General features: G+C 37.0%; 1 non-coding gene and 2 pseudogenes across 1 annotated transcript; 1 reads left to right on the plus strand and 2 right to left on the minus strand.

Moving 5' to 3' along the window:
- The first annotated feature begins 64,490 nt into the window (after positions 1-64,490).
- LOC120094013 (small nucleolar RNA SNORA26) lies at positions 64,491-64,606 on the plus strand (annotated as a pseudogene).
- An 8,415-nt stretch (positions 64,607-73,021) lies between these two features.
- On the minus strand, positions 73,022-230,630 carry LOC148004789 (SNW domain-containing protein 1 pseudogene; annotated as a pseudogene).
- Positions 113,628-113,690, minus strand: LOC120093943 (U7 small nuclear RNA). The gene has a single exon (XR_015626215.1). It is a non-coding gene; the product is annotated as a U7 small nuclear RNA (small nuclear RNA).
- Positions 230,631-279,292: the final 48,662 nt, after the last annotated feature.

Below are 279,292 nucleotides of genomic sequence, written 5' to 3' on the forward strand. Positions count from 1 at the left end.
CAGAAGTTTGGGGGGGGATTTTCATCGGAATTATTGTTTACAAAATAAAATTTGATTAAAAAACCAAAAGGGGTGCTCCTAAGACACCGATTTCTGTTGCTCGTTATCTGGATAGATCACAACACACCGACTACTCTGTAGTTTCTAGTTCCTACAGCTTACCGTAAATCACAAGCCATTTTTCACTCGCAGCCTCCAGCTTCTGGGACAGGATAGAAAAAGATCATATTTTGCAGTCAGTAAAAGTTAAGATTTGATGCAATGAAGAGGCTTATCCAAGGTGATCATCAGGAGTCCTGACTTGCCGTCTGGTATACTTAGGCCTGGACCACACTTACCTTTTATGAGCAGGAGCCCTCTGTTCAAAGGAGAGTTTCTGAAGGTATTCTAGACACACAATCATCAGAAAGGGCTCTGGATGAGAAGTCGAGTCACGGAGAAGGAAAAATGAATAGGGAGCTGTTTTTGGGAGCAGAAACTTCCCAATGCTGCACACCTACACTAAAGTGGCTGAGGTGGGTGTTGGTTTGCCTAAGGCTGTTAGGGAAACTAGAAAACCGTTCCACATATAATAGCCAACATTACGTGCTTACTGTAGAGATGTGGACACTGTGTTCACAGGCATAACTTAATCATCACTACACACTTTCAGACATGGGTGGCCATTGTCCTCCTTCTAGATGAATACCTGGTTCTTGAAGAGTTAACTATCCTGTCTAAAGCAAAGTAATACATATGCAGATATATTAGTCTAATTTATCTGAAGTCTTAGCCAAGGAACTTTTCTACTCGATTTTATGCAACATTTTCTCCAAGAGATACTAGTTTTCAAAGCTTAGTCATTGCAACCATAAGGATTTTTATATTTTCCCCACATAATTACAGTAAAATGATACATGATAATATATTAGAAAATCAAGTTTTGAAGCACATGCACATATGTTAAGAAAATTTAATTTATAAGTTTTAGTCCCTAGAATTTCTTCTCTCCATTTTCCTCTGTAGCCACTGGCCATCTAGCATACAGGTCATGGAAAACAGTGAGTTGGCAAGGATCACAAGACAATCACGATGATTAAGTTCCCTTAAGAGCTTTTAAAAAGAGTGCAGGTCAGAACCTAGAAGTGCCAGATCACAATTTCTTCTCAGCTCATGCCCAACTTATGGGATACAATGAACTTAGACTTTAAGACAGAAATGATGTGTTACTAACTGAGTAGCCATAAATTTCTTTCCAAAAATTGTCCATAGAAGGAAAGCAACGAAACAGTGAATAATTAATTGAATCAGGATATGTGCACCAAGAAATAGCTTGAAAGGACTTTCCTTGTCTTTGGATAGAAATACATGCGGTTTTAACTGAGTAATCAACGTAAAAATAATCTTCATTTGTTACTGCTATGTGCAGCTTTATACAAAGCATTTATCTGAAATCTTAGTGTCTATTGAGTGTAGGTACCTAACTTGGTAGTTAAATGTGCTAATTAATTAATTAATTAATGAAAGCACAGGTCTACATGAAGGAGAAACTGAATAGAATAAGGTACAATTGGCCATGCTTTAAAGATAAGTAAGCAATGTGGTCCTTGCTCTTTCTAATATTATTTTAGACGGACTCAATGTTAAAAAAGTGAAGCTAAATTAGGAACTTATATTTGTATTTTCCATTCTCTGTTGAGTTATGTATACAGTTTTTCAAACTCTAGGAAATAAAATGCTTGAATTTAAATGCTGACTCCAGAAAGATGAGGAATTGTAATTCAAATTTCTTTCTTTTTTTCATTAGCATTAATCCACATTTGTTTGAGAAGATGGTATGGTGCCTAATATTCACTCTGCATGACTCTGGAATAATCAGCCCCATTTAAGAAGATAAGTTGTCAATCAGGGGTAAAGATACTTGGCCTCTTGTTCCTAAAAAGGATCTCTGGGGGGGGCAAAAGGGAGTGTCTTGGAGTGTTAACAAGTGTGCTGCTCTGTGTATCCATCTTCTTAAGTCCTGACTTCTATAAGCAGTTTCCTTAATACTGACAATTTTCCCTGTTTTAAAGCTTTTAGCCACATTAATAAAGCACACAAATTTGAGAGCAGAAGGAAAATAATATGTTATTTTAAAGAACCAGAGGCCAAAGAAACTTAAAATGGAAGGCAAGCAGCATCTATTGCTGTTTGCATGCAAACCCTTTTTAGACAGAAAAAAGAAAGTTCTAACTGACCTGAACCATAATTCTAATAACTTTCTGTTCGTATTCAGATTTGCCTTCAACATCCGCCTTCCAAGGTAAAGCTGGTTTATTACATATTACATACATTACTTAATTAAGTGCTATGTTAGTCCAGCTGTGTTTCTGTAAAGAGTCATGGTCAGTGGATGAAGCATGTGGGACAGCAGCTCTGAAAGCATAGGGGAGGATCTGTGAAGGTGCATTTATGGAGTAGTGTTTCAATTTCTTGTTCTTCTGGGGCTGCTTTCCCTTCACTTTACTCTGAGTACGGAGAAACCAGAATAAAAACCAATAAGCAAAGAGCAGCTCTGGAAAGTAGTAAGGATAGTGTACAACTCTATGTTCCATAAGTGATAAAGTTGTCACCCGATGTTCTCTGAATAAACCATGCTTCCCACTGTAATGGATCTCTCATCCTCCTTATTAAGAATGGCTGTATGCCACCAGCTTTGGATGCATATATACAGAACACAAGTCAGGAGTGCAGAAGCACCAACTTTAACAGAATAAAAATTTTTGTCATTTGTTTTTATCTGCCAAGAAATTAATAAAAACAACACTGTATCATTTTGTTTATTTTTCAATGTTCCAAATTGGCAATCATTTTACTTAAAGGACTATTTTCAAATACTTAGGATACAGTAATAGCATTAATACATTTGACTAGGTAATGGTTTGGTCTTTTATGTGTTTGGTAGCAATATAACGCCTCTCTGTGTTTTGTTCCATACACCTTTTCTTTAATTAGCCAATTAATTAATTAATTAATTTTACATTCTGACTTCACTTTCCCTTCCCTTCTCTCCTCCCAATTCTTCTCCCTCCACTTTCCCTCTCCCTCACCCTCTCTGTTCCTCCTCCCTTTCTCTTCAGAAAAAAAGAGCCCTCCCATGGGCCTTGGCATATCAAGATGCAGTAACAGTAGGTGCATATTCTATTGAGGCTAGAAGCCACAACCCAGTGCAAAGAAAGGGTCTGAAATACAGACGGTCTCTGCTCCTCTCTTAGAAGTTCCACATGAAGACCAAGGTGAACAACTGTTCCGTATGTGCAGAGGACCTAGGTCCATCCTATGCACGTTTTCTGGTTGTCAATTCAGTCTCAATGAGACCCTATGGGCCTGGGTTGGTTGATCCTGTAGATTTTCTTGTGGTATCTTAACCCTTCTTGTTCCTACAATCCCTCCTCCTGCTCTTGCACAGGATTCCACAAGCTTTGACTAATGTTTGGCGGTGGGTCTCGGTTTCCAACAGTTGCTGGGTAAAGCCTCTTCGGTGAAGGTTAAATTAGACTTTTGCCTGCAAGTATATCAGAATGTCATTAACAGTGTCAAGGATGAGGTCCCTTTCGTGTCATAGGTCTCAAGCTGGACCAGCCATTGCTTGACCCTTCCCTTAATTAATGTTCTAACTGTACTCCTGCACATCTTTTAGGCGGGACAGATTGCAGGTTGACGGTTTTGTGGCTCGGTTAGTGTCTCAGTCTTTTTATTGGAATCTTATCTAGTTACAGGAGATGTCTGGTTTAGGCTCCGTAACCCTGTTGCTAGGAGTCTTAGCTAGGGTTCCTCTCACAAATTCCTGGGAGTTTCCATTACCCTAGGTTTCTTTTCTTTTCTTTTTTATTAACTTGAGTATTTCTTATATACATTTCGAATGTTATTCCCTTTCCCGGTTTCCGGGCAAACATCCCCCTCCCCCTCCCCTTCCTTATGGGTGTTCCCCTCCCAACCCTCCCCCCATTGCCGCCCTCCCCCCATAGACTAGTTCACTGGGGGTTCAGTCTTAGCAGGACCCAGGGCTTCCCCTTCCACTGGTGCTCTTACTAGGATATTCATTGCTATATATGGGGTCAGAGTCCAGGGTCAGTCCATGTATAGTCTTTAGGTAGTGGCTTAGTCCCTGGAAGCTCTGGTTGCTTGGCATTGTTGTACTTTTGGGGTCTCGAGCCCCTTCAAGCTCTTCCAGTTCTTTCTCTGATTCCTTCAACAGGGGACCTATTCTCAGTTCAGAGGTTTGCTGCTGGCATTCGCCTCTGTATTTGCTGTATTCTGGCTGTGTCTCTCAGGAGCGATCTACATCCGGCTCCTGTCGGTCTGCACTTCTTTGCTTCATCCATCTTGTCTAATTGGGTGGCTGTATATGTATGGGCCACATGTGGGGCAGGCTCTGAATGGGTGTTCCTTCAGTCTTTGTTTTAATCTTTGCCTCGCCCTTCCCTGCCAAGGGTATTCTTTTTCCTCATTTAAAGAAGGAGTGAAGCATTCACATTTTGATCATCCGTCTTGAGTTTCATTTGTTCTAGGGATCTAGGGTAATTCAAACATTTGGGCTAATAGCCACTTATCAATAAGTGCATATCATGTATGTCTTTCTGTGATTGGGTTAGCTCACTCAGGATGATATTTTCCAGTTCCAACCATTTGCCTACGAATTTCATAAACTCGTTGTTTTTGATAGCTGAGTAATATTCCATTGTGTAGATGTACCACATTTTCTGTATCCATTCCTCTGTTGAAGGGCATCTGGGTTCTTTCCATTTTCTGGCTATTATAAATAAGGCTGCGATGAACATAGTGGAGCACGTCTCTCTTTTATATGTTGAGGCATCTTTTGGGTATATGCCCAAGAGAGGTATAGCTGGATCCTCAGGCAGTTCAATGTCCAATTTTCTGAGGAACCTCCAGACTGATTTCCAGAATGGTTTTACCAGTCTGCAATCCCACCAACAATGGAGGAGTGTTCCTCTTTCTCCACATCCTCGCCAGCATCTGCTGTCACCTGAGTTTTTGATCTTAGCCATTCTCACTGGTGTGAGGTGAAATCTCAGGGTTGTTTTGATTTGCATTTCCCTTATGACTAAAGATGTTGAACATTTCTTTAGGTGTTTCTCAGCCATTCGGCATTCCTCAGCTGTGAATTCTTTGTTTAGCTCTGAACCCCATTTTTTAATAGGTTTATTTGTTTCCCTGCGGTCTAACTTCTTGAGTTCTTTGTATATTTTGGATATAAGGCCTCTATCTGTTGTAGGATTGGTAAAGATCTTTTCCCAATCTGTTGGTTGCCGTTTTGTCCTAACCACAGTGTCCTTTGCCTTACAGAAGCTTTGCAGTTTTATGAGATCCCATTTGTCAATTCTTGATCTTAGAGCATAAGCCATTGGTGTTTTGTTCAGGAAATTTTTTCCAGTGCCCATGTGTTCCAGATGCTTCCCTAGTTTTTCTTCTATTAGTTTGAGTGTGTCTGGTTTGATGTGGAGGTCCTTGATGCACTTGGACTTAAGCTTTGTACAGGGTGATAAGCATGGATCGATCTGCATTCTTCTACATGTTGCCCTCCAGTTGAACCAGCACCATTTGCTGAAAATGCTATCTTTTTTCCATTGGATGGTTTTGGCTCCTTTGTCAAAAATCAAGTGACCATAGTTGTGTGGGTTCATTTCTGGGTCTTCAATTCTGTTCCATTGGTCTATCTGTCTGTATCTGTACCAATACCATGCAGTTTTTATCACTATTGGTCTGTAATACTGCTTGAGTTCAGGGATAGTGATTCCCCCTGAAGTCCTTTTATTGTTGAGGATAGCTTTAGCTATCCTGGGTTTTTTGTTATTCCAGATGAATTTGCAAATTGTTCTGTCTAACTCTTTGAAGAATTGGATTGGTATTTTGATGGGGATTGCATTGAATCTGTAGATTGCTTTTGGTACAATGGCCATTTTTACTATATTAATCCTTCCAATCCATGAGCATGGGAGATCTTTCCATCTTCTGAGGTCTTCTTCAATTTCTTTCCTCAGTGTCTTGAAGTTCTTATTGTACAGATCTTTTACTTGCTTGGTTAAAGTCACACCGAGGTACTTTATATTATTTGGGTCTATTATGAAGGGTGTCGTTTCCCTAATTTCTTTCTCGGCTTGTTTCTCTTTTGTATAGAGGAAGGCAACTGATTTATTTGAGTTAATTTTATACCAAGCCACTTTGCTGAAGTTGTTTATCAGCTTTAGTAGTTCTCTGGTGGAACTTTTGGGATCACTTAAATATACTATCATGTCATCTGCAAATAGTGATATTTTGACCTCTTCTTTTCCGATCTGTATCCACTTGATCTCCTTTTGTTGTCTGATTGCTCTGGCTAGAACTTCAAGAACTATATTGAATAAGTAGGGAGAGAGTGGGCAGCCTTGTCTAGTCCCTGATTTTAGTGGGATTGCTTCAAGTTTCTCTCCATTTAGTTTAATGTTAGCAACTGGTTGGCTGTATATGGCTTTTACTATGTTTAGGTATGGGCCTTGAATTCCTATTCTTTCCAGGACTTTTATCATGAAGGGGTGTTGAATTTTGTCAAATGCTTTCTCAGCATCTAATGAAATGATCATGTGGTTCTGTTCTTTCAGTTTGTTTATATAATGGATCACGTTGATGGTTTTCCGTATATTAAACCATCCCTGCATGCCTGGGATGAAGCCTACTTGATCATGGTGGATGATTGTTTTGATGTGCTCTTGAATTCGGTTTGCCAGAATTTTATTGAGTATTTTTGCGTCGATATTCATAAGGGAAATTGGTCTGAAGTTCTCTTTTTTTGTTGGGTCTTTGTGTGGTTTAGGTATAAGAGTAATTGTGGCTTCGTAGAAGGAATTCGGTAGGGCTCCATCTGTTTCAATTTTGTGGAATAGTTTGGATAATATTGATATGAGGTCTTCTATGAAGGTTTGATAGAATTCTGCACTAAACCCGTCTGGACCTGGGCTCTTTTTGGTTGGGAGACCTTTAATGACTGCTTCTATTTCCTTAGGAGTTATGGGGTTGTTTAACTGGTTTATCTGCTCCTGATTTAACTTCGATACCTGGTATCTGTCTAGGAAATTGTCCATTTCCTGAAGATTTTCAAATTTTGTTGAATATAGGTTTTTATAGTAAGATCTGATGATTTTTTGAATTTCCTCTGAATCTGTAGTTATGTCTCCCTTTTCATTTCTGATTTTGTTAATTTGGACGCACTCTCTGTGTCCTCTCGTTAGTCTGGCTAAGGGTTTATCTATCTTGTTGATTTTCTCAAAGAACCAACTTTTGGTTCTGTTGATTCTTTCTATGGTCCTTTTTGTTTCTACTTGGTTGATTTCAGCTCTGAGTTTGATTATTTCCTGCCTTCTACTCCTCCTGGGTGTATTTGCTTCTTTTTGTTCTAGAGCTTTTAGGTGTGCTGTCAAGCTGCTGACATACGCTCTTTCCTGTTTCTTTCTGCAGGCACTCAGCACTATGAGTTTTCCTCTTAGCATAGCTTTCATTGTGTCCCATAAGTTTGGGTATGTTGTATCTTCATTTTCATTAAATTCTAAAAAGTTTTTAATTTCTTTCTTTATTTCTTTCTTGACCAGGTTATCATTGAGTAGAGCATTGTTCAATTTCCACGTATATGTGGGCATTCTTCCCTTACTGTTATTGAAGACCAGTTTTAGGCCGTGGTGGTCCGATAGCACGCATGGGATTATTTCTATCTTTCTGTACCTGTTGAGGCCTGTTTTTTGACCAATTATATGGCCAATTTTGGAGAAAGTACCATGAGGAGCTGAGAAGAAGGTATATCCTTTTGCTTTAGGATAGAATGTTCTATAAATATCCATTAAGTCCATTTGGCTCATGACTTCTCTTAGTCTGTCGACATCACTGTTTAATTTCTGTTTCCATGATCTGTCCATTGATGAGAGTGGGGTGTTGAAATCTCCCACTATTATTGTGTGAGGTGCAATGTGTGTTTTGAGCTTTAGTAAGGTTTCTTTTACGTATGTAGGTGCCCTTGTATTTGGGGCATAGATATTTAGGATTGAGAGTTCATCTTGGTGGATTTTTCCTTTGATGAATATGAAGTGTCCTTCCTTATCTTTTTTGATGACTTTTAGTTGGAAATTGATTTTATTTGATATTAGAATGGCTACTCCAGCTTGCTTCTTCTGACCATTTGCTTGGAAAGTTGTTTTCCAGCCTTTCACTCTGAGGTAGTGTCTGTCTTTGTCTCTGAGGTGTGTTTCCTGTAGGCAGCAGAATGCAGGGTCTTCATTGCGTATCCAGTTTGTTAATCTATGTCTTTTTATTGGGGTGTTGAGGCCATTGATATTGAGAGATATTAAGGAATAGTGATTATTGTTTCCCTTTATATTCATATTTGGATGTGAGGTTATGTTTGTGTGCTTTCATTCTCTTTGTTTTGTTGCCAAGACGATTAGTTTCTTGCTTCTTCTAGGGTATAGCTTGCCTCCTTATGTTGGGCTTTACCATTTATTATCCTTTGTAGTGCTGGATTTGTAGAAACATATTGTGTAAATTTGGTTTTCTCATGGAATATCTTGGTTTCTCCATCAATGTTAATTGAGAGTTTTTGCTGGATACAGTAACCTGGGCTGGCATTTGTGTTGTCTTAGGGTCTGTATGACATCAGTCCAGGATCTTCTGGCCTTCATAGTTTCTGGCGAGAAGTCTGGTGTGATTCTGATAGGTCTCACTTTATATGTTACTTGACCCTTTTCCCTTACTGCTTTTAATATTCTTTCTTTATTTTGTGCGTTTGGTGTTTTGACAATTATGTGACGGGAGGTGTTTCTTTTCTGGTCCAATCTATTTGGAGTTCTGTAGGCTTCTTGTATGTCTATGGGTATCTCTTTTTTTAGGTTAGGGAAGTTTTCTTCTATGATTTTGTTGAAGATATTTACTGGTCCTTTGAGCTGGGAGTCTTCACTCTCTTCTATGCCTATTATCCTTAGGTTTGATCTTCTCATTGAGTCCTGGATTTCCTGTATGTTTTGGACCAGTAGCTTTTTCCGCTTTACATTATCTTTGACAGTTGAGTCAATGATTTCTATGGAATCTTCTGCTCCTGAGATTCTCTCTTCCATCTCTTGTATTCTGTTGGTGAAGCTTGTATCTACAGCTCCTTGTCTCTTCTTTTGGTTTTCTATATCCAGGGTTGTTGCCATGTGTTCTTTCTTGATTGCCTCCATTTCCATTTTTAATTCCTTCAACTGTTTGATTGTGTTTTCCTGGAATTCTTTCAGGGATTTTTTTGTCTCCTCTCTATGGGCTTCTACTTGTTTATTTATGTTTTCCTGGAATTCTTTCAGGGATTTTTGCGATTCTTTCAGGCATTTTTGGGATTCCTCTCTGTAGGCTTCTACTTGTTCTCTAAGGGAGTTCTTCATGTCTTTCTTGAAGTCCTCCAGCATCATGATCAAAAATGATCTTGGAACTAGATCTTGCTTTTCTGGTGTGTTTGGATATTCCATGTTTGTTTTGATGGGAGAATTGGGCTCCGATGGTGCCATGTAGTCTTGGTTTCTGTTGCTTGGGTTCCTGCGCTTGCCTCTCGCCATCAGATTATCTCTAGTGTTACTTTGTTCTGCTATTTCTGACAGTGGCTAGACTGTCCTATAAGCCTGTGTGTCAGGAGTGCTGTAGACCTGTTTTCCTCTCTTTCAGTCAGTTATAGGGACAGAGTGTTCTGCTTTCGGGCGTGTAGTTTTTCCTCTCTACAGGTCTTCAGCTGTTCCTGTGGGCCTGTGTCTTGAGTTCACCAGGCAGCTTTCTTGCAGCAGAAAATTTGGTCTTTCTGTGGTCCTGAGGCTCAAGTTCGCTCGTGGGGTGCTGCCCACGGGCTCTCTGCAGCGGCAGCAACCAGGAAGACCTGTGCAGCCCCTTCCGGGAGCTTCAGTGCACCAGGGTTCCAGATGGTCTTTGGCTTTTTCCTCTGGCGTCTGAGATGTGTGTGCAGGGAGCAGTCTCTTCTGGCTTCCCAGGCTTGTCTGCCTCTCTGAAGGTTTAGCTCTCCCTCCCACGGGATTTGGGTGCAGAGAACTGTTTATCTGGTCTGTTTCTATCAGGTTCCGGAGGTGTCTCAGGCAGGGGTCCTGCCGCTCCTGGGCCCTCCCCCACGGGATCCCAGAGGCCTTATACAGTTTCCTCTTGGGCCAGGGATGTGGGCAGGGGTGAGCAGTGTTGGTGGTCTCTTCCGCTCTGCAGCCTCAGGAGTGCCCACCTGACCAGGCGGTTGGGTCTCTCTCTCACCGGGTCTGGGAGCAGAGAGGTGCTGCGGGCCAGGATCCGCGGGTGCCCTACGTTTCTAACTCATCCCACATGATTCCAGTTGTCTCTCCCAGTACTCTCTCCCTCCATCATGATCCCTCCTGTTCCACTTCCCTACTGTAGTGCCCTCCTCTTATCCACCCATGATGACTATTCTATCCCCCTTCTAGTGAGATTATTGCACCATTACCATCCCTTGAGCAATTCTTTCTAGTTAGCTTCTTTAGGTCTGAGAACTGTAGTTTGGTTATCCTGTGGACTGTAGCATGTTTATCCTATACTTTATGGCTAATATCTACTTACAAGTGATTACGTATCATGTTTGTCTTTCTGGGTCTTGGTTCCCTCACTCAGGAATATCTTTTCTACTCACTTGTCTTCAAATTTCATGATGCCATCATTTTTAATAGCTGAATAATACTCCATTTTGTAAATGAACTACATTTTCTCTATCCATTCTTTGGTTGTGCAACATCTGGATTGTTTCCCATTTCTGTCTATTATGAATAAGGTTGTTGTGATAGATATAGGTCTATTTGCACTTTTCTACATGCAAACATCCAGTTAAACTAGCTAAACTTGTTGAAGACGCTTACTTTTTTCCATTAGTTGGTTTTGGCTTCTTTGTCAAATATCAAGTGTACACAGGTATGGGGATTTATTTCTGGGTCTGTAATTCTATTCTGTTGATCAACATGTCTGTTTATATGTCGAGACCATGCAGTTTTTATTACGATTGTTCTGCAGTATAGCTTGAAGTCAGAGATGGTGATGCCTCCAGAAGATTTTACTGTCCAGGGCTGTTTTAGCTATACTGGGTATTAGGTTTTTCCATATGAGGTTGAGAATTGCTGTTTTAAGGTCTGTGATAAAGAGGGAATGAACATGGTTGAGTCCTAAGGATCACTTCTTCTTTTTTTTTTTTTTTTTTTGAGAAATCTGAACATCATCACTAAGCAATCTTAGAACTTAAAATTGGATATCAGAAAGTGATTTTGTTTTTCTTTTATGTTTAGCTACAATCTCAGAAGCTCAGTTTGAGCAAAGCACTTCCCACAAGCAGAAACTGAGTACATCAGGTCTGTGCTTTGAGTTTCCTTCTAAACCATAAAAAGCATCACTGCTCAAAATTAACAGAATCCATCACTCATTTGTAACTCTCATCTGTAAAGCTAATATTACTAAATACCTATAAACTCTTAGATGAAAGAAACTACTCAAATTAATTTTTAGAGAGTCATGTTTCAAGAGGATGACTCACCTATGCGAATGAGAGTTAATGTTTGGACCGCATTAAATTATGAATATCTTCAGTGTATAATTAGATCTAACTTTCAAATTTTCTATATAGTTATTAATTTCATTTTCCTTGCTTTCCAAAGTCACTTGAAAAATGATAAACATTGAATTATCTTCCGGAATGAGATCTGAAGAATTTCACTGCCTATGTCTTCTTTTATTTTCTGTCAGATAGAAAGATACGAGTGACCTTGAGTTTGAACGATCGTTTTGGCTACAAAAAGAATGAAAATCAATATGGCTGATTTGGGTTTGGCTACATGTAATCCAATTTGGATTGTAAGTACAAATATCTTTCTCATCTGGACAGGGATCAATTTCATCTGCACTCATTTTAGAGTGGTATCGTTTTCACCTGTACGCTAGTTCATTTGTTCTGAGACTCCATCTCAAGGAAACACATACAGGAATGACATATTGCTTTATCCTCAAGGAGCTTATAGTACATAAGCGGGGATATAATATGTTTTCAAGTGACAATGGCTACATTTAGAGTAGGGCAACTAGACAAGGAGAGATTCCTATAAACTGTCACACTGCTGGGAGAGTCACAGCTACACAACTGGAACATACCACTGAGCTCGATAAACATTAGCTCATCTAGGGATAGTGTCAAGAACAGTACTGGCAGTAAACTTTGAATGCCTAATTAAAATTGAGTCAGTTGGGATATTATACAATTGGAAAAGGCATAGGTGAGGCTGTAAAAATTGAAGGTAACCAGGAGAGAGTGGAAATAATGGTAGTTCTTGCAGTATATTTTAATATCTAGTGGTCCTCAATGACTGACAACTGTGTAGCCCTCCTGTGCTTTGTGTTTAAATACCTAAATCAAAGGAGTAGTTCATTTAATATGCAAATTCATTTGTTGTTTCCACATTTACAGACACTGGTAGTACAAACAATGGGAGTAAAGTGAATCAATTTATGAATCAAACTGATTGGAAATATTAAATGCTTACATTTAATTGCAAACACACTTTATCAGCTTCAACAATTATTTTAAAAAGTCATATACTAAATCTATGTAGGATTTTGTTTTGCTTTTAGTTTTTTGGCTGTTTGTTTTTTGTTTTGTTTTGTTTTGATTATTTTTTTCTTTTTCAGAACAACATAATAAAGTTTTCTTGTATATGTGCACTCAGAAAAAAATTACCCTCATGGTCCATAGATGTCAATCTGAATTTTGGGTGATTTGACATCTAAAGTAGACAGAGTGCATAGACAATCTAGACCCTAATAAAACAGTTTTATTTTGATACAAAGACTAACAGTGTCTTTGGTGAGATTAAGCCAGCCAACTATTACAATATGCTCATTACCACTTTGATTTTTAAGAGATTACTTTTGCTGGAATAAAAAGAATTTTTAACATATTTTAGCAAATTGACTCTGAATCGATAAATGAAAAACAAGAAATGACAATCAAAAGAAAAATAATGTCAAACAACTAAAACTTCTTGTATTTGCTTAGGACGCATTTCCACTAAGTGGGTCTAAAGGAATGAGGAGAAAATGCATGATCAGATAATCTCAAAGTGGCTCATTCCCAAGAAATACAAAATAATAAAATAAATATTTTCTGGGTCTGAATAAACATGTAGTGATGGTTTTGAAAGTTAAAAAAGGAATTGAATTTGCTTTCATAATTTTCACGTACTTATGATCATAGACGTATCATGCCGGCTTTATCTACATTTTTATTTTTCATTTATAAAATGACAACATATGCTTACTCCAGAAACTTAAAAAAAAACAACTTCCCATTTGCTATCGGACAATCAGTTGGTGTGCTCTTACCTGGGGATGACTATTTCTCCTGATCTCTGCATTCTTTTGATGCCTGCAAATCTGTGTGTAGAGTTAAGGCCTCAAGAGCTCTTCCCAGTTCACTTTGGCATGTCTATTGTCCTTGTTCAGGTCATGCTTTCACCGTTCCATAGCTATGCAGTGAGACTTCATAGGTATAGCTTCCTACATTTCTAGGAGACACAATCTCTCAACAAACCCCGTGTTCCTCTGGCTCTTAACATCTTTCTGACCCCCATTCCTGAGTAATGAGCCTGAACCTTAGTTGCAGAAGTTGTCTTGTAAATGTATCCACTGCAACTGGTCTCCGCGAGTTTGTACTTTGTTTGATTGTTGTTTTCTGTAGTGGTTTCTGTTGCAAAGATGTTTTGTGATGGGGAGGGGATGAACATGTGGATAAAAGGACAGAAAGTTATAATGCAGTTAGGCATTTTACTGGTATCATGGAGTGACAATAGTAGGTCCTACTTCAAGATCCATGATTTCACTAGCCATGGGTGCTTGACTTTATTTCCAACACCAGGAAGGATTGACTCCTTTTTAACAGGTCTTATGGCCAATTAGACAGATGTTGCGTATCACCAAGGAGTACAAGTGTCACTTGTACACCTTTAGTGTTATTGTGCCATACTGCTAATTGAAATGTAACCAAGAAGACGTATTCATATATCACTCATACATACATCACTCAGAATTTAAGGTGAACACTGAGTCCAAGGCCAGGTGTCATGGAGACACAAATAAGAAAGCAAGGGGGAGGGGTCTACAAGTCACGAAAAACAAACAGTTTGGCAATAACTGGAAAGTAGGAGAAACATGGATTCAATTGAATATCAATCACTCAAGAACTTTTTTAAAGACAAATTTTAATGTCATATTGTTCCATTCTCTGAGATAATAAATTTCTGTCAATTTCAGATATGAAAATTCTGGTAGTTGTTATGATAGTCCTAGAAAATTAATGTAGCACCAGGCACCTCCTGAGATACTGGTCTTGTAAACATGGCTAGGATGTTGGAATGCAACACACCATAACATTGTTAACTCATCAAAGTGTTTACTGCTAACTGCTGTATGAGTGAGTGCGTTCTTCATGAGATGCCTCCAATGCTTTCGTTAGTCGATCGTATTCACTGTAAATGATTTGTGTATCATTGTCGTTGTCATTCTTCTAGTATGAGTTTTCTGTGAATCCATATGTGACCTAGTGCAGTCAACTCCAGTCTGAGACAGAATCCTTTCTTTGCAGGTTCTCAAAGCCAATCTCCCCTTTGTGTATGACTGTTGTCTTTCATTTTCACTCTGCTATGGCCAGTTCCATCTGTGTTTTTGCTATCACATGAATCCAGACAGTAACTATTCCTTTCATGGGCTACTTTCCGAGACCTGACTGATACCTTCCCTCTCTTTAGAAATGTCTCTCCTCTAGTCTATAGTTGTATATAATCAATCCTTTGAGCATTTCTCCCCTCTGATAGCTCCCATAGTCTCTCATTCCTGCAATACTCTAAGTTAATTTGTTGTTTTGAATTTCTCTATTAGGAATGATCAAGATGGTCCCTTTCCCTAGTGAGCCCACGTCATAAGTGCATACCCTGAATGTATTGACACTTTCTCATAGGAGTACTTGTTATTATTTCTTCTTTGGCCCTTAATACCTGCTTGTCTTTTATCAACCCATAAATGTCTAGATTTCTACCCTGAGTTCAGGTTCAGTCTCTAGCAAATTGATTGTGTTTATTCAAATTGGTGTTAGGAATTGTAGTTTAACATATTTGTTGATTCCCTAGAGACATTGGTGTTACATTGCGTTAGCATTTACAATTAACATCTCTGTAAACATACTGAAATACCTTAGAGCCTTTAAACTTTTGCTTTTCAAAATCCACAATAAACTCTTATCCTATATGCATAATGTATGGTGTCTGGAATACTAGCATGTTGCATTTTAACAATGCTTTCTTTGACTTTATTTTTTTAATTGCTATAGGCCTTTGGTTGTGTATAGGTGCATAGTGTAATAAAGCACAGTTGAGGTAATGTGAAAAGGCAAGGTAAAAGAAGAGGGGAACGAGAAGAGAGAGGGAGAAAGTGAAAGAAGGATGAGAGTGAAGGGAAAGGAAAGGTGGCCACAAGAAGCCAGTGGAAGTTATGCTCATGTTCACTCACAATAATTACAATAAAAGCTTTAATAGCTAATGCCAGAAAGACAACTCTCGTTTCTTCCTTGGCTTCCAGACACTCCAATTTCACATGCAAAAGCAGTTCTATCTAACTGTTTGGCAGATTGTTTGAGCTGGAATTAAATGTGCACAGCTGGTACCATCTGCTGCAAATTCTTTAATTCTTGTTATCTCTTAAACAGCTTTTAGTTTTTGTCTTATTCATAATTCATTTATTGAGGAAGAGGAAGACCTACTGGTGTATCAGCATTGATTAGTGGATGCAGTGGTGCTCTCCATGTTAAGAAATTTTGGTCACATTCAGGGTTTATTAGTATTTGGTCAGTTCTACATAGTTTCAGTGAGGATCCAATTGGTTCATGATCTAAGATCGCCAGAATCACAGTAATAATGTGGTCACAATTTTCCCCCTGCAAGTTATCATGTTATTTTATTGTTTTATAATCAAAGTCTAACACTTTGGAAATTTCTTTTACATTTATGTATGTATGCGTCTATTTGTGTGTGTGTGTGTGTGTGTGTGTGTGTGTGTGTGTACGTAAATATATGGGCACATGCATGCTACATGCTTCTTTGGAAGACAGAGAACACATTATCCTAGTTTCTTCTCTCCTGATCCACTACAGACTTAGAGATTGAACTCATGAGGCTCAGTGACAAGAGCCTTTTCAGACATTATTTCCCTAGCCAGTAGAGATGCTAGGAGCATAGGTATTGTTTCTAAATCTTGCTTTCATTCAGTTCCTTTCTGTTTCTGATTTTTAAATTTTCTAACTCTGTAACAGGATCTCAACAGTACAACTTTGAGTTAATCCAGTGCATTCTCAGGGTATGCACAATCTCCAACTATCATTCAAATTATTTTCCTCCTTATCTTACATTCTCTAGAGTGTAGCTAAATCCTTTAATACGTATTGAAAAGAAACACATGTGTTGCTCCCAGATCAGAAGGCTCGCTTTTCTGATATCTCTTGCCTCATTTCTGCTCTCATGAAAACAGACCTTTTATTACCAGATATAATTGACAGATGTAAATATACCTTTTATTCACTGGGAGTAATTGTCATGTAGGAGGCTTACTGCTGAATAAACTAACCCTTTTTAGTTCGTTCAGAACTCTGGCTGGTGGTTCAACTCAGCTCTTATGGCTCAAACGCCTCTCCAAGACAACTGACTATGTCTGGCTTCTCTCAGCTTCTCACTGAATTGCTCTTCTTGGCCTCAAACTAACTTTGGTAATATATTAGATTAGAATCTTCTGGCTCCTTCTTATTTTCAGGCTCTTTCTGTCTTCATCTGTGTCTAGCCTGTCTCTGAAAAACTACCCTGGTGAAAACGACTGCCAATCTGGTCAACCAGACTCAGCTGCTAAACTCAACTGAACTCCACTGCATGCCTGAACTCAACTGACTGAGCAGAGCTGGTTCACCTCACTCACCCGAATGCCTTCCAATTAGATGCCATTTTCAAATATTGCTCTTCCTTCTATAAACTAACTTTTAACTACTTTGATTGGGATCAAGTGTGTAAAGATGTGTCTGTATTTCAGCCAGAGAAGCAATGCTACTGGACTAAAATTTCTCCACAGTCCCAGTTTGCTTGAAAAATTGTACTGTAGGCTTCGAATTGAACTTCAAAGTACTTCTTCTTCTTCTTTTTTTTTTTTGTAGAATCTACCTCTTACTTTCACCTGAATAAAATCTGAATAAAATGCCTTACTTCTAGGTTCCTGCAAGATTATATAAGCTTGTGTGTAATCTTGTTTGAAAATTTTGTGTAGTACATTATATCTTTACCTGTCTATTTATTTTTAAAAATCTTATTGAAAGTAGATTCTTTCTTATTTATTTACTTATTTACTTACTTATTTTTTTATTTATACACTCCACATTTTATTCCCCTCTAGGTCCACCCTCTGACTACCCCACATCCCATACCTCCTCCCCACCCACCCCACCTACCCCACCCACCCTACCAGACCTCTTAATGCTTTGGTGCCTCCAATCTCTTGCATATTGGTGACTGAACCCAAATGCGGTAGTTCTCTGCTGTATATGTGTTGGGGGCTGGTGTATGATGCCTGGTTGGTAATCCAGTGTCTGAGAGATCTTGGGGATCTTCCTCCTACAAAGTTATCCTCCTCTTCAGCTTCCTCCAGTTTTATCCTAATTCAACCACAGGGATCAGCAGTTTTTGTTCATTGGTTGAGTGCAAATATCTGCATCTGACTCTTTCAGCTGCTTGTTGGGTCTGTCTCAGGGCAACCATGATAAGTCCTTTTTTGTGAGTTCTCCATAGCCTCAGTAGTGGTGACAGACCTTGGGGCCTCCCCTTGAGCTGGATCCCCCTTTGGGCCTGTGACTGGACCTTCTTTCCCTCAGGCTCTTCTCCACTCCATCCCTGCAGTTCTTTCAGACAGGAAGAATTATGGCTCAGAGTTTGACTGTGGGATAGCAACCCCATTCCTCACTTGATAGCCTGTCTTTCTGCTGGAGATAGACTCTACATGTTCCCTCTCCCCACTGTAGGGCATTTTATCTTGTATTCCTTCTTTGAATTCCAGGTCTCTGGTACATTCTGGAGGGTCTTTCCAACTTTCTACCTTCTGAGGTCTCCTGTTTCCATTCTTTCTGCTGGTCCTCAGAGCTTCAGACATTTTCCAACACCCAATACTAGATCAGGTTCCACCTCCAACCCCCTTTCCTTCTAAGGTCACTTCCTCTCTCCCCTATTTGTGGTTGCTTTCTTTTCCCTCTTAAATGAGACCGAGGTGTCCTCACTTGGGGCCTTCAACTCGTTGATATTTTTGAGTTCTGTGGACTTTATATTGGATATTCTGTACTTTTTTTTTCTTTTTGGCTAATATCCACTTATTAATGAGTACATACCATGCATGTCCTTTTGGGTCTGAGTTACCTCACTCAAGATGATATTTTCTAGTTTCTGCTGCTGATCTGAAGTCAATCAAACTCAGCTATTAAACTCAACTGAACTCCACTGCATGCCTGAACTCAACTGACTGAGCAGAGCTGGTTCACTGCACTCACCTGAATGCCTTTCAATTAGATGCCATTTTCAAATATTGCTCTTCCTTCTATGAACTAACTGTACCCACATTGTTTGGGATCAAGTGTGTAAGATGTGTCTGTATTTCAGTCAGAGAAGCAATGCTACTGGACTAAAATTCCTCAACAGTCCAGTTTGCTTGAAAAATTGTCTGCAAAACTCATGATGTCCTTCCTCCTTCTTAATAGCTAAGTAGAATTCTATTGTGTAAATGAACCACATTTTCTGAATCCGTTCTTCTATCATGGGACATCTGGGTTGTTTCCAGCTTCTGGCTATCACAAATAAGGCCACTGTGAACACAGTGGAAAATGTGCCCTTGTGGCATGGTGCAGCAGCTTTTGTATATATTCACAAGAGTGGTATTGCTGGGTCTTTAGGTAGACCCAGTTTTCTGAGAAAACTCCAAATTGATTTTCAGAGTGGTTGTACCAGTTTGCAATACCACAAGCAATGGAGGAGTGTTCCTATTTCTCCGTATCCTGGCCAACATGTGTTGTCACCTGAGGTTTTGATCATAGCCATTCTGTTTGGTGTAAGGTGGCTTTTCATTTCTCTGATCACTAAGAACTTTGAACATTTCTTTAGGTGCTTCTCAGGCATTTGAGATTCCTATGTTGTGAATTTTTGGTTTACTTCTATACCCCAATTTTTGATTTTTTTTTTGGTGGTTAGTTTCTTGAGTTCTTTATATATTTGGATATAAGCCCTCTATCGGATGTGGGGTTAGTAAAGATTTTTTTCCCCAATCTGTAGGTTGGCAATTTGTCTTATTGACTACGTCCTTTGCCTTATAGAAGTTTTCCAGTTTCATGATGTCCCATTTATCAATTCTTGATCTTAGAGCCTGTTTAGAAAATTTCCCTCTGTGCCAATAAGTTCAAGGCTCTTTCCCACTTTCTCTTCTACTAGATTGAGTGATTCTGGTTTTATATTGAAGTCCTTGATCCACTTGGACTTGAATTTTGTGCAAAGTGACAAATATGGGTCTATTTTCATTTTTCTACATACAGTCAGTTAGACCAGCACCATTTGTTGAAGATGCTTTCTTTTTTCCATTGTATAATTTTGGCTTCTTTTTAAAAGATCGAGTGTGTTTAAGTGTGCAGTTTTATTTCTGGGCAATCAATCCTATTCCATTGAACAACCTGTCTGTCTCTGTACCAGTACCATGCAGTTTTTATTGTTACTGTTCAGTAGTAGAGCTTGAGGTCAGGAATGGTGATTTCCCCAGCCATTCTTTAATTGTTAAGAATTGTTTTTGCTATTCTGTTTTTTTTTCTGCCTTTCCAGATGAATTTGAGAATTGCTTTTTCCATGTCTGTGAATAATTGTGTTGGGATTTTGATGGGAATTGTATTGAATCTGTAGATTGCCTTTGGTAGGATGGCCATTTTTACTATGTTAATTCTGCCAATCCATGAGCATGGGAGATCTCTCTATTTTCTGATATCTTCAATTTCTTTCTCCAGAGACTTGAAGTTATTGTAGTACAGATCTTTCTCTTTTTTGGTTAGAGTTACCCAAAGGTATTTTATATTATTTGTGGCTATTGTGAGTAGAGTGGTTTCCCTAATTTCTTTCTCAGCCTGTTTATCATTTGTGTAAAGGAAGGCTACTGATTTATTTGACATTATTTTATATCCAGCCAGGTTGCCGAAGTTGATTATCAGCTGGAGAAGTTCTCTGAAAGAATTTTTGGGGATCACTTATGTCACATATCATCTGCAAATAGTGATGTAGTTATTTCTTTTTGGTTGATTTGCATCCCCTTGATCTCATTTTGTTGTCTTATTGTTCTAGCTAGTGCTTTGAGTACTATGTTGAAAGGTTACAGAGAGAGTGGACATCCTTGTCCTGATTCTAGTGAGATTGCTTCATGTATCTCTTCATTTAATATAATATTAGCTGTTGGTTTGCAGTAAATCGCTTTTATTATGTGTAGGTATGGGCCTTGAATTCCTGGTCATTCCAATACTTTTAACATGAAGGGACTTCAGAGGGGTGGGTTTTTTTACCAAATGCTCTAAGAGCAGCAGATCCTTTGATGTGCCTCATGATATAGCCTCTTCCAAGGAGCAGTCTGTCCCAACAGAAAGGACAGGGTAGAAGGAGTGGTATTCCAAAATAAGATTCTTTCCTTGTGTAATATACCATGTTCACAGTTTCCCTTTCTCTTCTCTTCTCCTAAATCATCCCATTATCTTGCCCTATTCCCAGGGTCTACCACCCACCAGAAAAGAGCAGGTTTCCAAGAGAAAACAGCCAAACAGCACAAAATAAGAAAAGAAGACAAGGATAAGCCCTCATATCAAGTCTGGGTAAAAGAAACCAACAGAAGAAAAATAGTACCTAGAGTAAGTGGAAAAAAATAGAGATACAGTCCCTTCCACTATTAGGAATCCCGCAAAAACACCGAGCTAGCAGTCACAGCATATGTGCAGAGGACCTGGTGCAGACCCATGCAGTCACTGTGCTAGCCATTTCAGTCTCTGTATGCTCATGTGACTTCTGCTTAGTTTATACAATGGGCCATGTTTTCCTGGTGTTCTCTGGCCTCTCTGATGCTAACAATCTCTTCTCTTACTTTTCTGCATGGTAGTTCAGGGGAGGGACTTCTGTCTATTCTTCATTTTAATTTCTGATATCAAAACAGGAAGAGTTTCATTTTTTTTATTTCAGACATTACAGACTAATCCAATGCTCTGCAATGTTAAGCATCCTATAACACACTGAATGAATAAAAAAAAAACCCTGAATTATAAATGAACATTTCAAGAAAGATTTCAGTGGATAGGCAGAGATTTTCATATAATTATGGTAAGAAAATTGGTTTTGTATCAGTTAAAGTATACAACATTAGTCATCAAGAGTAACAATGTTTTTGTTTTATGTTTAAATTACTCTTAAATAGTATGGCTCTAATCAATGATACATTTTAAACTTTTCAATCAATGAAGTTAGAGCGCTAAGATTGCTACATAAAGTGCTTCTATCTCAGTGAAGTTTAGTATTGTGAGACCATTTCCTGTAGAATTCCCCTTTCTCAGTACATTATACATAGGCCAGTGGCTGACTCTTCCTGTAGTTTGACATTTGCCTGATCTGCAGCGCACGGGATTCTTTAAATGCATGATGTTTCACTTAAGTACAGAACAAAACATAGGGAGTCTTGCTGGGAGAGAAAATGTACAATTTCAGAGTATTTGTGAAGAAAGAAAATGTCTGGAAAAGCTACACAGGAAAATAACTTTTCTATAATTAGAGTATACATGCTGGGTGACTTCCTGTTTTCGTCATGTCGAGATGTCTGCTGGACATTCTGCAAAATATTATAGACTTTATAACGGTACTCCAATTTTTTGTCAGACTAAGGCTTTATTTTATTCAGTACTGATAGTTATGAAAAGATTTTCTCTCCTGAAATAATTAGATAATCAGTGCCACAATAGGGGTCCTAAGAGTTTAGGGCCGTCCAAATAGGCTGGTGAGTCTATTCCCTTATACCAAGGCAACACCCAAGATTCCTGAATTCAAAAGGAGAAGCAGGGACTTCTTATTTTAATATTTCCTTAAACTAACAGCTAAATGAGGTAACAACATCTCAATGGTGTAGCTCTCCAAGAAATGTATGAGGTACTCTCAAGCACCCAGTTTTTCTCAGAGAAGCTTTAGAGATGTTTAGAGAATATTTAGAGATGTTGGGTAAGTTAGAGCACAAGGAGCATGGGAAAAGCATATGTCTTGAAATTGTTGGTGAGGAAGTTAAGTCCAGTAAGTACTTTCAGTCAATGGTTTGACTCTCCTCAGAGGAGTAGCGTGTAGAAGAATTTTGATGTTGGCTGTCAGTCTTCACATGTACCCAGCACAGTTAAATGTTTAGATAGCTGTAAGCATTTTATTCCCTTTTTCTTTTTCTGAAGAAAACCACTTTTATTGCAAATGTGGCATATAATTGGAATATTTTGAAATTTATATCTATTGGAATTATTTCAATTCATCAATTCATTAGAAAACTGGAGAATGTAGAACAGTTAAAAGTTCACTGAATTTTAATCACTGAATTTAAATGTTGCTTACTTGGGTGATACTGTCAATCCTGATGTATTTTTTACAGACCATGAATGCAGTCTTCACAGAACAGCTTCTCAGCATTGAATACACATCATGCCAGAAATGGAATGATTTTATAGGTCATACCTTTGAAGAAAATTGTTTCCGAATCAAAGAATTTTCCAAGTATCTGAGGAAACCCTTATTCAAGTATCACTCAAAACATTAAATATCACTATAAATTATTATAAAAACAAATTTCTTCTAATCTGGCATGTGCTTTCTCTATTAAAAGTCTCCAGAGAACAACACTGAAGTTAAAATGAGAATATATTTAAATATATTTTTAGGGCAATAGTTATATTTTATGCATATATCCTATTAATGTGCTAATTGCAGCTCCATGTGTCCTAGTTAAAATCTTTGCTCTGATGGATGGAGGACATCCACAATATTAATGAAAAACACATGAGTTTTATTTATTCACTAGTAATTGTCTTGGTGTTATATTTATTTAATGATATAGAATTTTTGTTATATAGAAATAATTTCTACTTATACATCAAGGAAAAGGAAAATTAAACATATTATTTCATATTAAAACAGATTAACAAAACAAAAGGTCTCAGCTATCTGTAATAAGTTAAATATAAGAAGAATAAAAATGTAAGCCACTCTGGTAATTAACTGGCAGCTACATCCCCACTGTCAAGATTTCATAGCACTTGAGGGTACTATAAAAGCTATCATAAAAGAATCTTATCCAGCTGCGACCCTTGTGGGCTACAGTAATGGTTGACCTGGCAAGACATGCCCTTTGGTTTAATAGTGGCATGAACATCATGGATGTAACCAGCTGTGTTTCAGTTGAATTTAAGTTCTGCTCTACGAGATGAAAACTATACCTAGCACCATTTTTTTTGGCCAAGAATTTATATCTAAGAAGTCATAAGTCCTAGGGGAGGAATTAATACTAGTATACTGCTAAATGTCATCGTACTAAACCAACCTCTAATGACTTATCAGAGATTAAGCATCTCTGAAACCTCATCAGATAAGCTTCTATTTATAGTAGATGGTAATGAACAGAGAGAATCATAATTAGTCAACGTGTAAAGAACTGCAGAATGCTCAGCCTCAAATGCAAAATCTCTATCACACCCCCTCTTCCAAATGCTCAGAGATTTGTATAGAAGATAGGATAGGAAATGTATAAGAGCTAGAAGTGATGAATGGATACAATGAAGCCAAATGAACAGGAAAAGAAGACATGAAGTTGGATAGGTAAGAAAGAGATAGTGGACCTAGAATGTGTAGTGGAGGGGATAAATATGATCAAGCACACTGTACAAAATTATCAGTGAACTAAAACTATAATCAATAAAGAATTTAAGAGAAGATTTTAGTTCTGAAATATGTAATATTATATAGTGTATATATAATATATATACACATACATACACACATACATTTAAAAATCATTTATTTTATTTCTTGTTTTGTGTGTGTGTGTGTGTGTGTGTGTGTGTGTGTGTGTGTGTGTGTGTGTGTGCTCATGTAAGTACATAGTTCCCCAGCTGCTAGCATGGCATTGATTTCCCTGGACTAAAGTTACAGGTAGTTGTGAGCAACCCCAGGTGGGTGCTGGGAATTAGACCCAAGACTTCTTCCAAAGTAGCTGCTCTTCAGCACTGAACCCAGCACTGTAGCCCAGGCTGGTCTAAAACTTAGGATCTTCCTGCCTCCACATCTTCAACATATCTTTGCAGCATATTCCACTATAGCCTGTTACTTTCATAGATATAGAAATTTAAATGAATTTTTCTATCTATTGCAAACAGACTTGCAGAAATTTACTTATAATATATATTAGTTATGATATGAAGAGAAATCTGCACTTTTGTATACCATTAAACAGTGAAATTGACTATTAGCTATTTTGCTAAAAATTTGGAGTGTTTAGCATAAAGTATGTGTACTGATAACATTTTCCTGAAATTCTGTTTTCCCTGTATGTTCTTGAAAGATCAATGTCAAATATGTACTTTACTTAAAAATATTCTCTACTTCAACAGTTCGAAATCATGCATCTTGGAGTCAGAAAATTCTTTATTAGTGATCATAGATGGGATTTAAGAAACTTCTCTCAAAAAGTTTTACAGATTTGAGTGAGGAAACGGGATCCGAGCAATGACAGTAGCACTAGGAGTGCAAAGAGGATGGAGAAAGCCCAGTGGGACTCATCCTTCAGTTGTCTGCTGTTTCTCCTAGCATCGCGGATGAACTAGATAGAGGAAAATAGTCAGATGCCTCTCTTCAATTCTTAATCTAAATCTTTATTAGAAAAAGAATTACAAAAATGCTTTATATTTTTAAAAGGAAAGCCACTCTAGTATAGGAAAACTCATCACTACATCAAAATTTGTTTTTAAATGTAAGTGATAAAATGTTAGGAGACACTTTATTTATTTATTTATTTATTCATTTTTTGCAGATCACACACTTCGTTTTCACTATGGTAAGTGATATGTTTCTATGATTTGGAACTCAGACCATCAACTTTTACTGGAATGAATATGAAAAATGCTAAAATGTCACATATGTAGTTTTCTTCATGTTTAAAGATTTTTAATTATTTTACATTTATCCTTTACATGTAAATGAAGATTATGCCATCCACCAATGTTGGTAGTGTTTATTTTTACTTAAATAGATGTCCTTCCCAGATTATGCTACAAATGATAACCCAAAAATATGATATACAGTGGTTTACTAACCTAATTAGAATTATTTCATTTTTACATAGAATTAACATCAGAACAAAGTTTAACTTCGTTGTTGACAAGACATTTCATAAATACCATTATTTGAGTATGAACTCATGTATTTCTCCATAAAAATCTAAACCCCACCCTCAGCTAGGGGTTGTGAGCATGGCTGACAAATATTAGTGTTATATAAATATTCACATAATTATTTCTTTTGGAAGTAAGTTTTGTAAAATAGACTTTTAGGTAACCATCTCTATAATTCTGTAACTATGTGTTTCTATGAAAATCCTAGGATACAACACAGGAAACAATACAAATACATAATTATGTAAGATAGGTAAATAAATGTAAATTAAGACATTGCTATTATCATAGTTTTTGCCTTTCCTTAGAATGTGGTCTGTATATGGATATATCCCTAAACAAATAATTATATGTTGATTTTTAAAAATTTTTCTCTATTTGCCTAACCTCCAGTATTGTATAATGGTACCCAAATCAGGATAAAGAAGGTCAAAAACAACCGTGCTTGTGTCAGAGAGCATAGTATGACACATCCCCAGATTATTTTAATATTAATTTTATCATATAGGGAGTTCTACATTTTACTAAGTAATCCATAATTTCATTTGTTTTTCTCCTCTATACGCAGTCTTCAAAATTTACTAGACAGTTGCAAATTTAGTCCTCTGATGGCACGCATCACTTCCTGATTTCTGTCTGCTCATTTAAGTTCTTTACTATATTCAGTATGAATAGAATCACAGATCCAGCATGGCTGAATTGATTCACCAACTTACACCTTCAGACACATTTGTGTTTTGCGTTCTTTGTGTTCATTGATTCATCATTCATCTAGCAATTCTTACAGACAACTACTGCTTTATAACTATCTCCATTCTTATCCACTAAAATCAATTAATTCACAACGAATACCTTTCATATTCCAAGTACTGAAAAATTATATGACTTATAAATTGTATACTTTCAACAAACATTTTCATTTTTATGTGAGGAACTAGATAACCAGAGTAGTTTTTCAATGCAATAACAACAACAACAACAACAACAACAACAACAATAATAATAATACATATCCAAGAGTACTATGATGTTAGGTATAAATGTATCTTTTATTTGCCAGATGAAGGGATGAGATGAAAGTCATATCCAAGGTTTTTGAATACACAATGTATCTGATTCCAGAGCATTTCTAACTATTCCTAAACCTAGGCCTGGAAGCTTCTAGACTCCTTAAAACCTAACCTTCCAGCCTCCATTAACTAGCTTTGGCCATGAATGTTTCAGCCTCCTATGTTTACTGCTAGGTAAGCCTATCCTTTCTAGATCTTTCTGAACTTTGGCTGGCTTATTTAACTCAGCTGTTTTGGCTCAAACTCCTTTTCAAGCTGCCTGACTCAATCTGACTTCTTTCAGTTTCTCACTGAATTGCTGTGCTTGGCTTTAAACTAATTCTGGCAATTCATTCTGAAATTCTGTCTCATTCCTATTCTCTGACTTCAACTGCCTCTGCTGACCTGCAATGAACTACAAGAACTCGCAAAGAAACTTAACTCTACTGCAATGTACTCACTGACTGACTCCCACCTCACTCAGCACTGCTCTTAAATAGCTTCTTTTTCCTGTGTTGTTTCATGAGAGTTGGGCATATCCTTAATTTATACTGTCAAATCTTCCTCTCACTCATCACTTTGTCTGCTCCTCAATGAGATGTCACTTTTAAACATGGTTGCTTCCTTCTAAAAATTAATTTTCCTTTAAAGATATGTACTAAAGACCTGTCTGTAATATAGTCCAAGATTAAAGATATATGGCATGTCTACATTACAGCCAGACCACGAAGACCTAAGTCTTTGGATGTGATCCCTTGCCCAAGCAGCCATGTTGCTGGACTAAAATTTGTCTACACCAGGAGCTCCTAATTGATAGTGGAGGTTCATGAGAGGCAAAGATGATTGATGAGAAAACAAAGATAGCTTTCTGGGGAAGTTGGTGTCAGAAGAAGATCAAGTCAAACCCCAGTGTCATCATTAGATCTGTAGCAGATCACTTCTTTACTCTCTGCCACCATTTTCAGGGGGATTAAGCACATTCTGATGAAACTCCCCGTTTTCCTCCTTCTTTCAAAGCCCCTCTATTGTTCTTACCCCTAAGTGTCATTCCTAAGTGTTAGCTCCAATACCAAGAAACACATTTTAACTGGAATCTTCAATTGCCACACCTATCAGGATCCCTGAATTTCTATCAACCAACACACAGACACAACCTTTTGCTAAGAATCATAGAGGATAACAGAAATCAAGCAACAAAAACAGACATGAAACAAAGAAAAAAAACATTTATCAGCACATAGAATTGTAATCTTCCCAACCCCATTGCCTCCATAATAACGGGAAACACAATCAGTATTAGCCAGCATAATATGCTGATACCAGATCTCAACAACCAAATCATACATGTATGATGACTTCATTAATATGATTAAATATAGTTTTCCCTCTCATATAATACATCTAGATGCAGTTTCCACTCCCAGCTGCTCCTACCTCTTTGTCACCCTGAGGTCCACCTCCCCTCTTACCTCCTTTCTGAAAAGAGCAGTCCTTCAAGAAAAAAAAATAAAGCCTGCAGGTGTTGCATATTGGGATGCAGTGAAAAGAATGGGATAGAGGGCATGAGATGGGTTGCAAGATCCGTAGGAGACATGGGCATGGTGGAGTGAGTCTGCAGTTGGTGTTCTGTTGTAGGACTAGGGAGAAACATGAGGGATTGGGTCTGGAAGAACAGAGAAAACAGAGAAGGCCTGATGGCAGTCTCTCTGGTCTTCTGGCAGGAGTGGCCTTCTGGTGTTGAGCTGTTGTCTTACCAAGTTGGGGACTGGGACACAGTGACATGTGTAGTAATTGAGAACTAGAGGGGATGGTCCATTGGATCCACAGGAAACAAGGAGTGGACAGGGCAGGCTGCAGCTGGTGTTCTGTTGTAATACTAGGGAGGAACACAAGAGATTGGGTTGGGGAAAGAGACAATAGAGAAAGTCTGCGGGTAACCCACTTGTACTTCTGGCAAGAGTGACTTATGTTTGAATAAGGTTGCCCACCAGAGTTGGCAGTTAGGACACCGTGATGAGTTGGTGAAGGAGGCCGGGAGACGAATGGTCTATGGAATTCACAGGAGACAGGGGAGAAGTAAGGCTGTAACAAGTGGCAAAACTATTTTTAGTATAAGGAAAAAATTATTAAACAAAGGGAAAAAAACACAAGTCAATCATACTGAAAAATCTGTTTCTTGTGTGAAATACAGTGATAGTCATGCCCACTAAATACCCCTTTCCTCTCCTCTGTGCCATATCCCCTATTTACAATTTTAGGGTATGGGTGTCATTTGTAGGTTATTTAATTTTTTTTATTTCAATTCTTAGTACTCTTCCCTCTAATTATTGATGTAATTCCTATTGTTGATGAGTGTATTCCTCAATGCATAGTAATTAAGCCTTAACCTTAATTACCAAATTACACTTACTAAATTATAACTCATTCACCTTGGTAGTCACAAAATATATGTGTTATGGTATTTTGAATAAGAATATCTCTGCAATGTTCATGTATTTGATCACTGGGCCCCCAGTAGGCAGAACTGTGTGAATAACTTTAGGGGAAATGGACTTATTAAAGGAATTATGTTAATGCAAGTCATTTTTGAGAATTTCAAGATCACACTATTCCCAGTCCTCTCTGTGTGTTTTGTGTTTGCCAATGTGTTCGTGATCACTCACCTTGCCGCACAGCACACCATGCCTGCCTACTTTCATACCTCCCAGTCTTTATGGAGTCTTATCCCTCTTAAACTGTAATTCCAAGTAAGACTTCTTTCTAAAAATTGCTTCTGATTGTCTTGTTTCATTATAACAGTACTAAAGAAACTAATATAGTTGGTACTGAGAGTGGATATTGCTGTGACTATATTGTTGTTGGGAAATGTGGAAGACTTTGGGACTTTGGATTAGAAACTAGTCGTAGAGTTTAATAGACAGATAATAAGAACTTGAAAGATAGTAGTGCAAAGATAAGTGCCATAACTCAAGAGATTTCATAAAGGTACAATGTTAGCGACTTTGGCAAAGAATGTAATTGTATTCTGCCATTGTTCTATGAACTTGCTTAAAGTTAAGTTTAAAAGCAATAAACTAATTTCTTTGTGGCATAATTATTATTTCATTGTGCAGGTCCACAATGAAAAATAAAAAAGAAATCCAATGAGAAAATGTAAAAGGTGTAGTTTAAATAGCAAAAAAAATGATTAAACTTATGATTAAAATCATAGCTTGGGGTTGAGGATTTAGCTCAGGGGTAGAGCACTTACTTGCTTAGCCAGCACAATGCCCTGGGTTCGGTCCTCAGCTCCGAAAAAAAAAAAAAAAACTCATATCTCACAGTGAAAGAGGTAATATTGATGTCATTAAGGAGAAAGCTAATCAATCTGTAATAGAACAAGGGAAGAAGTAGCCTCGGGGGGGGGGAAACCCATACAATTAAATTTCCAAATTGTGATAGAAGAAGCTGGAAGATGGAGATTATTCTGTTCCTAAGAAGCAACAGTAAACATATGCACAGTGATTATTAATCCCATTACTTAGTCACATCAGCTACAGTTGAGTGTTTAGAGTCTATCGGTCACTAGTTGCTTGTAGATCTGAAAGCACTATACAGATAATCTTCTGAGGTCTCATTTGCAGTTCTATTCAAGCTCTTATAAAATAGATTTTCTTTCTTATAAAATCCATTGCTTCTTGGGAGACTTTCTCTGGCTGGGACTCTGTGGGAGTCTCTTGATTACATTAACTGAGGTGGTCAGGTTCACTTATTGTGGATGGTACAATTTCATGGTTGAGAAAGGGAGATAAATAATAATTTGTATTCATTGCTTTCTGTTTCTTGAGTATGTATGCAGCCAGTCAGACTCCTGTTCCGGCCACGTGTCTTCCCTTCCTTCTGACACGTCTTCTATTCCATGATTGACTGCTTTCCTTTGGAATAATAATCTAAATCAAATATTTTCCCCTAAGTTTATTTTGTCATGGTATTTGACTTCAACAACAGAAATGAAACAAATGCATTTTTCTCTACGATATTTCTTGCCTTCTAAAAAGACCATTTATCACTATGCAGTCCAAGTTGACCTCGAACTCCAGGTGATCCTTCTGTTGGAATATGATTTATAGACATATATTACTACATCTAGCTCTTGTCTATAATTATAATTCCTGTGTTTTTTTATTTATTTCAATTGTATGTTTACTTTACATCTTGATCACTGTCCCCCTCCTTCTTCTCTTCCCAGTCCCACCCTTATAAATCCCTGAAGTGGAAATCTCTCTTTTCTTTGGAGACTCAATGTGTCACGTGATATTTTTCTGGAGACTGTCTAACAAGAGGATGTTGCTGAAGCAGACACATGGGAGGATGCTTTGTTAAGAATAGACAATTGGGGGTTGGGGATTTAGCTCAGTGGTAGAGCTGGGCCCAAGGCCCTGGGTTCGGTCCCCAGCTCCGAAAAAAAGAAAAAAGAAAAAAAAAAGAATAGACAAATAGTGTTTTTCTGGAAGTAACCTTGAAAAAGGGCTTGTGATGTTTTGTTACCGTGTATGCTTGAGAGAACACATGCTATTTGGAAAGGGTATAAATACAATTCAACAGGGTGTGAACAATCCTTTCTGGTATTGGTTTGCCTTGCCACTCTTTGCTGGTCATTGTTTTTTGTAACTTCATGAATGGAAACATCACACACACACACACACACACAGACACGCACCCTTCTGGTGGTATTCTGGCAGCTTCTTGCTGCTTCTGTGGTCTGGGGCCAGTTGGCAGAGCCTCATGATTTCTTCTGAATTGAACTGCCAGTGCTGATATGTGAATGGTGCTTCCAAGTGGATTGAGCTATGGCTGGCTGCTGATTTGTGTGGAACTGTACTGGTGATATTCTGACAATACAGATTAGATTAGCTACAACGAACTATTCCTAAACAGTTCCACATTCTCCTTTGCCTTACTCACTTTCCTTTTCACGACCTCTGGTGGTTGGTGGGCTAGAAGGGAGGTTAAAGCATTTAAGTGTACTTATTAAAGTAAGGTTCTGAAAAATACAAGCTTACAAATACCTCTTCATTTTCCCAACCACTTCTCCTCAGAAAAAGGGAGCCTCCCCTCGGCCGGCTCATCACAGTAGATGTAAGTTCATCCTCTCCCACGGAGGCCCATCCAGGAAGTCCACGTATGGGGAAGGGGAAGCAATGGCCGGGGACACTGTGTCTTTCTGCATCTGGGTGACCTCACGCAGGATGATATTCTCAAGTTTCATCCAATTCTTTTAGTTTAAGATTTTTTTTAATGTGCTCTTCTTTTTCTATAAGGTTCATTTAATTTCTTATCTAAGAGCTTGTTTATATCCCTCTATCACCAAACTGATTATCTAATTATTAAACTTCCACAATATATAATCTATATTTTATATTTATTGTGTTTTATCTTAAATTATACATATATTTAATTTTTCATCTAGATTTTACGCCCCTTGGCATCTATACTCTGCTTATGTTTATATTACTGCTATGTGTATTAATTCATAGTATATTCAATGTATATTTGATGATTATGTTATTAAATGTTTTTGAAAGTTGTTTATATTTATGCACTTTAAACCTTCAGTGAATGATTTAGAAAGTGAATACTTGGGAGCTTTAGAAATTATTTCGATTTCTTACTTTTATGCATTTATAGCAAGAAACAAGGCTTAAGCATTATGTTTTAATATATAATTAATCCATTATCTCATAATTAAAGTGCATATGATTACTTCAGTTGAAGAAAAGAATTCCATTTGGCAGAGACTAACAGCATTTTTTAAATTAAAACAAGAAATAAGTTCCGTCAGTATTTTATTACTTTTTCTGTTTACTTTCAAAAGGTTGATAACCCAAGTTTCTTCCCATATTGTTTTCAAATAAAACTACTTGTTCATGGTATTATTTTTCAAAACATATACCTTCACATTTTCAGTGATTAAACTTAATTTTTAGTTCATTAATGTTCTCTACAGATAAATTACTCAGAGAAATATCATAATGATTTCAGTAACCTGAAGCCATAGACTCTCTAACAAATATGCCAGTGCCAGTCATGAAAGAAAAAAAAAACTTTTTAAGCCATTGTTTAATGAAGTTCAAGACTCCCAAAACAATATAACTTATTGCTATTGCCCTTGTCTGCCTCCAGAATGTGAAGGCAAGCTCCAATTGATGAATAAAACATACACTTCCAACTCCAGTCTTAACAAATTAAGGTAGAAACAAACCACAAGCCTCTGCCCTGTATCCCAGCTCTTATAGTATCTAAAGATGTGTGCAAGCTACCTGTGAAGAAATGCATAAATTGTATTCTTCACCTCTAAAACCAATGAGCTAGCACAGAAACCAACCTTACAAGATATCCCCAAATATTAATTAGTGACATTTATACCTTGGGTACAACCAACAGCTATTTGATTAGCTTTAAAGCCTCCTTAACGAGATGAAATTCCTGCCTGGTACCCTTAACCGACCTAATTATCTGTTAGTAGAAAGATCTTCAACCCTAGAGAGGAGCCTCCTAATACCACCAGTAACTATGTTCTAAATACTTATCCTTATCACACAAATAAGTAAAGCTCTCACCTCTGTAAAAAACAAACAAACAAACTAACTAACTAACAAACTAACTAACAAAAAACTGAAGCAAATGTAAACGATTAGTGAAATTTCCAACCAGCAAAAATGCAGAGCAAAACTGAATATGGAGTATGTAACCTCACTTGGCAGACCTACAACACAGCATAAGTTGGCTCAGGTAATTTGTAGAAGAAGAATGGAAATACTGTGCCAGTGGACCAGGATGTCTGCTTTTAAATAGTGTCTTCTGTAAATGTCAAAAACCTGTATCCATGATATATGAATAGTATGGTCACCCAAATTAGGTTTGAATGATGGCAATATGATCATATATGCCAACATAGATGAGGAAAGTCTCACAAGGTCCTACCACTAGGTGAAGAAATAACAGGCCATTGATAACTATTGAGAGAGGGAGAATTAGCCCTCTCTGGGAAGAAGCCCAGGAAGGTTATTCCCTCTTGTGATCATCCCTAAATGCATACACATATGAACAACACTAAATGTGTATGGATGTGTGTGTGTGTGTGTGTGTGTGTGTGTGTGTGTGTGTGTGTGTGTGTATTAAAATAGCTAAAAGGAGAGGAAGCCATGAGTTAGACAGGGAGGATATGAAAGAAGTTGAACAGGAGAGCAAACAGGAGAAATAACGCATAAAATGATCATAAAATGTAATTAATTAAAAGACATTCTAAAAGTCCCTGCAGTATAAAATGAAAAGATGCAGTCAAATTCATATGAAGAAATCAAAGATACTGGATGAAGGTAATTCTACAGAAAACTATAGAATATAATAAAATATACTTTGACAAAAAGAAGCAGAGAATTCAAAAGAACAAGCATAATGCTGAGCTTGCTTTCTCCAATTTTTATAATTAAGGATCCCCTGCACAGGGCATGGCCTTTCCCATAATTATAATTGGTCTTCTTGTAAAAAACAATATATTGGAGAGTATTCCCCCACTAGTAGAGCCAGCACTTTCTCTCCCAGGGGATTCCAGATATCATCCAGTTAACAATTAGCATTAACCGTCACAGGGACTTCAAAATAGAAAGATACATTCATTGAAAATGGTGACAATTTGACTTTCTTGTCAGTTTGAATTCCTTCTATCTCTGTCTCTTATTTATCTAGATAGAACATCAAGCATTCTACTGAATCAAAGTTTAAAAAGTGGACACCTCTTCCAGTTCTTAGTGAAAAACCGACCAGCTTTTCTCTGTTAAGAACTTTAGCTTTTAATTTGTTTCCTGTGACTTTCATTATTTTGATATATGCTCTTTTCATACCTAATTTCTTCATAGTTTTCACTACTTTAGATAAATTTGGGATTCTTTGGGTTTTAGGGATATATTGAGATATCCTTTTTCCCTTCAACGTGACTGTGTTGCAACCATCTATATTGCACGTGTTGCTTCGTCTTTGCTTTGGGGAAGACGTACTTGATTTCAGTGAAGAATTACATTCCTGTGCTTTTGAAATCGACTCTCTCATACTTTGTGGACAAGTTTTGTATCTATGTTTATCAAAAATGTTGGATTGTGGTGTTAATTTTTTCTTGTTGTATGATTTTGAAATCACAGTATTATGGGCTATTTGCATTGAATTAGAACAGTTACACACTCCTAAATACTCCTGTATTCATTACTCAATAATAAAAATTATTGTTATAATTTTTATTTGTGTTTGGTAAAATTCAAAAATATTGGCATTGCTTCAGGATGTTACTTTGGTGGGACATTTGTTTGTTCCTTCCTTCCTTCCTTTCAGTCTTCCTTCCTTCCTTCCTTCCTTCCTTCCTTCCTTCCTTCCTTTTTATCATTTTCTCATATATTACATCCTGACTACAGTTCCCTTTCCTACTAATCATATTTGGTGTTAATATATGGTTTCTAATAACCCTTTATATTGCTGTTGTGTTAGTTGTAATTACTATTTTTATGATATCTGACATTTTAAATTTAAACTCCAACTTAAACATTGTCTTAGTTTTTTCTATCTTCATGACAAAATATAAGTGGTTTACCTAACATATTTACAATATTAGAACATTATATATTTTCATGTAGATTTCATAAATTTTGAACATTTGAATCTTTCTTTTTATATCATATCTTTCTTAAAGTTTGAAGAAATATCTTTAGCATTTCTTAAAGAAGAGGTCTAATGGTAATAAATCATTTCAGCTTTTGTTTGGGAGTGACTTTATCTTTCCTTCATTTCTAAATGTTACCTCTGCTGGGTACAACATCCTTGGTTGACGGGTTATTTTTTCCCCTTAAGCAGTAAAAATTCCAGACACTCCCTCCTGACCTATAAGTTTTCTGCTGAGATGTCTTCTGTGAGGCAAATTGGAATGCCCTTGTTTGTTACATATTTCTTTTTTCTTGAAAAGTCTTCTTTGTCTGTAACCTTTCCAGGCATGTTTATGGTCTGTCTTGGGACAGTCTTTCTGAGGTAAATATGACAGATCACCATTTACTTCCCCATACCTGAGGATTTGGGGTGTTTTCTAAGATGATCTTTCATAATGGTTTTATTTAATTTGTATGCTGTTTCCCTACTAAAGTAATAAAACCTGTTTCTTCATTTCTGTAAGCTGATTTGTACATATCCCGGTCACTATATGGACATCTTAGTTTGGATATAACATTTTTTTTGAAATTTCCTGATTTTTGGAGGGGGGAGTATGAAATTGTACACTTTATGAAACTAAAAGTAGCTGTCATCTTGATCTGACCCTGTAGCCACTCCTAACATCTAAACATTGGACAGAACCATATATGTTGCAAGTGAGTAATTTAGATGTATCATCCACCTAACCACTTAAAAGAATTCCAAGTCTAGGTCTGCCTCCAATCTTCAGGTGGGATAGATGTAACAGACAGCTGAAAAGTACATAGTCCACACTCTCAAAACTCAATGTTATGATATAGGCCAATGTCAATGGGAAATAGTAACAACTAAATCCAATTGTGAAAAATTTATCTAGATGTGAACAATTTATGATGCACAACTCTCAGAAATAAAAGTTTGAACTATCAATTAATGAGTGTCCTGGCTGGTTTTGTTTGTCTATTTGACACAAGCTGGAGTTATCCCAGAGAAAGGACGCCTCCCTTGAGGAAATGCCTCCATGTGATCCAGCTATAAGGCATTTTCTCTATTAGTGATCAATGGTGGGAGGGTTCATTGTGGGTGGTGCCATCCCTGGGCTGGTGGTCTTGGGTTCTATAAGAAAGCAAGCTGAGCAAGCCAGGGGAAGCCAGCCAGTAAGTAATATCCCTTCATGGCCTTCACATAGACTCCATCTTCCTAATCTGATTTTGTTCCAGTCCTGACTTCCTATGGTGATGAACAGCAATGTGGACATGCGAGCTGAATAAACCCTTTCCTTCCCACATTCCTTCTTGGTCATGATGTTTTGGTAGGAATAGAAACCCTGACTAAGAAAATGAGAGTACTTGCTAAAGTTAAAGAATATATGGACTGAAGAATAGAAGCAGAAAAATATCAATCCCATCTATGCCAATGTCTCTTTAACAAGAAAATATTAATTTGTTAGGAGTATTTCCTCCTTTTGATAAAAATACATTGAAGCATCAAATACATTTTCATTTTGATGCTGTTCCATTATTTTAACATAATATATGTTGTGTACATAACAATACATGTGTATTATTGATTTTACATTATAAGATCTATTATAAATTGTTAATACAATGAATAAATATTACTCAGCATTTCTTTTTGTTGGGAAACTGGGCTTTCAGTGACATTATAAAGGTAGTTATAAAATTAGTTTCTTTTCATTTGGAGAATGGTTGAAGGATCTGTACTATTAGCAAAGTTGCAAGTGGACTTTTAATATTTCAATCTGATTGAGCTATGGTACTCCCATTCTTCTACGTGTATTTGTACTTGTGTTGTGTGACATTATTCCTGGAAATGTGTGAACAAGCATTAATTTTTTACAGATAGAAAACCAATAAAAGACCAAAGAAATGATAACATCAAAGGTCAAGGTGGTGAAACAGTAAGTTTATTGAAGTAACATATAAGTGTATCAGTCAGATTTACTTATAGGAGCACAGGTGACTCAGGGACAACTATATCTCTCAAAGCCCTCTTCAATGTTGATGACAGCTCATGGAAGGTGGCCGCCGAAGATGACTACACAGGCTGCTCCCAACCACTAGACCGAGACAGCTAGTTGAAACCAGAAACCTTAAAGCTCACCTTGGTGACACACTTTCTCCAATGAGCAATACCACCTAACATTTCCCAAGCAAGTTCACCAGCTGGAACTGAGCATTCGATCACGTGAGCCTGTGAAGAGCATCCTCATTCAGTACACTAGAGGGATTCTTAAGCTTTGACCTGGGGCTTATCAGGTCATCAACAATTAATTTTAATATTCATTCTTGGACATGAAAAAAACTGAAGATGTTTTTCCTAAGTTTTTCTGAGGATGTTTTGTTTTGAGGAACAAAAGCTGACTGGAGTGTCAGACGGTAAGAGATAACCCAGATAGACATTAGGAAGAAAGACATAATCTCATAAAAGAAGAGAAACGAATTTATTCTTTAACAGTGTCCTGAGCCCACAAGTTAGAAAGGCATTCCTGCAAGCTTAGAGATTCCTATATTCTTGTATCTCATGATAACTTAGGGATATCACATGTTCCAGGTTTTGTGTTTCCTTATATTTCAGCCAACAGAGAGAACACTCTTCCCGGTAAGCTAAATACTTGACTGTCAAAGTTTATCTGAAAACTCATTTGTTATATCATTGTGATTTTTAACTTAGGTTACATGTTGTGTTAAATGATAAAATATCTTTTCCTTTCCGTGTTTAGGAATCCAGTGTGTTCAAATGTTGTGTGAAGTGAAACAGGTCTGAAAGGAACAAATACACTGAATAAGGGATACTATTTCAGAATACCTTGGCCTTGCTTCTTCTTCCATTTCTACCTATGTAGGTGTCCCAGAGGTAAGATATTGGTAATTTCTTGTCCTTGTCCCCACATACAAACAGGAATTTACCCCTTTACCCCTTTACATATTCGCTGTGTAATGGTTTGAATAGGTTTGACACCCACAGACTCCTGTGTTTGAATGCTTGATCCATTGGGAGTGGCACTTTTAGGAGGTGTGACTTTTGTTGGAGTAGGTGTGGCCTGGTGTGAGGAAGTGTGTCCCAGTGAGGGTGACCTTTGAGGTCTTTAAGTTCAAGCTCCACAATGTGGAATTTCAGACCCTCCTCCTGGCTGCCTACAGAAGACAGTCTCCTCTAGCTGCCTTATGATCAAGGTGTAGAACTCTCAGCTGTTCAGTACCATGCCTGCTTGAATGCTGCCCTGCTTGCCACCATGATCATAATGGACAGAACATGTGAAACTATAAGCCAAGCCCAAATAAATATTTGCCCTTTTAAGAACTTCAAATCTCTGAAGAAAGAAATTGAAGAAGATCTCAGAAGATGGAAAGATCTTCCATGCTCATGGATTGGCGGAATTAATATAGTAAAGATGGCCATTTTGCTAAAAGCAATCTACAGATTCAATGCAATCCCCATCAAAATTCCTATTCAATTCTTTATACAGATAGAAAGAGCAATTTGAAAATTCATTTGGAATAACAAAAAAACCAAGGATAGCGAAAACTATACTCAACAATGAAAGAACTTCTGGGGTAATCGCCATCCCTGACTTCAAACAGTATTACAGAGCAATAGTCATAAAAACTGTATGGTATTGGTACAGAGACAGGCAGGTAGATCAGTGGAACAGAATTGAAGACCAAAAAATGAACCCACACATGTACAGCCACTTGATCTTTGACAAAACCATCCAATGGAAGAAAGATATCATTTTCAACAAATGGTGATGGTTCAAATGGAGGTCAGCATGTAGAAGAATGCAAATCGATCCATTCTTATCACCATGCACAAAGCTTAAGTTCAAGTGGATCAAGGACCTCCACATCAAATCAGATATACTCAAATAGAAGAAAAAGTGGGGAAGAGTCTCGAACACATGGGCACTGGGGAAAATTTCCTGAACAAAACACCAATGGCATATGCTCTAAGATCAAGAATTGACAAATGGGACCTCATAAAACTGCAAAGCTTTTGTAAAGCAAAAGACACCATCATTAGGACAAAACAGCCACCAACAGATTGGGAAAAGATCTTTACCAATCCTACATCTGATAGAAGGTTAATATCCAAAATATACAAAGAACTCAAGAAGTTAGACTCCAGAGAGCCAAATCACCCTATTAAAAATGAGGTACAGGCTAAACAAAACATTCTCAGCTGAGGATTATGGAATGGGCGAAAAACACCTAAAGAACTATTCAACATTCTTAGTCATCAGGGAAATGCAAATCAAAACAACCTGAGATTCTACCTCACAGCAGTCAGAATCGCTAAGATAAAAAACTCAGATGACAGCAGATGCTGGTGAAGATGTGGAGAAAGAGGAACACTCCTCCATTGTTGGTGGGATTGCAAACTGTACAACCACCCTGGAAATCAGTCTGGAGGTTCCTCAGAAAATTGGACATTACACTACCTGAAGACCCGGCTATATCTCCCTTGGGCATATACCCAAATGATGCTCCAACAAACAACAAAAACACTTGCTCCACTATGTTCATAGCACACTTATTTATGATAGCCAGAAGCTGGAAAGAATCCAGATGCCCTTCAACAGAGAAATGGATTAAAAAAATGTGGTACATCTACACAATGGAATATTACTCAGCTATGAAAAACAATGACTTTATGAAATTCATAGGCAAATGGATGGAACTGGAAAATATCATCCTGAGTAAGGTTACCTAATCACAGGAAAACACTTGGTATGCACTCATTGATAAGTGGATATTAGCCAAAAAGCTCAAATTACCCAACATGCAATCTACAGACCACAGGAAGCTCAAGAAGAAGGATGACCAAAATGCAAATGCTCCCACTCCTTCTTAAAAGGGTGAAAAATATTCATAGGAGGGGATATGGAAGCAAAGTTTAGAGCAGCGACTCAAGGAATGGCCATTCAGAACCTGACACACATGTGGTCCATATATATACAGCCACCAAAACACAATAAGATGGATGAAGCTAAAAAATGCATGCAGAAAGGGACCGGATATAGATCTCTCCTAGAGACACATCTAGAGCACGTCCAATACAGAGGTCAATGCTAGCAGCAAACCACCAAACAGAGAATAGGACCCCCCTTGGGGGGAATTAGAGGAAGTATTGAAAGAGTTGAAGAAGCTTGCAACCCCATAAAAACAACAATGCCAACCAACCAGAGCTTCCAGCGACTAAACCACTACCCAAAGACTATATATTGACTGACCCAGGGCTCCAACTGCATATGTAGCAGAGAATAGCCTTGTTGGGGCACCAGTGGAAGGGAAAGCTCTCGGTCTTGCCAAGGTTGGACCCCCAGTGCAGAGTAATATGGGGGGAGGGCAATAAGGGGAATGTATAGGGGGAATACCTGTATGGGGGAGGGGGAGGGGGATGGGAGAAAATGGGGGCCTATGGACAGGAAACTGGGAAGGGGAATGACCTCTGAAACGTAAGAAAGAAATATATAATAAAAAATTAAAAGAAAAAAAAGTTGCCATGGTCATGTTATCTTTTCACAGTAATTAAACTTTAACGAAGACCACTCTGTTTTCTAGTATCTTGTTTGCCGATAGCACATTTTCTGTATTCTTTAGCTTTATAACTATGAGAAATGTCAAAAACATTATTTTCCTGTTTTTCAAATTTCAGAATAGTTTTACACTATGGATGTATATATCATTACCATATATCTTGCATATATATCTCTCCATATATTAACTTATGAGAATCAGTTTTAGGTCTGTTTCTGGTTATTTCCAGTGGTTTAGAGAGACGTTATATCTAGACCATACTTTCCTTGTTCTCAGGTTTTACAACACTATCTCACCCATATTATATTTAACATTATTGATTTAGCAATATATTTTTATATGATCATGTTACCATGTGTTATACTATTGTTAGCCCACAATAACTTTATCCACTAACTAACATACTGTTCTTTTCTCTTCTGTGGTATAGCTACTAATAAAAAACAATATAGTTTTCAGTTTATTAAGAAAAATGTTCAATTATAACCATTATAATTAGCATAATCAACAAAATTGATTGTCTTTGCATACATACAAATTATCATCTGTCCTTTTCTCCTTAAGTCTAAGTAAAGGACATCCAGTGGTGTTTTAAGATGGTGTGGTAGCATCAATTTCCATGTTTGCGTTTTTGTGGGAGTATCTAAGTATCACCTTAATTTCTGAAGGATAATGTAAATGATCTTACTATTCTCGGGCGACAATATGTTTGTTGTATGCTTCTTCCTGATTCATGGTCACCATTTCCTTCTGAGGTTTATTCTTAATATTTCTGGTAATGACTTGTAGGTATGTTCTTCTCAGTTGCTGCTGAAGTCTGTTTCTTTTCCTGTGACTATGTGTACTATGATTTATCAATTAGTTTTTCTGTATTTATCTTATTTTATTTTCATTGAATTTCCTGAATTTGCGGGATACTGTTCTAAATCAAAGTTAAAAAGTTTTCAGTGAGAATATTTAGGCAGTTGCATTTTCTTCCTCTTCCCTGATCCCAGAACTGCATTATCTGTATGTTTGTATTCATTCTTTAATTTCCCTAAATCAGTCTTCTTATTCTATTCTGTTTTATAATTTATATTACAGATTCAATTGTTGGAATCAATAACCTTTGATACCTTTGAGTTGAAAATTTATTCTACTTCAATGTTTTTAATATTTCAGCTCAATTTAACTGGTTATTATAAAAAATTCAGTGTATGAATAGATGGCTATGATGTGGATATATTATTTGCTCTGACAACCTAGAAAGTACTGTGCACTACATGCTAAAAGAAAAAATATAGACATTTCTTTTCAGGCGAGTCTAAAGGGCAGACTACACCATCAGCAGCTTCTTTCCCCTTGAGATCATTTTTGATTATGAGTGACTACCCTCTCAATGTATCTTCCCTTAGACTTCCCTTAACTTATCTAAGTTAAAACACTTTCTGAAATTAAGTAGGTTTTAATTTAGTTTCTCCTGGTGGTTTGGTCATCATTTACTATTTTATCTTTAAATGTTTATAAGGACTTTCTGTTAATATTTGCCACTGCCTATTATTCTAATTGTTAGAAATATTACTAATGCTGATATTTTATGTTCTAACTTGAAAATGTTAGCATCATTTATTTACATTGCCTATAAGGTATATAGACATAAATATATAGTGATACTTTTTAAAGCCTAATACATTCTATTAACATAAAATCAAAATAGATATATTAAAAGGATACCTTTTTCAACAAATTTTAATATAATCTGTTATTTTAAAAATTTAGCTATAGACTTACTTTCAGTAATCATGTATTTTAAAACACCATTAAAATATTTTTGCTTAATTAGATTAAAACAAACTTTTAAATATCTTTAAGTGGAATATTAAATTATACCTTAAATTTAAATCAATATTTGAAGATATTTTCTTATTTCTTACTAATTATTCATTACAGAAAAATCACTTATTAATTTAACTGTACATTAACCACACATTTTCATGTCTACAATTAAATGTTACTTGATATGTACACATATAAATTTGTCATTGGTCTCTGAGAAATATATTGATTTTTTCCAACTATTTTAAATTCTGTTTATTAACACAATGCAGGATTTTATTCTGGAATTGCCTTGCATATTTGGTTTGTCCATAGAATAAAATAATATGCATTTTATGATAAACATAAATCTATGTAACTGATTATTTTTTGTGTTGTTTTTTGAGACTAGACATGTTTTGTTCTACCCTAGGTCTCTGGTATCTTGGTCTCTGGATCTTGGCCATCAGAACAGTGTCACCATGGGTTATCTTTAATGAAATGGATCCCAAGTTAAATCAGACATTGGTTGGCACTCTCACAAGTTCTGTGCCACATTTGTCCCAGAATATCTTGCAAAAGAACACTTTGGTCAAAGGTTTTATGACTGGATTGGTTTCCACGTTTCTCTTTCGGTAGCCTGTAGACTTTTTTCCTGAACCAAAAAGACTGGAACATAGAGGTTCTATCCCTATCTCTCTAAAACTTTTATTATAAACTGTATTGGATCTTCCTGAAGGTCTTTTCTGGATCTAATGAGACTATTATTTAGGTTTTGTTATTGTAATTGTTGTTGTTTGGTTGGTTGGGTTTTATTTTTTGTTTGTTTATTTCCTTTGTTTATTTTCTTTAAGTTTGGTTGTGTGACAGATTGCATTTCCAGACTACTTAGCATATTTAGCCATCCCTGCATCTCTCAGATGAAGCCTACTTGATCATGGTCGATGATCATTTAATGGGTTCTTGGATTTGCTTCACAAGTACATTGATTATTTTTCATCTGTTTCAGAAAAGCAATAGGTATGCAATTCTGCGTATCAAGGGGGTGTGTTGTCTGGGAATCTGGGTAACCGGCCTAAAATAACGATTTGGAAAATGATCCTTCCATTTCTATTTTATGGAATAATTTGAGGAATAATAGTGTTTTCCTTTAAAAGTCTGGTAGAATTTAGAGCTAAGGCATTCTGGATCCAGGAAATTTTTTGTTTGGGAGATTTTGAATGACTTATTCTCTTTCAGTAAGGGTTATATGTCTATTTAAGCTGTCTGATTTAGATTTAAATTTGGTAAATGGAACCTATTGAGAAAATTATCCATTTCTTTAGATTTTTCCAGATTGGTAGAGTACAGATTTTTAAAGAATATTCTTATTCTCTGCCTTTCCTTGGCATTTGCTCTTATGCCTGACCATTCTTTGACAGGAATTTTGTTGATTTTCACATTCTCTCTCCATCTTTTAGTTAGCGTGGAAAAATGTTTTGTTTATCTTGATGATTTCTTCAAAGAGCCAATTCTTCGGTTCATTGATTCTTTGTTTCACTTTCTCTGATTTTATTTTGTTAATTTCAGCCTTAGTTTGACTATTTTTTTCATCAGTTTCATTATATTTTTCTCTTAAGTATGCTTGCTTTTTGTTGTTGCTGCTGCTGTTGTTGTATTGTTGTTATAGAGTTTTCTGGTATGCTGTTAAGTTGCTAGTAAAATATATTTCTAATATTTTTTTTAAATTAGATATCTTTTATTTACATTTCAAATGTTATCCACTTTCCCAGTTTCCCATAAACCCCCAATCCCATCCGACACCCCTTCTTCCATGAGGGTATTTCCCCCCCAAACCACCCACCCTTTTCTGCGTTCCCGCCCAAACAATCCCCTACTCTGGGGGTGTCCAGCTTTGGCAGGATCAATGGTGTCTCCTCCCATGGTGCCCAACAAGGCCACCCTCTGCTACATATGCAGCTGGAGCCATGGGTCTATCCATGTGTTCTCTTTGAGTAGTAGTTTGGTCCCTGAGAGCTCTGGTTTTTGTTCTTATGGTGTTGCAAAACACATCAACTCCTTCAATCCTATCTCTAACTCATCTAATGGGCACCCGGTTTTCAGGACAATGGTTGGTTGCTAGCATTCACCTCTGTATTTGTCATGTTATGGCAGAGCCTCTCACAAGAGAGCTATATCAGGCTCCTGTCAGCATGTACTTCTTGGCATCAGCAATATTTTCTGGGTTTGGTAATTGTATGTATATGGGCTGGTTCCTCAGGTAGGACAGGCTCTGAATGGTCATTCCTTCAGTCTCTGCTCCAAACTTTCTTTCCATATTTCCTCTTATGGATATTTTTGTTCCCACTTTTAAGAAGGACTGAAGCTTCTGCACTTTGGTCTTCCAACTTCTTGGGCTTTCATGTAGTCTGTAAATTGTATCTAGGGTAATTCGAGCTTTTGGGCTAATATCCACTTATCAGTGAGTGTTTACCACGTGTGTATTTTTGTGATTTGGTTACTTCACTCAGTATGATATTTTCTAGTTCAATCCATTTGCCTAAGAATTTCATAAAGTCATTGTTTTTAATAGAGGAGTAGTACTCCATTGTGTAGATGTACCACATTTTCTGTATCCCTTCCTCTGTTGAAGGTATCTATAGATTCTTTCCAGTTTCTGGCTATTATAAATAAGGTTTCTATGAAAATAATGGAGCATGTTTCCTTGTTATATGTTGGAGCATCTTTTGGGTATATGCCTAGGAGTGGTACAGCTGGGTCGTCAAGTAGTTGAATTTTTCTTTCTTTCTTTTTTTTTTTTTCTTTATTAACTTGAGTATTTCTTATATACATTTCGAGTGTTATTCCCTTTCCCGGTTTCTGGGCAAACATCCCCCTCCCCCCTCCCCTTCCTTATGGGTGTTCCCCTCCCCACCCTCCCCCCATTGCTGCCTTCCCCCCAACAGTCTAGTTCACTGGGGGTTCAGTCTTAGCAGGACCCAGTAATGTGTGCAGAGTGCAGTCTCTTCTGGTTTCCCAGGCGTGTCTGCCTCTCTGAAGGTTTAGCTCTCCCTCCCACGGGATTTGGGTGCAGAGAACTGTTTATCCAGTCTGTTCCTTCAGGTTCTGGTGGTGTCTCAGGCGCAGGGGTCCTGCCGCTCCTGGGCCCTCCACCACGGGAACCCAGAGCCCTTATACAGTTTCCTCTTGGGCCAGGGATGTGGGCAGGGGTGGGCAGTGTTGGTGGTCTCTTCCGCTCTGCAGCCTCAGGAGTGCCCACCTGACCAGGCGGTGAGGTCTCTTTTCCACGGGGTCTGGGAGCAGAGAGCTGCTGCGGGCCGGGATCCGCGGGTGTGGGACTCCCGGTAAACACAGGGAGTGCCCGGTCCTAGAGGAATTCTGCTTCTGTGTGTCCCGAGTTCACCAGGCAGGTCACTAGCAGCAGAAAAGTTGGTCTTACCTGTTGTCCCAAGGCTCAAGTTTCCTCGCGAGCTCTCTGCGGCGGCAGCAACCAGGAACTATGTTGAATTTTTCTAAGGAACCTCCAGACTGATTTCCAGAGTGGTTGTACCAGTTTGCCATCCCACCAACAAGGAGGAGTTTCCTCTTTCTTTACATCCTTGCAGCATCTGCTGTCACCTGAGTTTTTGATCTTAGGCATTCTGACTGGTGTGAGGTGGAATCTCAGGGTTGTGTTGAGTTGCATTTCCCTGATGACTAAGGATGTTGAACATTTCTTTTAGTACTTCTCAGCCATTCAATACTCCTCAGCTGAGAATTCTTTGTTTAGCTCTATAACCCATTTTAATAAGGTTATTTCATTCTCTGATGTCTAATTTCTTCACTTCTTTGTATATATTGTACATATTGGATGTAGGATTGGTAAAGAAAATTTCCCAATCTGTTGGTTGCCATTTTGTCCTGATACCTTCCAGAACTTTTGTAGTTTTATGAGGTCACATTTGGAGATTCTTGATCATAGAGCATAAACCATTGGTGTTCTGCTCAGGAATGTGTTTGAGACTCTTCCCCACTTTTCCTTCAATTAGTTTGAATGTGTCTGGTTTTATGTCAAGTCCTTGATCCACTTGTACTTGAGCTTTGTACAGGGCAAAGAATGGCTCAGTTTGTACTGTTCTACATGCTGACCTCCAGTTGAACCAGCACCATTTGTTGAAAATGCTATCTTTCTTCCATTGGATGGTTTTAGCTCATTTGTCAATGACCAAATGACCATAGGTGTGTAGGTTCATTTCTGGGTCTTCAATTCTATTCCATTGATCTACCTGCCTATCTCCATACCAATACCATAGAGTTTTAATCATTATTGAGATGTAATACAGCTTGAGGCCAGGATTAGTGACTCCCTAAGAATTTCTTTTATTGTTGAGGATAATTTTCATTATACTGTTCTTTTTGTTATTCCAAATGAATTTGCAAATTGTTTTCTAATTCTATAAAGAATTGGGTTGGAACTTTGATGGGGATTGCATTGAATCTTTAGATTACGTTGGAAAAGATGGACATTTTTACAAGATTAATCCTGCCAATCCATGAACATGGGAGATCTTTCCATATTCTGAGATCATCTTCAATTTATTTCTTCAGAGACTTGAAATTCTTGTTATATACATCTTTCATTTGATTGATTAGAGTCACATCAAGGGATTTTATATTATTTGTGACTATTTTGAAGGATGTCATTTCCCTAATATCTTTCTCAGCCTGTTTATCCTTTGAATAGAGGAAGGCTACTGATTTGAGTTAAATTTATATCCAGCCAGTTTGCTGAAGTTGTTTTTCAATTGTAGGCGTTTTCTGGTGGAATTTTTGGGGTCACTTAAATTTGCTATCATATTATTTGCTAATAGTGATATTTTGACGTCTTCATTCCAAATATGTATCTCTTTGACCTTCTTTATTGTGTGATTGCTCTGGCTAGGACTTAGAGTACTATATTGAATGGCAGGGAGAGAGTGGGCAGCCTTGTCTAGTCCCCGATTTTAGTGGGATTGCTTCAAGTTTCTCTCCATTTAACTTGAAGTTAGCTCCTGGTTTGTTCTTTATTGTTTTTAGTATGCTTAGGTATTGGCCTTGGATTCCTGATCTTTCCAAGGCTTTTTATCATGAAGGGGTGATAAATTTTAACAAATGCTTTCTCAGCATCTATGAAGATGATCAAGTGGGTTTTTTTTTCTTTGAGGTTGTTTATATAATGGATTATGTTGATGGATTTCCATATGTTGAACCATCCTTGCATACCTGGGATGAAAACTATTTGATCATAATAGATGATCATTTTTATCTGTTCTTAGATTCAGTTTGTGAGAAATTTATTGAGTAATTTTGTATTGGTATTCATCAAGGAAATTGTTCTGAACTTCTCTTTCATTGTTGGGTCTTTGTGTGGTTTATATAATTGTGGCTTCATTGAAGGAATTGAGTAGTGTTCCTTCTGTTTCTGTTTTGTGGAATAATTTGGACAGTATTGGTATGAGGTCTTCTATGAGGGTCTAATAGAATTTTGCACTAAACCTGTCTAGTCCTGGACTTTTTGGGTTGGGAAATTTTAGTGACTGCTTCTATTTCTTTAGAAGTTATGGCACTTTTTAGATCGTTTATCTGATCTGATTTAATTTTGGTACCTGTTTAGAAAATTGTCCATCTCATCCAGACTTTCCAGTTTCGTTGAGTATAGGTTTCTGTAGTAAGATCTGATAGCTTTTTGAGTTTTCTCAGTTTCTGTTGTTATGTCTCTCATTTCATTTCTGATTTTGTTAATTTGGAAATACTCTCTGTGCACTCTGGATATTCTGGCTAAGGGTTAATTTATCTTGTTGATTTTCTCAAAGAACCAGATCCTGACTTTGTTGATTCTTTGTTTAGGTCTTTTTATTTCTACTTGGTTGATTTCAGCCGTGAGTTTGATTATTTCTTGCTGTCTACTCCTTTTGGGTGTATTTGCTTATTTTTGTTCTAAAGCTTTTAGGTGTGCTGTCAAACTGCTAGTATATGCCCTCTCCAATTTCTTTTTGGAGGAACTTGGAGCTATGAGCTTTTCTCTTAGCACTGCTTTCATTGTGTCCCATACATTTGGGTATATTGTGTCTTCATTTTCATTAAATTCTAAAAACTCTTTAATTTTTTTCTTCATTTTTCCATGACCAAATTATCATTGAGTAGAGGATTGTTCAACTCCTATGTGTGTGTGTGGACTTTCTTTCATTTTTGCTGTTATTGAAGACCAGTTTTAGTTCATGGCGATCTGATAGAATGCATGAGATTATTTCTATCTTCTTTTATCTGTTGAGGCCTATTTTGTGACTGAATTTTTTTTAATTGATGCCACACTGGTATTGCAACAACCTCCCAAGGACACAGAGATTCCCCTGTGATTCCTTCTAGGAGCTTTCCATTCTAGCATTTAATTTGGGTTTTATTGTTGTGAAGAGACACCATGACCAAGGCAACTCAGAAAACATTATTTGGACTAGCTTAGACTTTCAGTCCATTATCATCATGGTAGAAAACTGGGCAATATTCAGGCAAAACAGGTGCTGATGAAAGAGCTCTAACTTTGTGTCTGAAGGCAGCTGGAGTGAGACTGTCTTCCTCAGAAAGCAAAGAGAAGACTTAAATTCCACATTGGGCATAGCTTTAAGCATAGGGCACCTCAAAACCCACCCCCAGAATGATATTGATTGTCTCTGGTTCAGAGCTCCATATTATATCTTTTTTCTTGTTCTCTTAAAGTATTTTAAAGTATTTATTAGTAAGCCTAGAAAATATTAACAATACCTTTAAATTTTTCCCTTTTTATAAAGTTTGAATTTTTTTCACATAAAATATATACTGATTACAGATTCTCCTTCCAGTTCCTACCTAAGTCTCCTCTAATCCAGATACACTCATTTTCTCTCTCTCTCTCTCTCTCTCAAAAAAAAAAAACAAAAACAAAAACAAAAAAAACCCAAAAAACAACCAAAAAACAACCAACAACAACAACAACAACAACAAAAAACAAACTTCTAATGAGCAGGCTTCTAAATTTTAACAACAAAACATTAGCTGAAATAAAAACTATCTTATGGAAATCACCCAAGGCAAATAAACAAAATAAAAAGAGACCCAATTTAAAGCCACAAGTGTTCACATACTCAGTAGTTTTATAAAAGTACTAAACTGAAAGCTATACTACATGCATAAACCTGGTACAAACCTATGCTAGCACCTGGTTTGCTCTTCCAATGTCTGTGAGTTCATTTGAACTTTGCCCAGTTGATTTAAACGACCTTGCACTTCTGTTGTTTCCATTCTCACTGACATTTACCCTCTTTCTACATACTTCTCTGCAGGTTTCCCAGATCTCTGAAGAAAGGTATTTAATGGGAACATCTCACTTAAATATCTGCGTTCTAGGGTCTCATTCTCTGCACAATATATCTGCTGCAGGAGAAGATTCTCTGATGATGGCTGAACAAGTATAAGTATACTAGAATATTATTAGAAGTAATTTATCATAATCATCATCATCGTCATTATTTTACATACTGAATACAGTTTTCCTTCCCTCTCATCCCAGTCTACTCACTGCTCCCACATCCCCTCCTCCTTTTCTTTTCAAAAAAGGGCAGGCCTCCTATGGATATAAACCAGCCAGAGCATACCAAGCTGTAGTAAGACTAGGCATCTCCCCTCCTTTTAAGGCTGGACAATGCAACACATTATGAGGAAAAGTGTCATAAAAGACAGCAAATGAGTCAGACACAGCCTGTGCTCCAACTGTTAGGAGTACTACAAGAAGACCAAGCTACACAACTAAAACATACATGCAGAGAGCCCTGTTAAGTCTCGTGCATGTTCCCAAGTTGTCGGTTCAGTCTTGATTAGCTCCTATGAAATCAGGATAGTTAATTCTGTGGATTTTCTTGTAATGTCCTTGACTTCTCAAGCTTTAAGATTCATTTTAATGTTACATTTTTAAAAAGCCAGTAGTATTTATTTTTATTCCCTTGGTTTCTGTCCTGGTCTGACAGCTATAGTACTATCTTAACTATAGCTTTATAGTACTTTTTCTGTGTTTACAACTTCTTTATTCATTTAATATGTTTATGATTTCATAAGGTTTCATTTAGTATGAACTTTAGAAATATTTTGTTGATAATTGCAAAATATCATGCTGTTATTTAGAGCAGGCTTTGCTTGAATCAACACAGTATATTGAGAAGAACTAATATATGTTAAAATACAGGACCTTCATAATCTAATATATTTAAATGTATATTATTTGATACATATTGGGTATTATATATATCATATATAATATATTTATATTATACATATAGCTGGTAGAAAGTGAAACAATATCAATGTAATAAATACATCACATATTCAACTATGGAATATGAGAGATCATAAAAGAGCATCATAAAATCTAATCATCTAGAATAAAAAAAGTCTTTTAAGCAATAACACAGGCATATCAGTAATGTATGACTTTATGATTATAACTATTTCTTTGTCATGTTGAACATCATTCTCAGAGGCTCATGAATGCTGGATTAGTGCCCTATCACTGAGCTTCATCCTGAGACACTGAAAGTTTTAGATACATGAATATTTTATATCTACTCTTCTCTGATTTGCTTTAAAGTGACATTCTAGACAATACTAATTTTAAAACTAATATTAAATTTATAAGTGGAAACCACATATAAGAATAAGTTTCTTTTTTTCTTCTTTGAGTAATATTAAAGTATCCTAGAATTAAAGTATACTATTTCTAAATTCTGTAAATCACAAGTAATTCAGAATATGGGAGGAAATAAATATGATCATTTAAAAAGCAATACAAAGATGTACAGAACATAATTAAAGTCTTGTACAGTAAATCAAAGAACCCACAAATGTATCAGAAGCTAAAAGCTTTGAAATTGTACTTAATTTTTTTTGTATATTTCCCTGTTAAATTGTATCACCTAACATCTACCATGGGTGACTTAAGTGTTAACCTGAAATGCTTTGAATTTTTATAATATAAATGTAAAAACTATTTTTAATCACAGTTTTGAAAATTGAAGCATTGGAAAATAACTTTCCGGGATTACTAAATATTTGAAATAAAGTGCAAAATGAGTGCTAACTGACGTCCACTTTCTATGAACTCTTGTTTTACAAGTTCAATTCAGGAGTATTAATACATTTACTTCATTCTTATGCTTCATTTAGTGATATTTCAGTGTCATTTTAATTGTATCTTTATGTCACTTTTGAATCATTTCCTCGATTTAAGTATGCATATAAAAGCTTGAAATATTCAGCAAATTATTTTTATGCAAAGACCAACTGCAGATGTCTAACATTTTTCATGAGCTCCAACTTGTCACATCTGCATGAATAATTTTAGAGAAAAGGTACAGGAAGTCATTTTATTTGGAAAGATAGCAAAAGTAAAATTGATTTGCCAGATTAAAAAAAATTCAGATGTCCTTGTTTCTGTTCACTGTAGGCAAGAATGCTGCACAGAACTGCAGATGATAGTAAGAAAGTCGGCCATGCAGTTTTTATCACTATTGCTCTGTAATACTGCTTGAGTTCAGGGATAGTGATTCCCCCTGAAGTCCTTTTATTGTTGAGGATAGCTTTAGCTATCCTGGGTTTTTTGTTATTCCAGATGAATTTGCAAATTGTTCTGTCTAACTCTTTGAAGAATTGGATTGGTATTTTGATGGGGATTGCATTGAATCTGTAGATTGCTTTTGGTAAAATGGCCATTTTTACTATATTAATCCTGCCAATCCATGAGCATGGGAGATCTTTCCATCTTCTGAGGTCGTCTTCAATTTCTTTCCTCAAAACTGCATGGTATTGGTACAGAGACAGACAGATAGACCAATGGAATAGAATTGAAGACCCAGAAATGAACCCACACACCTATGGTCACTTGATTTTTGACAAAGGAGCCAAAACCATCCAATGGAAAAAAGATAGCATTTTCAGCAAATGGTGCTGGTTCAACTGGAGGGCAACATGTAGAAGAATGCAGATCGATCCATGCTTATCACCCTGTACAAAGCTTAAGTCCAAGTGCATCAAGGACCTCCACATCAAACCAGACACACTCAAACTAATAGAAGAAAAACTAGGGAAGCATCTGGAACACATGGGCACTGGAAAAAATTTCCTGAACAAAACACGAATGGCTTATGCTCTAAGATCAAGAATCGACAAATGGGATCTCATAAAACTGCAAAGCTTCTGTAAGGCAAAGGACACTGTGGTTAGGACAAAACGGCAACCAACAGATTGGGAAAAGATCTTTACCAATCCTACAACAGATAGAGGCCTTATATCCAAAATATACAAAGAACTCAAGAAGTTAGACCGCAGGGAAACAAATAACCCTATTAAAAATGGGGTTCAGAGCTAAACAAAGAATTCACAGCTGAGGAATGCCGAATGGCTGAGAAACACCTAAAGAAATGTTCAACATCTTTAGTCATAAGGGAAATGCAAATCAAAACAACCCTGAGATTTCACCTCACCCCAGTGCGATTGGCTAAGATCAAAAACTCAGGTGACAGCAGATGCTGGCGAGGATGTGGAGAAAGAGGAACACTCCTCCATTGTTGGTGGGATTGCAGACTGGTAAAACCATTCTGGAAATCAGTCTGGAGGTTCCTCAGAAAATTGGATATTGAACTGCCTGAGGATCCAGCTATACCTCTCTTGGGCATATACCCAAAAGATGCCTCAACATATAAAAGAGAGACGTGCTCCACTATGTTCATCGCAGCCTTATTTATAATAGCCAGAAAATGGAAAGAACCCAGATGCCCTTCAACAGAGGAATGGATACAGAAAATGTGGTACATCTACACAATGGAATATTACTCAGCTATCAAAAACAACGAGTTTATGAAATTCGTAGGCAAATGGTTGGAACTGGAAAATATCATCCTGAGTGAGCTAACCCAATCACAGAAAGACATACATGGTATGCACTCATTGATAAGTGGCTATTAGCCCAAATGCTTGAATTACCCTAGATCCCTAAAACAAACGAAACTCAAGACGGATGATCAAAATGTGAATGCTTCACTCCTTCTTTAAATGAGGAAAAAGAATACCCTTGGCAGGGAAGGGAGAGGCAAAGATTAAAACAGAGACTGAAGGAACACCCATTCAGAGCCTGCCCCACATGTGGCCCATACATATACAGCCACCCAATTAGACAAAATGGATGAAGCAAAGAAGTGCAGACCGACAGGAGCCGGATGTAGATCGCTCCTGAGAGACACAGCCAGAATACAGCAAATACAGAGGCGAATGCCAGCAGCAAACCACTGAACTGAGAATAGGTCCCCTATTGAAGGAATCAGAGAAAGAACTGGAAGAGCTTGAAGGGGCTCGAGACCCCAAAAGTACAACAATGCCAAGCAACCAGAGCTTCCAGGGACTAAGCCACTACCCAAAGACTATACATGGACTGACCCTGGACTCTGACCCCATATGTCGCAATGAATATCCTAGTAAGAGCACCAGTGGAAGGGGAAGCCCTGGGTCCTGCTAAGACTGAACCCCCAGTGAACTAGTCTATGGGGGGAGGGCGGTAATGGGGGGAGGGTTGGGAGGGAACACCCATAAGGAAGGGGAGGGGGGAGGGGGATGTTTGCCCGGAAACCGGGAAAGGGAATAACACTCGAAATGTATATAAGAAATACTCAAGTTAATAAAAAAAAAAAAAAGAGTAGGACACAAAAAAAAAAAAAGAAGAAGAAAGTCTGCTATGGTAGCTTTGACAGACTTACTCCTTTTCTGGTGTTTCAAAACATACAAGCTTTTATTTTATTTTTTTAAAAATTAGTCATCCCACCCATTTGAAAGACTTTCTCTTATAAATGGTTTTATATCCTCACTGTTGCATCTGGGGGAATCACTTGTGTTGAGTGTCTGATCTTCTCCAACAGCAGGGTAAATTTTCGACCACTGCCTTCAGGAGCTTAGAGTTAGCAGTAAAGGCTATATGACTGCTCTTACTTGGAAAGCTTATCTTTCCACCTGGTTGGAGGGCTATCAGTATATATACCAGACTGTTGCACAGTTTATAAACTACAAAAATGTGTGTCAGAGTTGGGTGGGTTGATCATTTCAATGTAGGTTCCTTGGCAGATTATCTAAAGAGGGTGTGCCCATGTCAGAAATGACTGACACTTTCTTGGCATTCTCATGCACTCATCCTACTGAAGTTTTCTCCTCTTTTCTTCCTTAATACTAAGTCCTCCAGGGTCCACTTTCTGGTAACATTAAGAAGTTGGATTTTTCCTTGACATATGAAACATGTGGGTGTCAGTTATGTCCATTAGAAGATCAATAAAAGTTACTGATTCTCTTCATTTGGCTTATCTCTCCTTTAAAGATTTTCATTTAGTTTGGAAAATTAACATATATTGAAATGGTGTATATTTTTACCTACCCTGAAAGCTCTTACTTCAGAAATAGTAGCTCAATTCTGTATCTTAAACACACACACACACACACACACACACACACACACACACGCACAAAACAAAACAAAGAAAAACAACTTTTGAAACAAGAATAATAACATCTCTTTTAGACTTTGTCACCTTGGTAAAGCACAGAGCTCCCTGTTCCTCCATCCACATATTAGGATCAGATAATAATTCATTGATGTAAAAAGAAATTTACATCACAGGCAGAAACACACATCAATATGGCTATAGAACTATATTAACCTGTTATACAAAGAATTATAAATAATCAAAATTCATCAGTTCACATTTAGTCAAATATACATTTGGCTTTTATATCACCTAGCATTTTTTATAGTTATAAACAAATGTTTCTCCTCAATGACTGTGAATTGAACCTCTTTTGATAAAGAAGAGGAAGAGTGTTCAGCTGGCCTGCACTGTGTCGGGTGGTTTTAGTGAAACTGAAACAAAATTCATAAAGTACACAACACAGCATCAATGGCACCTCTAAAGAGTGCTACATTTTCCGGTCCTATGTCATAGACACATCCATCACATTCTATTTAGAAATTTCAAAGAGAAATTGCTTCTTGTCTACTCTGACCAATTAACATTTTGTGTCTTAATTAAGTCCTTTACGTTTGCACTTGAAGGCCACCTGCTTTAATTACAAACATCTTTCAGGCACCTTGTCTACTGAACACCTTCCTTTATAACCCAATTAGCTTGCCCAAATCACAGCACTCCAAGGTCAGTGTTCTCATTTCAACCTGTCTTCAAAAGCAGCGTGAAACAGCTCATACATCTTAAAACAGAGTTACAATCCGTTCTGACTTTAACTTGTGTCTTTTCTGTGATCTGACTTATCTCCCCTAAACTTTCATTCTCAGAGATAGAACTCATCCTTATTGGGGTAAGAAAGTGCTTCTTAGCTTTTTTTCATGGAACTTTTTTTTAACCTCTCCATTAACGCAGCAGTTTGCTAATATATGGCTAGAAAGCTGCTGTCTGCCAGGCTGGGCTTAAGAGGTCTGCAGGACTTCTGCCATCCTCAGCACCACCATCAGAGCTGTCTCCTTTCAAACCACTGCCGAGACCACACTTTTAGTGTCTGCTTTCCTTGCCATCCAGACACCTGATTTGGTGGTTTCCTGTTTCTTTCTCTTTTGCAAAACCTCAGGGACATCTTTTATTGAGTCAATAGAAGATTGAAGCCACAGGGAAAATGTACATTTTGCTGATTTTAGATTCTGTTCTTCTTTTGTTTAAAAGCAGCAAGGGGGAGAGGCAAAAAAAATCTGGTATTGGAAGGGAAGAGAACATACTTTTTAGCAAGTCTTTCTCTTTTCTAGTTACAGTTTGTGTTGTCTGATACAACTGTAGTTTAAGCAAGTATCCTGCCTTTCTCTGCTATCATATCCTTCCAGTTTCTCTGTGTCTTCAAGTTATATATGAAGAGTGCAATGCTTTGTAGTGAGTTAACTGTGGGCATAAATCTTCATGGTTTCCATTACAAAACTGTTGCCAGAAATATGGTTGTAGACCTAGTCATCGACCATAGACCTAAATATTTTCTATTTATATTTAATAATTTACATATATGATAGATAGATAGATAGATAGATAGATAGATAGATAGATAGATAGATAGATAGATAGATAGATAATAAACACTCAATGTTAGGAAAATTCTCACCATCTCGGTTTCTCTTTTTCTCTCCGTTGCAGGGGTTTATGGGCCATACCTTTATTGTGACTTTTGATCTTCTGGCTGTAAAGTGCAGAATCAAAATGCCCAAGGTTATAACTCAATCTGAATCCAAAGGCCAAATAACCAAGACCTTCAATTGGTTCTTTCTGGGTGAGAGAAGATGATGTCACAGCTCTTTAGTGGTGATCATTTTGTTCACAGTAAATATTTTCTTTGTATTATTCAAATATTGATTTCTGTGCCAGCAAAGAGCCGAGTGTACACAGCCATTGATATTGTTATTCATTTGGTTACATCATATTTTGTATACATTCCCTCTCTTACCTTCTAATTGGTTTAATAAAAAGCTGATGACCTATAGAAAAGGAGGAGCAAATAGATAGGAACTCTGGGAAAGAGTCAGGCACCAGAAGATTCATGAGATATGGAGAAGATTTTGCTAGCCAACCACAGAGGAAGTTGGACTTACCTGGACTTAGCATTATCTACAGTGGGCCACATGGTAGAATGTAGATTAATATAAATGGGTGAAGAGCTAGTTGGGAACAAGTAAGCTAAGACTTAAAGCTTTCATAATTAAATAAAAGACTATGCCACTATTGAGAAGCTGGGAGTTTATAGAAAGGCCAAATGACGACACAGCTCAGAAACAAAACAAATCCACTTGTCCTTCCCTTTATTCTCCTCAGGCTGTCAATGGATTGGATGATGCCTGTCCTCATTGGAGACAGTGGCTCTGAAGTTGTAAGGATGCAGTGTCCTACTAGTTTCTATAAAGTTGGTCCAAAAACTCATAATTGCCTTCAGAAAAGGTACCAAAATAGCAATGTTCATCACCAAGAGATACATCTTCCAAATGCTGTCATTTGCTACGTATAGCTCATTATTAGAGTCATGTGGAAAGTTATGACTTCTGAAACTGGATATTTCACAAAATCTCATAATCAAGGAGGACAATTGGTAATGTGCCTTCAGAAACAAATTCAAAATAAGTGGCTGTCTGCATACAGTGCCCCATTCTTCATGTGCTGGGAGTCTAGGATTTTAAGATACCACAATTAAAACACCATTTTGGACCCAAATAGGTCCATAAGGAACATTCTAGAGAGCTCTGCTGGTACTTCTGAAGGCATGTTTTTCTTGAATGTTGGACGGTTCTTTCTAGATAAGCAGTGACATAGTTACATTTGAACTTCCTGTTAGAATGACAGCCTGAAACTTTTTGGTCAGACAACCTTATTCTTCTCTTTCTGTAGTCAGTGGCATAGAATAACCAAAGCCAAAGTCATTGCCCACAGTGATCTTTTCCTTAGCTCCTTTGTTTAGATTATAAGGTGTCTCCCTTGATTTTTGATGCCTAATTGGATTACATGGCTGCTCATTTTGGACACATTACTTGGTTTCCCTAAAGCACACCCTAAACCACACCCTCATTATGAGAAATTAAAGTCAGGATTCAACTTTTCTTGCCGAAAATAAACACACTACACACACACACACACACACACACACACACACTATATTATACATACACACAAACTAAATATTCTTATATCTTGCCCAGTTAATCATCTACCTTTATTTTTTGATTACATCTAATTTATAACCACACCATGCTTCTGTAGACCTACCTCAATTTATATAACTCAAACCCCAATGCTATTACTAATGAGACTTTGTATATGCCTCTTAACTAGAATATCCTGTTGCTCCCTATAAAGTGTGCTTTTTCTTGCTGCAATGAGCCACAATGCTAATTTATTTAACGTCATGTGTGTCCCAGTAGTCATTTACTTTGTTCGATAAGAACTAAAGTTCAAAATAGAAATGCATAGTTTGAATCTTAGCAATGTTACAAGCTAGTGATGTTGCAGAAAGGAGACCACCTTCTCAAACAGCATATACACATGGACTGGAGAGAAATACAATGAGTTGTTTCAATTGAACACCATCCTAGAATTAGAAAAAAAGTGCCTAAGAAAAGAATAAAAAGATAAATCATGTTGTCCATCTATGACGTGTTACAAGGAAAGTACTATGGACAATTAAAATAATATGGTATCTAGTAGAGATTTTAAATATAGTTCCTGATTTCTCTCCTGTCAGTGTAACATTCATTTAGTGTGGATATGCCAAGTCATCCTGTGGGTGTAATAGAATGGCACTACCTCATACACCCATCATAAAGGCAACAGCTGGCTCCAGTATTTTAGGTGAGGATTTTATCATCTTGTGCTAAAATTATTCTTGTCAAGTATTGCTTATTTTATTTCCCATTAGTATGAGGCAAAACAGTACAGTTTGTCTGTTCTGGAACATTGTGTCAACCGTGTATCATGACTCTCTTTTATTTAGTCAAATCTTTGAAAAATATGATTAGATTTAAACTCTCAAATTGTTTTTTCATTATAGTCTTATTCTTGGCAGTTTTGTTTTGTAATTTTTCTTTTTAAAATAGATGTAATTTTGCCTAGAATGATAATGTATCTGTGTTATTAGAATCTGTTTTTACTGTTTCTGTGCCAGTGTTTTACATCTTTGAAGAATTTCAGCGGTGTGTTTGTGTGTGTATGGGGTGGGTGTATGTGTGTGTGTGTGTGTGTGTGTGTGTGTGTGCGTGTGTGTGACAGAGAGAGACAGAGACAGAGATACGTAGAAAGAAACAGGAAACACTATGTAAATTTTATTTCTTTGAAACATATATCTAGAGTACATACTTACATTTAGATAGCATTTCTGAAGAGAAGAATATGCTGAGCAGAAAGATCAGCATAATTTTAAATGTTTTACTTACACATATTGGAGTTTGAGAAATCTTATTATAGATAACTATTCATTGGTGTTCAAGTTTATAATAACATTGGTGTTTTCCTTATTAATTTCTATTAAATCCTTTCTACTACTAATGATAAAGTACTTGTCTGAGGGGTGATTATATGGACAGGTGGGGATTTATATAAGCATGTTCTGGATACACAGAAAAGGAATTATTTTCCTCTGAATACTTTTCTTATTTTGAGATAAACTTAGAATTTGATAGAGGATAAGATAGAAATAAACATACCTATAGAAAATATTTTATGAATTCGATAACAGATTTGATTATTTATTAATTAATTATTTTATTGATCTTGCTGTTTGTAAAAACTGACATTACATAAGTGGACTATACAAATAGTTTCAAATTTAGATCATGGTGGATAGCATTTCATTTACCATCTACTCTGCAAAATATAAAAACTGTAAGCTAGTGCACAGCCATGCTAACATTGTAACACTGTGCAAGATACTTAGGAAAAAGGAGTAGTGGGAAGAAGATTAATACATCAAACAGCTGAACAGCAAGAGAGTACAAAGAGGAGGAGCTGAAGGGAACATTTGGGAAATTTTAATCAGTTTTGCACAAATATAGCATGAGAAGGAGTATGTATTTTTGGTAAAAGCATGGGTATTTTCATTTAAAAAGTTTTTTTCATATAAAATCATAGTCATTATAGTTAAGAAGATGACATAATTAGATATGTATTTTAAATTTTTCTCTTTATGAGTAGAATAAAAATTTAAGACAAGTGATATGGATCCAGCTGAATAGATATTATTATAATCTAAAAAAGAAAACTCGAGAGATATTCATGAAACTTTGAAATGGAGATAGGATTGTTTTTAAACTTTAAAATGATAGTAATTTAGGAGCAATTTTTAAGAGAAGTATTTAATACAGTCACACCCTCCTGCAAGTGTAGGTGAGACATGATCTTAATGTTCCTCACCTTCTTGCACTTACACATCCCACCATTCTTCTTCATGTTGGATAGCTACTTTTCTTGAAGTAGTGAGATGATTGAAAGATACCAGGAAAGACTTAGTAAAGGAATTACTGTGTAGGATCAACACCTACGAAAGACTTAAATAAACCCTATGAAAAATGTACCCACCAAAACAAGAAAGAAGGAAAGAAAGAAAGAAAGAAAGAAAGAAAGAAAAAAAGAAAGAAAGAAGCCATTTAAGTCAGAAACAAAACAAGATGAGCTTAACTGAAAATATATTTTTTGAGTAAAGTGTATGGTACTTGGCAGTCACTTCCATATATTGGTTAAATTAGATGAAGGCTCATGGTCCTTTTACTTAAATAATGGGAATAGAATATAAAAGTTTTGACATGATAAATGTAAGTAATATCGAGCTGCCTATACAGGGCTGGGAATTAAAAAAAATAAAACTTACCTGGATTTTAATAAACATGTTCTATAAGATTTGTCACTGAGTCACAGACAAGCAGTGAAGATGAAGCCCAATATCTCCCTGTATCATGTTCTTACTTCTTCCATAGATAAAATAAATTGAATTTGAGACTTTTTTGGCTCAAAAAATTAGTTAATTATTTTATTTAAACTTCTATACATGTGTTCTAAACTATTATATTTTGTTTTAAATTACAGAAATAACTTGGCCAATAAGTTTTCAAGTGATAGTACCCAAGAAATACAGCCGACTCCTCTCCTGTAACTCCTTCCTTCTTTAACTCTTGATTTTCTTCTTTCGTTGTAATCTCATTCTGTGCCTTTCTTAACATTATCATTCTATATTACTTATCCTTTTCTTCAGTCCATACATTCCTTTGCCTGTCTCTCTTTCTCACTTTCTTCATTTTTATTTTGGATATAAATGATGATATTGTCATGTAAGTGTCAGTATCATGAAATTTTATTTAGACTTGTAGACTTTATCCTTGTGAAATATGTAGAAATCAAATCAGCGATTTAATTCTTAGATTGTTTACCTTTTATCTTTCCTCCTTCCACCCTTTCTTAGGCACCATGTCTTTTTTTTTTTTTTTTTTGGTTCTTTTTTCGGAGCTGGGGACCGAACCCAGGGCCTTGCGCTTCCTAGGCAAGCGCTCTACCACTGAGCCAAATCCCCAGCCCCTATGGACCATGTCTTGCTCCCTCTTAAATTCATTACGTCTATTTCTTTAACGTTTGTAACATAAAAGTATGTAATTATAACCCCAGGGCAAAAACAAAACAAAACAAAACAAAAAATAGGGCAACCTGTGACTGATGAAGGGAGGAAAGGTAGTGTTTAAAAGGGAAGAACCACACTGGTTATTCAATCAATGCCAAAAGGTCAGCTCTAATATCATATGAAAACAAATTATAAGGATTGAGAAGAACACAGTTGTACATTTAGGAGAATTTACTACTTGGTTTATACTTTCCATCATAGACTAGCTTGCAATATTATTATAAGGCTTTTGATGAAATAATTAAATAAAATTTCCATTAAGTCTTTGAAATATATCTTGCTTTTCAGTTGTTTTATGCACATGGGTATTTTGCTTGCAGGTATATCAGTGTACCACCTGCCTGCGATAGGCTTTGAAGCCAGAAGAGTGTATTGGAGCTTCTTGGACTGGAGTTACTGAATGTGATGAGGAGCATTGTGGGCTCTGGGATTCAAGCCAGGTCCTCTGGAAGAGCAACCAGTTCTCCCAACCATCTACCGAGATCCCAAATTTGCTTCACATGTACTTTTTTTTATGTCTCCCAAAAGCATTTTTCATCATTGCTAAGGGAATAATATAAATATGTCCCTGTTGTTGTACCCTGATTTATCTTCTTCATTGTAATCATCACCAATCCTTCTGTGTGTGTATGTGTGTGTGTGTATGTGTGTGTGTGCATGTGTGCGTGTGTGTGTGTGTGTGTGTGTGTGTGTGTGTGTGTGTGTGTACGCTCTTGAAGTCAAACCTAGGACAATACATATTCTATTTCACTGACCCAGTCCAAGTCCATAACTGAAACACTTTTGGTTATTAACATTCTTATTTAAATTCTTCCAGGTTGATTGTGTAAACTTAAGAAGACCAGGGAGATTATATATATATAATATATATGATATATTATATACATATATAATAGATAGTCTTTAAGACTGCTGGCTTTCAACCAGAGCTTCCAGGGACTAAGCCACTACGTAAAGACTATACATCGACTGACCCTGGACTCTGACCTCATAGGTAGCAATGAATATCCTAGTAAGAGCACCAGCGGAAGGGGAAGCCCTGGGTCCTGCTAAGACTGAACCCCAGTGAACTAGACTGTTGGGGGGAGGGCGACAATGGGGGGAGGGTTGGGAGGGGAACACCCATAAGGAAGGGGAGGGGGCAGGGGGATGTTTGCCCGGAAACCGGGAAAGGGAATAACACTCGAAATGTATATAAGAAATACTCAAGTTAATAAAAAAAAAAGACTGCTGGCTTTCAGAATTCATAATAAATCATAATTGTATGAATAAATAAATGATTACATAATTTACATAATTTAAATTTCCCTATGAATTTAAATCATAAACGATTAGTGGTTTCTAAATGAGCAAAAATATCAAACCCTTATTTTGCTGTTCTGTTTTACTACCAGAAACCTTTGTGTGAGGTTTAAAATCTTATATCCTTGAAGAAAGTAGGCTTTTGCAACGGTGACAGCTTTCTGTTGTAGTGTAAGGTGACAGATGCAAGGATAAACTTTCAATCCCTTTATGGACACTTTTATTTATATATAAATATTTTATTTTATCAAGGTTTCACTTTGATATTTGACTGAATAGTATGAATACATTTTTTAAAACCTAGCATTAATATTTAATGTTGCACCAGCAATATTTCTTTGCAATAAACATATATTCATGATACAACTTTTGGGTTTTTTTTTTTGTCTTAAACTTACACTCTAGGTTTTTCAATGTTTTTATCCAACAAGCTTTCTTTTGTTAGCCAAAAAGTTTATGAACAGATTCTAGCACAGCTCTCTTTGGTTTTATTTGGGTGCCAAATCCTGAGGTAGGGTCCATTTCAGTAGCTTTAATTTGTTCAAAATCAAGTCCCATTGCTTTGGCCATATATACTTTTAGAATCTCTAGATATTTTCAGCTTTTGTGAATTTTCAGACATTTTTTCAGCTTTTAAGAGTGTGACTAACTAGTGTCTATGTTGGCATATGATCACCTAGTAAAGAATATTGATTATGCTTTCCTGCCATTTAGGAATGTCAGGAAATCTTAGCAATTCTTAATTACATGGTGACTGTGTTTGTTCTGTATGTGTCAGCTCAGAGAGCTGGGGCTTTTGCATGAGTTGCAAACACTAGCCACAGATCTGGAAAAATTAACAATGTTTATTTTCTCAGTATAGATTTAATCATTAGTGAATATTAAATATTTGTTTCATAATTTATCTCAAATACTCTCAAATACTTTTTTTCCAATTTCTCAATAGAAATTTCTAGAGTACTTCATGTTGTTCATTTTGTATCTTCATCTATTGTAACTGGTGCTTTATAGGTCTTTTTGTTTTTTTCAGAAAAGTCACTCCTAATCCTTCAAATGGTAGACACACTCATTGCATCCAATTTTACACCATACCTCCATGGAACTGAGAGAACATGTGATTACAATTTCATTCTTTTTGTGTTGCTTTATAGCAGATCATATTGTGCTATAAAATATCTCCTTGGTTTTGGAACAGTAGCATTTTACCTAAGCTACATGATGATTTCAACTGTTGGCTGTGTTAAAATAGCAATTTAGGTGATGCACACATCTAGAGTTAAATGGAAATGTTTGGGTTATAGAATAGTTTAGTAAAAGTGGAGAATCTGGAGGCTAACACAGAAGGGTAAAGGAAGTCTCCATAAAACCCAGAGAGGAAAAATGCACCTCCTCTTTGGATCCTGTCTGGAGTCACAGATGAAAAAAAAAAGTGGAGAATCTGCACACCTTCTGGTCCATTGTTGTTGTTTTACATATCAAGACAACGTGAATTCAATCTCTTTGACAAAATAGTGTTGTCCTGGGGTTACTATTACTGTAATAAAACCATAACCAAAAGCAAGACAGGGATGATGAGGCTTATTAGGCTCCCACTTCCACATTGGAATCCTTCACAGGAAGAGCTCAGGACCAGAATTCAGAGTTAAAACCTAGAGGCAGGGGCTGATGCAGAGGACATGAAGGGGTGCTGCTTACTGGCCTGCTCAGCCTGCTTTCTCATAGAAACAAGGGACACAATCCCGGGAATGGTATCACTCCCAATGGTCTAGGCCCTCCCCATTAATCATTAAGCAAATACTCTTGCAGACTGACTATAGCATAAGCTGAAGAAAACATTTTTTAACTAAGATTCCCTCCTTTTTATGACTTTACCTTGTGTGAAGTTGATATAAAACTATTCTGCACAGTGTACCTCTTGTTAACTTGTCCAAACATATCACGATTAAGCCCCAACTTTTCCCTTTTCACTCATTCCCAAGTTTTCCAATTAAAAACATAACTATTGGGGTTGGGGATTTAGCTCAGTGGTAGAGCGCTTGCCTAGCAAGTGCAAGGCCCTGGGTTCAGTCCCCAGCTCTGAAAAAAAAGAAAAGAAAAAAAAACAACAAAAAAACCCATAAATATCTTTAGGAGTCTGATAGATGTTACAAATTCAAACCCATTAAAAGGTCAGACCATTAAATATAGCTCGTCTCTTTAAGAATTTGAAATCTTTTTAAAAGTTCAAAATCTCACCTGTGAGATCCTTTAAAAATTAAAGATTAAATTCATTACTTTCTAACTTCATTTTTAATATATTTAAATATATTTATATGAATGGCAAAAATTTATCAGGGGTTCATAAATGACATTTAGAAGTGATTTATTTCTCTTTAAATTCTTACAGATTGAACATTTCTCCAGTCTTTCCTTAGTTTTCATGACTTTGTCACTTGAAAAGATTTACTTCTGAAACAACTGTTCTCTGAATTACCCTTGAAGTGGGTGTAAGATGTGCTCCTGAAAGACGAGGTATGAGTTCTGCGTCTTTGATAGAGATTTCCTAGAATGATGCCGTGCTCTGTCCTCAGTTCCCATCAGGTAGCACGTGTTTCCATGTCCCCATTACTCGAATCAGTAATTATTTCTTCTACGACTAACTAAGTATGTATTTGAGAGGTAGAAGTTTGAGAAGGTGAATATACTCTCTTTTCTCCATAATTTCAATGACTAATTCTGTGTATGTTGTTTCTTTCTATTTAAATTTACATTTGAAATGTTATCCCCTTTCCCGGTTTTCCCTCCAGAAACTCACTATCCCATCTCTTCTCCCCTTGTTTCTATGAGGGTTTTCCCTCACCAACCCACCCACCCACCCACTCCATCCCACCTCCCCATCATGACATTCCCCTACACTGAGGCAATGAGCCTTGACAGGACCAAGAGCTTCTCCTCCTATTTATGCCCAACAAGGCCATCCTCTGCTACATATGCAGATGGAGTCATAGGTCCATTCCTGTGTAGTCTTGGGATGGTGGTTTAGTCCCTGGGAGCTCTGGGGGGGGGGGGTCTGGTTGGTTGATATTATTGTTCTTCCTATGGGTTTGAAACCCCTTCGCGTACTTCAGTCCTTTCTCTAACTGCTCCTTTGGGGACCCCATTCTTAGTTCAATGATTGGCTGTAAGCATCTGCCTCTGTTTATATCAGGAAAGAACCAGGCCACAAGTCACAATCAGAGCAAAATCGCAACAGTATATATAAATAACTCAATGCCCAATGTCTGAGATCCACTCACAATCTTTTGGGCTTGGGTCCCTCTTGTTGCTCTGCCCTCTTCAGCACACAGAGATTGTCTTCTGGGCCTCAGGTCGCTCTACTTTATTACTGCTCCAGGCCCTTGGTGTTCAATCCATTTTCTGCACCTATGCTGAGGTTTCACCAATAAACTTTCCTGGACAATTTCATGATGCCAAAGCCTCAACTTCTTTTCATGATCCCATCAGTCCTGGGCTTTCAACTGCTACTGAGGCTGCACAGGCACCACGTCTGTGGTGATACTCTGGTCTCTCACAGTGCCAAGTCTCATCTGTTCTCCATACCTTTTCATGCCGTCAAAATCGGTATCATCTAGAAGACTCAGATTTACCAAATTCAGCTGTCAGCTCAAGATACAATGTAGGCAGTCTCTATAACATATCTTCTCTCTCAAGAGAAGCTCACTCTTAGGAACAACTCCCCAGAAGACTCCAACTCAATAATATTGGTCTCTTCTTAATCACAGCTGACTCTTCAGCCCCAGCTCACCCATAATCATTGTCCCAGCAAAGTAAACATTTTAGGTTAGTGGTTCTGGTCTGGTGTTAATCACTGAAGCAGATGACATGGAAACAAGAGTGCTGCTTACTGCTTTTCTCCCTCTGGCTTGCTCAGCCTGCTTCTTATAGAACCCAGTACCACCATCCAGTGATGGCCCTACACACAATGGTTTGGGACTTTCCCCATCAATCATTAATTAAGAAAATACCCAAAATGCTTGTCTACAACCCAGTCATATCAAGGCATTTCTCAGTTGAGTTTCCCACCTCTCAGATGACTTTAACTTCTGTCAAGTTGATGTAAAACTATTCAACGCAACTATCTCTCACACTGATACATGCTGTCATTTATGTGAATAAATTTTACTGTTTATCATGTTTCCTGTGTGAGCTGCTAAGTCTGAAAAAGGAAGTGGGGCCCTTAATATTTTATCTTATTTCTCCACCATTTCATATTATACTTGATCAAAGTTAGCAATAGTCTTTATGCTAGAATTTGTGGTATAAAAGATATTCATTGAAACATCTAGAGAGGATTCACTTTAGTATCTTAATCACGCAGGCCTCACTTGTTGCATAATGTTTCATGGTGCTAAGAATGATGCTTTTTACACAGCAATGTGATTGTTGCCAACTTCTCAGTTTGGTTAGGCATTCCTGGCAGTCTGGAAAGTTTAGCATATTTCCATATCATCATCTCATTAGCTGATTTGAATATTCCATTAACTACAAGTTTCATTTTAAATAGTGGTCCTCTGAACCATAGTAAGTTGTTTAACAGAAGTGTATCTTCATTTGTTACATTAGGAGTATATGTATACCTGCGTGCATGTGTGTACACATGTGTATACCTTCCTCTAGATTATTTACTATAATGCTTCATAAAAAAGCTTAGCATTTATTTCTTTGGTTCTTTTTTTTTTGGAGCTGGGGACTGAACCCAGGGCCTTGCGCTTCCTAGGCAAGCACTCTACCACTGAGCTAAATCCCCAACCCCTTAGCATTTATGAATCATTAGTATTTCTTGGAGTGTAGCATTAAAGAAGACTGAATTTTGGTTTAATTTCTTAAAAATAAGAATTAGTTTTGAATTTCAGGACACTATACAATGCTACATGTCACCTAAAAAAGAGTAAAACACAATACTTAAATTACCTAGGAAGCATTATCAGGTATAGATAGTCTAAAGCTATTTTAAAGTAACATTGCTGATGATTTTAAGTAATGTTAATTAATATTTTAGTATAATAAAATAATTTTCTATAACTATGTGATACATATCTTTAGCTCTGCAGAACTTTTATATTACATAAACAAATTTATCATTAAATTATTTTGTCTTACATATTTAAGTATAAAACATGATTAACTCCATCAAACAAAAAAACAGCTTGACAAGAACAGTCCTATTATTTGAATCTTTAAAAAAGAAACCAGTAAAACAGAAAACCTAAATTGGGGTTTTCAAAGTAATAATTTATTGACAATTATGCAGTCTTCTTAATAAATTATTAACCTTATGATAACAATAATGTCTCTTTTATATCAGGAAATCTGATTTACAGTTTGGTTCAAAAATTTATGCTCAGAATATTGTGTTAGTGTTGTACCCTTGTATAGAGCTTGACTATTTGTATTCTCTGGAATTCATAGCTCAAGTCCTTACCTTAAGTTTCAAGGTGTTAGAGACAGGAATTCTGCCCCCATAAGAGAAGTTTTCATGATAGGATAAGTGAGTTTATACAAGAGAACAAGAGAAAGCTTTTGCAACCTTTTTCAGTCTTGTGATGATTCAAGGCAAAGGTGATTTACAACCTGAATGAAGATACTAGAACATATTTATACTGTACTGTGATCTTGTACTTGCAATCTCCAGACAGATAAATATAATTATTTTTCTCATCTACCTTCCTTTTTCTCTTCCTTGTAACAAAGCTGTGTCAGTTTGTTGTCTTGAACAAAATATATTTGTTTGTAGTATTGCCCAATTCTCCCTATATCTCTTTGACCATAGTGGTCATAAGACTTCATTGCCAGGACTGGGTGGATGTGCTACATGTCTTTAATCCCAGGACTCTGGAGATAGAGGCTGGTGGGTCTCTTTGTGTCCCAGGTCAGCCTGTTTTATACAGTGAGTTCTATGACAGCAAAGGGTACACAGAGAAACCATCTTGGGGAAAAATAAAAATAATGATTTCATTGTCACTTCCATCCTATATCATACATACTTGCACGCGCGCACGCGCGCGCACACACACACACACACACACACACACACACACACACACACAAACACAGACTTAAATGATACTTCTTTAAAAAGAATTGACCAAGAATGCCTGAACAAAATCTTAACATCTATAAGCAGATAATACAAGATGTTTACTGCTGGAAACTTGTTGTCTATATGGAGCCTTTATAGAACACGAGCTGCTGTAAACTTCTAGCTCTGAAACTAGGTGGTTTCTTTGGTGACAAAACGGTATTTTTAAAAGTAGGAGTAGACCAGGATGTTGTGGATAGTAAATAAATTTCTATTTACTATTCAATGCAGTATTATATAAAGCAATATTTAACATTTGTGTGATATAGCTGAACTTCGTGTTTTAATATGAACATGCCACCTTAGTGATAACATGTAAGGTAGCATGATTGTAACACCTATAAATAAGGAAGAATGTGGTTGATTCTATCAATTTATTAAAACACTCAGTTAAAAAGATCAGTCTTAATATTATTGAATGCTCTTTTGCTTGTACGGAGGTCTTTTTAAAAAAAACTTGCTCTAAATTTGCTTAAGGCTACATGTAGGAGAAAATATCAAATCATGTTGAGTAGAAAATGATGGTTTTTACCTGCAACATTCTTGTCAGTTCAACAACTGGCAATCAAAGACCACTCATCCAGAGCTTAATTCAAATAGACCCTTGCAAGATTGCATCTCAAAGGCAAAAACAATCCCTTTGTGAGCACAAGTGGTTTCCATAAAAAATAGCTCTGTGATGAAGATGGTTAAAAAAAGGAAAATGATATTGAAATATAAAAAATAAAACTAACGACCATAAAGAGATAGGTCCGGGTGCATATTTAATAAGATCATTAAAGGATTAAAAGCAAAGAAGCCCAGTTATCACCATGTGAACATAAGCTTTACCTGCATTTACTCTGCTAAAATGCAGCATCTGTACCTTTTTTTAGTGTCTGCAAAAAATATGTTTAAGACTTAGTTTTAATTTTATGTGTGTGAATTTCTTTTTGGCTGTCATGTATGTGCATGTACCTCATGTGAACCTGGTGACTGTGAGAAAAGCCATCAGATCTGGAGTTACTGACGGCTGTGAACTACCATGTAGATGCTGCAGTGTAATCCAGGTTCATTTCAATCACAGCAGTTGCTCTTAACCACTTGTCTATCTCTCCAATTCACAAACTTTTAGCCTTCTGATATTTTCTCTTGTTTTCAATTTTCTATAATGCTAGGTTCTTCTAACATAATTAGATTGTTTCTTTTTAAATTTGAAATTATAGAAAGCTCTTTTTCATGTGAACTGATTCAAATATCATTGTATGTTCAACACTGAAATCTCTCTATTATATGAATATAGTCTACTGCAGGAAGTCTGTTATGGTTGGCAAATGAAGCTGGATATTTGTTATTTTTTTGTTTTTGTTTTTTTGTTTTTGTATTTTTGTTTGTTTGTCTTTTCATTAAATCTGGAATTACTAGAAAACTACTTCTCCTGCTGTCAACATTTCTTAGTTAAGTGTAGTTATTGTCTAGGTGTGGGACCTTGTGAGATTTCTCCTCCACGCAGTAGAACATCCACTGGTGTTATCCTTGTTACAAAATTATATTACAGGAGTATCATGGAGAAAATTTCTCTGTGATTTCAACCAGACAGAATCTCAGCAAATTTTCTGGTCCCCTGGCTCTTAGAATCTTCTCATTCACTCTTCCATATTTCCTTGCCTTTATTTATTGTTTGTGTGTTTTTCTTTCTACTTTTAAAATTGCTTTTATTGTTTAATCCTTTTTTACAGTACAGTTTTTATCCCTCTCCCAGTATGCAGTTGAACTTCCTCATCCCATACCTCCTCCTCCTGTCTCCAAGAGGATGTCCCCACTCACCCCCAGACCTACCCCACTGCACCTTCCCACTTCTGGGGCCCAGAGTCCAGACTAGGCCATCCTCTGCTATGCATGGGTTAGGGGCCTCATATCAGCTGGGGTATGCTGCCTGGTATGCTACTCAGTTTCTTAGAGATCTCAAGTTAGTTGAGACTGCTGGTCTTCCTACAATGTCAACATCCTCCAAACTTCTTCCGGGTTTTCCCTAATTCAACCATAAGGGTCACCAGCTTCTGTCCACTGGTTGGGTGTAAATATCTGCATCTAAATTTTTCAGCTGCTTCTTGGGCCTTTCACAAGGCAGTCATGTTAGGCTTCTGTTTGTAAGCACACCACAGCATTAGTAACAGTGTCACACATTGGAGCCTCCCCATGAGCTGGATCTCAATTTGGGCCTGTCACTTGACTTCCTTTTTCTCAGGCTCTTCTCCATTTTCTCCTTGCAGTTCTTTCAGATAGGAACAATTTAGGTCAGAGTTTTTGACTATGGCATGTCAACCTCATCCCTTTAATTGATGTCCTATATTTATACTGGAGGTAGAATCTACAAGTTCCTTCTCACCTCTGATGGGCATCTCATCTAAGGTTTCTCCCTTTGAGTCCTGAGAGTCTCTCCCCTACCATGTCTCTGGTACATTCAAGCTGGTCACCCCATTTCCTACATCCTGAGGTGACCTGTTTCCACTCTTTCTGCTGGCTCTTAGGGCTTCAGTCCTGTTCCCACCCCTCCTACCTGATCAGGTTCTCCTCTACCATTCCCGGTCCTGTTTCCTACCCATGACCTTTTCTCCCTCTTCCACCCCCATGATTGTTTTCTGCTCCCTCCCAAGTGCAATTGAGGCATCCTCACTTGGGCCCTTTTGCTTGTTAACGTTCTTGAGTTCTGTGGATTGTATCCTGGGCATTCTGTACATCTTTGACTAATGACCACTTATTAGTGAGTACTGAGTTGCCTCTTTGGGATGATATTTTCTAGTTCCTTCCATTTGCCTGCAAAACTCATGATGTCCAGCTCAATAGTTGGGTAGTATTCTGTTGTGTAAATGAACCACATGTTCTGTATTCATTCTTCTGTTGTGGGTCATCTGGATTGTTTTCAGCTTCTGGCTATCACAAATAAGGCTGCTATGAACATATGTCCCTGTGTCATGGTAGAGTGCCTTTTGGGTGTACGCCCAAGAATGGTATAGCTGGTTCTTCAGGTAGTGCTCTTTCCAATTCTTTGATGATCCTTCGGATTGATTTCCAGAGTGGTTGTACCAGTTTGCAATTCTACCGGCAATGTAGGAGTGTACCTCTTTTTCCACATACTTGCCAATATGTGCTGTCACCTGAGGTTTTGATTTTGGTCATTGTGATTGGTATAAGGTAGAATTTCAGGCTCATTTTGATTTGAAATTCCCTGTTCACTAAGGACTTTGAACATTTCTCTAAGTGCTTTTCAGACATTTGAGATTCCTCTGTTGTGAATTCTCCATTTGGTTCTATATCCCAATTTTCCTGAACTAAGCTCAAGTCCAAGTGGATCAAAGACCCCAATCTAAAAGCAGACACACTGAATCTAAGAGAAGAGAAAGGAGGAAAGAGTCTCAAACTCACTGGAACTGGGGAAAATTTCCTAAACAGAACTCCAATGGCTCAATATATATATTGAAGAAGCTAAGCACCAAGAAACCAAACCAGCCGGTCAAAATTTTTTTTGTATCTTCAATCTGTTTTTTTTTTTTTTACAGTTCAGGCCTTATATCCCTCCCTTTCTGACCTCCAATAGTTCCTCATCCATTTCTCCTCCTTCTTGTCTCCAAGAAGATGTCCCCATTCCCCACTACCACAGCCCACCCCACCGGGCCACCCCACTCTCTGGGGTCTCGAGTGTTTCCAGGGTTAGGTGCATCTTCTCTCAGAGAAGCTAGACAGGCAATCTTCTGCTGTATGTCAGCTTCAGTTTCAAGAGGCCTATATACTCCTTCCTTTGCTTCTTGCATTCATGCTCATGTTCCCTGGGGTGGCTACTTTTGGAGAGTCTTTTAGACCCACCCTGCTGTTTTGCTTCTTCCAAAAACTTGTCCAAACAAAACGATCTTCCTCAGATTCCTTCCCAGCCCCCTGTCTATGGTCTGAACCAGAAAATGCCTTATCAAGGACAAACATGCTAGTTTTTATCCTGGTTTCCAGGTTATCACCATGTATGTTCTTGTCCAGATTTTTACTGATACTCTGAGCCATATCTTTCCCACCTCTCCTGGGATGGTCATAAACATTGTAACTTCCATCTTCTCCACCCGCAAACCCTGTGCATATCTTTTGAAAAGCCTTTTCATACTGAACTTCATTGGACGTTTGATGATTGGGCATAAAAAGAGCAATGACTTTGTTGACACTCGATTTTCATTTCTCTGTAGTTTTGACCTCTTATCAGATCAAAACTTATCAGAACCTGGAAAGGTTCTGGCAGTGCCGCCTCTCTTTTCACCTGTCATGACAGATTTCATCCCTTTCAGGGACCTCTCCATCTTCTTTTCTCATATGGGTATTCTTTTTCTTACTTTCTGGGCCATTTCTCTAAGTTTCTCTTCCTGATTCTCCTTTTCTTATGAGCTATTTTTTTCTCCATTTGGGGCTGCATTTCTACAGCTTCTGATCAGCAAGGTTTAGGGCCTCAGTCAGTTTCACAAAATTTCCATTTATATGTGTAGGCTGCAGTTCTCTTTCATCCCCAGCCACCTATTTATCCAATGGAATAGTATAACCCTTTCAATTCTTCCATTTGGAAACACAAGGTGGTATCTTTCCACTCTTGCTATTCTTTTCTAGTCATCTTCGGAATAGGAGAGTGCATTACAGGTGCAAAGGAGAAGGTGGTCCCCTGGGAATTTTCTTATTCATCTTGAATCTCAGAGTCTCCAATCAGTCTTTCTGCATTTTCACCATTCAAATAACCCTGTTTATCTAAATTCTGGATATATATATTCGAAAGCCCTGCTTTCAGAGTGGCACACCTCATCCAACAAAGCCACACATTCCTATCCATACACTGTCCCAAGCATAATCAAATCACCACACCAACAAAAGAAAGAGGAGGATATTTCTTGAGGTAGACTGGGATTCTATGGTAATGGCAAATAAAAGAGACTACTGAGGACAATGTTAAATCACTTATGTGAGAAATCAGAAATGTATAAATCAAAGCTTAGAAGAATGCAAATTGACCCATTCTTATACTTTTTGTTCAAACCTCAAGTCCAAGTGGATCAAAGCCCTCCACATAAAGCCAGGTACACTCAACCTAATAGAAGAGAAAGTGAGAAAGAGCCTTGAATACTAAGGCACAGGGGAAAATTTCCTGAACAGAACACCAATGGCTTATGCTCTAAGATCAAGAATCAATAAATGGGACCTCATAAAATTGCAAAGTTTCTGTAAGGCAAAGGACACTGTCAATAAGATAAAATGGCAGTCCACAGATTGGGAAAAGATCTTAACCAATCCTACATATGATAGAAGGCTAATATCTAATATATATAAAGAACTCCAGAAGTTAGACTCCAGAGAACCAAACAATCCTAGTGAAAAATGGGATGGGGTACAGAGCTAAACAAAAATTCTCAACTGAGGAATATTGAACGGCCAAGAAGTACCTAAATCAATGTTCAATATCCTTAGTTGTCAGAGAAATGCAAATCAAAACACATAGAGGTTCCACCTCACACCAGTCAAAATGGCTAAGATTAAAAACTCAGTTGACAGCAGGTGCTGGTGAGGATGTGGAGAAAGAGGAACACTCCTCCATTGGTGGGATTGCAAGATGGTACAACCACTCTGGAAATCAATCTGGAGGTTCCTCAGGAAATTGAACACAGTGCTGCTTGAGGACACAGCTATACCTCTCCTGGACATAAACCCAAAAGATGCTCCAACATACAACAAAGACACATGCTCAACTTAATTCATAGCAGCCTTACGTATAATAGCCAGAAGCTGGAAAGAACCCAGATGTCCTTCAAGAGAGGAATAGATATAGCAAATGTGGTACATTTTCACAATGGAGTACTACTCAGCTATTAAAATCAATACTTCATGAAATTTTTAGGCAGATAGATGGATCTAGAAAATATCATCTTGAGTGAGGTAACCCAGTCACAAAAGAACACTTATAGTATGCACTCACTGGTAAGTGGATATTAGCCCACTTTCTTTTTATTAGATTTAGCATGTCCTGTTTTATGATAAGGCCTTTGGTGTACTTGGATGTGTTTTTTTGTGAAGGTAGTATAGGTAGATTTGTTTTCATTCTTCTACATGGAGATATCCAATAAGACAGTACCTGTGGAGGATCCTTTCTTTTCTTTTTCCTTTTCTTTTCTCCTTTCTTAGTATGGTTTTTGTCTTCTTTGTCAAATATCATATGTCCAGACATATGTGTGTTCAGTTCTAAGTTCTATTCCATTCATCAGTCTATTTTTCTACCCAACCCCATATGTCTTCATTACTGGTGTTGTGTAGTACTTCCTGAAATTAGGGATGGTGATATCTCCAGAAGTCCTGTTATCGTACAGGATTGTTTTTAGCTACCCTAAAACATTGTTTTTCCACATGGAAATAATTTTTTCAAGGTCTGTAAAAGATTGTGTTGCAATTTTGATGGGAATTGTACTGAATCTATGGATTGCCTTTGCCAAGATGGCCATTTTCCTTATTTTAATTGTACTAATCAATGAGCATGCATGATATTCACACCTTCTGATATCTTTTTCAATTTCTTTGGTCAGAGACTTGAAGTTCTTATAATGCAGGTATTTCATTTGCTAGCTTAGAGTTACACTGAGTTATTTTATATTATTTATGGCTATTATGAAGGGTATTATTTCCCTGAATTCCAATAAATTTCTATTTATTGTTTGTATAAAAGAGGGCTACTGATTTTTTTGAGTTAATTTTGTATTCAGACACTTTGCTGGGGGTGTTTAGCAGCTCTATGAATTCCCCAGTAGACATCTTAAGGTCACTTATATATGCTATGATATTATCTGGGAATAGCAATACCTTGACTTACTCTTCCTATTTGTATCCCCTTTATCTCCTTTGGTTGGTTGTCTTCTTGTTTAAGCTAGAGCTTGAAGTACTCTGTTTAATAGATATATGTGCAGAGTGGACAGCCTTGCCTTGTCTATGCCTTTAGTGTATTTTCTTTCAGTTCCTGTCCATTTAGTTTGGTGTTTGCTATTGGCTTGCTGTGGACTTCTGTTGTTATGTTTAGGTATACACCTTGTATCCTTGATCTCTCCAAGACTTTTAATGTGAAGTGATTTTGGATTTTAGCAAAGTCTTTTTCAGCATCTAATGAAATGATCGTGTGATTTTTTTCTTTCAGTTTGTTTATACAGTATATTACACTGATGTATTTTCACGTACTGAATCATTCCTTCATCCCTGAAAGGCAGCCTAATTGATCATAGTGGGTGGTCTTTTGTTGTGTTCTTCAATTCAGTTTGCAAACATTTTGTTGAGTATTTTAGCATCAATGATCATAAGAAATATTAGTCTGAAATTCTCATTATTTGTTGAGTGTTTGTGTTGTTTTAGTATCATGATGACTATGGTCTCAGAGACTGAGTTTGTCAATTTTCTTTCCATTTCTATTTTATGGAATAATTTGAGGAGTAGTGGTGTTAGCATTTCTTTGAATGTTTTTTAGGACTCAATGCCAAAACCATGTTGCCCCCCTGCCCCTTTTTCTTTGATTTGGAGACTTTTAAGGACTCTTTCTATCTTGATGGGTTATAGACTATTTAAATAGTTTACTTGATCAGCATTTCACGTTAGTAGTGGTATTTATCTAGAAAAATCATCCATTTTTAGATCTGATGTTTTAATTTCTTCCATTTTTGTTGTTATGCCTTCCTTTTCATTTTTGATATTGTTAATTTGGATACTTTCTGCATTTTAGTTAGTTTGGCTAAGGGTTTGTTATCTTGAATTTCACAAACAACAAGCTCTTCATTTTGTTGATTCTTCATATTGTTCTCTTTATTTCTAATTCATTCATTTCAGTCCTGAGTTTGATTATTTCGGTCTCTCTACTCTTTTTGGGTGTCTTTGCTTCTTTTCTTTCTAGAGCATTCAGGTGGACATTTTAATTGCTTCAATGAGAACTCTCAAATTTCATTATGAAGGCACTTAGAGCTTTGAACTTTCTTCTTAGCAATTCTCTCATTGTATTCCATAAATTTGGTATGTTGTACCTTCATTTTCATTGAATTTCAGAGAGTCTTTAATTTTTCTCATTTTTTTCTTCCCTGATTCAGTGATCATTGAGTAGCGAGTTGTCCAGTTTCAAGTAGTGTGTAGACTTTCTTTCATTTCTGTTGTTGTTGAATCCATGGTGGTCTAATAAGATACCAGTATTTATTTCAATTGTCTCTACTGAAGCTTGCTTTGTGACTTACTATATAGTCTGTTTTTATATTCTGTGAGGTACTGAGAAGTATATCCTTTTGTGTTTGGCTGAAATGTTTTTTAGATATCTGCTGCATTCATATGGTTCACAATGTTGGTTAGTTTCATTATTTCTCTGTTTAGTTTCTATCTCAATGACTGGTCCATTGGTGAGAATAGGGTGTTGACATCTCCCACTATTAATGTATAGGTTGCAAAATGGGATTTAAGCTTTAGTATTATTTCTTTTTATGTCCTTGTACTGGGGGCACAGATGTTCAATATTGAAATATCATCTTGGTAGATTTTTATTTTGATGAATATGAAGTATCATTATCTTTTGATTAATTTTGGTTGAAAATCTGTTTTGTTAGATATTACAATGGCTAATTCAGCTTGCTTCTTGAGACCATTTGCCTAGAAAAAAAATTTCCATCCCTTTACTCTGAGGTAATGTTTGTCTTTGTTGCTGAGGTTGGTTTCTTGTATATAACAAAATGATGGATCCTGTTTTAGCATCTGTTCTGTTACCCTGTGTCTTTTTACTGGGGAATTGAGTCTCTTCCTCTTGAGAGATGTTAATGACAATGATTTTTATATCCTGTTATGTTGATGATGATAGTGTGCGTGTAAGTGTTTGTGTGTGTTTCCCTTATTTTAATTTGGCTGGTGTGGAATACTTATTTCTTGTGTATTCTTGGGTGTATTTAATTTCCTTGGGTTTGAGTTTTCCTTCTAGTATTTTCTGTAGGGCTAGATGTGTGGATAGATATTGCTTAAATTTGGTTTTATCCTAGAATTTTTTTTCACCATCTATGATGATTGAGAATATTGCAGGGTGTACTCATCTAGGTTGGTATCTGCGGTTTGTTAGAGGCTGAAAAACATCTCTTCAGGCCCTTCTTGCTTTTAGTGACTGTTGAGATGCAGGTTGTAATTTTGATAGGTCTGCCTTTGTGTGTTACTTGGCCTTTTTTCTTTTCAGCTTTTAATAATCTCTATTTGTTCTGTACATTACGAGTTTTGATTATTATGTGGTAGAATGATTTGCTTTTCTAGTCCAATCTGTAAGCTTCTTGTCCGTTTATAGCCATCTTTTTCTTTGGGATAGAGAACTTTTCTTCTATGATTTTGTTGAAAATATTTTCTGGTCCTTGGAGATGGGTGGGGCGCCTCATACTCTATTCTTATTATTCTTAGGTTAGATGTTTTTTAGAGTATCCCAGATTTCCTAATGATTTGTGACCAAAATTTAATTTATTTATTTATTTTTACACTCCAGATTTTATTCCCCTCCTGGCCCACTGCCACAAGAGTTCCACATCCCATACCTCCTCACCATCCCCACCCCTATGTCTCTACAAGGATATCCCAACCCCAAACACGCCACCAGATCTCTAAACTTCCTGGGGCCTCCAGTTTCTTGAAAGTTAGGTACATCTTCTCTGACTGAAACCAGATCCAGGAATTTTTTGCTCTATATGTGTTATAGGTCTCATCTCAACTGGTGTATGCTGTCTGGTTGGTGATCTAGTGTCTGAGAGATCTCAGGGATGCAGGTTAATTGAGACTGCTGATCCTTCTACAAGATCCTCCTCAGCTTCCTCCAACTTTTCCCTAATTCAACCAGAGGGGTCAATAGCTGTTCACTGGTTGGGTGTACATGTCTGCATCTAACTCTTTCAGCTGCTTGTTGGGTCATTTTTGGAGGGTAGCAATGATAGGTCCCTTCTTTGTGAACACCCAATAGCCTCAGGAATGGTGTCAGATCTTGAGGCCTCCCCTTGAGCTGGTGGATCCCACTTTGGGCCTGTTGCTGGACCTTCTTTTCCTCAGGCTCTCCTCCATTTCCATCCCTGCATTTCTTTAAGGCAGAAAGAATTATAGGTCAGAGTTTTGACTGTAGGATAGCAACCCTATCCCTCACTTGATGCCTTGTCTTTCTGCTTCTTGCATTCTATCAGATAACTATGAACTAAGGCTGGACTTCAACAACAGATACATCAGAAAGTCTATACACTAATAGAAACTGAACAACTCTTCACTCAAAGGTAACTTGGATAGGGAAGACATAAAGAACAAAATTAAAGCCTTTCTAGAATTCAATGAAATGAAATGAAGACACAAAATACACAAAATAGACACAAAAATTCAGTATTAAGAGGAAAGTTCATAGCATTAAGTGCCTTCATAAAAAAATTGGAAAGATATTGTACTAGAAATTTAAGAGCACATCTCAAAGCTCTAGAACAAATAGAGGTAAACACACCCAAGAGGAGTATATGGCAAGAAATAGTTTGAAACAGAGAAAAATACAAATAGTTAACAAAACAAAGAGCTTGGTTCTTTGAGAAAATCAAGATAGACAAACCTTTAACCGAAATAACTAAAATTTAGAGAGAGACAGTATGCAAATTAAGAAAATAAAAAATGAAAGGGGATATTTAAAAACAGAAACTGAGGAAATAAAACAAATCATCAGTTCTTACTTCAAAAGCCTATATACATGACAAAACTAGAAAATCTAAATGAAATGGATGATTTTCTAGATAGATACCACATAACAAATTAAATCAAGATCAGGTAAAATATATAAAAATTCTCCATTGCTACTAAGGAAATAGAAACACTCATTAAAAAAACTTCCCCGGGGCTGGGGATTTAGCTCAGTGGTAGAGCGCTTACCTAGGAAGCGCAAGGCCCTGGGTTCGGTCCCCAGCTCCAAAAAAAAAAATAACCAAAAAAAAAAAAAAAAAACTTCCCAACCAAAGAAAGCACTGGGCCAGATGGTTTCAGTACAGAATTCTACCAGACATAAACAGAAGACTTTCTACCAATATCCTCAAATATTCTACAAAATAAAAACAGAAGGAACACTACCAACATCATTCTATGAGGCCAAAGTTACCCTGATACCAAAACCGCAAAGGTGCAACAAAGAAAGAAAACTTCCAACTAATGTCATTTATGAACATTGACAAAAAAACACTCAATAAAATTCTCACATACCAAATTCAAGAATAAATCAAAAATGTCATTCACCATGATCAATTATGCTTTATCCCAAGGATGAAGAGATGGTGCAATATATGAAAATATCTACTATATAAGAAAACTCAAGGGAAAAAAATCACACAATCATTTCATTAGGTGCTGAGAAAGTTTTCCACATAGTGCAAAAATGCAATTTACCTTTATGTTAAAAGTTTTGGAGAGATTCAGCTTAGGTACATACCTAACCATAATAAAGCAATATACAACATGCCAATAGCCAACATAAAATTAAATGGAAAGCAATTTAAAGCAATCCTCCTAAATTCAGGAAGAAGACAAGGCTGTTCTCTTTCTTTTTCTTCCTATATTCAATATATTACTTGAAGTACTAGCTACAGCAATAAGAGAGCAAAAGGATATCAAGGGAATACAAATTCGAAAGAAAGAAGTCAAGTTATCACTATTCTTGGTAGTTTCCGCTATCCTAGGTTTCTAGCTAGTCCCAAGATTCACCCTGCCCAATCCTGTTGTCTCTCCTAGTACTCTCTCACTGTGTAATCTTCCACTTAATCCCTCTTGTTCCCACCTTTCTCCCTCCCCGACCCATTCGCCTCCTTTTCATGCACCCTCAATATACAATCTATTTCCTTTTCTTAGTGAGACCCAGAGTGCTCTCCTGGGTCCTCCTTGTTACTTAGCTTCTTTGTGTCTGTGGATTGTAGTATGGTTATACTGGACTGTACAACTAATAACTACTTACAAGTGAATAGACATCATGTTTGTCTTTCATGTTTTGTAATACCTCACCTAGGATGATCTTTTTGAGTCTAACCCTTTGCCTGCAAATTTCGTGATGACAATGTTTTGAATGGCCAATAATATCCCAATGTGTAAATGTACCACATTTTCTTTATCAATTCTTCAGGTGAAAGACATTTAGATTGTTTTCAGTTTCTGGCTATTACAAGTAAACCTGTTAAGAACATTGTCCTTGTGGAATGATGAAGCTCCTGGGTATATGCCCAGGAATGGTACAGCTAGCTCTTCAAGTACATCTCTTCCCTATTTTCTGAGAAATTGACAAATTGATTTCCAAAGTTGTTGTACAAGTTTTCACTCCCATAAACAATGGGGGATGGTTCTGTTTGCTCTACACCCCTGACATGAACTGTTTCTTGAGTTTTTGATCTTAACCATTCTGATAGGTATAAAATGGAATCTCAGAATTGGTTGGATTTGCATTTTCCTAATGACTAAGGATGTTGAACATTTCTTTAAGTACTTCTCAGTAATTCACTACTCCTTTGTCCAGAATTCTCTGCTTAGACCAGATACCATTTTTAATTGGATTATTTGATTTGTTGATGTATACTTTTGAAGAGAAATTTTAATCCAGCAGTGTGGCTACTCTAGGTAGGGCTCAGATTCAAGACCAAGTTCTGTTTGATAACAATGGGATACAGATTCACCCTTAGTACACACCTTTAATCCTTCATGCTGAAATATAGATAAACCTTTAATTCAAAATAATAAATCTAATTATGAGGCAAATAAAATTAATAATCAGAGAATGATTTGACAGAATAAGTCAAATATAGGATACACCTAACTCTCAGGAAAACAGCACAGGAAAAAAAGGCAACTGAAGAAAGCAGTGAGGGAGAGAAAGGGAGGATGGCCCATTTTAAATGTGCTTTGAAACTGCTAGTATGACAACTCTTCGTGAAAGCATTTAGTGCTATGAACTTTCCTCACAGCACTACTTTCATTGTGTCCATGTTTGGATATACTGTGCCTTCATTTTCATTGAATTCTTTAATTCTTTATTTATTTGAAAGTCTTTAATTTATTTCCTTCCTAAAAAACTGGTCAGTGACTAGAGATTTGTTTAGTTTCCATAAATTTGTGAGCTTTCTGCTGTTTCAGTTGTTGTTGAAGTCCATCTTTAATCTATGGTGGTCTGTGGTATATAGCTTTTGCTACCTTGCTCTAAGCTCTGGGAATGGGTGAATTACCAGCCCCCATCCAGAGTCCATGGATCTGCAGATGAAAAACATAAACAGAGACACCTTAGTCAGTTTCAACTTGCTTTTTTGGCTCAATTGCTGGGCACCTCCAACCCACTGAGGCTGACGTGTCCTTTCCAATACTCCCAGCTTAGCACCTCAACCTTCTACCTGGAGAATTGGCCTATGAGCCCTCTGCCCAAGATCTCACATGGCTGGTTGGATTTTCTCCCTCTGAAGCCTGGTGAAAATCTCCTTTCCTCTCTCATGCATCTGCTACCATGCCTGCTGGGAACTGGAAGTCCTACCTATTATGCCCAACTCTTGACCAATAGCATCTTTATTGGTGAATCAAGAACCAACTAACTGGGGGAACAGAACCTTATCATCAAAACCACACCTATAGTGTTCTGATATGATACAGAGGTTTAAAAGCACTGTCAATTTTTATTTCCATGATGACTGAGGGTATTGACCACTTTTGAAAGTATTTTTGTTTATTGGAGTTTCTTTTTTAAAAGCTTTCTATTCATTTCAGTAGTTAATTTAATAAAAAAATTTTGCATTATTTATTCATTCTTGATGTTAACTCCTATAGAGTTCTTTTCAGAAATTACTTGCCTATACCTATATCTGGAAGAACTTTTTTTCTGTTTTCTTCTAGTAGATTTCATGGCTTACATTAAGGTCCATTTTGAATTCTTTTAATACATGAAGATTTAGGTGTAATTTCATTTTTTACATGTGCATATCTAATTTAATCAGCACCATTAATTAAAGGGGTTACCCATTTCTCATTATATTTCTTCATACAGTTATTATATTAACACATCTTCTATCACCTTTGTCTATTTAATATTTAGAAAATTTACTCAGATTTGGAATAATTGGCTCATATTCATTGATTTGTTATCTGAGCATATTGTTTGGTTCTTTCTTAATTACGTGGTTTTGCCCATATACGGAATCAAGAATGCACAGAAACATAAACACACACACACACACACACACACACACACACTCTCTCTCTCTCTCTCTTTCTCTCTCTCTCTCTCTCTCTCTCTCTCTCTCTATATATATATATATATATATATATATATATATATAAAGAGAAGAGGTTTTATTTGGAAAGTATAAGAGGAAAGGTGAAAGGGAAAGGAGAGGGTAATGGGTTGTTATTCTTATTAAAGCACATAATACATGTAAAAAGTTCATTATGAAACTATGCAAATGCAATGAATAACAGAATTAAATTATTATTTTTCTTGTAAAATATATGTTTCTTTCTGTGAACTTCAAAATGTGATAATTAAAATCTTGCACTAATCAAGTTGGGTACTTGAAGAGGTTGGGAGGATCTGGGAGGAATTGGTGGAAGAGAAACTAATTAGAATATTAGTAAAAATCATTTTACAAAATAAAGTTAATAACTATACTAATAAATTAGTTGCTACTACTGGAGCTTCTAATCCCTGCATTGCATTCATGTGGAAATGAGTACATAAGCATATGTACAAGCTTATTACCTGTTCCATCCATGTCATAAGACTTTGTGGATTTTTTAAAATTAAGTATGATATGGTTCTAAACTTAAAAAAAACAAAAGATAGTACACTGTTACTGAATCTTTATTATTAAGTTTTGTATTGTTTAATTAATCTTCAGTGCAATTGAATTACTCATTAAATAGTACACTTTTGGAAATTTCTAATTATCTAAAAATTCTTGTAGGACAAAAACACAGCTAGCAATTGATGACTTAAGTAACATTAATTTTCATAGTTTCTATAGTACATAAACATAATTATATGACATTATGTCCTGTAGGGAGTAAAGGAGAACCATTTTTATTCTATAATTATTCACTTCTTGAATATCTTTGGGTTTCCAATATGAGGCAGTGCATGCACTGAGGAAATAGAATGGAAGAATTCACATTTTCATTTTCTCCACAAATTTATTAACTCTGTACTTTTAAATAACAAAAGCATCCTGGAGCTTAACTGGGGTTTAGAATTTACCTTACCCAAGAACACTTTTATTGTAAATAGTTAATTTATAGGAGGGTGACTATTATCTAAGTAAATATATTATACCAGGCATAATATCTCTACTACATTTACAGTAGTTTTTGTTACATTTATTTAACTTTCTATTAGAGCATAACAGTATCTATTAAATATGTTCTATAAATCATTCACATTGTGTACAGTTTGTAAAACCTGCAAGTGGACATTTCCCATAGCTTATGTATGAGTTACATCTTTCAATGATAGAGCACAAAATTCATACTAGTAATTCTGAGATGTAAATGGATGTTTTAAAAAAGCACTTGTCCAATTAAAAGTGTCAGAAATGTTTTCAGTTTAAATTCTATTATCCACCAAATGGTATTTTCTATCATGTTATACACAACCTAACCAGTAGTGGAGCTAATGAGGCCAATTCACTCTTGTTAAATGCAAAATATAACTTAAAAAATAAATCCTGCAGCTTTAGAGGGCAAATTCAAGACCATCTGTATTCAGCAAGAAAGTCTTAGACCATTCACCAAAAATAGCAAGTGCATTTTATTTTTAAAGACCTCAATCTAAGAGAGATTGCATAACTTCTCTCGAGAACACAGTTAGGTTTAAAATCCTTTGTCAGGAATTCTTCCTATCTAACCTACATCACTCAGGCTTCACTGAGGTCCATCACTTCCTGTCTGCATTTTTTTCTTCTTCTTATTTTATTCGCAGTATAAATAGAGAACTGCTGAGATACAGCTGATTTGGAGATTGAAGTAAGTTGAATCACATACCGGACATTACTATCTGTCAGAAGAGGGCATTCTGAAAACAGAGAAATTTGGGGAACAGTGGAATTAAATATAGAAAGAACTAAATATAGGGAATTACAACACTAAAAATTACTCACTACATTAGCTTGCAAAAATTTAATACATAATTTGTCGTAAATTTTCTATTTTTGATTTAATACTTCCAATTTCTTTTATAGCCATTTCTAAATGCTTCGTAAAAGGAATATATACTGAATAAACAAAATAAGCAGAGAAATTCACATTTCAGTGTATGAAATTCTCCATTCCGGGGGAAAAATAACCACGTTTTAAAAGAATGTACTAAAATTTTACTTCATTTATCTGAACAGTTTTAATCATAAGAAAGATTGCAATTCCTACTAAGTTTGTGCAAATTAGTCCTCAATGACAGTAACAATGTGGAGAAGACAGTACATCAGCAGATTTGAATATAATGCCTATCGTCTTGGGTTAACTAAATTTCCATGTTTTACGTCATTTGCTCTCTGTAATTTGGTCAGGAACTGCCTGTGGCATTCAGTCCTCTTAGTGAAGTAAGAGGAAGTTTGTCTTTAGAAGAAACACCACAGAAGTAATGGATGACTATTACGACAGTAAGTTTTTAAACTAAATAGAGATATTTAAGCTATAACTATAGATGACCTGAATCTATGCATGACCACAGCAAAAAATTAGTTGGACATACCAAAACTGAATCATTTTATTCTTTAAAAGGAATTCAGAACACAGCAGACACTTAGAGATTATAATACAGACAACCTAGGTTAATCAGGTGCTGACACTCCAAATCCTTTGCATTTGACATGACGTTAACAGGCTAAGTGCTGAGAAAGACTTTTTTTTTTTAGTTGCTGCCATTGTTCAACTAGGAGTCATAAGAATTAGAGATTTTCTGTGCATTCTTTTCACATTTTCTGCATTTTCCAACTAACATATCAATATATTCACTATATTTTATAGACTTAAGGTCACATATGAACAACTGTTTTGACAATTGTTTGGAAGTGTAAAAATTTTGCATCTGCAGTTATGCAAGAGACAAACAGAAAATAGTCAAACAAGGAAATAGAGATGCCAAGAAAGAAAGACAGAATTTGTAAAGTCTTATATTTATATATCAAAACTAGATAAGCAATTTGCCTCAGAAGAAATCTTTCACAAGATAAAATGTTTATATTGTACATATACCATCCTATTTAGAGTAAACCAACAAATCTATACAGTCTAGGGTCACCCAAATATCTGAGATCAGATTGGCCTGTGGAAGTGACTATGGTGTAGGAATTTTCCTGATTGTGTTGATGTAGCAGGACCTAGCACACTGAGGTATTCCATGGGCAGATTGTCCTAGATTGAATAGGGAAAGAATCAATGGCCTATTCAAAGCATAGCATTCTTTTCTAGAATGTATATCTGATCACAACTATAGCAATCTACTTCCTCAGTATACTGAAGGCAACAGTCAGGGGAATACTAAAGGACAATTATCAACAAGAACAAAAGTAAGTGACACTCATGGCTCTCTCACCAATTCTTTTCTTCTTACTATATACCTCGAATTTATTATAATTATCATCACTACTGCTAATGATATCTACTGTGATGTTTATTGGCACATTAGGATAGTATCCAAAATTATTTATTGTCTTCCCTTTAGATCTCCAGTGAACATTTTAAAAATATAATCTGATGTTATTGAAAACACTATGCTGGTAATTAACATTATGTGAAAATTGAGATTTTATCTGAATATCTGAATACACTGATTTCAAACCATTAACTTCTGGCCACTAGTTCAGTCCTTCAAGGGAGAAAAATCAATAAGGAGAGAACAAGTGAGATATGTTGGCAAAGACAGGTATTACATGATTAAACAAAGTCAAGTATTTTATGAATAAGAAGGTCAGAGTCCAAAGAACAGTTACTAATTAAATGCTAGCTTGTGTGTGCGTGCACACACACACACACACACACACAAATATATATATATACATATATATATACATATTTACAGATATATATTAAGAAAAATCGCTAGACCTATGTGTGGAAAACTTGGGAAAATAAAGTTCACAAATACTTAAATAAAATATTTTGATAAATCTCAAGAAGGTTAAAAATCCATGATGCATGCTGGCATTAAAGGCATGTGCTATGATGCCTGGCTTCTGGTGCATATTTTTAAGTTATGATGGAATGTAATGACAGAACTAGAAAAAGTATTACTACCTAAGAAACTAATTTAAATTTATAAATAATTTATATGCTATTATATGTCAAATATGTTGATGCCATGAGAAGAAACTGTGTTGCTGCTTCCAGTCTCCATCTGCATCCAGAGCTGGTGCTGCTCCACAGCCCTTTAATACAAAACCTGCCTGCAGAGAGCTGGTCTGCTAGAGGCACTCTCACTCCTAAGACCATAGGTGGGACCCAACTTTCTCTCTCCATTGATGTCCAAGGAGAGACCCACCAGGAGTACACAAGTGCTGTTGCCGCAGGGTGGCTTAGGTCAGAACCCTGATGATATCCATCTGCATCCAGAACTAACCTGCCCATAGAGAACTGGTCTGCCAGAAGTGCTGTCCCTTCTAATCCCACAGCCCACAGGTGGAACCCCACTTTATCTCTATTGACTGTCCAAGGAGAGACATGCTAAGAGCACATGGGGTGAGGGAGCCACAGGGCAGCCTAAGACAAGACCCTTCCAGTCACAATGTGCACCCAGAGTTGGGGCTTTCCCACAGCTCTCAGACCCAAAACCTGCCCTGAGAGAGTTGGTTTCCTAGGAACACTCTTTCCTCTAAAACCACAAACACACAGGATCACAGGAGGGACCAACTCCAGTCAGAGCCAGCAAGACCAACTAACATCAGAGATAACTAGATGGCAGGGGGCAATTGTGGGAAACTGAGCAACAGAAACCAAGATTACTGGCATCATCAGTACTCCCACCACATCAAATACTGTATACCCAAACACACCAGAAAAGCAAGATTTCAATTTTAAATTACATCACATGATGATGATAGAAGACTCTAAGAAGGATATAAATAATTTCCTTAAAGAAATACAGGACAACACAGGTAAACAAGTAGAAGATTTAAAGAGGAAACACACACACACACACACACACACACACACACACACACACACACACACAAAATCCCTTAAAGAATTGTAGGAAAACACAACCAAACAGGTTAAAGAATTGAATAAAACCATCCAGGATATAAAAATGGAAATAGAAAGATTAAAGAAATTACAAAGTGAGACAACCCAAAAGATACAAAACCTAGAAGAGAGATCAGGCGTCATAGATTCAAACATTGACAACAGAATACAAGAGATTGATGAGAGATACTCAAGGGCAGAAGATATCATAGAAACCATTGATACAATTGTCAAAGATAATGTAAAACAGAAAAAGCTTCTAACCCAAAACATCCAGAAAATCCAGGACAAACATGAGAAGACCAAACCTAAGAATAATAGTTATAGAAGAGAACGAAGATTCCCAACTTAAAGGTCAAGAAATATCTTCAACAAAATTATAGAAGAAAACTTCTGTAACCTAAAGAAAGAGATGCACATGAACATACAAGCAGCCTACAGAATTCCAAACAGATTGGATCAGAAAAGAAATTCCTCCTATCACATAATAATCAAAACAATAAATACATAAAACACAGAATATTAAAAGCAGTAAGGGAAAAAGGTCAAGTAACATATAAAGGCAGACCTATCAGAATTGTACCAGACTTATCAACAGTGACTATGAAAGCCAGAAGATCCCGGACAGATATCATACAGACCCTAAGAGGACACATATGCAAGCCCAAGCTATTATGTCCAGCAAAACTCTCAATTAACATAGATGCAAGATATTCTATGACAAAACTAAATATACACAAAACTTTCCACAAATCCTGCCCTACAAAGGATAATAGATGGAAAACTCTAACACAAGAGGGAAACTACACCCTAGAAAAAGCAAGAAAATAATCTTCTTGCCACAAACCCAAAAGAAGAAAGCCATACAAATGTAATTCTACCTTTAACAACAAAACAGGAAGCAATCACTATTACTTAACATCTCTTAATATCATTGAACTCAATACTCCAATAAAAAGATAGACTAACATACTGGATATATAAACAGCACCTGAGTGAAAAAGGCAGACCCAACCTCAGAGGAAAAGGCTGGGAAAATACTTTTCCAAGCAAATGGTCCCAAGAAACAAGCTATTCTAATATCAAATAAAATTAACTTTAACCAAAAGTTTTCAAAAAAGATAAGGAAGGACACTTCATACTCAATTCTGAACATTTATGCTCCAACTGCAGGGGAAACAACATTCATAAAAGAAACTTTACTAAAGTTCAAAGCATACATTGTGCCATACCCAATAATAGAAGAAGACTTCAACATACTACTCTCATCAATGGTCACGGAAACAGAAACTAAACACAGACACAGTGAAACTAGCAGAAGTTATGGACCAAATGGATCAAACAAACATCTATAGAGCATTTCATTCTAAAACAACAGATTATATCTTCTTCTCAGCACATCATGATACCTTCTCCAAAACTGACCATTTAATTGGTCACAAAACATGCAGCAATTGATACAAGGAGATTGAAATAATCCCAAGCATCCTATCAGATCACCATGGAATAAAGCTGGTCTTCGTTAACAAAAACAAGAGAAAGATCACACACACAGGGAAGCTAAACAACAATCCACTCAATGACAAAATTTTCAAGGAAGAAATAAAGAAATTAAAGACTTTCTAGAATTTAATGAAAATGATGGCACAACATATTCATTCTTATGGGATACAGTGAAAGCAGTACTAAGTGGAAAACTCATAGCTCTGACTGCCTGTAAAAAGAAACTGGAGATAGAACATACACTGACAGCTTGACAGCATGCCTGAAAGCTCTAGAAGCAAAAGCATATACACCCAAGAGAAGTAGATGGCAGGAAATAACCAAACTCAGATCTAAAAATCAACCAGGTAAAAACAAAAAGAACTATGCAAAGAATCAACAAAACCAGTTTGAGAATATCAACAAGATAGACAAACCCTTGGCCAGTCTAACCAGAGGACAGAAAGACAATATCCAAATTAATAAAATCAGAAATGAAAAGGAAGACATGAGAAACTGAGGAAATTAAAAAAAATTCAGATCCTATCACAAAAGCCTATATATTCAACAAAACTGGAAAATCTGGATGAAATGGGCAATTTTCTAGACAGATACCAGGTACCACAGTTAAATCAGGAGCAAGTAAACCATCTAAACAGTCCCATAACTCGTAATGAAATAGAAGCAGTCATTAAGTTTCTCAACCAAAACAAGGACATGGGTTTAGTGCAAAATTCTATCAGACCTTCAAAGAAGACATAATACTAATACACACCAAAGTATTCCATAAAATAGAAACAGAAGGAAAATTATCAATTCATTTTTTGAAGCCACAATTTCTCTAAAACCACACAGAGATCCTACAAAGAAAGAGAATTTCAGACCAATTTTCCGAATGAATATCAATGCAAAAATACTCAATAAAATTCTCACAAACTGAATCCAAAAACACATCAAAATGAGCCTCCATCACTATCAAGTAGGCTTCATTCCAGGGACGGAAGGATGGTTCATTATACGGGAATCCATTAACATAATCCACTATATAAAAAAACTCATGGAAAAAAACATATGATCATTTCATTAGATGCTAAGAAAGCATTTGACAAAATTTAACATCCCTTCATGATAAAAGTCAAAGAAAGATCAGGAATTCAAGGCACGTACCTAATGGTAGTAAAAGCAATATACAGCAAAACAGTAGCCAACATCAAACTAAATGGAGAGAAAGTTGAAGCAATCCCACTAAAATTAGGAACTAGACAAAGCTGCCCTCTCTCCCTACTTATTCAATATAGCACTCAAAATCCTAGCCAGAGCAATCAGACAACAAAAGGAGGTCAAAGGGATACAAATTGGAAAGAAGTAGTCAAAAAAATCACTCTTTGCAGATGATATGATAACATACTTAAGTGATCCCCAAAATTCCACCAGAGAACTCCTATAGTTAATAAACAACGTTAACAAAGTGGCTGGGTATAAAGTTAACTCAAACAACTCAGTAGCCTTCCTCTACTTAAAGGATAACAAGGCTGAGAAAGAAATTAGGGAAACAGCACCATTCACACGAGCAAAAAAATATAATATAAAATTTCTTGATGTGACTTTAACCAAGCAAGTGAAAGATCTGTATGGCAAAAACTTCAAGTCTCTGAACAAAGAAATTCAAGGGTGTCTCAGAAGATGGAAAGATCTCCCATGCTCATGGGTTGGCAGGATTAATATAGGAAAAATGGCCATTTTTCTGATTGCAATCTACAGATTCAATGCAATCTTCATCAAAATTTCAACTCAATTCTTCATAGAGTTAGAAAAAGCAATTTACAAATTCATTTGGAAAAGCAAAAAACGTAGGATAGCAAAAACCATTGTCAACAATAAACGAACTTCTAGGGGAATCACCATCCCTGACCTCAAGCAGTATTACAGAGCAATAGTGATTAAAAAAAAACAAAAAACAAAAAACTGTTATTGGTACAAAGACAGGCAGGGAGATCATTGGAATAGAATTTAAGACCCAGAAATGAACCCATACTCCTATTGTCAATTGATCTTTGACAAAGTAGCTAAAACAGTCCAATGGATAAAAAAGACAGCATGTTCAAAAAAATGGTGCTGGTCAGCATGTAGAAGAAAATCAAATTGACCCATTTTTATCTCCTGTACAAAGCTCAAGTCCGGTAGATCAAAGACCTCCACATAAAACCAGATGCAGTGAAACTAATAGAACAGAAAGCACCTAAAGAAATGGTCAACATTTTTAGTCATCAGGGAAACACAAATCTAAACAAACCTGAGATACCACCTCACACCAGTCAGAATGACTAAGATCAAAAACTCAGGTGACATTAGATGGTGGTAAGGATGTGGAGAATTAGGAACACTCCTCCACTGTTGGTGTGATTGCAAGGTGGTACAACCACTCTGGAAATCAGTCTGTAGGTTCCTCAGAAAATTAGACATAGTACTACTTGAAAACACAGCTACACCACTCCTAGGAATACATCCAAAAGATGCTCCAACATATTACAAGGACACATGCTCTACTCTGTTCATAGTAGCCTTATTTATAATAGCCAGAAGCTGGAAAGAACCCAGATGTCCTTCAACAGAGAAATGGATACAGAAAATGTGGTATATTTACAAAATGGAATAGTACTAAGCTATTAAAAACATTACTACATGAAATTCTCAGGCACATGTATAGAACTAGCAAATATCATCCTGAGTGTGGTAACTCAGTCACAAAAGAACAAACTTGGTATGTATCTTAGTCAGGGTTTCTATTCCTGCACAAACATCATGACCAAGAAGCAAGTTGGAGAGGAAAGGGTTTACTCAGCTTACTTTGATGCTGTTCATCACCAAAGGAAGTCGGGACTGGAACTCAAGCAGAGCAGGAAGCAGAAGCTGAGGCAGAGGCCATAGAGGGATGTTACTTACTGGCTTGATTCCCCTGGCTTGCTCAGTTTGCTTTCTTATAGAACCCAAGACCACCAGCGCAGGGACAGCACCACCCACAATGGGCTGGGTCCTCCTACCTTGACCACTATTTGAGAAAATGCCTTACAGCTGGGTCTCATGAAAGCATTTCTACAACTGAGGCTCCTTTTCTGTGATAACTCCAGCATTTGTCAAGTTGAAACACAAAACTAGCCAGTAGTATGCTCTCAATGATAAGTGTATATTAGCCTAAAAGTTTGGAATACCTAAGGAAAAAATTCACTGATCATATGAAGCTCAAGAAGAAGGAAGACCAAAATATGGATGCTTCAGTCCTTCTTAGATGGAGAAGAAAATACTCTTGGAAAGAAATATAGAGATAATGAGTGGAGCAGAGACTGAAGAAAAGGTCATCCAGAAACTGCCCCACCTGTGAATCCATCCCATATGCAGTCACCAAACAGTCACTATTGCTTATGCCAAGAAGTGCTTGCTGATAGGAGCCAGATGTGGGTATCTCCTGAGAGGCTCTGCCAGAGCCCTTCTAATACAGATGAGGATGCTTGCAGCTAACCATTGAACTAAACAAAGTGACCCCAGTGGTGGAGTTAGAGAAAAGACTGAAAATGCTGAACGTGCTAAATCACCAATGAGTACACATGGATGGACCGATGACTCCAGCCACATATGTTGCAGAGGATGGCATTGCTCAACATCAATAGGAGGAAAAGCTCTTGGTCCTGGGAAGACTCCTTTCCCCAATGTAGGGGAATGCTAGGGTGTTGAGGTAGGAGTGGATACATCCTCAAAGAAGCAAGAGAAGAAGGGAGAGGGTATGGGAGAGGGGAAAAATGGAATAACACTTGAAATGTAAGTACATAACATATCCAAGAAAAATAAAATTTAAAAAAAGTGTTGCTTTTGTTATGTGACAATAATAGCAAAGGTTATAATTATCTTTTAATGTTCTCTATGCTGTTGCCTAAATGATAAGTATTTTACAGTATGCTGTATATTTTAGTTAGGGTTCCTACTAATTTATAAACCACCAAGACCAAAGTAACTTTGGGAGAAAATGTTTGATGGTTGTTTCATAGGGTCTTATATGTGGCCTTAGACTAAGTTATCACTTGGTGAAACCATTTAGGAAATATTAAAATTGGGTCTATCATTGGACTTGGGCTTTGAGGTTTTTAAAGTCCACAGTCTGTGCTCTTATGAGTAAGTTCTGTCTGTCTGTCTGTCTGTCTGTCTGTCTGTCTGTCTGTCTGTCTCTCTGTGTCCATCTCACTGTCTCTGTATCTATCTGTCTCTGGCTCTGTGTGTTTTTATCTTTCTCTCTCTGTTTCTCTCTATCTCAATGTATAAACTTTGTGACTATTCTAAAAATATGCCTAGCTCCTTTATTCATCGCTGCCATCCTCACTACCACGCTGATCACTGACTCTCCCTCTGAAATTGAAAGGCTCTTCTAAAACCTCTCTGCATCGTGTAAGTATCTCTTTATCAAGTATTTCTTCACAGCAAGAAACAAGTATCTAAGATTGAAGTTTGTACCAGAGTGTGGTTACTGTTTTGACAGGCCAAAACATGCTGTTCTTGGAAGATATGTGGGAGGCTTTAGAACTTTGGACAAGGAAAGCAGTTGAGCTCTCAAACTATGGCTTAAAAAGTCATACTCCTGTGACCTAGGAAGACAGTATCAGTAAGAGAAATATTGACGCTGTAAGCCAAGCTCAAGTGGTTGCAGTAGGAAACACTACTACCAACTGGGCAACAGACCTTGCTTATAAAATTTTGGCAACAATGAACCTGCTTTTCATCTTCATCCTAAGAATTTGCCTAGTGCTAAGTTGAAAAGTTTTGAACTATTTCTCTTGTCAGAGATTACAAGATAACCTAATATTTATTTTGTCACATGGTTATTAGTCATTACTCTTATGTGGATCTTCAAAGAATAAGGGCAATCAGGGAAAGAATAAATCAAAGTATAAAATTTGAAGAAGAAGAAGAAGAAGAAGAAGAAGAAGAAGAAGAAGAAGAAGAAGAAGAAGAAGAAGAAGAAGAAGAGAGGAGGAGGAGGAGGAGGAGGAGGAGGAGGAGGAGGAGGAGGAGGAGGAGGAGGAGGAGGAGGAGGAGGAGGAGGAGGAGGAGGAAAGGGCAGCAAGACATTGAATGTTGGAGCTAAGTCTTGTGCTCAAGGAGAGGAGACATTTAAGGGATGCAAATGAATTAAATAGTGTGCCCTCAGGGCAAGACTCCATCCAGTTAAACCTCAAACATATGAAGAGGAAGGGCCTAAGTAATGTCCTCTCTTTAAATAAAGAAAGCCTTATTTAACAAAGAACACCAATGAATCAAAGCTCATATAAATATATTTCAGGGAGGTTCCAGGCTATAAACCAGTCCCTGCCATGATTGTCATAAGCCCTCCCTCTGATACTGTAACCCCCATAGACCTTTTTTTCTATAAGTTACCTTAGTCATGATGTCACTTCACAGCAATGAAAAAGGTAGTTAAAAAAGGATTTTTGGGCTTGGATTTAATAATCGCAATCCATCATTAATACAAGTCAGGGAAGGAACCTGTAGGCAGAAACAGAAGGGAAACCTGTTTTCTGGAAGAATGCTGCATACTCATTTTCTTCATGGCTCTCTCAGATTATTTTTCTCTTTTCTTTTCTCTCTTCCTTCCTTCCCTCTTTCCTTTCTTTTTCTTGTTTTGCTTTTATTGAAAATAGATTCTTTTCTCATAAAATATACTGTGGTTAAAGTCTTTATTCCCTGTATCCCTCCCAGTTTCTACTGAAGTCTCCTTCCCTCTGGATCCATTCCTATTTCTTTTAAGAGAAGTGATAACAACCAAACATGGCAAAATAAAATAAAATGCATCATTTATAATGACATTGAATACAGCAACCTGTCCATATGAGATAAAGCATAAGAGTAGAACAAGAGTCAAAAACCCACTCTTTCTCATGGTAATAAGTCTCATGAAAATATAATGTCTAGCTAACTATAGAATATATATATCATATATATATATCATAGAATATATATATATATATATATATATATATATATATATATATATATATATATATATATATATATATATCAGATCCAAGTAAACCCTGGGCTTGCTGTTTCACTCTCTGTGAACCCACAGATGCCTTTGTTAGTTGATTCAGAGCAACTTGTTCTCTTTGTATCTTTCATCCTCTCTGACTTTTTACAATCTTTATGGTTTCTTTTAAATGTGATTCCATGAGCTCTGTAAGGAAGCATTTAATGGAGACTTCTCATTTAGATACTCCCTTTACATAATGTGTAGCTGTGGTTTTCTGCATCTGTGGGTCTTCTACTATTGGAGAAGCCTTTCTGATGGTGCCTTGTTAAGACTATAGCAGAATATTGGAAATCAATTTATTGATACTTTATTTTTAAAGACCAGTATGGGTGTTTGGCTTTATACTAGGTGTCTGGACTATCTACATAGTGATTCTTGGTTACTCAAGAAGTTCAGGGTATCTTTGGGCATATACTCAAGGAGTGGTATAGCTGGGTGCTCAGATAAAAGTATTTCCAATTTTCTAAGGAACTGCCAGACTGATTTCTAGAGTAGTTTTACCAGCTTGTAATTGCACCAGCAATGGAGGAGTTTCCTCTTTCTCCACATTCTCGCCACCATCTGCTGTCACCTGAGATTTTGATCGTAGCCATTCTGACTAGTGTGAGGGGAATGTTAGGGTCTTTTTTACCTACATTTCCCTGATGACTAAGGATGTTGAACATTTAAGTGCTTCTCTGCCATTCGTGATTCCTCAGTTGAGAATTCTTTGTTTAGCTCTAATCTCTCTCTCTCTCTTTTTTAAATGTAGGGTTATTTGGTTCTTTGGAGTCAAACTTCTTGAGTTCTTTTGGAGAGGTGGGGAAAGGCGGCAGGATCAGGTATAGGAGAAGAAGGGAGAGAAATACAAAGACTCAGGAAGGAAATAGAACAGAGGTGTGTAGCCAGGCAGAATGGGGAACTGGGGGTAACCACTAGAAAGTTCCAGATGCTAGGGAAGCAAGAGGTTCCCAGGACCCAATGGGGATGACATTATCCAACAAAGGAGAGAGAGAACCTGTAGACACCAAATCCAGAGGTTAGGCAGGGCCCCCAGTTGAGGGATGGGGCCACTCACCCATTTCAAAACTATTAACACACAATTGTTCCTGTCTAAAGGAAATATAGGGACAGAGAGTGGAGCAGATACTGAAGGAAAGACCATCCAGAGACTTTCCCATAAAATTTATTCTATATTCTTCTCCCAAGGAAGTTCCTTGCATTATTCTTAGATCTCTTCTCTTACCTAAACTTTCTAAGTTCATGAAAATATCAATTTTTAAGTGAAGATATACAATAATTTTCTGGGTCTGGGTTACTAAACTCAGAAAAGTTTCTTCTAGCTCCATGAATTTGCCTGAGAATTTTATTATGTCATCAAAAAAAAAAAAGAAAAATCCAGTTAATACTCAATTTTGTAAAGTTTCAAGTCATTATGAATAAATCCACAATGAACATGATTGATCAAATGTCCTTGTGGTAGAACCAGTGAGCATCCTCTAGGTATATGCTGGAGTGGTTTTACCTGGATCTTGGGGTAGATTGATTCCCCATTTTCTGAGGAAATTCCATATTGATTTCCATAGTGGCTGTACAAGTTCACATTGTTCCACATCCTTGCCACCATAAACTCTCACTTGTGTTATTGATCTTAGTCATTCTGACAGGCGTAATATTAATTCTCAAAGTACCTTTGATTTCCATTTCCCTGATGAGTAAGGAAGTTGAACATATCTTTAAGTAGTTTTCAGCCACTTGAGATTCCTAATATTAAGAATTCTGTTCCCCAATTTTATATTGGACTATTTTGTTTTATGACATCTAGTTTCTTAAGTTCATTATGTATTTTGGATATTAGCCCTTTATTATGGAAGTGGAATATTAAGGTTTCCCATTATCAGTGTATAATGGTCAATATGTGATTTAATATGTAGCAGTATTTCTTTTTGAAACTTGATTGTCCTTGTGTTTGGAACATAGATGTTAAGAATTGAAATATCATCTAGATTTTCCCTTCAATGAGATATTTTTCCTTTGATGAATATATAGTGTCCTTTCCTATAACTTATGGTTTAGTTTTGTTTTAAAATCTATTTTGTTAAATAATAAAAATAGCAACACCAGCTTTCTTCTTAGGTTCATTTGCATGGAGTGTGTTTTTCCAATCCATTTCTTTGAGGTAATATCTATCCTTGATACTGAGGTATATTTTTGTATGTAAAAAAAGAATGGAACCTGTTTTCACATCCATTTTATTATTTTACGTCACTTTACTGGGGAAATGAAACCACTGATAGTAAGAAAAATAGAAGTGTGATATAACTGTTCATTCCCGTTGTTTTGATGAGGTGGTGGTAGTGGTGTTACTATGGTGGTGTTATTTCTCTCTCTCTCTCTCTCTCTCTCTCTCTCTCTCTCTCTCTCTCTCTGTGTGTGTGTGTGTGTGTGTGTGTGTGTGTGTGTGTGTGAGAGAGAGAGAGAGAGAGAGAGAGAGAGAGAGAGAGAGAGAGAGAATGCTTCTCTTTTTATGGTTTTGCTGGCCTGAGACTATTTCTTGTGTTTTCATGGGTGTAGTTTTTGAATGGCACCACTGGGGGATTGAATCTGGGTGAATGGAGAGAAAATACATGGCATCAATTTACTTCATTGTCTGTGAATGACCTGTGGGTTAGTCGTAGGTACCTGCTGGAGTTGGGGGATAAGATAAAACAGACAAGGTCAGGAAGGGAGATTATTATGTTTTTTTGTTGTTTTTTGTTTTGTTTTATTTTTGTTTTCTAGCTATCGACTCAATGTTTCTTCTATTTTTATGGATATTTTTATTTACGTTTCAAATACTATTCCCTTTCTCCTATCCAACCACCCCTTCCCACCTCTCTGCCTTGACATTCCCCTAGGACTGGGGGGTCCAGCCTTAGCATGACCAAGGGCTTCTCCTCCCATTGGTGCCCAACAAGGCCATTCTCTGCTATATATGCAGCTGGAGCCATGGGTCTGTCCCATGGCTACATACTCTTTGGGTAGTGGTATGGTCTCTGGGGGCTCTGGTTGGTTGTTATTGTTGTTCTTAAGAAGTAGCAAACCCCTTCAGCTCCTTCAATCCTTTCTCTAACTCCTCCAATGGGGACCCTGTTCTCAGTTCAATGGTTTGCTGCTAGCATTCACCTCTGTATTTGTCATGCTCTGGCAGAGCCTCTCAGGAGACAGTTATATCAGGCTCCTGTCATGATGCACTTCTTGGCATCAGAAATTTTGTCCGGGATTGGTGGCTGTTTGTATATGGGTGATTAGGAGAGGAGTAGACTGGGATCCACAGAAGATGTGGATGAAGTAGAAGGAAGATTGCAGCTGGTATTCTGTTGCAGTACTGGGAATAAAATGGAAAGATTAGATTTGTTCCTGGTGATTGCCTGCTCTTTCCCAGTTGTCTTAGTTGTTTTGTTCCCAATAAATACCTGCTGGGGAAGGAGGCGGGGATAATGGAATGAGTTGGGGAAAGGGATGTTCTGGGAGAAGGTCTCTGTGATCCATCAGGGGTGGTGTCAGAAAAGAAATGGAGACTACATCTGGTTTCCTGCTTCAGGGCTGGAGATGAGATAGTGGCAAGGGGTTCTGGATCTCAGGATCAGTAATAGAGGTGTGGAGCTGCCTTCAGTCTACTTGTTGCCCAGGGAAAAGCCCTTTGATTAAAATGAAGTGACTGCTGAGGTTGGGGTCTGGAACAAAGCAGTGAGTTGTGGGGGGAGTTTAAAAGGAGAAAATCTATGGGATATACAGGAAATGGGACCAGCGTGTTAAGGAAGGCTGCTACGGGTGTTCTGCTGCACAGCTGGAGATAAGACTGGTATTGGATTGGGGAAACAGAGAGTCAACCTGGTTTCTAATACACTTAGCATCAACTTCTCAGGGTTAACCCTTTCTCTAATATGATGTCGCACAATATCAATCATTAACCAAAATAATGTCTAGCAAACTTATCTACAGTCTAGTTTTATTGAGGAATTTTTCAATCAAAATTTCTCTTTCACAAAAAATCCAGCTTGTGTCAAGTTCACACACACACAAAAATCAACCAAGGAACTATGGAAATAACATTAAAAGATATATGGAGGATTTAGTAAGAATAAAAATCACAGAATATTTAGAATATGGTAAAGTTACAAAAAATAATGAAGTTAGACAAATTCAGATACTATGTAGATAAAGGGATAGAGTGAAGAGTACCAATTTGATAAGACAGACACCATCTTGTAACCAGGCCTCCATTTTATACACTAGACCTGTCCTCAGGTTAAACTCTAATTACTCAAACAAACAAACAAACACACAAACTGTTCCAGGAAGGGATTATCCAGACATGGGCCATGAGCATACAATACTTAACATTTCAGAGGCTAAATAGGTTGCTTAAGCCAAGTGAAATCATTAGCCAATCATTGAGCTGCTAGTTGATAAGCCTGCTGTAACCGCATTTAAAAGACTGAACTTTAGGTACGTGGGACCTTCTGCACTGCACCAGTGTACCAAAAGGGCATAAGGGTCTGTGCTTGAATGAAGATTCTGATTTTCCAAATGAGTTCAACTCTTGCTGGTCTTTGGAGACCCTTGGGTCTGGGCATAAGAGGTTATTTTAAATCATGCAAACATTGAGTCAAGTAAAAGGTATTAGATAAAGTTGCTGGAATACGTAGCTAAGATAGAATTTCCAAAGCTGAAATGGTAGCATAACTGTGTCATTGACAACATGCAAAGGTTTCACTTCCTTCTAGTATCCATTTAATTTTGAACCTGAACTCCTCATTCTTTCATCTGCAAAGACATTTCCAAACCAGGCATAATGCCAGCTAGCTTTCCTGCTCATCACTATGCATGTGAACTATAATGTAATCTCTTTGCTTTTATAATATTTTTTTCTCATAAATTCCTCAACTGAAGAGGTATGAAGCAAGATTATTTTTGATCTTGATATTATAAAACAATACTAAAACCAAAACACAGATTGTACACTTAACTCTCATTAATTATTAGACCTATAAAAAAAACTGTAAGCAAATTGTTTTCAGTTTTTTTTGTCCTATTCTACTTTCAGTTATTGTCTTAGTAAAGCACATGCCAACAGATTGATTTTGCTAATGTGTGAGCATAGGGGATGTAATGTCAGTTTATTGAATGAAGCAGATGCAATGATCATCAAGCTAAACAGAATTTCTGACCATAAAAATGGCAAGGACCCTTGTCACCTTACTTCATGTTGCATGAATGTTCTAGACTGATGTTTAAAGTGCATCTGAAGAGTCCATCTCTAAGGTGCTTCCAAACATACACATTTCTTAACCATAGTCCGTTTTACAGGCATGACCCAAATTTGAAATGGAAACATGAGGCATTTGATAGAAATTGCTCTCATAGTTTAGAGGTACTTTAACACAGATTATCATATAATATTTATATGATTTCCCATGCATGTTTGAAAATGCTGATATCACACACACACACACACACACACACACACACACACACACACACAATTCTTTCCTTTTATGCCATAGTCATCAATTTCAAAAAGTACTTTTGGAATTTATTACTGAGTCATGCTGCTTAAAAGAAATTGAAATAAGAGAGCATGTCACTTTTGATTACTTGGGCTTCTTCATTCATTTTAATATTTTCTACTTCTGTCCATTTAACTGAAATTTTCATGATTTCATTTTTCTCTACAATTGAATAGGTGTGGTATTGGAGGATAATGCACAGAGAAGAAAGGGAGGAAAAAACAACTAAGGATTTTTTAAACAGTCAAAGAGAAACGTACTATTTTATGTTTACTTCAAACTGCATATATAATATATACTGAAAAAGTGTATTCTAAATGACTGTAATTTTAAAAATGACACTTTGTGGAGTAAGTAGACTTTTAGACCTGACATTGTACAATATTTTGAATATTAATTCAAACTTCATTGCAAAGCAGTCCTTCGTGTAAATGCTTATCATATTTACTTACAAGCAATTAAAAACAAAGATAAGATTTGCAGAGAATTTTCTTGGATCACTCTGATTATCAACTTGAAGAGGGCTTCTCATTCTTAGTAATGGAGTTTTGTTTGATAGACTGTGAATTTTAGGAACCATTGTCGGCATGTCGGCATAAGTGACATAACTTCATTTAAAGTATATATGTACACACATACGCTTATATATAATTTTAGTTACATAAACAATATGATTCATCCTGGGTTTCTTGAAATATATTTGATGTTAATTTTTTCTTTTTCTTTCTTTTCCTGTATAGATCTCATTTCCATTCCCCAACCAAAGCCCTCCCTTCCTCAATGCTTACTCATTCCCTGTTCATATCTCTACATTGTGCCTTCTCTCCTCCCTCCTTCCATGCAATCTTTCTTAACTTGTATGGTTCTTGGGGTTACTACAGGTGTTACCTACTCACATGAAAAATGTTTGTATCTAGGAAGCATAAATTAAAGAGATATGTGCCATTTGTTTTTCAGGGTGTGTATTATCACACTCAATACAATATTTTCTATATCCATCCACTTATCTGCCAATTTCATGTTTTTTTTTACAATTGAGTATGTACTATGCTTTCATTATCTATTTATCAATAGAAAATTTTGAAATTTTTTCCATTTCTTAAACCTTATAAAACTGAGAAGTTTCTGCACAGCAAAGATATGGTCATTCAAACAGAGAAGCAGCCTACAGAATAGGAAAGGATTTTTCACCAAGTATACAGCCAACAGAGGGATAATATCCAAAACACACAAAGAACTCAAAAAATGAGATTTCAATAAAACCATTAAAATAATCAAAAATAAATTCTCAATAGAAATGTAAATGAGTGATAAATAAATATCTCACACCCTTAGCCATCAGGAGAATGCAAATCAAAATGACTTTTAGATTTATCTTTAGAATGGTTAAGATCAATAAAACTCACGACAACTCATGCTAGCAAGGATATGTAGAAAGGGAAACATTCATCCATTGCTGAGGAGAATGCAAGCTTTTACAGCTACTATGGAAATTTGTAGGGCAGTTCCTCAGGAAGATGGCAATTTATTTATCTCAAGGTCCAGTTTTTCTACCCACAGGATACTTTAGTCTACCAGAGGGACATTTGCTCAACTGTGTTATTTGCTCCTCTATTCACAATACCCAGAAATTGGAGACAACCAAGACATCCCTCAAGAGTAAAGTATAAAAAGAAAATGTGGTATGTGCACACATTGGCAAATGGATGGAACTAGAGAAATAGCATCCTGAGTAAGGGAGTGAGGGAACCTAGACTCATAAAGAAAAATAAAGCATTTACTTGCATATATGTGTACATTAGCTGTTGAGTTAATAATAATCAAGCTACAATCATAGATTGTACAATCAAAGATTAGGTATAGAGTAGGAGACTATAGGACACAGATCTTGTTAGGAAAGGGAAATCAAATGATAAAATAGATAGTTATGAATGTGTGAGGGAAGGGCTGGAAGGATCAAGTGAGGAGAATATGTAGAGTGGGGCATGGTAAGTGACTGCTGGGAGAGTAAGCTAGAATTAAGGGTCATCTGAGGGATATTATGAAAATACAATATAGTAGAGGCTATAATATACTAAAATATACTCATATGTGAAGGTGATCTGAATGATTACCAAATACTAGGGAGCAGTCTCACCTGACTAGCTCTTGTCATCAAATGAAGCTTCTAGAAGTACCATGACTGAATTACATAGAATTAAGTTGTTGGCTAAAGGAGTCCCATTGAAATCCTCAAACAGCCCAGACTATTGCCAAGACAATAGGTTCATCTCCACAACTGAAGACAACACTTAAGCACAACTCCTTAAACATAGAGAAGTTGAGTGGGGCCCAAATAGAGACTTCCTAGCTAGGGTCTTGGTAGAGCACAAATGTCTTTCTATTACCTTGTCTGAGCAAGTATCTGTGGGGTATGATTTTGAGTCATTTGGGTATATTCTAGGGAGTGATATACCTGGGTCATATGATAGATTTATTTTTGGCTTTTTGAAAACTGTTAACATGGATTTACAGAGGCTGTACCAGGTTGTAGTCATGTAAACAGTAGAAATATTTTTTAATCGAACTTCATTTTTTAATCAGATACTTTTATGAACTTGGCTATTCTGACTGGGGTACAATCTCAAATTATATAGATTGACACTGCCCTTGTTTATGTCTCAGAGGTGAGAAATAAGTCCCAAGTGCTGAGGAAGCTATATATTTTAAAAACAGGATTCTGGGAATGTAAGCTGTATCTGACCTGAAAACTCTCACCATAAGATCTAGCTGGTCTATTGCTGCAAAGCACAATGCAAGTTCCAAAGGAAGAGGAACAAGCAATAATTTGATCTAGCCTATGAACCTCAAAAACGATCAAAATGACAAGAAATCTCTACCAATGCAATAGAGATACTCAATTATTAGTGATAACACGTAGCTCTCTAAATGAATTTATGGACTCCTCAATAGAAGGAAATTCATGCCTGCTACTGTAAATCTAGTTAACTCATGTGCTAGTGAGCCCATAGAACACAGAGTAGAGTCTATACCTGCAATCAAAGACTTTATTTCTAACTGAATTCTAAATACTGATTTTTATGCCAACAGATAAGGGAAGTTTTTATACCTGTGACCCTTTAATTCCAATCCCTAATACTTGAAAGAAGAGTCTACAGTCCACAGGAGAATATTGTTAATGAGCATTTACTTTAATTGCTTTTGTCACTATATCAAGTTACTGTAAGACAAATATTTTTCAGCCAAAGATTAATTAAACAAAATTTGAAAAATGTCTCTGTGCACCATGGAATACTACTTAGAAATTGAAGAAAATATAAAATGTGTAAATAGTTCAATTTGAAAAATAAACGTGACTACTATGTGAGCATTAGGACCTGAGTCCACCACCCTATCACCTAGATACAAAGTCAGGCCCAGAACATTCCTGTCATTCTAGTACAGAGATGAGCAGATCCCTTCAAATCACAGCACAGACATGCCAGCAAACATACTCATATTTAGGTTATTTAGAGATCCTGTCTCAAAATATAAGACAAGCAAATAAAGTAGCAGATTTGACCACTGCCTTCCACATACTTGTGTGTGTATATACATAGTCAGGTACAAACACATAAAAATATACACATAATACATCCATCCACAGGGAAAAGATTTTTGAAAAACAAATTACTGAATCTAATCACATCTGAAAGAATATGTGAATAATAGAGAAAATTTACTCAAGAGATAAACTATATTATAATTACAGGTGTTATTCTATGTTGTTACAATCAAGAACTTGAATGCTGCGATTTCTGAAAAAGACAAAGAAAGAACAACAAAAAATACTTCATAGGGTGATGGCCAAGATGTATTTCACCAAGGAACTTGATGTTCAAAGATGTCTATAATTATTAAAGCGCTTTTTAATACTGTACTAGATTTAGTTAGATTTTACAAATTAATAAATCACTGAATTTTACAAGTACACCAAATAACACACTACTTAAGAAATAACATCTATGCTTTCTTCTACAGTGTGACTCAGAACACTATGTGTAAACATTAAAGTTTATAATATCCAAGAATTGTTCCCTGTATATAAAATATAGACACAATAAAATCCAAGCTAAGAGTTTTAAATACTAAGTTAAACTTAAGACCTGGCAATACAACTTAATAGTTGTGAAATTCTGGACCACATATAGCCTTTCAATTCTTTTCTCGTTTTCTTTTTTTCGTTTTTTCAAAATGGGGATTGATCATGAATTACCAACATGCAATTGCTATAATTATAAAGGACATGTTACTGATTTAAAAAAAATACTAGGTATATTATGTGTCATAAAATAACTGGTCATTAACATTTCCGAATTTCATGATGATAATTATATTTGAGTAATTATCATACCTCAATTATATAGTAGTAAATCAATGTTATCAATTACTTTGGTAATGTAATCATTATCATGTCAAAGAGTCAAGTGTGCAAGGGATTTGATGTCTAAATACATCTCAAATCACAGAATGACAAGAAAAAAATGAATTCCCTGCGTTACATCACGACACCCAATTTCAAGACAATGAGAGTTCAGACCAGTCAGAAATGACATGTATTCCTCTTATGTGTATATGACCATCAGAGTCTGATTCCTTCACTTGTGATGGCAGTCCTGTCAGTAGATATCAGGGATGACATACGATTCTGTCATTGGCATAGAAAGCAAGACTTTATTATTTTGAAGGTAGACAGTAATGCTGAGATAAGACAGCAAGGAAAATGCCCGTGTGACAGAGTAGGAAGCAGGACACAGAGGTTTACAGTGATGTCCTGTGTTATTTTTTCAGTTTGCTTAACATACTTTGCCCTATTTATCACAGGCAATGAGCAATGTTACTCTCCAAGAGTCTTAGGGTGACCAACATTAGAATTTATTTAATAAATTTTATGTTTAGAACTGGTTTTGATTGATAGAATAATTAAGTGGCTTATAAGAGGTTTTCATGTGTTCAACTTCCTAATACTATTAACATGTAGAACTAGTGTAAATTCAATGATGGATCAAATACGGACATCTGATTATTAATTAGAATTAATAGTTTACATTAACAAAAGTCATGGAGTCAGCTGAGTAGATAATATCTGTGAAGAGCATATGATCAGAATATACTGTATGAAAAATTTTTCAATAAAAGGAATCACAAAAAGTGAGTTACTCTTTTTGTTGTATACCTGAAAAGGTTTTGATGCACAATGTAATATATGCCATTTTCATATCATGTTAAATAGTTTAATTATACCTAAATAGTTCTTTATCTCAATTATGACTCACACTTTTATCCCTGTCAAACCTTAGCTGTTGCTGGTCTCTTTCATATTGCTTATCTATTACAAATTCCTGTCCAATTAAAATTTTTATATAATCTTTCAGACCAGCATCTTTCTTTTAACTTTCTTTTATGTTTACTTCGTGCTTGTGATTTGAAAGCTCACTATTTCTTCCTCCTCCTCCTCCTCTTCTTTTGCTTCTTCTTCTTCCTTATCCTCCCCTTCCTCCTCATGCTCCTCTTTCTCCTCCTTCTTTAGTGTATATATTATATGCATTTTGCTATATGCACATGAGTGTGCATGTGTATTGTCTGATATCTGTTCATGTGGTGGTCTGGGGGCAGTATATATCTTCCTCTACTGCTTTTTTCCTTTATCATTTAAGAAGGTTCCTTACTAACCTGGAAGTCCACAGCTTTGCTATGAGGTCTGACTAGTGAATTTCAAGATCACCAGTCACCGTTTTCAAAATGATGTACAGTTAGGACATAGCCACGATTTCCCTTTAATATAAGTTAGTCCTACAAATTTTGACTCAGGTCCTCATGCATCAACTAATCTCAATCACTGAGTCAACTCCCCTACCTCTGTTAGGGCCCAAGGATCTCCAGAGAATTATTCTCAAATACTCAAATAGAACGTAAAATAGGATGTGAAAGCAAAGAACTATTTTTTTTAATTTTGATTCTAAATTCATTTATTTATTATTTTATTTCTTTACATTTCAAATGTTGTCCTCTTCCTGGTCTCTCCTGTACAATCCCCCCACACACACTCCATTCCCCTCCCCTTTGCCTCTAAAAGGATGCTCCCCTATCAACCCAGAAGTGCTTGCAGACTGAAGCCTGGTATAGTGTCCTCTGAGAGGCTCTGCCAGCACCTGACTAAGACTGATGCAGATGCAATCAACCATTGGACTGAGCTGGGCGACTCCAATAGAAGAGTTAGGGGAAGTACTGAAGGAGCTGAAGGGGATAGTAACCACATAGGAAAAAAGCAAAGAGCTTTTAACCTGCATGCTGGGGTCTTTCCATCGGGAGTTAATACATCTAGTAGGCTTGCAGGCCCAGCTTTTATTGTCAGTTAGGGAATTTTAGGGCCAGGTATGTGCCCTTTTGCCTTGATTGATTAGCTCTGTCTCTAGGGTTCTTCCTGATTCTACAATTGACCAGGCTTTGCAGATCTCACTGGGTGGGTGGGGGGTTGTTTATTCATTCTAATCACCTATTCTAGGCTACATGACAAGGTGTCCTTAGATTTGCTGCCCATAGCTGTAGTTGGCTGCCCACAAGCTCCTGAATCCTGGTTCTCATTTATGAGAAATGGAAACCTAGGTCAAGTATCCCAAGTTTGCAGGCTGTTGTGGAGTCACCCAGGCTCTGAGCTCAATTCCTTCACCCCATGTTTCTTATTTTGATGATCAATGTTCCATTGTCTAGGCATACCATAATTTATACAGTGACGTATGGGCAGTCATATTTTTGAAGTCACTCTTAATCAGGGAATATAATCTATCATGGAAAGATGAATTGATCAACAGCACAGCTAAAGTATAACGATTTGTCAACTGAGACTGCTGGTTATTAAGTGACTGAAGGGTGGAATCATATGCAATGTGGACATTGACCCAAGGAATGATTCTGGTCTCAGGCTGCAGAAAACACTCTGTTGTGAGATTTTTGTCAAGCTCTTCAGAACTGTTTTTGTAATTATTCATGAAATGTTTTAAGAAGACTATTGACCGCCACAGCATACATGCGGAGAGTGAAGGGTGTAATGAATAAAGACTAGGCTGTTCTTCATCCTCATGTCTATTTTTGTGTGTATTGTTTTGTTGGAAATTTTCACATACATATATAAAGTGTCTTGAACATATCTATTCAATCTTCCCTTCAAGTCCCATCCCACCTCCCCAACACATTTCACTACTAACATCATATCCTCTCATTGTTTTTGCTTTTTAAATAACCCAAAGAGCCCGATTAATGCCTGCCATATATACATGGTTATGGGTTTGTCCCTGGAGGGATGTGTAGCCTTCAAGTCATCCCCCAAAGAAAAGAGATTTTCACTACGCAAAAGATGCTTAGTTGGAGGTTGTATCATAAAAAGCTGCACCTTGATTCATGTTGGACTTTTTTTTTTCAACTGGATTTATATTCTTTGGGTCTTACACAGGTAACATTGCCGTTGTGTCACCATCTGTGTAACAACCATGCAGAAGACAGCGTTTAACAACACTCTTTCTCACTTTCCCTCTCTTACCATCTTTCAACCCTCCCTTCTATAATAGTCCTATTTGTAATGGTTTCATGTTAGTGTCTTTTCGTAACAGCAGTATATATAAATAGTACAAATACATAGTTATCTTTGTATTGTAGGAAATGTAAGTACAGTTCTTTGCCTCTTAATGAGCATATTGATTAAAAGATAAGACAAACATCTATAGGAGATTTTGTTCTGTGATAATATTATAGTCTCTAATTAGAGAGATGGTTATCAAGCTCAATCAATACAGAAGTTAAAGGTGAGAGCACATGATGCATTGTTTTGAATTTGTTGTAGCTACCATCAGTGGTTATCGAAATTTCATAATAGATGCATCTGAGAATATACAGAAATACACACTAAAGTCACCCAAGGGATCTTGTAGATATACTACTGCCATATTTCCAATCAGATTCTTAACCTCCGAAAGTTGAACACAGGATTTGGATAGTCAGAACTTGTAAATTTAACTTGTGTTTTAGGAGCCAAGTTTAGAAGCTAGTTTCGTGGCCAATTAGCTGGCATATAAACCGATGGTTATGAAATGAGCTGCGAAGGGATAAAAACTGCTTCATCATATCAGTGAGAAAAATATAAATTTTGTACCAGTATTTTAATATTTGATTGGAAATTGTCAGCCACGAAAGACAGAGATGATATAAACTGGACTTTGTGTGTACTGTATGGACTGGTTTTCATATTCTTCAGAGAGAATCTCATCATTTTAAATTGCATTGAATGTTATGTCATTACTTCCAGAGAATATTGAATAAAATTATCATTTCCCAAGATTTCTTTATATCATTTCTTTAGGCTATAAATGATTTTATGCTCTGCTAGCAAAAATGCAAATATTATTTCCAGTGCAAATACACTTAAATTTCATGTCCATCATCTTAGGATCCATAAATCAATAAGCATTGACAGTACACGCCACATTTTCTCTAAGGCAAATACTTTTAGGAAGGACATCCTATACCACATATGATTTCATTATGAAAAACAACAGGCCCTCGTAGGAGCTTAAATCATGAATGTGATAATATTAAGTAATAGAAGTAGGAAGCCAAAAGTCAAGGAAGAAAAAGGAAAATCATTATTAAGTTTTAAAATGATATGAGAAAGAAAGTGTAAAGTTGTTACAGAAATTCCTTAAAAGTTTAAGTGAATGCCCTTGAATGTAATTTTTTTAAAGCAAATAATTTTTGTCATTTGAATTACAAATGAAGTTTTGACAAAATTAGACTGATGGAGGCAATTATTATTATAGTCTCAAGGCTGATAAAAATGCTTAATCTCACACTAACTGGGAAATATACCAGCTGGTTAGTGTCACACACGTTAGAATTTCACTCCTATACTGGAATCCATATAGATGAAAATGTGAGGAGTTCTGTTCAAGCCTCTCCTGGGTCCTATTATCTTTGTAATAGTAACAGATGTCTTCCAGAACTGTAAAATATTTTGAAGCAACTTTCTAAAACTCATTATGTGTTGCCATGTATAAAACATACAGAAAAGAAGACATTAATATTCACAAGGACTGATTAATATCACTGAGTGATGTTTTTAAAATTCAAAAAAAATATTTATGTGTGTGGGTGTTTTGCCTGCATGTTTCTTTACACCATATGTGTGCAATGCCTTTGGAAGCCAGAAGAGGGCATACAATCCTCTGTGGTTAGAGTTAGCTGACATGTGGTGCTCGAAATTGAACCCATGTCCTTTGGAAGACCAATCAGCATTCTTAGTCACTGAGCCATTTCCCCAGCCCAGTGAACTATGATATTTAGCTACAAGTTCACTCTAAAGCAGTGTAAATTTAAAACAGAGTGCAGACTAACACCAAACACGTGGTCACGAGAAAGACTTTATAATCCCACTTGATCAAGAGTTCTTCAAAAACAGCCCTTATTTTATTTAGGCTGCTGTTCCAATTATGGTCACATGTTATACAACAATAGACACGCTCAGTATATGACTATGATAGTATGGTTGACTTGTAAGAATAAGAATCAATCTTCGTTGTATTGGCCCGTAAGTTCACCAGACCATGAATCAGTTTTTCTCTTTAAAACAGGAATGTGGAATGGATGAGCTAAAAATGTGTAATATTAAACAATGTTCGACAATATCAGAAGAAAAAAAAGACCAAAATTTGCATGTTGTCCCTCGTTTATGAAGACTATGCTATATGTATATGGACAGTATAATGTGCAGAAAGAACAATAAAAGGAAAATACTAGGTAATAAGAAAGGGATGAATGTAGCAATCAATGTTTTAGTCATGAGGGTATAAAGCTAACTGTTTTTCTAGTTTTAACTTAGTAATGAATTTTCCTTTTTTAGGGTGGTGTGTAAGTCCATAAAGATATATTTGATAGTGAAAGTGTAAAACCCAGAATGAAGTCCAACATCTTGAGAATGCCTGTTCTAAATATATAGAGCTGTGGCTTTCAATCTTTCTACTATTGTGTCCTTTTAAGAGAGTTCTTCATGTTGTGATGACTACAATAAAAATATGTTTGTTGCTACTTTGTACATATAATTTTGCTACTGTTATGAATTGTTATGAAAATTTTGTGTTTTCTGATGGTCTTAGGCCAACCCTGTAATAATTCATTCAAGGGCTTTGATTCACATGTTGAGAATCAAAGGCTGGTATAGAGGTTCCTTGAGATGAACAAGTTAATAGCGCTAAAAAAATACCCATTGGTATTTTTTTATTACCAATAAACAGATCTAGTACTAGAGGTCTATATCTTGGCATGAAAATAGATGATTGTGAAAATGATGTATTAATTACAGTTTTGAAGAGTCCTCTCAAACTTTATCTTTAAACAGGTCAATTGTAAAATAAATGGTACTCTCCAGAACAAAAACCAAAAACAAAACAATAACAAAAAACCTGAATGGAGACAGGATTTGGAGTTAATATTTTCTAACACTTACAATGCATATATTGTTGTTTGGATTTTGTCACAAATAGTGACTTTAAAATGTTGTACATTATTGCACTGAATCACATATTTCTTATTTTCATTAAAATAATTGATTTAGATCGACTGGAAATGTGCTCCTATGTTCTGTAACTTGAAATCATAACACAATTAACAAAATAAAGTGGTATTTTGTATATATAAAATACTTAGGATGTGTTTATTCTTGTAAAGACAAGACATTTCACCATAATAAAACATCTAAATGCAAATGAAATAAATATAACTGTGAGTAAGATTCCTGTCTCTTTAAGCTATCGCAAGAGAATCAGTAGTTTGTAATTCTATATCAAAAAGAAAATAAATTATCTGTTTAAAAAAAAGAAGTCATGAATTTGGTAGAAGGATGTTAAGTTATTTTTTTTGAAGGAGCTGTAAGGTGGAAGAAAACAGCTATTGATGTGATATAAATTAATTGTGTCTATATATGAAATTACCAAAGAAAAATGTAAAAATTAAAAAGAAAATGAATAAGAACATTATTACTATTCCTTTAAAAGTACACTTTTTTATATTTTCGATTAAAGTGTAGTTACATGATTTCCCCTCTTCCTATATTCCATCCAAATCCTTTCTCTTGCTTTCTTTCAATAGCATACCACCTCATTTTTTATATCAGTACACACAAAAACTGCAATCTCACATTGACATATGTACACATGACATTGGCCTGAGGGAGTTTGCATGTGAGCGCGCGCGCACACACACACACACACACACACACACACACACGCACACGCACACACACGTGCGCGCGCACAACACACATAGGAATACATATATAAATACAACCTACTGGTTTCATTGAGTTTTTTTGTAAGTGAATGTTGACCATCTAGAATTTGTTGACAAGTCAGAGTACTTATCCCTGGGAAAGACTACATTTTTCTGTCTAATCAACCAATAATTTCCTGTAGCTTTTTGTCTAGGATTCTGATCCATTAAAGTTTCTGTTTCTTCTGTTATTATAACAATTGGTTTGCTCATTGTTCAGAGATGTCTTGTTTATGCAGCTATACCATTGAGATTTCATAGGCATGGCTCTGAAATATAGAATATACAATCTTGAATCAAACTTCCTGGATCCCTGGTTCTTACAATCTTTCATGCCAAGGACCAGCCTCAGTTTGGTTGGGGGTCCTGAGGAAGGGGAGTTTAAGGGCAGTGAAAGAAATGACTCAAAGGCAATTATGGGAATAAGCTGACAGCCTTGTGTCCTGGGTACAAGCTGAAATCGGTGTGCCCTGCTAGATATGGCTCCCTAGCCAGCTCTCTGTAGATAGCTCTTGACTTTGTAGTCTGTTCAAGATAGCTTTCTGCTTGAGAAAACTCTCTGCTCTCTAGATAAAGTTCTAAAAGCTCTCTGGATAGCTCATGGGTTTTTTGACCAAAATTAGAAACGCTGCAGGAAAAAAATTCTTGAATTTTCCAACAAAAGCCAGAAACCCAGTTAGAAAAATTCTAGAAGAGCTGTATTTGCTCTTCAATCACTTTTCTCTGGGTAGCTCTCAGGCAGACCAAAGCCCAGTCTTTTTTTACATATCAATTCAGTCATTTCCTTCAGGTTCCCATTTGATTATCCTATCAATCACCATTTTATGACCTTAGCCCCTTCCTAGAAAAGACAGCAATTTTTTTTAACATTTTAAATGAATTCAGAGATCTGCTTGAATTTGAAAGCAGAGAGTATTATTGTCCCTGATTTGCTGAAGAAAGACACCCAGACTCAAACAGTAAGTAAACACAAAGAGTGTTTTATTCTGCAGAAGTCCGGTAGTTGTGGTCTCCATTATGGGAATTGAGAGACACCCAAGTGATCTTGCAGGCCTGATTTAAAGCACATTAGGGAATTCCAGGGCAGTAAACCTCTATGTTAATTTGTTGGGTCCTATGGACATTTCATTACCAGGGTATGGGGGCTGGAAACTTGCTGAGGAGATGTGGAAACTGTTGCTGAGGAAGAGGCTGAGGAAGTCTGGAAACTCCTGGTGACCTATTGTCCTTGCCTCATGCCAGGTAGTTGTACAGCTTCAGAGGCCTGGGATTGACTGGAATTGCACAGTTCTTCTAAGATTTAGGCCTAATCTCGTTAACTGCCAATTTGAAGCCTGTCAAGGAATCAGCCTAGCCTTTTCAAGACGTTACCTGGGTGGAATCTTGCTCAGAGATTGCCATTCCTACCACACCTGGTCCTAAATTCCTCTGTCCCAGGCTGACCTTGAACTCAGGAATCTGTCTGCTTTCGTAAGTATAAAACTGAACAGCTGCGTGGGATTTTGCCTTGTGATCACCACTCTCCAAATCTCTTTATCTCCTTCCTTAATATATTTCTGATAATGTAGTTTATAGTGCTGCTGCTTCTGCTATTAATTAATTAATAATTAATGTCCAGGAAGGTCCTCACCTCCTCACACAATTCATATTGCTTTCTTATATTTTGCATAGTTGAGAAATTAAACATTTTTTAACTCTTTATTTTCAGAATTTTCTCTTGTGGCTTTAAGGGCTATCCTGAAGGTCCTTAGACACACCCTTGCCTCCCAGTCTCTCTCTCTCTCTCTGATTATCATTGAGTCATTAACACTGGCAGCGAGGACATTCCCCCAAAGGAGAAATATAAAGTAAAATATATAAACAAGCCTTATGCCTAGCAATCATCAATACTCATGGAGACACATGTAAGTATCTCTACATATCCCCAAATTATGTGTAGCAAATTTTTACTACACAAAAATCTTACAAAATAATTTTTCTGAAAATCTACATATCAAAAAATCCCAGTTGAACAGTATGTGAACAATGCAATCAAGCAAACAGGAAACAGATTTCCTGAGTTTAATCTCAGTATTTCAGATTAACTCATGTCAGCAGTTTCTTCCTCCATAATCTTGGGGATAATAATGGATGCTGTACATCGTATTTTTAAGATCAATTAGGCATTTCGTCTAGAGGTCTTAGAACTGACACACAATGCTCACTCTGCAGAAGTAACTCTTATGATGACTTTTACATTCTCTCCATGGCAATTTGAGTATTCCTGAATGTCAGTGTTATGATTTGAGGGTCTTAAGATCAGGCTCATGAATACGTTACGTTTGTGAAGATTTTAGCATTTTTCAGGCAAGTGAATGCCTGTGGTTCTTGTAACTTTTCTGACATTCAAAGGAGATATGACATTTTCATTTTCTTTAATTTAAAAAATTAAATATTTTAGTCATAATTTTGCTTAAGATGTTCATCTCCATTAGGATTGTAAGATTCCACTGGTAAAGCCATCACATAGAATGATGAAAAATAGTACATATTTTTCATTTCGATAATAGTTATTGACATTGCCTATTGCAATGCTTTCTTTTACTTAGATACAATGCAGAAATACTGTTGAATTACCATGTCTTGTAGTTTGTCCTTTTCCCTCAGAATGACAAATATAGAGCTTGTTCAATATTCTGATACTACCAGAGACTTTTATGGAGAATGACCCATAAGAAGTGATGTTATAACCTTTCTCCTAATAAATTACCAACTGCTATTCAGCAGTGGGATAATTGGTGTTGCAATTCCATAAAGACACAGTTCTTTCATTAGTCTATTTACCTTGAATAGGAATTTAACTCCATGTGAAATAAATAACAGTCACTCTTTAAACGTATCAATCCATTATTTCTAATTCTTTTTTCTACAATGATATCAGGATTAAACCCAGTTCAATTGGCTTAAAAGAACAAACTATAAATAGTAAAAAGAAAAAAAAAACATTTTCCTGCTGAAAAACATTAGAGTCCCACTCTTTCATGTTCAGAATGGGTTAAAATATATATACAAAAGATCAGCCATATAAAAATCTGTTCTCATACCATACTGGGAAAACATGCTGCTTTTGTATTATAGTGCTAAGATCTAAACCCCAGGCCTGTTGCCTGATTGGGAGTTGTACTACTACTGAGCTAAAGCTCCAGGCTCTTGTTTTATTGATATCCTTGTATTTTAAAGTTACTTTCCCTTGAGCTGTGTTTTTTATAAATGCTTTCTACAGGGAATTAGTAGTTATTCTCTGTCTGAAGAACATGTTTTGATGACTACAGTGCAGTCTAATCTTATAAGCCACTTACTGACATCTTAGGAGAAGAAATGTTACACAGAACGGACTCTTTTTAATGCTCCTCATACTTTGCTTTTTTTTTTTTTTTTTGAGACAAGACAACTGTATGCTATCCAAATCATCCTCATATGCTTACATTTAAATGTCCTTGCTGTCACAGCTTCCTTGAGTGCTATTACTAAAGGTGCATACCTCTACACTGGTTAAAAAGTTAAAAACTTGGTTTCATTGAGATTTTTTAAAATTTATCACATTATTCTGTAATAGTATATAATTCCTGATGGAAAGCAAACCAACATAAGTCTACAGACAGTTAGGCAGCATATTGTCTTATCAACTATTATCTTGTTAATAAATAAAGCTATTTCTAACTATAAGTTTTATGTAAGGGTATTATTATTGCAAAAGAAAGGATTGAATAAAATAATGCTAAAACAGATATAAATAAGCACAATTTCTGACTAATCCACATGGTTTTAAAGATTTCTTTTAATTATATTTGGTCATATGTATGGATGTGCATGTCTGTGCATGCAGGTGCCCACAGAGGCCATACAGGAATATCCCCTGGCGCTAGAATCACAGGTAATTATCAACCCTCAGAGTTGTGTGCGGATTACCAAACCCATGTTTTCAGGGGTAATACCATGTCCTCTTAACCACCTGGTCATCTTTTAAGGCCTGAATATGATTTGATACATAATGATACTTCAGTCCTTCGAGACTAGGGAATAAACTTAACTAGCCCGCTGTGAATTTTGGAAATATTAACCAACTTCGGGATTGAACACAGTCTACAGGATTAGCGTTTAAAAATGGAGAAGCAAGGGGTTGGGGATTTGGCTCAGTGGTAGAGCGCTTGACTAGGAAGCGCAAGGTCCTGGGTTCGGTCCCCAGCCCCGGAAAAAAAAAAAAATGGAGAAGCATATGTTTTGCTGTTTAATGCTGGAAACACTAACTTTTTTGATATCTTTCTGAACATCACAAAACCATCTTGGTTAAAATGTAAGAATACTACATTTAAACTATGCTCTTCACAAGCTTCAATCTGATTAAACGCCTTTTCATATTTTTTCGCCAAAATTTTCTAACAGCAATAATTGTGTGAATGCTTTATATGTCCACTTCCTACCAGTTGGGTAATTATTTGTAAATTAACTGATATTACCTTTTAATTTTTGGAGCATTAATTGTCTTATAAAAAAATAGAAAACTGCTTAATAATTTTTGGAAATTTAAGCTTTTTCAAACTCTTAGAGGTTTTGTGTCAGCGCTTGGTTGCTTCAGAATAATTACACATAAACTTTAAAATATGATCCAGTGCTTATCAGGGACCAGACATAGCTCTTATTGTTGTTTTGAAGATAAAAAATAAATAATTTCAGATTAGATAAATATTACTAAGTTACATTGTACCAAAAAAATAATCCAACCAAGCAAACAAAAAGTAGCTAGAAACAATTCTTTCATGCTGGCTATACATTAATAAACTAGCCAACATTTACGAGTGGCAACTTATAGCCATGCTAGAGAATACTATGAATGTTTCTTTTCTTTTCTTCCATTTCTTTTTTATTTTTAAATATTTTTATTTATTTAATCATATGTATTTCTTATTTTTTCGTATTATTTATTTCTCTTTCATAAATACCATCCCAAATGCACTTTCCTCTCCTTCCATTTCTCCCAGCCCCCATACCCTCTACCCTTCTCCCAGATCTACTGCTCCTCCATTTCCCTGTCAGAGCAGGCCTGTCAGAGATATCAACTGAATATTCTATAATAAGATACAAAGAAACTAAGTATAAAACCCTTATATCAAGGTGGGATAAGGCAACTCAGAAGGAGGAAAAGGGTCCCAAGAGTGGCCAAAAGAGTCAGAGACACTTCTCCACTCCCACTGTTAAGGGTCCAACACAAAAACACTAAGGTACACAACCATAACATATATGCAGAGTACCTACTGCTGACCCATGCAGGCTCCATGAGTGCTGCTTCCAGGCAGGCTCCCTATGAGCCCTGCTTCGTTAACTCTGTGGGCCAAATTCTGCTGGTGTCCTTTACCCTTATGCCTCCTCCAATCCTTCCTCCTGTTTCGTGGGGTTTCTAGAGTCTGTGTGATGTTTGGATGTGGGTCTGTGCATCTGCTCCCATCTGGTGTGAGAGAAAGCCTCTCTAATGACAACTGCAAAGTATTATTCAATTAATTTCTTGCACATTTTACACACAGCTTAACTCTTCTACATTCATTAGGTTAGTTTTTGAGGATCTTAAATAAGTATGATGTTTATATATCTTAGGAAATACATATAAGGACTTAATGTGAAATACATAATTTAATAAGTAATCATGTATTCCAAGGCATTTACTCTGATGCATTGAAGAAATATAAACTATGTATGTCCCATATTCCTGGGACTAACCATGAAAGAAAATTGTTATTGTTAATCCAGACAAAATGTGAAATGGACTCCGGATGCTTCAAGAGGAAAGTGTGAACTTAAAGACTTAAAGGACGATTTCCCTACTCAGAATTTAAAAGGAGAATTGATCTTAGATAAGTTATTTTTAAATGTGTATGAGAAAACTGGAATGAAATGTAATGATCATAGATTTTGCACTTTTACAGATATTCATAACATGGAAGCTATTTCGTTTTTACTATACAAATGCAGAGATTTAAAAAGGAAACATGTATGTCCTGTGCACCCAATAACATACCTAGCATGGTTTAGAGTCTGATGAAAGTTTGATTGAATAATGAATCAGTAATTATAACGTAAGTGGGTTCATTAGTCTGTACATAGAAAATATTATCCCATAGCTATTTTCATTCCTCTTAGCTTTATCACATTAATATAGAGTTTTCCATTTATGTTTACTTCTACAAAATACTTCAGAAAGAGCACTTCCATTGTGCAATCCAGAAAAATGTTTTCAAATTTATGCAGAGTTGTTAGGGTAAGAGAATTTGTGATTAGCAATCATTAAGTGCCTTTTCCCAATCTTATCAGTGAGCCTTTCACCACAGAAATCAGATAGGATGATGCTTCAGGAATGAACATGGTATGCAGAAAAGCATAAAGAAGCACTGGCTTACTGTGGAAATATCAACAAAGAGGGCTATCAGAGCCTCTTGTACATGCAGTTATGAACAGACAAATTGAGCACTATAGAAATTATGCCCCGTGCCTATATATGTTATATATTGTGACCAGCTTAGAGAAAGGTTGCCTATGAGACTAGAGAGAAAAGGCCAATACTTTTCAAAAGCATTTTAGTCACTGAAGGAAGAAATGTTTTGAATTGGTTTAAACAAAGTTTAATCAGTTAGAATAAGAAATATATATTTTATTTATTGCCACATTGGAATCACATTTGAGCAAAACAATAAGTGTACCAGACATCTATGTGGATGTCCTTCCAATACTCGTGTACTAAGGCACTGGCTCGGCAGTCTGTCTTCTCTCCAGCACTGCTAGACTCAACATGTAGCTGTTGGTCTGCATATTTCACATTACCTCATTCTATCCTTAAAACTGTTTTCATCATGTAATCCAAACCACACTAAACATATGCTCTCTTACATTCTTATATTCTTGCTCGGTTTTGTGCTTTTCACTTGTCACTTTGATCACAGTTATCACAACATCTCTTAACCTCAGCTCTTTGATAGGCTCAACTAGAATTTTAGTCAGTGTCACTACGTCAACTTAAAGAGGCCCTTTGTTACTGACTTACACCCCATTCAAAATATTGAACTCAGGAATGTTTTGTTCAAGTCAAAAAGCTCGTTGGTTCTACAGTTCATATTCCAGCCAGAGAAAAGTGACATTGAATTGTCTTCCCAGCTTCCATGTGTTGAGGTGGGAAATAAAGACATGAGACAAGCTACAGGAATCAACAAGGCTTTATTCACTGACCATGACAATCTAGTTCTCTGTTTGCCTCCACAGTCTGGTGGTGGGCATGGGTCAGAATGGTTTTGCCTTGAAAGGCTTTAGATAAATGTTCTTGTCTGTGGCTGGTGACCAGAATAGAAATGGAGAGATGCTGAGTCAAAGTAGCAATAATTATTACAGGCAAGGTCACAATTGAACTGCAGACATTTTGGCAGGAGTTACAGAGATGTCTACCACCGAGGCAGACTTAGGAGACTTAAGTCCTCACTTCAACTCCCTCTAGAAAAAACGGTAGAGCCCTGATGATTCATCATGTCAGCCATGGGGACAGGTTCTCCACTAGAGGCTTGCTGGGTAAGGACTTGTAATAGCTAGTGGTGAATGAAGCATGGCAAATATCAGGATTGCAGTTGTGTTGCCCTACCATTGAGCTAAACTTTTTACTCAAACATCTAATTTAAATACCTAATATTTTTTGGAAAATAGTTTTCAAAAAGTGTTTGAAACCATCCACTCCTGAGCTCCTACATATTTTGTGGATTTAAGGAGATAACAATGCTGTAAACTGCTCTGCAGTTGTGACGCACACTCTATCATTGATTTGTTACAATACTAATGATTAGCTCTATAATCTGGAGTGGGTTCAAAATGTGAAGAGTGAAAACCCCGTGTAAAACTTAGTTTTTATTTGTCTTTTATAATTCCAAACTCGTAAGTTCCTTAGATCTAAAAACTGTAAATTCCCCATCTACGTACAGTATGGATTTTGTAACCATCTACTTTAGCTTTTCTCTTTAACTTTGAGGAAGTTCAAACTTAAATCCCAAAGTTTATTCTAATAAAAACACCCTGTGGTTCATATAAGTACTTTTAAATCCTATGAAAGTACTTTTCAAGTTATTAATTTTCCCTGGTAAAAGCTTATTATTTATTAATCGTGCTTTCTATTTTATTATGTGCATCTTTGGAACTTCAAATATTGTATAGAAAAAGGTGAGATAAGCATCTTTTTAAAAAATTAAAATAAAAAGTTTTAGCTCATTCAGAAAAACTTTTAATAGCATAGCATTACTTTATCTAAAATGCAAGCAATTAATTCAATGTAACCTAAAGCTTTGGTTGATATATAGGGGTTGTGTAAAAAAATATATTGAATCTTTAATTGTTTTACAAAAAAAAGATCATGTGCAATTTACTTTTATTATTTAAAAAGTATAAAAAGATAATTATTGTGTTTTTTACAAATAAATGAACTGAGTATTTAAAACCAATGGGACATTTAAAAATGTCATTATTTTAATTAGGTTTTTATGTGTCTATGAAAAAACCCATTCATTTTTAATAGTACACAAAACAAGACTTGCCTACATTAAGTACCCAGAATTACCCTGCAGATAGACTTTTGATAGCCAATTCTCATTGACCTTGAGTATGTGAATATGAAATTGGTATTCGGTGTTTCTTTTGTGGGAAAGGGAAGAGAGCAACCCTCATTTTGCCACTTTAAGGTCTAATGCTTTGTAAATCATGTATGTAGCATCATAATAAATTTACCAACATTAGAGTATTTATTGTTTGTAATTGATATTCTGTGATCCTTAGTCATTTTTCTTATGAAACTACTTAAGATACATCTTTCTGTGCTCACTTGACATTTACTACAAATTTTATTTTTTCTTTTATTGAGAGTGATTGTTTTCTCATGTAATATAGTAATATAACTTACACCCCTGCCCCTGACTCCTCTGAGATTCTCATGTCCACTGCTATTCGGACCTATTCCCTGTCTGTTTCTCATTAGAAAAGAACACAGCCTTCTAACGGATAATAATGAAACAAAACCAAATAAAATATAAAAAGATAAAATAAAGACTATCATGTAGACAAGATAAATGAACAGAAGGAAAATCCCTCAAGAGAGGCCACAAGAGTCAGAAACTGACTCATTTACATACTCACTGATCCCATAGAATCACTGAATTGGAAACCATATACAGATACATATACAGAGGATGGAGTACAGACCAATGTTGGCCCTGTGTATGCTGCCCCAGTCTCTGTAAGTTCAGATGTACTTTGTTTTTTTCATGTTCTACATCCCCCTGGCTCTTATACTCTTTCTGCCTCCTGTTCTCCAGGGTTTTGTGAAACATAAGAGGAGGTATGTAGGAAGAGATTCCATTTAGAGTTGAATGTTCCTAGTCCTCTCTATCTTTCTCTGTCTCTGTCTCTTTCTCTGTCTGTCTCTCTCTCTTTCTCTCTCTCTCTCTGTAATGTCTAACTGCAGTTGCATTTGTTCCCATCTGCTGTAGGAGGAAGCTTCCCTGTTGATACCAGAATGTCACTATGTCACTGGGAGTAATTTTATCTTATGTTATCTTATCCCATCCTGTCCTGTCTTGTCTGTCTGTCTGTTGATCTCGATCTATCTATCTATCTATCTATCTATCTATCTATCTATCTATCTATCTATCTATATCTATCATGTATCTATTATATATCATCTACTTTCCTACCTCTCAGACCGACAGTATTTGGTTTTTCACTAGGTCCTCAGTCAGTCTAGCTTCTGGGTCTTGGTCTCTTGTCAGGTATGTATTCTATCTTATGAAGTGGGCCTAAAAGATGTCAGATATTGGTTTATTACTATCACAAGCTTTGTGCTACTATTGCCCTAGGATGTATTGTCTACCTTTATAGATCAAAAGCTTTGTGGCTGACTTGGTGTTTCTATTTCTCTCTTGGTACCAAACAAACACAGGAGAAGGCAGTGGTGAAGGCTCTGTATAGGTGCAAGCTGGCTTCTTCATGTTCAATGTTTTGAGTTAGTGTTGTCTTCGACAATGGGGCCTTGGCATCAATTTGTGAATTGAAATCTACTGTCTTAGCAACAGCCTAGGTTATTTGGGAATTCCCACAAGAAAGTGAACAACTCAATTAGATGTTATCTACTCCCAGTACTGGAAGCTTCATTTTGTGACAAGAGAAAACCTATTGGGCCTTTGTCTCCTCCATTATATGTCAATTTTATTTAGGTGGCTGTATGTATGTATGTGTCTCTCTCTCCATATATATGTTTGTGTGTGTGTGTGTATATACCTATATTCATGTATATATATATATTTACATATATTCATGTATGTATATGTACATGTCACTATTCATGTATTTATACATACAGGTTACTATTAATAATAAAAAACACAACAAAAATGAAACATTATTTCTTGTTTACTTCAAACATACTAAATATCTAATCGTTCTGACCAAGCTATTTCTGTAATTGCTGATGAAATACTACTTTTTGGTGACATTTATTTGAAATTCTAGGTGACATACTTTTATAAGAAAATAAAATGTAAGAAATATAAAGCAAAAGGTCACTATATAGATGATGTATGCTTATATGCATAATTTTATATACAGGTAAAAATTTTAGATGAATCAATAGAAAAGGGAATAACTGAAATGTAATACACAATGTATCAAGAGTCAGATTTCTTAGCACAAACCTCGAACATGTAGAAAAGATGAAACTTAAAAGAATATTTAAAATCTCATAATTACTAAATCAAGATATAAACTAAATCAAGATATAAAATCCCTATAAAAATAAAATTCATGATTGTCTTAGTAAGGGTTTCTATTCCTGCACAAACATCAGGACCAAGAAGCAAGTTTGAGAGGAAAGGGTCTATTCAGCTTACATTACCACATCGCTGTTCATCACCAAAGAAAGTCAGGACAGGAACTCACACAGGGCAGGAACTTGGAGGCAGGAACTGATGCAGAAGCCATGGAAGAATGTTGCTTACAGGCTTGTTTCACCTTGCTTGTGAAGCTTGATTTCTTACAGAACTCAGGACTACCAGCCCAGGAATGGTACAACCCACAATGGGCTGTGCCCCCCCACTCTTTGATCACTAATTGAGAAAATATCTTACAGATGGGTCTCATAAAAGCAATTCCTCAAGGGAGGCTCCTTTCTCTGTGATAACTGTAGCTTGTGTCAAGTTGACACACAAAACCAGCCAGTACAATGAATCTTGATAAAACTCATGAAACATTGTTATAGGCATTTAAGAAAACTGAAATAATTATAAAATTAGTAAGAAAGACTAAATTTACATAGATTTTATATTAATCAAAATCAGTATATTGAATAAAAAATTTTAAGCATAAACCCAATTTGCTTCATAATATTTAAGATTATTTTAGCATTAATTCTGTATAGTTAAATTTAAGCATGTCAGCAATTAATGATGAACATGTAAAAATATTCTTCCTCTTTTCTAAAGATTATAATCACATGCCATAAGCAGTGTACAGTAACATTAAGTTTTATTTATTTATTTTTACACTCCAGATTTTATTCTTCTCCAGATCCATCCCCTGAGAACCACACATCCCATATCTCCTCCCTGCCTGCCACACTCCCCACACCCTTCAGTCTCCACAAAGTTGTCCTCACCTCATCTGCCCTACCAGACCTCTAAACTTGCAGGGGTCTCCAGTCTCTTCATGTTCTACATCCCTCTGGCTCTTATACTCTTTCTGCCTCTTGTTCTCCAGGGTTTTGTGAAACATAAGAGGAGGTATGTAGGAAGAGATTCCATTTAGAGTTGAATGTTCCTAGTCCTCTCTATCTTTCTCTGTTTCTGTCTCTGTCTCTGTCTCTGTCTCTGTCTCTGTCTTTCTCTCTCTGTTTCTCTCTCTCTTTCTCTCTCTCTGTGTAATGTCTAACTGTAGTTCTATTTGTTCCCATCTGCTGTAGGAGGAAGCTTCTCTGTTGATACCAGAATGTCATTGGGAGTAATTTTATCTTATGTTATCTTATCCAATGTTGCGTGCTTCTTCTCTGATTGAACCCAGACCTTGGAGTCCTCTGCTGTCTATGTGTTGAAGGTCTTGTCTCAGCTGGTGTGTGATGCCTGTTTGGTGATCCAGTGTCTAAGAGATCTTGGGGGTCCAGGTTAATTGGTCCTCCTACAGGGTTTCTCTCCTCCTTAGTTTCCTCTAGCTTTTCCTTAATTCAACAAGAGGGGTCAACAGCTTCTGTACATTGGTTGGGTGCACATATCTGCATATGACTCTTTCAGCTGCTTGTTGGGTCTTTTAGAGAGTTGTCATGGTAGGTCCCTTTTTGTGAATGCACCATAGCTTCAGTAATGGTGTCAGGTTTTGGGACCTTCCCTTGAGCTGGAACCCACTTTGGGCCTGTTACTGGACCTTCTTTTCCTCAGGCTCTTCTCCATTCCCATCCCTGCATTTCTTTCAGACAGGAAGAGTTATGTGTCAGAGTTTTGACTGTAGGATAGCAACCTCATCCCTTGCTTGATTCCCTGTCTTTCTGCTGGAGTCATTAATTCTTAAAATTAAAAAAAAGCAAAAGAAAATAGTGTTAAAATTAAGGATAGTTTTACTTCCAATGATCACTTCGTTAGTAGCCAAGGAATTATAAATGAAAATGTATACTCTTTAGATTGTCATGTAATCATTAAGCTACATAAAATATTATAACAGTACACAAGTGATCAGTCGATGCAAATACCCTACAACAGAAGAATAAAAGCATAAAATAAAGTGTTTCTATCATCACCTAAGCTAATGAACTATAGTGTTCCTTACAAATCAATGAATCTTAGAAGCACAAAAAGGAAAATGTGTCCATCACCAAATCACCCATGTAAGGCTTTCTTTGTTATATACTTACAGAAAGTAAATGTATGTCAGTTCACCGACATTCACTTTTTGTGAAATAGCTATGGCTTCAAATAAAAGTTTGAAAGTGAGATACTAGAATACAGACTATTGAAATAATTTGGGAGGAGTCACGTCATCGGATGGGAGTAGGCAAACTACTAGTTGTTATTGTCAAGGGTTTGGTCACTTGATAGAGTGAAGGTTTCATGGGACATTTTGCTTTCTTATGAATGATGATGGAAAGAAAGAAAACAGGGAGAAGGGAGTGAGGGTCAGAAATAGACAAAAAAGGAAAGCAAGAAGAAAAAATGAAGAATGGAAGAAAAAAATGGAAGGAAGGAAGGAAGGATTAAAGGATAGGCAAATTATTGAAATATTCCATCTGCTCTTGGGCATATACCCAAAAGATGCCCCAACATATAAAAAAGACACGTGCTCCACTATGTTCATCGCAGCCTTATTTATAATAGCCAGAAGCTGGAAAGAACCCAGATGCACTTCAACAGAGGAATGGATACAGAAAATGTGGTACATCTACACAATGGAATATTACTCAGCTATCAAAAACAATGACTTTATGAAATTCGTAGGAAAATGGTTGGAACTGGAAAATATCATCCTGAGTGAGGTAACCCAATAACAGAAAAACACACATGGTATGCACTCATTGATAAGTGGCTATTAGCCCAAATGCTTGAATTACCCTAGATGCCTAGAACAAATGAAACTCAAGATGGATGATCAAAATGTGAATGCTTTACTCCTTCTTTAAAAGGGGAACAAGAATACCCTTTTGAGGGAATAGAGAGGCAAAGATTAAAACAGACACAGAAGGAACACCCATTCAAAGCCTGCCCCACATGTGGCCCATGCATATACAGTCATCCAATTAGACAAGATGGATGAAGCAAAGAAGTGCAGGCCGACATGAGCCGGATGTAGATCTCTCCCGAGAGACACAGCCAGAATACAGCAAACACAGAGGCGTATGCCAGCAGCAAACCACTGAATTGAGAATAAGACCCCCGTTGAAGGAATCAGAGAAAGAACTGGAAGAGCTTGAAGGGGCTCGAGACCCCATATGTACAACAATGCCAAGCAACCAGAGCTTCCAGGGACTAAGCCACTACGTAAAGACTAAACATGGACTGACCCTGGACTCTGACCTCATTGGTAGCAATAAATATCCTAGTAAGAGCACCAGTGGAAGGGGAAGCCCTAGGTCCTGCTAAGACTGAACCCCCAGTGAACTAGATTGTTGGGGGGAGGGCGGCAAGGGGGGAAGATGGGGAAGGGAACGCCCATATAGAAGGGGAGGGAGGAGGGGGGAGGGGGGAGGGGGGAGGGGGATGTTTGCCCGGAAACCGGGAAAGGGAATAACACTCGAAATGTATATAAGAAATACTCAAGTTAATAAAAAAAAAGAAATATTCCATCTGTCTTACTCTGGTTCTCTACCTGGTTTTAATAGAAATGAAGATCTCTGCAAGTTTAAGAAGATACATTCTAGTAAAAAGTTTTAGTTGAAACTCAGATTTTCAGAGAAATGGAGATCATTCTTCCCACTCAATGAATGGAATGTTTAGTGTATTTTTAGCCAATAAATCAAATACCATGCAGAATAATGAGAGGAAAGTTAATAGAAGCTTGACCATGACTTTGTTTTGTTGCATAATATTTTATTGTAGTCAATAAGACAAATTGGAAATCCACAGATTGGAAAAAACTCACTAACCCCACATCGACAGAGGGCTAAATATATAAAGAACTCAAGAAGCTAACCTCCAAAAAATACTAGAAAGAGGCTCCAACATATAACAAAGACACATGCTCTACTGTGTTCATAGCAGCTAGAATCTGGAAAGAACCCAGATGCCCTTCAACATAGGAATGGAAACAGAATATGTGGTACATCTACACAATGGAGTACTACTCAGCTATTAAAAACAATGACTTCATGAAATTTACAGGCAAATGGATCGGACTAGAAAATATCATTCTGAATGAGGTAACCCAATCACAAAAACCACACATTGTATGCACTCACTGATAAGTAGATATTAGTCCAAAAGTTGGAACTACTCAAGATACATTCCATAGATCACATGAAGATCAAGAGGAAGGATGACCAAAGTGGGGATGCTTCAGTCCTTAAAAGGGGGAACAAAAATATTCATAGGAGGGGATATGGAGACAAAGTTTGGAGCAGAGACTGAAGGAATGGCCATGCAGAGCCTGCCCCACCTGGGGATCCAGCCCATATACATACAGTCACCAAAACTAGACAATATTGATGAAGTCAAGAAGTACAGGCTGACAGGAGCCTGATATAGCTGTCTCTTGAGAGGCTAAGCCAGTGGGTGACAAATATGGAAGGTAATTCTAGCAGCAAAGCATTGAATTGAGAATGGGGTCCCCATTGGAGGAGTTAGAGAAAAAATTGAAGGAGCTGAAGGGACTTGCAACCCCATAAGAACAACAATACCAACTAACCAGAGCTCCCAGGGACTAAACCACTACCCAAAGTGTACACATGGACAGACCTATGGCTCCAGCTGCATATGTAGCAGAGGATGGCCTTGCTCAGTAGCAATGGGAGGAGAAGCCCTTGGTCCTGCCAAGGTGAACCCTCCAGTGTATGGGAATCTCAGGGTGGGGAGGCTGGAATGGGTGGGTGGTTGGGGAGGGGGAACACCATCACAGAAGAACGGAGGGGTGGGATAGGGGGTTTATGTATGGGAAATCAGGAAAGGGGAAAACATTTGAAATGCAAATAAAAAATATCCAATTAAATGCTGAAACAACAACTAAAGAAAATATCATGCTAAGTGAGGTAATCCAATCACAAAGAAACACACATGGTATGTACTCACTGATAAGTGGATATTAGCCCAAAAGCTCAGAATACCCAAGATATAATTCACAAACCACATGAAGTTCAACAAGAAGGAAGATCAAAGTGTGGATGCTTCAAATTTTCTTAGAAGGGGGAACAATAATCATCACAGGAGGAATTATGGAGACAAAGTTTGGAGTGAGACTGAAGGAAAGACCATCCAGAGAATGCCCCACCTGTGGATCCATTCCATTTACAGATACCAAACCCAGACAATATTACAGATGCCAAGAAATGCATGCTGACAGGTGCCTGATATAGCTCTCTGCTGAGAGGCTCTGCCAGAGACTGGCAAATGCACAAGTGGAGTCTCATAGCCAACCATTGAACTGAGAATAGGTTCTCCAATGGAGTAGTTTGAGAAAGGACTGAAGGAGCTGAATGAAGGGGTTTTCAACCCCATAAGAACAATATAGACCAATCAGACCCCTTCCCCCAGAGCTCCCAGGCGCTAATCCTCTATTACAAGAGTACACAGGGATGGACCTATGACTTCTTTCACATATGTACCAGAGGATGGCCTTGTTGGGCATCAATGGGAGGAGAGAGACTTGATCCTGTCAAGGCTCAATACCCCAGTGTAGGGCAGTATCAAGGCAGGGAGGTGGAAGAGAGTGGATAGGTGGGTGAGGGAGCACCGTCATAGTAGCAGGGTAGGGGGAATGGGATAGCAGGTTTATGGAAGGTAAACTGGGAAAGGGGATAACATTTAAAACTTAAATATGGAACTTGCAATAAAAGCAAAAGAAAGAGGGAAAAAAAGATACTCAAAGGTCAAAATGGTGAAGTCTATTGAATATAATCAAAGGAGTTCAAGTTGCCCAACCATCTAAAGTAGTGGTTCTTAACCTCTGGGTTGCAACCCCTTTTGGCAGGGGGTGTTAAACAACATGGGTGACCTAAGACCATCAGAAAACAGGTATTTATGTCATGATTCATAACAGCAAAATTAGCAGTTATGAAGGGACAACAAAATAGTTTTATGGTCACCATAATAGGAAGATTAAAGGGTCACAGTATCAGGAAGGTTGAGAACCACTGCTCTGACACAACCCTGTAGAGCCTCCTCCCTCAGAAGGACTATCCAAGTAGGTTGGAAGAGGTTTTGAACTGAGGTCAACTTGGCCCCATGTGAAGTCTATTCTCTGTACACAATAGTACAGAGAAACTTGTCTAAAATACTACTCAGGTGTGGCATACTACTCAATCAGGGACATTTCCTCGTGATGTTTTTTGTCTCTATGAGCTAGGAAATTTGTAAATTGATGTGAAAAAAAGTCAAAAGAAACAGGAGAAAGGAAACATTTAGGGGCTGGTGAGATGGCTCAGTGGGTAAAATACTTGTTTCATGAATGTCAGAACCTGAGTTCAAATCCCCCCAAATTTACATGAAAGGCTGGATATGGTGGCACATGCCTATAATCCCAGTGAAGTGAGATGAGAGGATCCCCAAATTGGCCTAGACGGTGTGGTTCTAAGGCAATGAGAGACCTTGTGTCAAATAAAAGCCCATTGAAGACAAAAAAAGGCGGGGGGAGTACTTTGAGCTAAACAGAGAATTCACAACAGAGGAATCTCAAATGGCCAAGAAGTTCTCAGTATGGTTCAAAATGTATTATAGAGCCAGACACAAGGAGATGTGTCTGTAATTTCTGCTACTGAGAAGTCTGAGGAAGGGTAAACCATTGAACGTAGATAACCAGAGACAATATAATGAGGCCCACCCAAACAGTTAAAATGTATTACGGAATTTAAATATCACTTTCAAAGATGTGCGATGGTGGTAACAGCTTTAAATCCCAGCATATCAGAGGCAAAAAACACATAGATATTTGTGCATTTAAGGCCAGCTTGGACTACAGAGCAAGTTATAGGACTGTCAGGGCTACTACACAAAGACATTTTGTTTGTTTGTTTTAGAAATCACTTTAGTTTCCAGTTAAGAATAGTGGTATATTTGTTAAGAGCTAATTAAACTATTTGTGCATCTCTTGAACAACTGTAGTCTTCCACAGCAGTCAGATGTCCACATATTTTGAAAACATAAATATTATTACATTGTTTTGTAAACAGAAGTTAATTTTCAAAATGTAACTGACTCTCTGTGAAATTTGATTCAGTATGTTTATGTTTAATAGAATAAAATTTACGATAAAATTTAATTTTAGATAAAATTATAAGTGAATGATAAAATCGAAAGCATTCTTATTCTGTGAAATAGCATAATATATTTTCTCTTTTAAGTAATCTGTGACTTAAAGCAGTAATACTCAGTTAATCCATTTATATTGTACATATATTGATTTATTGCTACCTTTTCATTTGTATATCATAGAAGTGAAAAAAGTGTTTGTGGTTTGCCTCTGTGTGTGCATGTGTGTGTGTGTGTGTGTGTGTGTGTGTGTGTGTGTGTGTGTAAGACAACCACACCAATACTCCAGTATCATACTCTTTACATAGGATAATAAGGCAATGATATTCTACATATTGTTGTCAAATTTGGTTTCGTAGTTTCACATGTCTGAAGAACTGAAATGCCTCACAGGTTTTTAGAGTCTTGGACTGTCTTCTTTAGCTTGTAAACAATTTCATAAAGAAGGCATAAACTTAAGGAAACCCTACCTGCTAGATGCTGATTGCAAAACAGCTGGCAACTCCAGAGGTTGTTTCAGAGAAAACCATCAGCTCAGAAGTCCTTACATACCCTTTGTCACAAAATAGCTATTTAACAAGTGTGCAGATGACTTTAGAATATTTCATATTTTCTTCTCTTTCCAAAGATGATCAGGAAGTGAATACTATTATCTGTTGCTTCTTTAGAGGAGTGGACTTTACAAGGAAACAGTGGTATTTATTTAAAATGCCTCAACTCTCTTAGCCTTAGTGATGGCCAGGTAGTACTGGAGGAAGTAGATTTACTTTTTGCATATTTGAATGTTAGAGTGACTATGGCCTGGATTTCGATATACTGTATAGCAAGTAATGTTTCTTTTTATTTACTTACAGCTATTTCTCCCCAGAAAAGCTTTTAATTCTACAAACTAGAGAATGTATTTACAAACACAAAGAAAAATATAGATAGATGACTATTAACATTGGTTTGGGTCATGTACTGAACAGCATTTTAGAAAACATATGACCTCTAACTCCGTGCTTAGAAATGTCAAGGTAATAACTGACAGGTTTCTTTAGGTAGAGTGAAAACTCAGTACACAGAGTTAGCGAATCTCAATGGCACAACTTGTCTATCATTTACTGCTTTGTACTCATTCCTTAAAATAGAAGACATTGAAAATCAATGAGGAAGAAACAACTTTGCCTATGCATCAGCTACTTTTCATCCAATTTTTTCTTTTTTCTTTTCTTTTGGCACTGTGGTCAAAGGCCTGATAAAAGCAACTTAGTGAATGAAAGATGTTTCATGGCATATACTTCAGAATGTTCCATTCATGGTCACTTTACTTAGTTTCTGGGTCACAGCCTATTGCCTGTTCTCTTTGTATCAATAAGGACACATGGGAAAAATAGGAAACAAGAGTACAAGGGTCTTGCTCACTGTTAAAGGCTTATACACAGTGACCTTTGGCTACTAGTCAGGCTCCAAAAATAAAGTTCTTTCATTTTTTTTCATTCAAACTGCCTTCTCTCAAAATAGTGCCACCATATTTGGGGCAAGTGTTGAACACATGACACTCTTAAGGATGTGTCTTATTCAAATCATAACAGTTTGCTTTGAGTTTCTCGACAGTGACAGCTACCTGGATATAAAAATGCAGATACCAGGTACCAAAATTAAATCAGTGTCAGATAAATCATGTAAATTTTCTCATAAGCCCTAAAGAAATAGAAGCAGTCATTAAAAGTTTCCCAACCAAACAAAGCCCAAGACCAAATTGCTTTAATGCAGAACTCTAGCAGACCTTCAAAGAAGATCTAATACCAATACTCCTTCAACTATTCCACAAAATAGAAACAGAAGGTACACTACCCAATTCATTCTATGAAACCATAGTTACAGTGATATCAAAACCACACAAAAACCCAACAAATAAGAGAACTTCAGACCAATTTCACTTATGAATATAGATGAATAAAAATTCTCAATAAAATTCTTGCAAACCTAATCCAATAACACATCAAGATCCATCATAATCAACTAAGCTTCATTCCAGGGATGAAGGGATGGGTCAATATACAGAAATCTATTAGTGTAGTTCACTAGGTAAACAAACTCACAGGAAGGAAAAAACACATGATGATTTCAGTAGATGCTAAGAAAGCATTTGACAAAATTCAACACCCCTTCATGATAAAAGTCTTGGAAAAATCAGGAATTCAAGGCCCATACCTAAACATAGTAAAAGCAATATACAGCAAACCAGTAGCCAACATCTGAATGGAGAGAAACTTGAACCAATACACTAAAATCAGGGTCTAGAAAAGGCTGCCATCTCTTTTTCTACTTATTCAATATAGTACTCAAGGTCCTAGCCAGAGCAATTAGACAACAAAAGGAGATCAAAGGAATACAAATTGGAAAGGAGAAAGTCAAAATATTATTGTTTGCAGGTGATATGATAGTGTACTTAACTGACCATAAAAATTCCATGAGAGAACTCCTAAACCTGATAAACAAATTCAGCAAAGTAGCTGGGTATAAAATTAACTCAAACAAGTCAATTTATCCTCTACCCCATGGATAAACAGGGTGAGAAAGAAATGAGGGGAACAACACCCTTCACCATAGTGATACACAATATGAAGTATCTTGGTGTGACTCTAACCAAGGAAGTGAAAGATTTGTATGACAACATCTTTAAGTCTATGAAGGAAGAAATCAAAGAAGACCTCAGAAGATGGAAAGATTTTCCAAGCATATGCATTTGCAGGATAAATACAGTAAAGATGGCCATTTTGCTGAACACAATCTACAGATTCAATGTAATCCCCATCAAAATTCTAACTAAATTTTTCATAGAATTAGGAAGAGCAATTTGAAAATTCATTTGGAATAACAAATCATCCAGGATAGCAAAAGCGAATATCAACAATAAAAGAACTTCTGGGGGGGGTTGGGGATTTAGCTCAGTGGTAGAGCACTTACCTAGCAAGCGCAAGGCCCTGGGTTCGGTCCCCAGCTCCGAAAAAAAGGAAAAAAAAAAGAAAAAAGAAAAAAAAGAACTTCTGGGGGAAATCATAATCCCTGACATCAAGCAATATTACAGAACAGTAGTGATAAAAACCTGAATGGTATTGTTACAGAGACAGGCAGGTAGATCAATGGAATAGAATTGAAGACCCAGAAATGAACCCACTTGATCTTTGACAAAGAAGAGAAAACCATCCAGTAGAAAAAAAGACAGCATTTTTAATAAATGGTGCTGGTTCAATTGGAGGTCAACATGTAGAAGAATTCAAATCAATCCATTCTTATCTCCTTGTTCAAAGTTCAAGTTCAAGCGGATCAAGGACCTCCACATAAAACCAGATAGACTGAAACTAATGGAAAAGAAAATGGACAGGAGCCTTGAGCACATAAACATCAGGGAAAATTTACTGAACAGAACTCTAATGACTTATGCTCTAAGATTAAGAATCAACAAATTGCACCTCATGAAATTGCAAAGCTTATGTCAAGGATGTGGAGAAAGAGGAACTCTCCCCCATTGTTGGTGGGATTGACAGCTGGTACATCCACTCTGGAAATCTGTCTGGCAGTTCCTCAGAAAATTGGTCATAGTACTACCTGAGGACTCAGCTATACCACTTGTGGGCATATAACCAAAAGATGATCCAACATATAACAAGAACACATGCTCTACTATGTTCATAGCAGCCTTATTTATAATAGTCAACACCTGGAAAGAACCCAGATGTCCCTCAATGGAGAAATGGATACAGAAAATGTAGTACATTTACTGATGAAATTCTTAGGCAAATGGATGGAACTAGAAAATATCATCCTGAGTCATGTAACCAAATCACAATCAAACATACATGTATGCACTCACTAATAAGTGGATATGAGCCCAAAAGTTCAGACTACACAATAAACAATTCACAGGCCACCTGAAGCTCAGGAAGAATGAGACCAAATAATGGATACTCCAGTCCTTCTTAGAACAAAATACTTAAGGGAGAAAATATGGAGACAGAATGTTGAGCAGAGACTGAATGGAAGGCTATCCAGAGACTGCCACCTGGGGATGTATCCCATATATGGACACCAAACCCTGACACAACTGTGGATGCCAAGAAATGCTTTCTGACACAAGCCTAATATAGCTGTCAGAGGCTGTGCCAGAGCCTGACAAATACAGAAGTGTATGCTCACAGCCAACAAATGAACTGAGAATGGACTCCCCAGTGGAAAAGTTAGAGAAAGGACTGATGGAGCTAAAGGGGTTTGCAACCCCATAAGAAGAACAACATTATCTACCAACCAGACCTCCCCAGAGCTCCAATGGACTCAATCACCAATCAATAAGTACACATGGAGACACCAATGGCTCCAGCCTCATATGTAGCAGAGGATGGGCTTGTTGGATATTAGTAGGGAAGAGGCCCTTGGTCCTGGGGAGGCTGGATGTTCCATTGTACAGAAATGCTGGGGCAGGGAGGCAGGAGTGGGTATATGGGGGAGCACCCTCCTAGATGTGCAGGAAGGGAGGATGCGATAGGAGGTTTCCATTGAGGAAACTGGGAAAGGGGATAATGTTTGAAATGTAAATAAATAAAATATCCAAGAAAAAAGAAAAAAGTAACAATGTGGATATTGATTGAATAAATATGGGTGGTTTGCCTGGCATGAGCAGAATGTTCATTTTACTAGTGTAATCCACCCATATGACAGTGTTTACTTCCTCCTTTTAAAAATTAAATTGTTGTTTCAACTGAGACTGGTCTATTCAGCAGAAGAAAGATGCTTTGTGTTGAGAGGGATACACATTAATGCCACAAAATAACTCTTCAACCCAGGTATATGTGACTTGAATATACAGGCAGAATCAGTCAAGTTGCCAAAGAGCCTGGAATATGTAGATTTGCTCTTTTCAAGAAGATTATAAAAGGTCACTTGAAAGGTGTACCTATTGTAGATTCTGTGCCATGTGAGTCACATGACCTGCTCCCCAAGAGGCAGAAGCTCAGACAGGACTGCAAAGGATGCCTTCAGCCTGATTGCTATTATTACGTTTCTTTGACAACATTTTAATGGAGAAACTAGCGCTGTTCACTTTCAGTGTACCTTATATGCTTGAAAAAAATTGTCAAAGTCTAAACCACCACTATAGACTAGTTCTCTGTTTTCCAGACATCTCATGAAGCATTGTAATCTCAAACTGTTTGCATAGCTATAAAAGAGGAAAGAGCATTTCAATAGACTTTAGGCCAAGCACTTTTGGGTTACCACTCCTCAATTTTAGAATCAGTAAACAATAGAACACATCATTATTTTCTAATTTTAATTTTATATTGCTTGAGAGTTTGACATGTACATATGATGTAGTTTGTTCAAAACCATCACTCATTCCTTTACCTTCAGCTCCTTTCTTATCTCCTCACCGTTTCCCAATTCAACTTTATGTGTTCTCTTTTCTGTAAAACCAATCGAGTTTACTTAGTGCTGCTTGCATGTCCATGGATGTTTGACCATATACTGGTGTTTGGGTACCCTTTCAGGGGACACTTCCTTAAAGGACTGACTCATTGACTCCTGGCAGCCATCAATTTTTGAAACTTCCAAATATAAGCATTGCTCAGCACATTTTTTTGCTATTATATAAAAATCTGTGTGACATTCTAGCAAAAGAGCAAGATTGTAAAGACCACATTTGAGCGGTCATCATATGACAGAAGAAATCTGTATGATAACAGCTGAATCACAGGCTTGATTGATCATTTTTATGAGTAATCATCAAGATGAACCCTGAAGTCTGACAAAGCATGCATTAGTGTCTTTTTATCATTTTTGCTTCTAAAGTTGTGTGTGTGTGTGTGTGTGTGTGTGTGTGTGTGTGTGTGTGTGTGTGTGTGAGAGAGAGAGAGAGAGAGAGAGAGAGAGAGAGAGAGAGAGAGAGAGAGAAGCAGAAATCCATCTTATTTGGATGGATCATCTTACTTCTTTTTATAATTGTGATGCAATATAAAGTGGAAATGCACTAACATATGAAACAAGAAATCTAATAATAGACATAAAACACACTATGATAGCTACAAAATTTTCTTTCAAGATACATAAATATTTAGTAACCATAGGAACAGAAATTTGATATTTTTAAAAATACATGTGAATGCATACTTAACATAAATTTTAAGATCATTTAGATTGAATATGAGGCACTTTTAAAAGTGGAATATTTAATATCACTGTATGATGTATATTACTTAACTATAAAAAATTAACTCTTGCATTGTCTTAGTCACTCTGGTGTTAGTTGCCGAGTATCTTCCAAATGCTGCTTTCCTTTCAGCTTAGTGGCTACTTTATGTTTTACAGAAAAGATATTTGAGTCATTTATCCAGTGATAAATTGCTCAAAATGCAGTGAAAAGAGACAAAAGATCACTGAGACTGCCTGGTCCTTTCTCTAGGCTTATCTTCCACACTTACACTGGCCACTTATCACTTGCTCCTCCAGAAAAACACTGACTGCTTCCAAAAATTTGCAAGCAGTCCTTTCTGAAGAGTACAGAGGCAAAAGCTGGGAGAAATCAGAGTAGCTGGAACACCTTGGGAAAGGAGATTGGAGATAAGTGAGGCTTCTGGCTGAAGAATGGTCTCTGGGGTTTGCAGAGCCATGGAGAGATTACTAAAATCATTTTGAGCACCTGACTTTGGGGCAGCAACTGGCAAGTTGACAAAGCTAAGGGCTTGTATGATCTAGAAACAGCTGAGTAAAATGAACACTAAAAGTGTTATGTTAACCAGAGCAGTAATGGTCAAAGACAAATGCTGGAAAAGATGATAAGAAAATAAATATAATTTTGTTTTGGCCTCTAACAGAGTAGGCAGGCTAATGGAATTTGTCTTCAAGCCTAGTCCAGGATAAATATGCTTTTACCCAAGTAAATCATATCTTGGAGGGGAGGGCAAAGTCTAGTTGGTGGGCTAGGGCTAGGGGATGAACAAGAGTTAAATCTGTGAGACTCATTATAGATCCTTGATACAAAGCTCTAGATTGCTGCTCCCCATCTGCTTTTCCCCTGGGGCCATCTAGGCACCAGTGAGCACTGGGATGGATTGGTATGGTTGAAGCTTAGCTGGGTGTGTGCTGGGTACTGTAGGATCTAGGTTGATGTGAGTACGGGAGAAATAGCCTTCCCCAGAGATAGTTATTAGTGAAACAGCCCTCTTTATTGGGAGTAAATAAGGGTTAAATAAAGTTTGGGGAGTGAGTAGGGGTTTGGGGGGATGAAGGGATGACTTTGGTTGAGGTCAAAGTGCTGAGGAATGCTTCATTTGCATGAAAAGAAAGTCCAAGTGCTTGATGGATATGTGCTTATAGGGAGAGAGGAAGTTTAATCTGTAATCTGGCCACAGGGTTCTGTGACTACCTGAAGCGTGGTGCACACGGGAGTTGTAAGGCACTGGGACACGGAGGCCCAGAGTGAGGACAAAGCGATCCTTCTCCTGACAGTTTCAGTACAAGATTTTCCGAATTTGGACACGTCTCTACCTCACTGTTGCTCTGGGTCAGCTCTCATGTTCACATGACATGACTTTCTGGTCCCACACTAGATCATGCATCAGCAATTCAGAGGCTGATACTGCTAATGAGCACATTTGGATTAATTAACTAATTGTCGTTGCCGGAAATTGAAACCAAGGTCTTGAGCTTTCGTAGAAGGGCCCTACAACTAAGCTGCATTCCCCGACTTCTAAATTTCCTTCTCTCCGTTTCTCTTTCAAACAATACAACCCTATTTCCCTTCACGACTTCCACCTCCCCTCTTCCTCAGACCAGCACCTCTCCATCTCCCATCAGAAAAGATCAAGACTCCAAGAGACAACCACCAAACACAACAAAACAAAATATATTTAAGACAATGCAAAATTCCTTACATAGAAGTTGGGCAAGTCAACCCAACAGGAGGAAAACAGTCCCAAGAATAGGCAAACATTAGAGTCCCACAAAAACACCAAGCTAACAGTTACATGATAACAGATGCCTTCAGGTCCCAGTATTTGCTGTTTCCATCTCTGTGAGCTCATCTGAGCCCTGCTTTGTTGATCCAGCAAATTATGTCCTCTTGGTATCCTCTATTGCTTCTGATTCCTACAGTCTTTCTACCATCACTTCCCCAGGGCTTCCTGATCTCCAAGGGGAGAAACACCTTTCTGTTCTGGTCTCTCCATTTTCATTTTTGTACTCATACAGGTAGTGTCATTTCTTCCCAAATGTCATAGACTAAACTATTGCTCTGCAATATTAAGCATCTGATAATTTATTTATTTAATAAAAAACTTGGATTATGATGAACATTTCAAGAAGAATTTCAGTGGATAAGCAGAGATTGTCATACAATTTATAGTAAGAAAATTATTTTTATATTTATTAAAGTATAGACTATTAACCAGAAATAGCAACACTTTTTCATTTTGTATTAAAAGTACTTTTAAATCATCTGATTCTAGTTAATCAAAGGAATTACACTCCAATGGACCTATGGGCAATAAGATGCCTACATAGGGGGCTGTACCTAAGTTTAGTTTAGTGTTGTCAGACTTCTTAATTTCTGATACTTAATGTCAGACTCTTAATTTCTTTCTTGATACTTTACATGAAGGCAAATGGTTGTCTTTTCCTAGTTTAGTGGGATTCAAAGGAGAACTCCAATTTAGACTCATTCTATGCATAATGGCTGTGGGTCTCTGCATCCACCCTGATTGGCTACCAGAGGATGCCTCTACAATGGGCAAGTTTCACTAATCGATTACTATATCAGACAATACATTAATGTTTCCTTGTTGATGAGTAGAAAAACTTTTGGTTCTACCCTTGGTCTCTGAACTATCAAGGTTCCAGTTTCGGCACATTACAGTAGTGTGGGGCATGGGCTTCCTCTCTTGGTTGTGACCTCAAGTTAAATCAGATATTGGTAGGTTACTCTTACAAGTACTTCAGCATCATACCCCAACATGTCTTGTTGGCCAGATTGATTATAAGTCAAATGTTTTGTGTCTGGGTTGGTGACAAATTTATCTTTTTGCATCCCGCAGAGTACCTTCCCATAAAAAAGGGACAAGGACATAGAGATGGAGGTTCCTTGGAGGCACCAGCTCAGCAAGTCCACATTCAATGGTTGCATGGATACTGCCCTGCTATCAGTTTGAAGAACGGAACACTCTGTCCTACCATCAGCCTGGGTTGTTTTGGGATCTCCATGGGTTCTCTTGGTCAACAACTCAACATAATATTACCCATTTCTCCCAGTGGAATCCTTGTCTGACTATAAGATATGGCCAGTTGAGGCTTCCTATCCCCTATACTAGGAGCCCTCATTAACATCATCCACATAGATACCAGGTAGTCTGCACTATCCTAGGCTTCCACACCATGCCACATTTTCTCCAATTCCAGCTAGATATATAAAAAAAATCCAATCTAAGATATGAGGTAAGTATCTAAACAGAATTTTCAATAGAGGAATATTAAATGAATGAGAGACAGGTAAAGTGTTTACCATCCTTAACAATCATGGAAATGCAAATCAAATTAATTTGGGATTCCATCTTATACCTTTCAGAGTGACTAAATCAATACTACAAGTGACACCTTATGCTGGCAAGGATGTGGAGCAAGTAGAACACTGTTCCATTTGAAGTGGCAGACTTGTATAGACACTATGGAAATCAATATGGTGGTTCCTTATAAAATTGGAAATCAATCTACTTTAAGACCCAGCTATACCACTCTTGGGCCTATACACAAAGGATATTCTATCCTAGCACAGGGACATTTGCTCAACCACGCTCATTGCAACTTTATTCGTAATAGCCAGAAATTGAAAAAGAAATCCTAGATGTTCCTAACTGAAGAATGGATAGAAGAAATGCTGTACAGTTACAGAATGAAGTACTGTTATTATTCAGCTGTTAAAATGACATAATAAAATTTGTAGGCAAATAGTAAAACTAGAAAATATCATCCTGAGATAACCTAGAACTATAAACACAAATATGTTATGTATTCACTTATATGTGGATATTAGCTGGTAAGTAAATGATAACTGAGATACAATTCATAGACCCAGATAGATTAGGTAAAAAGGATCACTTTGGGGGGGGGGGATGAATGAATTGCCTAGGAAAAGGGAAATAGAATAGAGACGTCTTAAACACTAACGGGAAACTACCAAGAAATTATGAGAATAAAGGAAGTAGATTCTAGCAGTTGAAAAGATAAGTTTACAATAACAGTATCAACATTCAGAAATTATATCCATGGGCAGAGTGTGATCATATTCCTTTAAATATTCAGGAGGCTAAGGTAGTCTTATCTTTGCAAGTATGAAGCCAGTATGATCTACACAAAAAGTTCTTGGCCAGCCAGAGTGACATAGTGATATTCTATTACAAACACCAACCAACCAATCAACTAGCCAACAAATTAAAAAAATACAAGTCGGATGTGCTGGCCCACACCTGTAATTACAATGTTTGCCAGCATTTCAGGCAGGAGTTCCCCTGCAATTTAAGACCAGCTAAGAAGACAGTAATGCACAAAAATATACACAGCCCCCAAATTTCCATGTTTCAAGTCCTGAAACACTGGTCTTTATTGCCAAGATCAAGTCATTATTATCAAAACTACAGTGGCTCTGTTGCATGCTGATGGTATTGCTTTTAAGTTTCTGACTTTCTTCTGGGGATAAGTGTTACAGTTAGCCATTGTTATAACACATTGCCCTTTTTAGAGCTCAAGACTTTGTGGACTTTTCTACACTCAGAAATGGAGATTACCCATCTACTTGAGTTCCATCCTTTACCCTATATTAGTAATAGGCTCTCAGGTCAAATTTGGCTTTGAATGAATCTTTGAGAAAGGGCTGTCTGTCTGTCTGTATAATATTTGATAAAGAAAGTCAGTGACTCAGAACAGAATGCAAATGTGTTCCAGTCAGTTTTACAAAAAATCATGTAATTTCTTTTAAAATACTGACATTCAGACAAAGTGCCATCAATCCTTCACTCAAAAGAGAATGCATATACATATACATATATGTATGCACACTTATCTATGGCTATACAATGATAATATAAGTATCCAAATTATCAGAAAACTGATTTTGTAAGTACTTTCAGGAATTGGGTCCATTGCTTCTTGCTTTTTTATTCATCTAGTAATAGGAATGTCTACACTTTGAGTAGTCAAGCTCTGATAAGAATTCAGAAAAGTGGCTTAGAGGGCTTGCTGTCATCTCATCATTAGTGCCTTTATAACCAAGCTTTAACAACAGGTTCTATTCTGTCAGTTCTGCTTCCACTGCAAATCTTTGAACACTACGTTTTTTTACTTCCCACCATGTCTAGACCAACACCACTTTATTCAACCTAGATCTGCTTGTAGAATCAATTTTAAGGTTTATGGCACTGTCAATAACCGAGCACTGTGTGTCTAACTTTGGAATTATTTCTTAATGGCATTTCATGCGTACAAAGAAAAAGGAGAGGGCACAGCTTTGTTTCCACTCAGATGATTATTATTTGTTTTGTTGCCTGATACCCTTGTCCTCCCACTGCACTACTTTAAATGTCATAGACCCAGGAAAGGAGGCCTGTGCAACTCCCAGCAGGAAAACTCTGGTAACTTTTGTAAAGGGCTGCACTTCAGTGTACATCTGCACTGTAAGCGTCAAACAGGGAGTTATGTTCAAAACCTCTATGTTCAGCTGTATACAGATCTGTTCATTTCGTGCCCCAATCTTTAGAATGTAGCCTGTACTCAAGTTGGACATCCTCTAGTACCCATGTTAATACAAAATGTTTTGAAAATGTGTGGTTTTGGTAACTATTTTAAATCTGTTGTTTTTCCCCCTAGGTGTCTGTTTCAGCTCACTAGACCGCAGGTGCTTGAGGTCCCTGCTGCCACTTAGTCTTAGCACAGGTTGTGCACAGCTGTGTCTATCTTTTCAGCAGACACGCCTTCTAAGCATAAGCCAGAGCTTTCTCGGGTCAGCAACCAAATAATGACGTCAACCATCACCTTCCAAATCCCTTCCATTCAGGTCACAATATTGAATTTCTTATAATGTCTCTGTTACATGCCACACATTTCTAGAAAATCAAGAAAAATAGTCAGATCTCTTTCCACATTACCCTACCTTTTAGATGTTGATTTTTTTTTCTTGACTTTTAATCATGAATTTTAATATAAGAGATAACAGAACTGTGTTTTTCCTGTGGCTAGTCAGTCAACAGTCAGCTGAAAAATCTAGAATAAATATTGTAGCCTTGTGTTGGAGAAATAACAGGAAGAAAACAAAAGTCAGTACAATATGTAGGAAAATGGTGAATTTAACCAATTCGAAATCATATTAAAATGCTATATCTAATCTATAGATTACCTGTATACTGTATTAATCTCATGAGATATTAGTCTCAATAATAATCCTAAGGCAAGCTTTGCCTGGCTGTAGCGTGTGTGTGTGTGTGTGTGTGTGTGTGTGTGTGTGTGTGTGTGTGTGTGTAAAAAGAGCAATGAGACTACGAAAAAGGAAAGGAAGGTAAAATGAATACCCTCAAAGCTAAGTCTTCAGTTCAGACATAGGACAGGAAAAAGTCAAGAGGAGGAAAATAAGCTTCAAATATCGGCAAAGAAATGTTTCTATGTAAGTTCAGTTATGCTGTATTCCTATGAAGAGTAGGGTCACATTGGAAGCTATTCGAAGGTTCTGATAGGTCAGTCTAAATGTAGCATAAATCTTCAAATGAGATTAACTATATACTTTCTACAGAAAAATGAAGCATTTATTTCTGACATTCTTCTTATTCTCCCCTCTCCACCAAATATTACATTTTATCATTTTAAAGTAGAACTGGAATAGTTAATATATCTTTTTAAGTTAATGTTACCAGCGTTCTGCCTCGGTGTTATATAAACAGAGATTTTGTCCTTTGCTGCTTTTATTTTTCCATTTTTATGTTTATAACTTGCCTGGAATGTTATGCTCTGGTGAGAAAACAACAGACTTGGTATTTGAAAATTACAGTTTCCATCTATGATTATATTATTATTGTGAGCTCAGGCCAGTGCCCATTTCTTCTTGTATAAAAGGAAGTTAATTACTTTTACTCCCTTGTGCCGGATTTCTTATATTTCTGTGTTAAAGAGACAATGTCAGCACCACTGCTCCCGGTCCCAGACACCATTTTCTAGTGGAGTTATTCAAATAGGGCTGTTGTTCTTTCTGCCGAAGATGGTCAAGGAAACATTGAATTAAGTATAGCAAACAAGCTGATAGTTGGGCCTCAAGCAATGCACAGATTTGACTCCAGCTATGAGGTCAGACGTTTTATTATGTTCAAAGGTATGCCTCTGAACCCACTTATTTAACAAAGTTACAAATAATTTTAGTATTTTACAGGTGTATTTGCCTCAAGGACATCTTCTGTCCAAAGTGCCAGATGGTGAGACAACAGAGGAATCTCTGTACATATAAAATGGCGGCACATTTATAAACACTCTATTTATTATGCCGCTGGTTTGAAAGGTTTTGATTTATTTATGGAAATATTTACTCAGGGCCTGAATAGTCTGCATATATATTTTATAATGCTGACAAAATTAAACAGGTACTGCCATTCTATACAGTATAAACATACAATAATAATACCAAAAGGTATGGTTTTTATTCCTTCAATTAGGGTTTCTAAGTGAAAATTTTTATAGAACATCTGTGGTTTAAATCAGTAGATAAGTTTACATTTTTTAATAAGACATTGTAAGTTATAACTCTCACAATAAGCACACCTTCAGGTACAGAACATTTCTCTTACTGATTTCTGAAGTTATTATAAAATCATCATAAATAGTATGAAATAAAAGAACAAATGAATGAACACAACTCCCCCAAAACACAGCAATTCTGAGTTAGATTCCTTTCAAAGGCCCCTAAAGAATATGTATGTGCAGAGGTCAAAACAAACTTATCATCAATGGTAGTACTTACCAAATGTAAAACATTCACTATTGACCCACATTAATTCATCTCCAATTCATAGGAATGTGGTCTAACGGCAATAAAAATGTTCATGTTTGCAAGTATTTCAAATAGATGTATATATGCATATCTATAATATATATTTAAATATAGAGATATGGACATATATAGATATATAGATGATTGATAAATAGATGATAGGGAATGTATATATATATGAAGATGATAGACATATAATAAAGATAGGAAGGGTGAAGAAGAGATAGCTTAACAGTTAAGAAACCTTGCTGTTCATTTAGGGGACCTAGATTTAAATGCCAGCATAGACACATTGGCTTACAACTGTCTGTATTTACAAAGGTCCTGATGAGGATTTTAGACCTATTCAGCCACAAAGTTTGCACATAATATACATGAATATATCCAGGCAATACACTAATACATATAAAAGTAAAAATGAAACAGAAATCTGACAAGTGTGTAAAATATTGCTGCATTATTTAACTTTAAAATATGTATTCATTTGTGTAAAAACTGAGAATAAAAACACCTCTTATGTTGTTTATTACATTCAAGATATACAGAAAATACCCATACCTTTTATATAAAATATATTAAATATGTCTATTCAAGTATTATCTAGAAAAAAACTTACTTAAAAATGTAAAACCTTAAAACCTATGAAAATAAAAATTGTTGAAGGGACAATGGGAGTGAAGTTAATAATGTCATAGATCTATATTTGGTAATTTCCCAGAAAAAAAGTGTGGATCTCGTAAATTAAGAATCAAGTATAATAACACTAATAGATATGGTATAGTAGCAGAATAAAGGTTAAAACAATTAGAAATTCTTCACTCAGAGGGGAAAAGTGGGATCTTAAATATAATAGCTCATCTATCTCCTCCTTTAACCCAAGCTATCATTTTCTTCTTGCCCCCATCACCCTAGACACAACATTGCTTAACGCTGCCATCTGACTCTGATATTTAAATTCTATTCAGTGTTGTGCACTTCTTCCAGGAAGGAGATCTTTTAAAAAATAGATCAACAAATTCAAGATAATTCCAATACATATACACAGTAGAGAACATGTTACAGGAGAAATATCAAGGTGATTTGATCCATTCAGCTTGAGCACTTTCAGGAACATTTCAATGACTTTGACTAGTTTCTCTTCCCCTCTCCCTAAGTACATGTGCATTTGCACGCGATTGTTCCTGGGGTGGGGGTAGAGCCTTAAAACAGATATAATCCTTCCTCATCTTTTACCCTATTTTTTGAAATAAACTCCTTCACTGAACCTAGAGCTCACCAGTTCAGCAGGATTGACCGACAACAAGCCTCAGGGATTACTAGTCTTTTCCTTCGCAGCTCTTGGAGTACAGCTATGCGTACTGCATTCTATATTTGGGTTATGTAGATCCAAAACCTGGTCCTTATACGTGAGCAGCAATCAATATTCTCTTTCAACCATTTCTTCCCCATCATAGTTTTCATAAGTATAGGAGGGTGTTCATTGAAAGAATGTTCATGAACAAACATGTATTTTTAAGCTAAACCTTTACATTTCTAGCAGGAACTCAGAATAGGTTTTACCCATGCAAATGAAAGATCTGAGTCTGCATGATTCATGCCTTTTATGCTTGAATTTGATGCTTATTATGGTACTGTTATTGACTGTGAATGGATAGGGCTAAAAAAGCTATGATTTAATTGGGAGTTTCTACAAGAAAACCGAGACATGGCCAATTTTCCTTTGGTTGGAATTTATAATCACTACTTACAGCACCGTCCCTTCAACTCTCATTGTATTTCTCCAATGACTCATTCCTTTTACATTGTTTCTGAAAAAACATGTTCTGTTTTTATTACCTGCATCATTTGGCTGACCCCATTATTCTTTCATACTGTCTATAGAAATTTTTATGTTCATCTATTTTCGTTGTCCTGGTTTTTACATATTTTGATACTGAAAGAGACAACAGTTGTAGATTTTTGTTGTTCAGGCTGGCAGAGCATGCAGTTCTATCTGGTGCTACCATCATTATACTTTCTATTAGTCTCTCCTCACAGGAAAAACACCCTGAATTGTATTTGCAAATCGGTTAAGCCTACTTTAAGCATTGCAGACTACACTATACAAATTTTAAGCTTCATGCACTCACTGTTCAAATTGTAGCCACTCAATCATTCAACAAATACAAAGCATGTAGAATCAGTGTAAACACAGTGGGCCACCTACATTTTTTATAAAATGTGAACGTCATTTGTGATAGATTTGAAAATGAATGAAACAAAAATGAATTTAATTAAAACCGTGAGCAGAAATTAAATGTAAGTTGTATGTGGAAAATAAAATAATGCAATACCAGATAGACCAACATTAGTTCTATAAAGAGGAAATCATCATTAATGGTTAATTAGCTAATAATGAATGACTGGCAGGAGTGAATTCTCTTTTGAATCAAGGTTTCTAACTTCAAGTTTGTGTTTGTTTATATATGACATTGAGAATTTTCCTTTATTTTTCCATTTTTACAAATTGGCTTTGGTTTGAGTTTTAATTTTATAAACACTTCCGTCATCTAATCTTAATTCTCAAAATATTCAACTTTGTTGCATGTTATTAATAAAGAATTTAGGAATAATGCTACTTCTTATAGCAATTAAACTATATTTCAACATAGAAACTTAGCAATCATCTGTCAATATATTTTAATCATTTAATGAATGTCAGTACTCACTCTAGAGCTTAGTCTGAAGTTACCTCTATCATTAGGCCTTGCAAGAGGTCTACAAAAATGTTGTAACTTGTTTAACACAAGGTCTTACGGTGCAGTCCAACCTGACTTTTGACTCACTTCAACTCTTCTGTCTCAGCCTACTAAGTATTAGATAATTGGTTTTCTGTCTAACATTTAAATCATAGTTTTTGGCCTCTGGTCTTTGGAATGTGTCATCTACTTCAAATAAAAAGAAAATCATTTCCCCATTGGCTACACCCCTCCATGTAACTCTATGTGTGTCTTTCCTTATTAGTTCAGGAATAAATCTCTCAGGATATATATATATATATATATATATATATATATATATATATATATATATATACTAATTAATATAATTAGTATTTTAAATATATACTAGTACAATATCTATAGTTAAAATACTGTTGCTGAATATTCTACTATAAATTTCTGTAGTTTTTACTCTTTTTTGTTTACTTAATCTCTCTCTCTCTGTCTCCCTCCTCCCCATCCCCCCTCTCTCTCTGGTTGGTAGGGATTGAAACTAAAGCCATTTCTATTGTAAGTAAGTACTCTATTATTGAGCTATGAGACCAGCTTCATGTTTGTTTTAAAATGACTTTTTAAAGTTCACACAAAATAATGTCAGGAACATTACACACAAATAATGTCAGGAACTAGGTATTTTACTACTTACAATTTCAAATAAAAATACACGGTGAGTCCATATGCTTACAGTAACCTACAGTTTAGCACATACATTTAGTAGGTTGTAAACAAATAGTAGAAATGTATGTGTTATTTATATAGAAATCTAGAAATATGGTAAATTGATTCAGTTAGCTAATTTCATACATATTTTTGTAAAACAGGATGATATATAAATAGTGAATGTTCATTGCACTGACTATGTATCTTGGTAAAATTAATATTTTTACATTATCACAGGGATCTAACATCATTATCCTTATATCCTTTTTGTTACTGTTTAGATACTGGCCACTTTTCAGTGCAAGGCAGACAGACAAACTAGAAAGCAGTATTCAAAACCTGTTACAGTCTCTGTGATAAAAACAAAAATCGTTGTTTTCTTTAGAGTGAGTCATCCCATTAATCACTCTTGTTTCTTTTTCATGCCAAAATTTTGCACTAAATACCCATTGCCTTTATATGAATATATATGTATATTTGTTCACCTCTATATTTTCCATGATCACTATTCAACACTGTGGATTTGTTTTTGCTGCATATCTCTCTAACAGGGAATGGGGAGGGGATGTGTGGAAGGAGATAGATCTCTGATTCACACTTAAGAAAACTATGATATTTGAGATCTGGAGTGCATCATGTCTTGGCTATTGATTTCTTGATTAATTTCTAAGTCCTGGTTTATCGAGATCTGAGTTCTAATTCAGCATACAAAAATTAGGCACTTTTTTTGCATTATTATTCTCAGTGCTAATTTCTATATTTATAATGCCTTGTCTTGATGAAACATAATTTTGGTATGAAAAAGAAACAAGAGTGATGAATGGAATGACTGACTCTAAAGAAAACAAATATTGTGGACCTTTCAGAAGCTGTAGAATATTTGATAGCTTATGTATACTATGATCAGTCAAGTAGGGAAGAGAAATTTGTCTGTAGAATAACAATAAAGTAGGACAAATGCAGGCACTGCAAGAATTATGGAGAACCTGTTTGCTTAGAACACTTCCCTACATTAGGGTTATTACTCTATTCCCACATTCTCATTTTCTTCAGAGCATCTATCAAAGTTCGCATCCAGGGCAAGCATCTTGTTTGTGACTTATTTTTATGACTTCATTCTTTAAAGTTATGTAAGAACTTTACCTTGATGGTAGCACTAAGGAATAACTATGCTCAATCATTTTGTTCTTGGAAATAGCAGTGTACTTTAATGTTTCACCAAGACAAGGCATTATAAATATAGAAATTAGCACTGAGAATAATAATACAAACATGTGCCTAATTTTTGTATACTGAATTAGAACTCAGATCTCAGATAAACCAGGACTTGGAAATTAATCAAGAAAGGGAATAAATAGCCAAGACATGATGCATCCCAGATCTCAAATATCATAGTTTTCTTAAGTGTGAATCAGAGAACATTCAATTAGAAAGGAACCAGCATTGTGTTTGCTTGTAACGCTTTCAAATAGTTTACCAGATGGACAAATGCTTCAGTCTGAGTGTGCTGTAGACAGTGTACTGAAGTGGGAATTGCTCACAACTCTACAGTTCAGGGAAAATAGTTCTTTGCATTACTGAAAGCCAGAACCAGTTTTTATTTTAAAATAATAAACTTGTTTTACTTATTGATGAAAGAGTATTTAGAAAAACCAGACATATAAACTTCAGTTTTAAAGTCATATATTTTTCTAAATCCCTTTCATTTCACTTTTCTTGAAATATAAAATTATTGAGATACTTTACGAGCTTACCAAATATTTGTACATATATTGATTAACTTAATGTTAAATTGAAGTAAACAACAACAAATCCTTGCAGAGTGAAGCATGAAGATATGACTCCTTTGCTTACTACGTGATTCTAAATCCTGTCAAATTGATAATCAATATTCACACTACACACACACACACACACACACACACACACACACACGCACACACACACACATTTTAAAAAAGTACAGAAAGGAAAAAATTTTACGTAACTTATTCATTAGTTTCAAGGTTACGAAGCAGTGAAAAGGAGCAGGAGTCAAATGATCTGTCTGAAGGACTTCCAAGTACATGCTTGGAAATTCTTCAACCCAAATACTCAGTAGATTCAGCGATGCATTAAATATAATCTTTAGTGATACATTGATTTTTCAAGAGGTATAATTAAGGGCTTTTTTGTGAAAGGCAAAAAAAGAAGGAAATTGGGATGGTGAGAAATGCTATATGATATGAGATTAATGTTTCATTTGAAACATGGGTTGAAACCTAGGTTTCTATTACTAGTTGCGATAAACATGCATTTAGAGAATCATAGTAGTTCCCTGGATGCAGTCTTAATATAATGTGAGTGGTTAGCTTAGGGTGAGCACCTCACTTGCTTAAATAATTCTTGTTTGAGAGATGGAGGAGGGGGAAAGAGCAAGCGAGGAAGAGACAAGAAAGATCTTGTGTAATGTCTGTTCTCATTACAGTTATAACAACACTCAAAATAAAAGTAGATAATGATTGCTGGGTGATGGTGGGGTATACCTTTAATCCCAGCTCTTGGTAAGTAGAGGCAAGAGGATATCTACGAGTGAGTTTCAGAACAGCCTGGGAGATATATATATACACCCTATCAGAACAACTCAGAAGAGTAGATAATAATGTTTTTTAAACAAATTTGAGGTTGCCAAAACAACACATAACAAAAGCAAACCCACAAATTTAATAGTATTTCTTTACTATGACATATACTTAAATTTTTTGTAATTGCTAATTTGATGTTACCTTGTCTATAGTCAGAAATGTCCAGCTAGCAGGTAGAATATTGTGCTTTTTGAATTGAGCATGAAGATTTTTATAATTATTATTATTTCTTTAATCTTTTACAGTCCAGTCATTTCTCACCTCCCAGTCCACCGTCCTACAGTTCCTCAATCCATTCTTCCTCTGCTTGTTGTCTAGAGGATGTTCCCATCCCCCCTCTAGGCCTCCCCACTCCCTGAGACCTCATGTCTCTCAGCCAATTAATAATATGTGTTGGTTTTGCCTAATCAGTTGCTAGCTTACCTGAATAAAGCAACTGTCTACAAAGGGAAAATTCTCCCTTTCTGATTCATTCCTTTTGTTCAGGAAGTAGTAAATCCCTACTTCTCAGTACTTCTGGCAAGAACTAAGTGATTCCATTTCTTTCCTGGTTCTGGAACTCTCAGACAGTCTTCCAGGAACTTCTCAGCTACTACATTTGTGTACATAAATTTCAACAACAAATCTCCCCTTCTACCGGAGATGCACATCGTCATTTGTTTTGATCTGCAACTTTTCCTGCAAACCTGTCCTTTCACTTACTTTCCTCTTCCCCTAGGTCTTTTGAAAAACCTATTAGCACTGTTAAAGTCTCTTCCAGACATGATCTCTTTAACTAATGGTAAGATGGCAATGACGACAGGACCTCAGAACATAAATATTTTTCTTTTGCATTAGTTTTATTATACATAATGGAAAGATAAATAAATCAACCTTGTAGGTTGGATGATTCACTTCTGCAAAAGCCATTTTTGTATCAAGGTAATTGGTCTGGATGGATCTCATTACCAGTGGTAGAGAAAGTGTAGTCAATATGAAACTACAAGGACTTTAATCTCATCATGCAGCTGAAAAAGGAAATCCTGTCCAATCCAGGCATGTTTCATTTATACATACACGCATATTTCATAATTAATCGGTTGTGATCCTCAGAGGAAATAGATGACACACATAAATAGGTGACTGAATATAATTAATTAAGGAAAATTGTAATTGTACACATTGTGATTGGAAGCGTAAATGGAATGAAATAATTTTGTGAATCATCCATTTACACCAGAGAACTGTGTACCTGAAGAAAAGGAAAAGGATAGGAATTAAAGTACATGGCAGCTGGATGGGTGAGCCCTTTATGGGAATTGTGGATTTGGTAGAGTGGAGCAGTAAGCCTGTGGTTCTAACCATTCTCTTCTTCCACACTGTAGTGCTTTAACATCTATTCCTACCAATAAAATTGGACAGCAACTCAGAGCAATGCTTTGTGTTGATGTGGTCCTCAGATATCATTGTTCTGGTAAGAGAAAATGGTACAGAGGAAATGTGAGTCTCTAACATCATTAAATTGAACATAAATTCAAACTATAAACATTTATGGACAGACAAGTTACCAGTAAACATGTTTTTAATTTCTAGAATTATTTATGTGAAAATTAAGCATGATATTTAATGAAAACATATTTTGACAAAAAATGAAAGCTAGATGATTTGTGGCATAGTTCTAAATATGTAACAATCAGTCTATTCTACTGTAAGAATCTGATCAATTGAATTGAATCCTGTTCAAGCTACTTTATATTTATGTTATTAGTTACCTTTCTATTGCTGTGATAAAACACCATAACCAAAGCAAGTTATAGAAGGGAAGGTTTATTTGGGATTACAGTTCTAGAGGAATAAAGTCTGTGATTCTAGACAGTGGTAGGAGACAGGAGCTTGTAAGAAATCACAAGTTGAACTGCAAGCTGGAAAAGATACATGACTGTAAAACATCAAATCAATCATAGTCACCAACATCTTTCTTTTTCGGCAAGACCACACCCCCTAATCCTACCTAAATTATGCCACTGAGTAGAAAAATTCAAATGTCTGAGACCAGGAGCCACTCAGGGGCATTCTCATTCGAGTCACAATATGTAATGTACACACACACACACACACACACACACACACACACACACACACACACACATACACCACACACTAGGGGTGGTGGTCCATGCCCTCCTAAGACAGAGGCAGGTGGATCTCTTTGAGTTCAAATTCATTCTGGACTGTGAAGCTAGTTCAAGGCCAGCTAGCGCCACATAGCAAGTGTCTACCTCCAAAATAGATAAATCAACTAATAAACATAAAAAAACCCCAACTACATCAACAACAAAACAGCTAGGATTAGTAGCAGTAAGGAATACTCACTTAGTGATAGTATCAGAAGGACAGAAGAAAGAAACAATGCATGCTTTTCAGTTTCTAAAGAAAATGACCTTTTCATCACAATAGTTTCCCACCAAGTACACTGCTTTCAAGTCCTGTGAGCCTGAGCATTTTGTAGTTTCTGATGAATCCTTTAATGTACACAGGTTATTGTAATAATTCTCCTGTCTCTGCATCATATACACAACTGAATCCCATTCCTCTCATTTTCCCTTTCTGCAAGGTATTACATTCAGGTACCTTCCTAACACCCTCAAAAGTCTGTAACCTATTCAATGTTACATTTTAGGAATTTCGGAAACACATCTTTTATTTTTCTCTTGACTTCTTTTGAAATGTAAGCAGTCTCAAACAAATTATTTTTCAAATTGTCTAGATATTTTTAGTATCCTAGATATACTATTGGTCTAAAGATAATCTCTTTAGATAACTGTAGACTAAGAAAGTTGGCATAGAAGCTGATATGCTCAAGACAGAAGGTTCAGAGAGTGTCACACATGAGGGAAAGTAAGTCAGCTGACTGGAGTGACTTTTGAAAGATGCTGTCTTTTGGCCATGACAAGCCTGCCACATCCATACAATATCAGCAAGATGTTCATACAAGACTTGCACAAGACCAGATCAGTCTACTTGATAATGTAGATGTGGAAAGTTTTAAGAGCCCCACCACCTAGAAGAGTTAGAGGTAGTCAATGGCTGCTGACAGAGGAAGAATCTGTTTTTCTCCAGGGAGGAGCTTATTGATAAGTTTCCTAACAGTAAGTAATTAGCCATATATGCATGTACACAAGGCAATACTAATTAGACAATATAGGTTTTATATTATGTACACACATTTATTTATAGAATCGTGTGTGTGTGTGTGTGTGTGTGTGTGTGTGTGTGTGTGCATGTGTTAAAGAAACAGTAAAAAAGTGATATAAAATAGTGGACAAAATGAAAAAAGAAAAGATTTTCTGATAAAATAGTGTGATAACATGGAACAAACTATCAATTTATTATTAGGCTTTTGGAGCAACATTTGTATTTCTACATAGGTGCGATAAAAGTGACAGTTGCTCAACTGGTCAACCAGTTATCCAAATATCAGGTTGGTTGTGATCTTGGTGTATCAATAAATTGAAGTGAAAACTTAAGAGTTTTTTTTTTTTTTTTTTAGAAAGTGTTGGATGGTGTTTTGCTGGGGCAAACATATAAAAGAGTATTTTCCTGAAGTCTATACAGGTGAAAGGATGTTTTGCTAAAAAAAATCATGTGAGGAAATGTTTCATTGAGGTGGACACAGGTGATGTTGGCTGCAAGAAACTCATGTGCTGGGGGCAGGAGACATGATGAGGCAAGACCCAGGGAGGACTCTTGATGTTTGGAGCAAATATAGAGGGGTGACAGTGACAAAGGCTGAGCTTGGCTTGCTGAATGAGCTAGCTGTGCAGTGCTTATTGGTCTTGCATCCTCTCTGATCTTTGCTTTGCTGAGAGATGCACAGCAGAGAACAGTTGGCCCTGGTCCCTCTTGCTGACTCATGCCAAGGCTGAGACCTAGCTGTTTCTGCTATGTAGTGCCACCTCTGATGACTTGTGTTGGCTTTCCCAACTTCTATAGAACTGGACTGCTGGTACATCCATGAAGTATTTGTGAGTGGATCAAGATGCCACTGTTGACCTGTGAACTGAATACAGATTTTCAGACATCTCAGGTAGGGATGGTTCCAATTAACCATTTCTAAAATGGTCCATTTCTCCTGTATCCTTTCTTTTCTACTACCTCTGCTGGGTAGTAGGCTAGAAGGGAAGTTAGCGTTTAAGAACCATCATTTAAAATAACGTTCAAAAAATAAAAGTTATAATAAATTTCATTTGGGAAGTTGAAAAATAATGACATGTTTTAATTCAGTGAAGTCACCTTGGATTGTTTGTTAATTCTCAGATATAATTTTCCTGTTCTCTTTGATGTGATTTCTGTATATAGTTCAGGGCCCATGTCTGTCTTATAGTACAGTTTGATTTCGAATTTTCTGAGGAATCTTTAAATTATATTTCTAGTCATTCTCATTTTCTTCTATTATACTCAGTCCCTCTTAATGACCTACTAAAAAATTATGAACATGCCTTGATTTGTATTCATTCACTTGACTCTGTCTTCAACGTACATTTTGGGCTCATTCTTTTCCAGGTAATCATGGCAAGCACAAAAAATCTAATGGTGTTAAAAAGTCCTACACTGTAAAACCAAATCACTGTATAATAACGTAATAATTGTGAAATTTCAACAGTTGTTTTAGCACAAATTTCATCCTATCCTTTTTTTTATTTTTCATTCAAATTAATAATTGCTATAAGATATTGACTTGGTAGAAAACACACTTCCCCAAGATTCACATTCAGCAAGTAACAAAAAAACTCATTTGGCTATACCTAATAAATTAACAACAAGCTTCTATAGTCATTTTAAATGTTAAATGTTTCCTTTGTTCCTGATAATCTGTGCATTTTAATTGCACAGAATATACTTTAATTCATAATATACTTGAAAGATTTATAGTTAAAATTCTTTATTTTATTTTAAAATATCTTCTAATTTCTGTATTCGTTATACAATACTGTTGGCTTTATATTTCTGACAAATTTTAAAGAATCATCTTTAGTTTTCCATTTGCTAAGGATGAATTTTGACACAGTAATATTTTTACTTAAAATCTTTCATGTTAACATTGTTTCAACAGAAGCATACATATTTCTCATTTTGACATTCAAAATAAATTCCCCCTTGAATGTTCATAATCAATAGAATGAGAAGAAATATATTTATCACAAGGGTCTTAGCTGCTAATTAGGGCACAGAAAACTATAAAGTATTTTATGCCCCTTAAATAACTTGTCTACACTATAAAATTTGGTGGCTTTAAGTACACATCTCGTTTCATGACATTGCATGAGAATATATAAAAGGATGAGTGATTCAGTTTCATTTAATTGTGTCTGCACAGGTTTACATATGTTTATGCCTGGCATAATATCTGTAATATCTAAAAATTACAAACTACTCAATAAAGCCACTAATGAAATGGAAAAAATAAAAGGTCTCTTTAAAAAAATCTTCAACTAAAAAATTCTTGATAGGGAGGGCTATGAAAAATTTAAATTATGGTACTTATGAAATGAAAATGTTGTTTTGACTATCTCCAGAAATAACTCTGAAATCTCTTACACATATGCAAATTAATCCTGTGGCTAATGTTTGTTCGTTATATATTTATGCTGGGTTTTATTCTATTTAAGTGTGACAAAGCTATGATGATAAACATGATCACTTAGCATTTCAGGTTTATAGAGTCAAATTTTGATCTTCCTATTTATGAAAAACACTTTAGGTATATTAATTATGAAAAGCTGTTTCAGAAATCAGGTAATAAAAAATTAAGTAATGTTGTTAGATTAGACTTATGTGGTTAACAATTAGCGAATTCTCAATAAATATTACCACATTTCAGTAATATATGATTATAGGACACGATTTTACCCTCAGGGAGAAATTTTGGTTTTATTAATTTATAGGTTTAGTCTGCAGCTGTTTGATCCACAACATTATTTAAGCTGTGTGTTAGTTCCCTTGGCATCTACTACAAATTTCTTGAATTAAAGAACAACAATTACTTACTAAATAGTATGCACTGAAGCAAGTTACTGTAACTGATCTAAAAATCATAAGTTCAAACGGTTCCTGACCATTTAATTTCCATATGACTGTTTATATTGGGAAACACATAAAGAAAATATTTTCTTTTGCCTTTCCAGATTCACTGGACACCCATCTCTCTTCATGAACAACAACTTTCTTTGTCTTCAATGTCAGTGACATAACATTTGAATCTCTCCCTTAACTAGTATATTTCCATTTCACTAATGAGGAACTCTTGATTATTCTGAAAGCCAATATTTACTCCAAATGATTTTTCTAGCTCAAAATTCTTACTTTATTATGCTTGCAAATATCCCATTTTCTATGCAAGTCTAAATTGTTATTAGGTCTCGTGAATTCAAAGATGAATATTTTGTGTGATTATTATTCTGTTTATCATAGTGTGTACTGTGTATGCCAATAGAAGCCAGAAGGCGCTGGATTCTCTGGAACTGGAGTTATTGAGGTTATGAGTTGCCATGCGATTGCTCAATAGTGATCCTGGATGCTCTGTGAGAGCCAGGAGTCTTAACTGCTGAACCATCTCTCCGACCTCTTATTATTTGATTCTTTGCTTTCTTTTCCAATGTCTTCAGCAGGTAACCACGGACTTGGCTTGGCCAAGCATTCTTGAGAGGCAGTTTTTCAGGTTACAGTCCAAAGCCCCTGAGTCAAAATGTGCTTTGAAGTCCCTGGGTCTGCTGTACTCCCTTGGGCACTGAAGCATTCAGCCTTCTTTGTATGCTTCCATGGAAGTCAAGAAATATGAAAGTTTGGCAGGACTATGGTTCTTAGACATTAATCTTAAGTACCCTGTATAACTTGCAAACATGATTGTATTCTGGCAATTATAACTGTTTTGGTCCTGCCGAATGTTTCTGATAAAGGTTTAAAAGTCTGATAGTTCACCCTGAGATTTCACCTCACACCAGTGCGATTGGCTAAGATCAAAAACTCAGGTGACAGCAGATGCTGGCGAGGATGTGGAGAAAGAGGAACACTCCTCCATTGTTGGTGGGATTGCAGACTGGTAAAACCATTCTGGAAATCAGTCTGGAGGTTCCTCAGAAAATTGGACATTGAACTGCCTGAGGATCCAGCTATACCTCTCTTGGGCATATACCCAAAAGATGCCTCAACATATAAAAGAGACACGTGCTCCACTATGTTCATCGCAGCCTTATTTATAATAGCCAGAAAATGGAAAGAACCCAGATGCCCTTCAACAGAGGAATGGATACAGAAAATGTGGTACATCTACACAATGGAATATTACTCAGCTATCAAAAACAACGAGTTTATGAAATTCGTAGGCAAATGGTTGGAACTGGGAAATATCATCCTGAGTGAGCTAACCCAATCACAGAAAGACATACATGGTATACACTCATTGATAAGTGGCTATTAGCCCAAATGCTTGAATTACCCTAGATCCCTAGAACAAACGAAACTCAAGACGGATGATCAAAATGTGAATGCTTCACTCCTTCTTTAAATGAGGAAAAAGAATACCCTTGGCAGGGAAGGGAGAGGCAAAGATTAAAACAGAGACTGAAGGAACACCCATTCAGAGCCTGCCCCACATGTGGCCCATACATATACAGCCACCCAATTAGACAAGATGGATGAAGCAAAGAAGTGCAGACCAACAGGAGCCGGATGTAGATCTCTCCTGAGAGACACAGCCAGAATACAGCAAATACAGAGGCGAATGCCAGCAGCAAACCACTGAACTGAGAATAGGTCCCCCGTTGAAGGAATCAGAGAAAGAGCTGGAAGAGCTTGAAGGGGCTCGAGACCCCAAAAGTACAACAATGTCAAGCAACCAGAGCTTCCAGGGACTAAGCCACTACCTAAAGACTATACATGGACTGACCCTGGACTCTGACCCCATAGGTAGCAATGAATATCCTAGTAAGAGCACCAGTGGAAGGGGAAGCCCTGGGTCCTGCTAAGACTGAACCCCCAGTGAACTAGTCTATGGGGGGAGGGCGGCAATGGGGGGAGGGTTGGGAGGGGAACACCCATAAGGAAGGGGAGGGGGGAGGGGGATGTTTGTCCGGAAACCGGGAAAGGGAATAACACTCGAAATGTATATAAGAAATACTCAAGTTAATAAAAAAAAAAAGTCTGATAGTTCTCAATAAAATTGTTCCAGCCTCAGTTGTGCTGTGACCCTTTCAACCTGGCCTGATTTACTTTCTCATAATATTATCAGGTGACCCTGGGCTGCTAAGCATACATTGGCATTTAGAGTCTTTAGTAGTTAAAATAAAACTTCAATGTATGTGAAACAACTAAATGGTGGTATAATAGAGTTCGTTAACAGAGTAAAGGATGAAGGGTTAAACTTAAGTATTTTTGCCTTTGCAAATAAACTTTTATACATTTTCAGTTGTGCTGAACTCTCTTAATTTTACAGGACTCTCTTAACTTGACTGTAGTCAATTTATATCCAGTAACTGCAAGATTAAGATCATTTTAGAGAAATGAGAATATCAGGCATGTTTCTTTGAGGACAGATATGAAAGAGTTTGCCATGAGTTGTTTAGAAACTTCTGTTAGTTTTAATTAGAATACTCCTTTTTTGCCAGATATTTAAAGTTTTTATCTGCCTTAACTTTATAATAACATTTATTTGTAATTCATGAAGAACTCACTTGATGAAGTTATCTGTATAGTGGCTTTTATACATATAGGTTATACAGTGCATTATATAATTAAGATATTGTCCTGAATGACGGTGAAAGAGCTTCTCTCCTGACTTCATTTATTAATAAACTGCTCAGAGCTGCCATTCAATATTCAGAATTTTAAATTTCACAAAACATAGTGGAATTTACCTCATTCACTTAAAGTTTAAGCACAGCAAAGCATTGATAATGACTTACTGCTTTAGAATACGACCATGAAGTGACATAAAAATATTAATATCTTTGGAGAAATGTGAGCATTTACAAGGTCAGCATTTAATAGAGGTTTTAGCCACTGTGTTGTTCAAAGTACTTGTTTTTTATTTTTATTGGATATTTTCTTTATTTGCAGTTCAAATATTATCCCACTTTTCAGGTTCCCCTCTGGAACACCTCTAACACATCTCCCCAGCCCCTGTCTCCCTGAGGGTGCTCTCCCAACCACCTACCCATTCCCTCCTGTCTCCTCACCCTGATATTCCCCTACATTGGCAGGGTCCAGTCATGGCAGGACCAAGGGCTTCTCCTTCCATTGGTGCCCAACCAGGCCACCCTCTGCTACATATGCAGCTGGAGCCATGGGACAGTCCATGTATAGTCTTTGGGTAGTGGTTTAGTCCCTGGTAGCTCTGGTTGGTTGGCACTGTTGTTCTTATGGTGTTGCAAGCCCCTTCAGCTCCTTCAGTCCTTTCTCTAATTTCTCCAATGGGTATCCTGTTCTCAGTTCAATGGTCCTCTGTATTTGACATGCTCTAGCTGTGCTTCTCAGAAGACATCTATACCTGGATCCTGTCTGCATGCACTTCTTAGCTTCATCAATCTTACCTAGTTTTGGGGGCTGTATATATATATATATATATATATATATATATATATATATATATATATATATATATATATATAGGCTGAATACCCATGTGGGACAGGCTCTGAACAGCTGTTCCGTCAGTCTCTGCTCCAAATTTTGCCCCCATATCTTCTCCTATGAATATTTCTGTTCCCTCCTTTAAGAAGGAGTGAAGCATCTGCACTTTGGTTGTCCTTCTTCTTGAGCTTCATGTGGTCTGTGGATTGTATCTTGGGTACTTTGAACTTTTGGGCTAATATCCATTTATCAGTGAGTACATATCATGTGTGTTCTTTTGTGATTGGGTTACCTCACTCAGCAAAATATTTTATAGTTCCATACATTTGCCTAAGTATTTCATGAAGTCATTATTTTTAATAGCTGAGTAGTACTCCATTGTGTAGATGTACTACATTTTCTGTATTCACTCCTTTGTTGAAGGACATCTGGGTCCTTTCCAGGCTCTGGCTACTATAAATAACATTGCTATGAACATAGTGGAGCATGTATTCTTGTTATATATTAGAGCATATTTTGGGTATATGCCCAGGAGTAGTATAGCTGGGTCCTCAGGTTGCGAGCACTATGTCCAATTTTCTGATGAACTGCCATACTGATTTCCAGAGTGTTTTTTTGTATTAAAAACGCATGTTAAGTTGATTGACTGCCTGAGTCCATTACTGACATAGATTCCCTATATAATGTTTCTGCCATCCAAGTTTCCTTTGCAGATAAACATCATCATTGATAATTTTATAATTAGTAACACATTTTTATTTGAACAGTTCCTATACCATATTGATCCTGGTATTTGAAAATGGATTTGAAATAAATAAAAATATTTACAGAGAAGTTTTTAAGATTAAAACATTTCCTAGAGTCTTTCACTGTTATGCACATATTTTGGGAAAAATCAAATTGATAGATACCAGGAAAAATACTGAAAGGTACACATGTCCCAGAAGATTTTGCTGTTTCTTACTGTGTGCCAACCTTAAAGAGTATTAGATGTGCCAAGAATATTCTAAAGCCGACCCAGGGGCTGATTCTTCTATAAATTCCCCAAACAAAAGAGAAAAGAAGTCTGTTGAATAATACTGAAAGCTACCCTAAGGGGAGACATTCTAACAACCAGTACTGCTTTAAGATGGCAAGAAAGAACCCGAAAAGTGAAGAAAAATCATTTTATTCAATTCACATTGAAGTTACGAGCATGACTAAGCACCAGTCTTTTCTCTATACAGTCCAAGTTTGCACATGTAATTAATTCCCTGTGTAGTTATTATTAACTCTGTCCTTAAAAGTGCCCCAGTTAGGGTGATAAATTATATGGCCACATGAAAGCTACAAGCCTAAATCTTAGACATTTCACTCTTAAGGAGAAATCATTCCCTAAACGGAGGAGAATGGCAGAGTTTGAACAACTTTTGCTGTTCTTTCAAGAATGTGGAGTCAGGAGTGTGAAGGCAAAACTTTTAAGAACCAATCTCTTCAATGTCTGCATTGTTTGGTCTACTTTCTGAGAATTTCATTAAATTGGTAGAATGTCCTTTGGCAGTGATGTATCTAATTTCAGAACTAAATCTCTTGAGAACTTTAAGCTAACAATCACAATTTGAGCAGCTTATCAAGTATTTAAATTTTATGTTAAGGATTTGTTGTTCTTAATGGAAATTTTTTTTCAAGATTTCAAAATTGTAGAGGAGACTGAATTGGGAAACTTTTGCTTATGAAGTAGCATTTGGAGGAGAAACTAGGAACTGCCATATTAAAACAATGTTTCCTTACAATTCACACGTCTTTTGGTTTGACATGTTCATTGCCTTTTATTAATGTGTCAAAAACTATGAAGCTACCTTTCAAATTAATATTAAAATGCATATATTCACTGTTGTGTATCTTTATCATATTTTAATATTGGCATAGGTTTTAAAATAGATATACAAGATTTATATTTTTTCCATCTCTATAGAAGTCATCAGTTGGGAGTTAATCTTGTGCAATATGTAATAAGAGGCAGATTTCTGTGCCCAAGATTTGGTTTCTGTGCCAAGGCATCTGTTTACAGTATGGATGTTGGCATGGCCAATCATTTCTGGTCTCAGTGTTATATAAAAATTGTTTTCTGTAATCTTTGGGCAGTAAAGAGCTGATTTAACCTATGACTGGAAGGCTTGATGTTTGATAACAGCCAGGGGTCCCAGGTGGACAGAGAGGATGTAGACAGGGCCATGAAGAAGGAAGAAGTAGAAAGATGATGTGGGAGCACCAAGAGGATTCGCCTTGAGGTTGCAATAGGAGAGTCACTGTGAGGATGAACATGGACCAGAGTGAGCCAGGGCAAAACCAGATTTGCAAGTAATGGGGCATTTGTCTTGGTATTATCAGCCTTAGAGTTCAAGATTAGCTTAGAATCTGCCTAGCATAATGCCAACTGCTAATTAATAAAAATATAGGTCTCTGTGTTATTTACTCAGGAACAGAAACTGACTTGGGCAGAATGTAGAAATATCTGCAGTTAGTTTGGATCAAAAGGGTATATCAATCCCCCTTCCACTGAAAATTCTGCTACAATCATCACAGAATTACAAAGAACAAATAACATCATCACTATTAATATTATGCTCCCCGGAAGAGGTTATATCCTGAGGCATACCAGAGGATCCACCGCACTCAGCATTTTGTAGAACCTCCCTTGAAGTTCCACAACTAGTGGACTTGGGACTCACCATCTCCATAAAGCCCCCACCAGACAAATACCAATTCCCTTCTGCCTGGTCCTTTCTGCTGGGACAGACTACTAGCCAGTCTGCTCTCCAGAAGAGGCTATATATTGAGACACACCAGAGGCTCCACTGCACTGAGCATTTGGTAAGATCTTCCTCCAGCCCCCACCAAACTCCCACAGCAACTGGACTCGAGGACCCACTATCTCCCCAACCCCTCCACCCGCCAGATACCAATCCCCTTCTGCCTGATCCTTTCTGCTGGGACAGACTGCTAATTAGCCTGCTTCCCAGCAGGTGCTATATCCTGAGGCTTACCAGAGGATCTGCTACACTCAGAACATTTGACATCATATCCTGAAGCATACCAGAAGAACCACTTCACTAAAAGCATTTGATACCATATCCTGAGGCAACCCAGGAAATCTGCTGCACCCAGTGAATCTGACACCACAAACAGAGACATCCCAGGAGATCCATTGCACCCAGGACACCACAGCTTGAAGGCATCCCAGGAGTTCCTCTGTTCACAGGGCATCTGGACAATTGACACCACAGTGCGAAGACCTCCATGGAACTCTGTGGCAGGAGGGCATCTGACCCAAAAGACTGAAAACCTCCATGGAGTGTGACTGCACACAGGGAAACAAAAACCACAGTTCATTGACACCTACACACCCCACAAGAACAGCTTCACACAGGACAACTGTGTGACTGCTCCTCTGAAGACCCAGCAGTCTGAAGGCCTCCCAGGAGATCTACTCTAGCCAGGGCAACAAATAAATAAGCAACTTCTCCATCTCCTGAATACCCTCCAGTTGGAAGACCCCATAGGAGGTCTCCTATAGCCGGGACCACAGGCCTATGAGGAAACCTGTTGCAGCCCAGGGACAAAAGATGCAGACTCCAGACACCGTCACCCAGACCAGCAAACACTAGTGATAACCAGATGGTGAGAGACAAGTGCAAGACCATAAGCAACAGAAGCCAATATATGTGGGCATCATCAGAACCCAGTTCTCCCACCATAGCAAGTCCTGAATGCACCAACACACCTGAAAATCAGGAAACTGACCTAAAATTCTACCTCATAAAGAAAATAGAGTCCCTTAAGGAGGATATAAATAACTCACTGAGAGAAATACACGAAAACACAGGTAAACAAATAGAAGCCCTTAAAGAGGAAACAAATAAATCACTTAAAGAAATACAGGAAAACACAATCAAACAGGTAAAGGAATTGCATAAAGTGATCCAATACCTAAAAGTGGAAGTAGAAACAATTAAAACACCACCACCACCACCACCACCACCACTACCAACAACAACAACAACAACAAAGCCCAAATGGAGGCAAAGCAGGAAGTGGAAAACCCAGGAAAGAGGGCAGGAATTACAGATATAAGTATCATTAACAGAATACAAGAGATAGAAGAGAGAATCTCAGGTGTAGAAGGTACAGTAGAAGAGATTGACACCGTAGTCAAAGAAAATTTAAAACATATAAAATACTTCTAATCCAAACATACAGGAAATTCAGGACACAATGAAATGACCAAATCTAAGAATAATTAGAATAGAGGAGAATGAAGATTCCCAGCTTAAAAGACTTGAAAACATCTTCAACAAAATCATAAAAGAAAACTTCCCCAACCTAAAGAAAGAGATGGTCATGAAGGTGCAAGAAGCCTACAGAACACCAATCAAATGGGACCAAAAAAGAAAATCCTATCGTCACATAATAGTCAAAACCCTAAATGCACAGAACATAGAAAGAATATTAAAAGCTGCAAGGGAAAGGGGCCAAGTAACATACAAAGGTAGACCTAACATAATTACACCAGACTTCTCAACCAAGACTATGAAAGCCAGAAGAGCCTGATCAGAGGTCATGCAGACTCCAAGAGAACACATACCTGCTCTGTCTACTATACCCAACAAAACTATCAATCGACATAGATGGAGAAACAAAAATATTCCAGGCCAAAAACAAATTCAAACAGTATCTATCAACCAATCCAGGCCTACAGAGGATCCAAGAAGGAAACCTCAAATACAAGGAAGACATCACTACCAAAAAAAGACAAGATATTTAGCATCTCACAACAAAGCCTAAAGGAGAAAATCACAAGTGCATAAAGCTACCTACAAAAAAAAATAACTGGAACCAACAGTCATCTCTTTTTAATATCTCTCAGTATTAATGGACTCAACTCTCCTACAAAAAGATATAAGCTAACAGATTGGATACACAAACAAGTCCGAGCATTTTGCAGCATACAAGAAACTCATATTAATAACAAAGACAGATGCTATCTCCCAGTAAAAAGATGGAAAAAGATCTTCCAAGCAATTGAACCCAAGAAATAAGCTAGAGTCACCATCCTAATGTCCAATAAAATAGACCTTCAACCAAAAGTTATCAAGTGTGATGAGGAAGGACTTCATATTCATCAAAGGGAAAATCCAGCAAAAAAATCTCAATTCTGAATATCTATGCCACAAATGCAAGGACACCCACATTTGTAAAAGAACCTTTACTAAAGCACAAAACACACATTGAATCCCACACAATAATAATGGGAGACTTCATCACCTCACGCTCACCAATGGACAATTACTGAAACAGAAACTAAACAGAGACACAGTGAAACTAATAGAGGTTATGAACCAACTGGACTTATCAGGTATCTACAGAACATTTCACCCAAAAACAAAAAAATACACCTTCTTTTCAGCACCTCATGTTACCTTCTCCAAAATTGACCATATAATTGGTCATAAAACAACCTACAACTAATACAAGAAGATTGAGAAAACCCCATGCATCCTGTCAGGCCACCATGGTGTAAAGCTGGTCTTCAAAAAAGCAAAAACAACACAGAACCCACATACATGTGGAAATTCAACAACTCTCTACTCAATCATAATTTAGTCACAGAAGTAATAAAGAAAGTAATTAAAGACTTCCTGAAATTTATTGAAAATATTGACACATTGTATCCAAACTTATTGGAAACAATGAAAACAATGCTTAGAGGAAAATTCATAGCACTGAGTGCACTGCTAAAGAAACTGGAGAAATCTTATATTAGCAAATTAATAGCACACCTGAAAGCTTTAGAACAATAAGAAGCAAACTCACCCAAGAGCAGTAGATGGTATGAAATAGTCAAACTCAGGGCTGAAATCAACCAAATAGAAAGGAAGAGAATAAAACAAAGAATTAGCAAAACCAAAAGCAGTATTTTGAGAGAATCACCAAGATAGATAGTTTGGCCCTAGCCAAACTAACTTAAGGGCTCAGAGGCAGTATCCAAACTAAAACAATCAGAAATGAAAAGGGAGACATAACAACAGAAATGGAGGAAATTTTAAAAAATCATCAGATCCTACCACAAAAGCCTATACTCAACATAACTGGAAAATATACATGAAATGGATAGTTTTCTAGACAGACACAACATACCAAAGATAAATCAAGAACAAATAAACTTTCTAAACCAGCCACTATCCCAAAAGAAAATAGAAGTCATTAAAATCCTCCCTGACCTCAAGCAGTATTACAGAGCAATAGTCATAAAAACTGTATGATATTGGTACCGAGCCAGGCAGATAGATCAGTGGAATAATAGAATTGAAGACCCAGAAATGAACCCACACACCTATGGTCACTTGATCTTTGACAAAAGAGCTAAAACCATCTAATATAAAAAAGATATCATTTTCAATAAATGGTGCTGGTTCAACAGGAGGTCAGCATGTAGAAGAATGTGAAACAATCCATTCTTAACACCCTGAACAAAGCTTAAGTTCAAGTGGATCATGGACCTCCACATCAAACTAGATACCCTCTGAAAAAAAGTGGGAAAGAGTCTCGAACACATGGGCAGTGGGGAAAGCACCAATGGCTTATGCTCTAAGAATCGACAAGTGGGACCTTATAAAACTGCAAAGCTTCTGTAAGGCAAAGGACACGCATTAGGACAAAACAGCAACCAACAGATTAGGAAAAGATCTTTACCAATCCTACATCTGATAGAGGGCTAATATCCAAAATATACAAAGAAGTCAAGAAGTTAGACTCCAGAAATCCAAAAAACACTATTAAAAAGTGGGGTACAGAGCTAAACACAAAATTCTCAGCTGAGGAATATCGAGTGGCCAGAAGAATCTAAAGAAATGTTCAACATCCTTAGTTATCTGGAAAAATGCAAATCAAAACAACCCTGAGATTTTACCTCACACCAGTCAGAGTGGCTAAGATAAAAAACCTCAGGTGACAGCAGATGTGGAGAAAGAGGAACAGTCCTCCATTGCTGGTGGGACTGCAAACTGTTGCAACCACTCTGGAAATCGGTCTGGAGGTTCTTCAAAAAATTGGACATGGCACTACCTGAGGACACAACTATACCTCTCCTGGGCATATACCCCCCAAAAATGCTCCAACATACAGCAAAAACACATGCTATGTTAATAGCAGCCTTATTTATAATAGCCAGAAGCTGGAAAGAACCCAGATGCCCTTCAACAGAGGAATGGATTAAAAAATGTGGTACATCTACACAATGGAGTACTACTCAGCAATCTAAAACAATGACTTCATGGAATTCATAGGCAAATGGAATGAACCAGAAAAATATCATCCTGAGTGAGGTAACCCAATCACAGAAAAATACACGGTATGCACTCATTGATAAGTGGATATTAGCCCAAAAGCTCGTATTACCCAAGATGCAATCCACAGACCACAGGAAGCTCAAGAAGAAGGATGACCAATATGTGGATGCTTCTACTCCTTCTTAAAAGCGAACAAAAATATCCATAGGAGGAGATATGGAGGCAAAGTTTGGAGCAGAGACTGAAGGAACAGCCATTCAGAGCCCCACATGCAGCCCATATACATATACAGGCACCAAACTAGGTAGGATTGATGAAGCTAAAAAGTTCATGCTGAAAGGGACTGGATAGATATCTCCTGAGAGACACATCTAGAGATGTCTCTAGCAGCAAATCACTGAACTGAGAACAAGACTCCCTTTGGGGGAATTAGAGGGAGGAGTGAAAGAGCTGAAGGGGCTTGCAACCCAATAAGAACAACAATGCCAGACAACCAGAGCTTCCAGGGACTAAACCACTACCCAAAGACTATATATGGACTGACCCTGGGCTCCAACTGCATATGTAGCAGAGAATAGCCTTGTTGGGTCACCAGTGGAAGGGGAAGTCCTTGGTCCTGCCAAGGTTGGACCCCCAGTGCAGGGGAATGTTGTGGGGTGCAATAAGGGGGATGAATGGGGGCACACTTATGGGGGAGGGAGAGGGGATGATGGGATTATGGACAGGAAACTGGGAAAGGAAATAACATTTGAAATGTAAATAAATAAATATATATATATATATAATAAAAACAAACAAACAAAAACAAAAACCCTCCTAACTAAAAACAAACCAGGGCCAGTTGGATTTAGGTCAGAATTCTACTAGAACTTCAAGGTAGACCTGATACCAATATTCCTCAAACTATTCCATAAAATAGAAACAGAAAGAACACTACCTAAAATTCACACTACTACAAAATTCATTTTGTCAGTTCACAATTACTCTGACACCTAAACCATACAAAGACCCTATGAAAAAAGAGGACTTCAGACCAATCTCACTTATGAGTATCAATACAAAAATATTCAATAAAATCCTTGCAAACAGAATCCAAGAGCACATCAAAGCATCATTCACCACGATCCAGTAGGCTTCATCCAAGAGATCCAAGGTTTGTTCAATATAGGAAAATCCATTAAAGTAATCCAACATATAAACAAACTCAAAGAAAAATATCACATGATCATCTCCTTAGATGCACAGAAAGCATGTCACAAAATATAACACCCCTTCATGGTAAAAGTATTGGGGAGATTAGGAAGTCAAGGCCACACCCAGACATAATAAAAGCAATTCACTGCAAACCAATGGCTAATATCACAATTAATGGAGAGATACTTGAAGCAATCCCACTAAAATTGAAGACAAGACAAAGATGCACATTCTCCCATATATTTTCAATATAGAAGTCCTAGCTAGAACACTAAGACAACAAAAAGAGATCAATTTGGCAAAGAAAGAATAAAGGTATCACTATTTGCAGATGACATGATAGTATGCATAAGAGAACCCAAAACTGTACCAGAGAACTTCTTCAGCAAATAAACAACTTCAGCAAAGTGACCAGATTAACTAAAACAAATAAATATCCTTTCTTTATCCAAATGATAAACAGGTTAAGAAAGAAATTATGGAAACAACTCCATTCCACAATAGCCACAGATAATATAAAATATCCTGGGGTAACTCTAACCCAACAAATGAAGGATCTTTATGATAAGATCAAGTCCTCCAGAAAGAAGTCAAAGAAAATCTCAGAAAATGAAGATTTGCAGAATTAACATAGTTAAAAATGGCCATCCTATTAAAGGCAATCTACAGATTCAATGCAATCTCCATCAAAATCCCAACACAATTCTTCAAAGACATTGAAAGGTCAATTCTCAAATTCATCTGGAAAGACAAAAAACCCAGAATAGCAAAAACAATTCTCGACACTAAAAGAAAAGCTGGGGTAATCACCATCCCTGACCTCTATTACAGTGCAATGGTGATAAAAAAATGCATGGTATTGGTACAAAGATAGACAGGTTGATCAATGGGATAGAATTGAACACCCAGAAATGGACCCACTTACCTCTGATCACTTAATTTTTGACAAAGAAGCCAAAAATATACAATGGAAAAAAGTAAGCATCTTCAATAAATGGTACTAGTCTAACTGGCTGTCTGGGTGTAGAAAAATGCAAATAGACCCATATTTGTCACCATGTCCACGGCTCAAGTCCAAGTAGATCAAGGATCTCAATACAAACCTGATACACTAAATATAATAGAAGAGAAAGTGGGAAAGAGCTTTGTACTCATTGACACAGGAGAAAATTTCCTAATCAGAACTCCAATGGCTCACAGTCTAAGATCAAGAATTGTTAAATCAGACCTCTTGAAACTGGAAAACTTCTGTAAGACGAATGACATAGTCAAGAAGACAAATTGGCATCCTTCAGATTGGGAAAAAATCTTCACTAACCCCATATCTGATAGAGGGCTAATATCCAAAATATATAAAGAATGCATGAAGCTAACTGCCACAAAAAAAAAAACCTAATCGAAAATGGGGTATAGAACTAAACTGAGCATTCACAACAGAGGAATCTCAATTGGCTGAGAAGCACCTAAAGAAAAGTTCAAAGTCCGTAGTGATCAGAGAAATACAAATGAAAATGATCCTCCGATTTTACTTTAACCAGTCAGAATGACTGAAATCAAAACCTCAGGTGACAACACATGCTGGCAAGGATGTGGAGAAAGAGGAACACTCCTCCATTGCTGGTGGGATTACAAACTGGTACAACCACTCTATAAATCTATTTGGAGGTTCCTCAGAAAATTGGAAATAGACCTACCTAAAGTTCGAGAAATACCACTCTTGGGAATATACCCAATCTTATATATATAGTAGCAAGAAGCTGTAAACAACTAAGATGTCCCATGTCAGAAGAATGGATACGGAAAATGTGGTTCAGAGTTTCCTGAAGGAAATGCAAGAGACAGAAAAAAAATACTGTCACCATGGTGATTACATTTCTCCGCACTATAGAGCCATCTACAAAAGACCAAACTTTCATGAGTTCATTTAATCTGGACAACAGTGTGTACTTACATGTTTTCACCTCTTTTTTTTGTGTAGAATTCATAGAATGTCAGTAAATATATGCAGTCTACAACTTGACAGCTTTTCTTCTGTTTCAGACCCTAAGAAAATTGCTCATCACATTGAAGTTATATACTAATATTTTAAGCTTTCTCACGAAATATTTCTATAAAGTATAATCAACATACAGAGAAAATGTAAAAGCATGTACATGTGCAGTTCCAAGTATGACAGCTATTAATATATAAAATATATGGCCTAGGGCTATAAATAGTGCTTAGTGGTTACTAGCAGGGAAACTATTCCTGGATTTGATTCTCAGCATCCACAGGGGAGCTCATAGTGATTTGTACACCCAGTTCAAGGGATCTGACATCCTTTGTTCAATATGCACACATGTGATGCACAGACAAACATACAGACAGAACAATTATGAGCATAAATTAAAAGAAGGTAATGAGTTTGTGTTCACTCTGAATTTATACTATTTATTTGACATTGGTATTCCCATTGAAGAGTACCTATGGAAACATAATTGTACCAACAGCAGAATTCAGAGGTGGAAGACAGAAAAAAAGATCTGTTATGACTTGGGGTTTTCAAAAGGAAATCAAAAGAAATGATTTAACTTTCCTCTCTACTTAAAACAATCAAATCTTAACAATAAATGTACACCAAGTGCCTTCCATTTATAGCTCTATTGCTGGAAATTAATCTGGAGAACTCAAAGCCAACAAGTAACCTTCTCTTTTTAAGAATATGAAGGGGAGTTGGAATCTCTGAATCCAATTACCTCAAATTCCAACATAGTTTTATTTTTATTATTTATTTATTATTGGGCTAAGAATGCTTGTTGTTTGAATAACATAAGAGGATTTTAGGATTGCTTTTCCTTTTAAAAATCCATTAATTATTTTTTTTACAATTTTATACACATATATTCCTTAAATATTCTCTATCACAATTATCTCCATTCTTAACAATTTTATGTGTATATGAGTTTTTATTTATTTTTGTGTATTTATGTGTATATATGTGCACTACATGAATACCTGGTGCCTTGGAGGCTAGAGGGGGTTTCAGATTTGTTTAAACTGGAGACATAGATGGTCGTGAATCTCCAGGTATGAATTCTGAGAACTGAATCCAGGTACCTTGCCACAGTAGCAAATGTTTTTAACTTCTGAGCCATCTCTCCACTTTCTTATTATTTTCTGTTATGTTCTGTTCCATCATAACTAGTTCCTTTCTTCCAACCCATTTGTTTAGTTAATCATTGACACCTGTCAGGTTTACCACTGTTTGAATACCATTGAGCACACATATGGTTTGTAGGGGTGTGTGTGTATGCGTGTGTGTGTGTGTGTGTGTGTGCGTGTGTGTGTGTGTGTGTGTGTGTGAATTTTGTATTTGTTTTTTTGAAGTTTGTAATTGTTTATTCACTTATTGGGGAAAGAGTAGCACATGCTGTGGCACATGTTTGGACATCAGAATACATGTTGCAAGGGCCAGCTCTCCCTTTCATCAAGTTGGTGTCAGGAAGAAAACTCAGGTCCTCAGATTTGGCAGCAACTGCTCTTACCCACTGGCCCTGCTTTTGACATCTCAGAGCATCTTTTAAAACAAAACAACAAATAGAAACAAAGTTGTACATCTACTCTAAAAATGTTTTATCTATGCCTGCAATAGATACTAACTAGTTTATATCTATATCTATCATCTATCTAATCTATCTATCTATCTATCTATCTATCTATCTATCTATCTATCTTCATCATCATCATCATATATTCTATATCTATATGTCTAGTTATCATTTGCAAAGGAATACCATCCTTAATACACTTTACTGTCTTCAGTAGAATTTATGTATATTTAAACTTTATGTATAGCAACAATTGATAGAGTACCTGTTTATAGATGAAAAGTCATTAAAAAATGAATAAAGATTAAAATTTATTTACTCTTACCTCAGAAATATTTCTGTAATATACTACATTTTATTTTGATAATTAATGCATTTATAAATTTTATCTACATCTGAGATAAAAATAATGTTTAAACTAATGTATAATATATATGGATATATAACATATTGTCATATACTTGAATTAAAAAGTTGAAGGGATAAGAATAAAAGGTGATTGCTTCCCTCCACTGAAATCATCCATATCTGTCATGGTTCTGATGCAATCTAGCTTCTTCTCACTGTACAATATGTGTTGAGAAATTATAACCTGCTTCTTTTATTTTTCAAGAGTTCCTATTAGTTCAATGGCCTTTATGTACAAGAGTAGGGACTTTTGATCCTCAGAAAACATTCAGTTTTGTTATTTAAGTTAACAAGTTCTAAGAATTTGTACAGGGAAGTACGTCCCAATTCTGGCATTATTTCTTTGACAGCTGGGTACTTTTGCCTTTGTTGCAAGGAGGAACTAAGCTTTATGTTAGGAACATTCTTGACTCTACTGACTACATACCAATAGTTCTTTTATGTCAATATGCAATAGTAATAAAGAAAAAGTGAAGTACTACCCAGCTGACGAGTGTCCTTCAAACAATAAGACATACACCTTACGATTTATGTACTAGTGTGAAATTTCTTCAAATTTATTCTGCTTGGTGTTCTTTGATTTATTATATGATGTACCCTTAAGTATTGTGGTTATCTGAATGAGGATGGCCCTCACATACTTAAGTGCTTGAATGCTTAGACCTTAGTTAGCAAAGTGTTTGGGAAGTTTAGGAAGTGTGATTTGGTTCATGTAAATGTGACCTTGCTGGAAGAGGTGTGTCTCTGGAGTTGGTTTGTAGTTTTCAGAGGCCACACCAGGCCTAGTCTCTCTCTCTCTCTCTCTCTCTCTCTCTCTCTCTCTCTCTCTCTCTCACACACACACACACACACACACACACACACACACGCTCTGTTGTTTGCACAGCAGCATGTGAAGCTCTCAGTGACTGCTTCAACTCAATGACTATTTCACCATGATGACCATGGGTTATTAAATGCTTCTGTTTCTATGTTGCCTTGGTAATTGTTATTTCCTCATGCAACAGTAACTAAGTCACATCATAAGTATTTTAAATCCCTTGTCCTGATTATACCAATATCTGTGTGGTGACTTAGGTATGTTTTAATATTTTCTTATATTTTATATAATATAATATACATATATATATATATTTTTTTTGGGGGAACACGGACAACATATTCAAGACTACAATAAATAGGTCAATTGTGATGTGACATAGAGGAATGAGGCAAAGAAATACCTTCTTTGTATTATGAGTAAGCCTCAGGGCTTAAGCAAGCTTGATACCAAAAAACTGGACTTTTAAAGAACTGATGAGGATTTTCTCATTCTCAATCTCAGATTGGATGGCTAGGGGGGGCTGGAGTAAGAAATTAGAACCAAACATCCTAGGAAGCTTTAAGTAAAATAGCCCACATTAAATTCTACATCTAAGCTTAAAAAAGAAACTTTTTAAGAAAACATGATTTTGGATTCCTATAGCATAATTTCCACTTCATTGATATTACTACTCATTATTTGATATCAATTTGATTTTAAAATTTTACTGTCATGTGATGTAGCTAGAACTTAATTTTCTATGACTTTCAACTTGTATGATTCACTGTTATAATGGTAGACTACTTTAAAGAGCAATGATGTCTTGTATATTAAAATGATATGTCATTTTATGACTTGGAGAAGAATAAAAAACTTAAATTACTGCAAAGTAAAAAGAAAGATGAATGTTTTGAAGCTGGAATATTTAAGTCTTAGAGCCAGATTTTGCCTAGAAATAAAAAAGAAACCACCTTGATTTGAGAGCAATGTTTCAGTTACATGATCAAAATAGAAGCCCTATTGGAATAAAAACAAAGCAGTTCAGTTCAAATGAATTGGTTGAAGAAAGGTATTCTCAAGGAAGTGGATGAGTTCTGAGAGGATAGATCAGATAAAACTAAGAGAAAGTTGAGATATTAAAGGCCAGATAAAAATGGTAAGCACCACAGCTAACTGCTCTTTAAAAGGCCATTAAAGATAAGCATTATAAGTGCAATTGAGAAAGAGCAGACAGGGCCCATAGAAATTTAAGAAGAACACAACAAAATATTCCAAAGGAAAGTGAAGTCAGGTAGCCAAGTGAAATGCAGTTTGGAGTGTTGTTACATTAGATACCTAACCAATGATATTGTTACAAACATACTGAGAGTTAGAAATTTAGGTACTGTATTTTTTGGAGGCAGTGACATATTATGTAGCCACAGTTGATGTTACAAACTTTAATCGTCCAAGTATCATTCTCCCACTAGAATAAGAGGTCTTTTATTTTTTAATGCCAGCGAATTCCAGGCATATTTGAGGTTAGAAGGTCTAAATATAGACACTGATGAAGCACTTACTGATATGGTGTATGCTTTTGGATAGACATGCCCAAGATTTGAAAAGGTACATTGAGAGTATTAATAAGATAAAAGTTTATCTGTATTGGCTGTTGGGCAAAAGTGAATTCTTTTTGTATAAATGAACACATCAGAGAAGAAAAAGTACTTTGTTTTTTATTAGTTTTATTTTTAATATACAGCTCTTGTTCCCCTCCCAGCCCCTCTCCCACAGTTCCTTATCCCATTCCTCCTCCTGCCTGTCTCCAAAAGGATGTCAAGAGGAGGTTACCTGCCTCTCCCGTTGTTGTTCCCTGACAGGCCTCTCCATTCCTTAGGGCAGCAAGTCACTCCAGGGTTAGGCACATCTTCTCCCACTGAGGCCAGACCAGGCAGTACAAGACTCTATGTGTTTCAGGGTGTCTCAGACCACCTGGTATATGCTGTCTGGTTGGTGACTCAGTGTCTGAGAGATGTCAGGGGTCCAGGTTGGTTGAGACTGCTGGTCTTTCTCTAGGATCGATCTCCTCATCAGATTCTTCCAGCCTTTTGATAGTTCAACCACTGGGTTCTGTGACTTCAGTACAATTGCTGTGTATAAATATCAGCATCTGTCTCAGTTAGCTGCTTGTTGGGCCTCTCAAAGGACAGCCATGCTAGGCTCCTGTCTGTAAGCACACAGTAGCATCAGTAATAATATCAGGCCTTAGAGCCTACCCTTGAGATGGATCCCAAGTTGGGCCTATTAATGGACTTCTTTTCCCTCTGTCTCTTCTCGATTTTTGTCCTCATAGTTCTTTTATGACGAGAACAATTCTGGGTCAGAGTTTTTGACTGTGGAATGGCAACCCCATCCCTCCAATAGATACCACCCTGTCTTACTACTGGAGGTTGACTCTACAATTTCCCTATCCCCACTGTTGGGAATTTGATTGGGAATTTGATCTAAAGTCACTCCCTTTGAGACCTGAGTCTCTCACTGCTCAGCAATCTGGTATTTTCTCCCCCCACCCCCTCAGATTTCTATATGTATTTTTTAATTTATTTTAATTGGATATTTTTTCTTTTATTGGATATTTTATTTACATTTTAAATGTTATCCACTTCGCCAGTTTCCCCTCCAGAAACCCACTATCCCATCCCTGCTTCTATGAGGGTGTTCCCTCTCCTATCCACCCACTCCCTTCCACCTCCTTGCTCTGACATTCCCCTACACTGAGGCATCAAGCCTTGACAGGACGAAGGGTTTCTCCTCCCATTGATGCCCAACAAGTTCATCCTCTGCTACATAAGCAGATGGAGCCATGGTTCTGTCCATGTGTACTCTTGGGATGGTGGTTTAGCCCCTGGGGATTCTGGAGGGGGGGTCTGGTTTGTTGATATTGTTCTTCTTCTGATGGGATTGCAAACTCTTTCAGCTACTTCAGTCCTTTCTTTAACTCCTCCATTGGGGACCCTATTCTCAGTTCAATGGTTGGCTGTGAGCATTGGCCTCTGTATTTGTCAAGTTCTAGCAGAGCCTCTCAGGAAACAGCTATATCAGGTTCCTGTCAGCCTGCACTTTTTGACATCTGTGGCTGTATGTGGGATGGATCCCCCAGGTGGGGCAGTCTCAGTTCCACAATTGTCTCCATATTTTCTCCTGTATTTTTGTTCCCCCTTCTAAGAAGGTCTGCAGCATCAAGTCTCTTCTCCACTTTCTCTTCTATTCGTTTCAGTGTATCTGGTTTTATGTCCAAGATCCACTTGGACTAGATCTTTGTACAAGATGATAAGAATGGATCGATTTGCATTCTTCTACATGCTGACAGCAAGTTAAACCATCACCATTAGTTGAAAATGAGGTCTGTTTTAGACTGGATAGCCTTAGCTCCTTTGACAAAAGTCAAGTAACAATAGGTATGTGGGATCGTTTCTGGATCTTCAGTTCTGTTCCATTGATCTACCTGTCTGTCTCTGTACCAATACCATACAGTTTGTATCACTATTGCTCTGTAATACAGCTGGAGGTTAGAGATTGTGTAAGAAGTTAAAATATCACCATTCGCAGATGATATGATAGTATACTTAAGTGACCCCAAAAATTTCACCATAGAACTCCTAAACCAGATAAACAACTTCAGCAAAGTGGCCGGATATAAAATTAACTCAAATCAGTAGGTTTACTCTACTCGAAACATAAACATGCTGAGAAAGAATTTAGGAGAAGACACCCTTCACAATTGTCACAAACAATATAAAATACCCTGTGAGACTCTAACCAAGCAAGTGAAAGATCTGCGTGACAAGAACTTTAAGTATCTGAAGAAAGAAATTGAAGATCTCAAGAGATGGAAATATCTCCCATGCTCATGGATTGGCAGGATTAGTAGAGTAAAAATTGTTATTTTGATGAAAGCAATCTACAGATTCAATGCAATCCCCATCAAAACCCAAGTCAATTCTTCACAGAATTAGAAAGAGCAATTTGCAAATTCATTTGGAATAACAAAAAATCCAGGATAGCAGATAATGTCCTCAACAATAGAAGAACCTCTGGTAATTTTTAGAGGGTCCCCCTTTCTCCCACTCCAGAGGCTGCATATTTCCATTCTTTCTTCTGGGCCTCAGGGCTTCTCTCCTCACCCCCTTTCCTAATCATGTTCCCCTTCACCACCTCTCCCTTTCAGGTTCCCCTCTCTTTCTGCTTCCCATGATTATTTTCTTCTCCATCCAAATGTGATTGAAGCATCCTCACTTGGGCTCTTCTACTTGTTAACCTTATTGATTTCTGTGCATCCTATCTCATGCATTTTTCATTATTTTTTGGCTAATATCCACTTATTAATGAATACATAATATGTATGTCTTTTGGGGTCTGAGATATGTCACTTAGGGTCCTACTTTCTAATTCCATTCATTTGTCTGCAAAACTTATGATGTAGTCATTATTTCCCCTTTTTATTTTTTAATAATTTTATTCATTTACATTTCAAATGACATCCACCTTCCCAGTTTCCCCTCCTCAACACCCCCATTCCATGCCCTTCCCTTTGTCTCTGTGAGAGTGCTTCTCCACCCACTCACCCAATCCTGCCTCACCACTCTAGCATCCTGTATGTTGGGTCATTCATTGTTCAGGCTGGTTTTGTGTGTTAACTTGACACAAGCTGAAGTTATCACAGAGAACGAAGCGTGTCTTGAAGAAATGCCTCCATGAGATCCAGCATTAAAACATTTTCTCAATTAGTGATCAAGGAGGCAGAACGTGGCCCATTGTGGGTGGTGCTATCCCTGGGCTGATAGTCCGGGGTTCTAGAAGGAAGCAAGCTGAGCAAATTAGGGGGAGCAAGTCAATAAGAGACATCTGTCCATGGCCTCTGCCTCAGCTCCTGTTTCCTAACATGCTTGAGTTCCAGTCCTGATTTCCTCTGGTGATGAACAGCAATGTGGAAGTGTAAGCTGAATAAATCCTTTCCTTCACAACTTGCTTCTTGGTCATGATATTTGTGCAGGAATAGAAAACATTACTAAGAAAAATTGGTACAAGCATCATGGGGTATTCCTGTGACAACCTGACCAGGTTTTTGGGAGGATTGTGGAAGGACTTTGGAACTTTGGTCTAGAAAAGCCATTGGATGTTAACAGCTCTGTGAGATGTTCTGTGGGAGCTTGGAATATAATGTTGAGAACAGTGCAGAAGATGAGGACTGGCTTATGAAATTTCAGAGGAAAGATTAAAGACTCTTATCAGGACCTTTGCTTTTTTTGATTATAAGGAATCTCTGATTTTGTTTAACTGGTGCTAAAGAATCATCTGTTATTAGCAAGATACCAGAATGACTAAATTGAAACCTTTGTGTTTCTGAAACAATTGATGTTGGTTAGCAGGAGCTAGTAAATTAGCACTGATTAAGAAAAGACCAACAGGGGGGAGGGTAAAAAAAAAAGAAGAAGAAAAGACCAACATCACTGAGGTAAAATCCTCTGAAAGTGTTTTTGGAAAGCACAAAGAAGCTGTGTTTCAGAGATAGCCAAGGTTGTATCTCTTCCTGCATCTGGACTTGGTAATGTGTAAGAGTCATCTGGGTGGTATTGGTTTTGAAGGCATGAAGGGGTCATGAAGAGCAGGGGAGACTTGGCACCGTGAGAGGCCATGGAAGGTCATTGGTGAAGGCACAGACTCAGTTCCAGTTGATGGTTCAGGACTAAGGGGGTCATGCAAAAGGATTTGGGGTTTGATACTATGAAGAGAGCCTATTAGAGGCTGTTAGTGAAGCCTAGTTGCAGGAGAAGATCCCAGTGTATTGAAGATGCCAGTATCATAGAATAATCAGCAAGAATAGCAGTGTTAGTGGAGTAGATAAACCTGAGCTTAGAGAGCTATAGAAGGCACACCTGGAGACGTGACAAAAGCCCATTGGAAGAACCCAGAATATTGAGAGTGAATACCAGACACTGGATGGTTAGAGTTTAATTTTGCTTTTGATTGTGACTGTGCCCCGATATTTTTCTTTCTTGAAGGAAGAAAGTATTTTAGTGGAGATCACCGTTAAAAGACTACATTTTAAAAAGACTTTGAATTTTAAAAACATTGGATATTTATAGAGATTAAAATTTAATATGTAAATACTATGTGACTTTTAAAGTTATTTAGATATTGGGGCTGAAAAAGAAAGTAAAGATTAAGACTTAATAGTGATGTGTTTGTGTGACTAGTTGACAAAGGGTCAATTGTACTGGCTGCCTTTTTGTGTCAACTCGACACAATCTGGAGTTATCAAAGAGAGAGGGGCCTTCCTTGAACAAATGACTCCATGAAATTCAGCTGTAAGGCAATTTATCAAATAGTGATCAAGGGTGGGGTGGCATTGTTGGTGGTGACATCCTTAGGCTGGTATTCCTGGGTTCTATAAGAAAGCTAGCTGAGCAAACCAGGGAAAGCAAGCTAGTAAGTAACATCACTCCATGGCCTCTGCACAAGCTCCTGCTTCCTGACATGCATGAGTTCCAGTTCTGAATTTCTTTGGTGATGAACAGCAATGTGGAAGTGTAAGTTGAATAAACCCATTCCTCCCCAACTTGCTTCTTGGTCATGATGTTTGTACAGGAATAGAAACTCTGACTAAGGCAGGCATTAAACCTCCACAAGACCAAGAGCCTTCCCTCTCATTGATGCCAGATGAGGCCATTCTCTAATACAAATGTAGGTGGAGCCATGGATCCCTCAGATGCAAGATTAATGAAAATATTTTTTCCAATCTGTATGTTGGTGATTTGACCTATTGACTGTGTCTTTTGCCTTACAGAATCTTTTCAGTTTTATGAGGCCCCATTTACCACTTCTTGATCTTAGAGACTGACCTGTTGGCTTTCTGTTTAGGAAATTTCCCCTTGTACCAATGAGTTTGAGACTCCCATTTTCTATTCTGTAAGAGACAGTGCATCCAGTTTTATATTGAGATCCTTGATCTACTTAGACTTGAGCTTTGTGCAGGTGACAAATATGTATCTATTTTCATTTTTCTGCATACAGACTGCCAGTTAGACCAACACCATCTATTAATGATACTTTATTTTTTCCATTGTATATTTTTGGGTTCTTTGTCAAAGATCAATTGTTCATAAATATGTGGGTTTATATCTGGCTCTTCAATTCTCTTCCATTGATCTACCTACCTGTCTCTGTATCAATACCATGCAGTTTTTATCATGATTGGCTTTTAGTACAGCTTGAGGTCAAGGTTGGTGTTGCCTACCGAAGTTCTTATATTGTTAAGAATTGTTTTCCATCTGGTCTCCCTCTGTGCCCAGAGCTAAGTTTGTCCCACAGCCCTCCAGACCCAAAACCTGCCAGAAGAGCGCTGGTCTCCCTGGACTCCTCTCAATTCTAAACCTACAGGTGAGACCCCACTTTTGCGCCACTAATTGTCCAAAGAGGGACACAACAGGAGTGCAAAGGGCATAGGAACCACTGAGTAGTCTGGGACAGGAACCTTCTAGTCTCCAACTGCTTCCAGAGCTGAGGCTGTCCCAGCATCCTCCAGACCCAAAACTGCCTGGAGAGAGCAGGTCTCCTAGGACTGCTCTCCCTCCTACGATCCCAGGCTCACAGGACCAAAGGAGGGAAAAGCTCCAGTCAGAGACAGCAAGACCAACTAACTTCAGAGGTAAGTAGATGTCAAGAAGCAACCACAAGAACCTAAGCAACCGTCACCAAGGCTACTTGGCAGCATCAGAACCCATTTCTCCTACCACAGCAAGTACTGGATATCCCAACACACAAGAAAAGCAAGAATTGGATTTAAAATCACATCTCATGATGATGATAGAGGACTTTAAGAAGGACATAAATAACTCCCTTAAAGAAATAAAGGAGAACACAGTGAAGAAGTAGAAGCCCTTAAAGAGGAAACACAAAAAATCCCTTAAAGAGTTACAGGAAAACATAATCAAACAGGTGAAGGAACTGAACAAAAAACAATCCAAGATCTAAAAAAATGGAAATAGAAACAATATAGAAACCACAAAGAGAGACAACCCTGGAGACAGAAAAGCAAAGAAAGAGATAAGGAATCACAGGCCCAAGCATCAATAACAGAATAAAAGAGACAGAAGAGAGAATCTGATGGGCAGAAGATACCCATTGTCACAATAGTAAAAGAAAATGCAAAATGCAAAACGCCCCTAACCCAAAACATCCAGGATATCCAGAACAGGATGACAAAAATCAAACCTACTGACAATAGGTAAAGAAGAGAACAAAAATTCCCAGTTCAAAGGGCCAATAATATCTGTGACAAAATTACAGAAAACCACTTCCCTAACCTAGAGAAAGAGAAGCCCATTACCATACAACATCCCTTGAAAAACGTCTTGGAAAAATCATGAATTCAAGGCCCATTCCTAAACTCAGTAAAAGAAGTGTACAGCAATCTAGTAGCTAACATCAAGCAAAATGGAGAGAAACATGGACAATCCCACTAAAATCAGAGACTAGGCAAGGTTACCCTCTCTCTCCCTACCTGTTCAATGTAGTACTTGAAGTCCTACTCAGAGGAATTAGACAATAAAAAGAGGTAAAAGGGATATAAATTGGAAAGGAAGAAGTAAAAAATCACTACTTGCAGATGATAAGATAATATAATTAAGTGGCCTCAAAAATTTTACCAAGAAACTCTGAAACCTGATAACTCCAGCAAAGTGGCAGGATATAAAATTAACTCAAACGGGTAAAGTTATTCTCTCCTCTAAGGATAAACAGGCTGAGAAAGTAATTATGGAAAGGACACTCTTCACAATAGTCACAAATAATATAAAATAGCTTGGTGTGACTTCAACTAAGCAAGTGATAGATCTGTATGAAAAGAACCTCAAGTCTCTGAAGAAAGAAATTGAAGAACTTCTCAGAAGATAGAACGACCTCCCATGCTTCTGGATTGGCAGGATTAATATAGGGAAAATGGCCATTTTTCCAAAAGCAATATACAGATTCAATGTAATTCCCATCAAAATTCTAACTCAATTCATCATACTGTTAGAAAGGTAAATTCACAAATTCATTTGGAATAACAAAAATCCCAGGATTAGCAAAAACTTCTCAACAATAAAAGAACTTCTGGGGGAATCATTATCCCTGACTTCAAGCTGTATTACAGAGCATGATAAAAATTGCATGGTATTTGTACAGAGACAGGGAGGTAGATCAATGGAATAGAATTGAAGACCCAGAAATGAACCCACACACCTATGTTCACTTGATCTTTGACAAAGGAGTTAAAACCATCCAATGAAAAGCAGACAGCCTTTTCAACAAATTGTGATCATTCAACTGGAAGACAGAATACAGATGAATGCAATGAAACCATTCCTATTGCCTTGTACAAAGACTAAGTCCAAGTGGATCTTGGACCTCCAGATAAAATCAGACACAGTGAAACTAATAAAAGAGAAACCTGGGGAAGAGCCTTGAATACATGGACACTGGGGTATATTTCTTGAACAGAATACCAATGGCTTATGCTCTACGATCAAGAATTGACAAATGGGTTCTCATAAAATTGCAAAGCCTCTTTAAGGCAAAGGACACTGTCAATAGTACAAAATGGCAACCAAGAGATTGGGAAAGGATCTTTACCAATCCTACATCCCGTAGAGGGCTACTTTCTAATAATATATATGAAGAACTCAAGAAGTTAGACTCCAGAGAATGAGATAATCCTACTAAAAAGGGGTTCAGAGTTTAACATTGAGTTCTCAGCCGAGGAATATCAAATGGCTGAGAAGCACCTAAAGAAATGTTCAACATCCTTAGTCATCAGGGGAATGTAAATCTGACACCAGTCAGAAGGGCTAAGATCAAAACTCAGGTGACAGCAGATGCTGACAGGAATGTGGTGAAAGAGGAACACTCCTCCACTGTTGGTGGGATTGTAAATTGATACAAGTGATCTGGAATTCAGTCTGGCCATTTCTCAGAAAATTGGACATAGTACTACTTGGAAGACCCAGCTCTAACACTTTCTGGCATAAACCTGAAAGATGCTCCAACATATACCAAGGACACATTCTGCACTATATTCTTAGCAACCTTATTTATAATAGCCAGAAGCTGGAGAGTACCCGTATGTCCTTCATCAGAGGAATGGATACAGAAAATGTGGTACATGCACAGCACAATAGCACTATTCAGCTATAGAAAAGAATGACTTCATGAAATTCTTAGGCAAATGGATGGAACGTGAAAATATTCTGAGTGAGGTAACCCAATCACAAAAGAAAACACATGATATACACTCACTGATAAGTGAATATTAGCCCAAAGTCTCAGAACACCCAAGAAACAATTCATAGACCTTATGAAACTCAAGAAGAATGAAAACCAAAATGTGAATGCTTCAGTCCTTCTTAGAAGGAGTAACAAAATTCTCATGGGAGAAAATACAGGGCCAAAGTGGAGCAGGAACTGAAGGAAGGGTCATTCAGAGACTGCCCCTCCCGGGGAAATCAATCCCATATGCAACCACCAAACCCAGACACTATTGTTGATGCCAAGAAGTGCATGCTGACAGGTGCCCAATATAGCTGTCTCCTGAGAGGCTCTGCCAGAGCTCTACTGACACAGATGAGGATGTTCGCAGCTAACCATTGGACTGAACAAGGGAACCCCAATGAAATAGTTAGAAAATAGATGGAAGTACGTGAAGGGGTTTGCATCCCCTTAGGAAGAACAACAATATCAACCAACCAGACCCGCCAGAGCTCCATGGGACTAAACCACTAACCGGAGTACACATGGGCCATATGTAGCAAAGTATAACATTTTCTGGCATCAATAGGAGAAGTCCTTGGTCCTGTGAATGCTCATTTCCCTAGTTCAGGGGAATGCCAGGGTGTTGATGTGGATTTTGGTTCGTGGGAATGAGAATAGTTTCATAGAATTATGGGTAGGGGGATGTGTCATGTGGGATGGGGGAAAAGGGGATAACATTTAAAATGTAAATACATAAAAATCCAATTTAAAAAACAGAAAGGAAAAAAAAGAAATCACTGAAAAAATGTTCAGTTATTTTCCCAAGTCTCTCCAAGTCTCTGATCTCAGAATTGGTTGCTTCCCACAAACTAAAATAAAAAATGAATCTGCAACAAGCATAAATAATAATAGTAATAATAATGGTAACATTTCATGAGATGTGGAATTTCTAACACATTCTGTAAGAAAGTATTGAAAAATGAATGTAAATATAAATGAAAAAAGAATTGCTTTCCATATACTAGGTTTATTTTTCCATAGGGATTTGAGAATTGTTCTTTCCATATCTTTGATGAATTTTGTTGGAAGTTTGATAAAGATTGTGCTGAATCTGAAGATTGCTTTTGGTAAAATGGTCATTTTTACTATGTTGATCCTATGAAAATGTAATTATGGGAGACCTCTACATTTTCTGAGGTCTTTGATTTCTTTCTTTAGAGCCTTGAAGTGTTTGTCATCCACATCTTTCACTTGTTTGGTTAGAGATACACCAGGATATTTTATTTTACATGGGACCATTGTGATTGATGTTGTTTCTTTATTTTCTCAGCCTGTTTATAATTTGTATAAACAAAGGTTACTGATTTGTTAGAATTAATTTTATATCCAGATACATTGCTGAAGTTTCATCTGTAGAAGTTCTATGGTAGAATTTTTGGGTTTGCCTATGTATACTGTCATATCATCTTTAAATAGTGATATCTTGATTCTTCTTTGCCAATTTGTATCTCCTTGATCTCCTTTTGTTGTCTTATTGCTCTAGCTAGTACTCAAGAACTATATTGAATAGATATGAGGAGAGTTGGCAGCCTTGTCTTGTTCCTGACTTTAGTAGGATAGCTCCATTTATCTCCATATTTAATTTGATATTGGCTGTTAGTTTTCTGCATATTGCTTTTACTATGTAGATATATAAGTCTTGGATTCCTGATTTCCCAAAAATTTTTGGCAATTTTTTGTTTTTTTTACTTTTTATTTTTTATTTATCTACATTTCAAATGTTATCCCTCTTCCAAGTTTCCCCTCCGTAAGCCCCCTATCTCATTTCCCTGCCCCTCTTCTTCTTTGAGGCTGCTCCTGAGTCTACGTACCCACTCCTGCCTCACAATCTTAGTATTCCCCTACTCTGGGGCCTTCACAAGACGAAAGGCCTGCCCTTCCATTGATGCTACATAAGGCAAGCCTCTGATACATATGCAGCTGCAGCCATGAGTTCCTCCATGTGTACTCTTTAGTTGGTGATTTAGTTCTTTGGATTTCAAGGGGGCCTGGTTGGTTTATGCTTTTGTTCTTCCTATGCTGTTAGAAGCCCCTTCAGCTTCTTCAGACCTTCCCAGAACTCCTCCAATGTGGTCCTAGCTCTCAGTCTGATAGATAGTTGCAAGCATTTGCATTTGTATTGGTCAGGATCTGGCAGAGCCTCTCAAGAGAGCTATATCAGGCTCCTGTCTGCAAGCACTTCTTGGCATTAGCAATATTGTCTGTGTTTGCTGTCTCCAGATTGGTGGATCCTCAGGTGGTGCATTCTCTAGAAGGCCTTTCCTTCAGTCTCTGCTCCACTCTTTGTCCCTGTATTTCCTTTAGAAAGAAGCAATTCTGGGTTAAAATTTTTAAGATGGAATGGTGCCTCCGTCTCTGAACAGGGGCTATGCCTAACCTCTGGATCTGGTCTCTACAGGTTCTTTCTCCACTTTGTTGGGTATTTCAGCTAATGTTATCCCTGATGTGTTCTGGGAGCCTCTTGGGTTCCTGACATTTGGAATTTTCTGGTGTCTACCCACAGTTCCACCATTGAACTCTGTTCAACTTCTTTACTTGTCTTACTTGTCTCTTCCCACATTTGATCCTGTCACCCTTTTTCCCCTACCCTTTATCTTTCCCTCCCAAATTCCTCCTACACTCTACCTCCGGTGATTATATTGTTATCCTTTCTATGTAGGACTGAAGCATCCATCCTTTGTTCTTCCTTCTTCTTGAGCTACATATGGTCTGTGAATTGCATTTTGGATATTTCAAACTTTTGGGCTAATATGCACTTATCAGTAAGAGCATATCATGTGTGTTCATTTGTGATTGGCTTACCTCACTCAGGATGATATTTTCTAGTTCCATCCATTTGTCTAAGAATTTCTTGAAGTTATTGATTTTAATAGCCAAGTAGCACTCCATTGTGTAAATGTACTACATTTTCTGTATCCACTTCTCTGTTTAAGGACATCTGGGTTCTTCCCACCTTCTGGCTATTATAAATAATGCTACTATGAACATAGTAAAACACATGTCCTTGTGATAATGTGAAGCATCTTTTGGGTATATGCCCAGGGGTAGAACTATTTCCAGTTTTCTGAGGAACCACCAGATTCATTTCCAGAGTGGTTGTACCAGTTTGCAGTACCACCAGTTGTGGAGGAGTTTTCTCCTTTCTCCACATTCTCACCAGCATGTGATATCACTTGAGTTTTTGATCTTAAACATTCTACTTGGCAAAAGGCTGAATCTCTGCTTCCTTTTGATTTGCATTTCCTTGATAAGAATGTTGAATATTTCTTTAAGTGTTTCTTGTATATTCAAGATTCCTCTGTTGTAGATTCTTTGTTAATTCTATATTCTATTTTTTAATTGGGTTATTTTTTTGAGTCTATCTTCTTGAGTTTTTTTATATATTTTAGATAATGGCTATTTATTGGATATAAGGTTAGTGAAGATCCTTTCCCAATCTGTAGGCTTTGTCCTCTTGACAATGTCCTTTGCCTTACAGAAACTTTTCAGATTCATGAGGTCCCATTTATTAACTGTTGATCTTAGAGCCTGAGTTACTGGTGATCTGTCAAGTAAAATTCCTGTGTGCCAATGTGTTTTAGGTTATTTCCAATTTTCTCTTCTATTAGATTCAATGTAGCTGGTTTTATGTTTTGGTCCTTGATCCACTTGGACTCGAGCTATGTACTGGATGATAGGAAATGTATTGAAGCATATTTCCTGTAAAAATAATTTTCCTAATTTATTTTCTTATAGATTTCCCTACTCTTTTGCCTTATCATCCTTTAATGCTCCCTATATTATTACTATTGCAATTGGTCAGTTAATGAGCCAAAATTTTATTATAAAAATATTTTGAATCTAACAGATGAAACTAAGTTTCTAACTCTCAGTCTCTATTTTGTGAGATTTTTAATGCTTGGTACATCCCTGGCTGGCCCACTCCCATTTTTGTTCCTGCCTTTCTCCATAACCTCTTTTACGAAAGGACTTATTTTGCCTTTCTGTTATGACCAGTAAAGTTTCATTATGATGTCCTTTGTATGACTTTGGATATTTTACTAAATCTATTTATGCTTCTTGTGCCATTCTTCATCAATGACCTTTTTACTTTTTATGGCTCACATGATTCATTTACAGTTTTATGTTTTGGGAGTATAATTCCTAATTGCTTTACTAGTACCTGTTCACATGATGTTTATGTTATAAATAGACAACCACCATATGTTCTTCTACTTGTTATTATTACTACTCTATGCTAAAGTAATCCTGGAGTACAATCCATTAATCCAACTTTTTCTGCCTTTTCATACTCTAAATGCACTGTTGCTGTCTTAATCTTAGGGACTTCAGCTCTTATAGGTATTTTAGCTTGTTTTACACTAGTTACAACTGCTTTGGTTCAACATATTCATACCGGAACTCATGTTCATCTTTTCTCTAAAAATGTTTCTGTGGAACTTATGGTACAGTACCAAATTTATAAGGGCCTTCTGGACCATATCAAAGCTTTGGAAGAAGGTAATCAGTTGTATAATATTAAGGTTTGACTTAGTGTACAATGTCACTCTGTTTTCAGATGTAGTTGTGTGATTCCTTTCCCATAAAATGATACAAAACCTGACTGAGGTCAAGTTCAGGTTCATCTACAAGATATTTGGAATAAATCTGTTTTATTCATGGATATGACATCCTTTCACCAAAAGATCTCTGATGGCTCATACTCCTATTATTTCTTCTGCTTGGAAGAGATCACCACCTCCCTTCTGCTGGCTGTTCACTCCTAAGTGGTATGCACTAGCGCTTGGTCCTATTCTATAAATTTGGATATCAGTATTTTTTTATATTTGCTTTTTGTTTTCTTACTCCCAGTCACCATCTGACACCTAGCCAAATGTTTGCAGGCCTTTACAGTTCAATGCTATGCTTTCAACTTAAAGGTGGGAGATGGTGGTGCCAGCACCTGAAGTGCTGTCTGCCAATGCTCCAATGCTTCGACCATCTGGATTGATTCTTCAGTGCTCTCGGTGGAAATTTGCTGCACATCTTTTGCTTGTATTTATATTTCTCACTGTTAAAGGTCTTTCTCTGAAACCTAGGGGTGGCATGAAGAAAGCTGGTATAAACAAGAACAAAATGAATGGAATTTCCCTTAGAAAAACAGTTATGCAGACAATAGAGTCTTTCTTAGAACGAATTACATAGATACACATTTATATTGTTAATGGGTCATCTTAGGAAGCATAAGACAGAGGATTTGAGAAAAATATTGAAGAAGAAAATCTTAGGGAAATTCTAGAAGTTCACGAACTGTAATTGAATCACTAGGTTTTTATATTCAGCTTCAGAAGCAAGGAACTAGTATGAATAGGAAGAGATTTTGATCATACAATTGATGACAGACCTTGATATCTCATTGAAGCCAAAATTATTTACAGAATTATAATACAGATAGAACTCATATAGAATAAGTGCTCATGACAGAAACACAGAGGAAACATTTTCACTCAGTGAACTGCTTGCCTTCCTGAACAAACTTGTTAGACCAGGACTTTTCTGATATTATATAAAAATGAAGATCAGATGGCCTTTGCTTAAGCAAGGAGCTATACAGTATTTTCAGAATCAAAAAAGAAAACAACAGCAGGCTTACATCAAATATAAAAGAAATATAGATGGAGGAAGTGAAGAATTTAACAAGGATCACAGAGATTGGGCTTTTTCAGAAAGTCAAGTTTAATACAACATGTAGTAAGACATAACTTTTGATCTACTAATTCTGTGACAAACTGAAACAGAATCAAATTCTAATAGAATCATCCTCTCCAGTGTGTTTGTAACCATAAGGTTCTATGACACCAATCTTTTTTTCTATGACACCAATCTTATAGAAGATATTCAGTTAAAAGAAAATTGATTTTATCATAATTTAGAATTTTTAGATCTCATAAAATTGCTGTTTGCTTTGTTTGTTCTTATTTCAATATTCTTGTGTAATCAAGAAAATGTATTCTAAAAGGTTGTGTAATCAGTGATTAAAGTTTCTGAGGAAATTATTTTATGTATATGTAAAGTCCGTGAGAAACACAGGTTGTCAGAGTATAACAAACCATACCGAGGTGTATTCAATGAAATGAAATGCTCTCCTACATCTGATTTTTTCCCTTAATGAAGCTGCTAGCTCTTCTATTCACCTGCTACAAGCCATGCCCTTAGGCGGGTCTGGTCCCTGCCAATTCATGCTGAGGTGAAATTGAGCTTTTGTCAATGTTGTCTTCACATAGGGGTCTGTGGTTGTATATGTTCATCGTTAAAAATAATTGTTATAATCACAATGGGTGCTGAGAGAAAAAGTTAACAATTTGCACATTGTAGGTTATAAGGTACAGAGTACAGGTAAAAAGTATAATAATATTGGATTATATATAATTGAACTACATGTTGTATATATTCTGTAAGATACATATATAACTAAATACTGAGATAAATTATCAGCACTAACAATTGTCCCATGAAGTTTATGGATATATAGACAGAAAAATTATGTAAACAATTAAATAACAGTACTATATCCATATTTTATAATGAATTAATACTTGAAGAAAGTAAATGCAACCTTATAAATTTGGGGCCAAACAATAAGTTGCTCAATAATAAAATACTAGGAAAGAAAAAACTGCTGGAGCTGTGTGCTTTGTGCTATACTACAGGTTCAGCTCCATTAATGAGCAGGCTGGAATTGTTGTTGTGATGTGCTCTGTTCTCTGTTCCAGTGCAAGTTCCTGAGTCACAAAATGTGGTTTATATCCAATGAAAAAAGACAGCATTTTCAACAAGTAGTGCTGGATCAAATGGCAGTCAGCTTGCAGAAGAATGCAAACCAATCCACTCATATCTCATTGTAAAATGCTCCATTCCAAGTAGCCTTGTAAAATGCTCCAGTCTGAGTGGATCAAGGACCTCCACATAAAAGCAGATACACTGAAACTAATAGAAGAGAAAGTGGGGGAAGAGCCTCGAACACATGGACACAGGAAGAAATTTCCTCAACGGAACACCAATGTCTTATACTCTAAGATCAGCAATTAACAAATGGTTCCTCATAATATTGCAAAGCTTCTGTAAGGTAAAGAATCCTGTCAATAGGACAAAATGGCAACCAACATATTGGGAAAAGATCTTTACCAGTCCTACATACAATAGAGGGCTAACATCTGATATATAAAAGAAGTCAAGAAGTAAGACTCCTGAAATGAAATAACCCTATTAAAAATGGGGTACAGAACTAAACAATGAATTCTCAACCGAGGAATATCAAATGGTCGAGAAGACATCCTTATTTATCAGGGAAATGAACATTAAAACAACCCTGAGATTCCACCTCATACCTGTCAGTTTGGCTAAGATCAAAAACTCAGGTGACAATACATGCCTTTGAGAATATAGAGAAAAAGGAACATTCCTTCATTGTTGGTGGAATTGCAAGCTGGGACAAGTACTCCTGAAATCAGTCTGGCAGACTCAGAAAATTGTACATAGTACTCCCTGGTGATCCAGCTATACCACTCCTGTGCCTATACCCAAAAAATGTTCCAACATTTCACAAGGACACATGATCCACTATGTTCATAGCAGCCTTATTTATAATAGCCAGAAGCTGGAAAGGCATACTTCAGCAAAGGAATGGGTACAGAAAATGTGAAACATTTACACAATGGATGTTTACTCAGCTATTAAAAAATGAATATATGAAATTCTTAGGCACATGGATGGAACTATAAAATATCATACTGAGTGAGGTAACTTAGTCACAAATTAACACACATGATATGCACTCACTGATAAGTGGATATTAGCCCTAAAGCTGGGAATACCCAAGATACAATTCACAGACCATATGAAGCTCAGAAGGAAGGAAGAATAAAGAGTGGATGCTTCAGTCCTTCTTAGAAGAGGGAACAAAATATTCACAGGAGGAAATATAAAGAGAAAGTATGGAGCAGAGACTGAAGGAAAGGTCATTCAGAGACTGCTCCACCTGGGGATCCATCCATAGAGTCACCAAACTCAGACACTACTTCTGATGTCAAGATGTGCTTGCTGACAGGAGCCTGATATACCTGTGTCCTGAGAGGCTGTGCCTTAGCCTGACAAATACAGAGGAGGATTTTTGCAGTAAACCATTGTAGGTACAGGGTGCCCATTGGAGGAGCTAAGGAAATGATAGAACGAGCTGAAGGGGTTTGTAACCCCATAAGAAGAACTACAATATCAACCAACCAGACTACCCAGAATTTTGATGGAGTAAACACCCAACAAAAGAGCTAACATGGAGCGACTCATGGCTCCAGCTACATATGTAGTAGAGGATGGCCTTGTTGGACATCAGAGTGAGAAGAGGCCGTTGGTTCTGTGAAGCCTTGATACTTCAGTGTAGGGTAATGGCAGCTGGGCAGGCAAGTGTGGGTGTGTGGGTAGGAACATGCTCATAGAAACAGGGGAGCAGCCATGTGATAGGGGGTTTCTGGAGGAGAAATTGGGAAAGGGGAAAACATTTGAAATGTAATAAAATATCCAAGAAAAGAAAAGAAAAGAAAAAACTACTGGAAACTTACATACTTAGATCACAAATAAATCCTTAAAGCCAAACAAAAGTATGAAATTTGGAAAACTACAGTTAAAAAGCTTACAAAGATTAATAACTATTTAAAAGATGAAAGTAATTTTGAAGTTATAACCACCAAATAGAAAGTATATAGCTTTTATGGAAATTTATAATTATAATTCACCTAACAAATATCAAAGTGTGGGAATCAAGATTAAAAAGGGTGATAAATACAAATGAGGTAATTTTCTGTGACTACCAATACAGAAAACAACTAAAATTATTCCATTGCTATGCATTCTAACATAATTATCTGGCAAATATTACTGTGTAAAAAATATCAATACTTTATGTCATGCCTTGATTTTTGTATTAAGTAACAAAATATTTTTAATATTTTCACGGCTGAAATATAAAAGCAGATCTGGGGAATAATGAATTTAATCCTTTTGATAAAGAATTTACCCTAGTAAATGTACATATATACAATGGAGTAGTGTTCAGCTATTAAAAACAATGACTTCATGAAATTGTTAGGCAAATCAATGGAACTAGAAAATATCCTTTATGAGGTAACCCAGTCACAAAAGAGCACACATGCTATGCACTCACTGATAAGTTGTTATTAGTCCAAAAGCTTGGAATGCCCAAGATACAATTTACAAACCATATGAAGCTTAAGAAGAAGGAAGACCAAAATGTGGATACTTCAGTTTTTCTTAGAATGGGGAACAAAATAATCATGGGAAGAAAAGCGACAAAAGGTGGAGCAGAGACTGAAGGAAAGGTCATCCAGAGATTGCCCCACCGGAGGATCCATTCCATTTGCAGCCACCAAGCCCAAACAATATTGCTGATACCAAGAAGTGCTTCCTGACATTAGCCTGATATGGATGTCTCCCAAGAGGCTCTGCCAGAGCCCTATTGATACGTATGAGGATGCTTGCAGCTAACAATCAGACTGAGCATGGGTATCCCAATGGAGGAGTTAGAGAAAGGACTGAGAGGGACTGAAGGGATTTACAACACCATAGAACAACAATGTCAACTAACACTCCGCTATGCCCCCCTCCACTCCCAGCCACCACCACTTAATAGCACTTAATGTTATAAATTTTCCTCTCATTACTGCTTTCATTGTATCACACAAGTTTGGCTATGTTGTGCATGAATTTTCATTGAATTCTAGATATTCTTTAATTTATTTCTTTCCCAACTAAGTGATCATTGAGTAAAGAGTTGTTCAGTTTCCATGAGTATATGAGCTTTTTGTCATTTCTGATACTGCTGAGGTCCAGCCTTACTGTGTCATGATTTGATAAATGCAAGTGGTTATTTCAATCATTTTGCACCTATTCAGACTTGCTTTGTGGCCAATTATATTGTCAGTTTTGGAGAAGGTTCTGTGAGATGCTGAAAAGAAAGTAATTCTTTTGTTTTGTAGGAGAGGTTCAGTAGATAGCTGTTCAATCCATTTGGTTCATATCATTTGTTAGGTTCATTGTCTCTCTGTTTAGTTTCTATTTCAATTAACTCTCTACTGGTAAGAGTGCAGTTGAAGTCCCCCCACTATTATTGTAGAGAGTTCAATGTGTGATTTGAACTTTGGTGACATTTCTCTTATGAATGTAGGTGTCCCAGGATTTGGGGCATAGATTTTTAGAAATGAGATATCATCTTGGTGGATTTTTCTTTTGTGAGTATAACATGATATTCCGCATAGCAGCTTTTTTCATATAGCTAGAAACTGGAAACATCCCAGATGTCTTCAACCAAAGAATGAATAGAGAAAATGTGGTATAGCTCCACAATGGAATAGTATTCAGCTATTAAAAACAAGGGTATCATAAATGTGCAGGAAAATGGATGGAACTAGAAGATTTCATCCTCAGTTCTCAATGAGACCCAAATGGAGATGCTTGGTATGTACTCACTGAGGAAATTCCCAAGTGAGGACTGAGGATGCTTGAATCTTAGAAGGGAGAAGAATATAATCATGGAAGGCTAGGAAAGAAGGGATCTTGGTGAGAGGTGGGGAGGGGAATAGAAGGAGAGGATCAGTTGTGGCTAGAGACAGTAGAAAGGTTCAGAGGGTCAGAAGAATGAATGGAAATCTGCAGTTGCTAGGGTTGGGGGTGAGAGTAGGGGATTCTCTAGGAAGTCCCAGAGACCTGGGAATAGGAGACTATCTCTGGAGTTAATACAGGTGACCTTAGCTGATGTGCCTAAGAGTGGGGACACGGAACCTGAAGAGGCCACATGTATCCAGGCAGGAGCTTTGATGGAGTGGTAGGACAACAATCCATCCACAAAACATTTGACCCAAAATTTATTCTGTCGAAAGAAATTTAGGGACAAAGATGGAGGAGAGACTGAAAGAATGGGTAACCAATAACTGCCTGAACATTTTTTTCTCAACTCATCTCTTTATTTCAGTCCCCAACTCCTGGGGACATTCCCTTGAAACCTGTAGGCCATTATAGCCAAGGAAGCAAGTTGTCTAACTGTGGTTCTTTCCTGATATTCCATTCCTCTGATTCCAATCCCTCAATAAGACCTTCCACTGCAGCCTACCCTTCCTCTTTGTTCTACTGCAATCTGCATTGTTTCCAGTATCCTCCAAACTTCTTCCCCACTAACTGTGTTATCATAGCCCAGAAACTCTAGCAGGCTTTTCTAGAAACCTGGCAGTCATGACTGACAAAAAAGCCAGTAAGTTGAGCTTATGATCTCCATTCTCCCACCTATCCACCATATCCAATTCCCCAGTCCCATCTCTAGGTATTTAGTAGACTACCTGTTGTGGCTGCTTCTCATTTTTTACCCCTTTCCTAAAAGATTGAACAGATCCTGGTAAAAAAAATTCTGCTTTCCTCAAAGCAATGAAACCACCAGCACTCCCTTTTAGTCCATCTCCATTTTTCAGTGTCAGCCCCTGATATCTAGGAACACATTTTATCCAGAATCACAAGGGCCACACCTTTCAGATCATTGTAAAATTTCCTATCAGGCAACACACAGAAACCACACTATTGTAACAACCAAGTTTGCAACAGAAACTGAAGAAAAATACCTAATAATGACAAGACTAGATATCAGCATTTGAAGTTGTTATTTTCACAAGCCCAGATGCTTAGACACCAGCATAAAAATGCAGTGAGTAACTGTCAGGATAATATGTAACCATTAGAGTTCAACAACCCTCCAACCTATGAATATTCCAACATAGCTGAAACACAGGGAAGAGACCTTAAAACAGCATTTATGAATATAATAGGTGTACTTAAAAGCAAATGATGAAATCTTTGAAAGAAATCTATGAAAACACAAATAATGGGAGGAAATGATTAAAACAATATCTTTATTTACAATTGATACAATAGTATCACACAAATGTGACCATGAAAATTCCACTCCAACAGGGATTAAACACATTCAGCAAAAAAGGCTAGAAAGAAAATTCAGTAGCCCTCCTATATATAAATAACAAATGAAGTGAAAAAAAAGTATTGTGGAACCAACTCATATCATAATAGCCTTAAATTATATGAAATATGCTTGCTTGCTGGTCAAACTGGATATCTGTATGCAGAAGAATTCAAGTAGACCCATACTCATTACCTTGCACAAAACTCAAGTTCAAGAGGATCAAGCACCTCAAAATCCAACCCAACCCAACCAACCAACAAAACAAACAAACAAACAAAAAGATACAATGAACTTGATAGGAAAGAAAGTGGAAAATATTGTTGAAATCATTGGCCCAGGAAAAGACTTCCTGAACAGAATACTAATACTAATACTGAGATAAAACAATTAATAAGTGGGAAATCATGATGCTGAAAAACTTTAGTTGGGCAAAGGATACAGCAAATTGGACAACAATCCTGTCTTCAAAATAGAAATTGAATTTTTACCTCTTCTAGAGGACTAATATTATATATATACATATATATTAGTATATAGATTATAAACATATAATTCATATTTATATATCAATCAATAAACTATATATCAAGAAGCCAAATAATATAATTAAAATTAAAAGTGGGTTGCAGAATTAGGTAGATAATTCTTAATAGTGCAAACTGAAATGGCTGAGAAGTATTTAAATATATGTTTAAAATTCTTAGTCATTGGAAATTGCAAATCAAAACTATTTAGGGATTTCATCATACACACACACACACACACACACACACACACACACACACATATGTATGATAGTCAATAAAACATCTGACAACTCACGTTTGTGAGGATGTGGAACAAGGAAAACACTCCTGTATTTCTGTCTGGATTGCTGCTATGGCAATCAACATGGTGGCTCCTAGGAAGATGGGGATTGATTTTCATCTGTATCCAGCTATACAGTCTTGGACATATACCTAAAGAAGACTTTATCCTACCACAGAGACACTTGTCCAACAGTGTTTATTTGGTGCTCTATTCAAACATTTGGAAATTAGTAAGAATATCCTAGATATCCCTCAACAGAAGAATGAATAATTAATATGTGGTAATTTGCCTTAAAAATAGAAACATAAAATTTTCAGTAAATAGATAGAAAGAGAGAAAAAATCTTGAGTGAGGTAATCCAGTTGCAGAAAGACAAAATGAATAAACAAACCAAACAATATTCTCTAATCAACATGATCTATTACATATGAACTCATAGGGTCTGAGGTTGAATGAACATGGCCTACAAGAGTCTTCACAGTTGGGGTCTTAGGGTTGAGGGGGAAAAGTTGACACATGAACCCATTTGTAACTCAGAAATACTCTCCAAATTATAAGTACTTATAAATGAAACTTTAATAATCTCTAAAGGATTGTCACTGGGGAAACAAAGTTCCCTTAAGGATAAACATGTACAGAAGTGGATGGCCACCAGAAGATGAGATATCTTTGGAACTTCACTGTCTCCTGTGTCAGGATTCTTGTTTAAATTTTATGTGAATATATATATATATATATATATATATATATATATATATTCTCTTTTTACTTTACATGATGCTTTTGCTTATATTATGGCTTACAGTTTAATGTTTTCATGAAATTCTTTAGTGTATAAACCAATGGGTCTTTTGTGCCTTCTTGTGGGCTCTTTTCCTTCTGTGTTGTTTTGTCTAATTCTGATGTTAATTTTTCCTTTATCTTATTTTATATTAAAGCCTGTTCTGTTCTAATGAATGACAGAGAGGGAGTAGATCAATATAGGGGTGATGGGAGGAAGCTGGAAGGAGTTGAAGGAGAGGAGGCAGTAATCAGGATATAATATGTGAGGGGGGAATTCATTTTCATAAAAGCAAGGAAATAATTCATCTGGTAACTGAAAAAAGATCCATAGCAATTATTTTAAATTTACAGAACACTTTCTAACTCAGATGACTGGAAACACATTATTTGAGATGAATTACAGTTTTTATTGTTCAGTTATAATTACTACTAGGCTTACACTAACAAGCTCTTAGAGCATGGGCTGCCTTTATGTAGTTCGGATGTTCACTTACACTCCATGTGTGTGTAAACAAATTAGAAAACAGAAGAAAGACTGGTAGGAGTGTGAAACTAGAGTACACAAGATGAAAGTCTCCTGTCTGTAGACATGGCTTCAGCTTCACCGTCTCAGCTGGCACCCCCTTAGTTATAGACGTACAACTGCACTGTACATTTTTGTGTGTGTGTGTCAACACAGAAATCATTTGAAAAGTGTTTGACAAATGTATTTATTTTCACCTGGGAAAAACAGAATGGTGTAGAGATAAAAAAATCGATGTTAATACATTCAATATCTGTCATGAAGAATTATGATAAGAGGTTTTTTTTTTTTTGTATGTGACAGAACTAAACTAGGAACCGTGTTGATACAACACATCAGGGACATGTCAGAATCAGCTCTAAAGATTATAAACAGTTACATACTAATCTGAAAATTCTATGTGATCTGTCAGAACAAAGAACAGCAATGATGTTTCCATAGTGCCTTAGATTGAAAAAAGGGATTTCTCCAAACCATTTCAGATTTAGTTCTGTATTTTAACAAGATAAGAACTGCTGCATAGCTATATTTTTCACAGCAAAAGCTGGAGTTCGAGCCATAAATTTCAATATTTCTCATAATTTGTTTTGTCCTCTTCTGCTACATTTAGGAAAAACAAATAACTATAACATTTACTTCATTTTTAGTGATACCTTTTTATGTATTAATAAATAAACGTGTTTCTGTGAAACAATTATGAAAATAAGATGATAAACAAGGAGTAAATAAAATTTAACAGGAAAAGCATAAAGTAGCTGTCCTTATTTAAGTTCAAATTATACAAGATATACAATGATAAACCCTAACACAGTGCAGTTTATAATAAATTGTTTTATCAGAATTTTGTTTTCTTCCTGAATGTTTTCTCCTGTCTAATCTGTGATTATGCAAAACATTTCACACAAACTTACTTGCATTAAATCCTATCTACTCACACTTGTATTGTCACCAGTTTATAGAATTCAAATAAATTTTATTGCTAAAATAATGTTAGCTGGAATGTATTAGGTTTTCATTTAATCTAAAAAGGAAGGACTTCAACTTGGTCTCTTATCATTTTTTTAGTAAAAGCAGATTTTTTTCTCATATCTCTGAACAAAAATGTCTTAGTGATGTTTTCCATTCCTGTGATAAGACAGCAAGGCCGTAATCAATTTGAAGAGTAAAAGATTTATTTCACTTCCACTTTTACATGATAGGTAGGCCATCACTGAGAGATGCCAAGACAGGAACTGGAGGCAGAAACTGGAGGCAGGAACTGGAGCAGATGTCATGCAGTAATGCTTCTTTCTGCCTTGTTCCACATGTCTTGCTTACCTTTCTTTCTTTCTTTCTTCCTTCCTTCCTTTCTTTCTTTCTTTCTTTCTTTCTTTCTTTCTTTCTTTCTTTCTTTCTTGAAGTAGACAATATTTTTATTTAACTTCATTAAAATTAAAAAAAGATTAGTATTATTTTATCATTTCAAAATCAGATAGATTATTAGATGTCATAAACAAAAATTTAAAATCTACTTACAAAAATATTTAAAGTTGAGGAAAATGTTAGTAACTTAGAAGACTTGATTATCAATTGTGTTGGAAATTGTTATGTAGCATTTTCAAAGTCCACATGAATGAATTCTCAGCCTGAAAATGTCTGTATCCTCCTAGAAGTGAGTTACAATTACATGGAATCAGTCTGAGTTTTAAAAGCAGAGTGAATCTTTGGCATGATGGCCTTTTTGCTTTGTAACTTGGTGAAATCATTTGTTTTTTTATCTTCTGAAACAGACTCTGTAACTAATTTTGAATTTTAATTATCATAGTTAATGATTTTACAATGCTGTGTTATGTTTCTTTAATAGATCAAATCTTAAAAATTGTTTAAATACGTGTTCATTAACACAATATAAATAATCTAAGTAAGCATTAGAGTCTAAAGAGAAACTGTTTATGGATTTCACATTGTTTTCTTATAAAACTCAGAATTCCCAGCCTAGGGAGGCACCACATACAATGGGTTGGGCCTTGCAATACCTGTCCTTAATAAAGAAAATACCCCTACAGGATTGAGCCACGTTCGATTGAGTTGCTGGCCAAAGAGACATAGACAATAGGTTACTGCCACAAACTGACGACAAACTCTTATTGCTGAGGACAACACCCCCATGGCTCAGTGAACCTGAAGAAATCAAGATGTTATTGATACTTTAATGTTACATGTTAGTGTGTTTGGTACAGGAAAGTACTCTGCACACTACCAAAAGAAAAGTATAAACAACAGTCCAGCTACAAACCTTTTCATCTATAATGGTGTCCTACCCTGCAAGATGTGCTAGGACAATGGTGGCAGGAATCTTGTGGTAATAATCACTGAATAACTGATTTGACTCAAGGCCCACTCTAGGAGATGAAACTTGTACCTGATACTGCTTGTCTGACAAAAAATCAAAAGACTACATAACCCAAGGACCTAGGATAAATTGCTGACGTAAAACAAACAGAAACTAAAATAAAACCCCAAAAGAAGTGATAAGATTCCTAATAATATTCTGCTATACTCATAGATGAGTGCTTTATTCAACCACCCTCAGAGAAGCTTCCTCCTGCAGCAGATGAGACCAATACACAGATCTCTAGCCAGATGTTATTCAGAAAGTGAGAGGCTTTGGAATATTCAGCCATAAAGAGAAACTCTCCTTCAAATTCCTCCACTCAGACCTCAGGGAATCCCATGAAAGTACAGGGACAAGAGGCATGAGTCAGAGAGCATGTTGAATAACATAAACAAAGCCTTTCAAATTAATAAAATAGAGAACAGAATTGAGGTGCAGTAAACTTTAAACTCTTAAAGCCAATCTTCAGTAAGCTACATTATTGAACAAGGTCATATCTCTTAAAAATTCATAATTCATCTATGGACCAGGTGTCAAAATATCTGAGCCTGTTAGGCATTCTCTCTCTCTCTCTCTCTCTCTCTCTCTCTCTCTCTCTCTCTCTGTGTGTGTGTGTGTGTGTGTGTGTGTGTGTGTGTGTGTGTAAGTAGTCTGTATTTAGTTATAAAAGACATCACAGGCTTCTTTCAATATCATTGTAAGTAAACTGGTTTTTTAATTTTTATTTTTCTTTGATATTTTATTATTTACATTTCAAATGTTTTATCCCCCCTCCCATACCCTCTGCCTCCTTCCCCTGCTTCTATGATGATGCTCCTATTCCTACCCACCCACTCCAACTTCAATGCCCTGGCATTTCCCTACATTGGGGAAATGAGCCTTCATAGGACCAAGGGTTTTTCTTCTTATTGATGCTGGACAATGTCATCCTCTGCTACATATGTGGCTGGAGTCATGGATCCCTCCATGTGTTATATTTGGTTGGTAGTTTAGTCCCTGGGAGCTCTGGTGGGTTCTTGAAGGTTGATAATGGTTTTCTTCCTATGACGTCGCGAACTCCTTCAGCTACTTCAGCCCTTTCCCTAACTCCGCCATTGGGGTCCCCTTGTTCATTCCAATGGTTAGCTGCAACCATCCTCATCTGTATCAGTAGGGCTCTGGCAGAGCCTCTCAGGAGACACCCAAATCTGTCACCTGATAGAAAGCACCTCTTGGCATCAGCAATAGTGACTGGGTTTAATGGCTGCATACACAGGTAGGGCAGTCGGTGTATGACCTTTTCTTCAGTCCCTGCTCACTCTTTGTCCCTGTATTTCCTTCCATGAATATTTTGTTCTGGCTTCTAAGAAGGAATGAAGCATTCACACTTTGGTCTTCATTCTTCTTGAGCTGCATATGCTCTGTGAATTTTTTCTTAGTTATTCCTAGCTTTTGGGCTGTTGGGGGCATTCTCATTCAAACCACTACATTCTTTTTTTCTTTCGTGGTTATAGCTTCAAGCTTCTGCCTTGAATCCCTACCTTGATACTTTAGATGATTAACTATAACCTATGAAATGAAATAGACTATTTCCTGCTCAAAACACTTTTGGTAGCAGTGTTTATCATAAAAACAGAAGCAAACTAAAACAGAAATTGTTATCAAGCGTGACACATTGCTGTGATAGTTCTAGCCATGTTGGTTTGGGGGATGCCCTCTGGAAGTATTTTAAACTTTAGGCTGGAAAATCTGTTGAGTGCTCAGAGAGGAATGGGCAGCTCTTTAGATGTTTTGATGGTAAGAATGCTGAGAAATGCTGGGAAGATTGGGAATTCTCTCAAAAATTTTCTCCCGGCTATTTGTGTGATATATTTGGTTTAAAAATCTGTAGAAGTAAAAGCTATGTTTCATGAGTACAATAAAGGCTGGTCACCTAGGGCTGAAAAATTTGTTGCAGTTATTAAGAGGTAACATTATTTGGGTGGAGTCATTTGAGAAGAGTTGACTCAGTGTCGACACAGAGACCCACTAGGATGAAATGAGTCAAAACTACATCCAACTGGCAGTAGAGTTTGTCAAATGTATTGTACTGAGCTTGAAGGCTTGAAGTACTATTGAGAGTGACTGAGATTTGGGCATATGAGGAGAAGTCTTCAAAACACATTTGCGAAGGCAAACCCTTTAGGTAACACAGGTAATTGGATATTTTACAAAGACAAAACATGTATGGAGTGAAACTGTTCTAAAGTTTTAAGACAGGCTGAGTGTATAGACCTTCCTGAAAGATTAGAAGTGAATCCCACATGTTGTGCACTGAGATTTTGCAGCATTGGATCTTGAAGTTTGCCTTTTTACTATGGCTTGCTTCTTCATTTTGGGATAAGGATGTATATAACAATTTTTTATTCTATGGTAGCCCACAGCAGACAAACTCAGGACAGTTAAAGAAACAATGAAGCTTCAAAATGGTGGAATTTTTAAAATTGTAGGAATTTTACATTTTGTCTGTCTTTAAATTATGGCTTAGACAATCCAGTGTACACACACAGACACACATACACACGTACACACACATATACATAAATGAGAGCAATGTGGGTTATAGGACACTGTGGGGTACTAAGATAAAGGCCAGTATGTCTCAGGATCTTAGGAAGCCAGTACCCATCTTCAGCACTTCCATTTATGATTTGAAAATTTGCTTCATTATCTTCATCATTTCTATCCCCTCCCCCACTTTCAACTGTTCCAGGATCCTATCAACACATCTATTTTGTGCACAATAATTTTGCTTCACATCCTCCTTTTCTTTAAATATTTACTTTATTTGCATAAATATTTTACCTGCATATTTGTTTGTGTACATGCCCACCCGGTGCCTATGGAGGCTAGAAAAATGTATCAGATCCATGGAAACTGGAACTGCAAATGTTATGAGCTGTCAAGGGGATGCTGGTAATCCAACCCAGGTCCTCGAGAAGAGAAGCAAATGCTCATAAGTACTGTGGCATCTCTCCAGCCCTTGCATTGCCTGTTCGGAGCACCTTTCTTTCTATGTGCCTTTGTAAGTGGCAGGCCTAGCATAGCAATCCCTTCTTTACAAGACAAAGTTGCTAGTGCACTTTTAATACCCGGTGTAATCTTTTATTTCTATGATGCCAATAAATTCCACTATTTACTTTTATCTTACTATTTCTTAACTGAGTACAATAATTGCTGCTAACCTGAAGAGCAGCGCTCCTCACCTTGTGGGTCACAGTGCCTTTGGGAGTCGGAGGAATTCCACAGGGGTCACCTGAGATAAAAAGCACCATGATTCATTAGAATAGTAAAATTACAATTATGAAGCAGCAACAAAGATAATTATATGGTTGAGAGGTTAGCGCAACATGAGTAACTTGTATTAATGGGTCACAGCAGTAGGAAGATGGAGAACCACTCCTGTGGAGGAACGAGCAACCTACCAGAGTCCATTCTTTCTAAAAACATGCCTCTCAGTCCCCAGAAGCCATCACCTTTTAATAGCTCCTCAGCATGTGGAAAAACCTGAGACAAAAATGGTTTGATCATCTGCTCTCTCTGATGCATCCTGATGCTCTTATATTCAGAGGCTAAGAACTATATTTCAGCCTTGGGCGGGGGGAACTGTATGCTTCATCTCTGGTACAAAATATTGGGAAATTTAGTTATGATTGGGGAGTGTATAAGAAAGTTTGCCTTAATACTAAGGACTTATGCCCCCATCAGAACTCTACAGAATTCTCAAGCCAACCCTTGCCATTCACGACTTTTCCTTCCTCTTTTTTAATTATTATAGTTACAACCTACAATCTACTGAGCGTTTCATGTTGCTTCTGCACATAGATATTTAGGGATTGGCTACTTTGGATTAGATAAGATGATTCTCCCTATTTTAGTAGCTACTGATTGTGTCTAGCTCTTTATCTAGTAATGGGGCCTTGTAATATTTCCTCTATATATCTTGGTACATTTCCTATTATTTATGTGGGTCTTATATTGGACTGAAAATGCTAACCTTTTCTCTGGATTTTAACAAGTGGAAAACAAGAAGCCTCATACTTCTGAATTTTTTTAAATGTGCATTTAATGAGGGGTGAGATCTATTCTTATCTCCTGGTCTACATGTAAGTATGCAGAATATAGTTAGAAACTGTATTAATTGATGTCAACAGCAGTGGTAGTTTCAATTGTAGGGCCCGTGACCACTCCAGCCATAGGCAGTTGACTAGGTTTGTAGTATAAGACATAAATGCACTCTTTTTTTTTTTCCGGAGCTGGGGACCGAACCCAGGGTGTTGCACTTGCTAGGCAAGCGCTCTACCACTGAGCTAAATCCCCAACCACTCATAAATGCACTCTTAATGAGCAAGCCTTGCATACTATTACATAATTATTGATTGCTTCCAGAATATAAGTTCTACAGTTACACCGTTATGGATATCTTATCAAGTTTGACATGCTTTGGTTCAAAGACTTCACAGATGAGTATGCTATTAACTGCTATTCTTCCACTGTAGCTTGCACAGTACTCTGATACTATGAGAGCTAAGTCTCAGACAGGAAGCTATTTAGTTAATTCTACTTGTGTTTAAAGTATATGATGTTTTCCTCAATAGTGTTTTACCTTCTACTTTTGGGGCAAGCATGGTCAATGGCAATAAACTATTTTTTGAGAGTCTTTTTTGTCTCTCCTGACTAACAATTTGAAAGACTGTTTTCCTTTCTGAGCCCAGAAGGATTTGGCTAAATAGAATAATAAATGATAAATAATAGAGAGAAGCAGGCAAATAATTTTCTTCAACTTTATCATAAAATTCCCCTTATACTAGATAATCTGCACACTTAGTAACATAGTTAAGTGTGTTTATGGAAAACTGTGAGGCAGGGTAATAAATGCTCATCATGCTTCTAATCTTGTCACACTTCATATTCCATTCATTTCCATCATTAACACTTCAGTCACATATTTCAAAAACATTGTCAGGTGAAAAGACCATATTCTATATATATACAGTAATTTTTTATATTTATTACCTACTATTATCATATAACTTTTGTTTGTTTAAGACAGTGTCTTGTTACATAGCCTCGTCTGTCCTAGAAACTGCTATGTCAACCATACTGCATTAAACTCTGCAATAAAGTGCTTTGAGGTTGAAAACTATTTATTTTCCGGAGCTCAGGACCGAACCCAGGACCTTGTGCTTGCTAGGCAAGCACACTACCACTGAGCTAAATCCCTAAACCCTGAAAACTATTTTTACAGAACTACAGATCATAGAATTTTCCCCAATCATATAAAATTATAATTAGAAATTATAATTTGCAAATAGCCTAGAGTAACTAAACATTAAGTCAGATGATCTATGGTGTGTGGTTCTGTTCTTTTAATTTTTTAATATTTCTTTATTGTTTTATATGTATTCGTATTTTACCTGAATGTGCTTGTATATACATGTCTTGTGTGTATAGAATACCCAAAAAGGTCAAAAGAGTATCCTTGATCCCCTGGGACATATGGTTGTGAGTCACCATGTGGGTACTGCAAGAGAAATAAGTGATCATAACCCCTGAACCAACTCTCCAATTCTTTTGTTTTTATTGTGCTCATTGAAACAATAAGAACCTGTTTGTTAGTACATCCATCATCAAAACATGAAATTATGGCGACAATTTATCTAACCATTTTTGTTTTGACATTTTGATTTTGTTCACTTGTGTTGAGGATACAAGATTGCTTCAAAGTCCTGGCTGTGACCTCTTTATGGACACAAAGTGTAGATTAGCAGTTGCAAATAAAGACACGGAGGTTTCTCTTGCTTATAATATATATATATATATATATATATATATATATATATATATATATATGAGATATTTAAAGACATATGATGATAAAAATAACTATAATAAAATAAATACTTTAAATAACTAGAAATATTAAATGCTAAATATTAAGAACACAAAAAGATAAAGAGACAGAGGCTGTCATTCAGTTGTATAACAATATCTTACCAAGACCCAAACTGTAGGTTTGATTCTCAGCGACATAAAAAAAAAACAAACAGGAAATGAAACATGTGTAGTTTAAAAGTATAGGGAAATGATATCAGTAGAAATGATAAAATATGAATAAGAATATTTTATATAGCCTTTAATCCTATGGGTTATATATAATTATAAATAAATTTGAAGTGGTAGAACTCTTCTTCAGTGAAAAACAGTTTTAAAAGTGTAAGAAAGATATTAAGTAAAAGATAAAACATGTACTAGCTAGAAAAAAACATTAAATGAGTGGTCTGGGTTAGTATATACTTTTGCAATCCCTTTCAGCTCCCTCAATCTGTTCCATAATTCTTCTACAGGGGTCCCCTACCTCATTGCAATGGTTGGCTGTAAGTATCTATATCTGTCTCAGTCAGCTGCTGGTAGAGCTTCACAGAGGACAGTCATGTGTAGGCTCCTGTGTGCAAGCACAAGATGGAATCAGCAATAGTGTCATGTAGAGCTTTGGTGCCTGCACATAGGAGGTATCCTAAGTTGGGCTGGTGTAAGGATGGTCTTTCCTTTAGTCTCTGCTACAATTTTGTCCCTACATTTCCTTTAGATAGAAATAATTCTTGGTCAAAATTTTAGAGGATGGATAAATGTCCCCATGTCTCAAATGGGGGCCATGTGTGTCTACTGGAAGTCATCTCTTAGTGTCTATTATCCCACTCTTGGGCATTTTGACTAAGGTTATCTTCATTGAATCTTGGGAACCTCTTACATCTCTGGTCTCTGAAACTTTTTAGAAATTGCCACTGTTCCCCACCCCACCCTGCCACATATTTATATTCACTTCCCTGGCCCTCTGGGTTTTTTTTCTTTTCTCCTCAATACCTGATCCCTCCCTCCTTTCTCCCCACTCCCCTATTCCACTTAGGTCCCTCACTCCCTCTGTCTTTGGTGATTATTTTGTTCCTCCTTCTAAGTGGGATCGACGTACCCATACCTGGGTCTTCCTTCTTGTTAAGTTCCACAAGGTCTCTGAGTTTTATCATGTACAATCTGAACTTTCTGTCTAATATCCACATCTCAGTGAGATCTGATGATGTTTTGTAGTGGGATCTGAAGATGTTTTAAATTTTCTTTCTGTTGTTATGTCTCCCTTTTCCTTTCTTCTCTGTGCTTTCTGTTTTTTTTTTGTTTGTTTGTTTGTTTTGTTTGTTTGGTTTTGGTTTTGTTTTTAATTGTTATTGAAGACCAACCTTAGTCTGTGGTGATTTGATAGAACGCATGGGGTTATTTCAATCTTCCTTTATTGCCTGAGGTTTCTTTTGTGTCTAATTATATGTTCAGTTTTGGAGAAGGTATCATGAGGTGCTGAGGAGAAGTTATATTCTTTTGTTTTAGGATGAAATGTTCTACAGATATCTGTTAAATCCATTTGGTTCATAATTCTGATAGTTTCACTGTGTCCCTGTTTAGCTTCTATTTCCATGACTTCCATTGGTGAGAGTGGGGTGTTGAAGTCTCCCACTATTATTGTGTGAGGTTCAATGTGAGTTTTGAGTTTTACTATAATTTCTTTTACACATGTGTGTGCCCTTGCATTTGGTGCATAGATGTTCCGAATTGAAAGTTCATCTTGGTAGCTTTTCCATTTGATGAGTATGAAGTGTCCTCCTCCATCTCTTTTGATAACTTTGGTTAAAAGTCTATTTTATTGGATATTAAGATGGCTACTCCAGCTTGTTTCTTGGGACCATTTGCTTGGAAATTTTTTTCCAGCCTTCTTGTATGAGATAGTGTTTGTCTTTGTCACTGATGTATATTTCTGCAACAATATACTGTGTGCTATTTATATTTCTAGCCTGTTAGTCTATATTTTTATTAGAGAATTGAGTCTAAAAATGTGAGATTTTAAAGACCAAAGATTGTTGGTTCCTGTTATTTTTGTTGTCAGTGATTTTATGTTTCCATGGTTCTCTTATTTTAGGTTTGTTGTGAGATGAATAAGTTTTTGACTTTTTTTTTTTATTAACTTGAGTATTTCTTATATACATTTCGAGTGTTATTCCCTTTCCCGGTTTCCGGGCAAACATCCCCCTCCCCCCTCCCCTTCCTTATGGGTGTTCCCCTCCCAACCCTCCCCCCATTGCCGCCCTCCCCCCATAGACTAGTTCACTGGGGGTTCAGTCTTAGCAGGACACAGGGCTTCCCCTTCCACTGGTGCTCTTACTAGGATATTCACTGCTACCTATGGGGTCAGAGTCCAGGGTCAGTCCATGTATAGTCTTTAGGTAGTGGCTTAGTCTCTGGAAGCTCTGGTTGCTTGGCATTGTTGTACTTTTGGGGTCTCGAGCCCCTTCAAGCTCTTCCAGTTCTTTCTCTGATTCCTTCAATAGGGGACCTATTCTCAGTTCAGTGGTTTGCTGCTGGCATTCGCCTCTGTATTTGCTGTATTCTGGCTGTGTCTCTCAGGAGCGATCTACATCCGGCTCCTGTTGGTCTGCACTTCTTTGCTTCATCCATCTTGTCTAATTGGGTGGCTGTATATGTATAGGCCACATGTGGGGCAGGCTCTGAATGGGTGTTCCTTCAGTCTCTGTTTTAATCTTTGCCTCTCCCTTCCCTGCCAAGGGTATTCTTTTTCCTCATTTAAAGAAGGAGTGAAGCATTCACATTTTGATCATCCGTCTTGAATTTCGTTTGTTCTAGGGATCTAGGGTAATTCAAGCATTTGGGCTAATAGCCACTTATCAATGAGTGCATACCATGTATGTCTTTCTGTGATTGGGTTAGCTCACTCAGGATGATATTTTCCATTTCCAACCATTTGCCTATGAATTTCATAAACTCGTTGTTTTTGATAGCTGAGTAATATTCCATTGTGTAGATGTACCACATTTTCTGTATCCATTCCTCTGTTGAAGGGCATCTGGGTTCTTTCCATTTTCTGGCTATTATAAATAAGGCTGCGATGAACATAGTGGAGCACGTGTCTCTTTTATATGTTGAGGCATCTTTTGGGTATATGCCCAAGAGAGGTATAGCTGGATCCTCAGGCAGTTCAATGTCCAATTTTCTGAGGAACCTCCAGACTGATTTCCAGAATGGTTTTACCAGTCTGCAACCCCACCAACAATGGAGGAGTGTTCCTCTTTCTCCACATCCTCGCCAGCATCTGCTGTCACCTGAGTTTTTGATCTTAGCCAATCGCACTGGTGTGAGGTGAAATCTCAGGGTTGTTTTGATTTGCATTTCCCTTATGACTAAAGATGTTGAACATTTCTTTAGGTGTTTCTCAGCCATTCGGCATTCCTCAGCTGTGAATTCTTTGTTTAGCTCTGAACCCCATTTTTTAATAGGGTTATTTGTTTCCCTGCGGTCTAACTTCTTGAGTTCTTTGTATATTTTGGATATAAGGCCTCTATCTGTTGTAGGATTGGTAAAGATCTTTTCCCAATCTGTTGGTTGCCATTTTGTCCTAACCACAGTGTCCTTTGCCTTACAGAAGCTTTGCAGTTTTATGAGATCCCATTTGTCGATTCTTGATCTTAGAGCATAAGCCATTGGTGTTTTGTTCAGGAAATTTTTTCCAGTGCCCATGTGTTCCAGATGCTTCCCTAGTTTTTCTTCTATTAGTTTGAGTGTGTCTGGTTTGATGTGGAGGTCCTTGATCCACTTGGACTTAAGCTTTGTACAGGGTGATAAGCATGGATCGATCTGCATTCTTCTACATGTTGCCCTCCAGTTGATCCAGCACCATTTGCTGAAAATGCTATCTTTTTTCCATTGGATGGTTTTGGCTCCTTTGTCAAAAATCAAGTGACCATAGGTGTGTGGGTTCATTTCTGGGTCTTCAATTCTATTCCGTTGGTCTATCTGTCTGTCTCTGTACCAATACCATGCAGTTTTTATCACTATTGCTCTGTAATACTGCTTGAGTTCAGGGATAGTGATTCCCCCTGAAGTCCTTTTATTGTTGAGGATAGCTTTAGCTATCCTGGGTTTTTTGTTATTCCAGATGAATTTGCAAATTGTTCTGTCTAACTCTTTGAAGAATTGGATTGGTATTTTGATGGGGATTGCATTGAATCTGTAGATTGCTTTTGGTAAAATGGCCATTTTTACTATATTAATCCTGCCAATCCATGAGCATGGGAGATCTTTCCATCTTCTGAGGTCTTCTTCAATTTCTTTCCTCAGTGTCTTGAAGTTCTTATTGTACAGATCTTTTACTTGCTTGGTTAAAGTCACACCGAGGTACTTTATATTATTTGGGTCTATTATGAAGGGTGTCGATTCCCTAATTTCTTTCTCGGCTTGTTTCTCTTTTGTATAGAGGAAGGCAACTGATTTATTTGAGTTAATTTTATACCCAGCCACTTTGCTGAAGTTGTTTATCAGCTTTAGTAGTTCTCTGGTGGAACTTTTGGGATCACTTAAATATACTATCATGTCATCTGCAAATAGTGATATTTTGACCTCTTCTTTTCCGATCTGTATCCCTTTGATCTCCTTTTGTTGTCTCATTGCTCTGGCTAGAACTTCAAGAACTATATTGAATAAGTAGGGAGAGAGTGGGCAGCCTTGTCTAGTCCCTGATTTTAGTGGGATTGCTTCAAGTTTCTCTCCATTTAGTTTAATGTTAGCAACTGGTTTGCTGTATATGGCTTTTACTATGTTTAGGTATGGGCCTTGAATTCCTATTCTTTCCAGGACTTTTATCATGAAGGGGTGTTGAATTTTGTCAAATGCTTTCTCAGTATCTAATGAAATGATCATGTGGTTCTGTTCTTTCAGTTTGTTTATATAATGGATCACGTTGATGGTTTTCCGTATATTAAACCATCCCTGCATGCCTGGGATGAAGCCTACTTGATCATGGTGGATGATTGTTTTGATGTGCTCTTGAATTCGGTTTGCCAGAATTTTATTGAGTATTTTTGCGTCGATATTCATAAGGGAAATTGGTCTGAAAGTTCTCTTTCTTTGTTGTGTCTTTGTGTGGTTTAGGTATAAGAGTAATTGTGGCTTCGTAGAAGGAATTCGGTAGGGCTCCATCTGTTTCAATTTTGTGGAATAGTTTGGATAATATTGGTATGAGGTCTTCTATGAAAGTTTGATAGAATTCTGCACTAAATCCGTCTGGACCTGGGCTCTTTTTGGTTGGGAGACCTTTAATGACTGCTTCTATTTCCTTAGGAGTTATGGGGTTGTTTAACTGGTTTATCTGTTCCTGATTTAACTTCAGTACCTGGTATCTGTCTAGGAAATTGTCCATTTCCTGAAGATTTTCAAATTTTGTTGAATATAGGTTTTTATAGTAAGATCTGATGATTTTTTGAATTTCCTCCGAATCTGTAGTTATGTCTCCCTTTTCATTTCTGATTTTGTTAATTTGGACGCACTCTCTGTGTCCTCTCGTTAGTCTGGCTAAGGGTTTATCTATCTTGTTGATTTTCTCAAAGAACCAACTTTTGGTTCTGTTGATTCTTTCTATGGTCCTTTTTGTTTCTACTTGGTTGATTTCAGCTCTGAGATTGATTATTTCCTGACTTCTACTCCTCCTGGTTGTATTTGCTTCTTTTTGTTCTAGAGCTTTTAGGTGTGCTGTCAAGCTGCTGACATATGCTCTTTCCTGTTTCTTTCTGCAGGCACTCAGCGCTATGAGTTTTCCTCTTAGCACAGCTTTCATTGTGTCCCATAAGTTTGAGTATGTTGTATCTTCATTTTCATTAAATTCTAAAAAAGTTTTAAATTTCTTTCTTTATTTCTTCCTTGACCAGGTTATCATTGAGTAGAGCATTGTTCAATTTCCACGTATATGTGGGCATTCTTCCCTTATTGTTATTGAAGACCAGTTTTAGGCCATGGTGGTCTGATAGCACGCATGGGATTATTTCTATCTTTCTGTACCTGTTGAGGCCCGTATTTTGACCAATTATATGGTCAATTTTGGAGAAAGTACCATGAGGAGCTGAGAAGAAGGTATATCCTTTTGCTTTAGGATAGAATGTTCTATAAATATCCGTTAAGTCCATTTGGCTCATGACTTCTCTTTGTCTGTCGACATCACTGTTTAATTTCTGTTTCCATGATCTGTCCATTAATGAGAGTGGGGTGTTGAAATCTCCCACTATTATTGTGTGAGGTGAGATGTGTGTTTAGAGCTTTAGTAAGGTTTCTTTTACGTATGTAGGTGCCCTTGTATTTGGGGCATAGATATTTAGGATTGAGAGTTCATCTTGGTTGATTTTTCCTTTGATGAATATGAAGTGTCCTTCCTTATCTTTTTTGATGACTTTTAATTGAAAATTGATTTTATTTGATATTAGAATGGCTACTCCAGCTTGCTTCTTCTTACCATTTGCTTGGAAAGTTGTTTTCCAGCCTTTCACTCTGAGGTAGTGTCTGTCTTTGTCTCTGAGGTGTGTTTCCTGTAGGCAGCAGAATGCAGGGTCCTCGTTGCGTATCCAGTTTGTTAATCTATGTCTTTTTTTGGGGAGTTGAGGCCATTGATATTGAGAGATATTAAGGAATAGTGATTATTGCTTCCTGTTATATTCATATTTGGATGTGAGGTTATGTTTGTGTGCTTTCATTCTCTTTGTTTTGTTGCCAAGACGATTAGTTTCTTGCTTCTTCTAGGGTATAGCTTGCCTCCTTATGTTGGGCTTTACCATTATTATCCTTTGTAGTGCTGGATTTGTAGAAAGATATTGTGTAAATTTGGTTTTGTCATGGAATATCTTGGTTTCTCCATCAATGTTAATTGAGAGTTTTGCTGGATACAGTAACCTGGGCTGGCATTTGTGTTCTCTTAGGGTCTGTATAACATCAGTCCAGGATCTTCTGGCCTTCATAGTTTCTGGCGAGAAGTCTGGTGTGATTCTGATAGGTCTGCCTTTATATGTTACTTGACCTTTTTCCCTTACTGCTTTTAATATTCTTTCTTTATTTTGTGCGTTTGGTGTTTTGACAATTATGTGACGGGAGGTGTTTCTTTTCTGGTCCAATCTATTTGGAGTTCTGTAGGCTTCTTGTATGTCTATGGGTATCTCTTTTTTTAGGTTAGGGAAGTTTTCTTCTATGATTTTGTTGAAGATATTTACTGGTCCTTTGAGCTGGGAGTCTTCACTCTCTTCTATACCTATTATCCTTAGGTTTGATCCTCTCATTGAGTCCTGGATTTCCTGTATGTTTTGGACCAGTAGCGTTTTCTGCTTTACATTATCTTTGACAGTTGAGTCAATGATTTCTATGGAATCTTCTGCTCCTGAGATTCTCTCTTCCATCTCTTGTATTCTGTTGGTGAAGCTTGTGTCTACAGCTCCTTGTCTCTTCTTTTGGTTTTCTATATCCAGGGTTGTTTCCATGTGTTCTTTCTTGATTGCTTCTATTTCCATTTTTAATTCCTTCAACTGTTTGATTGTGTTTTCCTGGAATTCTTTCAGGGATTTTTGCGATTCCTCTCTGTAGGCTTCTACTTGTTTATTAAAGTTTTCCTGTGTTTCCCTAAGTGTGTTCATGTCTTTCTTGAAGTCCTCCAGCATCATGATCAAATATGATTTTGAAACTAGATTTTGCTTTCTGGTGTGTTTGGATATTCCATGTTTGTTTTGGTGGGAGAATTGGGCTCCGATGATGGCATGTAGTCTTGGTTTCTGTTGCTTGGGTTCCTGCGCTTGCCTCTCGCCATCAGATTATCTCTAGTGTTACTTTGTTCTGCTATTTCTGACAGTGGCTAGACTGTCCTATAAGCCTGTGTGTCAGGTGTGCTGTAGACCTGTTTTCCTCTCTTTTAGTCAGTTCTGGGGACAGAGTGTTCCGCTTTCGGGCGTGTAGTTTTTCCTCTCTACAGGTCTTCAGCTGTTCCTGTGGGTCTGTGTCTTGAGTTCACCAGGCAGCTTTCTTGCAGCAGAATATTTGGTCTTACTTGTGGTCCCGAGGCTCAGGTTCGCTCGTGGGGTGCTGCCCAGGGGCTCTCTGCAGCGGCAGCAACCAGGAAGACCTGTGCCGCCCCTTCTGGGAGCTTCAGTGCACCAGGGTTCCAGATGGTCTTTGGCTTTTTCCTCTGGCGTCCGAGATGTGTGTGCAGGGAGCAGTCTCTTCTGGTTTCCCAGGCTTGTCTGCCTCTCTGAAGGTTTAGCTCTCCCTCCCACGGGATTTGGGTGCAGAGAACTGTTTATCCGGTCTGTTTCCTTCAGGGTCCGGCGGTGTCTCTGGCAGGGGTCCTGCCGCTCCTGGGCCCTCCCCCACGGGAGCCCAGAGGCCTTATACAGTTTCCTCTTGGGCCAGGGATGTGGGCAGGGGTGAGCAGTGTTGGTGGTCTCTTCTGCTCTGCAGCCTCAGGAGTGCCCACCTGACCAGGCGGTTGGGTCTCTCTCTCACCGGGTCTGGGAGCAGAGAGCAACTTTTTGACTTTTTGTAGGTATAGTTTCACTCTTTGTGTTGGAGTTTTCCTTATACTCCAACAGGGTTGTATTAGTCTAAAGATATTGTTTATATTTGGATTTACCAGCTTATTTGTTTGTTTATTATTTTTGTTTATTATTTATTTATTTAATTATTTTTACACTCCAGATTTTATGCCCCTCCTGATCTACCCTGGAGAATTCGACATCCCATACCTTCTACTGCTCTGCCTCCATACTCCCCTCTTCTCCATCTCCACAGGATGTCCCCACCATACCAGACCTCTAAACTTCCTGGGGCCTCCAGTCTCTTGAGGTTAGGTGCATCTTCTCTGACTGAACCCAGACCCAGGAGTCCTCTGCTGTATATGTGTTGGAGGCCTGCTCTTAGCTGGTGTATGCGGCCTGGTTGGTGATTCAGTGTCTAAGAGATTTCAGGGGTTCAGGTTCATTGAGACTTCTGGTACTCCTACAGGGTTGCCCTCCTCCTCAGCTTACTCCAGCTTTTCCCTAATTCAATCAGAGGGGTCAGCAGCTTCTGTTTGTTGGTTGGGTGCTCATATCTGCATCTGACTCTTTCAGCTGCTTGTTGGGTCTTTTAGAGAACAGTCATGATAGGTCCCTTTTTGTGAATGCCCCATAGCTTCAGTAATGGTGTCAGGTTTTGGGGTCTCCCCTTGAGCTGGAACCCACTTTGGGCCTGTCACTGGACCTTCTTTTCCTCAAGTTCTTTACCATTTCCATCCCTGCATTTCTTTCAAATAGTTAGAATTATGAGTAAGAGCTTTGGCTATGGAATAGCAACCCCATCCCTTATTTGATGCCATCTTTCTGCTGGAAGTGGATTCAGTAAGTTCCCTCTTCCCATTGTACGGTTTTTCCACTTGGGTCCCCACTTTGAGTCCTGAGAGACCCTCACTTCCTAGAACTCTGGTACATTCTAGAGGATCTTCCCATCCTCCTTCCTTCTGAGTTCACCTGTTTCCACTTTTTCTGCTGGCCCTCAAGGCTTGTCATGAAATATCTAAGTGTTTCAATCTATGGTGATTGAGAGTTTTTCTTGGTATAGTAGCCTGGACTACCATTTTTGTTTTCTTAGGGTCTGCATAATATCTATTGAAATCTGGCTTTTAGTGTCTCTTTTGAGAAATGTGATATAATTCTAATAGGTCTGCCTTATATGTTACTTGGTCTTTTCTCCTTACTGCTTTTAAGATTATCTCTTTGTTCTGTGCATTTAGTGTTTTGATTAGTATGTAAAGGGAGAAATCCTTTCTGCTCCAATTTATTTGGTGTTCTATAAGCTTATTGTACATTTATGGCCATCCCTTTCTTCAGCTTTGGGAAGTTTTCTTCTATGATTTTGTCGGAGATGTTTTCTTTAACCTGGAACCTTCACTCTTTTGCTCTTATTATTCTTAGTGTTGGTCTTTCCACTGTGTCCTGAATTTCTTGGATGTTTTGGGTTAGATTTTTTTTCACTTTGTATTTTCTTCGACCTTTGTGTCAATATCTTCTATGGTATACTCCATGCCTGAGATTTTCTCTTCTATCTCTTGTATTTGGTTGGTGATGCTTGCATCTGTAGCTCCTAATCTCTTTCTTTACAAGGCTTTTGTTTTCCATGGTTGCCTCCATCTGTGATTAATTGTATCTATTTCCAGAACTTAGATGATTTTATTCAATTCCTTCACCTGTTTGATTGTGTTTTCCTATATTTCTTTAAGAAATTTATGTGTTTTGTCTTTAAGGGGTTGTATTTGTATACCTATATTCTCCTGTATTTCTTTAAAAGACTTATTTATTATACTCTTTAAAGGTCTCTACTCCCTTCATGAGATGAGATTTTAAGTCAGAATCTTGTTTTTTAGATGTTGTTGGGGTATCCAGGGCTTGCTGTGATGAGAAATCTGTATTCTAATGCTGCTATATTTCATTGGCTTCTATTACTTATGCTCTTGATCTTGCCTCTTTCCATCTGGTTATCTATGGTGCTAATTGGCTTGGGTTTTTCTGACTAGAACCTGTCTGTCCTTGGATTCAGGTAGAACTCTATGGCCTGGGTTAGAGCAGGCATCTTGTGAGGTATGCAGTGATGTTTTTGGTTTACATGGGGGCCCTCCTGTGTTCCTAGCTACTGCAAGCCTCTTGGGTGACAGACAGGCTGTGGGTGTTAGGAAAGGGTCAGGAGCACTGTATCTGCTTGGGGGGAAGGGTGCAGCCTGGAAGAAAGTTGGTGCTCTGGAAGAGCAGATAGGAACCATGTTTACTGGGCTCTGTGGCAGGGATGTGGCCAGGGGTCTCACATGTGTGCTTGGTTATAGCAGATCTTCTGGAATGCAGACAGGCTGTGGGGTATGGCAGATTAACAGACATGCTTATCTGCCCTGGGTAGAGATGCAGACTGGAAGCCAGCTTATTTTTTTTATTAAGTCCTGTCTTAAAATATCATAAGGCAGATAAGCCTAATCAAATATTGATAGGCAATATGAACTTTTGAATGTATTACTATAGATGGAAATTGTCTGATTAACAGTGACCATGATTGTCATATAAATTGAAATAGTGATAAGCTCCTTATTTGGACACAAAATAGAAAAGTTAAAGACACAAATAAATTTATTTAAACTTCAAATAAAACTAAAAATAAAATACATAAAATAATTAATGTGAAAGTAAATATTCTAGGAGTAAGACTTTTTCAGAGGTAATTCTTTAGAAATAATATAATTAATATGAGTTAAAATGTAGGAGCATTAGAGTTTTATATATATTGAATAACACACACACACAAACACACATACGTGTGTGCACACATTTCCTCTCTGTAAAAATCATTGAATGTGGATTCAACTTCTACAGAGTTCAACGTTTAACAATAGGCTTACAGAAATTACGGTTCATTTAGTCATGAGAAACAGTTTAATCCTTCTAAGAATAGATAAATTTAATCTTCATGAGGATTAACCTTAATCTTTATAATGGCTTAGTACTTTCAAGACCTTTGGCATACTTTTCATTCTCCTCATTTTTTACTCCATAATTCTGCAGTTATTGGAAAAATAAGTTTGTACACTATTTATAGGGGAAAGCAAACAGGTACGGATCTTTTTATATACCTCTTTCCAAGAAACACTCTGTGTATCTTGCCTGGTGGTTTTCGGCAAGACATCATAGGAAAGTTCTGTTTTTATTGATCTTCAGAGTGAGCAGCATTTATCTGGATAAAGCAGTTAATTTATTCAGTGAAATGATATTGTTACAGGTGACAGATGGCAACACTGGAACACAGAGCAGGCTAAATAGAAAGGGTTTAAAAATGTTCGGGTCTTTGGATACCTACCCTGAATTTGAAACTCTAGAGAGCTGTACATGCATAGGCCTTTGCTTATGCTCAGGAAAAGGCCTGTCAAGCAGTTAAATCCTCCCTTTTGGATGGCATTAAGGATTTACTGCAGAAAGAAATGAAGGCTGAAGCAACAAAACTCCTGAGATATATATGATATCCTTGGCTATTTAGAGAATTTTCAGTTTCATTAATTGTCAACCTTAGTGTCCCAACAATCTTCTCAGACAATGTTTTCCTGTGCAAATGAGTTCAAACTAGTCTCCGCGTTCTCTTGTATCAAGTTCAGTATATCTGACTTTATGTTGAGATCTTTGATCCATTTGGAGTAAAGTTTGTTCAAGTTCATAGGTATGGATCTGTGTAGATTTTTCTACTTGTATCCATCCATTTTGACCGGGATCAATTGTTGAAGATGCTATCTTTTTCTCAATGTATATTGCTGGCTTCTTCATCAATTATCATGTGTCTATAGATTTGCTGATTTATGTTGGAGTCTAAATTCAATTCCATTGATCAACAGGTCTGATTTTGGGCCCATATCATGCTACTTTTATTTCTATGGAGGCATAATTTGAAGTTGGAATTGATGACATTCCAACAGTCCTTTGTTTATTCATAATTTTAGCTATCCTGTGTTTTTGTTCTTTATTTTGTTATGTCTTTGTGTGTGGCTTTCTAAATTAAGCTGAAAATTGCCTTTTTGAGATTTATAAAGAATTGTATCAAATTTTGGTGGGGATGCTATTGAATCTGTAAATTGCTTTTCACGGGATGTTCATTCTACTGTCTTAATCCTATCAATCTATAAGCCTTGGCAGATCGAACAATCTTCTGATATCTTCAATTTATTTCTTCAATGGCTTAATGATGTTATCAGATGAGTCTTTCACTTGCTTGTTTAGAATTACTCCCAATTTATATTAATTGAAGGTACTGGTGAAAGGTCATGTTTCCCATGTAACCTTCTCAGTCTATTTGTCACTCATATATATGACAGTTACTGATTTTAGTGAGTTAATTTTATATCCAGGTACACAGCTGAAAATATTTACAAGCTATAGGAGATTCTCAGTAAATTTTTTGGACAATAATGTGTTCTATCTTATCTGAAAAAGAAGATAATTTGAATTCTTCATGTCTAATTTGTTACCCCTTGATCTTCTTCAGTAGTCTGATCACTCTTCCTAAAACTTCATGTACAATATTAGACAGGTATGTAGAGAACACAACATTTGTTGTTTCTGGTTTTAGGGGAGATATGAGTTTCTCTCTACTTAAGTTGATTTTGGCTGCAGACATACTGAAACTACCTTTATTATGTTGAGGCATACTATTATATTTCCTAATCTCTCCAGATCTAGCGAGCAAATTTGAGCCTTGGGACCACAGGTAAGACCACCTTTTCTGCTGCAAGAGACCTGCCTGGTGAACTCGGGACACACAGAGGCAGAATTCCTCTAGGACCGGGCACGTCCTGTGTTTACTGGGAGTCCCACACCCGCGGATCCTGGCCCGCAGCAGCTCTCTGCTCCCAGACCCCGTGGAGAGAGACCTCACCGCATGGTCAGGTGGGCACTCCTGAGGCTGCAGAGCGGAAGAGACCACCAACACTGCCCACCCCTGCCCACATCCCTGGCCCAAGAGGAAACTGTATAAGGCCTCTGGGTTCCTGTGGAGGAGGGCCCAGGAGCAGGAGGACTGCTGCGCCTGAGACACCGCCGGAACCTGAAGGAAACAGACCAGATAAACAGTTCTCTGCACCCAAATCCCGTGGAAGGGAGAGCTAAACCTTCAGAGAGGCAGACACGCCTGAAAAACCAGAAGAGACTGCACTCTGCACATACATTTCAGACGCCAGAGGAAAACACCAAACGCCATCTGGAAACCTGGTGCACTGAAGCTCCCGGAAACGGCAGCGCAGATCTTCCTGGTTGCTGCCGCCGCAGAGAGCTCGTGGGCAGCACCCTGCGAGCAAACTTGAGACTCGGGACCACAGGTAAGACCAACTTTTCTGCTGCAAGTGACCTGCCTGGTGAACTCAAGACACAGGCCCACAGGAACAGCTGAAGACCTGTAGAGAGGAAAAACTACACGCCCGAAAGCAGAACACTCTGTCCCCATAACTGGCTGAAAGAAAACAGGAAAACAGGTCTACAGCACTCCTGACACACAGGCTTATAGGACAGTCTAGCCACTGTCAGAAATAGCAGAACAAAGTAACACTAGAGATAATGTTATGGCGAGAGGCAAGCGCAGGAACCCAAGCAACAGAAACCAAGACTACATGGCATCATCGGAGCCCAATTCTCCGACCAAAACAAATATGGAATATCGAAACACACCAGAAAAGCAAGATCTAGTTTCAAAATCATATTTGATCATGATGCTGGAGGACTTCAAGAAAGACGTGAAGAACTCCCTTAGAGAAACACAGGGAAATATTAATAAACAAGTAGAAGCCTACAGAGAGGAATCACAAAAATCCCTGAAAGAATTCCAGGAAAACACAATCAAACAGTTGAAGGAATTAAAAATGGAAATAGAAGCAATCAAGAAAGAGCACATGGAAACAACCCTGGATATAGAAAACCAAAAGAAGAGACAAGGAGCTGTAGACACAAGCTTCACCAACAGAATACAAGAGATGGAAGAGAGAATCTCAGGAGCAGAAGATTCCATAGAAATCATTGACTCAACTGTCAAAGATAATGTAAAGCAGAAAACGCTACTGGTCCAAAACATACAGGAAATCCAGGACTCAATGAGAAGATCAAACCTAAGGATAATAGGTATAGAAGAGAGTGAAGACTCCCAGCTCAAAGGACCAGTAAATATCTTCAACAAAATCATAGAAGAAAACTTCCCTAACCTAAAAAAAGAGATACCCATAGACATACAAGAAGCCTACAGAACTCCAAATAGATTGGACCAGAAAAGAAACACCTCCCGTCACATAATTGTCAAAACACCAAACGCACAAAATAAAGAAAGAATATTAAAATCAGTAAGGGAAAAAGGTCAAGTAACATATAAAGGCAGACCTATCAGAATCACACCAGATTTTTCGCCAGAAACTATGAAGGCCAGAAGATCCTGGACTGATGTCATACAGAGCCTAAGAGAACACAAATGCCAGCGCAGGTTATTGTATCCTGCAAAACTCTCAATTAACATAGATGGAGACACCAAGATATTCCATGACAAAACCAAATTTACACAATATCTTTCTACAAATCCAGCACTAAAAAGGATAATAAATGGTAAAGCCCAACATAAGGAGGCAAGCTATACCCTAGAAGAAGCAAGAAGCAAGTCTTCTTGGCAACAAAACAACGAGAAGAAAAGCACACAAACATAACCTCACATCCAAATATGAATATAACAGGAAGCAATAATCACTATTGCTTAATATCTCTCAACATCAATGGCCTCAACTCCCCAATAAAAAGACATAGATTAACAAACTGGATACGCAACGAGGACCCTGCATTCTGCTGCCTACAGGAAACACACCTCAGAGACAAAGACAGACACTACCTCAGAGTGAAAGGCTGGAAAACAACTTTCCAAGCAAATCGTCGGAAGAAGCAAGCTGGAGTAGCCATTCTAATATCAAATAAAGTCAATTTTCAACTAAAAGTCATCAAAAAAGATAAGGAAGGACACTTCATATTCATCAAAGGAAAAATCCACCAAGATGAACTCTCAATCCTAAATATCTATGCCCCAAATACAAGGGCACCTACATATGTTAAAGAAACCTTACTAAAGCTAAAAACACACATTGCACTTCACACAATAATAGTGGGAGATTTCAACACCCCACTCTCATCAATGGACAGATCATGGAAACAGAAATTAAACAGAGACGTAGACAGACTAAGAGAAGTCATGAGCCAAATGGGCTTAACAGATATTTATAGAACATTCTATCCTAAAGCAAAAGGATATACCTTCTTCTCAGCTCCTCATGGCACTTTCTCCAAAATTGACCATATAATTGGTCAAAATATGGGCCTCAACAGGTACAGAAAGATAGAAATAATCCCATGCGTGCTATCAGACCACCACGGCCTAAAACTGGTCTACAATAACAATAAGGGAAGAATGCCCACATATACGTGGAAATTGAACAATACTCTACTCAATGATAACCTGGTCAAGGAAGAAATAAAGAAAGAAATTAAAGACTTTTTAGAATTTAATGAAAATGAAGGTACAACATCCCCAAACTTATGGGACACAATGAAAGCTGTGCTTAGAGGAAAACTCAGAGCACTGAGTGCCTGCAGAAATAAACAGGAAAGAACATATGTCAGCAGCTTGACAGCACACCTAAAATCTCTAGAACAAAAAGAAGCAAATACACCCAGGAGGAGTAGAAGGCAGGAACTAATCAAACTCAGAGCTGAAGTCAACAAAGTATAAACAAAAAGGACCATAGAAAGAATCAATAGAACCAAAAGTTGGTTCTTTGAGAAAATCAACAAGATAGATAAACCCTTAGCCAGACTAATGAGAGGACACAGAGAGTGTATCCAAATTAACAAAATCAGAAATGAAAAGGGAGACATAACTACAGATTCAGAGGAAATTCAAAAAATCATCAGATCTTGCTATAAAAGCCTATATTCAACAAAACTTGAAAATCTGCAGGAAATGGACAATTCCCTAGACAGATACCAGGTACCGAAGTTAAATCAGGAACAGATAAACCAGTTAAACAACCCCATAACTCCTAAGGAAATAGAAGCAGTCATTAAAGGTCTCCCAACCAAAAAGAGCCCAGGTCCAGACGGGTTTAGTGCAGAATTCTATAAAACCTTCTTAGAAGACCTCGTACCAATATTATCCAAACTATTCCACAAAATTGAAACAGATGGAGCACTACCGAATTCCTTCTATGAAGCCACAATCACTCTTATACCTAAACCACACAAAGACCCAACAAAGAAAGAGAACTGCTGACCAATTTCCCTTATGAATATAGACGCAAAAATACTCAATAAATATCTGGCAAACCGAATCCAAGAGCACATCAAAACAATCCTCCACCATGATCAAGTAGGCTTGATCCCAGGCATGCAGGGATGATTTAATATATGGAAAACCATCAACGTGATCCATTATATAAACAAACTGAAAGAACAAAACCACAAGATCATTTCATTAGATTCTAAGAAAACATTTGACAAAATTCAACACCCCTTCATGATAAAAGTCCTGGAAAGAATAGGAATTCAAGGCCCATACCTAAACATAGTAAAAGCCATATACAGCAAACCAGTTGCTAACATTAAACTAAATGGAGAGAAACTTGAAGCAATCCCACTAAAATCAGGGACTAGACAAGGCTGCCCACTCTCTCCCTACTTATTCAATATAGTTCTTGAAGGTCTAGCCAGAGCAATCAGACAACAAAAGGAGATCAAGGGGATACATATCGGAAAAGAAGAAGTCAAAATATCACTATTTGCAGACGATATGATAGTTTATTCAAGTGATCCCAAAAGTTCCATCAGAGAACTACTAAAGCTGATAAACAACTTCAGCAAAGTGGCTGGGTATAAAATTAACTCAAATAAATCAGTAGCCTTCCTCTACACAAAAGAGAATCAAGCCGAGAATGAAATTAGGGAAACGACACCCTTCATAATAGACCCAAATAATATAAAGTACCTCAGTGTGAGTTTAACCAAGCAAGTAAAAGATCTGTACAATAAGAACTTCAAGACACTGAGGAAAGAAATTGAAGAAGACCTCAGAAGATGGAAAGATCTCCCATGCTCATGGATTGGCAGGACTAATATAGTAAAAATGGCCATTTTACCAAAAGCAATCTACAGATTCAATGCAATCCCCATCAAAATACCAATCCAATTCTTCAAAGAGTTAGACAGAACAATTTGCAAATTCATCTGGAATAACAAAAAACCCAGGATAGCTAAAACTATCCTCAACATTAAAAGGACTTCAGGGGGAATCACTATCCCTGAACTCAAGTAGTATTACAGAGCAATAGTGATAAAAACTGCATGGTATTGGTACAGAGACAGACAGATAGACCAATGGAATAGAATTGAAGACCCAGAAATGAACCCACACACCTATGGGCACTTGATTTTTGACAAAGGAGCCAAAACCATCCAATCGAAAAAAGATAGCATTTTCAGCAAATGGTGCTGGTTCAACTGGAGGGCAACATGTAGAAGAATGCAGATCGATCCATGCTTATCACCCTGTACAAAGCTTAAGTCCAAGTGGATCAAGGACCTCCACATCAAACCAGACACACTCAAACTAATAGAAGAAAAACTAGAGAAGCATCTGGAACACATGGGCACTGGAAAAAATTTCCTGAACAAAACACCAATGGCTTATGGTCTAAGATCAAGAATCGACAAATGGAATCTCATAAAACTGCAAAGCTTCTGTAAGGCAAAGGACACTGTGGTTAGGACAAAATGGCAACCAACAGATTGGGAAAAGATCTTTACCAATCCTACAACAGATAGAGGCCTTATATCCAAAATATACAAAGAACTCAAGAAGTTAGACCTCAGGGAAACAAATAACCTTATTAAAAAATGGGGTTCAGAGCTAAACAAAGAATTCACAGCTGAGGAATGCCGAATGTCTGAGAAACACCTAAAGAAATGTTCAACATCTTTAGTCATAAGAGAAATGCAAATCAAAACAACCCTGAGATTTCACCTCACACCAGTGAGAATGGCTAAGATCAAAAACTCAGGTGATGGCAGATGCTGGTGAGGATGCGGAGAAAGAGGAACACTCCTCCATTGTTGGTGGGATTGCAGACTGGTACAACCATTCTGGAAATCAGTCTGGAGGTTCCTCAGAAAATTGGACATTGAACTGCCTGAGGATCCAGCTATACCTCTCTTGGGCATATACCCAAAAGATGCCCCAACATATAAAAAAGACACGTGCTCCACTATGTTCATCACAGCCTTATTTATAATAGCCAGAAGCTGGAAAGAACCCAGATGCCCTTCAACAGAGGAATGGATACAGAAAATGTGGTACATCTACACAATGGAATATTACTCAGCTATCAAAAACAACGACTTTATGAAATTCGTAGGTAAATGGTTGGAACTGGAAAATATCATCCTGAGTGAGCTAACCCAATCACAGAAAGACATACATGGTATGCACTCATTGATAAGTGGCTATTAGCCCAAATGCTTGAATTACCTTAGATGTCTAGAACAAATGAAACTCAAGACTGATGATCAAAATGTGAATGCTTCACTCCTTCTTTAAAAGGGGAACAAGAATACCCTTGGCAGGGAAGAGAGAGGCAAAGATTAAAACAGAGAATGAAGGAACACCCATTCAGAGCCTGCCCCACATGTGGCCCATACATATACAGCCACCCAATTAGACAAGATGGATGAAGCAAAGAAGTGCAGACCGACAGGAGCCGGATGTAGATCGCTCCTGAGAGACACAGCCAGAATACAGCAAATACAGAGGCGAATGCCAGCAGCAAACCACTGAACTGAGAGTAGGACCCCTGTTGAAGGAATCAGAGAAAGAACTGGAAGAGCTTGAAGGGGCTCGAGACCCCATATGTACAACAATGCCAAGCAACCAGAGCTTCCAGGGACTAAGCCAATACCTAAAGACTATACATGGAGTGACCCTGGACTCTGACCTCATAGATAGCAATGAATATCCTAGTAAGAAAACCAGTGGAAGGGGAAGCCCTGGGTCCTGCTAAGACTGAACCCCCAGTGAACTAGACTGTTGTGGGGAGGGCGGCAATGGGGGGATGGTTGGGAGGGGAACACCCATAGGGAAGGGGGGGGGAGGGTGATGTTTGCCCGGAAACCGGGAAAGGGAATAACACTCGAAATGTATATAAGAAATACTCAAGTTAATAAAAAAAAATAAAAATAAAGACAATCATGTGGGGTTTTGTGTTCTCTACTTTGATTGTTGTGGTTTTTATTTTACTAAGTTTTATTTTATCTTTTATGTATCACTTTACATGCCTCTCACTGCCTACTTCCAAATCATTCCCTCCCACAATCCTTCATCTATCCCCACTCTCCTTCTTTACTTAGTGTATGGGGCCTTCCCTGCCTCTCCCTCCACCCAGACACTACAAGTCTCTTTTAGGCTAGTCTTCTCCTTTCCCACTAAAGATAGATTTTGCATCGAGGCTAGATGAACATACCCCACATACAGGCAACAGCTTCTGGAGCTCCTGCTCCAGTTGTTCAAGTTCCAGACAAAAGCCAAGCTGCACACTTGCTAAATATGCACAGGGAGGCCTAGGTCCAGACCCTGCAAGTTCTTTGTCTGGTGGTTCAGTCTTTTAAAGTCCCAAGGTTCCTGGTTAATTGACACTGTTGGGCTTCCTGTGGAGTTCTTATCCCCTTCATGGTCATGAACCTTCCTTCTATTCTTTTGTAAGAGCACTCCAAACTCCATCCACTCTTTGGCTGTGCAGATGTCTACACCTGTCTGAGTCCGGTGCTGGGTGAAGTCTCTCAGACAACAGCCATGCTAGGCTTCTATCTGGAAGCATAACCCAGTATCAATAATAGTGTCAGGGATTGGTGTTTTCTCATGGGATGTGTCAAGTTGGGCAGGTTATTGGTTGGCCATTCCCTCAGTCTCTGTTCCATCCCCTGTGCCTACATTTCTTATAGACAGGACACATTTTGGGTTGAAATTTTTGTGGATTGGCTGGTGTCTTTATCACTCTACTGAGGTTCTTGCCAGTCTACAGGAGGTGGCCTCTTCAGAAATTTTATCTCTGTTGTAGTTCGTTATAGTTAAGGTCACCCCCATTGATTCTTATCCCAGGTCTCTGTCTTATCCTGGTGATATCCTCACCTCTGAATCCCTGTCAGTTGTAAATTTCCATTCATTCTTATGACCATATGGTTATCTTTATTGTGCCTTCCCAACCTGATCCTGAGTGCCCATTCTCCTAACCATCCCATCTCCCTCCTAGTTCTTTCCCTCTATCTGCCTCTTAAGACTATGTTAATCCCTCTTCTAAGTGAGATTCAACCTTCCTTACTTGTGCTTCTTCTTTAACTCCTTTATCTCTGTGGAGTGTAGCATATGTATCCTATATTTTATGATTAATTTCCACTTATCAGTGAGTACATACCATATGTGTCATTTTCTGTCTAGTTTACTTCACTCAGAATGGTATTTTCAAGTTCCATTCATTGGCCTGCAAAATTCATGACATTTTTGTTTTTAACAGATGAAGAGTATTCTGGCTGTATGTGTACCACATTTTCTGTATCCATTCTTCTATTGAGGATCACCTACGTTTTGTTCTGTTTCTGTCTATTACAAAGAAAGCTGCAACAATCATAGCTGAGCAAGTGTCTTTGTGGGATGGTAGAGCATCTTTTGGGTATATGCCCAGGAGTGGTATAGCTTCGTCTTGAGGTAGAACTCTTCCAAGTTTTCTGAGAAACTTTCCAATTGAGTTTTAAAGTGGTTGTTCAAGTTTGCACTCCCACCAACAATGGAGAAATGTTCCCTTTGCTGATAGATTGTGCTATCTCTTGAATTTTTGATCTTAGTCACTCAGATGGGCATAAGATGATACCTCAGAGTCATTTTGATTTGCATTTCCCTAATAATTCAGGACTTTGAACATTTCTTTAAGAACTCTTGGCATTCGAGATTCCTCTGTTGAAAATTCTCTTTAGGTATGTACTTCATGATTTTTAATATAAATATACCCATTATTATTAATTATTAATATTTAATGTGTTTTAATAGTCCAGTCATTATCCCACCTCCAGCCCTCCAGGTCTGCCCAATGACTGTTTCTCAACTCATTCCTCCTCCCCTGTATCCAAGAGGATATCCCCACAAACACAACTCACCAAACCTCCCCACTCCTAGGGCCTCAAGTCTCTCTAGGATTAGGTGTATTTTCTCTCACTGAAGCCAGACCAGGCACTCCTCTGCTGTATATATGTCAGGGGCCTTGTACCAGCTAGTGCATGCTGCTTGGTTGATGGCTCAGTGTCTGAGAGATCTCAGGGGTCCAGGTTAGTTGAAACTGCTGGCGTTCCTATGGGGACACCCTCTTTCTTAGCTTTCTCTAGTTCTTTCCTAATTTACCCACAGGGGTCCCTGGTTTCTGTCCATTGGATGGGTGTATGTATCTGCATCTGAATCTTTCAGCTCCTTGTTGGGCTTCTTAGAGGACAGCCATGGTAGGCTCCTGATTCTAAGTACACCATAGCATCAGTAATAGTGTCAGGTCTTGAGCCTCCCATTGAGCTGGATCCCAATTGGGGCCTGTCACTAGACTTCATTTCCTTCATTCTGTTCTCCATTTTAGTTCCTGCAATTCTTTTAGATAAAAAGAATTCTGGATCAGAGTATTTGACTGTGGAGTGGCAACCTCATCCCTCTATTTGATTCCTGTCTTTCTATTGCTTCTTTCTTTTTCCATTTGCTTGGAAAACCTGTTTCAGCCCTTTTCTTTGAGGTAGTTTCTACCATTGTGCTGAGGTATGTTTCTTTCAAGAAGGATGGATCTTGTTTTTTATTTATTTATTTATTTTTGGTGAATTGAGATCATTGACATTGAGAGGTATTAAATTACTAATGATTATTTATTCATTTTATTTGCTGTTGGAGGTGGTATTATGTGTGTGTAATTCTTGTCTTTTGAGTTTCTTGTGAGATGATTAATTTCATGTGTTTTCTTGGGTGTAGTTACCCTATTTGTTGTTGCAGTTTTACTTTTAATATACTCTGTACGTATGGAGTAGCAGAAATATATTGTTTCAATTTTTTTTGTCATGAAATATCTTGGTTTCTTCCTCTCTGGTGATTGAGAGTTTTGCTGGGTATAGTAGTCTGGGCTGGTTTCTGCAATCTTTTAGGGTCCATAAGACATCTGTCCAGGATCAGCTGGCTTTTGGAGTCTCTTTTGTGGAGTCAGATTAAATTTTGGTAGGCTGCCTTTATATGTCAATTGGCTTGTTTCCTTACAGGCTTTAATATTCTTTAATTGTTCTGTATACGTAGTGTTTTGTCTATTATGTGACAAGAGGATTTTCTTTTTTGGCCCAGTCTATTTGGTGTTTTGTAGGCTTCTTATACATTTATGGCCATCTCTTTCTTTAGATTAGGGACTTCTGTGATTTTTGTTGACAATAATTTTTGGCCCTTTGAACTGGGAATCTTCATCCTCTTCTATGCCTAATATTGTTAGGGTTGGTCTTTTCATTATGTCCCAAATTTCCTGGATGTTTTGCACTAGGAAGTTTTTACACTTGGCATTTTCTTTTACTGGTCTATCAATTTCTTCAGTGGCATCTTCTATGCCTGGGATTTGATCTTCCACCTATTGTATTCATTGGTGATGCTTGTATGTGTAGTTCTTGTTCTTTTTCCTAGGTTTTCCCACCTCCACAGTTGCCTTCCTTTGTGTTTTCTTTGCTTCCATTTCCAAATTTTAGCTGGTGAGTTAACTGAGTTTAATAACATAATTAAAACATTCTCTATTTCCATCTTGGACCGTTTTATTCATTCCCTCATGCTTGATTGCATTTTCGTGTGTTTCTTTGAGATGTTTGTTTACTCTTTAGGGGTTCTATATGTTTGATTTTGATTTCCTTTATTTCTTTAAGGGAATTATTTTTTATCATCTATAAAAGTGATGGTCTTGCTATTCAGGCATCTTGGCATATCCAGGGCTTGAGATAGTAGTAGTAGAGCTGAATTTTGGTGGTTCCATATTTCATTAGCTTCTGTTCATTATGTTCTTATGCTTGCCTTTTGCCATCTTGTTCTCTCGTGTTGGTTGGCCTGGACATCTCAGCTTAGAGTAGGCCTTATGGGAGCGGGAAGAACCGTGTGTCCTGGGTGAGAATGGGCCTACTAGGCAGCAGGTGGAGCTGTGTCCCAGGTTAGAGCAAGCCTACGGGTAGTCTTCTTGGGGATGTCAGGTCTTCACCTCCAGCTGAACCTGTCTCCAGAAGGAGGTTTGAGTTAGAAATGAAGACAGTGTGCTGACAGTGTGGGGCACAGTCCATGCTAGATTCGGTGTGCTCCCAGCAGGCTGTGGTGGGAGGATGAAGGCAGGTGTCTCACCTGTGTCTGAGATTAGAGCAGGGCTCCTGGGAGGTAGGAGACAATGAGCCATTATTCAGCTCAAGAGAGATGTCTTTAAATCACATATTATGATAATGTTATAAATTGAATATATATTACAATGCAATTTCTTCTACAAGAAAATGTAGAAATAGAAACTGAGGATATTTTTTAAATGTCAATTAACTTTAATAAATTGAGTTGAACAAACTCAGACTTTTGGAGAACTGGTGTTTTGAATGATTCTTATCTAGTGGTGTCTCTGAAGAGCTTTGGTTCTAGGAATGACACTACTGGTAAACTCTATGTTTCTTTAAGCACTCCACTTCAAGAGCTGTAAGGTAGAACTTTACATCTTTGAGACCAAGCCCATAAGAATTAGATTTTAAATTGCTGCAGTGTCTTGTTTTTTGTTTATGTCATCCACCTCTCTTTTCCAATTTTATCACTGGAATATGTTTCATTCTCCAACATTATCATACTTATCATATAGTTTATTGTAATTATATTAGTTTTTCAAGATGATACTTTGGTAAATTTTTAGAGGAAATTTAGTGAGCTGGATAAAATCCATACATTAATTAAATATTGCCTATCTGCCTTAGAAAAAAGCATGCAAACAGCAAAAGTGAAATTGTTCATTTGCAGTGTCAAGTGATTCCAACTCCTTTTCTAGGAAGGTACACAGTAAAATGATTAAAATTATATAATTCTATATAATAGACTTTTATTATTTTATGAAAATGGCAATTGCAAAACACTGGACTCCATAGGCAACCCTTAACTTCTTTTTAAGAGATTCAGTAGTAAGTTAAACTTTATTGACTAATATACTTTATTTTAATTTATGAATCAAATAATGATAAAACCAAATATAAGATAATATTCCATTGCTACCCATGACTTTATTAGATAAGATATAACTATAGACACACAGCAACACTGAATTCTATTTCTAGTTTAGTTTCTTTTGGAAAGTTATTTATTTTTTCATAAAACTGCTGTCATCAGAAAAGTTAAAAAGCAGAATGAAGACCACAGAAATTTGTTGAGAAAACTGAGGAATAATACATAGGAAAATAGATTTTATTATTTACTTTTAGAATTTTTATCATTTAGTTTTATTTTAATGTTTGTATGTGTGTGCACCTGTGTGTGTCTTTATTTGTGTGTGTGTCACATATGTTCAGGTACCTTTGTAGGCAAGAAGAGTGTCCTTGATCCATTGGAGCTGAACATTCATGTGTAAGTGTCTGATATGGGTTCTAGGACTTAGACTTGTGCCCTCTGTAAGGCTAGCATTTGCTCTTAACTGCTGAGCTGTCACTCCAGACTCTGCCCTGCTTAGAGCCTCTTTCATGACAATTCCCAGTGTGTTTTTCTCTGCGTATTACTATCATAATTATTGCTGTTACTTCATCTCTACGTCCCCATCGAGTGATAATCTTTAGGTAAAACAAAAAAAAAATGTTCATCATTAGTGTCAGGAAAAGAAGTAATTAATGGTATGTAAATATTAAAAATTATTTATTTGTTTACATTTGCTGAGTAATGTATGCTTACAGATTAGCTAGATTATATGTGTGTGTATATATATGTATATCTATATATATATTTATCACATTTATGCAGCCATCTGTTCCTTAAATATTAGGGCTCATGCACAGTTCCAACATCTGCTTGTACACATTTATTTATACAGTGCTGGTAAAAATGCTGACAAAGGAGGAAAACAAAAATGTAAGCCAGTGGAATTTTCAAAGAGTGCTGCTAACTTGAATTTGTGTATATTTAACTCCTCTTCTAAAATGTGTCTGTTCTGTTTATGGAAATTCTGTAACTAATCAAATTCCTTTTGAGAACAAAAATGTATTTAAGATAATTTTTAAATTCTTTCAAAATTCATGTTTATTTTCAAACAGATGTATCCCACTAAACTTGATTTTTGACTAACAGTAAGACAATTTACTATATATATATGAAGTTTTCCTTTTAAATATACTATTAATTCTGTTTAAAAATTTAAGGCAGTCACTCAGCAACTGTATCTTTTTGGTAACCAGTAGGAAATAGATTCCTCTTTCTCTTTCTTCATTTCTGTCTCTGACTCTGTCTTTGTCTTTGTCTCTGTCTCTGTCTCTGTCTCTCTGTGTCTCTGTCTCTCTCTCTCCTGTTTCTCCTTTTCTCTTCTTATCCCTCAAGATTCACACACACACACACACACACACACACACACACACACACACACACACACATTCTTCTGATAAAGAAATTAGTTTATTTCCAAGATCAATATATCTGAAAAAGTAAAGCACAGAATGGAGAATTCTTTACACTTGGAAATTAGCAAATTAAGTAAGGACCATGTTGAAGAGTTGGCCCAGCAGTTGCATGCACTTCTCTTGTGGAGGCCCCAAGTTTAATTTTCAGCACCTACTTCAGAAGTCTGAAAACTATAACCCTAATTCTTGGATTCTGTCAACCTTTTACCACTGCCATGGGACCCTAAACTCATGTTCACATACCTCCTCCACAAACACATAATTAACATAACATAAATATTTTTAAAAAGAGCAAAAGGAGAGATGAAGTATGGAAGGATAAAAAGAAGGAATGGGGGAAAGGTGTTGAGGGCGGAAGGAAGGGATCAAGGGAGGAGGAAGGAAACTTAGTAGTTAAACAATGGGAAAGAACAAATGAACAGTGAGGACCAGCTGAAGCCACAGTTAGAAAAGACAGCAGAAACGAATCTATCGAATTAACTAGATGGATTCCTTTGAGAAATTTGGTAGGGTTAGAAATGATACCAAAGTATGATATCTTAAAGAATCTGACCACGACCTGATGGGCTATTCTTAGATGCAGGATTTGTGTGGCAGATGTCTCAGTTGTGGCTGGGCATTCTTTCCAATTTAATTTCTGTAGAAAATATATGGCTTTAGAGACATTTATATCATATTTTATTTTTAATTACCTGTCCTCAATTATTTTATTTCTTTATATTCCAAATGTTGCCCCCTTCATAGTCCCCTCTTTCAAACCATGACAACTTTTCTTTAAATTTTAGCTGAGATTATAATTTTCAAAGAAGTATGGCCCTCTGATGTCAGTGAAGTGTGCATTTTAAGAAGCAAATTGAAGAGAAATTCTTTCTTTCCTTTTTGTTTTCTTGTTTTTTTGGGGGGGGGATTGTTTGTTTTTTGAGACAGAGTTTTTCCATGTTGCTTTGGTTGCCCCAAAACTTGCTCTGTAAACCATGCTAGCTTCGAAATCACAGATATTCTCTTGTCTCTGCCTCCCGAGTGCTTGGATTAAAGCATGTGCCACCACCACCTGTCTGAGTCAATAATATCTCACGAGAAGAGAATGTTTCTGATTGTCCTGAGTGATTTCCATCGCAATATTTGTGCACATTGTAAGTACTCATTCCCTAACAGTGATAATTTGCGGTACTATCTAAGGGAACCACAGGGTGGATGTTGATATTGCTCTATAAACAGCTGTTAGGCAGTACTACTCAGGATAATGCTAAAGGCTTTACAAATATCTAAATTGTAATGCACATTTTCAGCCATCCCTGAAACTGAATCCTCATTGCTATGCTTTAAGGGAAGTTTATTGCTGGTCATTGATTTCAATATAATTGTACATGGCCAGCTAGGCTTTTAACAATATGAGACTATTGTAATAGAGTACATGAATGTGATACTCTAAAAACATCAGGACACTCCAGGGGCCCTGGAAACTTCTCAGTCCACTTAGAGTCAATTAATTTACTGAAGCAGGAGCCAGAGAATGGTGTTTTGGACAGGAACTGCAGCATCTTCAGAATCCTGATAGCTCACATCTTATGTATCCTTTATTTTACAAAAGAAGAGTACAACTATTCTGAAGCTTTAGGAAATGTTTGTTTCTTAGACAGGTCATGGGTATAAAAAATGTGACCCTGGACTCTGACCCCATAGGTAGCAATGAATATCCTAGTAAGAGCACCACCAGTGGAAGGGGAAGCCCTGGGTCCTGCTAAGACTGAACCCCCAGTGAACTAGTCTATGGGGGGAGGGCGGCAATGGGGGGAGGGTTGGGAGGGGAACACCCATAAGGAAGGGGAGGGGGGAGGGGGATGTTTTCCCGGAAACCGGGAAAGGGAATAACACTCGAAATGTATATAAGAAATACTCAAGTTAATAAAAAATAAAAAATAAAAAAAAATGTGTGCTTGTGTATGTGTATGTGTGTGTGTGTATGTGTATGTGTGTGTGTGTGCGCGCGCGCGCGCGCGTGTGTGTGTGTGTGTGTGTGTATTTGTGTGGAGTTGGTTCACATGTGTGCTTATAGCTAAGGAGAACAGAAGGGGATAGAGTTAAAGACAGTTATTGTGATGTTTGATGTAGGTATTCGGAACCAAACTCATTTCCTCTGAATTTAACTGCTGAGCCATCTCTCCAGACTAGATCCAAATTTAAATGTTAAAATTATGCAGAATTATATGAACCTATTCTCTAAATCCCACGTATATATTACAACTGATGATTTTAGGGTTGTTGACATAGCTAAACTGACGACTTCATAATGAGGCTGTGTTATTCATGACAAAAAGGGAACAGTCAAAGCTTTAATAGATTTTAAGAGCAGAAATTAAACATCTCATTTGATTTTAAAAATATTAATTAGAGGATCAAGACTTCCTATACAGATGGCAAACAAATAGACAAATGTATAGAATATATGTAAAATAACAATATTTCTAGAATTATGCCACATTTAATAACAATAAAAAGAATAATTAGAATGGAAACATTCTATTTGTATAGATTTGTGTTTTAGACAAGTTGAAAACAATGAGTCTCTTCCCATTTGCTGAAGTTAACTGCTTAAAAACCTTAAGTTTAAGACATCCCAACCCTAGAAAGGCATAGATAAGAAACAGGCATTCTGCGATGCCAATATGAGAGATTAGCTGACTACGAGTTTGACTAATGAGAAAGGATTAAAGTATCTACAATTTTATGAGCCAGAGTGAGCAGTATTTATCAGGGGACTCCAAATCTACCTATGATTATATAATACTTGTAAACAGGGATTAAAGAAATATTTTTAACTCTAGAGCAAATATCTCCCTACGATGAATGGAAAATAAGACCCATAAAATATGCCTTAGATTGAAAAATGATATTGACTTCGTGTGATGTTTTTGAAAATGGTGTCATAATAGAATGGGGGGGGTATAGAAACACAAATGTGGCCAACTGTAAGTCACTGAAGAAAATACTTCCAAAGAACAGAAAATTTTAATACAAAGACGTATCTTTTAAATTTTGGTTTTCTTTTTCAGGGCATGCCTGAGATTCTTTATATATGTCATACATAAAATTAACTCATTTTCCTTAGATTTTATAAGTAGGTGATCTTCATAGGGTTAAGTGTATTCAAGTTTTAGGGTTTAGTTCTTTTTTATTTATTTCTTTTTTTTGGTAGAAAAACTGTCTGTAATTAGTTTATTAATATTTACATTTCTAATTCTAAGGACCTACATGCAAACTATAAATTATGCTCACAGATATTAAAAGGCCAGGCAGGCAGATTGGGAGCAACACTTTGAAAAATGATCATATATTTCTTGATTATGAAATCTTAACTCCAACATCCCTGTGCTCTGACTCTGGGCTTTGAATACCGTCCCTCAGATCTCATTTCCTTGTAGCTGGAGTCTCAGTTGTGTCCAGCAATATGAGTCTCCTTCGCTTTCTCTTCCTCCTTGTTTTTCATTTTACCTTTTTGTACTCCAGATTCAGAGACTGAAAGAAAAAAGAATCTAGTTCTTACTTCATTTGGTGATATTCTTGCAAGGTAAAACTTTTGTAGGAGAGCCACAGAACAATTAATCCCTCCAATCTCTTGGAAAGTCACACAAATCTCTCAAAAAAATCCCAGCTAACTGGCTACTTCTTGATTATTTAACTGTGTAGCTTTTCTCTGGTCCTGAGCTACAGTTATGATACACCAGCTTTTCTAAAATAGAAGAAAATCACTTGTATATTTGTATAATTGTCATCAAAATACCTGATGCTGCCAGGCCTCCAACTCTTTAAAACTACTTATCGATTTTGCTGTCAATAAGGAAGGAAGCATTTTGTGCATGTCACTGCTGTTCACATATGAAGATTAGAAACACTGCTTAGCTTTGAGGACATAAACATGTTGGTAGCCTACATATCTTCCCACCACAAACCTGTTCAAAGGGAGAAGAAATTTCTCAGGGAGGTTACTACTTTGTCTTCCTTGTGACCATCTTTTGAAGTCTAGCCTTAGGATTTCTTTTTCTTGTCCTGAGCTGTGCAAGTTTTGATGCCTGGATTGTGGTACATGTCTTCTTTAAACCATACTTCCGATTAGGTATTGTCCTGTTATTACAAGCATGCTCAGGCAAGTTTGGACAAATAACACATAAATGCCTGAGACTGTCTACTAGATAAGAATGACCATGTGGACATTTAAGGTGTGCTTAAACTGTGTACTTAAACTAACTCAGCCAATAGGGACACCAATCTCAGTTCAATGGTTGGCTGCGAGCATTCACCACTGTATTTGTCATGCTTTGACAGAGTCTTGCAGGAGACAGCTATATCAGGCTCCTGTCAGCATGCACTTCTTGGCATCAGCAATATTGTCTGGGTTTGGTGGATGTATGAATATTGGCTTGATCCCCAGGTGGGGTAGGTCCTGAATGGCCATTCCTTCAGTCTCTGCTCCAAACATTGTCTCCATATCTACTATGAATTTTTTGTTTCCCCTTCTAAGCATCCCCACTTTGGTCGGATTTCTTGAGCTTCATGTGGTCTGTATCATGTGGAGTGTATCTTGGATAATCCTAGAATTTGGGCTAATATTCACTTATCATTGAGTGCATACAATGTGTGTTTCTTTTTATGATTGTGTTACCTCATTCAGAATGATATTTTCTAGTTCCATCCATTTGCCTTTAAATTTCATGAAGTTACTGTTTTTAATAGCCGAGTAGTACATTATGTAAATGTACCACATTTTCTGTATCCATTCCTCTATTGAAGGATATCTGGGTTCTTTCCAGCGTCTGGATATTATAAATAAGGCTGCTATGAACATAGTGGAGCATGTATATTTGTTATATGTTGGAGCATCTTTTGGGTGTATGCCCAAGAGTGGTATAGTTGGGTCCTCAGGTAGTACTATGTTCAATTTTCTAGAAACCTCCAGAATAATTTCCAGAGTGGTTGTCCTAGCTTGCAATCCCAGCAATAATGGAGGAGTGTTATTTGATTCTCTTGAGTCTAACTTCTTGAGTTCTTTGTATATATAGGATATTAGCCATCTATTTGGTGTAGGGTTGGTAAAGATCTTTTTCCAATCTGTTGGTTACCATTTGTCTTAATGACAGGCTCCTTTGCCTCACAGAAGCTTTGCAATTTTATGAGTCCCATTTGTCGATTCCGGATATTAGAACATAAGTCATTGGTTTTCTGTTCAGGAAATTTTCCCAGTGCCCATGTGTTTGGGGCTCTTCTCCATTTTTCCTTCTATTAGTTTGAGTGTATATGGTTATATGTGGAGGTCCTTGATCCACTTGGACTTGAGATTTGTACAGGGTTACAAGAATGGATAGATTTACATTCTTCTACATGCTTACTTCTAGATGAAGCAGCACAATTTGTTGAAAATGCTTTTTTTTTTTCTGGAAGTTTTAGCTCCTTTATCAAAAGTCACATGACCATAGGTATGTGGTTTCATTTCTGGGTCTTCAATTCTATTCCATTGATCTACCTGCCTCTCTCTGTACCAATACCATAAAGTTTTATTTTTGTTTTTTGTTTTTTTTTTCAATCCCTATTGCTCTCTAATACAGCTTGGGGTCGGGGATTGTGATTTTGTCCAGAAGTTCTTTTATTGTTGAGTATAGCTTTTGCTATCCTGGGATTTTTGTTATTCCAAATGAATTTGCAAATTGCTCTTTTTAAGTCTATGAAAAATTGAGTTAGAATTCTGATGGGATTCATTGAATTGGTAGACTGTTTTTGGCCAGACGGCCATTTTTACAATATTGATCCTCCCAAACCTTGAGCGTGGCAGATCTTTCCAATTCCTTAGATCTTCAATTTCTTTCTTCAGAAACTTGAAGTTCTTGTCATACAGATTTTTCACTTACTTGGTTAGCATCACACCAAAGTATTATTTGTGAATATTGTGAAAGGTGTCGTTTCCTTAATTTCTTTCTCAGCTTGTTTATCCTTTGATTAGAGGAAGGCTATTGACTTGTTTGAGTTAATTTTATATCCAGCCACTTTGCTGAAGTTGTTTATCAGGCTTAGTATTTAATTCTCTGGTGGACCTTTTGGAGTCACTTAAGTATACAATCATATAATCTGTAAATAGTGATATTTTGACTTCTTCCTTTCCAATTTGTTTACATTTGTCCTCCTTTTATTGTCTGATTGCTCTGGCTAGGACTTTCAGTACTATATTGAATAAGTAGGGAGAGATGGACAGCCTTGTCTAGTCCCTGTTTTAGTGGGATTGTTTCAAGTTTCTCTCCATTTAGTTTGATGTTTGCTACTGGTATACTGTATATTGCTTTTATTATGTTTAGGTATGGGCCTTGAATTCCTGATCTCTCCAAGACTTTTAACATGAAAGAGTGTTGAGTTTCATCAAATGCTTTCTCAGCATATAATGAGATGGTCATGTTTTTTTTTTCTTTGAGTATGCATATATACTGGATTACTTTGGTGGATTTCTGCATATTGAACCATCCCTGCATCCCTGGGATGAAGCCTACTTGATCATGATAGGTGATTGTTTTGATGTATTCTTGGATATGATTTGCAAGAATTTTATTGAGTTTTTTGTGTAGATATTCTTATGGGAAATTGGTCTGATGTTCTCTTTCTTTATTGGGTCTTTGTGTGGTTTAGGTTTAAGTGTAATTATGGATTCATAGAAGGAATTGGGTAGTGCTCCTTCTGTTTTTATTTTGTGTAATAGTTTGGACTGTATTGGTATGAGGTCTTCTATGAATGTCTGAAAGAATTCTGCACTAAACTCATCTTGTCCTGGGCTTTTTTTGGTTGGGGGATTTTAACAACTGCTTCTGTTTCTCCAGGAGTTATGGCACTGTGCAAATGGTTTATCTGATCCTGATTTAGCTTTGGTACCTGGTATATGTCTAGAAAATTGTCCACTTCATCCAGATTTTCCAGTATTGTTGAATATATGCTTTTGCAGTAGGATCTGATCACTGTTTTAAAATTTCCTCAGATTCTGTTATTGTGTCTTCCTTTTCATTTCTCATTTTGGTAATTTGGATACTCACTCTGTACCCTCTGGTTAGTCTAGCTAAGGTTTAATCTATCTTGTTTATTTTCCCAAAGAACCAGCTCCTTGTTTTGTTGATTTTTTATAATTCTTTTTGTTTCTACCTGGTTGATTTTAGCCCTGAGTTTGATTATTTCCTGCGATCTACTCCTCTTTAATGTATTTGCCTCTTTTTGTTCTAGAGCTTTAAGGTGTGCTGTCAAGCTGCTAGTGTATGCTCTCTTCAGTTTTTTTCGAGGCACTCAGAGCTATGAGTTTTCTCTTAGTCCTGCTTTCATTGTGTTCCATAAGTTTGGTATGTTGTATTTTTACATTCATTAAATTCTAAAAAGATATTAATTTCTTTATTTCTACCTTACCAAAAGTTATCATTGAGTATCATTCAACTTCAATGTGTATGTGGGCTTTCTGTAGTCTTTTTGTTATTGAACACCATCCTTTGTCTCTGGTGAGATCATAGGATGCATGGGATTATTGCAATCTTCTTGTATCTATTGAGGCATGTTTTGTGACTGATTGTATGGTCAATTTTGGAGAAGCCACCATGAGGAACTGAGAAGAAGGTATGCTCTTTTCTTTAAGAATGAACTGTTCTAAAGATATCTGTTAAATCCCTTTGGTTCACTACTTCTGTTAATTTCTCTGGGTATTTGTTTAGTTTCTGCTTCCATGATCTGTTCAGTGTTGAGAATTTGGTGTTGAAATCTCCCACTATTATTCTGTAAAGGACATTGTCTGCTTTGAACTTCAATAAGGTTTCTTTCATTATTGTAGATGTCCTTGTATTTCGACCATTGATATTCCTGATTGGGAGTTCATCTTGTTGGATTTTTCCTTTGATGAGTATGAAGTGTCTTTTCTGATCTTTTTTAATAATTTTTGGTTGAAAGTCAATTTTATTTGACGTTAGAATGGCTACTCCAGCTTGTTTCTTGGGACTATTTGCTTAGAAAATTGTTTTCTACACTTTTACTCTGAGGTAGTATCTGTCTTTGTCACTGAGGTGTGTTTCCTACATGCAACAAAATACTGGGTCCTCTTTACATATCTATTTCATTTTACTGAGGGATTGAGTCCATTGATGTTAAAAGATATTAAGGAATAGTGGTTGTTGTTTCCTGTTATTTTTCTTGTTAGAGGTGGAATTATTTTTGTGTGGCTATCTTCTTTTAGATTTGTTGAAAGAAGATTAATTTCTTGCTCTTTCTAGGGTGTAGTTTCTCTCCTTGTGTTGGAGTATTCCACATTTTTTAAAGGGCTGTACTTGTGGAAAGAGAGTGTGTAAATTTGGTTTCATCAAGGACTATCTTGGTTTCTCCATCTGTGTCAATTGAGAATTTTGCTGGATATATTAGCCTGGGCTTGCATTTGTGTTGTGTTAGGGTCTTTTTTCACATCTGTACAGGATCTTCTGTCTTTCATAGGATCTGATGAGAAGTCTGGTGTAATACTCATAGGTCTGCCTTCATATGTGACTTGACGTTTATCCCTTCTTTAAAAATCTTTATTTTGTGCATTTGGTGTTTTGACTATTGTCAGACAGAAGGAGTGTCTTTTCTGGTCCAATCTATTTGGACTTCTATAGGCTTTTTGTTTGTTTGTTGGCATCTCTTTCTTTGGGTTAGGAAAGTTTTCTTCTATAATTTTTTGAAGATATTTACTAGCCCTTTACATTGAATATCTTTGCTCACTTCTATACCTATCATCCTTTGATTTGATTTTTCCATTGTGTCCTGGATTTCCTAGATGTTTTGGGTTAGGAGCTTTTTGAGTTTTACATTTTCTTTGATAGTTGTGTCAATGTTTTCTAAAGTATCTTCTGCCCCTGAGATTCTCTCTTCTATTTCTTGTCTTCTGTTGGTGATGCTTATGTCTATGTCTCCTGATCTTTTTCCTAGATTTTCTATCTCCAGGGTTGTCTCCCTTTTTCATTTCTTTATTGTTTCTAATTCAATTTTTAGGTCTAGAAGGTTTTGTTCAATTCGTTCACCTGATTGGTTGTGTTTTTCTGTAATTCTTTAAGGGATTTTTGTGTTTCCTTTTTAAAGGCTTCTACTTGTTTACCTGTGTTGTCCTGTATTTCTTTAAGGGTGTTATTTATGCCCTTCTTAACATCTTCTATAATCATGAGATGTGATTTTAAATCCAAATCTTGCTTTCCTAGTGTTTTGGAATATCCAGTACATGCTTTCATGGTAAACTGGACTCAGATGATGCCAAGTATTCTTATTTTCTGTTCCTTAGTTTCCTCAGCTTGCCTTTTGCCATCTGGTTGTCTCTGCTATTAGCTTTTCTTCCTGTCTCTGACAGTGGCTTAACCCTTTTGTATGCCTGTCTTTCTGCACTGCTGGAAACCAGTTTTCTTTCAGTGGGATCTGGGACAGAGAGCTGTGTCACAGGGTCAGCCCTGGGCATGGGCCCAGGCAGAAACTGGAAGGATCCTGTTCGAGACTGCCCCTGGGTTCCTGTTCCCTGAAGGCTCTAGGCCTTTTCCTCTTGGGCCAGGAAAGTGATCAGAAATGGTGGTCTCCCTTGAGCTCTCAGAATTGTCTGCACTTCTGAGAGTTTTGCTCTTTCCCCCAAGGGATTTGGGTACAGAGAACTGTGAGACCTGGCCACCTCTGGGGGCAGGTGGAAACTGGAATGATCCTGTCCCATACGGCACCTGGGTTTCTGTGTCCTGAAGGCTCCAGGCCATTTCCTCTTGGGCTGGGAGTGTGTGCAGAATAGGTGGTCTCCCTTGAGCTCTCAGGATTGTCCACACTTCTGAGAGTCCAGCTCTCTCCCCCACAGGATTTGGGTACAGAGAGTTGTGGGACCGGGTCAACTCCAGGCACAGGCAGAAACTGGAAGAATCCTGCCCCAGAGTGCTCCTGGGTATCTAACTCTTTTGTATTTTAAAGAGTTGTGAATTCTGGAAACATGGTATGAGAAGTGCCAAGAGTCAATAAGTGTCCCCAGTGTCAACTTTCAGAGGAATCTGACTTACATGAAATGGTGTATTTGCATTTCCTGAGATATATGGGATTAGACAAGTAGTATACTTACATGCGCAACTTGCTATTGGCTTGAATTTGAAAAACTTGCTACCACAAGGCACAAAATTGGTGAAACAGAACAACATAGCACTTAGTCCTATATTCTCCATTGGCCTATTGTTTGGAGTATGTTAGCGCATCTGGATACCTATCCCATCACATGAAATTTCAGCTTTTTTTTATTCAATATTTTCTTTATTTACATTTCAAGTGTTATCCCCTTTCCAAATTTCCCCTCCAGAAACCCCCATCCCACCTCCCGACCCCATGCCTTTGTGAGGGTGTTCCCCCACCTACCCACACACTCCTTCTTGCCTTCCTACACTGGCATTCTCCTACACTGGGGCATTGAGCCTTCACAGGACCAAGGGCCTCTCCTCCCATTGATGACCTACAAGGCCCGTCCTCTGCTACATATGCAGCTGGAGCCATGTGTTATTCCATGTTTACTCTTTGATTGGTGGTTTAATCCCTGGGAGCTCTGGTGGGTCTCTTTGGTTGCTATTGTTGTTCTTCCTATGGCATTGTAAACCCCCAAATGGACTTGTGGCCATGAATTTGATTCTTTCATCCTTCTATGTGAGATTGCAAAAAGTAAGTCAGACAGTTAAGTTTACCTGAGAGTAAATCTCTTGCTACCTTGAACTTAGACTTTCCAGATTCTGAAAAGTGAATATCTATAAAAAATAAATCTATGCATTGTGAATTATTCAGTCGAAGATCATCTGTTAAAGCTAGATGCTCCATTTTCCCTGTAAAACATTTCCCCCAGGTTAAGAAGTTGAATAGTCTAGTCATACAAAAACTATAATATGAATATTCATGTGACTTAATTTTTAATACCCCAAACCCTCGAATAATCTAAAAGTCCATAAATGAAGATGTATATTCATAATGTTATCGTCCTCACAAACAAAATCAAAACAAATATTCCTATGTGTAACTGCATAAATGATACTAAACAAGCATGTTCAAGATCATTATGTGAAGGGAAAGGCAGGTAATGACAATTTATTTACTTTCTCAAGTATGAAATTTAATCTGTAGGAAAATAAAATACTATTTGGTTATCTATGAATATTGTAATGGGGAAAACGGTTTTAAAAAGCAATAAAAGGATAGCCTGGAGAGATTACTTAGTGCTTAAAAGCACTTGAAGTACTTTCAGAGAATGTGAGTTTGGTTCCAAGAATCAACACTATTGCACATAATTGTTTATAATTCCAGTTTCAGGTTTTATAAAACTGTGCCCTGGCCTCCTTGAGTAGTAGTGCACCTACTTGTAGTGAGCATCCATATACATAAAATTAAAAGAAATAACGTTACCAAATGTGCCATCCATCACACAGCATCAGTGTAGGCTGCCTGAAACACATTGACTCAGAGTTGAACTATAGTCAATTTTGGGTTGTCTTGTTTATGGAATCAGAAAATATTCTTATTCTTCACAAAGACAGTGAATTAGGTATTAAAAACAAATACCATACATTTTGGGAAATTAGGAATATTTTCTTGTTGTAGTTCCTCCTCATTTCTCAAATTAGCCATCTTCGCTTATCTTGTTTAAGAATATTTAATTATTTTAAAATTGTTATATGAGATTTTGAGTTATGTTTTATTTAAAATAAATTTGGTTTGGAAATAGTACTTAATTTTCAAAAATTTCTGACACAGTTCTAGACACAGTTTTGTAACACCATCCATTTGAACCTCATACTTATATAAAGGAGCAAACTCAGTCTTGACATGATAATATCCATCAAATACAAAGAGATCATGGCTTTAAATTCAAAAACAGAAAATATTTAGCCAAAATGTATTTCTATATATAAAAATAAATGACTCACAAATCTTGTCAGGGTATATATTTATTTCATCTCTAGGAAATGATAAACTTATAGGTATAACAACAATAGTTTTAGAGAAATAGCTTTATGTTTTACTCTCAGGAAATAGTTAATTTGTAGGCCTATTTATTAGGTACCCTGGGTTTTTTAAATGGCACAAAAATGACCATGACTGTAAATAAGGAAAAGATCCAAGGACATAATATATACATATATTTTTTTTCATAAGTGAGCAGAAAGACTCATTGATTAAATTCTGGTTTCATGTTCTTGTTAACAAGAACAGAAAGTCTATTCAATATGGAGAAGTAGTAGAGACTCAAAATGTAATAGACTCAACAATGGCAGTTATATTTTGATAACTGATATATACGCTATAATGTATAAATGAGTGATATATAAGTGAGTGATACATTAAAGACTTATTTGGCCTGAAAATTTAAATATCAAGTTTGAAATAAGTTACTTAAATTCATGCACACATCAAGCATGACTATGTATATATTTTTTTTATTAACTTGAGTATTTCTTATATACATTTCGAGTGTTATTCCCTTTCCCAGTTTCCGGGCAAACATCCCCCTCCCCCCCCCTTCCTTATGGCTGTTCCCCTCCCAACCCTCGCCATATTGTCGCCCTCCCCCCAACAGTCTAGTTCACTGGGGGTTCAGTCTTAGCAGGACCCAGGGCTTCCCCTTCCACTGGTGCTCTTACTAGGATATTCATTGCTACCTATGAGGTCAGAGTCCAGGGTCAGTCCATGTATCCATTCCTCTGTTGAAGGGCATCTGGGTTCTTTCCAGCTTCTGGCTATTATAAATAAGGCTGCGATGAACATAGTGGAGCACATGTCTTTTTTATATGTTGGGGCATCTTTTGGGTATATGCCCAAGAGAGGTATAGCTGGATCCTCAGGCAGTTCAATGTCCAATTTTCTGAGGAACCTCCAGACTGATTTCCAGAATGGTTGTACCAGTCTGAAATCCCAATAACAATAGAGGAGTGTTCCTCTTTCTCCACATCCTAGCCAGCATTTGCTGTCCCCTGAGTTTTTGATCTTAGCTATTCTCACTGGTGTGAGGTGAAATCTCAGGGTTGTTTTGATTTGCATTTCCCTTATGACTAAAGATGTTGAACATTTCTTTAGGTGTTTCTCAGCCATTCGACATTCCTCAGCTGTGAATTCTTTGTTTACCTCTGAACCCCAATTTTTAATAAGGTTATTTGTCTCCCTGTGGTCTAACTTCTTGAGTTCTTTATATATTCTGGATATAAGGCCTCTATCTATTGTAGGATTGGTAAAGATCTTTTCCCAATCTGTTGGTTGCCGTTTTGTCCTAACCACAGTGTCCTTTGCCTTACAGAAGCTTTGCCGTTTTATGAGATCCCATTTGTCGATTCTTGATCTTAGAGCATAAGCCATTGGTGTTTTGTTCAGGAAATTTTTTCCAGTGCCCATGTGTTCCAGATGCTTCCTTAGTTTTTCTTCTATTAGTTTGAGTGTATCTGGTTTGATGTGGAGGTCCTTGATCCACTTGGACTTAAGCTTTGTACAGGGTGCTAAGCATGGATCGATCTGCATTCTTCTACATGTTGACCTCCAGTTGAATCAGCACCATTTGCTGAAAATGCTATCTTTTTTCCATTTGATGGTTTTGGCTCCTTTGTCAAAAATCAAGTGCCCATATGTGTCTGGGTTCATTTCTGGGTCTTCAATTCTGTTCCATTGGTCTGTCTTTCTGTCTCTGTACCAATACCATGCAGTTTTTATCACTATTGCTCTGTAATACTGCTTGAGTTCAGGGATAGTGATTCCCCTTGAAGTCCTTTTATTGTTGAGGATAGTTTTAGCTATCCTGGGTTTTTTGTTATTCCAGATGAATTTGCAAATTGTTCTGTCTAACTCTTTGAAGAATTGGATTGGTATTTTGATGGGGATTGCATTGAATCTGTAGATCGCTTTTGGTAAAATGGCCATGTTTACTATATTAATCCTGCCAATCCATGAGCATGGGAGATCTTTCCATCTTCTGAGGACTTCTTTAATTTCTTTCTTCAGAGTCTTGAAGTTCTTATCATACAGATCTTTTACTTGCTTAGTTAAAGTCACACCGAGGTACTTTATATTATTGGGGTCTATTATGAAGGGTGTCGTTTCCCTAATTTCTTTCTCGGCTTGTTTCTCTTTTGTGTAGAGGAAGGCTACTGATTAATTTGAGTTAATTTTATACCCAGCCACTTTGCTGAAGTTGTCTATCAGCTTTAGTAGTTCTCTGGTGGAACTTTTGGGATCACTAAGACATGAAATCATTTGAAAAATCAAATCAGAAAATTGGCAATTACTTTTTCTCAATACCAAGCTATACCACACTTGGGCATAGTACCAAAGATTCCATATCCTACCACTAGGATATTTGCAAAACTATTTTTCTTTCTTTATGTTTATTGCAGATTTCTTCATAAGAGCCCAGAACTAGAAACAAGCTAAATGTCCATCAACTAAAGAGTGGATCACATTTAAAAAAAAAAAAGACAGGCAAATGAAAGTAGAAAATAATCAGCCTGAGTAAGCTAATCCAGACCCAGAAAGACAAATTTGTGTCTTCACTTATAAGTTGATATTATCTTTTAAGGAACTGGTAAGCAATCTATAGTCCACAGAGCAGAAAGGTTATGTCAAGGGGACCATCTGAGGATCGGGAGATGTACAGGACACATGAATCTCCCTTGGAAGGGGTAATAGAACCGATCTTTCAGGTGGAATGGAGACAAGTGGGGACTGGAACAGGAAGGATCACGTTGGGAGACCTGGAGGAAGAGAATGCGGGGAGAGACATGAAGTTGTAGTGCATTTGGTATGAAAATCTAAGGCAATGGAAACTTCCTAGACTCTATGAGAGTGGCCCTAGTAAGGACTTCCAGTAATGGAGGATGCAGAGCCTGAAATAGCTATCTTTTGTATCTGGACAGGTTTTCCAATGGTGGGATTGGGTTGCTTTAACTGAATTTTTGACCTAGGGATTCCCAGGGAGATCCCTAAATAACCAAGGCTTTTGCTAGGACAGATGTTTGTTCCCTCAAAACTGCAGAATGGCTCTTTTGCTAAGGACAGTATCCACACAGCTCATTGAACCTAGAGGTCAAGCTACTGCCTGCAACCTCGCCATACAATCTGCCCTGTCTGTCAGATGTGCTGGGGTAATTGTGGAATAGAACTTGTGGGAGTGGCTGACCATTATCTGGTTTAACATGAGGCCTTTGTTAGGATAAGTAGCCCATGTGCTATACTTCCTGGATGGATAAGAACCAAGATTTGATAGCCTGCAGACCAAGGGAAAAGAATAAAGAATAAACAAACAAGTCAATCAAATTAAGGTCTCTTTTTAAATCCCTCCCCTTCCAGATTGAAAACACCAGAAAGAGAGTCATAAAAGATTGTAGGAGTCAGAGGGGATAGAGGACACCAACTAACATGGGCTAATGAATCAACTAAGCAAGGATCACGTAGACTGAAGTGACAAGCACAGAGGCCTGAACGATTCTGTACCAAGTCCTCTGCATATGCATCATGGCTTTAGCTTGGTATTTTGGTTGGAAGCTTAAGAACAGGAGTGGGTATGCATCTGACTTTTTTGTCTGCTCTTGGGATCCCTTTTCTCTCATTTGCTTGTCTTGACCAGGCTTGATATGAGGGCTTTTTGCCATGTTTTCTTATATCTTGTTTTGTGATATTTGGCTGTCATCTCTTGGTGGCTTGTTTTTTTTTCTGAAGAGGAAGCAGAGGGGTTTTGCTAATTATTTGAGTTGCATTCGATTATGGATTATTGTTTTCTGGCTTTTGAAAAATGCCTAAGCAAATTTTTCCATACTTTTTAAGAAGGAGAAAAATGTGATCCATGATAGAATCAATCTATTCAATATGTATCTATGAGTAATATTGAAAGAAGAGCATTCAAAGAGCTATTATGCTTTCATATACGTATTCCAAATAATTATAGAACTATGGTAAAGTATGAAAATGGTACCAAATGATAGTAAACATATAAGGAGAATCAATTAAATTCTAGTTCTGAAAATACAATGCCTCAGAAGAAAATATGCTTGACAAATTAATAAAATTTTATGAAAGATATCTGAAATAATTCTATTCATTTCTAAAAATTTACATGTAACTTTAGATATATGAAGTATGTGCTTAAAATTCTTGCATTTTCTTCTGAATTATTTTCTTCAGGGTTTTAAGATATAGATCACCTAAACAACATGGTAAATTTATATTTGAGTATTATAGAATGTTTCTTCTTTGATTAAATGCTATTTTGATAGGTGTATTTTAATGCAAAAAATTTTTAATTCTTGATCTGTATATATGACTGGCAATTTACAACATTGTCATATTTTTTCAACTTGGTATAATGTATATAACCAGGGTCAATCTTTTGGAGAAAACTTACTTTCCCCTTTCCAGAAGATTACAATTGTAAGTAGTTCATGGTCCTATGCAACAGTAGAAGCTGAAAGACTGTAAACACCAGAAGTGATGGAGGACTCCAAGGACATACTGTGGTTCAGATACAATAGGGATGACGCATGTGAACTTACAGAGACTGTGAGGGGACCCAAAAAAACTGTCTAAGTTCACAACAAAGTAAAATACTTGCATGTAGATAGGGAATTAGCTACAAAGTTTCACCCCTAATCTGAAAAGTATAATATTGCTGATGCCAAGAAGTGCATGCTGACAGGAGCCTGATATAGTTGTCTCCTGAGAGTCTCTGCCAGAGCCTGACAAATACAGAGGAGGATGCTTGTAGTTAAACATTGAACTGAGAATGGTGTCCTCAATGAAGGAATTAGAGAAAGAAGTGAAGGAGCTGAAGGACATTTCAACCTCTTAAGAACAATAATACGAACCAATCAGAGCTCCCAGGGACTAAACCACCATCCAAACAGACCACATGGACAGACCTATGGCTCCAGCTGCATATGTAGCAGAGGATGGCCTTATTGGGCACCCATGGGAAGAGAAGCCCTTGGTCCTGCCAAGGCTCAATACCCCAGTATAGGGGAATGTCAGGGTGGGGTTGTGGGAAGGGGTTGGTGGTTAGGTGGGGGAACACCCTCACAGAACCGGGAGGTGGGGGGAAGGATTGCATAGGGGGTTTATGGACAGTAAACCAGGGAAGGGGATAACATTTGAAATGTAAATTAAAATATCCAATAAAAATGTTACCCTCATAAAGCAAATATATATTATGTACTTAAATAATTTTTTATAGAACAAGTAGGTCAATGTGTTTTGCAGTGCAACTAGGAATACATCTATTTGTGGCTAACAAATACATCAGATTATGGCTAACTAATATTTATTAGAACTGAGAGATATTGAGTCTGTGTAAGTCAGCGTTTTTGAGGAGGTATGCTTGGATCCAAGTGCCTATACGCCAGTTCACAAGTACCTGTAACTTCAGTTGTAGGTTTTATGAAGTCGTCTTCTTGTGCAAGCACCGTAAATGCACATGCTATTCATATGTATTTACAGAAAATATACTCATACTTTAAAAAATGTAAAAGAAAGAAATAAGTGAGCAGCATGTTCTTTGTGTATAAGGACATGCACAAATGAGCATATGCCTTAGTGGAGTCAAATCACTGGGATACAGGAAGATTCGGTTGTACAATTACTGTGTTCTTTTCTGGTAATAAATCACCTATTTTCTTAAGTTCAGTACCTAGGAAAGGAGAAGCACTGTAGGAAATTTTAAATTGTGGACTTAGCTTGCCAACGGATAGTTGAGATGACCAGTAACACACACACACACACACACACACACACACACACACACCACCCCACACATGTTTTATAAAGGACATCTCATTCTATAATTTGATTCATTTCCTCCTTATCATGGATCTCTTGTTTTTCATAAGCTCTAAGAACAACAATGACACAAAGAATATACACATGCCTGTGCTGGGCATCAAAAACATCTTAGATTTTCTGAAATGAACCAGCATCCTTTGGTAAAGTATTAGATATAGTACATGTGTGAGAAAAACCTAAGTCCCTTCAAAAGTTCAAAAGTGAGCTAATAATTACTTTCAAGATTTATATGGATTTCAGTTTGGAAATTTTGATAATTAGTGATATGAAATTATACAGGAGACTCTTTCTCACTAAAACACAAAACCAATTCCTCATAAGGGAACTTAAGAGCTGCTGAATTCAAGGAGCAAAAATGACTTCTTTAGGTTCAATTCTACTCAGGGACAGTCTTTGTAATAGAAAAGTTCTTCCTCCTGTACTGCAGGAGTGCTTGAGAGATTAATGTTCACTGGTACTGGGCCAAGGTCCTGGGAATAACGCCAGAAACTGTGGCTCTGTGGCTGATGCAAATCCCAGACTGGATATGAAAGAATGGACAGGAAGAACATTTTTAGAACTGAGACAATTGGCATAATGACAAGAAAGCTAAACTATTCTGGAGAAAGACTATCTAAAAGAGGAAGGAGGAAGATAAATACTCTTAGGAAGACATTGCATGAGAAGGTCCTTTGTGAGAGGAAATGCAATCTCCTTTGGAAATTTGTAATATTTATTCCTACCTAAGGATAAAACTCTCAACCACATATATAATGTGTAACTTCTTACTGTTAAGGAAGAGTATCTATATTGTCTGATAATTAAAAGTAAACAACCATACACACAATTGTTCTACAGGGTCCCTATCTTGCATTTGATTTTATCTGACAAACCCCACAGTAAATTTATGCTTCCCGAACGATCTGTCATATTTAAATAAATAGGCATTACTCAGCTCTGTAAAGTATTCTACACTAAGGCATTGAAAAATAAATTTATGCTAAGCTGATGGAACGTCTCTATTCCTTCAACAATGGTGAATAAAGGATCACAACTTTTGTCTTTCTCACTGTTTTGACTGATGGTTTATTTACTGAAGATTAATCAATTCAGATATTGCAGGTTGGAGCATGAAGGAGAAAGTATAAAAGTTAGAAGCCACAATGAGCGCCTTTCCAGTTCCTATTTTAATTATAGTGGATTAATAGATCTTTCCCTGGTTTGAAAAAAAAATCCCTAAGGTTTTCAAAAGAGAAGAGCACATATGTCAGATGTCCTGTCTATTGTAGTTTAGAGTAAAATTGAACACATGCCCAGTTGGGTAAATACATTCCAAACATCAGATGGGTACTTCCTTCCAACTAAGAAGACAACCTCTTATTTTATTATTATGCATTTATGAGAAGATCTTCCAAATCAAAGGAACGAACTGTAGAGTAGTGGGAGTAACTGTAAAAGACAACCTCCAGGAACTCGAGCACATGGATATGAAACTAGTGATTCAGCAAATACCATCTACATTTGTCAGAGGAAAAAAAAAGGATTCAAATAGTCATCTCTGATACATAGCCGCAAACTTTTCCTGAATTGTTATTCCTGTTATTACACTATATGCAACATTGTTACGACATACAACATTACAGCAAACTAATGACATCTGGGTAATTGAACTCAGTGCCCATAAATGATATTGACTCTGAATTCTCAGTAATACTATGTACATTTGAGAGCAAAACAAAATCCTGAAAGATGTTATCAATCTGAAATATTAATGAAGTTGATAAGTAGACCATGCTATCATTAAATTAAGGCAAGATTAGATTGTTGGTTTCTTATAGGCACACATGCACAGACACACAGACACACAGACACACAGACACACAGACACACACACACACACACACACACACACACACACACACAAACTTAGATGATTCAGAGGAAAAAATCAATGTAAAGATTTGAGAGGAATGCTTGGTATGCTACAGTCCAGAACTCTGAAGGAAGCATTCCCAATCATCTCCGTCATTCTCAATTGTGCAATTTCTTTTCTTTGAATGTGTATTGAACCTTCAACTAACAAAAAACTGTCAGTTTCTGGAATATATGACATTAAGTGTGAAATGGTATTTGCCTAAATTAAGGTGTCAAATGAGTTATCACAATATTTCTAATTCTGAGCTCAACTTAACATAATTCAAAAAAGAATGGATACAGAATGTGAGAGGAACTTAACTATGATTGACATTGATGATGGAGAATCCAAGAAAACTCAATGAGTTATGATCAGTAAACAGGATAACACATGCCAAGAGGGAGGAATTCATTTCTATATGCCCAATAAATAGAAATCTACCAGCATTCTGAATGAATGTGGAAAAAATACATCCAGTTTAGTCAAAACATTTATACTCCCTAGAGTTTCTTACCAACGAACTAAGCCAGACAATGCCTGGATTTGTGAATTAATGTCCATCTATGACTGGATTTGTGAATTAATGACCATCTACTTAGCAAAGACAGCATCTCTGGTCCTAGTAAATTCCATCTCTCATACCTAGTAATAGCTATTTACATATTAACATCATATTGTATATTTGTTTATCTTCAAACAATTTTATTAATATTTAATCTAAGTTTTGACAAGCAAATTTAACTATCTTGTTTTGACCTGCTGGTCTATTCAAATAGGCAAACAGATACCATAGACAAGAACAACAAAGCATTTCCTCGACGTTTCGAGTGAATGCTTCTGGACACTAAAACTGAGTTTTTGTTTTGCTCTATACACACACTTCTTGTTCCTTTTGGTTATTTCATTCTGTGATTTCTAAGTGCTTCCATGTTTCTCAGACTTTAAAAATACAGTTTGCTAACATCCTCTGAGTACTTCTTGCCTGAATTAGAGACATGATCATATTCTTACAGTCTTTGAGATCCCCTAACAATGTGTTTTATATTTGAGAAGCCAACATTCTTAGTTTCAAAGCTACTAGGGACATTATGCTTGGATGATCACCAAAGTGACTTTGCTTTATGTTCTCATATAAATTCCCATTTTTTCTTTTACCTTCTAGGGCTCCTAACGGTCTGCTTTTAACATAATCACAAAAGACTCTAAATCTTATTTTATCTACTGTTTAAAATAGTCTTCCCACTGTCCCTTACCTATTGATTCTCATACTTTAAAAATCTCCTTTAAAAATCAATATTTTGACCTTAATACTATTCTTGAATACTAAAAAATAATTCTCTGACCTCCATTTTATCTTACTTGGAATCAATTTAATAGCTAAAAATTATGAAAATAAATCTTTCTGTGACATATTTATTCCTTCAAAGAAGTTTGGAGTGTCTTACTTGTTTGAATGATTGTGCACCATGTGTATTCCTTGTGCCTATGAACACTGGAAGTTAGTGTCAGATTCCCTGCAATCGGAGTTGCCCACAGTTGTGAGCTACCATGTGGATACTAGGAACTGAATCTGAATACTTTGAAAGAGCATCAAGTAATATTGACTGTTGAACAATTTCTCCATCCCTGAGTTGATTTTCTTAATACATCTTATATCTTCATTAAATTATATAGATTGTGACGAAAAGAGTACATGTTATCCCACGGTTTTGTGTGTGTGTGTGTGTGTGTGTGTGTGTGTGTGTGTGTGTGTTGTGTGTGTGCTAAAAACATCGTCTGAGCTTTTGCATGTATTGAGCCACAGTGTTTTTCTCAAGTAGGTACTGTAGTAGAAATGTACTTTGTAATAGGATACAAAGGGGAAACATTTTGTGAAATAGTGACATTGTATGCATTTACTCTACAGGTAAAAATGTCTTAAAATATCATTAAAACATGTTGCAACTAGGAGAGATAAAACAGTAATACATGCAAATTTTCAATGCAGTTGTGACCTTTTTCCTATTGTTGCTTTACTGATATTTACATATTTCAGAAACAATAATGGATCAGCTATTATAATGACTAGTAGTACTCAGATCTCAATTTGAGTTCTGATTTTTTTCATTAGAAAACAGATGAAATCAGTTAATTCAGAGTAATTTAACTCATGAGTAAATTACATGTATTCATGAAGAGGAAACTATTTTATGATGGCTAAGTGAAATATATAAGTATTTTAAATGACAATATCCAAAGATACCTTATAAAATGAAATGGCATTTGTCTTTCAGAAATGAAAGGAAAAAGGTTTTCAGATTTTTCTTTGACTTACATTCTATGTATGGTCATTTTTTTTTTCAGTTTGGCAACCTATGATATTGAATCAAGCAGTAAAATGGTAATGATAATAACAAGGTTGTCTTTGATTTTTAGGTACTTTAAAGAAAAATCAGACAATAAACCTGAGGATAGATTGAGGAAATGGAGAATTCATACCTGTCTTTTTAAATAATATTTCAATAACTTTGAAAAATTTACTCAGAAAACTTGTTCCCCTTCTGTGTGAACTTCCTGTTTGTTCCCCTTGGGTGAAGACACTGATTACTATAGCAAAGTTTTACTCCTTTAGTTTTAAAATTTTAGAAATACAAGTAATACATTTTCCCAAGACATGTCAAAGATAAATAATTAACACACAGTTTTCTGTCTTGGGTCTAGCGTTTGAAAAGATGCAAATGGCTTTGTTATCTTTCACAATGATTTGAAATTAAAGAACTAAACAAGAACATTAAAGCTGGATAATTGAGAGAGATTTTTGCAGGATTATTTGGTATATTACACACAATTTAGAAATAATAACAAGCTCAAATGAAAAGAAACTGCTAAGGGGTTGAAGTTACATAAAGATAATCTCAGATGGAGAGGAAAAGAACAGGGATAAAAATAACCCCCCAAATTTTTGTAAATCCCAGAGTATTATACTAATTTATGTTTGCTTAAAATACATATACATGCACACATATACCCATGTGCACACTTACATGTACATATATACACCCACTCATATACAAACCCATACACACACACACACACACACACACACACACACACACGATAACCCATACACACACGATACACCACCACCACCACTACACACACTCACTCACTGGAGTTATATCACGTAGAGTGAAAATGAACTATCAATCAAAATCCCCACTGCCGGGCATGGGAAAACGCCAATCAATTTGTTGTTCAGGGGAGCCTGAGCCCACCGAGGCAACATATATTATTGATGGTGTTCTCAGTGCTCTCCAGAAAACGAGGTAAGGCAAGCCTAATGGAATAGGACTTGCAGGAATTCATCTGCATCTACCATGTAAGCCTCCTTTCTGAGGTCTCATTCCTACAGTATGAGAGGGGGGTGCTGGAATTTTTCTGACTCCTGCTCCACGGGATCAAGCAAGCATCCTGATAACCTAGTAGCCACAATTCTGAGCCACTCCCACTGTTTGAGTCCCCAACAAGGAATGTAATGTGCTTCCAAACTGTAAACCAACATAAACTCTTCTCCTTAAAAAGTAGACGATGGGTTGGGGATTTAGCTCAGTGGTACAGCGCTTGCTTAGCAAGTGCAGGGCCCTGGGTTTGGTCCCCAGCTCCGAAAAAAATGAAAAAAAAAGTAGATGATGATATGGAGTGAACCACAAAAAAAAAAAAAAAAAGAATCAAAACAGTGGCAAAAAATAAAATACAGGATTAGATAATTAATTTTCTGCAATAGAAATCAACCCAAAAATAAATTTGCTGGATTAAATCGATCCGAGGGCCCTTGGACCTGTGGAGGCTCGATGCCCCAGGGTAGACGAATGCCAGGGCAGTGAGGTAGGAGTAGGTAGTTTGGTAGGGGAGCACCTTCGTAAAACCAGGAATAGAGAGGATGGGATGGGGGTTTGTGTAGGGAAAATCAGGAAAGAAGATAAAATTTGAAATGTAAATAAATTAAATATCCAATAAAGATTAGAAAAAATTAAGGAACATAAAACTTAAAAAAATTCAATGAAAAAATAGATCCAGGGACATAAGCATACTTTTAGGAAAGAATACTTGTTTTAAGTATATGAGGGTATAAGTATGCAGTATATGCAACATGCAGGCAGTGGCAGACATGGTTGAAAACATGATTCATATAGTGATTCTATTGTATTCAGTCGAAAACTACTTATCAATTCCTCTAGTGGCCATACCAATTTACATTTGCACCAATAGTGAGAAAGTGACCCCTTTTCACTACACCCTTCTCCCACTACACCCTTCTCAAATGCATTTCTCTCTCATTATCAGCCTTCCTAACATGTCCAGAGAAATGCATCACAGAGCTTTAAAATTGCATTTCCATGGCAATGAGTGGTATTGGGAACCTTTTAAAATATCTCTTAGCTATTTCTTTCTGGAGAAATGCCTGGTAAGCATGATTTTACTTTTCTTTAGAATCTAATATAGCCAAACTGAAGGAAACGCAGTGTGGAGTGGTGCTTGGGAAAGACTGGGATGGAAATGAGGAGCTTAGGCCAAATATATGCACTCTATATAAAATAAGATGAGTGAGATTTGAAACTTCAAATAGTAGTGTGACTATGTGTGATTATGGTAAAAATTGTGTTACTTCTCCAAGGAAAATGTAAAAAAGTAAAGTAAGTATATTAATGCTGTAGTTATTATTTTACTGTATATATATACATATATGTATATCAGAATATCATATTATGTATGATAGAGATAAAATGTACAATGGTCAATTTTGCTCTTAGAAATGAAACAGCATTCATGGGAGCAAAATGTCAAGGATTCAAACATTGCTTACTATGAAATTACTATCTTGTTTTACTTACAGTTTCCTAAACTATACATTACTATATGTTCATGTTTGTATTAACCTATTAAACAAGCTGCTGCATATGAGCATATTAACAAACAATTTATATCACTTGTAATTGTCTTCATCTTTTGTATATTTTACAGCAGCAATTGTTGAAAGAAACCACTGTTTGATTTACTCATTTACTTTGACACTCGACATCAAACACATAATATTCTGTATTGATACAGATGCAGATATATCTATATGGATATACAGATCTGTATAGATATTGGCACCAGGTAGCTGGGCCCACTTTTGTCGAATATCATCTTGCGTGAACTATGCCAGTCACAAAAGAACATACATGGTATGCCCTCACTGAGAAGTGGATATTAGCCAAAAGCTTAGAATGCCTACAAAAAAATTCATAGATCATATGAAGATCAAATAGAAGGAAGACGAAAATAAGGATGCTTCATTTCTTCTTAAAAGGGAGAACAAAATACTCACAGGAGGAACTACAAAGAGTGGAGCAGGGACTAAAGAAATGGTCATCTAGAATCTACCTTACCTGGGGATTCAACCCATATGCAGCCACCAAACCCAGTCATTCACTACTGCTGATGCTAAAGAGTGCTTAGTTAGAGAAAAGACTGAAGGAGGTGAAGGGGATTGCAACCCCATAGGAAGAACAACAATATCAACCAACCAGACCCCACCAGAGCTTCCAGGGACTAAATCACCAACCAATGAGTACACATGGAGGGACCCAGGTCTCCAGCCACGTTTGTAGCAGAGAATGGCATTGCCCAACATCAATAGGAGGAAGAGCCCTTGGTCCTGTGAAGGCTCATTTCTCCAATGTGGGGGGAATGCCAGGGTGTTAAGGTGGAAGTGGATGGGTGGGAGTGGAAGAAACCTCATAGAAGCAGGGAGAGGGGGGAGGGGATGCAGGAGGGGAGAAAGGAGATAACATTTGAAATGTAAGTATATAAAATATCTAAGAAAAATAAAATTAAGGAAAAAAGAATTATAACCCTACCCATGCCAAATTATCTTCTTCAAAGAGTTGGATTTTACTTTATTGGTTTCCTTTACCAAAGCCTTGAATTCTAGCAAATTTGAATGTTTTGTTTCATTATTTTGTCTTAAATTAGAACTGTATCTTATTACAATATTTAATTTGCATATACAGTTAATTTACAATCAATAATTTTTGCTACAAAAGCATCATTGTATTTCTTCTGAATGTTTATCTAAGAATACATACCTTTAATGGTATAGCGAGTTTGTGGTTTTGCATCTCTTTTTATGTTGCCACTAGGAACAGTAGAGCAGACAGAGAGGCAATACATGTATCCTTGTGCTTGTATGTTGCTAACATATGTGTTTATATATTTTTTTAATTTATCCTCATAGAACAGGCTCCAAGGTTAAAGCTTTGGCATCTAGGTGTAGAAGAATCATTTGCTTAGACTTAAACATTGTTGTCAGTGGTCTATACCTATAGTATTTGTGTTATCAAAACACAAAATCCAAAGAAAAACAGAAATGGATGTGAAAATGATGAAATATTTGTGATGGATAATTTTTTTGTAAACTTGACTGAATCTATACTCAATATATCACAGAAACACACACATACACATACATACATACATACATACATACATACATACATACATACATGTGTGTGTGTGTGTGTGTATGTGTGTGACCTTTAAAAGGGTGAGATTGATGACCCTGAAGGATATAAATACAAACGTCTCATGAAGACCAAGAAAGTCAACCAGCTTGGATCCCTGAGAGCTCTCAGTGACTGAGACACCAACTGGAGAACATTCAAGGGTAGGACAGAGGTTCCTGGTACATATGTAGAAGAAGTGTTGTTCAGTCTCAGTGTAGGTCCCCCAACAACTGGAGTGGAGCTGTCCCTAAAGCTATGGACTAACTATGAAATCCATTCCACAACAGGGTTGCATTGCCTGGCCATAGTCTAAGAGGATGTGCCTAATTCTGCAGATGTGATATGTCTGAGTTGGGGAATAGTCAGGGACGGACACCTTCTTAAAAGAGAAGGAATGGGGGAGAAACTTTGTGTGAAGTGTAAACAATTTTAAAAGTTAAGTTAAAGAGTTTTCAAATAATAAAAGTTATATATAGCAAGAAAAAAATAAAAATTAGTGAGCTAAAATAAAAGAGTATATAAACAAATGGAATGGCATAACTGATTGAACCATACTTACCAAAGAGAAATATCACATTTTATCCTATATGCAGAATCTATGTTTAATTAATGTGTAACAACTATCTCTATTTCTATCTGTCTATCTATCTGTCTATCTGTCTGTCTGTCTGTCTATCTTTATGGTTATATAGTTATTTATATATGGTTATATAACCATATATCCAACCATATGTTTGTGTGTGTGTGTGTGTGTGTGTGTGTGTGTGTGTGTGTGTGTGTAAAATGGGAGCTTTGAGAAAGGAGGAAAGAAAGACATAATGAGTGGATGAGAAAAAAATGACATGTACAAATAATATCATGCAATGAAATGACATTTTGTATGCTATCTAAAAATAGATTTTCATATAAGGATAGTTCAGAAGATCATTTGCTTTCATGAAAGAAACTAACTTGATAACAAGAACATTGAAGATGCATGTGTAAAATACCTACCACACACATGACCATCTCAAAATGTAAAGAAAGCATGAAACAAAACCAAAATTCCCAAAACTGGTCATTTTTGGTATTTAGGAATGTAAGATTATATTTTTACTGTATTGTGTTTCCTTTAAATTTATGGCTATAAAATGTCTAGGTATAAATAATATTAATATTATAATTATTAGCAATAATTAGTATAATGCATATAAACAGAAGTCACTGTTTGGAAATGTAAACAAAATTGTTAACAATGGTAATTATAATTTATGTCATTTTTGAGAACATTTTTTACTGTGTCACTGAGTTCTTTTATACATTGATGTTTTTGGTCTTATCTGTTATAAGAAAGAAACTCTGAAATGCTTATATCTGATTTAGTCAAGTGTGATAATGAAAGACGCAAACCATATTTATAGCTATCACTTAACCAAAATATGAGTTTCTATTATTATTATAGGAACAGAAAATGAATGTTCATAAACCATAAACATATATGAGTGGATGACAGGTTTCTCATGCATTTACAAATCCTCCCCTGAATTGGCAAGTCAATCACCTAAGAGGATTGATTGTGTTGTTGTTTGGAAAAACTGAGAATTTTACAAGATGTCTTCTTTATGTAGAGTTAAAATATGTTTCAATGTGTCAAATGGATTCTTCTCTTTTACAGATAGAATATCATTTCATGTGTCTGAAGACAAGTGCTTTTTTTTGTAGAACTCTCAACAGTAATTGTACTTGAAATAATTTATTATGATCTGACTCTATTTTTCTGAATGATTTTGTGTTTTGTTCTCCTACCTTTTCATATAAAAATATAAACTTGAGACTTTAGAGATGGTTCAGTGGTTATAATAAATACTGTAGACATGAAAATAAGGAAGTGAGTGGGTGGGTGTGGGAGCATCTTCATAGAAGCACGTGGGGGGGGGGCAGGAGGAGGAATGTGAGAGGGGGAATGGGGATAATATTTGAAATGTAAATACATAAAATATCCAATAATAAAACAAAATGAAAATTGTAATAAAAAGGTTAAAAAAAGAAAGACAGAAAAGTGGTCAAGTTCAAAGTAGTTAGCAGGAGCTGGAGTGCACAGTGGTGATAGAAGGACAGGAAAGGTTTCTTGATATCTGGAGCTATGTTAATGAAATAAACACTAATGTCCTAGTGCACACAAGAGAAGCTATCTATAAATTAATCATAGCACATTGTATCTTATAAGGAGGTCTCAAAGTTGATAACTATTTTGTCACAAATAAATGGTAAATGTTTGAAGAATCAGATAAGCTTATTTTGACATGAAAATTGTATTTGAAAAACATGGATTAAATGGTACATTGGTACCTAATTAAAAAGTACACTACTTTGTATATTAGCAGCAGAGATTCCTTGATATGTGAGAGTCTATGAAGAAATTAGATATTTACATAGGTTTTTATTTCTAAGTCTATAGTTCATATAATGCAAATGAACTAATAGTTGCTAGCATCTAATATTAAAGATACTTTCTCGATTCTTTTTAAATAAAGGAGTTGTTTAACCTTCATTTGTAGATTATTTAAATTCCATAAATTTACTTACCATGATGTTTCGAAAAATACTAGCTTTAAGAATACAGACATAGTGATATAGCTGTCTCCTGAGAGACTCAGCCAGAGCATGACATATACAGAAGTGAACACTAGCAGCAAACCATTGAATTGAGAAGAGGGTTCCCATTGTAGGAGTTAGAGAAAGGTTTGAAGGAGCTGAAGGGGCTTGTGACCCCATTAGAACAATACCAACCAACCAGAGGTCCCAGGGAGTAAACCACTACTCAAAGTGTACACATGGGCAGACCCATGGATCCAGCTGCATATGTAGTAGAAGATGACTTTCTTGGGCACCAGTGGGAGGAGAAGCCCTTGGTCCTGACAAGGCTGGATGCCCCAGTGCAGGGGAATGTCAGGGCAGAAAGGGGGGTTGGGGAGGGGGTACACCCTCATAGAAGAAGGGAGATGGGATGGGATAGGGGGCTTATGGATGGGAAACTGGGAAAGGGAAAAACATTTGAAATGGAAATAAAAAATATGCAATAAAAATATTCCTAAGCCATTCTAAACAAATTTCTTTAGGTTGTATCAATTTGATTAATAAATAATTGACAGATATTTTCTTAAAATAATATAATAGAATGTAATGGACTTCTGTCTTATTATGTAGATCACATTAGAACTCTTAAAGGCACTGTCTCTACTGTTTCAGCCTGCTATGTCCATTTTTCTACTACATTATACTATGGCATAGTGTAAATATGAATTGTCTAGCTTAGCCTTTTGTTTTGAACATTATGGATTGTCTAGTTTAGTCTTACGCTTTGAACACCCCCCATAGTATATTTTATTTTATTTTTATGGGGAATTTTATTTATTTACATTTCAAATGTTATCTGCTTTCCCGGTTTCCCCTCTGCAAAACCCCTATCCCATTCCTCCTCCCCTGCTTCTCTAAGGGTACACCCCACTTCCATTTCATCACTCTGGCATTCCCCTACACTGGGGCATTGAGCCTCCACAGGAACAAGGCCATCCTCCCTTTGATCTTAGCCATTCTGACTGGCGTGAGGTGGATACCTCAGGTTCATTTATTTTTTATTCACAGTATTCCAGTCACACCGTCTTCCTCTCTTCCCGGTCTCACCCTTACAAATCTCTTCCTGTATCATCTCCTACCTTCTCCTCAGAGAGGAGGAAGCCCTCTTTGTGTACAGCTACTCTTTTTGATATCTATTCCCAGTAGTTCTAAGTGAAGGCAGACAAGAGATTCAGAGATGGTCCCACAACAATTGTTAGGGGAACCATATGAAGACCGAGCTGTACTTTTGCTACAAATGTGTGGGGGCCTAGTCAAACTCCTGCATGCTTCTTGGTTGGTACTTTGGTCTCCAGGAGACCCCATGGGCCACGGTTAGTTGACACTGTAGGTCTTGTGGTGCCCTTGTCCCTTTTAGCTAGATCAAGTCAATCCCCAACTCTCTCGAATGGAATCTCTGAGCTTAGCATAACATTTGGCTGTGGGTCTCTGGATCTCCGTTCCAACCTCTACTGGATGAAGACTCTCAGGAGTCAGTTATGCTATCCTCTTGTCTACAAGCATGGCAGAATATCATTAATAGTGTCTGGGTTGGCTTTCTTCCATGGGATAATTCTTTTGTAGAACAAATAGTGGTTGGCCATTCCCTCGGTGTTTGCTTCATCTTTATTTCTGTGCATCTTGTAGAGGGGAAATTTTTGGTTTGCATATTTGTGGGTTTATTTATATCCCTCTTCATTCACTGAAAGTCCTCCTTGACTAAAGCAGGTGACCATGTCCTACAGTAGCCACGTCCCCTGCTATGGTCACTCCAATAGACTCCCTGTTGCCTCTCCCATTCTAGTTCTCCAGCTAATGCTACAGATGCTCACACAGATTTCCATTCTCACTCCTAGTCCTCTCCTATTCCCTTCCCTCCACACCTGATCACAGGATCCATACCCCTTCTCACCCCCTCTCCCATTCAGTTCCCTCTTTCCATCCATCTCCGATGACTATTTTGTTTCCCCTTCTGGTCATCCCTTGGGCCCTCCTTATAACAGTTTCTTTCGGTCCGTGGATTGAAGCCTGGTCATGCCAGTGGTCCTGATTTGGTCACTGTGATAACCTTAGGAGGAAGACCCTGGATGGTAGACATATATAACCATGGAGAGGCCTTTGAAAGGTCCATCTGCAGTTCCGTCTTCCAGACCACTATTTCCTGACTCACCGTAACGTGAGTATCAGCTGTCTCATGCTACTGTTGTCAATCTGCAATATTTTTTCTCCTATGCTAGAATCCAAAACTTCTAAATCCCTGAGCCAAAATGAGGCCCTCATCCTGTATGTTATTTTCATTACCCATCACATCAATTTTAAATGAATTCATACACTTTTCATGTGACTTTGCCCTTACTATTTATGGAGTTGTTTAAGGAGTTTTGTTGAGATAATTAACTACCAAATATGCCTACTGTGTTAAGTAATGACTTTTCTGTATTAAGAATAGTGCCCAGAATCAAAGGAACCAAATACTATGGGCCAAAATCTTTGAAAACATGATCAAAACAGGAAAATTGTTCTCACCATAAGCTGTTCATACATAAATATAATATATTTATAACAGGTAGCTTAGTCCAAAACACAGACACTTTATTAATGGGTTTAATTAAAAGAAACAAGATTTATATCAGACAAATAGAATAGTTATTTTAGAGTGTTAGAAAACATATTTCTTTTACAAGGAGAGGGACACAATAATGAAAACCATGATGAGCCCTGAGCGCGCACACCCTCATAATGCTGTGTAATTGCTTTTCATCCTTTCTATCAGCAGTGAAGCTTTAAAACATTGATCAAAGATGATGACTATCACAAAGTGCTTAAAGTGCAAAACACTGTTAAATGTCTTCAGTCTCTGAAATAATTATATCATGAGCAAGCAAAAAGAAAAAAGTGATCCCTCTATCCCTATTTGCCTTCCTTCCTCCAATGATTTTCCAGATAAGGTGATGGCATTAAAGAAATCTGACATGATTGAGCAATATTCACTTAACAATGTCAAAAGATATGTCCCAGACAAAATACGCATACCATGTACCTTCCATTTCTCTGGACAACAAAATTTAACCACTCTACTTATTAACAAATGCACTACTGGTATAGAAAATTTAGAACCTAACCAATAGAAAGATCACAGTTGTTGAGGAAATTTAAAGGTATGTGTTAAAATGTAAAGTCCTTGACTGCTAAGACACTCTGTTGTTGAGCAAGAAAAACACACAATCAGTTTAGGAGAATAATAGATAAAAAAATCTTTAAAACTTGTAAATCTTGTGGGATTTATAACATTTTAATCATATAGCCTCTTTAGAAGATATTTGAGTAGACATTGCTTGATAATTAAAAAAATGGAATTCTGCTAAATATCAGAAGTTGGGTTGAAAATGAATGCTGTGTCTATTTTAGCAGTTGTTTAATAAACCCATATGTCAATATTTTTGCTATCCACCTGGTTTAAAAGTGCTTAATTGGTGTCTTAGTTAGTATTTTATTGCTATGAACAAACACCATGACCAAAGCAACTCTTTTAATGAACATTTAACTGGGGTTAGCTTACATGCTCAGAGGTTCAGTCCATTATCATAAAGGTTGGAGCATGAAAGGGTCCAAGAAAACATGGAGCTGAAGAGTTCTACATCTTGTTCCCAAGGCAGCTTGGTGAAGACTGGATTTCAGGCAGCTAGCACAAGGGTATAAATCCCGTGCCCACACTGACACATCTACATCAACAAAACAACACAGCCTAATGGTGCCATTCTCTGGGCTAAGCATGTACAAACCATCACAGTGGATAATCCAGAACATTTCACAGGTCCCTAAATCAATCTCATAGTCTGATTTGTGACTGATGCAGAATGATACTCAATTTCAATCAGAGAACTAAGAGATTGAGAAGTCAATGCCCCAAGATGGCGTGTTGCCTAGCATTCCAAGTGCACGCATGTTTCATTCTATTCCTTCCTGGGAGAGCACATTGTGGGATATGACTTCATCTCACGTTTGTCAGATGATTTCTGAGACTGAGCAGAACTCTTGATTCTTCCAGCAGTTCCCTGTACATTAACATTCCTCCTCTGGGCTCTGTTATCTGATTGTCTTTTTGCTTACCTGATTTTGTCAGCACTCCAACCCTACAAAAGTCTAAGGATTACTTTCAGGATCAACTTTCAACCAATATATTTATTGGTAGTTATTTAAGATGAGATTTTTAATTTTGTTCCCTTACTGGTTAAACAACAAACATGGAATTCATTGCCCGTGATAAAGTAAAGTGACAATAATAAAGTGGGGATGCGTTTACTACCCCATTTTTAAAGACTTGACAGTAGTAAGTTCATGGAGATCCCTGGGGAGGGAGACACCGTAGGATAGTATTACTATCCTACGTATCCACCGTAGGATAGTATTACTAACTCCAACAGGTGACATAAAGGTATTTAAACTATCTCTGGACATGACTCATCTTTTGTTGCTGCTGTTGTTTAATTTTAATTTTTAAAATGTCATAAATCATGTCAAAAACGTGTTCTTTACCCGCCTTAAATTCCTGCCAAATCCCCTCTGCTTCCCTGTCAACCCCCTACGTTCTCTTGCTCTCTCCAAAAGGAAATCAACGACAACAACAACAACAACAAAATCAGAATCAAAGCAGGCGAGAAACTAAGGAGAAAATCAAGAAAACTGAGCAAACCCAAAATTACTAAAGAAAAGTGCACAAACAGACAAGCAATACTTTGGAATTGAAGAGCTGCTTCTGGGCATGAGGCCTGCTCCGGAAGGAGGTTCATAGCTCAGCCTTTAAATGTTCCAGCCTACAAAAGAAGAAGCAAAATGCTTCATCCAAATTATTGCTGGATGTACTATGGCATCCAGAAGGCCTACTTTGCCATGATTATCAACTGCAACTAGAAGATACACATTTCTGTAAAAGGTAGTCCCACGATTTTATTATACTGTGCTTAACAAATGCGAGGTATCAAGCTTTTAGTCTTTGGAAGATTAGTGGTGGGCGATGTCATAGAAAATGTGTAACAGTCTAAGGATTTTCATGCAAAACTGGAACAAACTTACCCTAAGGTCTGACAACTTCCTCTCACTTATCTAGAACTTAAAAAAAATACTTATTTGCCAATGTCTACAGTTAAATAACCTGAGGTAAGCGTCTTACAAACTGCTTTATTCTTTCAAACCGATCCATAAAATTAATATTTAATTCAATTTTGTAAAAATGTTCATCTGTGATACAGTTCAAAACATAAAATGTCGTGACGGCTTTAAGTAAGAGAAGCTCACCAGGAAGTTTCAGACCTGTTGTATATAAATATGTGCTAGCAGAGATGGAAAGCCCATAACATAACTAACATTGCACATTATTTGTATATACATAGGTAACACAAGGCACAAGAAATAAAGTTTTAGAGCTGAGAAGTATTCCCCAGTCACACAAAATATAATATCCTAGATGAATGCTTTAAATTTTATTAGTGTGTGAATGAGCATGTTATGCTATACAGAAATCAGAAGACAACATTGTGGAGTCCCTGCCTTGCCATAAGAGCAGGAGACCCAGCACACATTATTCTTAGGTTATTAAGCTTGAATGAAAAGCAAGTCTACCAACTGAGTCATCACAGTGGCCAGACTCTCAAGGCTAGTATGGACGTGGTGCTGGAGGGCTACTTGAAATCTGGTTGCAGCTGTGGAGTATTGTGGAGCAGCAGGTAGGGAAAGGTACCCTGATTTCTGGTAGAGATAGGTTGAATCCCCAGGAGACCATAAAAAGGAAGGCAGGTGCATTCCCAGCCTCCCAATTCAATGCCTCACTATCTGCACCCCCCAAACCCCTGTAGAGAGGTTTGAGACAGACCAGTCACATAGGGCAATGCCCCAAGCCCCTCCTCCACATGCGACCTCAGGTTACATAGGCCCAAGACAGATCAGTCACAGAGGACAACGCCCCAAACCCCTTCTCCACAGGTGAGGACACGACCACAGGTCAATTAGGCTCAAGACAGATCAGTCATAGAAAGAGGACCATGACCCCGAATATGCAGATGAGGTCTGACCCATCAAAAAAGCTATTTAATTGTCATGTTCAGAATTAAAAGTATGCAGAAGTTATTCCATCCTCTGAGAGCTTCTGACATAATAGCTGTGCCACCACTTGGGGAAGAGATCCGCTCTCCCAAGATCACCGCCAGAAGCTCCCCTGCACCCCTGAAGGTTAGTCAGTCTCCTGCTGGCTCAGCCCAGCCTGAGCAACAGAAGCAGCAGACAGCAGCTGAAAGGAGAAGGAAAGGCAGCTGAGGGCAGTGAAAGCAGTTCCCCCTCTCTGCCTGAGTTGGTTCTCTCGACCTTGCCTGAACCCACGCAGCTAGCCAGGTGAAAGACTGTGGTGAAGAGCCCTACAGAGTATAGTTTATGCCAGATACTAGTTAGAAAAGAATTAAGAAGGAGCTCGTAGCTCCATTGTTGGTGGGATTGCAGACTGGTACAACCATTCTGGAAATCAGTCTGGAGGTTCCTCAGAAAATTGGACATTGAACTGCCTGAGGATCCAGCTATACCTCTCTTGGGCATATACCCAAAAGATGCCCCAACATATAAAAAAGACAAGTGCTCCACTATGTTTGTAGCAGCCTTATTTGTAATAGCCAGAAGCTGGAAAGAACCCAGATGCCCTTCAACAGAGGAATGGATACAGAAAATGTGGTATATTTACACAATGGAATATTACTCAGCTATCAAAAACAATGACTTTATGAAATTCGTAGGCAAATGGTTGGAACTGGAAAATATCATCCTGAGTGAGGTAACCGAATCACAGAGAAACACACATGGTATGCACTCATTGATAAGTGGCTATTAGCCCAAATGCTTGAATTACCCTAGATGCCTAGAACACATGAAACTCAAGGCAGATGATCAAAATGTGAATGCTTCACTCCTTCTTTAAAAGGGGAACAAGAATACCCTTGGCAGGGAATAGAGGGGCAAAGATTAAAACAGACACAGAAGGAACACCCATTCAGAGCCTGCCCCACATGTGGCCCATACATATACAGCCACCCAATTAGACAAGATGGATGAAGCAAAGAAGTGCAGGCAGACAGGAATCAGATGTATATCTGTCCTGAGAGACACACTCAGAATACAGCAAATTCATAGGCAAATGCCAGCAACAAACCACTAATCTGAGAACAGGACCCCCATTGAAGGAATCAGAGAAAGAACTGGAAGAGCTTGAAGGGGCTCGAGACCCCATATGAATAGCAATGCCAAGCAACCAGAGCTTCCAGGGACTAAGTCACTACCTAAAGACTATACATGGACTGACCCTGGACTCTGACCTCATAGGTAGCAATGAATATCCTAGTAAGAGCACCAGTGGAAGGGGAAGCCCTGGGTCCTGCTAAGACTGAACGTGATTGTTGGGGGGAGGGCGGCAATGGGGGGAGGATGGGGAGGGGAACATATATAAAGAAGGGGAGAGGGAGGGATTAGGGGGATGTTGGCCCGTAAACCGGGAAAGGGAATAATACTCGAAATGTAAATGAGAAATACTGAAGTTAAAAAATAAAAAAAAAGAAGGAGCTCATAGGAGTAGATCTGAGATAATTTCGTATATGAAACTGGTATTGTCTTATCCTGACTATCTCTTCTGGGACAACAGAGAACGCTATAGGGATTTGTAATGACCTGAAGGGAATACCAGTTATTATATTTGAAACGGTTATCACTGACCATTATCTGTATGCTTGTCTTGCAAGTAAACGATTGTCCCATAGAGCTAAGCAGTATTGTGCTGCTGTGGCCAAAGATAGCTATTTGTACAAGATGAGCATATTGTCAATGATGAGAATATAACACAGTTGATTGGAGAGATTTTCACAAAGAAGTCTATGGATTTGTCTATCAGAACCTCTCTTAGAGATAACAGATTTGCAGAATATGGTAAATTCTTGCTTCCCTGTTTAGCCAGATGAGTTGACATTTACTCCATGCCTGCCTACCGCTTTCAAGGAAGATGCTTACAGTTACTTTCTGTTAAAGATCATTGTTCTTTGCCTTAAGTTCATTATTTCTGGAAATTCTAACATGAGTATCCCAGAAGTACATATTTTAAATTGATTCTAGATGCTGTCAATGTTGACTCAATTCCACTTCCTGTAAATCTAACATTTACCTATGTCTATTTATATTTCTGTTAGAGTTTTCATTGCTGGGATTGTTTATACATCCAGATGGCTGTTCATCATTGAAAAAAGGCCAGAAACACCAAGGAGAGAACTAATGTGGAGGCCACAGAGCAGTGCTTCTTGTGTGTTCAAATGGCTTCAATCTTCTACCCAACAGAAATAAACCAGGACCACAGTTCCATGACTTGCACCACCCTAATGTCTGTGCTCTCTGGCATCAATCACCACTTGAGAAAATGCCTCATATATATGCCTACTTCTCAATCTTATGGAGGCAATTTCTTGATTCAGGTTCCTTCTTCTTTGACGATTTCAAATTTTGTCAAGTTTATAGGATACGAGCCAACATCCCTTATATCAAGCTTAATTTCCAAATGAAGGCAGTAAAAAGGTCACGGCTTTATTAAGCATGTTCTAACTCTTCCATGTTCTGCTGAAGATGCACTGATTATTTCCCTAGAACAATTATGTCTTTCCAGAAATACATAACCTTTATTATTATATAAATATTTCAATATATATTTAATAATACTAGTATTAATAATAGTTTGATCAATATTATGTTACATAATAAAGCTGTCAGGAAAATCTAAAACAACAAAATATTTAATATGTATGCATAAATTCACAAAAATATAAAATAAATATGTCAATGACAATACTTTTCATTTTGTAAATAGATTATTTTCATACCATATATTCTGATCACAGTTCATCCTCCTCAATCCCTTCCAGATCCTCCCCACTTCTTTACTCAAATGCACTTCCTTACTCTCTCTCTCTCTCTCTATATATATATATATATATATAAATATATATATCTTAAAAACAAATTGGCATATTAAAATAAATAAAATAATAACAAGCCATAATAGAATAAAACAAACAGGAAAAAGGAGCTAAAGTGTGAATATGATTTTTTTCTATAATTGACTTTACAGCCATATATGATATTTGTAATTATCTTTCTTTAAAACCCCTTTTCATTCATTCTGACTTCATTCAGCATGAAACTCACAGTGTTTTAGTTCTTCATGTAGGAGGGTGATTGACACTTTCATTTCTGAGAAGTCTGACTGAATTGAATTGTTATCATTTTCCAATGACCTTAATCTTGAGATGTAGCTTAAAATTCATCAATATTCGAAAAGATCTCCACTGTAGATATTGCCATAAACTTCCGTAGTGATATAGGAAGTCAAACTCCCTCCAGATCAGATGAACCCAACATTCATCACCTTATTAAAACTAACTCAGTTCTTAGGCTATTGATTCAGCAGGATCCTAAACTGGCCAAAGGGAAATCTTTATTTTTCAGTTTAGTAGACTAATAATGTGCCTCTTGGCAGAAACAGCTCTCCATTCTCTAACCAAGACTTCTAGGCCTGCAGAGGACAAGGTCACTGGCACACTAAAGAAAAATATCTGTTAGTGGTTCTCTGGGGAAATGGTGAATTTTACCATTCCCATTTACATGCTTTACCTCATGAATCTAGGCTATATGATAAATGATATCATTTCCTGGATGTTGATTAACAGGCTGTAGCCCCTAATAGCTCTGTCCTAGATTCCCCACTGGTGCCTTTACTACAATTTTGAAAGGCTATTATACTGATATGTTAAACTGGCTGCTTCAGGATCTTTGTAAATGTGGTAAGACCAAAACTTCCATTACTATAAGTCCATCAATACACTTCAGCTGCAAAATGAATTTTTTGTTTAGAAGCAATTTTATGTAGAATGCCGTGAAGATGGTTAAGGCATTCTGGAAGTCCATTCATTGTTCCTTTGGAAGAAGCAACATTATATACATGAATGTCAAATGTTTACCCAGAGTAAATATTAGAATAAGAACAAGGTGCTTCTATTTCTGTGATTCTAGAAGTAGCCAAAAATAATGAACCTACTGCTAGGGGACTGGTTGGTCACCACAAAGAATGATGTTATAGCTATGGAACTATTGGATATTATTCACTTATCAGTATCCATACCTGGATTAGTAGTGAAAAATGACATCGACATTATTTAATTTATAGATGATTTCTGTTCCTGCCACTATAACCACCATAGTGAGCAATGAAGGTGATGACTGTGGAAAGAGGTTACAATTCTCTTCAGAATGTCTCATCTTGAATACAAAAGTACGTCTCTACTGAGGCCACCTTTTGCTGAGCACTTACACGGGGTTCACATATCCTTCCTCGCTTGGGCAGATCGGTCCACATAAATCTTCCGTGTTTATTTTTATCAACGATCTTCTAATCAAGCATCTTCCAAGTCTCTGACCATTCAGCCAAAGCATTGGCTTTAGTCCATAATTTAGAATACAACCACATACCTGACTATTTTCCTCTCTAGCAAAATATAAAACAATGTGAGTGCCTGGATTGCTGGCCACTGTGAATATTCCCCTTCACCATTGTCCTTCAGTGTTATCCCAGAAAGGGGCAGTGATTCTGAGCTACCCATTTATTTCTGAGTGCTCTTGAAAGAACCTAGTCTATTCTTATCAGTCTACTACCCTTAGGTCACGTGATGATCAACAATGTACCAGGAGAATCATAAGTACTTGCGAAAATTGATAATACTCATTTTTTCACAAAAGTTACTTGCTTTTCCATGACATGCTTTTACCCAAGTCTTTAGCTCAGTGAAATGCAATGTTAATGCCAGAGTACCTGTTCAACAGACCCAAATTCATGAATTCAGCCCAGATTATTTTTACATTTCTTTCACTATTTTTGCCTAACATTTCATTTCGACCAAATCTATATCTCAGTCATACACTTCTATGAGCTAAGAAAGGCAAGAAATATTTTAGTAATATTTAGCATTTCCTCATGGATCACATGGTATAACTCATTTCTAGGATCATACTTACGCATGAGTCTGCTTATAGCACCACAAGGAAAGACAGGTGGTGATTGTGGGATCAAAGCACCACCAGTAATGCCTTGCTTAACATAGTGTTCATGAAGAACCATTTATGTTTCTATGGGAAAAAGTAGTGTTAATAACCTTAACTAACCTGGAGAAAACCTAACTGCGAGGGTAGGGAGGCATCTGCAGCACAGGACTGGAGACTGCTTCTGGACGTAAAGGTAACCTACCAGAATCTGAGAATTCAGTCTGAAGTTTCATCAAGACTCGCATACATTTCTATCCCAAGTTTCCAGACCCTAATCTTACATAATCATTTTGAACTGTAGTTGCAGATATTCTGCAAGGTGAAAATTCAAAATACATATCAAGTCAGCTAATAATACAATGACATATGGTCTTAGATAACTTGAGCCCTGTGGCTGCCAGAAAGCAGATTCTCTCTAGACAGACTCAGAGGCCTTTAGATTATTTATGCATATCTTGAGCTGGAAAATAGCTGCCCTAAGCTTATTTTTCTTTGTTTCTTTATCCAGATATGCTAGAAGCAAGCACCCTGCATCCTTTTATTGCTTAGTTGTCCAGCTATGCTTAGAAGTTACACCGAGAGCCACAAAATTACTTGCCCCTCAACACTGGCAGCTCAATTCTATTTATCTTGTGTAATTCTTTAAATAGCTCATAGCATGAATTACCAGTGCTCTCATAGCAACCTGAGATAGTTTCTTATACATAGTGGGCTTTCAGAGGCAGACCTGGTATTGCTGAGACCGTAGAGAAATCTTTAGAAATTGTTTTTTTTTATAACATGGCTTCTAGTTCTGAAACCATTTTTAGAAGGCAGCTGTAGAAGACCTAATTTTATGTAATGTGTATGGACACACATACTTACATGTATAAAAGAGCATTTACTGGATGGCACTGAAGCATGAGATTCTTGATAGTTCAACATTGGTTATTCTATCTCAGAGAGGTTGAGAACCTATTCACTGTAACAGATCAAGCTGGATTCCTCTGCAAACCAATCTGGTATTCACAGACCAAAAAAGGTGGCATACTGGAGTATCATTAGTCTTCTGTCCACATTGGAAATCTAAATAATTTGGAATCTTACAGCATATACAGAAAGATATATACAATTATCCACAAGAAGTAAATGAAAGTAGTCAGGAAATCATTTATCTACTTAGAATTTTTCTATCTAGACTATACATATAAGGTGTGATCTACATGTGAGTGGTCTTATAGCCTCAACTAATAATTTATGGAGCTTTGATCATATATCTAACCACAATCATGCCATTTAATTTGACTCAGATCATGCCATTTAACAAAACAGATTAAGCATCATAAGCCTTATTCTGGCTTCCCAGGAGATTACTAGCCCATTCTTGACCATTTAGAATTGGTAAAATTTTCTAAGCTAAAGTTGTGTGTAGAGTGGAGGTTAGTAAAGACTGAAGAATAGAGGAATGATTGATGTGGATAGTTTGTTCAATGGGTACTAAGCTATATTAAAGGGAAGATAGACATGCTTGTGGGTTTATTGTTACACAATGGAGGAAGGGGAGCTACAATTAAGAGAATGGGCTGTATAAGCCAATAAGGTAAATGAAAGCATGTCTAAAATTGTATCCATAAATATATATTGAATATTTGAGGATATATACACATATACATATATGCTATAATAATTTAAAGATGACACAACCTGTATTCACATTAAATATCAAATTACACCATTACCCATTAATATGTACAATTTTTGAGACCAGATAGGAATACATTTCCTAAGAGTACAATCACTTTACTGGCCTGGGTGGCACTTGATTATATCTACTCTTGAAAACAAATGTCTTTATCTTCCTACAGATTTTAAAAGAGTTATTCTCCTTGAAACTTCAATTTTCTACTATATTGAAATCAACGGATCTGTAGCCTCCTTTTTTGTAATTTTTTCTTGCTGTTAATATAGAACCATGACTTTCTAGTTTTGAACAAACTGGAGAGAGTAGGGGAATGAATAGTGTGCATAAAATACATAACAATAGGGAATGTTAACTCTCTATGAGATGATAACCTACTCTAAACCTATTTTGATGATCAATTACATAGGCTGAGAGGATAGAGTTGAACTTGCTAACATTTACAGCCCACACAATAGTGTGGATTATATGGCTTTCTTTTACATGTTTGTCTCAGTATAGACAACTTGACCCTAGGTATATAAAGCAAGAAAGGGTTACCTTTCTTGGGCTATTGTAACAATTAAATGACACCATTTAATCAGAAGAATTTAACATATAACGACTTTAATTATTGAATGATTTCTCTTCCTATAAACAAATCCAAAGCAGATTAAATTGTTTGCTTATATACCTATCACTTCTAAATGAATGTTGATTTTTGGTGACAACAGAAACATTTTTGTTGTATTAAAATAAGTAACTTTGCATAGTGCTTGAAATAGAAAACTTGAAAAAAGAAAACCTGATCTGTTCTAGTTAACATTTTCCTGACTTGAAATATTTGTCATCTGAGAGGTAAGGGAAATAGACTTTTCTTATTGTGCCTTTATTTTCCTGTATATTAACCTTTCTAATGCTCCAGTTCTTTCCAAATCATAGCTATTCTAATATTTGTGAATTAGAAATAATTTATGTAAAAGTTATGACACATGGTAATTTTTCTTTAAGTTTTTATGCCAAGGACATTATCTATAAATTGATTCTTCATATTCCAAGAGGATAATAAAATTACATTATTATTACCTTTACTTCCTCAAAATTGTCCTATATATTTCTCCTTACAGTTTTTCAAATTCATGTCATTTTTTTCTCTCATTTGTTGTTGTTACACACACACACACACACACACACACACACACACACTTAGAGAATGACAGCTACACAAAATATATTCAAACAAAATATTTTATTGTACTTTTCTCTTCCCCAACTCTTTAGCGCTTAATAAATATAAGATAACCTTACTCTTAACATAACATTTCTCATGATGTATCTAATGCTGTAATAGACAAGAATTTCCCTAATTTAAAAATGGTACATAAAACATAGAAAAAGATTCCTAATCAGAATTAGAGAAAAGATACCCATTCTTAGTTCTATGATGCTGAAAATGCTTCTCAAAACATACTTGTTTGGCAAACAGTCAGGCAATTTGGGGAAAAAGTCACAATAAACTTATAATTCACATGTCCTTAAACAGAAACTCTTACTGTTGCTTTATATTTGCAAACTTTTGTTTTGTTTTCTGGTACTACATTTAGAACCAAGTACTTGGTCATGCTAGACAAGATCTCTATCACAGAGCTAAAAATATAACATACCACCAGAGGCTACATTTTTAAATTTAACTAATTCTTCCTCCCAGGGTAGCCATCATGTGTCAATAGCTTTTGCATAGGATGTGGGTCTCATGGGACATTCTTCAATCTATTCTAGATTGTTGATTACCTTTTATTTTGTGCAGGTCTTGTGCAAGCAGTCTCAGCTGGTGTGGGTTTATAAGGATGACATTCTGCCCTGTTTAAAAGACACTATTTTACAGCTGTCATTATTGCCTTCTAGTACTCTTTGTCTTCTCAGAACAATAAAAGAAGAATGATATTGTTTGTTGGGATTTAATTTCTATAGGTGATGTTGGAGGTGGAGCAAAGGTTGGTATAATCAAGAAAAAAGATATTTAGAAAGATCATGGATAAGATCATATTTATGTGTGTGTACAATATATTAGATAGATAAATAGATAGATAGATAGATAGATAGATAGATAGATAGATAGATAGATAGATGATAGATATATATGAGAATAGTAAGGAGAGAGAGAAAGAGAGAGAGAGGGGGAGAGAGGAAGAGAGGGGGAAGGGGGAGGGAGGAAGGGGGAGAGAGAGAGAGAGAGAGAGAGAGAGAGAGAGAGAGAGAGAGAGAGAGAGAGAGAGAGAGAGAGAGAGAATACATTTTCAGGTGGGTAGTTTACCTGGATTTTTCCTCTATGTTTAGAAGAAACTTTTCTCAGAATCATAATGTATTAATTAAAACTCATGTCCTCTCTTATGGCTGTTGACTAATAGGGCTCCTGTGATCATACTCTGAACAGTACAAGCCATTCCCACATTCCTGGGTTCCCAGAAGAGCTAGATATGTAGAGTTTATTTGACTAAGACACCACAGAGGTTGGTCACCACATTAAAATCAAGTTACCATTGAGGCTTCCTCCCTTCCTCCTTTCTCTCCAGCTGTCCTAATGTCATGTTATGTAGGCTTCTGGAGGAGACAGATCATGAGTGCCCAGAAAAGATATAACTTTTGGTGCCATATTGGTATAAGGATTTTCAGTTAACACACATTTTAGAGTGGTAATTACAGCCACCTCTTAGAGGATACCTATATCTGCCAAAACTGACATAGTATCAAAATGTGTTATAAATATATCTACACATAGTTTAGTGTAGTGCTCACTCATTATGGAAGGAAATTATATTTTAGTAGGTTTTGGCAAACAGCATAACATGCAATCTTTCATCTGTATAATGAGGCATTAAGGTTCTCACTCTGTGAGACTAGTTGTACCTTAGTAATACATTGTCTTACATAATTACTCATGTTTGAAAGTTGTTCCATTCAGTAAAAATGTTGTTAAAAGTTGAATCTCATCATCTTCTAATTTATTTAGAAATAGTACACTAGGGCTAACAGTATTTTATATAGCTTTAAACATTAAAACCATATGGTATTTTCTCTAATGTAACCAAACAGCCTCTATTTTTCTTTTCAAGATTACAGTAAAATGTAAAATGTTACATGAATCAATTACAATGGTTGCATAAATTTTTTATGGTTGTGCAAAATTCTCAAGAATGATTCATACCATTGTATAAAACACCATTATATGCTTATTTTAAAAATATCTTGGTCAAAGATTTTAATATCATTTTTACATCAGATACCTTTTCTCATTTTAATCCTGAATGCATTGTTCTCAGTCTCAGAAATTAATCTTTAAAAGAAACATATGTTCAACATTTCTTTGAGCAACAGTGAAATGTCTGAGAGAGGGAAGAGTAGATCAAAGTGGGAGGAAAATAGAGATGGATGTACTCAGTTGTTAAATAAGAGGCTCAGTCAGGAAACTTATTTGAAAAGCTCTCAAGGATAGAAAGTCTAAAGCAGAGTTAATTAAAATAAATGTAAGCATCGCTGCCTAATTGTGACCATTTTCCTCCCGCACCTACTTGATCTCACTTTAATCCTCACAGTCTAAATATAAAATAATGGTCAGCCTTGGCAATTACTTTCCTAAAGCTAATCCATCAATGACATTTAAAGAAACTAAAGGATCAAGAGGGGATTTTGTTTTCGTAAAATAGAGATTGCTTCTTTACTATTTAACCTTAAGCATAAATTGGACATTAAACCAACTAGGTTTCGAGGAGGGAGACGAGTTTTCATATTCCTGCAGTTACCTAGGATACCAGACCCCTGGTATATTGAGACACCTGCATAATTGTTCTAAGTACATTATACCAGATCACTCATGAGGCAGATAAAACAAAACCATTTAGTCAAGTAATATTCTGATAAAATGAAGTTTGCAAAATTAGGCTTGATTTTCTTTTTAATCTCAATCTACTGAGAAATAGAAAAAGCTGCCTTTTTCCCGTGTGAATATTTTTAGATAAACCACTGTTGTATGTAGTTTCCAACCTAATTCTGTAACCACAAACTAACTGAAAACTCTTACTTTTGTTGCAGAAATATTGATACTGATGATGAAAGGTAATGATGAAAATTTATTTGCTGCATTTGAATTTTGAAATAATAATACTTTCTAATTCTCTATTTTAATGTTTATGATATTAATATAAAAATTAAATAGCATACTTACATTTTAGTTGAAAAAAATTCATGTCATATATTTCCACTGTACAAAAACATTCTGTAATTTATTGTCTTGTGTGCTTGTTCTTCAGTCCATACCTACTATGATTTATCCACATAATGGTTGTAAGTTTCATGTACCTCATATCATATTTCTCAAATTCTATTCATATGCCAAATCCATGTCACAAGCAATTCTTTGTTAACTAATCCAATAATCTCTCAACACATACAACTTCTGATATCCTATGATATATTTCCATAGCAATCAAAATGATTTTTAAAAATTACTGTTGACCAAAACACTACTCAAAATAATCTCAGTGCTTTGTATTAGCTTGATAGAAACTCAGCCTAATTTTATTGACATGTAGTATCCTATTAGGTTTTCCTTTGGCTGTTCCTCTAGATGAACCTCTTTTTGCAGTCTCTGTCTCCCCCATCCATCAAATTTTCTGACTGTTTGACAGTTTGTCCATAGTAAATTTTC

The sequence above is a fragment of the Rattus norvegicus genome, chromosome 7 (assembly GCF_021556685.1).
Source record: "Rattus norvegicus strain SHRSP/BbbUtx chromosome 7, alternate assembly SHRSP_T2T, whole genome shotgun sequence".
Lineage (NCBI taxonomy): Eukaryota > Metazoa > Chordata > Mammalia > Rodentia > Muridae > Rattus > Rattus norvegicus.